Source organism: Pogona vitticeps, chromosome 1, assembly GCF_051106095.1.
Source record: "Pogona vitticeps strain Pit_001003342236 chromosome 1, PviZW2.1, whole genome shotgun sequence".
In the NCBI taxonomy this organism is placed as follows: domain Eukaryota; kingdom Metazoa; phylum Chordata; class Lepidosauria; order Squamata; family Agamidae; genus Pogona; species Pogona vitticeps.
In genome coordinates this window covers 108,231,705-108,520,062 of record NC_135783.1, presented here as the reverse complement: position 1 = coordinate 108,520,062, position 288,358 = coordinate 108,231,705, and the positions used below count along the sequence as shown (strand labels likewise).

At 40.8% G+C, this 288,358-nt stretch overlaps 2 protein-coding genes and 4 long non-coding RNA genes across 14 annotated transcripts; 3 read left to right on the top strand and 3 right to left on the bottom strand.

Moving 5' to 3' along the window:
• Positions 1–102,158: 102,158 nt before the first annotated feature.
• LOC110074779 (uncharacterized) lies at positions 102,159–119,016 on the bottom strand. 2 transcript variants are annotated; one of them, XR_013538812.1, is made up of 3 exons: positions 110,841–119,016; positions 105,097–105,169; positions 102,159–104,434 (listed from the first exon to the last, which is right to left on the bottom strand). It is a non-coding gene; the product is annotated as an uncharacterized LOC110074779 (long non-coding RNA). The 2 variants fall into 2 exon arrangements; XR_012086878.2 differs by lacking the exon at positions 110,841–119,016 and adding an exon at positions 106,135–106,369.
• Positions 119,017–122,462: 3,446 nt separating this feature from the next.
• Positions 122,463–130,254, top strand: SPACA1 (sperm acrosome associated 1). The gene is made up of 5 exons (XM_078386641.1): positions 122,463–122,481; positions 122,846–122,947; positions 125,161–125,267; positions 126,931–127,066; positions 130,055–130,254. Exons 1-5 carry the CDS (start codon positions 122,463–122,465, stop codon positions 130,252–130,254), a joined length of 564 nt encoding a protein of 187 aa, XP_078242767.1.
• Positions 130,255–139,604: 9,350 nt separating this feature from the next.
• Positions 139,605–144,217, top strand: LOC144584508 (uncharacterized). Its single transcript, XR_013538808.1, has 2 exons — positions 139,605–139,720; positions 141,952–144,217. It is a non-coding gene; the product is annotated as an uncharacterized LOC144584508 (long non-coding RNA).
• On the bottom strand, positions 143,154–182,557 carry LOC140706936 (uncharacterized). The gene is made up of 4 exons (XR_012086872.2): positions 159,299–182,557; positions 157,738–157,885; positions 145,726–145,826; positions 143,154–144,775 (listed from the first exon to the last, which is right to left on the bottom strand). It is a non-coding gene; the product is annotated as an uncharacterized LOC140706936 (long non-coding RNA).
• Positions 182,558–193,416: 10,859 nt separating this feature from the next.
• CNR1 (cannabinoid receptor 1) lies at positions 193,417–228,621 on the bottom strand. Of its 8 annotated transcripts, none has more exons than XM_020789378.3 (4): positions 228,472–228,620; positions 222,687–222,730; positions 205,460–205,600; positions 193,417–198,664 (listed from the first exon to the last, which is right to left on the bottom strand). In XM_020789378.3, exon 4 carries the CDS (start codon positions 198,611–198,613, stop codon positions 197,198–197,200), a length of 1,416 nt encoding a protein of 471 aa, XP_020645037.1. In that variant the 5' UTR covers positions 198,614–198,664; positions 205,460–205,600; positions 222,687–222,730; positions 228,472–228,620; the 3' UTR covers positions 193,417–197,197. The 8 variants fall into 8 exon arrangements, with proteins under 8 accessions (XP_020645037.1, XP_078236912.1, XP_078236915.1 ...); XM_078380786.1 differs by lacking the exon at positions 228,472–228,620 and adding an exon at positions 227,719–228,153; XM_078380789.1 differs by lacking the exon at positions 228,472–228,620 and adding an exon at positions 227,912–228,115.
• A 1,050-nt stretch (positions 228,622–229,671) lies between these two features.
• Positions 229,672–235,668, top strand: LOC140706931 (uncharacterized). The gene is made up of 2 exons (XR_012086870.2): positions 229,672–229,924; positions 235,233–235,668. It is a non-coding gene; the product is annotated as an uncharacterized LOC140706931 (long non-coding RNA).
• The last annotated feature ends 52,690 nt before the right edge of the window (positions 235,669–288,358 follow it).

Genomic DNA, 288,358 nt, shown 5'->3' with positions numbered 1-288,358 from the left:
GTGCTATATCAGACAAATATTGCACTTTTACAAGTTATATACATTTAGTCCTACGCCATTTGCATTTTTTAAAAGCCACATTGCCAATGTCACCTTATGATACACCCTTCACTTCCTCTTTGAATCAATATCGGCAATCACATAGCAAACCAATAACAACCACAAAACAAAACAAAACAAAAAGGAATGTGAATGGAATTACTGCAAAAAAGTATTATACCCTGCCAACTGAACAAAAAGCAATAAATGCTAATGGCAAAAACAGGCTTACTCATGATTACCTGTGCATCATGCTGTTGTTTAGTTGTTAAGTCGTGTCTGACTCTTCATGACCCCATGGACCAGAGCACTCCAGGCTCTCCTGTCTTCCACTGCCTCCCAAAGTTGGGTCAAATTCATGGTGGTAGCTTTGATGACACTGTCCAACCATCTCGTCCTCTTTTGTCCCCTTCGCCTCTTGCCTTCACACTTTCCTAACATCAGGGACTTTTCCAGGGAGTCTTCTCATGAGATGGCCAAAGTATTGGAGCCTCAGCTTCAGGATCTGTCCTTCCAGTGTGCATCATGTAATCAATGACAAATACTACAATGAAAAATAAGTTGAATTTAAACTGGGCTAACTCCACCATAAATTGTGGGGGAAATTGCAATGTACTCGTCTCCTGAGTTATACTTGTGTTGTATTTTTGGCTTTAAATACAAGGCACAAGCTTTGTAGTCCATAAAAAACAAATTTTCTATAGTTCCAAGTCTTGACATATGCATTGTAGTTTATTAACCAAGTATTGTTAAATCTGAACTGGTGCAATATTCTTTGATGGGGAGTACCAGCAATTCATGTTGTCCATGGCATTTGCTGGCATTGGTTGATTCCTTTCTATTTTTTTTAAAATTGCTATATCACACACACACACACACACATTTTTACTATACTGTCTGATGTTTAATTAGTTTTTGAAATGGTTTTTCATTTTGTGGCTATGTCGTCATCATCACCTAACTCCACTTGTGACTAGAAAGGTGACTTTAAAATCGGTTACATATGCATGCACATATCTAAATAATAGATCAGATGCTAACAGAATTATAATTTGGATCAAAATCTATGGCTGTGATCCTGCACCCTGTGATTGGGGTACGGATCCATTATAATTACAGTACATGTGATTTTGCATTGTGGCTGCCACTATAATCCCAGGCTGATGTGAGTTTTGAGGATTCAGAGGGCAGCCATGCCAAGTTCTTCCTGCATTCTGCTGTATCTGACATTTCATTCTCTTTTTAATTAATACATATGCAAGAGACAAATGGACATCAAACAAATTGGTCCTTATAATTATGTCAAACTTGTAACTCATTCAGCTCTGCTGATTCTTGCATTGAATTTCTAGGAGCCTGATGAAGAACATTGATTTTTATTTATTTTTTGAATGAGAAATTTAATGAAGTTGATCTGGGATGTGTCGTCTAACTTACTTGAATGCAGTGGCCCACTCAGGATGATAAAATTAGTCCTCTGGTTGTTGTTTAATTAGTGTCTTGTATTTGGTTGATGAGACATGACACTTGCACAGTTTTGTCAAGGACTCCCGAATCTTGTTTCCTTTTGCTTCAAAGCTCTGACTTACCATTCCAGAAAGTGGAACATGCAGCAGGTTCACTAGCAGTCCATCAGGGCCTAGCAATTTGAATTCCCAGGAGAGGAGCTTCACAGTTCAAGCTATTTCACCTTTGGCACTTAGTTTGCCACAGCAACTGGTGTCAGGTATTTTTGTTCAGTTGTCAGCATTTTTAACCTGCCAAACACTGAAGAGAACATCAGTGATTGTAGGGGTAGCCCAGCTGACCAGAGCATAGTTGGGAGGCCTTTTGAACTACCTTGTATCTCCTCTGGTAAAATGTCTCTGTATCTTAGCTTTGCCCCATTTTGTCACTTTTCCCTGAAGCTGGTGCACACAGGTAAGCTGATGTAACCCTCATGCTAAATCATGAAATGTCACCTCCCACCTCCCACTTTCTGCAGTGCTTTTGATGGAAGTTGGTCTGCCATCATGGTTTCCTCTGAAGGGGACAGATAATGTTCCATTAGTAATAGTGGAATCAGGGGTTACTCTTTACACTAGGACTGTGCTCCCATGCCACTTTTGGGGTCTCTCTCTGTGTTTCTCTTTCAAAAAGACAACCATATAAATAAATAAATAAATAAATAAATAAATAAATAAATAAATAAATAAATAAATAAATAAATAAATAAATAAATAAATAAATAAATAAATAAATAAATAAATAGTATATATTTATACCTATTTATCTACTCGCATTTTTGCATTTTGCATGCTTTCCAACCGCTAGGTTGGCGGGAGCTGGGACAAGTGAGGGGGCTCACTACGTCACGTGGATTAAATCTTACAACTGCAGGTCTTCTGACCTTGCAGCACAGAGGCTTCTGCAGTTTAACCCGCAGCACCACCACGTCCCTTATGTTCCATGAAAGTTTACATTAATTATAGCAGTTGGTCTTTAGACATGCCACAATGTCTTCTTCTTTTTGGCTTTTGTTTTGTGTTTCTTGTTGAAATGCTTGCATAGACTAACACGGCTACAACTCTGAATAATAATAATAAAAAAGGAAGCATAGCATACCTTATTTCTTAATTGACCACCATCCTGAACTGATAGCTATATCTGTGCAGGAATTGTGATCTTTTTCTTTCTAAAAGCTCATTGTCCCAGCCAGACCTGTCTGCTGGTGAAGCTGATCTCTTTGTTATTGGGGTCACCCACCTCTCAGTCTATCACCCTGCTAGAAATAGCAGGCCAGGAGCAGGAGTGTTTTATACCATAGATCAAATTGCATATAATGAAGAGACAGAAAAACATCAGCAGGAAGCAGAGCTGGTGTGTATGTGTGACACAATATAATATGCTTTACCAGTTATTTGTTCCAGACAACTGTATAGATAGTCAGACATCAGTGAGATGTTCTAAGGAGAAGGTCTCTCTCGATCGTTTCTTTACACACAGTGGAAAAATTTCAGCTGGTATGAAGAGCTGTTTTTCAGGGGATTCTACTAGTTCTTTTCAGCAATCACACACATTCTGTATTTTGAAACCTCTCATCAATATGTTCCAAGTATGAATATTAAAAACAGAACCCGTCCACCCCAAGAACCCCAAACCCCAGAAGTATGTGATCTATGGGGGGAAAATGAGTTCTGCCTTTGCTGGATCACTAAAACATGACAGCTGGTGAGCTGTAGGGTTCTCCAGAACTCGCATTCAAGCTTACAGATCATGGGTGATCAGAGGAGAAGGAAGAACTCTGCAAATCTGCCCAGAGATCATGGCATTGACTTCCAAGGTGAAGGTTTCAGATTCTGTGAAAGATAAAGGTGCCAAGGCTTTTATTTGTGCCAACAAAGGCCTGGTTGTGAGCCTTAGAGACCTTGGCTGAAGCACACAAACTCCTGTGGCAACTACAGATTGGTTAATGAAAAATTGTGGTCCATATTAGGGTGGCCGTGCATCCCAATTTATAGAGGGAAGTCCTAGTTTCGAAGGACTGCCTCAGGAGAATCCTCAGTTTGATGTCGTCCTCTGTTTGAAAGGCTGTCCATTCTAAGTCTGGTTTAAAGACAAACAATACTCACAAGGGAATAATTGGGGGCCTTGAAGTTGCTCATGGACAGTGAGCACCTCAACAAAGCCTTTTCACCACCACAATTCTCACAGGATTGTAGCACCATCTGTCTGAGGTTGCAGCTACCATTATAACAGCTCAATACTTCCCTCAAACACACACCCTTTAAATTCAGCTGAGCTTTTAGAAAGATAATTTATCAATTATCCTATATATTCTGAAACAGATTGCGGCCTGTTAAGATACATTAACATTTGACATGCTATCTATCTATTCATTTAATCTGTACCTGGCTTTCTCGCAACACAGAATGTCATTATGCGTGTACATTATGCAGCAATGTGAAATGAAACAAAAACCAGCCATTTCCACAACTGGCCCGTGAAGGCAAAATAGTAGATAATTTAAGTCAGAGATAAGAAACATATAACCCTTCAGATGTTGCTGGATTGCATCTCTCACCATCCCTCACAATGCCAAATAAGGCTGATGGGTGATACAGTTAAACAATATTCCCCACCTCTGACTTAGGTTAAATAAGATGAATAATGGTCTTGAATGTATGGCTGTTTTTCTCAGAAGTTTGCAACTTTACTTTTTTTTTTTTTGAACTACAATTCCCAGAATCCTTGGCCAGCATAGATGCTTGGGGATTTTATGAGTTGTAAGTCTAAAAATGTCTTTCCCACCATCTAACACCTGAAGCATTCAGAGATGGGATGATTACTTCTTGAGACTCAGCCCAAATGGACACCAGGAGCCCCACTGATGTTTCTAATCTCTGGTTCGTCTGAATATTACCACTGATATCACGATCAAGCTTTGTATCCTGATGAGATTTATGGACACTCCAAGTGTCTTCTCCATTTATCATTTCAAAAAAGGGAAAGTCTGCCTGAAGTCTGGTCGGTTTTGTGCCTTCATTCTATAATGGTGTGAGCATCAGGCTGACTCTGTTTATTTCAAGCTTGCATCCTGCATGCTTGGACACAGCAGGCAGAATCCAGTTCCTATTCCTGTGAGAAAATGGAACTATAGGAGGGCCCCGATGTGATGGAATATTAGCAGATTATACAAAGTTCAAGGATCCTGTTTTTTCCATTTTGCCCTTTGCGGCTTCTGGATTTTTAAATATTGTATTTCCTCTGACATTTGGGACTTCAATTTCTTTTCTGTTATGTGACTTTCCCGAGCTGCAGTGGTACCAAAACACTGAAAATCTTCACATCCAATTTGCTGGCCTTATATAAAAAAATGAAGGTTGCAAGGGATCTCTCAAACTCATCAAAAGGGAATATATCTGAAGTACTTCTACATGCAGACCTTGAAAGTAATTTTCATTGAAATAAATGTGACTTACACCCAGCTATGCGTGCTCAGAATTGCGTTTTTGGCAGTTGCATTCAGACTTGTTGCTATTAAAAAGTTCATTTTGTAATCAAAATGGAAAAATTAATGCAAAGATAGGCAGAGGGAACTGCTGTCCGAAAAATGGAGACTGGACTCAATATGAATCCAGTACTATATAGCTATGCAGTAGTTTATGGTATTTTCCTGTCTTATAAGCAGCTATATATAATATTCTGCAATGCTGAATTGGCTTGGCTGGCTAAGCCAAAAATGGTAATCACCATTCCTTGCCTTGCCCAGAAAGATTCCCACGAGCTGCTCCTTGAGAAAGACGCTTGGGGTGACTTCAAATGGTGGTGTCTGAAATACCATTTTTTCAGGAGTTTCATTTGATATAGGTAGGCAGGCCGTAGAATTTACCCACCTGAGTGTTGCTGCTTGGAATTGTTGGGGAGAAGCATCAGGATGACGGGCCTTTGCCCACTATATATATATATATTTGAGGGAAGAGATGGGCAGGGAGAAGAATCTGCTGATTTGGAGACAGCTTACTGAAGGTGTTAGAAGGGTTTCCATTCAGCAGCAAGCAAGTAAGCCAGACCTGGGCAAAGTGCTGCCTGCAGGCCACATACAGCCCGAGAGCCGCTCCTGTCTGGCCCTCCTGTCATCTCTCCAGTCTGGACCGCCCATCGCCACTCCTGTCCAGCCGACCTGTCACTGTTGAGTGAGCTGGGGCTCTGGTCACCCAGCACGGCAGTAAGCAAAACCCATGAGATCCAGGGCTGGGATCTCGCAAGTTTTGTGCAAGCGATCCTTGCACAGGCGACGTGCTGACGCATCACGTCGCCTGTGCGGGATAGAAGACAGTCGGAGAGGAAGGCTGCAGGGGAATGGAGAACAGGTGAGCTAGTTCAGTGTCGGGTTTTTTTTTCTCCCCTCCCCCCGCAGTGAACAAATGACAACGCTCACATAGTTAACTCCCTAAAAAATTTAGGGAGTTAACTATGTCAGCCTTGTAGTTCGTTCACCGCAGGGCCTCACCCAATGGAGGCCTCTTACTACCCACAAATTGGGGCCCTATTACTACCCACCCCTGAACACAGTTCAGATTTTTCATGTGGCCCCCTATAGAAATTAATTGCCCACCCGTGAAGTAAGCTCTGTCCTGCTATCCCCACCCTCCAAAAAAGGACAACCCTCTGCTTTCTACCCAGCTTTGTAAAGGAAGCAACAGCAGCAAAAGCTACTGCAAGATGATTCCTTGCCTACTTTTTGGGACGTCTAAATTAGAAGGAAATTCTGGGAACTGATAAAATTGGCTTACTGATGTTCTACACTCTCCTGGAGCTTGGAGAAATTCTTCTTTATGGGGGCTACAGCTCCCATAAGTAGCCAGGCTGGCTGTGGGAGTCTAAGAGTTGTATCCCAACAGGGTAACCTTTCCAAATTCTGCACTATCCAGGCGAGTGGAATCCTTAAAGCCTAGCTAGGTGGTGTCCTGATAATGGCTACCACAGGAACAAATGAGTGAAACTGTAGGTACAAAGAGGTCCTCCATCCCATGGCATGGAAGGAAATTACTTGTAGAGCGTGGTGTTTAAACCTGTGTAACTCAGCACTGATTTGTTCTAAAAAATGTTTTTAAAAACCCTGACACTCAATCAATTTAAATGGCTGCATCTAGTCTTATCTGAACACCTGCTCAGCCTATTGCCATATTGTCTGAACACTTATCATTGTGAAAAGAAAGGGCTATAGTTCGCTTGTGAACAATCTCTCCAAGCAGATAAGATGGGGTGCTGCTGGAGAGCACTCTTTCCACTCTGCAGGGCGCATCTACTGGGATTTGTTTTCCTTCTGCAATGCCTCTTGTCAACACACAACAGTTCAATCCTCTATCCTTGAGGAGCCTGCATTGCTACTGAAAACAGCCTTTTTTCATAAATCACTCTGCTGAAATCCTCTTCAGCTTATTAAAAGTATAGTCTGGTGTCATGGTCACCTCCTGCTGGTCCTCTTACCTAACAGCTCAAGAATGTTTGCTGCTGGGCTGATGTTGACCATGATGTTTTTTAAAGGAAGCTTTGTGGGTTTGGTGTTTGTTTGTATGTGTTTTTCATATCAGTTTTCAAGCAAAATGTTGTCTTATTGATCCTACTGAGATGAGAGTGGATCTCACAGCTCCTGTTTTTCTTCCTATTGTTAGTGCATTCAGCCAAAGGAGAGGAGAAAAGAAAGGAGAGGAGCATTCAGGGACAAATCAGTGTAAAACTAATTTCATGCTACAGATGGAGCACAAGTGTTCAGTTTCTAAATGAGAGGTGCAAGAACTGAAGGCCACATAGAGGGTCACAATGTCACATAATGACAGCCTCTTATCCCTCAGTGTAAAGTCCTGGTTGTGAAAAGAAAGGCACTCCAAAAATGTTCAGAAATCATTCTTCTCTTATAATTCTTTTGGAACATTTCCCTCTTATTTGCGTGCAACATTATAAGACAAGAAAACATGTAACCGTAAAGGATAGAAAGAAGGAGTTAGAAAGGGGAATACTAGATCAGTCAGAACTAAGATTTAGAAGATGAAACACAGGAGGCTGAAGAAAGTGAGAGAGTTTAGGAGGCAGTATGAGCACGCAACAGATGTCTGCGGTGGGGTGCAGATCATTGCACAAACCAGCTGCATGGTACAACCCAGCACAACTGAGCTGTCAATATGGGAATTTTCATTCTGCCAGCAGTTTCATGGTTTTAGACCAGCATATCTTCCTCTGTTGCTGAGACAGTGGAAGAAATTCCTAACGAAGGCACATGCGCATGTGTCATGTACACTGGCTGGTTTACCACAGAGAGGATCCAGTTACTACTCTGTCACACCCGCCTAATGCTACCTGGTGTGGGTACTTGCCAGGCAGGAGAGTGCACTAGTGACTGGGAAAGCTTCCTGTGAGCCCCTTCTCCCAACACCCTCTGAACCACTTGCTCCTTGGTGCCTCAGGGAGAACAAAAGAAGCAGGTTGTTGCTCTGGTTGGAAACCAACCTAGCAAGGTAGAAAATTTAAAACCCACACACACAAAAAAATCCTCAAAATAATTCACAGTGCATACGTCACTAGATTTAGTACCCTCAACCCCCCCCTAGCTATCTGAATGAAAACACAGCTGTATACTTCTATTATTTTATTGAAGAAATTTTTTGAAGTAAAACATATGGGTTCAACAAAAAGCTTAATGACTCTAGTAATAGTATTAGAATGTGGAGCAGTCCTATGTTACAGAAAAGAAAGGCAGTTTCAGGGTTTCTGGCAGTTAGGACTCATTCTCACAGAAAACAATAACACTAACACTAGGCTACACTTCCAACATAGCAGAGTTCCAAGGCATAAGCAGAGTTCAGCATGAAAGTAGTTACATATTGAAGCGGGCATGAAGAAGCTGATTGCTACAAGAAGTTGCTACTTGACTAACCCTCTGTACTGTCTAATGTTATATCCCATCATCCCATCCTGAATTGACAGAAGCTTCCCACCAATCTGATGGATCCAATTAATTGATTTCTGCTGAAAAAGCACTCCCAGGATCTCTACAGGTGCAAAGAATGCATGTGTCATGAAAAGCTAGATATGGGTTTCTTCTCAGAAGATAATCCAAGGTCATAAATAAAGTGAGATGTCTCTGCACAATTACACAAATATGCTTTCTTAGTTAACTCATCTCAATAAATTTTAAGATTTTAAAAGAAATAAGGACAATGACTAACTCCATTTTTGCTGGTTTTATCACAATGGTCTCTGAGGAAGAGGAAATGTCATGTGCTTGTATCTCATCTCCTGCTTATTCAAAGACTCTTTTTCAAAAAAAATCTTTGATGGTCTGTAAAAAAGATGGAGGAAAAGAGTGGTGGATCAACATACACATCAAAAGCCAGGACCTGAGTGGAGATGGGAAGCTTTAGCAAACAGAACTTTTCCCATTTGGCCACAATAAAGATTGAGGGAAGATATGATAACATTTTTAAAATACTTGAAAGGTAGTCATACAGAGGAGGGGCAGGATCTGTTCTTGATCATCCCGGAGTGCAGGTCCCGCAATAATGGGCTCAAGTCACAGGAAGCCAGATTTATTCTGAATGTCAGGAAAAAAACATCTCAACTGTTAGAACAGTATGGCAATGGAATCAATTACCTCAAGAGGTGGTGAGCATTCCATGCTGAAGACAATCAAGAGAAAATTGGGCAACCATCTGTCAGGTCAACTTTGATTTGGACTTCTGCATTGAGCAGGGGGCTGGACCTGATGGACTTATAGGCTCCTTCCCACTCAATTATTCTGTGATTTTATTAGGAGGAGGAAGCAGTAACCCTACTCACCATACCCATCTGAGAATATTCCTTATCAGGCCAAACAGCTGGGTAAGTGGCAGCATTTAATTTCTCCTGATGGCTTCAGTTGACTCTATCCTGCACTTGGAATGATGGTATTCTGAAGGTTCCAGCCTGTATGTTCCCTTATCATAGCTTGTTCCATTCCTGAGACAGAGCCTTGTTTTTTTTTAAAGAAAAATAGCACCATGTACATCATCCAACATCAGTTCCATTGACAATACAGCCATGATTCCTTTAACCTTTGACATGCTGAAGGCCTGATCCAGGAAAAATTAATACAGCACTCAAAACAAAGGAACATTTCTATTTTTCTTTTGACTTGCAAGTCAGCTTATACAATAAAGTTTTCATTCTATTGATCTATTCTATTTCCTTTCTTTTCGAGTTCTGTAACAAATGTCTGTATACACCAAAAGCAATGGCCATAATGGTTAGGGTATTCTGGGAATTTTCATTCAAAAGTATTTTTTTTAGGCTCTCGATACCAGTAAGGAGAGATCTTCAGTCTTTCGACAAATAATGAGGAGACAATACACAACTGCTGAAATCCTGCTGCTTAAAGAAAGAAAATTCATAACTTTCAGTCTGTTCTTCTCTAGCAAATAAAAAGTCACCACCATGATTCTCGGGAGCATGCACCCTCACACCAAGTCTGCGTGCACGTGTGTCCCTGAGAATTGCAGCAGGGATTCTTTAGTTGGAACAAAGCAGAGGGAACCGGTACATCCACTGGTGGCAAAAGTACAAATGGGAGACCCAGTCTCAAGAGGGCCAGATAATATATTTGCAATATTTTTGAGGGCCAAAGGGACGTGCGTGTACACTCCTGCCCGCCTGCACACACGCACACCCTCATATGCATGCACGCACATCTCTGCCCATGCCCCGCACACCAGCACAGACAGACGCCCCCCACCCTGTCCACCCCTGCATGCACAGGTTGAAGGCAATGCGCTGGACAAAACAGCAACATGGGCCATAGTTTGGAGACCCCTGCTCAAGATTTATAAAAATAGTAGCAATGCAGATTGCATTCTTATCTAAAAAACTCAGGCTCGATGCTTTTCAACTGTGGTCTTCTTCTGGGGTACGCTTTTAGAACTTTTGCTTCTCGTTTGGTCTATACCAGTTCCAATGTTAATCCAAAGCAAAAGTTCTAAAAGCTTGCTCCTGAAGAAGGCCAGCATTGAGCCTAAGCTTTTTAGAGAAGAATAAAATCTGCATTGCTACCATTTTTATACATCTAGAGACTCAGTCTCCCATTTGTACTTTTGGGACTCGTTAATTGCTAGATAGGAATGGACAAAATTACAATAAGCAACAGGATTTGTATACCAGGGTTGGCCAGTGTGTGATGGGGCCAGTCGTGCCCCTGGCAGGTCAGGAAAGTGAACAAAGAGCAAGTATATTATTTGTTATATGGCTGCTGCTATCAGTGTGAGCTTCACCAGACATATGGAGTGCAATATTTAGACCACAGGTTTAAATGCACAGCTTACATGGATGTTGGCAAAGGCACTAAATGAAATGATATACAGAAAATGACAACTGCATTAGTAACCCTGGTAATTAAATTTTGAAGTGACAATGACATTAATAACGCGAGCAACAAACTTTCACAGTACTGATTACATAAATATTGTGGCGATAGGTAGACAGGTGTTAAACAGTTATTACGTTCTTGTCTTCGAAGCGTAACTGCAATGACTTTTTTTTATTTTAGGAAGGAGCCAGTTGCATGGAGGTGAAATAAAACAACTTTTTGGCTGTATATCACACTATAAAGAAGTCCAACAAATTTACCCATCTATCCACATACACTGAGACACCTACAGTAGCAGTGTTTGTGCAAAGCCTGTATAACTTCTCATGACTAACTGACGAGACATTGGGGAGTGTCTCGGTTGCATGCCTGGCCATGTGCCCCGTTGGGCAACGAAGATGCACTGTGGTACCTCATTAATTAGCCACAATTAACTATAGCCAATTACACATATCCTATGCAAACACCAGTGGGATTTAGGCCTACGTATACAAATTTGTAGCATAAATATTTTACTCCAAATGTCTTAAGAAGTGGATTGAAATCCATGAAAGTCTGTGCTGAAAATGGCTCTTTTATCAAGGTGTCATGATGCTTTTGTTCTTTTTGATATTTGTGAGGTAACGGACTAAGATGACTACATCACTGAAAACAACTCTGTGTCTATTATTACTTGGACATTACAGTGTGGTCACTTCATCTGTGTCCACTGTGGGCAAAATTACATGATTTTTCTTAAAATAAAAAGGACTAGTAATTTACTAGATATACAGCTCTGTTTGTTCTAACCTCAGTGCAAACAAGGGAGGCAAGTTCATTGATGGGGGTGGGGGTGGGGAAACGACAAAACATTTTATTTGTTTATTTCATTTATATATTAGTATTTTTACTGGGAAAGGTGGCTAGGAATAAAACATTATGCTGGAAACAATGTGAAATAAGATGATTATTTTAATAATCTCCAGACTACTTTTCCTGAAAGTGGCAGGAGTGAGGAGCAAAGTGAGCACATTCCATCCTTTTGGAGCAACGCGTAAGAAATCCAACCTCTGTGTGGAAATATGGGCTTCTGAAGACATTGCTGTCATCAAGAAGTTTTATTCTGTAGATTACGAGTAAGAATTCTGTGGCCTACAGATGACATGTGGTGCTGTTGCCCACCCAGCCACCCAAGCATCCCCCAAAAGCATCCTGGTGAAAAATGATTATTTCTGCTTCTGAAACTCCAGGAGCAGCATTTCTGCCATTAGGCAAGGTCAGGATCCTCTGCGCCACATTTGCCCCAGAAGACAGCTTTATAAAACTGGAAGTAGACTTCTGGCCAGTTTTGTTTGCAGCTGCTGGTGTGACTTGCTTGGGGCCTAAAAACTGGTCTCTGGAATTTATCCACTCCAGCTGTGAATCCCAGCAACTGGTCAAGTTGAGAGTGAAACGAGCAGTCCCTTAGGGTCAAGGACTAAGGGCTTTAATGTTTATACCACCCTCCTCAATTAATGAAAGGCAACTGGTGCAGATCATTTAGTATTAGAGTAGTATGACTTCAATACCATGTACTAGTTAGCAGCCTAGCTTCCACCTTTTGCACCAGCTCAAGCTTCTGTATGGTCTTCAAGGGCAGCACCATGTAGAGTGTGCACTGCAGTAGTTTAAATACAATGTTCCAAAGAAATGCATAAATGTTATCAAAGCAGGTCAGCTGGAGATCACTGGCATGCTAAGTGGAGTTGTGCAAAGGGATTGGTTTTGGAATGGGGACCTCATTTTGGAATGTTCTCTCTCTCTCTCTGAAAAAGCCTACTTTGCAGACAGTATTTCACATACAATGAGAGTTTATAATCAAGCCCTGTCCAATTGTGTGTAGGACGGTGATGGGAAGAGTTTGATCAGCTTGTCAATAATCCGTGTTTGAGATAACGAGGCTCAAATTACTCCTTATTAAAGGGGCTAGACAAAGGAGAAAAAGAGGAGACAGCAGCAAATTAGCTTCTCGGTGAAAGGAAGATTTGGATTTTGTGTTGAAAGTAAAACACTTTAAAAAAAGAAAGAAAGAAGTGAGGGTAACATTCTATTCTTCTGTCTATGGCCTGTGTTGATGCAACAGCTGGCAAAGGAGCACAGCATATTTTGCTGGAGGCTAATAGGGATGGAGCCCTTGTTCAACAGCTGTTGTCGTTTTGCTTCCTGACAGCTGGAGCATGATTATGGGATTTTGTGAAGCTGATGCCATCATGTTCTTCATTCCAATATGTTCTCAGGGCAACTGAAAGTGGCATGCAATTGGGGGAAGCATTCAATTGTATCAAGGAGATGTCAGCTCCATCGCTGAACTTTCGGGTCAACACTCTGGTTGATAAACATGCAGTGTCATCAGCATGAGCAACTAAATCCTAGAGCCGCCCCTTACACATGTTGGGTGGGTGGGTGGAAATGGGAATTGAAGTTCATAACATCTAGAAAGCTTGCTGGTCAAGCCAGTTCAAGCATTATTTGGAGAAATGTTGAGAATTTCTCCTCTGAGGTGTGGATGCTACCAAAGTAATGGAAGAGACGTTGGGGACCTAATCTACAGCATTCTTCCTCATGTATGTTGTATAGCCATCATTTTGACAAATGTAGAGATTTTTACTTACTTATTCTTTTTATATAGGCACATAATCTTATAGAACATTTTGGGCAAAGGTGCTGTTCCTCTAGGGCAGGACCCAATAAGTCCAAACATGATATCAGGGAATTATCAGTAGGGTTGATTGTTGGGAAGAAGTTTGGAATGGGAAACCAAGGAATGGGTAGTGGAAGGGGGCATCTTGAAACAAGTTGTGATTGGCTGCAAGAACTCTGAACAGAAGTGCTTCACACTGCACTACTTTGTTGCATTTCCCCTTGTTTGTTGTAATGGTTTTAGTACAGAACCTAACAACAGGCAGCACTACAAAGGCCACTATCTTGAAAAACCATCCAAAGACTAAAAGCTTCCCTCAGCCCTAATTACAATGCCCTTCTTTTACAGTACTTTTTCTTGACAATCAGACATCCACATCAATGGCCAGAATCATACTGGTGTTTGCATAAGATCTGCATAACTTGCAATGGTTAGTTGCAGCTAATTGAGGGGGTGCCATGGTGTTGCCTCTAGATTATTATGGGAACAACATCATAATGTTTGCTTTTGTGGCTTCCTCAGATGTATGTGAGAGAGGAATGAATCAGAATGCAACCTTCGTCTGAGAGCTAGATTTAAGAGAGATACAGTATCAGATTACATGCAATAAAGGGGTAATTGTGCGACAGCTGGACTAATATTAAGGTACTGTAGATATAATACGTAACATTTGTATAATGCTTTCAAGTGTCTAAAAAATGTTTCATTCTGAACATGGTTGAATCATTATTTCCCATATGGGAAGTGGTGTTGGGGGAAACTAAGGCAGAGAAAAATCAGCTTGCCTAAGGCTAGCTACTCTGTGACTGAAACTGAAATGGGAGGCATCTGGATTCTCGCATCACACAGCAGATCTATTCTAAGTAAACACAAGAACTTGTACATTGGCACATTTTAACACACCAAGCTTTGCAGTGTAAATTACTCTGTGTGCTGGATGATTATAATTTAGATAATTAGGCCTTTTAGAAAAACATCTGATATGGCATATGCTTTCAAACTAGATACACACTTCTAACAATTTGTATTATTCCAGGCTGGGCAACAAATTTTCTTTTATTCCCATTTCAAAGTTGCAATGTTCTTTATTCCATGTTCCATACTAGCTTGACTACAAAGGTCACCCCTAGCTGGCAGAAACAGCTTTTCACATTTAAAAAAGTCCTGTATTTGCAAACAATACGAAAACCTTTAAGCTCAGTAATAGGATTTGGATCTTAGAGTCTTATCAAGTCCAGCCTGTTAAAAAAAAGGTAGGCACATTATTTATTGCAGATTTCTTAGTACTCTAAAAGGTCTGAAGGTGATAGGCTTAGCCCACTCCCTCTGTTCCTGTGTTGAGATTAACAATCTCTGGAGTGCCTGAGGAGAGATGCAGAATGATGGCATTCTAGAACTAGAAAGAATCCCTGGGAAAACCTGCCAGTTTTCTTTCTCTTGCAGTCATTTTTTTAAAGCTTCAAATTACTTCTGTCCAAAGTATGAAGAAATGTGTAAATGGGAAAAAATAAACTGAAACAATTCTTTCTTTTTTAAAAAAAACTGATTAAATTCAACAGCTAGGCATTCCTTGCGTGAATATGACCACATCACGTCTGCCTGCCATATAGAAATTGCAGACAAGCAGCTTATCAGAAATAAAAGAAGTGATAACTGTAATAAAGCTGGCTGGATGGCTTAGTCAGTTAGGTATCTGACTGCAGAGTCAGAAGTTGGGAACTAGAGATGGGCATGAAACTCGGTTTGGAGGTTTGTGCCAATTCATACGCTACAGGTGCCACTTGTTTCCTTCCCCCACCTCCCCACCCATTCAACAGTCAGAGCACTTTCCTCTCCTCCTCTTCTTCGGCTGTTCAACCCGTCCCCAGTACGAGCATGGGGTTGCCGGTCCTGCCTCATTGTCTGAGTGGGTGATCAGCCAAGGAGGTGAGACAGAGGAGCCTGTGCCCCTGCCGGAGACTGGTTGAACAGCCAAAGAGGAGGAGGAGAGCAGCGTGTGCCAGCTGGTGATTGGGGGAAGCAGCTGGGGAGGTGGGGGAAAGGGAACAAAGTTCGTGCCCATCTCTAGTTGGGAGTTCATTTCCCCACTGTCCATCACACAACAGCCAGCCTGTTTGGCCTTGGGCAAGCTGCACAATCCTAGGATGTCCCCAGAAGAAGGGAATGGAAAACCATTTCTGAGTATTCTCTACCTAGAACCCCCCCCCCCCGAAAGGGGTTGCCATCAGTAAGAATTGACTTGATGGCACACAGTTATTATTATTAACTCTATTGCAGCACCATAAATGTGACTGAACACACAGGCATTCAAATGGAGACTTTCAAGGATGAATCACTTAAAGACATGATGCATCATTTTATCCCAAATTTGATTTTAAAACTTTAGATAAATCTCAAGTTCTTTATCCGATATAAAGAAATTTGACAATCTTGGTAAATTTTTATTGAAAAAGAACCAAAACAAAATTCTCACCCATCCCTAATCTCTCTTATGAACTTTCACACATAGAAGCTGGCACATTGTGGAGCATGACTCATTCTATTATTTTTATAGTTCGGAAGTCTTTCCTACACTTTAACACTACTGTCCAGTAATTTAAGCCAACTCTTTTTAACATCCTGTTCTGGATTTATCCAGTGAACAGTGTCTATTTGCCCTTCCCTTAGCCCGTCTCTCCTATCTAGTTTAGACAAAGTAATATTCTGCATTTTTGCAAAGACCTATAACTTGACTATTCGGATTTTTAAACAATTTTAAAATGTTACTTTTTGAAAAGTTGAGGGATTCTCTTCAAGGCAAAACATTTCGCACAAACTCTGCAAGATCTTCCCATCCCAACTACATAAACTATCAAATTCATCAGGATGCATCTCTCAGAATGCTGGGAAATGAATGAGTTAGGAAAGAGTGATTGAAATCCTGTTGCAAAACTCTGCCATTATAAATGATGATGACTTCATCATGTTAATCATCTGCAGACATTAATCTCTCATTTAACATTTGAATTCTTCCCCCTCCCAGGTTCTGAGGCTCCCTAGGGATCCCATTCAACCTGGGGAAATTTTTAGAGCCTTGAGAAGGAGTCTTTAATATCCAAAAATTATTGCTGTTGGTCCCACTGGCAGAACTGGGACCTGCGCCAACAATATTTGCATATTAAAAGTACCCCCTCACCCCAAAACTCCCAAAGACTTCTCTAGGTTGAAAGGGATTGATTACTGGGCAGCCTGAGAACCTGGGGGGGAGGAGAATAGGAAATGTTAAGTTGTAGATTAATGCTTGCAATTTATTATGTCCTCACCATGTACATTGCACAGATCCACGAAGATTTTTCAGCCTATCCTGTTTTCCCCTGCATAAGATCTAACCTGAAAATAAGCCCTAGTATGGTTTTTTCAGGATGCTCATAATATAAGCCCTACCCCAAAAATAAGCCCCAGTTAAGTGAAACCCTGCCCTCCACCATTGTGCAGCATTGTGCAGCAACCAGAAGAAGATGACAGGACTGTATTTGAATAAATATAGATTACTGTACATGAAAAAAAATAAAACATCCCCTGAAAATAATATGTTTTTGCTGCAAAAATTAATATAAGACCCTGTCTTATTTTTGGGAAAACATGGCAGAAATCCAAATGTTTGTAGGCATATTGATTTTATCAGACCTTTTTGCAGTCTATGCCTCATTCAGTTTCATGTTGTATCTGCTTCAAGCCCTACAAGCCTGGTACATTTTGCACTTAAGGTAGCCTTGGGCATTTTGTTTCTTGAGGCTAAGGAGAAGATGGTAGCCATGTACATCACCAGCACAGGAAAGAGTGTTTTCCCCCACCTTTCAGCCAAAACTCATGATATCGATGATGGTTTGCAGGAATTAATTCAATAAACCCAAGTAATTGTTTTTAAGTCTAATATGGAAGCTCCCCATTCTTTTCAATTAGTGAGTATGCCATTTAGTTATTCTGGTGCTGCCTTGTTGTGCAAATTCTCTGGACTTCTGAAAAAGCGCATTTACTTATGCCCTACATTTAGGGACGTGGTGGTGCTCCAGGTTAAACCGCAGAAGCATCTGTGCTGCAAGGTCAGAAGACCAGCAGTCGTAAGATCAAATCCATGCAACAGAGTGAGCTCCCGTCGCTTATCCCAGCTCCTGCCAACCTAGCCGTTCGAAAGCATGTAAAATGCAAGTAGATAAATAGGTACCACCACAGTGGGAAGGTAACAGCGTTCTGTGTCTAGTCGTGCTGGCCACCTGACCACGGAAACTGTCTACAGACAAAACGCTGGCTCTACGGCTTTGAAATGGACATGAGCACCGCCCCCTAGAGTTTGACACAACTGGACATTTGTCAAGGGGAACCTTTACCTTATCTTACATTTCAGAAACCTAATGATTTCTACAACCCTGTGGCTTTATATATGCATAGAAAAACACAATGCCACACATGTGAACTGGCTGTATTGTGAAAAAGGAAAGCAAAAGGCCCATCACAGAGAAGTTGAGAGCCAAGTGAAATTTATTTGCTTCTGTGCAGTGATATAACCTAGTTATGTGAATATTCTTCCTAAGGGGGAAGTCACTTTAATGTGTGAGACAGTCATTTCCAGTTCACAATTATGAAAGCTTTTTTGAACACTAATACATGAGAAATAAAGACAATTCCACCTATTTGCAAGATGAAAGAGGTTAATGACATTAGAGAAGGAAAGGAAATCACCCATGTGCAAATCTAGGACATACATATAAATCATTCTCAAGCTTCCAAGTAACAGCCAATAATCTGAATATTACTGTGAGATGTTATCTTTCATTGTAAGGGCTGTATTGAGGCAAGACATGCTCAGACTACAACACCTGAAGGGAAAGTCCTCCTAGCCTGGAGGAACCGTTCCTTATCCTTTGGCTTTGTGCAGCCTTTCCCAAACACATATCACTTGGACTACAACTCCCATTATCCTGTACCATTGCCTGTGATTAGTGGAGTTGTAGTCTAAAGCATCTGGAGAATGCCAGATTGTGGAAGGTTACCTAAGGGGGTGGTGGGGTGGGGGTCACGGCAGCTAAATGTCCTCAACAAGACCAGATTCCCTTCTTCTTGATCTTGTTTTTATCTCCTGAAAGAGGCTGGATGACATCATGGATGTTTTTCTGATGTTGGATGTAGCAACTCTCTACAATTATGTTACAGTGCATTGAAACCTGTCTCCAAGTTCCTTCAACCAACCATTTCTATTCATTGTACATGTCTTATTTTAACCACGGGTGATCAGTTGTAGCAATACGTACTTTTCATTTTTCATCATATGACAAAATCTGTTCACCTCCTGCATTGTACATCACTTTCCATTTTAAAAATCTCAACACAACTTACAATAAAAACAAGATACAATCAAACAAACACATTAAAATCCATTACAAATAGCTTATTAAAAGCCAAAAATAAACTGGCACCATTAACAAGCAGGGAAACAATCAGAAAAACTGAGATTTTAAAGTACATTTAGCATTTGTCAAATATGTATTAGAGCGTTTAAAAAAACTGACAGGCTAGCAAGCAGATTCAAAATCCCATCCAGTGCTTAATGTATTGGGGATGGAGACATGCACAAACTGTGGTGGCTTCTTTGGGACATGGACATGTTTAGCTGAAAAACTCCACTCAGAAGTGAACTTTATTTGATGTTAATTGATCAACTTTGATTAACTTTTGAATTTAAAATTGGCTAGGTGAAAATACCAGATGGACCAACAGCCTCACTCAATATAAAGCAGCCTTCCATTTCGTTGGCCATATAGCTGTACTGTTATACTTACAATAATAATGAGTTGCCATTGATGTTGGATGGCCCCTTGACTTGCTTGCCAAACTCTTAACAAAATGTCATTGTCATGGCTGAGTGGGAGGGACAAAGTCAAGAAGAAAGCAGAAGGCTTGTGATTTCAGCAGGATACCTATTTAATGGAGTCATCTCTTATTTACTTACTCACTCACTCGAGGCCTGATCCCACCCGCCAAACATGCCCCAGTTCTAATGATACTTTCTGTACCTCTGTTTGGCGAATCAGGACAGAGATTGTGGATTGGCATGTCGGGCAGCCAATAGCTCTGCCAAAAGGTGCCGAGAGGCTGTATATAAGCTTTTCCCCTCCAGGCGTTGCACACTTCTGTTCACGCTCTCTGGAGTGAGAACAGTTGCTGCTGCTGGCTTGGTGTTGCTCCTGTAGTTTGGTTTCACTTTTTTGGCAGCAAAGCAAACGAACGCGTCGCTTATACTTTTCTTTTTCAGAATTATCACTCATCATCATCAACTGGGAATTTGGGAAGGCATTTTCAGGTAGCTTAGGCTACTTGGAAGGGCTTTTTTGAAACTTTTTTCTCCTGGAGGCTTGCGTCGTGTTGTCTTCAGGCAAGTGGAGGTTTGCATCTGAGGCACAGTGGCCGGGGGAGGGGGGGCGGCGGATTTGTTGCTGTGACTTGTGTGTGTGTGTGTGTGTGTGTGTGTGTGTGTGTGTGTGTGTGTGTGTGTGTGCGTGTGTGTGTGTGTGTGTTTAGCTGGCAGGGCTACATTATTCAATCAGTTTTCAAAAGTTTAGTTTGGGGCTTGGGAGGCTTGCATCTCAGGCACAGTGAGTGGGTGGAATGTAGCTGGATCAATCCTTTTTCCTCCTTTTCCCTAAAACGAAATTGGTGTGACTTGTGTGTGTGTGTGTAAAGGGCTTTTCTTTTTGGATTTTATTTGGCTTTTCATTCAGCCACAGTGGGTCGGGGGGTGGGATTACATTATACTGGGGGAGCTTTGTTTAGGTAGGGAGGTCACATTTTAGTAAAAGAATTAGTCCTCCACCCCATCATTCAAAAAATAAAATTTGCACAGTCATCTCCTCTCTCTATTGTTTTATTAATTAGATGGTGATGATGATGATGATGATTTGTTTAGTGTGTTTGGTAGGCAGGCAGTAGAAAATGAAGGGATTTCTTCACGGCCAATCCAAGGGGAAGAAGGCTAGGCAGTGGCAGCATGTCCATCACTACCACGTGTATGTCTACTACCACCACCACCACAACCACCACTGTTCCTCCTCCAGAGGTGCCTAAAGAACTGCTGCTCCTCTTCCTAGAGGAGTCTGAGGAGTTACTGGTTGTTTCTGAAGATCCCCAGTTCAATTTGGAACCAGTAATGGCAGGGCAGGCTTCACAGTCCCCCCCCACCCCTGTCCCCAGAGTCATCTGTTCCCTCCTCCCAGACCAGCAGCACCCTTGAGACAGAGAGTTCTTCCCAGGCCAGCAGTCAGGGGCAGGCAGTGGGTCCTCGTTTGGGCAAACATGGCAGAGGGGCCATGTGGGATCATTTCATGATGCTCGATGACCCACGGCTGGCACTCTGCAATGTCTGCCTTGTGGTGGTCTGGAGGGGATCAAACCGCAGGCATCCATCCATCCTCCTTCACCACCCTCCGCCAACATCTGGAGAGGCACCACCTAAGGGAAGGTGAAGGGAAGGCCCTTCATGCGCACCGTCTGGGAGAAGGAAAAGAGCAGCTCGGGGGGGGGCAGAAGGGAGGCAGGAGGAGGCGCCTCCTTTCAAAAGGGCAGCCACAGAGGTTTCTGGGGCCTGGAGCATGAGGCAGGCCATGCTCCACCAAGTGGCACCCATTGGGTCCTCCATGACCCTCATCCGGCAGTCAAAAGGCAAGGTCCAGCAGGCAGCCACTTGTCTCATCACCAAGACAATCACCCTGCTCGAACTTCCACTGTCCATTGTCGAATCCCAAGCCTTCCGCCGGTTGCTGCATTTTTTTGCCCCTGGTACGACCTTTCCTCACAGAGAACTCTCAGTTCTAGAGTGCTGCCCTTGTTCTATGACTCTGTGACCATTTTTCATGGCTACAGGGGCGCATGGTGCACTTTACAGTGGACCTGTGGAGCAGAGGTCAGCACGACTACCTCTCACTCACAGCCCACTGGTGGCAGCCAGTAGACTTGAGTAGTGGCCCAGCATTGGTGACTGGGTCGCAGGGGGAAGCGCTTGCCCTGCCCCCAGGCTATAGGTCCGTTCTGCCGCAGGAGTGGCACATGGAAGCTCAGGTGACGGGGAGGAACATCGCCAATGAGTTCCTGTCTGTGCTGCAGGAGTGGGCACCGGAGGGGAAGGTTACCCATGGCCACATGGTCACAGAACATGGGCAGAACATGTTGGCAGCATTGCACATGGCAGGCTTTGAGGGCACTGTATGCACGGCACACAAATTACACCTTGAGGTGAGCGATGCCCTCAGCCTGGGTAGCCGCGTCAAGCCCAAGTGGGACGCAGGCACCTGGGAGACGCGGGCACTCCTGGAGCAATGCCAGCAACTGGTGGGCCACTTCTCCCACAACCTGAAAGCTGCCCACCGGCTGCGTGAGAGGCAGGAGGAGTTGGGTCAGGAGACCCACATTCTCCTGACAGACCTGCCCACCAGCTGGAACTCCACCTACACCATGGTGTCCCGCCTGGTGGAGCAGAAGGCCATTTTGGAGGGCATCATGTCATCCATGCCCATTCTGCCTGGGGGGAGATAGGTGGGCATCAGTGCAATGGATTGACTGGCCCTCTCCCAGATGGTGGAGGTGCTCAAGCCCTTCCTGGAAACCACAGACATCTTGTGTGGTTATATGGCAAGCCTGGGGCAGGTCATCCCTCTGATTCATGACTTCAATCAGTACCTGGAGACTGCTGTAGCACCAGGATCCTCCCTCTTTCCATGGACCAGGACTTTGGTTAAGAGGTTGCAGGCAGGCATTCAGAAGCAACTCCGCATGGCCTGCTTGTGTGATCCTCAAATCAAGGGGGGGCTTGGCAGCAAGTGCCTCAGACCCTGAGGAGTGGAGAACGGAGCTCTCCATTGAGGTCTGCAGGGCATTGGGACACACTGCTCCCGTTACTGTGGAGAGACTGTCGTTCATCAAGGTGAACCTTCCCTTGTTGGGCTTCCCCTCACTGAACCCAAAGAGATTAAGCCCCAGCGCACCAAGTTTATTAATATCTGCCTGCCTGCCTGCCTGCCTGCCTGCCTGCCTGCCTGCCTGCCTGCCTGCCTGCCTGCCTGCCTGCCTGCCTGCCTGCCTGCCTGCCTGCCTGCCTGCCTGCCTGCCTGCTGGGTCACGTCGTCCCAGCGGGCCGATGATGGGGATGACACGCAGACAGGTTTTGGGTTGGGCAGAGTCCAGCTGGCTCTCTTGGCATGGGTTAAACCAGACCAGCATGCCTGCCTCAGACATTTCATCAAGCCTGGCACACCCAAACATGGCAAAAGGGCCAGCCAACCCTCTTGTCACACCCAAAGCCAGTCCCAGTATCCCGAATATGCCAAGAGGGCCAGCCTATCTTAGCCCCCCCCCCAAACCTCTGAGTGCTATCTTTATCATATCAGGGCAGTCTCAGCAGTCAAGTTGCAATCCCTGGCTTTCTAGTTCTAAATGACCATCTTTGTCACCCCATCGCCCGGCTTCAGATTGCAAAGCTGATCGGTTTCCGACAGCCTCATGGATTAACCGCTGTTAGTAGCACTGACCCTGTTCATCTGATGGTGCTGCTGGTGCTGTTGGAATTTGAACGTCAGTTGCCTCCTGGGGCCAAAAACCTTTCCTTTGCAGGCAAATTTAATGTTGCCAAAGAAGACCAGAATCTACTCTGCTGCCTTTTGCCTCAGTGCCTTAATGGGGCTCAAAAGCCTGCTTTTCGGCTGCCAACTACTACCTCAGTGCCTGATGGGGCAACACACACCACTTTGCTGCTGCCAACTACCTCAGTGCCTGATGCGGCCAAAAAAAGTCTGCTTTCCTGCTGCCTTTTCCCTCAGTTCCCAATGGGGCCAAAAGAGCCTGTTTTCCTGCTGCCAGCTTCCTCTGTGCCCGACAGAGCCAAAAAGCCTGCTGTGTTGCCAAATACCTCCTTCCCTCCAGTCCTCCTGTCCTGAGGGCAAACTCTATTTCACTGGCAAATGTAATGTTGCTGAAGACAAACTGAATGTCTCATGCATACCTCTCAGTGCCAACGAAGACCTCTCATTCTGCTGGGGCCAAAAATATAACTCCCTCAATGCCATGGGCTTCTGTGCCATGTGGTAAATTCTCCTGGGGGGACCCAATTTGTGGGTGAATAACTCGGAGTTCTGATATCCAGTCTTCACAAAGTTGGCAGGCATGTTGGGGAAAGGCATAGGAAGCTCTGTTGTGATTCTGAATTCTCTAAGTACCTGATGGGAGCTTTCCTTGGGGTCCTCTTTGTGACTATATAACTCAGGGGTCTGTGAGCCAATGTTCACCAAACTTTCAGGAGTCGTAGAAAAACATTGGAGGAAGCGTTCGTACAAATGTAGTGTCTCTAGGTCATCGGGGGCCAATGTCATAGCCATTTAAAGTGCAGACATATTGACAGATCGATCCATCAATTCTTTGAAGAATATTCGTATAATCGTATTCATTGATCCTTAACCTTGACGAATAATGGATCAAAACAAATTGCCATTTTTTAAATTTGTCCCCATCTCTAATCATGGCCATGCATCATGTGACTGGAAATGTATACAACACACTAACTAGGGTATAACTGGGATACACTTGGCTGGTATGATCATGCTCTTACTTACTTAGCTATTACATTGTATACCACCCCATTAGTGCAATGCACTATTCTGGACAGTTCACAACATAAAAAAGTAAAGCACCACACAACAATAGAATTATAAATAAACAATTAGAGAAATAAAACTGGTAACACCCCAGAGGCATATTATCCTGCTAACAAGTAGGACATGAGGCAGGAAATCTGGCAGGATAGGTTTGGGAATGCTCTCTAAAAAGCAGTGTTTTGAAATGTCTTCTGAACGTTGGGGAGGAGGGAGGCAGGCAGAGCTCCACTAGGAGCTGGTTCCAGAGAGTCAGTGCCACAGCAAAGAGGGCCTGACCTCTTGTACATGACTTCCAGGCCTCATTTGGAATGGCTACCCGGAGGAGCATTGCCTGAGAGGATCTGGTGGAGTGGGAGATGCCCTTCGGAAAAGATGTTCTGAGGAGTATGTTTAAGGAAGAACAACAAGAATCTAGTGACAGTTGAAAGACTCACACATTTCATTTGGCACAAACCTCTGTAGACTATAGCCCACTTCTACAGATGCACCATGCAAGGCCCTTTTTGTGATTTAAATATATGGACAGAGCTCCTAGGATTGCTAATAGTATGAGGTAAAGGTCTGTGATTCAATCACATCTTACTTCCATTGTGAACTCACTGGGTGGCCTTTAAACTGCGTTTAGTCCCATTTACAGATATCGATCTAACATACATTGTTTCAACCTGCTCTTACAAAAATAAAAGAAAGAAAGAAAGAAAGAAAGAAAGAAAGAAAGAAAGAAAGAAAGAAAGAAAGAAAGAAAGAAAGAAAGAAAGAAAGACCGTTGTTTATTCTGCCCATAAAATATAGTTTTAATAAATATACCTGATAAAATAGAATTCGTTAAAATTCTATCTCTTTTCCTGAACATTCATGGCTTTGACAAATAGATGCAGATTTATTGGTTTAGAGTTTTATGGGGAAATCACAGAGATGAAGTGGAAGAAACTTTAATGCAAATTGGAACAGTGAAGTGGTAATTTTTAAAAAATATTATCTCAGTTGTCAAGAAATAATCAATGCAAAACTATAGCTGGCTGTCAGAGGTAGGAGAAAAAAAAATAGATGGCGCTGTCGTCATTTTCTCATTGATGTAAAGGGCACCAACTATATATTTTATAGCCTGACATTATTAATTCATTTCTCTAGACATCTGTGGTTAGAGCAACTGAGAACTGCAGATGATGTATAGTTTAAACTACCCTCCTGTAATTATGGCTGAATAATCTAAATGCTGGATTATTCTAACATAATTATAGAGGGCTATTTTGACTATTAGCTCATTAAAAAGCTGTGATGCAAATTGGAATCTTCAAGAGGGTGCAAAAAATATGACGTACGTGTGTGCACTCGGAGGGGAGATGTCAGCCTTCCTCTATATATCTTGCATTTCATTAAAGCCAAGAATGGATAGAGGCCATAAAGGGGCCCTGTCTCATGTCAGAGCATCTTCAAATGCAGTAACAGGGCATAGAAGGGATTGCAGAAACAGCTGACAGGGCAGCAAGAGGTGTCAGTTGTATTTTTATCTCAGCCATATCCTTGTGTCACTCCTCCCCCCCCCTGCTTCCCCAATGCTTTAATTTCTGAAAAAGGGTGATCTTGGCTTATATTCTGAGCCAAAGCGTTGAAAGCTTCCTTTTTAATCCCCAGGACCACCAGCCAAATGTCCAGTAGGATGTACTGTTGGACGAGGACTTAGGAGACCTTGGTTTGAATACCCACTCAAATGTAAAACCCATGAGATGATCTGGGGCCAGCCGGTTCTCCCTCAGTCAGACCTATGTCACAAAACTGCTATGATGATAAAGCGGAGAGGAGGGGGACCATCAGATACCAGTGTAACAAATAAGTGAATAAATAAAAATAATAACAAGCTGATTCTTAACTCCAGGAGTGCATAGGAGTGTTTGTTGCTCTTGGTTATTGATAGAGAAACACACGTCCCCTCAGAAGATGATTGATTGTTACTCTATCTTTGTTGCAGAATAGATGGGGGAAGTCTCAGAGGTTGAGTACGTGGGTGTTTAGGCCACTGTTTGATCTGCTGAAGGAATGGGCTGTCTTGCTCTTAAGGATGAGGATCAGATGACATATTTTCTGGAGCGCATCAGCCCACCCCCAGAACAGCCCTAACCATACCTTTCTGAGCCCCTGCTAAGGGCTTTTTAAAAAAAAAATGCAGGTAGGATCTCTCTGGTTTGGATCAGTTCTAGCGTGTCTGATCAGTGGAACCAATTTAAAGCATGCCCTTAGGTTTGAATTTGCCAGTATCATGAAGTGGCTTAATAAGTGAGCCATTTCAGGATACAGACCAATTAATCACTACCTTTGCTCTTGGGCAGGGGGAGTGATTTTTTTAAAAAAAATTCTGTTAAGACTGTGTAATTGATTATTCTTGATGTGCTACACCACTAATAAATAAATAGATAAATGAATTCTTTGACTTTCTCTTTAAGGGCAAGTTAAGAAATCGCCCACAAGTCAAATCCATGGCAGTAGCTTTGGCTACAAGGAGTTTCTCAATTAGCCCTTTAAGAGAATCTATCTATCTATCTATCTATCTATCTATCTATCTATCTATCTATCTATCTATCTATCTATCTATCTATCTATCTATCTATCTATCTATCTATCTATCTATCTATCTATCTATCTATCTATCTATCTGTCTGTCTGTCTGTCTGTCTGTCTGTCTATGGATTGATTGATTGATTGATTGATTGATTGATTGATTGATTGATTGATTGATTGATTTGATTTGATTTGATTTGATTTGATTTATATACCACCCATCTGGCAGCCAAGGTTTACAACAAATAACAAAAAACAACAGAGTAACAAAAGAGCAAATAACAACATTAATACATAGGGGTGAAAATCAAAAATCATAAAGTGAAGTGAGGATAAAATTATAATACAATAAATACAATTAAAAGCATAAAAATATAAAAACATGGAGCATGGCAGTATGATAGATGTTATATTATTGGACACTATTGAATCAGAGAAGGCAAAGATGGGCTGCAGGATCTATTTCATGTGAACCATCTGGATTGACTGGATTGCTCAAATCAAGTCTGACCATTTGAAAGCAGCCCACACTAGCTGGCTCCCTGCCGCTTATGTAGCCATACCCTCAATAAGAGAGTATCTGCACTGCTGTACAATTATAGTAGTTTGATCCCACTTTAACTGCCCCAGATCAAATTTACAGAATTCTAGGGTCTCCGGTCTTGTGAGATATTTGGCATCTTCTGTTGTATTTCATGGGAGTGCCATAGAATTCCCCAACAGAGAATTGTAAGTACCTAAGTAAAGCCCAGGTTACCAGCAAAGCGAAAAGGTTGTTGTCAAGATATCACAGAACTTCTCAGTTCAGTGTGTCACTCTTTCTAAAGAGATAATCAGGAGAGTTTTCTGAATCTGTAGAAAATCTACAGAGTCTCTGAGCCTGCAAAATGCATATGGGGGTGATGGGGATGACTGATGCAATTTGCTCTTATAGCCATGTTGGTCACTTATTACAGACAGAAGCAGAGTGATTGTCATTAGAAAAAAACCACTAGGTGGTGCATAAATACTGGAACAAGATCTGTGCAAATGTGCACGGTTAAAATATGAGTAATTATGTGGCATCTTTGTAATGGAGCAGCAGCAGGTGAAAATAGCCAAGGGTCACCATTAGGGTCAATATATTCAGCAGCTAGTAATATATTAAGCCCTTTTTTCATAAACAATCACGCATTAGAAAGTTAGAATTTGAAGGCTATAAAAAAGGAAGGAAGGAACTCAACATACTCTAGTCACAAGCAGGCTTACAGTTTTAGTGTGAACACTCATTTTGACTCTAGTTTTTCTGGGTGGCCACTTAACATACCCATGTGTGCCTGCACCATCTGTTTTTAGGTGCTAACTGTGAATGGATGGCTTCTAGGCACCTCATTCCATTCTGATTATTCTTTATCTTTACATTGGACTTGCATTGGGTAGCCCTGCAAACAGAGGATAGTTTCAAACAGAACTTTCCTGCAGCAGACCTTGAAAAAGAGGATTTTCTTCTGTAAGTAAATATCTGTATCATCATTCTTCCCTTTCAGGGAAATAAGGTGGCTTACTGCCCCCACATAAACAAGGTTTTTTTTTTTTTAAACGTATTAAAATTTAAAATGATATCATACAAATATTTATTTTTTAAAAATAAAAACTATAAAACATATTTTAAAGCCCACAATCCTCTTCGCTTAATTGCCTGCTGACTCTTCAAAAGCCTCTCTCAAGCAGTAGGATCAATGGCTCTATTATTGTTTGGCTTGTAATTTGTATTTAACTGACTTGTGATTTCAGCAGGAGCTTGTGTGATTTACTCAAGGCAACAGACAAGTCTCTAAAACCAGGCTTCTGTCCAAAAAGAGGAGACAAACTGTAAATGGAAACCCTGGCACGTATATCCTTCAGTGGCTCCTTCATTGAATTGCCAGTCTCCATTTTGCAAATCAATCTGCCTACAGGAACCTCTGGCCAGATTCCTGGATTTTTTGTCTCTACTCCCTAGTTTTTTTAAGTTGAAGAAGAGTTTTAGAGAACTCAAAAGCTTGCCATCATTGTGACATTTTAGGAATCCAATAAGGGGTATCACTCAATAGGAGCATGCCACTTGGTATTTTTGGATTCCAACTCCTAGAATTCTCCAAGAATTTCCCAGGTAGAATTCTGGACTTTCTAGCTCACAAACGCACACCTACATTCCAATCACATGAAATAAGGCCTATCTTCCATGCTGCTTGTCTATCTCAGGCCTACTCAGGCTTACTTTTGTTAATATACAAAAAGGAAACTGCCCGGGTGCCTTCTGGGAAGCCTAGGTCTTTGTGGGAGGTGCAGCTCTTTAGAGCAGCCCTCCAATGCAGCCTAATGGGGCAGCAAAACTGCAGCTTCCATGAAGGCTTAGGCCTCCTACAAAGCAACATTCTGTACAGTAACAGCCATAGGGCTGAGATAGCTAAGCAGTGTGGAAGATAGGCCTTGTTCCAGGGATGAAATGGAGGAATCTTGTCTGTGGGCTGGAACTCCCAGAATTGTGCCTGGGGAATTCTTGGAGAATTTTGAGATTAGGAATTAAAAAAAAAATCAAAGTAGCGTATCCCTATTATTCATCATGAGTTTTGCTTCTATTCATTGAACACAACTTGTTTTATTTGTGGTAGCAAATATGATGCAAAATGAGAGACTCTGAGTTTTGCATTGGCTCAAGGAGAGCCCACCAACAAGTCACCTCCTGAGCCCTTATGGACACCTGCTCACAAAGGTGAGTGGTTTTTTTTTAGTGCTGCTGTTTTTGATTTGTGTGTGTGTGATTTTATGCTTGATTTATTTCATGTTTTGGCTTGGTTTAAGTGTAATCTATCTGAACTTACTTTATAAAGAGAAACAGAATGTGCATCAGCATACACTCAAGCAGCCTCTGGTCAGTGTAGGCTTGAGGGCTGCATCACTTACAACCTGTGAACTGTAACTCCTTAACATTTGATTCGTTGTAAAAATCCATTTTTGAGGCACCTAAAACACATTCTGTACCCCTCTCCCTGTCACAATGATTGCCCTGTTCCTAGGCAGATGAAAACCATGGAATGAGGACTTCCAGGAAAACAGTGCTTTGCATGCCACACACTGGCATAGAGAGGGATGCACCAAAGTCAAAGCCACATCCTCCCACTCAGCAACTCACTTTTAAGAAAGGAGTTCCACAGATGAGATCAAGACAGTACAGAGTCAGTAAGGCAGTGGTGTAGACCAGTGCTTCCCAACCTTGGGTAACCCAGATATTCTTGGACTGCAACTCCCAGAAACCTCAGCCAACACAGCTGGTGGTGAAGGATTCTGGGAATTGCATTCCCAGAACACCTGAGTTACCCAAGGTTGGGAACCACTGGTGTAAACTAAAAAGACATGGATAATTAAACAGCATTTTGCATTCCTTCCTTAGAAGATGGAGCTTCTTGCCCTACTCGAGTGTCCGGGGTCTGCATGGCCCTCTGAACCTTCATCATGCCTGTTCCCAAGGATTTTGTGTCACCCTCACTAGATGAATATTCTAGTCACAGCACGGCAATGGAAATCATCATCTTAGAACTGCAGAGAGGGTAGGTACCCTCTGGATCATCAAATCCAGGCCCGGTCAAGGAGGCATAGTGGGGAACTGGACTCCCAACCAAACCACTGAACGATTCAGTACACTGGTGCACTATGTAGGATAAGCGGTACATATTCTCAGATAAAATTATTAAGCAATGAAATAATACACACGACACTTAATCTTAGCCAAATGTCCAATAAGTAATTTTAAATGAGGAAATATGATAGTCCAGGAGGGACGTGGTGGCACTGTGGGTTGCCACTATGGGGGCCTCTGTGCTGCAAGGTCAGAAGACCAGCAGTCATGATGGAGTGAGCTCCCATCGCTTCTCCCAGCTCCTGCCAATTTAGCAGTTCGAAAGCATATAAATATGCAAGTAGATAAATAGGTACCACCACGGTGGGAAGGTAACGGCATTCCGTGTCTAGTCGTGCTGGCCACGTGACCATAGAAACTGTCTAAGGACAAAACACTGGCTCTATGGCTTGGAGAAGGGGATGAGCACCATGCCCTAGAGTTGGACACGACTGGACTAAATGACAAGGGGAACCTTTACCTTTTACCTATGATAGTCCAGGAACAAAAGTTCAACTTCAAGAGAAGATGCATGGACTGTGAACAATAAAGCAGTAATAAATTAGCACACACACACCCTCTCACACACACTTCCTGAGTCCACAACCTGATTGTACCTATGCTAAGGCTCTGTGAATGACTCAGTTAGGTTGCCCACAAATTTTCTTGAAAAAAGGGAGGTATTATATTCTGGAAGTGAGTTAATTCATTATGTTTTTGTCAAACATAATTAATCTGCTCCAACATTAAGCTTAGGAATAACTGATCTGTCATTTTGTACTAGAAGCTAGCTGTGAATAGTGTAGATTGTACAGCACTTCCAGGGGATTAGTTCTGCAGCAGAAATTGATCTGAAAAAAAAATAAGATGACAAACAAAATAAATCAATGACTTTCATGTAAGCATCATTATACACATTTTAAATAGTCATATCATATGAGAATGGACGAATCTGGTGATAGAACAGAAGGAATGGCAAGTTCTCAGTCCTTCAAGGAGAAACAATAGTAGTTATCAGTCTCTGCCTAGCATCAAATTAACATGAGGGAAACTTTGTTTCTGGGTCTCCTCAGCAGCTTGAAGTATTGCACACTATTTCTGTTCCAACAATATTAGAGTATGTTAACAGATTGATTTCTGGGGAATACACATGCCTCATACAATCATCAGGAGGGATGACCAAGATAAATGATGTTATTTTAGCTGTGTTCAAATAAACATTTAATTTGAATATTGGATGCAATTGTAAGACTAGGATGAGTACAATCTGAGGAAATGACATTTATTATAAAAACCAGTGACATATAGAAGTGATGATGTTGTTCAACTATTGGCAAAATGAACCTAGGAATGGAAAAACTGAGGAACCAAATAAAGTAAGGAATAAGCATATGCCTAACAGAGGGAGCTTAATTGGGATCAAAACAAGGGGAATGATGTAGCCTCCAGTCTCTTACAACTCTGTTGCATTAATTGCCTTCCATTGACCAAAAACAAGCAAGCTGTCCCCACAGAAATGATACACCAAGATGTATTCAGCACACTATAAATGTGTTTGGTTTGTTTGTTTGTTTGTTTGAATCATAGACATATTGAGCCCCCAATTTGGCTCTCTTTCATGGATCTGATGGGCCACATCAAATAGCACATGCTTGAATTAATCCATTTAAACATGGATACCATCCCTGAAAAAAAGGGAATCTGTTGGAACAGCCTTCAAAGTTTCTTATGTGGATTGTGTTTAGAGCAAGCTGAAATGCCTCTCAAGATTTCCTTCCTTTGCATGTGTTGTGTGAAGTTGGTTGCAGCCTGAGACTGCTTATCTTGCGTTCCATACGTAACTGGATTAATAGTCTTTCTCACTACGCAAAGAATCAGAGAATCTGTCAGTCAGTGAGGAGGGTTTGAAAATTCTAAGCAGTATCACTAAATTACACTTCCCAGAATTCTTTGGGGGAAGCTATGACAGTTAATGGGGGGGGGAGAATGAAACCAATATATATGTTGCAAATATATATTTGTTTTATGACAAGGTGGGTCACTGAGAAAAAATGGTTGCAGAGGAGTCCTTCTGTGTGAGGTCCCATTCCCTGCCCCATAGCTTCCTACCAATTAGCATTCCATACCACTGAGAACTGTCAGTTGCTGTGGGCCTTTGTAGTTTCCTTCCACCATTTTGGGAATTAGAGGTGTGTGCAAATATGCTTGCAGCTAATCTCAGTTATCTTCTGTAATATTAATGAGGAGGAAAATCTATCTGCACTGCAGCCTTCAGACTGTGAAACATAGACACTTTATTCTTGGTATATATGCTAAGGAGGCCTTGAGTCATGACTTCCAAAGAATTCTTGGAATTGTACATTGCAGAATGCATAACAAAATTTAAACAAAAACCCAAAATATTATGGCACATTCAAGATTAATAGATTTATCACAATGCAAGCTGATGTGGAGTCCAGTGGATTACATATAGGCCAAAATCCTGTTGCTTAGAGTAGTGAATTATACTAGAATACACCTATTGACTCATTCGGGATTTGGTGAGTCACCTCCTCTTGATTCAAATGAACCTACTCTAACTGCAGCTAACTGTAGCATGGTAAAGGTAAAGGTAAAGGTTTTTCCTTGACAAATGTCCAGTCGTGTCCAACTCTAGGGTGCAGTGCTCATCCCTGTTTCCAAGCCACAGAGCCAGCATTTTGTCCTTAGACAGTTTCTGTGGTCACGTGGCCAGCACGAGTAGACACAGAACACTGTTAACTTCCCACTGTGGTGGTACCTATTTATCTACTCGCATTTGCATGCTAGGTTGGCAGGAGCTGGAACAAGTGACGGGAGCTCACTCCGTTGCGTGGATTTGATCTTACAACTGCTGGTCTTCTGACCTTGCAGCACAGAGGCTTCTGCGGTTTAACATGCAGCGCCACCATGTCCCTTGTAGCATGGTAAGTCACAGTTAAAATAGGGCCATTTTAATCAGTGGGCCTATTCTACTGTGATTTACTGTGCTAAGCATCAGGATTCAGGCCAATGTTTTTCCTGGAAGTGGGTGTGGCTAAGCAAACCACAGGCCTTCCATCTGGGATTTGTTTATCATGACAGAAACCAAGAACTTTTCTCTCCCCCTCTCAACACAGTGCGTCTGTAATAAACAACATTTTCAAAACTGCTCATACATATTTTAAAATCTATTTTGTTTCAAACCAGAAATTGCTATTCACTTTTAAAGCTGCTCATGAAAGAGGCTGCCAACTGCTCTGCAGATATTACTTTTGTCATATCTCTTCAATTTTAATGTTAGGTGTTTATAATGAAATTACTTTTAAAAACAATTCCAGTAAATAGTCCAATACCACAAATGTTACTACTGCAGGTACATTTTAAAGAAACAGCCAGATGTTGCTTTTCTGTTTCTCGAAAGTAACGAATACAGTTACTTTTAGTTAATTGAGTGAAAATATATCTGAATGCTATAGCACTGCCCTGTGGTAAAAAAAAAAACCCTGAATTATATATCTATATCTATATTGATCGATCAATAGATAGATAGGAAGTTCAGGATATTTTTTTTACCACAGACCAGTGGCTTGTAGCATACATATATGTATGGGGACTAACAAGTGAGTGATATAAAAGCACTCACAGACTTGTTCGTATACCACAGCAATGATAAAATGTTGTTGCTCAATAAAATACACAAGGGTTCAAAAACTCACTTGCACGGCTCTTCCAGATGGAACATTTGTGCCTTCTAACATCCCCACTAAGCACTGACCTTAATGATGTTGTTGTTGTTGTTGTTGTTGTTGTTGTTGTTGTTGTTGTTGCTGTTGTTGTTGCTGTTGCTGTTTTTGAAATGTCCAGGGAGTGTTCCCTTAATCTTACTATATACAGGGCTCCCCCCATAGGATTATTTTGTCCCTCCTAAGCCCCTTAATTCGTTTTTCTCTCCTGCTTTGTACCAGGGATGGTGTTTAGCGCTATGAGACTTCCCGTTCAGCAGTGGATATGGGGTTAGGGTTAGGGATCGTCCCAGTCTGAAGCTGGCCTTCTTTTTTCCTTCTTTTTCAAAAGAACCCTACAGTGTTACGGTGCCTGCATCGGAAAGGGTTGCGTCTGCTAGAGAGCTACCACATGGCAAATGAAGAGGGGGATGAGAGAATGAACAAATGTTGGCGCTGGAGGAGATTAGGAGGTGCAATGGTAACCCTGTCTGCAATCCAGAGATGATGCCGTAGTGCCTGCTCCTATGTACATTAAAAGGGAATATGCTGAGGTGTGCGCATGTGGTGCAGGGTGAGGCAAATTTGCCAAATGCAGACAAATGACTTGCTACTGTTGTCTGAAACAGCCTCGTTTGGAAGCCCAGTGTGCTTAGAGATGATTAAAACAAGGGAACTTTAATGACACACGTGGAACCAATTCTTGTTCTAATCTAGCATGCCTCATCTTGAGTGAAATATTTATATTTCCATAATGTCAGTTACAACCTCAATGATCATTATGAGTTGGAAAACATGTGCTAAATACTATCACAGATCCAAAGACAGGGAATTGGGTGGGGGTGAGGTTTCCCAGTAAATGATTCCCTTTGTATCACATGATTTTACATCTTCATTCAGGCAGACAATTCTTTCCTCCTTATCTGTAGCTTGTGGGCTTAATTCCTTTGGCATATATCCTGGTGGTGCTCACAGGAAGACAATCAATATTGCATTATCTTGTTAATGGCAGTGCCTCATACATGATGAGATATGTAGCAGCAAGTTCCTGTGGGGTTTGTTTCACCCCCCCAGCCGTCCCTCAAATCAGTAAGGAAATGAGAAGGTACGGTTGGAGCATAGCCCAGGCAACATGATCACAGGGCTTTAACCTTCCTGTACAGGAGCTGATGCCTGCGAGAAATCCATATGCTGCTATTTCTGCTTGCAGCCAACATTTAATATACGTTCCACGGAGGGAGGGGGTGGAAAAGAGTATATTTGAAGTTTAAAGGTCTTCGTTTTGATACTTTAGTGTTTATGAGGGATATATTATCTTACAGAATACAATATTGGACAAGACAGAGATCATTATGTCACCGTGCAATGCAGACACCCTCTAGACCTTGTACAAATAGACAGCTGTAGAGAATGACTCTCCTCTTGGCCGGCTGATGTTCATGGAGCCATGAAGGTGGGTTATACCTAATGGCTGGAACTGGTGGCTGAAGGGCTGATCTCCTCTGGGGAGACAGACAGTGCTATAAAGACAGTTCTGTTTTCCCTCCTTGCCCAATCTCTGTTTTGAAACACCAACAGATATTTCTTATACCCAGGGAAAGCACATGGGGGGAGTGATTTTGTGGGTGGGGTGGGGAAAGAAATGACACATGCCTATATTTTACAGCTGTGAACTGCAGTTTTTTTTCCTGGTATCTTTTAACAGATAAGAAGCAAGGTAGTTAACTACTTGGGTAGGTTTTGGGTCATTCCGTTTCCTATCAGGAGGTGTGTCAATATTCTGGTAGCACTAATAGAGAAATTCTCTACACTCTTTAGACTGATTAGAGGAGACAGAAAAGAAGATAATTTCATTAAGATCTGGTGCCCTTCCTTGGTTTTTGGTTTATATTTAAATGGGAAGGATGATGTCTTGAAAAGTTGGCAGGACTACTGGAAGTTGGATAGAATGCATGGGTTAATGGGCTATAGGAAAAGATTGCGTTACTCACAGAGATCAGTATTGTTGTGTAAGTGACTGTGTGGGTAATTGGATTATAGGTCTTGTATTATAATCCCTTTTATTGTTTTTGTCAAGGATAGTCAATAAAAGGGAGGGAAGAGGATTCTGATTCTGTATTCTGCTTCAGGGTGTGGTGATGTCTTTCACACAAGTCCCTAGTGTTGATATCTATATATGGGTACAACCATGACATCATTTGTGCTTCTATCCATCCAGATTTTTCCCCATCACTTTCACTGCTATTTTGGACATCTGTTTTCTCCCCCTGGCATGAGAACATGACAGTAAACTGTCTTGAAAATCCCAGCCATTCTCAGACAAATGGTTTTGGACTCAAATGTCAGATGCTCATTTCCTAACATGTTTGATATATTTGAGTTGGTGTTTGACTTCTCTTATTCTATGATGATATTGCAACATGATGGAAAGAAAGCGTAGTATTATAACGGAGTGTCACAAGCTCCTCACACACACCCATGGCCAGCATCACCATAAAGGAAGTGAACATATCATGCAGCACATAAACACATATAGCAAATGAACTAACCCTCTCCCCCCCCCGCAATTCCATCAGGCCTGACACAAGATACTGTGGTGCCTCGACTTACGAACATCCCTATTTATGACCAATTCGAGTTACATCCAGCTCCGGCTGCAAAATTTTGCTTCGACTTGCAACCGGAGCTTCGAGTTACGATGGGAAAAAAGGCAGGGAAAGTCGGAGGAGACTTCAGACTACCTGGCAAGGTGCTGCTTTCTGCTTTTTAAAAACTGCTTGTTCTGGGTGGGTTTTGCAGTGTGGTTTTGGGCTGGGGGGGTTATGTTTCTGTGCTGTGATGGGTCTTGCAGTCTTTGTTTTTTGGGGTTTTTTTGAGTTTCCAATGGTACTTGCAGGGTTTCTTTCTTTCTTTTCTTTCCTTTTTTTTTTTTGCATTTCTGATGGGTCTTGCAGGATTTTTTTGCTTTTTGGTTTTTTTTTCTTCAGCCGGAATGGATTAATCGCATTTTCAATGGGTCCTGCAGTGTTTTGGGGGGGGGGGTTGGGTGATTTTCCCTGCTGGAACGGATTAATCGCGTTTCAATGCATTCCTATGGGTAATGGTGCTTCGACTTATGAACATTTTGAGTTACGACCATCTTCTGGAATGGATTAAGTTTGTAAGTCGAGGGACCGCTATATTTGTCATCTGAAGCACATAGCATATGACACACACAGGGGCAGGGAGGATCTGGTAGCTGCAGGTATGGCATCAACTGCTGAGTGTCTTAATATGTTCACAAAAGGAGTGGGAGATAATTCTAACAAATCATAAAGTGAAAGAAGGAAGGAGACAAGGAGAAGAGGGAAGAGTAAGAAATGTCATGTGATAAGTATCAGCTGGAACTGCAAGGGAAAGAAATTAGGAGGAAAGCACTGTGTGAATGACCAAGCTCTCCTTTCCCTCAGTGAGTCTTCATCAAGGAAACATACCTTGTAAGAGGGTGCCTCAGAAATTTCCTCACTCCTGAAGGAAGTGGAGATGCTTCCATAGGTGGTTGCAGTCAAGCTCTAATATGTACACACATGACAATGAGTAGATGTTAATATTACAAACAATATATTTCATATTATAAGAAAACCTTTCTAAAAATATGTTGAGCTCTCTCCCCCCCACATGACTGTCTGAGGGTTCCAGAGGTAATTTTGCAGTGACAAAGTATTTATGGTGCAATTCTATGCATTTCCCTGACATAAAAATCCCACATTATATAGAATGAAAGTTGTCATTGTAATTTTTACTTCTTCTATAAATATACATGTTCCCACTCTGCATGCCCTACTCCAATAACTTGTACAGCTCCATTTCCACAGACGTCCTCCACCACCACCACCACACCCAAGACCTGTGACCCAGTTACGCCTGGCACAAAGTATTTTGTTGCTTGAAGCAGAAGGTTAAAATGGCATCTATCTATAGCAACCAACTGGACTGGCAGTTGGATCTGACTTCAGCACTGGCAACTTGAAAATGTCCCCCAGCACTTCTGAGGACACAGGATAATGTGTGTGCATGTGGTGTTGAGGAAGTAGGCAATGTGACACACACAGAAATTTGCCTTCCAAGAGACAGAGAGATAGCCAAGGAACTCAGAAGGAATTGATTGGGGGGGGGGAAGACTGTCACTGCTGCCCCCCAGTGTATACTGACTGGGGTAGTTGCCTTAATAGGGTTAGCTCAGACTCTAGTTTTTAACAAGAGGTTGGAAACATTTCCTTTTTTAGACTAGTTTCTGGACTATCTCAGCCAGCATAATGTTATGACTTTGCTGAATGAATTTCCCCATGAGGACAAGCCACTGCCCCTCAAACCTGATGTAGGTATGGCACTGCTGGATCTCATAGAGACTCTTAGAGACCCTTAGAGATCCAGGAGGAGGCCAACCTCCCAAAGGACTGATCCTCAGTGCCTCCATCTGTACCTACACAGTGTTTCAATCCAAAGCCTCCAGATCAAAGCAACCCTGGGTCTGAGTCAGAGGAGTCTGTATCCCCTCCCAACCCAAGTGAACACTGGAGGTTGAAGGCACCGGGCCAGATGGAGGCTCCAAAATGGAGTGCTTGGCTTTAGGGAATGTCTTCTTGGGCAAATAGGCTTCCTCAGAAGTAGGGAGTATCTATGAGCTAAAGTTTTTCCTCCTTAGGAGATGAGCTATCCAGTCATACACCTGGGTTTTCCCTACCAGCTGACCAAATTTCAGTGTGAGTATCCAGAAACTAGAAGCCTGGCCATAGAAAACCTCGAACTGAGATTGTGCTTTTGCTGCAGACTTAGAATCATCAAACTGTAAAGCTAGAAGGGACTCCCTGAGGCACCGAGTCTAACCCCTGCCAAGCAGGCAATCCAGGGTTAAGAAACAAAAACAAAAACAAAACCCTGACAGAGTGTCATCTAACCTCTGCTTCAAAATCTTCTATGAAAGGGAGCTGACCATTTTCCAAGGCTGTGCATTCACATAAAGAGCTGCGCCCAACGTCCCCTCTAAGGCATACGTCTGCAACTCCACCTCCGTCTGCCCAGCTTTCTTCCTCCTCCACAGAGCGATTGTTTCCAGCCCCTTTGGTTCCAGTCACAACGGAACCCTGCTCACGGTGTGTGTGTATGTGTGCGTGCGTGTGTGTGTGTGTGAGAGGGGGGGGACAGAGCCCCACCCAGAAGGACCGAAAACTAGAGGAGACATTGGCTGCGACCATCATGACGTTCTTCCTTTCATGTAGGCAAATTCTCCATTCTCATAATTTTAATCCATTACTTTGGGTCCTAGTTTATGGAACTAACAAAAGCAAGCCCCTTCCACATAACCGGCTTTGCAATAGTTGAAGATGTCTGTCATGCTGCTTCTCAGTCTTCTCTTTGCTGGGCTAAACATACCCAGCACCCTCAGCCATTCATCGCAGGGCTCAGTTTCTAGACTTTTACAACCTGTTTGCCTTATTCTGCACATGTCCCTGTCTCTAGAGACAATGTTCCCACTCCTCTATGATTATTTGGACTGGACTGACTATGGTTCTTGGACTTCCACTCCACTCCACCCTCTCTCTCTCTCCCTCTTCTTCTTCTTCTTTTTTTTTGGGTGGTGACTTCTGGCCTTTCTTGACCTTCCGGCTGTTTTGGGACTTTGGTTTCATATCTGGCTTCTCCAGTGCAGCTCAGTTTGTTAGATCTCTTATTTATCGCTCCATGTGATCCAAGCCTGCAAAGATTTTGCTCCCTAAGCTCAGCCTCTCTGGGAGCAGGACACGTGCCCACCTCAATGGTTTCTCCTGATTAAATCACAGAGGTGTGATGCTAAAAAGCTACTGCCCTTTAATTTCTACAGACTGACAGCATAACAGTTCCATGTTCTGTTTCAGGTGGCGGCAGTATCTAGAAGCTGGGGACCACAGAGACGCCCCCCAGATCTTAGCAGTGTCTAATTTGATTGCAATGCACTGAAGTGTCAAGAGTGCCTTCTTGCACCATGTCGCTCTTGCTATTATGCAAAGCACAGTATCTCTTTCCTTTCCAGAAGGGAAGAACTATTTTTTTCCTGCAGTGGCCCCTCCCCTGATCTTTCACTGATGCGATTTGATTTTTGGCAGCAAAAAGGATTCAGAAGTGTTTGGGAACTGGGAGGTGAGCAGATGCAGACATGTGAGATTTGTGTAGCTCCTGCTTGTCTTCCATGCAACAAATCTCTGTAATTGGTATAACTAATACACATCATGCTGTACTGTAAGCCGGTTCTTGAAGGGGAAAAAATTATTGATGTGTGAGTTTCCTCCTGCTCCCATTAACTTGGATGGTTTTGTTTTGAAAATTAGCAGTTTGTGCATTTATATCGCATTTGTTTGTTGCATGTCATTTAACCTGGAGTTTCTTCTAGGCAGTCTTCTAATCAGAAGAAAATCTGCTTACTTTTAACAATCTCCTCCTCATAGGCTCTCACTTTTGGAGGATTATTCCCTAAGGGTGCACAAGTGCAACAGAAAACCTTTTAGGATTTTTTTTAAAGCTTCATTAGCCGGAAAGTAGAAACTTGAGAGGAGGTAAGCAAAGGAGGAATACAAGACCTAGCAGAACCAATTTTTCACTGTCATAAGAAGCTGCCTTATGCTGAGTCAGATCCTTGGAATATTTAGGTCATTTCTTCAGCAGTGTGATGAGCAGAGGTCTTTCCCAGCCCCGCTAGAGAGACCTGGAACTCAATGTGGAAGCTCTGTCTTCAAATGAATTTGCACTTCTACTTCACTGCAGCAGCTCTTTAACCGTCTAAAATCAAGCATTCAGCAAGTTCAACATGAGCCTGACAAACCGGGCATATTTCAGATATCCATTAAGAATTAAATTTCTTCCATAGTTTCTCTATGAAGAGAACCCAGGAAAACCCAATATGCAGGCTAACAGATCAGAAAGATGGTTGTTTCCCTCCTTTTAAAGATATCCCAGATTCTGCTACTATTCAGGTTTCCAAGCGCAATCTTTTGTAAAAGGTTTGACAGTAAATCAAGTTAGTTCCTTCAGTCAGAACTAATCAGAAACAATGGGCAGAATCCAGTGAAATTCAAGCATTTTAAATTTTCATTTATTCCAACTCTGGGGAGTTAAACGCAACTAAGTTCTCCTCTTCACAGTAATGGGAGTGAGATATGCATCTCTTTGGCTGCATCATGCTCCAGACTTGTGGCAGCTAAAATTTCACACCCAGTTCCCCCAGTAGTAATGGCCGGTTGATGCTGTGTGACAAACAAGCAATCGGAGCTCCAGAAATTGCCAGTATCAAAATGAGCAGCCATGAAACATACCCATTTTCAGGCTTTGAAATGTTATTGAAATTACTCATATAGGAAGTCAATCTCAGGAAAGAAGGAGAAGGCTAGGAGTATCTTTTTTATTTGGTAGAAATGTATATCCCTGTTTACTGCTTCTCACATTACAGTTCTTCTTCTCCCCCCCCCCCCGGAACTCAAATTGAATGGCAAATCAGAAATAATACAAGGTGATAATTTCACACATGACATACCGCTCTGTAGAAGCAATTACAAGATATCACAGAGGATGAGAACTTAATAAGATTAAAAATTAGGCCTTTAGTAGCCGACCGAAATAACTATTCACAGGGGATAGCAACCATTCTTTTGATAGAAACATAAAGATCTTACTGGAACAGGCTAAATGCTAGACTTAAAGTGAGAAAAGTTCCTTTTTAAAAAAAACTTCCTCCTTCGCCCCTCTATTCTTGTGGGGTCATGCACCACCATCACCTCCTTCTTCACCACTGGAAAGCAAGAGGGCAACATTGTGGTATCATCCTGCAGGGAACTTTGCTTTATGCTTCAAGAGGGAGGAGAGTTTCAGATGCCCCGCTTGAGAGTCGTCTGAATCCTAAGATGAAATTTTAGGCCCTAGAGTGAAAACGATTAGAAAACATTTCTGTATATATGTATAAAACCCACACAAACTCAGTTTCCATTTTCAGGTTGCTTTTAAACTTCATGTTTTGATGATATAGGATTGGTAGCTACACCTGAGAGGTTTGTTTTTTCATTAATCCGTGAAAATCCCTGCTCCACCATCGACTGAGAAGGGCATCAAGGACAAATAAGCCATTTTATTACTTCAGCACCAGATTACATTGTTGGTCTCTCAAAACATCCCTTTGGGCTAAACATCTGTGAGAGCAGTTTATGCTCTTAATTGAGAAACCAAAATAAACTGCAGCATAACAGGGTCTTAGATCATATTCTGAGTGTATTTTTGTCTAAAATGGTGCACTAGCTTTGAGACCCTGTAAACACGGCAGTTTTGGATCAAACTGATCTTTGATCGTTCATCATTGTCTATATGTTATACAAAACAAGAACAGTGAAAGGTCTCACATTCTTGCACATTTTAAAAGGGCAGGTGATTTTTTTTGGTAGCACTTATGTGGAACAGAATGGCTTTACTTTCCTCCCCTTCATGGGTGAATGTTTCCAGAAAAAAATTCAGAATAAAACCATAACAGTACCACAGAATTCTCAGGTTGGTCTCATGCTGCGTCTCCCCCCCCCCACAACCCCTCATCCCAGAACCGTTATTTCTCTCTCTCTCTCTCTCTCTCTCTCTCTCTCTCTCTCTGTGTGTGTGTTAAATAGAGAGAATCTATTCCAGATCATGCCATCATATGGATTTTTCAGATAAGAACTGTGGTAAGTTTGTGGTAGGAGAGGTGATACAGGGCAACACGCCTGTCCATTGCAGATGCTGAAAACACAACTGAAGATTTTCTGAGCTCTCCCCCCTTTCATTCAACATTCTCAGTTTCCACACCCTGCTAACTGTGTTGCTCCTTGTTGATTATGACTGGGGGATTGCTGATGACTAACTCTTGACTGTCTCAGTGAGTTGACCTGTATCCGCTTATGTTCCAGGGAGTGTGTGTGCAGTGGGGAAGAAGATTTAATTACTGTTTTTGTCTCATACTTTAAAAAAATATATTTTTAAAGAGTTACATAGGGAATAAGTTGAACAACAAAGCAAAGATTTGGAGCTTGGTCTCTGAGCAAGGAAGCCAACTCTGGCTGTGACTAAATGATTAGATACCCCAGGATTTGCTGTGGTTATCATACGGGTCAATTCAAAGTACAGTATTATGTTGTCTTTTGGTACTTTGCTGCCCCATGGCAGAATAAGGCCATCAGCGCAAAGTCATCATATATGCAAAGCCACAAACAGTTCAGAGGAGCTTGGGGTAGACACAACATGAAAGTATTGATTAGGAGGTGGACAAACCACCCCAAAATCTTATAAAAACATATACAAGATTGCCATATGCATTTTTCCCATTCTGATGTGTTTCGCTAGGCTGCTCCCATTTCTTCCTAAAACCGCCTGACTCTTCATGATGCACTGTTCAATTGTTCGAACGTATGAAAGACTTGAAAGTCTCCCTGAGCTGAAATCACTCTCACAGTGTTCAGATTCCAGGATTTAACCAGATAATTTTATCAGCTTTTTCCCCCCTTCTAAATTCTTGGTTATGTCATAGGATTGTTATAAACCTGTTATAAACCTGTATTCTCTTGGGATCTGGGCTCAAGATTTGCCTTCCATGGCATTGCTTCAGCTTCTCTTCTAGCTCTTTCCCTTCTTTAGGGAATATATGTGGTTTAGGAAAATACCCTTTGTTTTCTTTTCCTCTTCTCATCTTACAGCAATCCTTGCACCCCACGTTCTTTATGGGGATGACCCTTTCATACCTAAACAAAAGAACAAAACACAAAAGAGGGTCTCTTTTGCAAAACTCATGTTCTTTCAGTGATTGCCAAAAGAGAGCATCTGAAATGTGAATGATTCATGTTTACAAAAGAGGGGTACATGAAAGTTTCTCTCTTTTATGTAACTTTTCTGTGTCTTTTGTATGTCAAATGTCCTTTTTTTTTCATTGAACAGTGTCCTGAGAATGTCTGGGGAGCAGCATGAATATAAAAGGGCTTGGAACCCAGCGAGTAGTGCTTTTTGCTTTAGTTGTTAACTGTGTGTTAGGGATGTGTGTGGTGAAATATTTTATATTTGTTTCATTCCAGGTTGTTTTGGAGGTACCTCTTTCAATTTTTTGTGTTTTTTGTTTTGCACAAAAGGGAAAACATCTTCCGTGTTATTTGGTTTTGGGTTTCCCTACTCCAGAAGTGGGCAACAATACTTGAGAAAGACAAATCATCATTGGATCTATGAAAGCATCTTCTCCCACACTGGGAAAAACAGCAAATGTAAAATACACAAACACACAAACACACAAACACACACACACACACACACACACACACACACACACACACACACACACACAGAGTGTCTCTTTGAGCATATAAAGGCTGAAAAAAGCAAGAAAGCAAATAAATGGAGGTGGAGGAGCACCAATCAATGCTCCCCCCCATACCCAAACTGCTGGAATATGGGGAAGTTTTTCTCTGCACTACCACTTGATTTTTTTCTTTCTTTTTGTCTTCAAATCCAGGAGACCAGCAGGCCAGTCAGCAGCAGGCAGGCTGAGGTTAGTCAGCAATTTACAGGAAATAGGATCTAGGCAGCAGAAGCAAGATGGAGGGCAGGGCTCCAGCCCAGCAGGAACAGTTCAGCACAGTAATTCTACAAGAAACCACTAGCGTAAAGCCCTCCTTATTTATTCCCAGATCTTTATAACTGCAAAATTTCCACTCTTCCTAGACATTCTGATTAGCTGCTTAGCTTGGTGTGTATTTTGGTGGCTTTTGATCAGATGGGAGGACTATTTTCTTTGCTTCTGTGATTGTGTGTAGACCAAAGAGGTAGATTTTGTAACTGTGCCAGTGTACCACTCAGCAGTGTGGGGTAAGTGTTATTGTTAGTTGGGCACAGATCTGGGAATTTCCTTCTTGCTGTTCTTGGTCTTGTGTTGTTGTTGGTTGCTTTCATTGACTGGATGTCTCTGTGCACCAGGCAGCCAGCGCCTGCCAGCCATTTGGCTGGTTCTTTGCCTTTTTTCTGTTGTGCTGCCCATAACCAGTGAATCTGTTGTATTTGCTAGGTGGCATTCAACTATTTCCTCTTTGCTCATGCACTGCTGTCTGATTTTGGAATAGTTGGACTCTTGTTGACTGGATGGGTTCAAATTACAAGATAAAAATATTCAGACTAAATATTAGGGACAATTTTCAGAAGCTGCTGTAGCAGAGAAAGCTGGACCTCTCCTCTTCTTGCTGCCACTCATTGGTTCCTTGCTTGTTGGAGCAGCATGTTGCTGGACTGAGTCAAATTGGAATCAGATCTGAGAGAGTTGGGGTAAAACTAGATAATAGGCTTAGTATCAACTCAGAAGAGGTGTTTTTTCAAATGATAAATTATGTTGCTTTGCTATAGTGTGTGCTCTTTTTCACTTCTACCCCTTCCATTTAGCCCTTTTCTTCTTTTTTGGGGGGGGGGTGATTGGTCACTGGAAGGTAAATACATATCTTTGAGGAAATCCTGTTGTGGAGGAAAATGTGCTATTTGTACTTATTCTCCTTAATGTAGTTCCTCAGATTCCTGCATTACTGCGGGCTGCTATGGATGATGGAAAATAGCCAAAGTCCTCTTGGTGAGAGAAAATATGTGTCAGCAGTTCAGCAGTTCAGGGACGGATATTCCGTATCAGCCTTGAAACAGGCACAAGTTATTCTGTAGAGTAACACTCTCAGGAGGTGGGACTCTTCTTTGACACATATTTTTAAGGAGAGGTTGGATGACCACTTCTTGCAAGTCCTGTCTTAGTGCATTCCCTGCACTGGCAGGACATTGGACCGAAACATAGGCTATTTTGCTGCCTGCGTTCAGAAGAGAAGTGTGGCCCTGATGTGCCCAACACTCACTCAAAGGAGGCTGACAATGATGAGGACAGCAGTGTTCACAATGAAGAAAGCAGCAACATCACCAAAATGGCAGCATCCCTACACAAAGCCAAAGAGTGGTTGGATTGGCCATTCCGTAGAACAGCCCTCAATGCTTCATGACACTCCATAGTCCCGTTGCTGACTATGTCAACTTTTTGGCCATCTCTGCCACAATGCTTTGGCCTTGAAGAACCCTGTAAGAGCCAGGCATTATTCAAATAGCTAGCCAAGGGACAGCCAGGTATGGCATATGGTGAAGCATCAAGGGCCCTCCTTCTCTGGTGGTGGTTGGCTCTGGTGGAAGTCTGCAGATGTGGATGCTCAGCCTTGTCTGGACAAGCTGACTTTTGAAATCCCTGCAAGCATATCTTCCTCCACATTCCCAGACATAGGTTAGTCCCAAATCATTATAAATACTTGCCAAGATTTATGCTATGCTTTAGAGCTGCCATGAGGAGCCTTCAGGCCACAAGCATAAGCTGGACCTTAAGCCTCCCCAGGACTGCTTATGATGTTGTTATTCTAGGCACACACCTTTTCTCAAATCCTTCTGAAATGAAACCCTAACCTTTGCTCTCCTCTTCTCCTTCCCCGGCCCGCCTGCTTCCTTTAAGGCTGACTGAAGACTGCATATACTTTCCCCGTATTTTTCAGCTTCCTCTGACCTCTTGTTAATTTCTAGAATATTTCAGAGACCTCTGGAGCACCTTCGCACTTGCTGTTCACTTGCAGTTTTGCTTCATATATCAACCAATTTTATGATTTTATATATTTTTATACTGTTTGTTTTATTTTGTAAGCCGCCCCGAGTAGACATGGTCTAGAGGGGCGGGGTAAAAATCAAATAAATAAATAAATAAATAAATATATCAACCATCACTATAGCAGCAGTCTCCAGAATTTTTTCTGACTGAACTAGTAGTTTCGATCTGTTTGCTGGTTCTCCATGCTCAGATATGACTAGGTCTCACTTGTACAGTTCTCTCCAGTCCTGCTTATTTCTGAGTAAATATGCATAGCCTTGTTTTCCAGATGATGACTTCTGAAAGTGTTCCTTTCCAGTCAGCTGTAACTGGGGATCGATTGGTGCTCTTTTGTGAAATTCTAGGAATTGCAACCCACATCTGCATGCATTCATGTTTTGCCTTGCTAGAGAAGGGCTTTCATGTCATCGAAATGCACCCTTGGCTTCTGCTCCCTATTGTTGGTTTTCAAACAAGCAAGCAAACAAGCAAAAAGAGCCCGAAAAACCCAGAACAACCATTAGATCCCGGCCGTGAAAGCCTTTGTAAACAAACAAACAGCTTATTATGGGCTTTCTGGGAATTGTAGTGCTTTGTGAGGCACCCTCTATAGAGTCTAATAGACAGCAAAAGTACAATTTCCAGGAAGCACTGTGGTGGCTTTTTTTAAATTTTCTATTTCTTTTTACCAATCAACAAAAGGAAGCAAAGGCTATATAAGCAGACGATGCAGGAAAATAACTCAGAAGCTCTTCTCTAGGGGTGCAAAAACTACATCTGTGCAAATTTGGATTTGTGGGGTGTAATTCCCATAATTCTTCAAGAATTCCAGGAACTGCAATCCAAAGAGAACAGCTATAACTAGAGTAGAGCAACTGAAGCTTTGACTCAGTTCACCAACATTTAGGGGTTGCAAACATTTGCTGCTGGAAGGGCATGAATCCATCAATGTTGAATCTATCCCTATACAGTAGAACTCCCTTATCTACGATCAGTATCCGCTGATTCACTTATCCACTGGCTGAAAATACTACGTATCTCCCCCCCGAAATACCTATTATATGTATTTCCAAGGTGTATTACAAGAACTGGCCGCTAGAGAGAGCCAGACATACCACAATGTATAGTGTTTGATACGTCCACATTTTTCAGCATCCACGGTGGCAGTTAGGAACTAATACTCCCCAATACTACAGTCCTGCTGTATTGCTCCAGCAGCTCTTCCCTGCGTGGGAGGAGACACAACTCAGTCAGCCTCAGCAAGAAACCAATATAACTGTCACATGATCTGACCAGGGCATTTCTCTCCATCCTGTTCTCACATATGTTAAATTCATATGATCCCTATAGTGGCCAATCCGATAATTACATCTCAAAAAATCCATATCTGTAGGTGTCTTCATTTAATATCTTTAATATTTTCAGACCGTGATTAAGTAAATCAGCAGATACTGATCCAGTGGATATGGGGATCCTACTGCACTGCTTTTGACCAGACATCTAAAGAGGTGGTTTCAAATTGCTTTCCTGAAGTTCACAGGAATGAATTGTCAGCTACACTTTGAGATGACTGCTTGTGGTTACTTCTGGCTAATGGGCTACATTCTGCTTAAAAACGGTAAGAATCAAATCTGGCCCAGTTCAGTCTGGCTTTGGTCCCACCTCCTGTGGAAATTTTGCACCTCGTATCATAATTCAGCCTGTGGGCTGAAAACGTTCCTTAACTTTCCTTTAGGGTTTCAAGAGGTTGTGACTAAAATATGACAACTTCACCAAATAAAGATCATGTTTCTTATCTGATAGGAAGTGGGATACATTCTGACAAACTTGATGCCTGAACCACTTACTATGCTAAGAAGGTGATACAAAAAGATAAAATTAGAAGCTTAAAAAATATCTGAGATTTAACTTTCTATATCTATGTTCCCGCAAACAATCTGAATTAATGACACTAAGTTTTTTATAATAATTACTATTTTTCTTTTTTTAAAAAAAAAATACATGCCCTGGGTAATTTAATGCTGGCTCATGAATAGGCAATTAAATATTTCCTTCTTGCAGGGTGCAAATGATTTATTATTATTTTGTTAACTGATATCTCCTATTTCTAGCTAGAAAACACTCAAAAATGTGGTTTTAGTTTTCATTGCCAAAGAAATTAGGACTAAGTTTTTTAAATTAAAATGTTTATTCCACCAATTAAATATTTAAAACATGCAAACAAAAGACCCATATGATCAACACCCTACAACTCCCCAGGTAAAAGATAAGAGCTGGAGAAAATTTGAGGAAACCAATTTCTAAAACTGTCATGCTTGTCTCAAGCAAAGAATAGGATCGAGAGTTGATGATCCCATCTGGAAAAACCCACACTTATGAGCCTACAACGAACAACCAGTTAGCTAAATGGATCTCACTGCAGGCTGTTGTCTACGTAAAGCTCAGAGATGATGAGGTAATTAGTGCAACAGAAAATCTGACAGATGGAAAGATCAATAAAACAGCAGTAGAATGCAATATAAAAACAATTGAATTCAATAATATCTTATTGCTCTGGCAATCTGCACAGGTCTCTGTGTGTCTGTACATTAGTGAAAGATAGATGCAGCAGATCCTTATGTGAGAAAGGCTTGAAAAAAAATGAAAAAGATCAGCTTTGTTGGGTGAGAAGGAAGCTAACTAGGTGAAGGATACCTACAAACAGATGCATTGCTTAATTAACTTCATATTTTGAACTAGAACTGCCAGATGACACCCTCAGCCAATATTCACTAATGAGAGGGGAATTGGTATTCTTGATTCCCACATCGCATATAGATCCCTGGAGAACGGCAGTGCTGATGGGGTGGAATCCTGAACAGGAGCACCAGTTTGGAGAAGACTAATGGGGGCCAGGCCCTACAAACCCACAAATGGTGCAGGTAGAGGATTTAGGGAGCTGTAGTCAAAAAAAAATGTAACTTTACTAAGCTCCAAGAAAATATGAAGAACACCAAGTGCCAAATCCAGATAAGATAATGTATTTGTATCCTTCTGTATCACAGGTGGGCAACCTGTGTCCCTTGGCCTAATGTTACCAATCCTCTGGAGATCATCAATTAAAATACTCGAGAAGAGTAGTGTATCTTGTCTCCAGCAATCAGAATAAGAGAGAGGGTATGACTGCACAGACATATAATACACTTAATTCTACGAGATCTGATTCACATTTTTTGTCCATTGACAACATGACATAAAAGTCAATGTGCATCAACCCAGACTCTCCTCCCGCATTTCCATAGTTTCCCCCTGCACCATTGGGGCTTCCACTTTCTCCATTCACATTGGTTCAGAAATGTGATTGCTTTAACCAATGCAGAAAAGTGTGTGCAGAGGTGCTGGTGGTTGATGTGATAGCACAGAGGCTGGGGGTGGGGGACAGTGTAAAAACAGTTTCTTTTTTTTTAAAAGGCTTTGTGCCAGTGCTGTTGCACTAGTACACATAGATATACATTTTTTAAAAGGAAGGAAAAAAGGAAAGAAAGGAAGAGAATAAAAGGAAGAAGTTTTCAAACACAATTTTATATAGCTTTTTAAGGTAGTTCTCCTGTAGCCATGCTCTTGCAAATCAGAAGAGCTATGTTAACAAGCTGCAAACAAGCCCGTTTGTCAATTTCCTCCGTTCTCCTTGTTTGGCCAGTTAATGCAAATTTACCTGGGGAAACCCCATTTCCCAACTGCAATTTCTCAACTGGTCAATTTGCAATTTTCTTGCTGTGTAGTCACACCCATAGAAGGCGTGAGAGGAGGGTGGCAAAAGGAGACAGAAAAGGACTGTCCCTGCTTGTATTTGGCTTCAGCTATGCCCATCACTATCACGCATTTCCAACAAATTACCCTTGAAGGAATATGTCCCTCTACAGCAATAAAGAAAGGAAGGAGTTCCCCTGCCACTGTTCAGATATTGGAACTGACAAATTACAAATAACTAGTTAATAATAATCCAGCATAGTATAATAGAGTGACAGACAAGTACTCTGGAGATCAGGGTTTGAATCACTGCTTGGCCATGGAAACTCATAGGGAGTATGGAACTGGTAAAGACACTCCTTAATTATCTCACTTACCATGTTCTTCTGTATAAACAACCCCCCAATGTATAAAAAGACCCCCTGATTTTGACCCTTGATGGAGGCGGAGGAGCAGTTAATGGGCAACTGCTCCTCCACCTCCATTTCTCCTGCTGCTGTTGCTTCCTCTGCCCGCCTGATCACTTCCTCCAGTGTGACTGCCGGGACTGACCTCTAGTTCACCTTGCAGCCTTGTCCCCTGCCCTAAGGAGACGATCGCCAGAGGAGGTGATTCGGCAGCAGCAGCAGGAAGAGGTGCCTGAGCGCGGGTGGGTGCTTGTTTGCCTTCGCCTCTGCCTCCTGCTGCCTCCGCCAACGGAAGGGACAAGGTGGCGATGTGAGCTGAGCCCGTCAGTCCCATGGGAGGTGGTGATCGGCAGGCGGGGGAGGCAGCAGCAAGAGGCGCCCGAGCACGCGTGCGACTGCCTCCTTCCATGTATAAAATGACCCTCAAATTTTCCTCTAATTATTTTAGGGAAAAGTATCATTTTATACACAGAAAAATACTTTAAAAGCCCTATTAGGGTCACTACAAGTTGGTTCCAATTAAATTGCACATATCTAACTAGTTAATAGTAATTAATAACAAAGTGCACTAAATATGCAAATATGCAGACATGCGGATTTTCCCCTGCTTCATGTCACTAATTATTTTGTTCTGGTTTTATTTTTTGTTTTGTTTTGTTTTTTTGCTGCTTATATTTTTGATATCTCTGTACCAGTTTCATTTATTCTATAAGGACATTGCTGATTAAAAGTATAGGCTAGCCACAAGAAATGCAGTTAAACAAAGTAAAGAGTATGACCAAGTATGTAAGACTCAATTGCTGATTAAAATGTCTCTCTCAATTAATTGGCCAGGAAGAAAACAAGCAAGAGTTTTGTCACGTTAACTTTCTGAATGTCCTTCCACTCTTAGATAGAGAAGATGCATCACGTAATAAGGTAACTTTGGGTGTTATACTTTATTCTCTCTTTTACCAGCAATATAGAGACAACAATGCATTGAAAAGCTGATATAACTTGTGTTCATGCACATCTACCCACCATCAAAATGAAAATTAGGATCCTTGTGTTTAGGACTGTTGCTGAAAGATGACTTTTTCTTCCAGAAATCTATTTTATCTAAAAATAATTTCACACTTCCAAATACACACACACACACACACACACACACACACACACACACACAAACACACACACACATATACATACATACATACATACATACATACATACATACATACATACATACATACATACATACATACATACATACATACATACATACATACATACATACATACATACATACATACATATCTTTATTGGTATCAACTCTTCCAAATAAATGAGCAAACATATCTTTTTTCGGACTCCTCCCTGTTGTTTATTTATTTATTTATTTATTTATTGGACTTATATACCGCCCCATAGCGCTACAAGCACTCTCCGGGCGGTTTACAATTTTAATTATACAGGCTACACATTGCCCCCCCAGCAAGCTGGGTACTCATTTTACCGACCTCGGAAGGATGGAAGGCTGAGTCAACCTTGAGCCGGCTACCTGGGATTTGAACCCCAGGTCGTGAGCACAGTTTTAGCTGCAGTACAGCATTTTAACCACTGCGCCACGAGTTGTTGTTGTGTCCGACTCTTCATGACCCCATGGACCAGAGCATGCCAGGCCCTCCTGTCTTCCACTGCCTCCTGGAGTTGAGTCAAATTCATCTTGGTAGCTTCAATGACACTGTCCAACCATCTCATCCTCTGTCGTCCCCTTCTCCTATTGCTGTCACACTTTCCTAACATCAGCGTCTTTTCCAGGGAGTTTTCTCTTCTCATGAGATGGCCAAAGTATTGGAGCCTCAGCTTCAGGATCTGTCCTTCCAGTGAGCATTCAGGGTTGATTTCCTGCAAGATGGATAGGTTTGATCTCCTTGCAGTCCAGGGGACTCTCAAGAGTCTCCTCCAGCACCACAATTCAAAAGCATCAATTCTTCTGCAGTCAGCCTTCTTTATGGTCCAGCTCTCATTTCCATACATTGCTACTAGAAAAAAACATAGCTTTGACTATGCAGACTTTTGTTGGCAAGGTGACGTCTCTGCTTTTAAAGATGCTGTCTAGGTTTGTCATCGCTTTTCTCCCAAGAAGCAGGCGTCTTTTAATTTCATGGCTGCTGTCACCATCTGCAGTGATCATGGAGCCCAATAAAGTAAAAGCTGTCACTGCCTCCATATCTTCCCCTTCTATTTTGTCAGGAGATGATGGGACCAGTGGTCATGATCTTAGCTTTTTTGATGTTGAGCTTCAGACTCCTCCCTGTAGCTTCCCTGAAATGTTCTCCATTAATTGATTGCTTGTTTGCATTAAAAAGAGTTCATCAGTTACAAATCTTTATGGGGTTAATGGTCCTAATATATTCATGTCTTTCTGAAAAAGCTCTGGGAGGAAAGGAGGCAAGTTGTAATTCAGGTAACCAATGGTATTTAATTCCCTTCTGATTTATGCTTTATTCTTCCTTTCATTTGGTTGCCAGATTGAAAACAGTTCATAAATATAAAGGATTGATAGACAGAAGAATTAAGAGAGTTGTGTAAAACAACAGCAGAAGTTATTTTCCTGTGAGAAATTCTTTGAAACCAAGTGTGTTACAGGGGGAGGGCAGGAGAGGAAGCTTCGCCTGGGAAAGTAAGGACACCATTTCCATGTTTCTAGTGCCATTTTTGTTTTGAGGGAATATTTAACTGCAGGCTGGCACCATTGAAGGAATAGGATTGATTCGATTATAGGGCGAAGAGAAATTAAGATAAAGAGTCTGAACCATCTTCCACAAGACTCTCGTACTAAGGATATAGAGTCCTCTGTGGTAGCCTCTCTTTTGACAATAATTAGGAGATCATTTGAAATAGCTACCTTATCTGTTTTTTCCCTCAGGCTGGCAGCAGGTTGACAATTAGAACGTGGTAAATTTCCAGCCCTTCTCTGCCAAAATTGTAGTGATTACACAGTCCTCAGAGAGAGGCAGACAAACCTCTCATCTCTCAATCATAACCTTGCTTGGATGCTGAAGTGCTGCAGGAGCGTAGGCTGAACAGAGCAGATTGCACCTCTGCTGTCTCCTTCACCACCTTTCTCCTCATAGATCTTTCCTAATGTCCTCCCTCTCTCTACCATTTTCAGCCCAATACTTTTTCTGACAATATCCCTCACTTTTGCTCGGTTTGCAAGAGCTTTTTCCCTGAGATGAAAATGATCCCAGACTTGACAGATAGTGAATCAAGTATGGAAATTCTGCTTACAAGATTATATATCTGGAAGTCTTATTGCATTCTGTCCTTGGGAAAGCCTCATAAAAATTCTTGTGCTATTCATGTTTTACTCATATGCTTGATATGGTGTTAGAAGACCCTGGATGGACACCAGAGAAGTTAAGGTTGCCCAGTCAGCAGTAGCATCCAGTCCCCTGAGATTCCGAAGCCAATACCAGAGGACAGGGGACAAGCTGTTATGAAGTCACCGGGGAGGTAGATAGATAAAACTTTATTATGGTCAAAAGAACAGCCACAAATAAAACATCAAATATATAAATATACAGAAGTATACAAAGATATTGGGATCGAATGCAGAGCAATAATCGGTTCTGAGGTGAACGACGACAGCATCAAAACATCCCCCCTAAAGCAATTCAAAAATATCTAGCAAACCATGCTCTAACTACAGAGATCCATCCACTTTTAGGGTCCTTTTTCTAATGCCCATTGCAGCAGTAAGAAATTTGGCAACACCGTGTAAGCATGGGATTGGGGAGGGGTAAACAAGGGTCATGAGGGAGGCCAAGAATAGCTGACTGTGGAAATGGGCATGAAGGGAATCCAGTAAGTGGTTAAATCCAAAGTCAGAGGGCAGGATAATGTTTTTCATTGGCTGAGCCAGTAACTAAATGGTGCCAGCATCTGCAATGGCTGATGCCCTTCCAGCAAGAGCACATATCCTATCAGTCTTAACAAGAGCACATATGACATGTGAGGAGTTTTCTGAGGGATTATGCGGCTGCTGAGACCCATGAAAGGCTCAGTGCTTTTGAGGCCTGGCAACCCTAGAAATGTTAGTAAAACAAAATAATAAAACATAGGCTATGACTATGACTGGTTGGATAGCTCAGTAGTTTAGCTCAGCTGAGCCAGAGGTTAGGAGAATCATAGAAGAACTGAGTTGGAAGGGGCCTAAAAGGCCATTGTGTCCAACCCCCTGCTCAATGCAGGAATCCAGGTGGTTGTCCAATTTCCTCTTGAATGCCTCCAGCATCTAATTATAGTTCTGAATTTGGAAATGGATGTTGTTGCTTGGAGTTTAAAAAATAAAAGATACACATCTTGTCCACTATCTTAAGAAGAAGAAGTGACACAATCCGCGTTGCGCCAACTAATGGATATTTTTCCTTCCCCTCTGGTTCCCTCCATTCCCTGCTCATTTCCAGTTGCTTGGTGTCCTTGCACTAGTGGACCAGAAAGCGGGGCAGAGGGGATTTCACCCCCTCCACCTGTTGAAATGATGGCATTATGCCAGTTTTACACCTGTGACAATGATGCGACTGCCTGTTCAGATGTTGGAGCTGGGCAGCAAGTGGTCTGATAATCAAGGGACTGAAGCTGATGGTGGGATAGGTTGGAGTCATATCCAGAAAGCAAGAGATTTAATAACTGTTCTCCCTGTAAATCCTAATCCACACCCACTGCTTACATGAAACATATCCCAAGCAAATGGCCACATGGTTGAAAAGCAGAATGGAGCAACTGAGGAAACTGCCCTGCAACAGGGCTTGTCGGCTTTGCTGTGGAGTGGAAAACTAGTTGCTAATGGGTGAAATCCTGTTGCTTGGTGTAGTAAGTCACAATGAGAGTCGGCCCACTCAATCAGTAGAGATTTGGTGAGTTAGCCTTTTCATAAATGTTATTGATTCAATGGACCTACTCTAGTTGCAACTTACTATGCTAAGCAACAGGATTTCAGCCAATGGAAGGTTGGGATTGCTAAAGTGTTGTCACGGTGGTGGATTGATCTATATCATTAAACGGTAACATGTATAAAAAGAGGCCTAATGTATATTGCAACATGCATACTTGGAAAGGTTTGACACCCAAGGAGAGGTAGTTTGTGATATTAGTGGTGATACTAGCATTGATTCACAGGTATCAGCCTGTCACGTTCACTGAGGGATTTAAAAATATTGAGCAAGAGTTTCCTTTGTTCTTCTTGTCAGCTGACCAGGAAGGAGAACTGATTCCCAGGACAATGGACAGTGTGAGACAGCAAGATGCTCTGATAGAATCTGGGCTGTAATAAGCTAGTGGTGTCAGGGATTATGATTTTATGACTTGGCTGTGCTGACTTACCACAAACTCCTACTTGTATTTCCTTCTTTCATATACCTTTTTTTTAATTAACTTTCGCCAAGAGACCTGCCTCTATGATTTTTCTACCTTGCATCAACTTTGTTGGGTGTGTTGCACTCTTTTGTTTTATAGTAAAGACTAGCTCATTCTTAAAAATAATACAGCCTCACAAAGAGGCTCGTGGCACAGTGGTTCAAGTGCTGTGCTGAAGCCAAAACTCTGCTCACAACCCGGGGTTCAAATCCCAGATAGCCGGCTCAAGGTTCACTCAGCCTTCCATCATTCTGAGGTTGGTAAAATGAGTGCCCAGCTCGCTTGGGGTGGGGCCCGCAATGTGTAGCCTGCATAATCAACTTGTAAACCACCCAGAGAGTGCTTGAAGCTTTTTTGACCATCATCATCCTCATGTTTCATGTACTAGAAAATTTCCCATTTAAAGAGGGGGAAAGCAAGTCCGAGGACTGTACCGTTTTTGGTTTTTCCAATTCCGTACTGGACTTCCCAGACCCAGGGAAAGGGACAGACCCTCAACAGGATGCCTCTGATCTGTTGGAAAGCAGAGGCTGCATTCGGCCAAAATGGGTGAAGGAGGGAAAAGTGGTGGCAGCTACGGATTATAAGGTGAGCTTCCTTGTCAGTTTTTCATGCAGGCTGGGTGGGGATCTAAGCTTTACGGGTAGGTAGGCAGGCAGGCAGGCAGGCAGGCAGGCATTTATTTATTTAACCACCCATCTGGTCAATGGCAGCCATGTGGCAGATGGAAATGTGAAACAACATGAAATGGACCCTGTCCGGATTTCCTTACAGTTATGATGTTCCTTTCTGAAACTGAAAAGGTTACCTTTCTGGACTAAAACATCTTGACAAATTCATGGAGGATTTTATATGTGTAGCTAAATGGAATATCCCGATGGAGTTGTTCCCAACAGTGCCTTTATGCTTCCCAGAGGGCACTGTAGGAAACAAGGGGCTGGACTAGATAGATCTGAGGTTTGAGCCAGGATCTCTGGATAGATCCAGCACAGCATATTTTATGTTCTAATAGCAGGCAATTAACACTGACCTGGGATACAGGCCTATCCCCATTAGTTGCAATGTTAGCTTTCATCTCCCACCATGCGATAAATGATGGGCTAAATTAGTTGGTGAGCAACATCCCTTGCTGACCGACAGCACTGCTTCTTTGGTGGAGAAACCCTTGCCTGTGTGCAGCCCCGTGTTGCATTGTGCAAAGTACTTGAAGCTGAATCCATGCCTTCTGTGCCTGTTCTTCAGTCTTAGAAGAAGAAGATTGTGTACAGCAAATGGCTTTCAGTTTCCACTAATGGTAAGACAGCACTCTGTTGAGCTTTATGTTCAAAACAGACAATGGACCATCTTGACCCTTTTCAGCCTTCCTTAGTGTGAAATAACACTTGCTGAAGGTTGTTAGGCAGCCTTCTTAGATGCATACCAAGTGAGAAAGGCTTTCCAGATGCAATTTCCATCTTTTAAAAATGTAACATGCTATAATGACACTCCTGAGCAACATACCCAGAAATATTAAATTCTGCATCATCTTCACAAAAGATTAGAAATCACTTCACATTTGTGATCCCAGTATATGAAAAATCAAGGCAACGGTTTTGTATATTGCCTTTTAGTAGAACAGAAGGAGATAATTTCAGTCTTGCAGGCCATCCATCAGTGCCCGGTTTCCCCAGCGGCAAGCGTTTTCTCTCGCTCAAAGTGTAAGCATTCATTTGTTGCAAGAGCCTGGCAAGAAGTGGCCATTGTAGCAATGAAGAACTTTAATTATAAGGAATACACAATAAACATCTGTACAGGTTTGCTAGAGTAGTGACTCCAAACATGATATAAAAACAAATGAATTCTGTGGCCAGAATCCAGCTAAAAAATTGTACTGGCATAAGTCCATTGGCAGATGTTCCAGCAACATATTGCTGCTTGGGAGGAAGTAAGTATTTGCATTTCTTGTGGCATGCCTAGTCATTCACCTCTGTGTGTGACAGAAAATACAATCATTGGCTGCTTCACTAAAATTACTTTGTAGGTGAGGCAATGGACTTTTACCAGCAGGTGTTAAAGAAAGAATTCTGGCCACTATCTTCCAGGTGATTTCAGTTGTAATCCTGTACCCATGTATGTGGGAGTAAGCCCAACTGAAAGGCAGAGTAAAAAAAATATTTTAAATAAATATAAATAAACCAAAGTCAATGAGATTTACAATATGTCTGCTAACCAGCATAGTATTGTGTTGTCCATTCAAAATTTAAGCTCAGGATTTGAATTCCTTCAGGCTCTGTGTCAAGCATTAATTTCACCATCATTCATATTTTATCCATAGATGCTGGATCGTACAAAAATGTTCTCTAGATGGCTTATATTATGTTAATAGTACTTATATGCTCTGCTGTGGGAGAAGATATGTAGTCAGTTGTGTGCTATGCAGATATAATCCTGGAACAGAAACAGCTTCTTGAGGATCTCATTTTTCATTTAATCTGACAACAAACATCCTTACGGAAGAGAAGATAAATATGGAGGTACGGTATATGGGTAAGTATGGACACTGAATAAGATTTTGCATCATTGGATGGTTTCAGTAGCTTGCATAGCTTGCTCTCTCACACTGACTAGCAAATCCTGAAAAAAACACAAAGTGTTTTGAAAATGGTATGATGATGATGTACATGAATTAACTCTATTTATATAATGTTTGTAGGATTTAGAACCCAGTTTCTGCTAGCAAATAATTTTAGATTTTCTCAGAGCAGAATTTTTAAAAAGAAATTGATGAGGAAGATCCATGGAGCCTATCAAATAATTATCTAACTGCATTGCACTGTCATAATTTTGTCTCTTGCCATTTTTCTGCATGCCACAATCCAAAGATAATAGCAAGAGGTTTCATCTCCCCATCATAGATTTCAAGTGGAGATAATCATAATAAGTTCAGTCCTTGGGGGGTGGAATCAAGTAGGCTGGATGTGCATTTCAACAGATGAGTAGGAGAGTTTAGGGTCCTTCAAAGTTTCTGAAGCATGGGCCAAGGTTTTTCTGAAATAAGGACAGTGTAGATGAAAAACCATTTCTTAATAAGAAAGCAGCTTTTAGATGTTCTTTGTCAATTTCACCATATTTCAGCGGTATGTGACTGATCTGATCTGGTTCGGACATCTGTGAAAACATAGTTTAGTGTTAAGTGCACAAGTCTGCTTATCTTCTCTTTTCTTCTCCACCAGGCTGAAGGAGATTGAAAGCACCTGATTCCATTTTTACTTAGGTTATGCTTTGCATCGTTTCACATGAAAAACTGATTAGTTTTAGCCATAGTTTCTGAGTTCAATAGGATTGGAAATAATGGTTTGATCTTGATTTGTCCAGACAAAGAGATTGTGAGTCGGAGGATTGCTTACATTCTAATGCACCATGGCTTAGCATGACATCTTGTGTTTGGTATCTGTTATGAAGAAGCAGCTACCAGTGCTCAAAAGAAAGAAACTTCTAAAATTCATGATGCAGTTGGTTACATAATGATCCTAGCTGACTGCAAATTCTCTTCAGCATGCCTGGAATTCCTCTGCTAATGCAAGCAAGTTCAGTCTGTTATGTTGTTGTTGTTTAGTCGTTAAGTCGTGTCCGACTCTTCGTGACCCCATGGATCAGAGCACGCCAGGCCCTCCTGTCTTCCACTGCCTCCCAGAGTTTCGTCAAATTCATGTTGGTAGCTTCGGTGACACTGTCCATCATCTCGTCTTCTGTCGTACCCTTCTCCTCTTGCCTACATTCCAAACATCAGGGTCTTTTCTAGGGAGTCTTCTCTTCTCCTGAGATGGCCAAAGTATTGGAGCCTCAGCTTCAGGATCTGTCCTTCCAGTGAGCACTCAGGGTTGAGTGTTATACAACGCCTGCTATACAATGCGTCAAATAGACCATTGACAGAATAGCCAAACCAATGGACAGCATCCAAGATGCTGTGTCTATCAGCTTGGCTAATGATATGGGACTATGTGATGAGTACATTTCATTAATAACAATGGAAATGTAACTGTGACCAAGACTGCATTTCTATTTATTTTATTTAAAAATGTTTCTTTAAGAAGATTTTAATTCACCTTTTAAACAAAATCTCAAAGATTATAATCAAACTCCTTGAGATCCACAGGTTCTGTACATATGGACCAAGTTGGACTGTAGCTCTTGATCTAGAAGTGGAGGCCAATTTTACCAGAAGCTTTCGGATGGCCAAAAATTAATTACCCTTGTTCTTTAGAGACTTGCAAAATGAGATTTAATTGTGATCTGAATCAAATGTCTTTGTGCTATTGAGTTCCTGAGGCTGTCATCTCATCTCTTGCCAGATTATCTCTAAATCCCAGCAGTCATGGGCTGTTTACATGCAACTACATGTGAGCAAAGCCATGAAAAATCAGCAGAAGGACCAGCAGGAATAAGAGTAGCAGTAGCAGCTGTCAGGCTATTGCATGTGGAGCTGTGTGTGTTCTGTGCCATCAGACTGGATCAAATTTATATTGACTCTAATAGGGCTTTCAAGATAAGTGAGCTATTCAAGGAATAGTTTTACCAGTTCCACTCACCCAATGAGTTCCCGTGGCCAAGCGGGGATACGAACCCTGTTCTCTGGAATTCTAGTCTGTAACTCAATCCACTACACCATGCTGGGATTTCTCTGTGTTGAGTCCAAAAAATGCTTTTATATAATAACAGATCCAATTGCCTTGGAAATCAATGTCAACTTAAACCAAGATAAAACTAGATGACAGGAATACTAGTCTCATGGAAGTAGAGTTCCCCATACTCTTCTCCACATAGTCCTCTAAAAATGCTATCTAAAAGTTTAGAGGGCTATGCTGAATGCAGCAAAATGTGGTTCAGGGGGGAGACAGGATGTTCCCACCATATTAGGCAGAAGTACTACAGAAGCACTTCTGTGGGTGAAGTCCTGGGTGAAGTCCTGATTCATCATCCACTTAAAAAACTAGCTGTTCCTTTATTGTTTATGGCCAATATCCTGCTGAGCTTCCACTGGTAGTACTGCCAGTATAGTAATACCAGTGGTTCTTAACCTTGGGTTACTCAGGTGTTTTTGAACTGCAACTCCCAGAAACCTCAGCCAGCACAGCTGGTGGTGAAGGCTTCTGGGAGTTGCAGTCCAAAAACACCTGAGTAACCCAAGGTTAAGAACCACTGAGTAATACAAGATTGCTATGCCTGGGCAAGTGTCACCATTGCAGAGGCAGTGGTCTTCATGTAACAAACCCGGTTTCTGCTCCTGTAATGCCAACACTTTCTCATCTTACTACAGTCATGGAAGTTTCTGCTCACTGGATGCTCATTAAGATATTGACCTGTATATGTTCCTCAAACACCATTGTCACAGCCCTCTCTACAGTAATATTTACCTCAGATATACATAACAAAACCTTTATATGTGGGAGGATGTGGGATATACTTCACAAGCTAATAATTCAATATTGTGTTGATTTGTATCCATTGGCAGGGTTTTGTTTTTTTTTAACTGAGCTTTTAGAAAAAAGGAAGAGTCAAGCTAATCGTATTTCCTTTGCTTACTTCTGGGCAATGTTTCAATAGTGAGAACTTACAAGTTAAGATATTTGGCAGACTTCAGGATACAGTAATACAATACTTAGTGGTAGACATTAATTATCTTTGTCCGGGATAACAGTTGGATTTGGGATTCGGATTGGCCCTGCTTATGGGAATTTATTGTATGCGCAAGCAGCTACATTGCTGGTTGCCTTCTGCATGTCTGAAGATCAAAGCTTGCCATGTTGAAAATTTAAATGTTAATTGGTGAGCTGAAATCTAAATGTTAATTAGTTATTGTTCTGTGCCCACACAATCGTAATTCAATTATAAGTTTACTTGAAAAATGAGGTGTTTCAAATGTAGTAAGGAATCATTTATCACTAAAATCTAAATCTACTGTTTCTGTCAAGACAAGACACTCAAGCATTAAACCATTATTTGTAATTATTGAAAAAGAAATTGGAGAAAAATGCAGCAATCATGGTGCTTTTGAACATTTAAGAGACGAGCTTGGGTTGGTACCAACCTTACATTAATGGCAAATTTGTCATTGCATGAACCGGAATGTCTGGATATGTTTTTAATCCAAAAAGTCAGATATAATTAATAGGCTATCCCTTTAAGCCTTTGGATAGATGAGGGAGTGACAAATGACTATGCAGCAGAGTGAATTGCCAAGATACTGTTTAATAGGTCCCCCGTGGGCTCAGATCATATAGTAGCTCTTCTATAAAAATGGCTGCTCTTAAATCTCCCAGACTCATGAGACAGATCAATTCAGCTACTCAGGAACCGAAATCGATACACTCTGACTTAATGTTACCTAATATTCCTAAACAACCCCAAATCAAAATAAAAAATTTTTTTCCCAACAGCCGGGTTTACAGTTCTGATCCTGGAAAATGTATGGAAACAATCTACACTGAGTTTAATACAACAGAATAAGACAGCATCTCAAAAATTTAGGCATAACGTCTCTCAGATGCTTTAAACTTCGAACCATTTTGTTCTTTACTGTGGCATCCTTGCCACAGATTCCATTTGTTGTACAACTGAGTCTAATGTTTATGTTCTTAAAATCTCTATGTGGGGCTGCTTTTGAAGGCAATAAGGGTACAACAGGTGCAAAATGCAGCAGCTAAGCTTGGGACTTGAGCATGCAGATCTGACCATGTCTCCCTGATTCTAGCATGTCTGCATTGGCTTCCTCTTTGCTTTTGTGCCAAACACTCTTTTTCAGCAACATTAAGAGGCGACTCTATACATGGAAATCACCAGATCACTGCAGATGGTGGCAGCACCACGAAATTAAAATACACCTGTTTCTTGGGAGGAAAGCGATGACATCACCTTGCCAACAAAAGTCCGAATAGTCAAAGCTATGGTTTTTCCTGTAGTGATGTATGGAAGTGAGAGCTGGACCATAAAGAAAGATGACTGCTGAAGAATTGATGCCTTTGAATTGTGGTGCTGGAGGAGGCTCTTAAGAGTCCCCTGGACTGCAAGGAGAACAAACCTGTCCATTCTAAAGGAAATCAACCCTGAGTGCTCACTGGAAGGACAGATCCTGACGCTGAGGCTCCAATACTTTGGCCATCTCATGAGAAGAGAAGACTCCTTGGAAAAGACCTTGATGTTGGGAAAGAGTGAAAGCAAGAGGAGAAGGGGACGACAGAGGATGAGATGGCTGGACAGCGTCATGGAAGCAACCAACATGAACTTGACACAACTACGGAAAGCAGTGGAAGATAGGAGGGCCTGGTGTACTCTGGTTCAGGGGGTCACGAAGAGTCGGACATGACTAAACGACTAAACAACAACGACGAAGATGGAAATGAAACACCGGCAGGTTTATATTACATTTGATTAAAGACATAGACTTGAGAGATGAATTTCCATGTTCTGCCATTGGAATGTGATTTCTGCCTGTAGAATGTGTCGTTCCATCAGGAAGTGATCATTGGCATTAGCTTACATTAGCTAACAGCTTTTAAGTGCTTGCACTTTTCCACACTTTATGTGAATCTTCACCTTGGCCAGGTCCCATCCAAACTCTAAACTATTTCTTGGAGAATTGTTTTCCCTCTTCATGTCTAGGGGAAATCAATTAAAGAAGACTTCCAGTTTTGTTTTGTCTTTTTACTTGGGTTTGTTTCTTGCTTCTCTGGTTTATTTTCATTTACTTGAATTCTGAATTCTTTTCTTCAGGCAGGAGGGTTTTGTGATCAGAGTTCCACTAACTGGACATACGTGCTGGCAGATTAAGGAGGACTGTAGATGCTCTAGCACAGTGTGTCATGGCGTATTAGGAGGGAAGAAGGGTCAAAATTGCACACACATACCTGGATTCCAGGAGCCCTGCCATTTGCGAAGGTACCCTTAGGGCCCGATCTATTAGTCAATATTGAATAACAATTTATTACTTGTAATTGTTTCATGCTTAACTTTACACCACCACAGTACATTATATTTGTTTATTTTGATTTCACACCACTATAATTATTATGCAGCTCAAGGACAAAGCTGATCATTCTCACCCTCTTCAGTATGCTTTAGGGAATTCAAAATATTTCCCATACTTTATTTATTTAATCCATACAAGGAACCACATAAGGTATGTCAGATATTATTCTCACTCTGGTCCTGAGATTGATGGGTTGCAGCCCAGAGAAAGTGCTCTGAGTTTATATGACAGGAGAGATTTAAGCTCAAGATTTCTTAATTCTCAGCATAATGTCTCAACCACTATAACACTCTGAAGTCTTAAAGATTTAGCTGTTAACAAAACCAGTGTTTTCCTTGTTCTCAGTTAATGATCCTGGAATGCCAGCATGAATGTACCAGAGATGATTGTGGAGCTACAGCCAGAATGAATAGCTACCTTTTGAGGTGCCACCACCAAAAGTTTACAGTTCAGACTAGAGCTATAGTTTAGATAAGACTGAATTCAGAGGTCTCCTAGAGCGTAAGCTATTCTCACATTCTTGACTGGGCATGCCCATTGGAGTCATCCATTTGGGTCTCCTAGATAAGAAGAGGCATAAAGGGCTTCCTCTTTGGATTGGGATGGCCCATATGCCGCAGTCGATCTCAGGGTTCTGATTCTTTTCAGCGCTTTATTTGGTTCTGACTAGTAGGCCTCAGCCAGCTGACTTTCTGGCATAATTCCTGGGTCCTGACCACCCTCCACCCTCCAGAAGTGCTGCTTGTAGATCAGACCTGGTAGCAACCGCTTCTCCCTCTGTCAGGCCTAATGGGCTGATGATGGCAGTGTCGGAGAAGAGCAAGAGAAGCAACACTTCCAGGCGAGACATGGAAGAGCAGGTGATCAAGACAGTTGACAGTTGGCAGGCATAGGAGAAGCTGTAATTTCCAGGACTTCTGGCCAGTGGTACTCATTGCATTGGCTCAAACTCATGCCTGATTAGAATGACCTCAGATGCCAGAACTGTACCATGCTTTGCCTCTGATCTACCAGATCCCATTCCTGGCCAAAATGGCTCTACCCATAGCTTCTCAAAGGGGCACAGCAACCACCTGAAACCAAATGTTAGCAGCTTTAATTGTTTCCTGGTATAAGATGATATAGGAAAGATGTTCCAAAGAAGAAGAGGAAGACACAGGAAAAAAATGCTACAAAGGAGAAGAGGAACATGGAAATGATTAGTGTTCTGATAGAGTTCTGCAAACTTGTCTTAGAAGAGCTTGGCAATGCTAGGTCATGATTAGTCATTTTTAGTTGAGATAAGAGGAAAACAAAAAAGCAAGCTATATATTGAAAATCTTATATCAAGTGGGACTTGAGAAAGCTTTATACTAAATTTCAGGTGACAGGCTGTACATAAAGCCAGTTTATCTGTTCTGAGCGCCATGCGCAGCTTTATTTATGGCTATCGCAGTGACCAGATTTCCAAGACTGGCATTTCCCCTGGACATTTACCTTGATTTACACATTGTAGACTACCAGGGTGTTCATCAGGGATTCTATTACAGAATCTTATGGTATGAAGCAAGAAAAAGAAAAGAAAAATCTGCTTGCTGCGAGCATTCAAAGCTACAGCTCTCATTTTCATCTAAATATTAAATATTCTGAGTCAACTCAATTCTGTCACTCACATTTTATAATCTTTGTGTGTGAGAGAGAATGTTAGTGGGGCTCAGAGCATGGAAGAGAACAAGTGATTCCTGGAATTCTTAATGCAACCTCAACAGATATAGATCAGTTTGCTGTGTGTGTATTCTTCATCTCCTGCTAGGCAGAGAAATATTGCTTGGACTAATCAGTGCTTGTGGGAGGCAGGCATTAAGAAACAGGCAATAAGCTGGCAACAGTGGTACATACTCGTATGAAGATCCGTGTGATTTGGTAAACTACACACACTAGCTGATAATAAGTTAAATCCACTGATGATTTTTTTAAAAAAATATCAAATAATTTCTTTGCTCCAGTGGTGGAAGTAACAAACCTCATTAGTTAGGGCTAGATACATTTATGTAAGCTGTTATGAGATTTAATCTAATGCTTCACTGATGTTCTATTACATTCAGAAAAGATCCCCATTTTACCCTTAAATTTCAGACTCCACTCCCTCTGAGACGTCACAGATATTGACAAGTAAAGAGAGCATAACTAATGTGGAGTCCTTTTGCTAAAAAGCTAAGGAAATGCTCTCTGGGGCAATCTGCACAAAGAGATCTCTGCATTCACTCAAAATATTTGGTGGTGAACATATGAGATATTCAACCAAGCTGGCTGAGGTCTTGGGTGGTTATTTCTGCTTTATCATGGCATGTGCAATACAAGCATCTTGGACCCATATTTACTTATTGAAGTATTTATTGGTTATTGTTAATTTCTGTACTGCTGCTACTCACTTTATGGACCAAAATGGCTGCATAAAAGTCTGATTGGAAAATGTCCTCTTATAGACTGCAATGCACTATCCCAGCCGGAACAGGATTTTTTATATAATAGAAGGAAAACACCTTTGGTCATTGTTGGTAGCTGAAAGATGCACTTGGAGATTACTCCTTCCTCCCAGAAGTATTCACTTGATGGTAGAAAAATTCACAAAATTTGTCTCACGCAAATTTCTGGTTCAAAATTTCAGAGTATGGGCTGTTCGAAGGAGATATCTCCACCCTCTGCTGAATCTGTTTGTAAAAAGGATGTGATTTTCTTGACCCAGAATTCCATTGACTTCTATGAGGTTTCAGGATGCCCCTCTACTATGGACTACAGGATCTCCAGGTCTCTTCCCCTGCTCAACTCATGCAAACAAATGGCCGTGGTTTCCTTTATTGTGTCAATCTATCTAGCATTCAGTCTTCTTCTTTTCTTATTGCATTCTACTTTTCTTAGCACTAATGTCTGTTTAGACATTTTAGTTTTTATTGCCGGGTGGATAAAATGCAGCCCCAGGTCCATTTTTGCGGCACCCAGCATTTGTGGGGGCCCCAGTCCCCCATCATATCCCCCTAATATTTCTTCCACAAATTTTCACTTCTCTTTCACCTGAATCTAGTCAGGACAGTAAAAAGTTGTGACACACCCATTTCTTTTTGAATAACTCGTAGCTGTTATGATCCACACATCAAAGCTGTTCCAGTAATCTACGAAGCATAACCTGAAATTCTTTAGTATACGCTAGTAGTCAATGTATATTTGTCATATCTCTAGTATTGCTTCCTTTGAGCTCGATAAGTGGTAAACACCTTTGTTACACACTCTTGAGCAATGTTTTACATACATGAGCAATCAAGACAATAGTTACCTACCTATTGTGATATATGGGGCATCTCCTTTTTTGGAGACTGGATTGCATATGGAACATTTCGTTGTTCTCTGTGAATGTACAGAGCAACAGTGATTAATGGCTAAAAGAACCACCTGTTGTTTTCACAGAACAAAACTTTAAAAGAAAAGAACTGAATACCAGTCATGGATTTTAAATGATTACTAGGTGTAAATGCCACAATGACTCAGACTACTTACAACCTGAATCTATCGATCACCACTGTCTCTTTATCTTAGAGCCAAATATGACTGTTTTACCATGTAGTCTCCGTATGCTCACTCTTATATCTGAAAAAGTGGACTTGTTTCATGAAAGCTCACATTAAAATATAGCAGTTAATCTTTAAGATGCTGCAATGTCTTTGTCATCTTCTTTGCCTTTCTTTTCTTTTCTTTTTTTTTGTTGATATGCTTACACAGACTAACATGACTATCACTTCAAATATTTTAAAGAAATTAAGTCTAGTTTACAGTTGAATCCTACCTTGCCTTTAAAGGCCTACTGTCAAGATGGGTTTTAACATCTAAATATTATTTCATCAAGGATCTCTCGATTGTGTACTATTGCTTCAGTCTTTCACATATCACAGTCAAGGTTGTGAAGCTCCCCAGAGATAGCAAGAACAATAATTGCCAAGGGTGATTTTGTATCAAATCTGACATTTGAAAAGCACAAAGGCAAACAAGGCCAGTAGAAAGTTGTATTTAAGCCCCCACACTTCTCTTGAATCCTACAAGATCTTTTGTCTTCAAATGGTCTCTCTCTCTCTCTCTCTCTCTCTCTCTGTGTGTGTGTGTGTGTGTGTGTGTGTGTATGAGAGAGAGACAGAGAGAGAGAATCAAACCAAACTATATGTCGGCTTATTCAAGTACGTAACCCTTTACAGTGGGGTCTTGACTTGAGAACTTAATCCGTATTGGAAGGCGGTTCTCAAGTCAAAAAGTTCTCAGGTCAAATCTGCATTTCCCATAGGAATGCACTGAAAACCATTTGATCCGTATCTGCTCTTTTCCGTCCATAGAAACTAATGGGAAGCAGCTATTCTGCCTTCGACCACTAGAGGGAGATATTTTGTTTCTTTTTTTTTCTTAGGTCAAGAAAGGTTCAGGGAAGGCAGGGAAAATACAGTTCAGGCAGTACCAGGCAGTCTGAAGACTCCCAATCCACTCTCTAAACGCTGGGAGGAGTGAGGAAGCAGACAGGCACCCTTTTCACTGGCCAACAGTTAACTGAAAGTTCAAATTTTGCACTTTCCCTGCCTCCCACGTGGTTTTTTTCAGTTCTTAACTCAAATATAAGTATGTAAGTCAAGTCAATATTTTCCTATGAGAGTGGTTCTTAAGTCAAAATGTTCTTAACTCGAGCCGTTCTTAAGTCAAGACCCCACTGTATATGGTTTGGATGACAACAAATGCTGGAGCCGCAGATGAGCCAAGGCTTCAGGCAGCACGGCTTACTCTTTGCCTCCCATCCTTGGATAACGCAAGACCTGTATGTCTCTCAAAAGCTCTAAAGAGCAAGGGGGGAACATCAGGTTATTTAAGGGGTGCTCCCGCCTCCAGCCGCCCTCTTCTTTTTTGGGCACCCGCCCGCCCTCACTAATTCTACTGTGAGTTTTTCTGGTTGCCTTTGGGGCCGGATAGGAAATTTTGACCTTTATTCTGATTGGTTGTTGGATGGGGGGGATTTTTTTTTGTCTATCCCACAGGGTGTTGGCAAGTTTGGTGGAAATCCGGTTGCACTCGCAAGTAGTGTGGAAAAAACAGGTACCGTATTTTACCGTGTATATGAACCCCTAATGTATAAAACAACCCCCTAATTTTGACCCTTGATGTAGGTGGAGGAGAAGTTAATGGGCAACTGCTCCTCCACCTCCATCTCCTCCTGCTGCTGTTGTCTCCACTGCCTGCCTAATTACCTCCTCCAGTGTGACTGCCAACTGCCAGAGCTCACTTCCAGCTCATGTCGCTGCCTTGTGCCCTGCCCTAAGGAGATCGTGGGAGGAGGTGAACTGGCGACACAGGAAGAGGTGCCAGAGCGTGCCTGAGTGCTTGTTTGCCTCTGCCTCCACTTCTGCAGAGGACAAGGTGGCAATATGAACTGAGCCCATCAGTCCCACGGGAGGTGGTGATCGGGCAGGCAGGGAAGGCAGAAGCAAGAGGTGCCTGAGCACGTGTGAATGCTTGTTCACCTCTGCCTCCTCCAGCTGCTGCCTCGGGGCCACCAGAGGGGACAAGCTGTGAGCTCTGGAAGAAGCAATTGGGCAGTGGCGGTGGCAGAAAGAGGTGCCCGAGAGCGTGTGCATGCACGCTACTGCTTCCTTCCGTGTATAAAACGACACTCAATGTTTCCTCTAATTATTTTAGGAAAAAAATGTTCTTTTATACATGGTAAAATACAGTATTTATTTTCCGTTGGGTCCCACTGTTAGATCAGGTAAGCTAACATTGCATCGGACCTCCCAGTGCTGCGGATTGTGCGATTACAGTGCTTGGGGGGGAAAGATGCTCTGGGCCACTACCGGACTAACAATCATCAAGTAAAGATGGGGGTATTTATTAGCGGCCGGCCAGGTTCCTGCTGTCTTTAAGACTGCAAGAACCTGGGGCTGGGGACTCGCCCATCTGTTGATTAAGGGGTATTTGGATACCTCTGCGATTCACCTGTTTATGCACTACAGCAGGCCCCCTTTTGCCAAAGGATGGCAAATTTGAATTATAATCAATAAAGTGTGGCCTGTGTTTTAGCCCATATTATTTGTCTCATGTCTTTATTCCGGGGTTGGGAGGGCAATGCTGTATGGCTGGCATAATGTGTAAATTGGGACTAGATAATGTCTTCATGCTCAGCACATCTCATCTTCAGCTGCTCACTGCTTATCACATTACTTTTCCTACTTATATGTATATCCAAATACAAATCAAGCATGGATTTTATCCAGTATGAACAGCACATATATGTATTATTCATCTTTTTCTCTTCCAAACAAATGCAAGTTGGGAAACAACGGGCATGGCTGTTTGGAAAGGGAAAGCAGCAAATCATTCCCACCTCTCAGTTTCCTGAGCTGAGCATTTTTCCTACTCAGACTAATATGCTCACATACAAAAAAGAGCATGAGAAACAATCCTACACTAAAGAATGAGCTGCATTATGGTGCTGTTTTTATCCTTGATATCCACTTTTAATTTGGGATTGTACCCTATCTCCAAATACATCTATTGTATTATTACTAAACTTTGGCCTTCTGGCAAGTGTTGTTTCTGCTAATACAATACTTCCTAAATACAATAATTCCAAAGAAGAAAATGGTGATTAGTGAGGTTAGATCTTTTGGTTACATAAGAAAGGGTGTATGAAGTGTGGCACTTCTAAAACATTGTAACTAGATATTGGGATATTTATATTCGTATACGAATATGCCCATGCAGCTGGACTTAACGAGGGGCTGGCCCCTGCAGCCGGCCTCTCCACTCACAGGTCTGGCAGCAGTGACGACCGCCTCGCTCATCCTTCCAATCACTCCTGGAGCTCCACTCTCTTCCTGCTTGGCTAGCAACTCAGGAGCCATGCAGGGAGACTCGTCGTCCCTTCCCTTGCCTGGAGTGGCCAGGCGAGCAGGAAGAGAGCGGAGCTCCAGGAACAATTGAAAGGATGAGCGAGGCTGCCGCCTCTGCCAAACGCGTGAGTGGATGGGCTGGCTGCAGGGGGCGGACCCTTGTTAAGTCCAGCTGTGTGGGGATATTTGTATTTGTATACGAATGCGACTACCCCATATCTAATTGTAACTTATTGTAAGGGGGTCGCTACCAGCATCTTGGGCGGGCTGTCTTCCCTAACCCCATACCTCAAGACTGGAGGTGGAGCATCTGCTCTGCGTTACGTAGGAGGTAGGAAGGAGAGAGAAACAGGTGTCTCCAAGGGAGATAGTGGTAAGAAGCACCTAGGAGACCAAGAGGAGGGTGAGGAAAAGGGTTGAGGTTTTTGAGATTGAGGGTGCCCAGTGCAGAGGAAGAGGAAACCTGAGACTCAGGGTCAGAAGAGCTAGAGCCCATTCTTCATGCAATGGCTGAGCTGGCCTGTGAGCTGGAAGATGCCCCCTGTCAGGAGTCCTTGAGCCATTTCCCACAGTTGAGGAGCAGAGTCTGAGGAAGAGGGACTGCACCCACTCTGGTCTCAGAGTCGACTCCTGCACAAGCAGCTCTATGGCACCCAGGAAGCCCGATGGGTCCAGTGATGCCCACCCCTAAACAACTGAGTTGCTGGTGGTACAAACACCATAGGAACTGATGCCAGTACTGATATGACTGTTGCCAGAGGACTAATGACAGAGACTCAGTCTCCTTGGATGCAGGAGGGCAGTGGCAAAGAACCATTGTCAGAGGCACCTGACTCAATTGAAAAAAACCCACCACAAGCAGCAATCCAAAGCCAAAGGAATTATTGACAGGAGACACAAACACACATGGCCACCAGTTCCACCAGAGGCAGTGCTGGCAACCTTCAAACTTGTATTAAAGGAGAACAGGCAGGGATAGCAAGGAAGGGGAAAGTGGCACCAAACGACCCCTGCTAAGAAATGCACCTTGGCACCTGAGCACCTTGGCCTAGTTGTGTCTACCCCTGATGCTGGCCCTGTTTAACAACATCACATGTGATTGTTCCATGTTATAAACACTATGTGGTGCTAGTATCTAGTGGAAGCAGGACTAGAAGGATAACCCTGGAGAGAGCCCTCTATAAAGGGGCTTTGTTGCCTAGCAATATGTGCAGAAGTCAAAACTGGAATAACCCAAAATATAAGCATAGCTAGATCCTATATTTGGGGGGAATATGAAGCAATTTCAACAAGGGCCTGACTGCATAATCTACATGCAGAACAAGATTTTTGAGTAAAACCAGGCCCCTCAGCCCTCTCTTTTTCAGGAGAGTTGCTTAAGGACCATTCAGCTCCTACTTCAGCATTTGGTGGTTAAATGTCTGTGAAAATTATGTATCAGTTAATCTTACCTGCCATAAAAGGTCAGGGTGTCTTTTAGGCTGAAAACAGACATTCACATTTTTCTGTTCTTACAAAAGTTCAACTTCCGTTGACACTATCCTCTTTGTGATGTCTAAATGTGCAATTAAACCTACAGAGCAAGTCAGTGTTTACATTTCAGTGATCGATCACATGTGTGTTGGTGAATTCCTCTATTACCCCATTATTCATTTCTTACTATCCCTCTGTCTTCATCTCACTCTACTGCTGTCATAGAAACCCTGTGTTGCCATCATCTACGGGGAAGAAGATGCTTTACATTACAATAGAGATGTTTACCCGAGAATGTGCGCACATGTGTGGGAGCTGTACGCTGGACTTACTGGTCTTTCTTTCTATGACTCGCTGCTTAACAAACTTTTTTTTTCCTTTGGACCCCAGTGGAAGAGTTTTATTTGTTTTAAATACATAACAGTGAATGCAAGGGATAGGGTTGCTTATATAAACACACAGATTCTTTCCAATACCCTGATTTTAATTGTATGACGAGGAACTGAGGTATGGAATTGTGAGATTTTAAGGCTGAAACAAAGAAGGGGAAAGTAAGACCTGTAGGTGGTTGAGCTATCATGCTTTTACATTCACATTCGACAGCTTGAGGGAGCACTGTTTTCTTGGGACAGGATTGGAATGATGTCTATTTCTTGAGATACACCTAGAAGTGGATAGCTAGTGTTCTATTCCTTTGGTCAACCTGGGCAATCAAGATGATTTGGGCTTACCTATAATTCCTCTCCATTAGTCAGATTGGTGGAAGTTGCAGGCCAAATCAGGTAGAGGGGAAAAACTGGACTAAACCCCCTCCAGTCTGTGAGAAATATGTGCTGGAAATTAGAAAGTGGGAAGGAGAGTAATCTCCTTCTCCAGTTAGAAGTAATTTAACTTCACTTAGAAGTAAAGTAACTCTAATTACCTCTAATCTCCAGAAGTAATCATTAGAATGAATTTAAGTACAAGGGCAGAGAAAGATGAGTGGCATTTTGCCTGTGTGTTTGGAATCTGGCTGGAGCTGAAGCAGCTTTGGGTGGTTGTTATGGCTGTGGGGAATCTCATGCAAAAGAGGTGGTTTTATTACCTGTGCAGGAAGGTTTGTTTGTTTCCACCATGTTTATAAATCTGTGTTTTTAAAAATCTACTACAATGACACCATGAATTGTCAGCGTGTTCTTATCCAAAGGAAATTGATAAGATAGCAGCTTCTCTGCTATCACTGGGCTTCTCACTACTCTTTGTTACATTAACTCAGAAGATATTTGCCTTAGGAGTGAAACATCAATTTCATCTTGGTGGACACACTTCTAGGTCCAGTGTTAAAAGCAACAGCTAACAGTATTTGTTTCAATAACTTAGCCAAATGACACAGGGAGATAATTACTACTCTTTAATAAGGGCAATACATGGTTTAATTAGAATTAATTTAACTCCATGACACCGGTTAATTAAGAAATTGCTCCTTAGGAAGATGCCAGATTAGAGTAGGATGCTAGGAGCTGCTCCTTTTAATTAAACGTTAGCAAATAAAGGCCTTTATCCAACTGCTAGTGCCTGCAGTGCTTCAACCCATGTAGGCACTGACCTTGTCATAAAGTTTTACACTAGCTGAGTCTCACACTCTTCAAGTGATTGCAGGTGCCACCTCAAGCCCCTATCAACACATTTTAATGCCTCACATCCTAGCCACCAGTCCTTAGTGCCACTAGGAAAGATGTTAACCTGAAAGAACAACCATCCCTAAACCCCACAGCCAAGTATTTACATTACTGGGGACAAAATGGTACCCCAAGGCACTGTACACAGTACAGCTGCCAATGGACAAGACACAATTTCCTTCTGCTACTCTCTTGCTTGCTCTTTAGTGTTATCTCATCTAATTTTCCATCCTTCTAGGCTCCCATGTATCCTCCCTCTCTTTCTTCTTTATAGCTTAATATTTTGTTAAGGGTTTTTAGCATGATGGACGTTCATTTTGCATTGATACCACGTTGCCAAAGTGAAGGTCTTTTTGAAGATCAATACTTAATCTCTAGAACACTGATGGTTTTCTGTGCTTCTAGGAATGAGAATGGTGATTCTCTTCATGGGAAGAATCCTTATGTAAGCTTGTTAGATTGTAATGCAAGAGTGGTCTCCGGGATTTGGCAGCAGGAAGAAATGGGGAAAACAACACATTTTCTTACAATTTTCAGAGTTATGCTGATCCTGAACTTATTTCTCTAGCCTTGGGCACTACGTTCTGTTCTGGTGAGAAGGCTTCGGCTGTGGTGGGTAGGAGTAAAGACTGTTAGAGATTAAGTCTGTATGATATCCCCGGGGTTTTGATTATATTATGCTTTTAAGTAACTCTACCTATTTTTCTGCCACATTCAGCTTTGAGGCAATATCTTTTTCCCTTTTCAAAGATGTGGAGCATATCTTTCAAAACAGTTATTTCTTAAAACTGTGTGCCAGTAGCTACGGCTTAATATGTCCTTCCACGTCTTAGTGCTCTTTGAATACATTTGACTACATCTTTAGCACCCCAAAACAGTCGTTTGGGAGATATCTGGAGTTGCAGTCAGACAGTTCTGGAGGGTATCATGTTGGAGAAGACGGCGTTAGCAGGTGATAGCAATATTCTTAGTTAGACCAAGAATGGTCTACATGTAGTCTTCCAGGTTGTGTTTGTGGAACCCCCTCCCCCTCCCACTACTACCACACTGCAGATCAGTTTGGCAGCAGATCAAACTTCAGGGTTGCTGAATTTAAGCAGTGCAGCAGCAGTACCAGGAAGAGAAGCCTGTCAGGGACCACAAGACTTGCCAAAGTTAACCATCCCTATTTTGCCTGCCTGCCTGCCTGTACACTCTGCCAGTCATGATACCATGGGTTATTTTTGGCCTGGATAATAATGAGACTGTTGTATGCTTGTGTTGTGCATCAGAAATAATGTTATGTGGTGTGTGGCATGTCTTGTAGTCCAGTCCTGTGTTAGGGAGCAATTGATACTCCTTCAGAAATGGTGACAATGGGGGATTATTAACCAAACGTAGAAAAAGGTTAGCTCTGTTTTTTTAAAAAAGGCATTTCCTGCTATGAATCAGAATGAGCTACCAAAAGGTCAGTATTTTTTTTTTTTTTAAATTACCTACTAGAGCATGGGGAGTGCTCTGGATTTTTTCACTTCAGGCAAGAACACATAACATGGGCTTCAGCAGATGCCTGTTATGTCTTTTTAATTATGGCAGTGACTCTGTACTAAAAACCTTAAAAACATTATATTTCTACAGTAGTGGTGGTATAATACAGGCATTCATTATAAGCATCCCCACAACCAAGGCCATAAGGAGAATCCCAAAAGGCAGGCAGCTGTGTTGACTCATCTGTATATGTCTTTGTGACTCAGCTGTGATGATGCTGTCAGGACCCAACCAAATTGGGATAGGTTTCATTTTAAGCCACCAACATAGAACTCCCCCCACCCCCGGAAAATCATATATTTATTTTATTTTATTTATTATTGGATTTATATTCCGCCCTTCTAGACAGGAGTCTACTCAGGGCAGCTCACAATATATTGTGGACAAATAAAAACAACAATTAAAATCTACAACAGCAACAGCAACAGGAACAGCAACAGCAACAGCAACAGCAACAGGAACAGGAACAGCAACAACAACAACAACAAACAATAACAATAACAATAACAATAACAACAACAACAACAACAACAACGACAACGATAACGATAATAATAATAATAATAATAATAATAATAATAATAATAATAATAATAATAATAATAATAATAATAATAATAATAATAATAATAATAATAATAATAATAATAATAATAATAATAATAATAATAATAATAATAATAATAATAATAATAATAATAATAATAATAATAATAATAATGTGATCAAGATGGGAGGATAAACAACAAAAGGAAGAAAGTACAATCAAGAATTGGTGGGAGGGAAGGTCTGCCTAAAGAGCCAAGTTTTTAATTGACTCTTAAAAACACCCAGTGAGATCTATAGTGGCAAGCTGTTCCAAAGTTGAGGGGCCGCCGCTGAGAAGGCCTGGTTTCTTGTTGTGGCAAACAGCCCTGCCCTCACCTGTCCATCACAGCTGAACAGTGGGGAAGGAGCCAATGAGAGGGTGGAAGGTGGAGCCAAGGGGGGAGGGGGCTGAATATAAAGGCTGGTGCATGGAGAATGAAGAGAGATTCTGTGAGTGAGAGACAGTGTGAAACTTAAAAGTGAACTTAGAGTGAGTTAGAGGCCTGTAAGAATGCTGAATGGAACAGAGAGTTAATAGAGATTTAAAGTTAAAGCAGAAATGATACAAACACAAGTGATTAGCAACCTGTGATTTATCTATTGAATATTAATCATATGTTAACTTCCCTGATCTAATAAATGAGTTAAGTTTTAAAAGTGCACATGTCTCCTTGATTGAATGGTATTGAGGCAGCAATACCTGGTGGCAGCGAAGACAGAAGAAGGGCGAGAACCTCCTGAAGGCCTGGGGGAATAAGGGCTTCAGAGGAGATCGCCACACTTGTTCTTTCTTTCCGGGCCTCTCTTGGCGTCAGGCTCCTAAGCCATCTTTCCTGGCTCTGGCAAGTGACTCGAGTAGTTCTAGGTGGGAGAAGGCGTTCTGCCAGGTATCGTGGTCCTAAACCGTTTAGGGCTTTATAAATCATCATTAACACTTTGAAGTCAATGCGTAAACGGATGGGCAGCCAATGCAAAGCAGCCAGAATGGGAGAGATATGCTGGCTGCCGTGTTCTGCACCATTTGAAACATCCGCATCAATCTCAAAGGTAGCCCACATAGAGTGCATTACAGTGGTCTAATCTCGAGATTACAAGTGCATGGACCTGAGTGGTGAGGGCCCCACCATCAAGTTAGAGACACAGCTGGGCAATCTACCACAGACGGTAATTGGCGGAGCAGACCACTTGGGTTTCCATGGTGAGCACCGGGTCCAGATGTACTCCCAAGCTGTGAACCTCACTCTTTGCGGCAAGAGTCACCCCCCCCAAAGTGAGGGAGTTTCCCAAGCCACCATTGGAGGGGCCACCCACCCTCAGGACCTCCGTCTTGTCCAGGTTCAGCCTCAACACATTCCCCTGCATCCATTGCAGTACGGCATCCAATGAAGTAGGTGAATAGGGAGATGTAGAGCTGCGTGTCATCAGCATACTGATGGCACAAAGCCCCACACCTTCTGATGACCCCACCCAGCATCGGGGAGATGACTGAGCCCTGTGGAACCCCACAATTGAGGCTCCATGGGGCTGACACTCTCCCCAAGCTGAACTCTCTGAGGACGGTCCTCCAAGCAGGATTGAAGCCAGGCAAGTGCCAGGCCACTGATTCCCAACTCGGAGAGCCTCCCCAGGAGGATACCGTGGTTGACAGTATCAAAGGCGGCTGAGATATCGAGGAGGACCAACAAGGACATTTTGCCCCGGTCAGCCTCCCTCAACAGGTCATCCAACAGTGCACCCAGTGCCGTTTCTGTGCCGTGGTGCAGCCTGAAGCCTGACTGGAATGGATCCAGGGCATTGGTTTCATCCAAGAGAGCCTGAAGCTGATCAGCCACCACCCTCTCGACCACTTTACTGAGGAAAGAAACATTGGCGACGGGCCTATAATTGCCAATATCGTCCGCCGCCAAATTTGGTTTCTTTCTTATGGTCCTACTGAGTGTCTCCTTGAAGAGACACCCATTAATTATCTAAGAGACAATTATTAATTGTCTCCTGGAGAGACCCATTAATTATCACTGTAGCCCATTCAGTTGTTACAGGCCTGGCTACTTTGATTAGCCAGGCCAGGCAGAGTTCAAGAGAGGAGGTGGTGGCCCGGCAGCGATCAAACGCTTTGTCCACCATATCTGGTATCACAGGCTGAAAAAATTCATATAATATAATTACTCTTTTAAATAGTTTAGTTTATGAGAATGTCGGCTTGAGCTGTGGGTGTTCTAGGTTAGTAGAGACTGGTTCACTGGAGCAAATGGGATATTGCCCCATATCTGTCTAGCCCCAACTCTCATGCTCCTGCTTATCAAAAGTTGGAATATAATGTTCAAAAATGTGTTTGTTTCTATTAAACATTATAGAAATTAGTAGTTTAAACCATTCCCATTAAAATCTAAAACTGAAAACGTATTGAATTAACATTATTAATCTGTTAATTAAATTTTTAGGACTGAAATAAACAGTACTAAACATTTCACACAAAATAGTGTGTGAATTATCAACATTGAGCCAACGTTTGTTATTGGCTCCTTCAAAAGTCCTTTTTTGTTTTGTTAAATTGCCTTTCCTAGTCTGGCACATTTCTCCAGATAAATCCTGTATCATAATCGTTAGACGGGAGTAGTGGGGTCTAAAACACTGTCAGTGATCCTATTGCCCTTCATGATAAGAAAGAATTACCTCTCCTGTAAGAATCAAGAAAGCTAACAATAGGCCACATTTTTTTGAAGACACAATTTTTAAAAACCCACTATCAAACAGTTTCTAAATATAGAGACCCTATTGATCTAGCAGGCCATTGCAAATTACAAAAGTAGACTGTCTATCATAGAACATGGGATCTAATTTCTTCACCCCCAGAGGAAAAAGTATCCATACAATTCCAAGAGAAATGAAATGTATACAGAACCATTGATTTCAAGTCCTGTTCCTTAGTAGGCAGCAATAGAATATCTCCCTGAAAGTATAGTGTCCTTCAGCTCCACTTATCCTGAAATTGGTCATAGCAACCAATTTCCTTTGATATTCACTGTCACCATGGGAGATGAACACAACTTAAAACCACCAATATTTCTAGGATAACATAGTTTGGTAAATGGTTTTAGAAGCTTATACTTGAAGCAAAACCAGTCACTGGTAGAGACTTCTGCCAGTAGAGATTTAAGCTATGGTTATTTGCATGATTCCTCCCCTAAGTACAGCTACCTCAAGAGAAATTTCCAGTAAAAATAAAGGCAAAATGAACTTCAAATCTATGTTTTAATACACCTGCTAATCTTAAAAAGCACATAGGATCCTGTTCTTGCTGCAACAAGGCAAGAAAAAAGGTAGTCTCTTTGGAAATTGCCAAAATGTTGCCTGTGGATAGCCTTACCAGTGGGTGACCGCCAAGACATATGCTTGCCATCCTTGATGATATAAAGGAATTAATTTCTTTGTCAAAATCAAGTAAGCTAGCAAGAAGCCATGATTTGTACGAAGGACATATTTATGAAATCATTTAGTAGAGTACTCAAATGTAGAAAGAGCCCCCAGGTCTGTGTGTCTATTGCAAAATTAAGCAAGTAATTAGTATAATCTGTAAAGAATTGTTGCTTATAAATGACAGATGTTTCATGCACTGATCTGGAGGATATTCTTAAATGGGTACATGCCTCATTTTCAAATACACATGGGGAGGGGGAATGCAAACACTTATCCAAAGCACTAGGAAGGTGTGGAACATGCTCCCACCAGGACTAAATTTAAAAGATGTGCTTGGCAGTGATGAACACACGCCTAGCATATGGATGCAGCTGATGGAAGGGCTCCTGGATTCTGTTCAAGATAACACTCACATAGCAGATGAGCCACAGCAATTTTAAAACGCAACGTCACATCCTTGCCACTAAGCCTGCATTTAGTCATCTGCGAATCCTCTGTTCTGTTGCCAGAATCTGATGTCTAGTTTGTAGCTGCAGACTGAGACATTTCAACTCAGGATCATCCATTCTGAGCACGCAACCCGGACAGAACTCTTTTTGCCTTTTTTCACTTGAAAGACTTCTGCTCATATTGCAAACGGGATGGCACTCTTTCGACCCTGTTCAAGAGTCTTTGCTCACCATGCGAACACTTGATTTTATATCTTCATTGTGTATGCATGGCAAGTGGTTATAAGGTCACGGGCTATTCTCAACTGTTGGTTTCACTAATACAATAGAAAAGAGCAAAACTTTTTTTTCTGAAAACTTCTGTAGAAATGTTAATTCCATTTGTACAAGCATTGGTGGCACTCTTGTGGAGATCCCCAATGGTGAAGAAAGCCACCATTGGCTCATGCAACAGCAATCCTTGTGCAAGTAGTTTGATTCCATGTTATAACTCAAAGGGAGTTTCAGTTCAGCAGGATGCTGGTCATGGTATTCCTTTTGGCTATAGAGATGATCCAGTAACCTAGTATTTCAAGGAGGTTTCCCACACCTGTATTTTGTCAGGTGCAGGTGCTGTTATGATACAGTGGCCATCTGAATTTTTCATGGTATGTTACGTAGCTGTGAAAATGTAGCTAGAGCTAGGGTCTTATACACACAGCTTAAAGGTAAGCCTTGTTGAATTTTTCTTTGGAGTTGACATGCATAAAATTGTATTGTTAGGTCACCCCTGATGTTCTGATTCTCCATATGATGGGGCTTTCTTTGTCAGGTAAAGCCATCTAGAACAGAATGTTTGGCCAGGTTTTTTATGCAAATTTTATGCCGATACTCCATTTATTTTCTTTGTTAACTTAGCCAAATGTCTCATTATGTCCTGCTTCTTCACCTGATGGGGCTTTTCATATAACAAAAGTGCCAACAGCAAAAAGATCTGCTAGATTAGGCACAGAATTATGAATGGACCATAAGGATCTCCTTCAAACTTGAAATGGGAAGCTCCATCTGTGCATGTCAATTATTTCCTTGCTTTAACCATATATATTCTCCTGTTGAAATGTACAGCCCAATTCAATGCATACTTACCCAGAAGTAAATCCTAGTGACAATGTCTTGTCTTGAATGAGGTTCATTCCCACACAAGGAATGGGAAGGATACCTAGGTTGGTGGTACAGGACACAGTTGGCCCCAAATTCAGTCTCTGACATAATCCAGGCAAAATGAGGAAGGATGTCTCTCTGTAAACTTGAAAAGCCCATGTAAATGAATTCAAACTTGGCCCTTCAAATAAAGTGCTAAAAATTAAAAAGAGTCCACAAAATGGCAGCACGGGAGCAGAGTCAGTCATTATTTCCCTCTTTTTCCGATTATTCTAATCACCCGCCTTGATCCCAACACAGCCTCCGAAAGCCATGGTTTCCTACATTTAAACAAATGGAAGACTCTGGTTTGTTGCAGCTTGTAACTGGATATTTTCACATCCCCTTCTACATGAAAAGGGAGGAGTGTAAGCTTTTTTCTAACCCTGCAAACTAGGGGGGGATCATCCAAATGTGGCCGGTATCTTTTGAAGGACAATTCCTCTGAAGACTTTTAGTACAAAATCTGCAATACAACTAATGCAATGGGCAGGCGTACACTCAGAATAAGAAGCACTTACCTACATACTCTAGCGTTATCCAAATAGAAAATGGCACTTGCCTTTGAAAGTAATTTGATGAGCCGCAGTGCTTGAATTCTAGCTGTTTCAAAGTCAGCTGTTCCACAAGTTATGCTAATTCTATAGGAAATATCAGCTTCTATTCCATGCTGTGGTGCCTCACCATTTCCTTTTTCTGTTGCTGCTTTTAGCACTCTAGCTAATTGGAGGTGCCAATCTCAATGATATTTAAACACCTGCTGTTTCTAGTAATCCAGATAATCTCATGCAACAGAGAGGAGGGGGAGAGGGAAAACAAGAAATAAGTTCTGCATGTCCTTATTTTCAGATTTTCGTCTATGGTATGTTTTGTTAGATTTCCAAATGAATTTTTCTGTGCTGTGTTACCCTGCACATATTTTTGCTTGTGATACTAACAGTAGCAAACAAAATTCTTAATACTGGCCAGTATCTTATTGCACAACTCTGCCTGCACTACAGAAATGATGTTACTGGCCATGGCAGATGGTTGCTAATGAAAGAGTTCCTTGTTTGATTTCAGGGTGCATGCTCCTCACACGCAATGATACAAAGTTGTGTGCACCCTGAACGTCAAAGAAGGAACTCTTTAATTAATGGCAATCTGCCATAGCCTGTGACATCATTCTCATTGTGCAAGTGAAGCTATGCAACAGGATACTAGCCACCAAAAAGTAGGCAAAAGCTTGGATCAGGTGCCAAGCAGTTGTTTTTATCTCTATAGGAAGCAAAAAAACAATTATTTGGATTTTAATATATATGAATGTAACATTCACAACAAGATCGAGGCTTTATAGTTGTTATTTGTGTGTTATTGGTGGTGAAGAAGCACAATGCATGTTGTTCTGTTACTACAGGATGAAACAAAATTGAAGTTAAAGTACAGCATAAATGTCAGTCCTGGTATTAGGTATTAGAGTTGTGAACTGAAACAAAAGGGGCATTGTATTCTCGAAGGCTTTCACAGCTGGGATCTGATGGTTGTTGTGGGTTTTGTGGGCTCTTTGGCCGTGTTCTGAAGGTTGTTCTTCCTAACGTTTCACCAGTCTCTGTGGCCGGCATCTTCAGAGGTCCTCTGAAGATGCCAGCCACAGAGACTGGCAAAACGTCAGGAAGAACAACCTTCAGAACACGGCCAAAGAGCCCGCAAAACCCACAACAACCAAAAGGGGCATTGTTGCTGCGTAATTGTGTACTTTATTTAACTTGATTAAAATTGAGATGCTGAAACCTTCCAAATGGAAAGACCTGTTTCTTTGTCATGGATATATATGAGTGATAAGTGCAGGTTTTCAATAGTGATGAAGATGATCTTTCAAGGGTGAAATCCCATGTTATACAAATAGACTTTCAAGTCTTCTCCCCCTTGCAGCTCTGGGATGATAAAACTCTGCTCCAGGGAACACTTAGAGAAGAAGGAAATAAGGGCAGAGGTTAATTGTATGCCGCCCATAGGTTCCTAAAGACAGGCAGTTCCAAACCACATGGCACCCCAGGCAAAGTATATTGCATTGAAAGTGATGTACCAGAAATAATGGGACCACCGCCGTTATGTACATAATGCAATCAATACAAAATATATTTTGGCAGAAGGGGAGAAGCTGTGTGCCAGCCATCCTTACCTAGCTCCAGACCAGGCAGACTGATCCTAGAGGTTTAGATTGCCATGATCTTCAGAGGCCCTGGCCTGAGCCCTAGCTGCTGCCAAATTTTTGTGGAGGTGGTTGGGTGGGCTGAGATGTATCAGCCCTGAAACTGCCCAGTTCTCATTTCCATGGCCGCTATCCAGTTCTTGCTACCAATTTTGGATTCTGCTTTCTCCCCCTCTTTCATACCCACCAGTTTTGGTCAGGGAGCAGTGAGGAGTAATACCCTGCAAGTTACACGGGAACATAAGTGACAGAGGTGCGGTTTTACCAGGTTACACAAGGTGGAGCTAGCTGTAGAGAAACTTCCCCGAGATGAATACACCAAAACACCTTGTAGTGTTGCTAGAAGAATTACGTGTATTATTTACAGTAGTTATATGCATATATACAGCCTTAGTCTTGGTTTCCAGTCCTTGGTCATACACAGCAGTTCTACAGGATTCAGTTCACAAATCACAGTCAAAGTCCATATAAATCTGTCCAGAGTTCGTTTACCAGTTGAGCAGTCCCGAAGCCAAGATTTCTTCTCCAATATGCAGCAACACGGAGACAGGCTTCTCTCAGGATCTCTCCAACAGCACTCTGACGATAGCAACAAGACACAGTATTCACCATCCACATCACCAACCAACAGACTGTGTGCACTGGCTCTACCAGCTTTATTCCTGGATCTACCAATCCAGAGATTCTTCTCTCAGCTGTTCTAATCAGCCCAGCTGTATTAGCTCTGATTATACACGTGTCTGCTGCTGCGATCTTGTTAAATACTTATAGAATTGCATTCAACAATTTCCTCAGGTTGCCCCAAACCTGTCGATAAGTATACAAGAAAGAGCTATATTGGCACACCTCTGTGAAAAACAGCGAAAGGTGAAAAATACAGCTAAGGTGAAGCACATGCAATAATGATACACACACAAAATTCCCTTCGGACTCGCCGTGTGAGCAACCAACACCTGGCTGGGGCTACCTTGAACAAAGTAAGGGTGGATCATACTGCACCAGCTTAAAGAATGGCTATGGCTATGTGCTCAGACTTCTGTAAATCCTACTGAAATCTCATAACTGTCATAAGATCTCATGCAGAACAAGTGTGATGCCATCCCTGGCCCACCCACTTAGTGTTTGTTCAGCAGTAGACTGAGGAAAGTGACACTACCTCTCCCTCCAGAGGGAACAGTCAGGTCAGAGACTTCATTTTGCACCCCTTCTACATGTTCAATTGCCACATGACACATGTACGCTATGTACAAATCAAGTATGTCTTCATCTTTACAGTAATTGCTTGTTTTCTCTTCACATCCAAATTTAAGTCTCAACCTTGTACAGACTTAATTGGGATCAAATCAAATCCCACCAAACTTTATGGGGCTTCAAAATAAACATTTATCGGAGAGCAATTTCATTAATCACATACAATTCATATGACTAATCAATTAAAATATTACAAATCAGCGGACAGTTACGCTAATAACCTATTTACTATTTACCCTGTTCAACATTTTGCACAATAAATACCTTCCTGTTTAGTATGTATGAATAATTCATTGCCTCTCTCCTCCCAGAGGAAATGAAATTGGGTGTTTGCCATGGGCAAGAGGTAAATGTTTTCTTTAAGCCTCCAGGTGGGAAAGAAGGAAATGACATACCACAGAGAGAGAAAAACAATATGCAACATGGTCTGAGAGTGTGGTTAAATGTCAAAATACTCCTCAGTTTGGGTTTAGCATGCTTGAAATCGATTTTAAAATATCTGTTTACTCAGCATACAGCTGAAGCATGTATTTTTGTTCAGAAAATGAGCTTTTTAAAACACCAGCTACTAGGGGGTTTGTTTGTTTTGATTATGAACACAATTTATTTTGCATCTTTTTTGCATGTGCACTTTCCTGTGTTGGAGTGAATTGTGTCTGTGGGATTTGTCAAATATTGCATTGGATGCCAAGATCACAGGATTCTGGGCTGCAAGTTAACCATGTAGTCTAATCTGTTATAACTTTTTTCCTATCTGTAACACTAATCTAGCACTATTTTAATTTGTGGAAAAATTCTTTAAAACAAACAAATATTAAAACATGATGAGGGGCCTAGAAAGATTACATTAATCCTTTCTGGTCTGACTGCTTTTTCTCCCTTTCTCCAGGGAAGTGGAGCAACTGGGGCAGCTGGCTTCCATCCGAGGAAGGTGGGACAAGAAAGGGGTGATGGTGGAAGAATAACCTTACAGTCCAATCTGTATTATATATATATTAACCTATAACACTGATCTAGCATTATTCCAGTTTGGCGGAAAAAATAGAACAAATTAAAAATATATCAAAAATCATCCCAGAGTAAAAGAATATGGCTTTTGTCTCTGCCGCACACATCACCTCAGTGTGAGGACTTAGTTGTTGTTGTTGTTGGTGGCAGCTGTGAGAAACAGTCAGTGTGGGGACCGACAGGCACGCAGTTCCAGAGCATCTCCTGGAAGCTACGGCATTGTGTGTGGTTCTGTTTTCGTGGTTTTTGTTGTTGTCGTTGTTTTAGTGCAGACATTTCACTGTGGGAATGCATAATGCTGGGAGGGAAAAACACAAAGCTGAAGGCCCCCACAGTGCTCATTTTAAAATGATTTTTAAAAGCCTGTGTAGCCCCCTCAACCAAAATACCACACATCTTACACCCAGACTAAAAGTCGCCTCAAGAAGATGCACACACCGACCCAAAAACTACATGACTACTTCATGACTTTAAACAGGTTTCAAAAACTCTGATCCAACTCCCAATTTATTTCAGTAGCGTAACTGCGCCCTGAGACGTGTTTACTCAGAAATAAAGCCCGATGAGTTCAATGACAGTTACTTCCTAGTCAGCGTGTGTATAGTTGCAGCCCTATAACTATTTTCACTCAAAAATAAAGGAAAAATTGAGATTGTATTAGTCCTCGAAGACAGAATTGAATGGGTGCATGAATAGCAAATAAAAGATCTTAAGGAATATATGAAAAGCATCTGCTTTAAGGGAGTTGTTGTGAAGGCAATACAAAGAACAAGGATGAGAGTTTTGTGGTTATGTTTCTGACAGCTGAATTTTTTTATGCTTGAGGCATCTAACTTTTTTATTTAAACAATCATATTTTACTGCTAGCTAGAAGAGTCGCCCTATGTCACATTTCAAAATTTAAAATACGTTACCAAATGTGCACATTGTTAGTCCCTGGAAATCTATCAGGAACTTACTTGCCCTTGTTAACCACTTTGTCTAACTGGATGTACTTACAGCAGTGGGCTATTATTTCCACAGTTGCAGAATGTTCACCGACAAAACAACATAACATTGCTTCAAAGGAAAATGAAAATGCTTTTCTATTAATGTGTTAGTTGCTGTCTTCCCCCCACTTCTTTTCTTCTTCTTCTTTTTGTTAACAGTGAAGGAAGTTAGAATTGGCACTATACAAAAATGATGTGGATTTGGCATTAGGGTGTTACCAAAAATCACATTAAATCACAGCAGATCTCCTTTTATGCAGCCCCATTTCTCTTCTAAAACTGTAATGACTCTTGTGAAGGTACAAATCCCTTCCATTTTATTAATTTATATGGCGCTGCGGGCTAAACCGCAGAAGCCTGTGCTGCAGGGTCAGAAGTCCAAGCAGTCGTAAGATCGAATCCACGCAACAGAGTGAGCGCCCGTCGCTTGTCCCAGCTCCCGCCAACCTAGCGGTTCGAAAGCATGCAAATGCAAGTAGATCAATAGGACCACCTCGGTGGGAAGGTAACAGCGTTCCGTGTCTAAGCCGCACTGGCCATGTGACCACGGAAGATTGTCTTCGGACAAACGCTGGCTCTATGGCTTGGAAACAGGGATGAGCACCGCCCCCTAGAGTCAAACACGACTGGACAAAAAATTGTCAAGGGGAACCTTTACCTTTACCTTATCCATAAATTCTCCCCCGGTATCTATAAAACTATTTTTATTTAACAGTTCCTACTGTACTTTGCTATTATATGTCAGTTTATCATTTTTTTTTTACAAGTAAAATTTTATTTAAAATAAAACATTACAAAGCAGACAAAATAGGAAACATCAAACCACCAGTCACTACAAACAGTCAAACAAGCAACAAAAACCACTACTAACTAAGACAAACCTTCCCCCCTTTCGGGTCAGAGATTCCAGCATTGTTTGGATCTCGGATTACTCCAGTTGGTTTCCATTGAGCACTGAGTACATAGAATACCAAATGTTGCCCTAAACTCCTCTCTTTTTCTGGGCCCATACATATATTAATTTCCAACTTTGTTTTACACAGTCTCTTGGTTGTTCCCACAATGCTTCTGGAAGTGTATCTAGTTTTGCTATGTCCCATAACTTATTTAGCAACTCCTCTGTCGTTGGTATTTCTTCACTTGTCCATTTCTGGGCCCAGAGTAGCCTGGCTGCTGTGAGTATGTACGGTACATTAGATAGTATTTTATTTTCTTGTCAATAATTTCTGACATAATATTCAGTAATGCTATTTCAGGTTTGATATTAATTTTTGTTGAGTAATTTCTTTTACTATTTCCCACACCTGTGTCCAATATCTTGACTTTTTCGCATGATCACCACATATGATAATAAGTACCTGTATTTTTTCTACACTTCCAACAAACATTGCTGTTACCCTCTGATATGTTTGTCTATCTTACAGGTGTATAGTGCCATCTATAAAACATTTTGAGGATATTTTCCCTAAGGTTTACTGGCTTAATAATCTTATGACATTCTTTCCACATCTTTGTCCAATCATCAATATCAATATTATGTCCAAAGTTACTTGGCCATTTTACCATCATCTCCTTCACCCTCTCATCATCCAAGTCATACTCAAATAAGTATATATACATTTTTAATTATTTTCTCATCTGTATATAGCCACAGTTTGTCCACCACCATGTCAGTTTATCATTAATAGCTATATTCCATACTTCTTTATACCATTCATTTACCGTATTTTTCGCTCCATAAGACACACCTTTCCATAAGACGCACCAATTTTTTAGGAGAAGAAAACAGGAAAATATAATCTGTTTTCTTCACTCCATAAGACGCACAGACTTTCCACCCCCCTGTTTTGTGGGGAAAAGTGCATCTTATATTGAAAATCATTGTTTATTTTCCAGTTCCTAGCTACCATTAATCTCGCCACTGTTAAAAAATTTGAAAATAATTTTTTACTTGACCAGTTACATGGCTCCTTATCAAATATTGATAATAGTGTTGTTTTAGGGCATATTTTTTGCTTTGTTATTTATTTCCTTAAAAATCAGTTGCCAAAATTTCAATATATTCTCACATTCCCACCACATATGAAAGTACTATTTTCTAAAATCCTCTCCAATGCACCTTAGGATAATTCATGCCTATTTGATTTAATGTCTAACTCTGGTATCTCACCAGAGTTAGATACCATCTCCAAATTAACTTAAAATTTTTCCCCATTATCTTTACAGACATTGATTTCAATATTAATATCTGTATTCTCCCAATCTCTGATACTTATTTCTTTTCCGAAATCATATTGCCATAATGATTCAAGAGAATCTTGTTAATCCTTTGCTTCCAGTAATATTCTGTAAATTTAATTTATTATACCTTTCATTTTCTTATTTTCATTTACACTTTCCTTTAGCAATATCATTTCCTCAAATTTTGTACATTTCCTAAATTTACCACATTTCTTCCCCAATATTTTGTCTACTGTTCAAATTGTATTAGATTAAAACCTGATTTTTCTAACCATTCTTTTAGCCTAGTGTTTCTCTCAATAAATTTTCCATATTTCATACCAGATTTGCTGTAATAGCAGATATAGGGAATAAGATATTTAAGATGAAGGAACAATACAAAAGGAATGAGAAGAAAATTAGTGAATTTCATACAAATATCCTATGGTGCTGAGACAAACAGTACAATATATCTAATGTAGAAAATTAACTATATATATAGCTATATACAAAGGTTAGTTTTTTAAAAGGACATATGCCTCTACCAGACCTTTAGTTACCGGTACATCTTACAGTGTTTCCTGCTGTTCCAAGCTATTGGACTTAATTACTGAGAAAGTGTTATAGCTATTTATTCCAAAGGGTAGGTTTCTGAAGAATCAGGCAAATGTAGAGGGAAATTGCCCCAGAAAAAATCAGAGAACAACATTTATAAGAACATTTATACAAAAATTAATAAAATTGATAAGAAAGTATAAAATAGTGTAGTGAAGGCTGGGCCTCACTAGTGTGTATGTTTGTGTGTGTGTGTGAATAAAAATAAATGAAGAAGAAAATAAGGAAAAATTAGGAAATTTACTCAGCAGTCCACAGGCCATAAATCTAGCCCTGGGAAAAAAAACTAGTTTTATATAAAACTCAAAAGGATAAAATTCTGATTTGGGAGGCTAACAAAATCCACACAATAGCCAATGTGGTTTAGTGGATAGAGTGTTGAACAAGGATTTAGAAGGTCTGGGTTCAAATTCTCACTCAGCTATGGCAACTCATCAGGTGGTGGCAACAATAAAACACTGTTCAAACATCTCATATATTTCAGAAACCCTAATTAAGGTTGCCATAAGTCTGAAGTTCCTTGATGGCACAAAACAACAAAGATATTCAAAACAAATCCAGCTTGTTGTAGAAACTGGATCTTCTCTCAGAGTTAAGGCAGGTTAAAGGCTAAAGAACAGGCAGAATCTGCAAAATGTAAAACTAAATGAGAAAAGAGAAAAACAAGTGAGTTGAAAAGAAACTTGTTCCAGGGGCATTCAATCCAAGAACACCCACAATTTTCCTGCCTTCTGATTGCCTGGTTTTCCCTTGGTCACTTAAATTCAGTTCCATATTGATAGATGGCAAGTAAAAAGAAATGGGTGTAATACCACACTACTTTCAAACATTAAAAAATGGTGTAACTCTTTGATTCAGGGCAAATAATGTGATATGAGAGTCTATTAAGGTATATTCTGGGCATACAGCTGTTGGAAGTATCCAGCTGTGTAGCTTATCCAGATTGTTCTACTATGTTTTAGCTTTGCCATGGCCTTATCTCCACGCTAACTATGTATCTATCTCTGCTTTTTCGGTCCTTCAGAAACCCAGGCCAAAAAATCAACAAGAACCCTGCTCTCTTTTTCAGCTGGAGAAATTAACTCATGCTGTTCATGAACCAAAAGGAAAGTTCTCCTCCATTCCATTCCGTAGATATGTGGCCCATTCCATAGATCCATATTTCAGCACTCCTGTCCATATATCCCTGGGCCTTCCTCCCACTTTCCCAAAGTAGGACCTGGGTAACGGATTGCTCTCTCCACGTGGTTAAATCAAAGAGTGAATAGCTCCCAACATCTCTCCGATTAGGGGGAAATGGACATTAAAATGCCATTTGAGGTTATGATAGCAGATGTAAAAGAAAAATCCGCATGGGGAGGGATGCAGCATATGTTGGTGGCATCTAAATTAGGAGTCACTGGCCAGGAAAGAGATCTGGATATCATGGTATAGAGTTCAATGAAAATGTCAGGGCCAACACACAGCAGCTGTAAAACAGATACATTCTGTGTTGAGGATCTCTGAAAAACGAAGCCACCAACCTCATAATGCCACATCATGCAATGCTGTGCATAATTTTTTGTCATTGCACATCAAAAGAGGCATTTGAAAAGCTGAGGGAAAAAAGGGCAGCTACAGGCAACCAAAATGATCAAGACACTGGGAACAACTCCCCTATGAGACAAGGTTACAACGTGTTGGGTTCTTTAGCTTAGGAAACAGGTGAGTAAAGGGAAACATAACAGAGATTTAGAAAATTATTCATGCTGTGGAGAAAGCGGCTAGGGAGATGTTTTTCTTCCATTGTTGTAATACTTGAAACTGAGGTCATCCAATAGGGTTAAGTGATAAAGTAATTCAGCCCAGACAAAAAGAAGGACTTCTTAACACAGCATACAGTTAAGCTATGGAAACAGCTATTCTCTACTACAAGATGGAATTTGCAACTACAGGACTACTGGGTCTCCTCAGTGAGGCCTGCTTAGCCAGCATGCCCTTGCTTTTACATCCTGTAGAACTGAGGAGAGGGTAATGGATGGCCAAGTAGTGAAGAGATGCATCTTTTTCTTCTTCTTATGAAGTCTTATAAAAATGATAGGATTAGAACTTGGCTGTTTCCACCTTCACCCTGATGCACATAATTACTTCCCCTTCTTTTTTGACCTGAGATACACAAAACGGAAATAAAAAAGTCAGTGGAGATAATCACTGTAGAAACAGCTTATTATAATTATAATTTGCTCTGCTCTTTTTCATTTTATATCAAATAGCACTTCAGTAATTGCATCAAATATTACGGACAGGAAGTACCACGAGATGCTTTGATACATCTAAATAGGCATTCAAAGAGATAATTAATTTTAGGAGGCATTTATTATTTAAACAATCAAGTCAATTTGCTAGAAAGTTAATGATTCAATTAAAAATTCAACTTTAATAATACACATACAAAATCCTTCTTTTAAATGTTAAACTCAGCCTTGGTGTTTTCTCCCCCAGTTAAACTAATAATTACACAATTTAAGGTCTATTATTATTATTATTATTATTATTATTATTATTATTATTATTATTATTATTATTATTATTATTATTATTATTATTATTATTATTATTATTATTATTATTATTATTATTATTATTATTAGATGGGTTATGAAGAGATGTTTCAAGAGTTCAGAGAATCCTTAAATGTTGATTGTTTCATCATTACACAAAAACACAGGTTAATTAGGCTTACTAAGTATTAAGGAGTCCAACTCTCCTTAAGGCTGTGTTGTCTTGGTTAAACCCCACTAGGGCTGTGTAGTGGATTCAGCAAAAGTCTAAATTACAAATGGAACCAACCTGATTTTTTAGTAGAAGGTCTGGATCAAAGATAGAATGGCCAGATTTGGTTCTGGAGTGAAGCAAAGTGAAATTGCAAACTATAACGTTCAGCTCTGCCCTCACCTGTCCATCACAGCTGGGCAGTGAGTCATCAGCCTATGGTGTGATGGAGGGTGGAACTTAAGGGGAGGAGCTAATATAAAAAGGGGGGTGAAGAGTGTGTGAGGGAAGATTGGAGATGGAGATTGATTGAGATGAGAGTCAGAAAGTGATTGTTAGTTATAGTGAGTGAGAGAGCCTGTCAGTGAGAAATAGTCGGTGTGAGCCAGTGATTTAAGAACAGTGATTGACTGATTCTTTACCAGTGATTTACCATTCTTATTTTTTTTGTAATCAATAAACCAGTTTTTGTTTTCAAAGTTACACTTGTCCTTCTTTTGAGTTTTAAGGATAAGTTGGTGGCAGCAAAGTTTTAAAGTAAAGTAGCAACCACTCTCTGAGGTTTGAGGGTGGCTGTTACACAAACCAATCTGGATTTGGGGGTGAAAATCAAATGGTAAAGGTAAAGGTTCCCTTTGACAATTTGTCCAGTCATGTCCGACTTTAGGGAGCGATGCTCATCTCCGTTTCCAACTCATAGAGCTAGAGTTTTGTCCGAAGACAATCTTCCGTGGTCACGTGGCCGGTGTGACTAAACATTGAACATTGTTACCTTCCCACCATGGTGGTGCCTATTTATCTACTCACATTTTGCATGCTTTCAAACCACTAGGTTGGCGGGAGCTGGGACAAGCGACGGGGGCTCACTCCGTCGCGTGGATTCAATCTTACGACTGCAGGTCTTCTGATCTTGCAGCACAGAGGCTTCTGCGGTTTAACCCACAGCACCACCACATCCCTGTTTTTTTTTTTATTTTGGGGTGAAAATCAAATGGTATGGGGCACAAATTGTTTCCCATTTTAATTGTGCCCTGGATATGATTTATCATCAGGAGCATACATAGCTGATGGAGCTATGTGCCCTTCCACCTATGTGGCCTGCACAGTCCCAGAGCATGACCAAGAGCCAGGACTGGCAACCGCCATATTTTTCCATGTATACAATCCCCCCAATATATAAGACAATCCCCTCATTTTGACCCTTGCCAGAGGTGGAGGAGCAGTTAATGGGCACCTGCTCTTCCACATCCGTCTCCTGCTGCTGCTGCCTCTGCCTCCGGATCACCTCCTCCATTGAGACTGCCAGGGCTCACCTCCAGCTCATGTCACTGCCGCCTTGTCCCCTGCTCAAAGGGAATGCTGGGGGAGGCGATGCGGCAGCAGCAGTCAATGGGCAACAGCAAGAGGTGCCCAAGCGCATGGGAGTGCTCCTTTGCCTCCACCTCCTTCCATGTATAAAACAACCCTCATTTTTCCCCTAATTATTTTAGAAAAAAGTATCATTTTATACACGGAAAAATACGGTGCTTTTGAAAACTTTATACCTAGAAAACTCCAGGAGGGTTGGCATAAAATATTGTGAGTACACAAACCCCTGAGACTACCTGTCAGAAACATGGAAGATTTGCTCCCTTCTTTAGGGGCTAGCTGGTCAAAGTTCATACCCTATATATCAGTGTAAAAACAAAAAAAAGTTATAGTCGTTTTGGTTTTCCAGTGCATCAGTGAGAGGATGTATAAATCTTTTAAGATCTACATTAAGGCACAAATAGAACTGGATAGGGTATAAATTTCTCCAGATCAAATGGGAATCCATTTTGAAGCCCTGAATTGGCCTTCAAACTGCACTGCAGGACTTGTGCACAGCCATAATTTCCAGTAAGGCATGTTTTCCTGGTGGATGGGTAATTTATATATATTTTTAGAAGAAACATCTTCATTTCTTCCAGGCATCTTTTGATGCATACATCACACTACAATGGCCTAAGGGCAATTATTTTCTATTGTGCACACATTGTTTTGAAATATAAACCTTGAACATTCGGCAACAGATGAGAACATCACAGTAAAAAAAAAATCAGTGGGATATCTTTAGGTGTATGAAACTCTTGTTGCTTTTTTTGTGCAGGAGGGGGCTATCTTTTTTTCCTTCTGCTTTGTTTAATTGAAAGAGTATATCATTTACACTAAATGGCAAGTGTTCAGAATCCATAAATTAAAACACAAACAACAACAGTAACAAAATTTGCTGTTTTGTATTTCTCAAGGTAATATCATCTTCTGTACAGTTTAGTGGTTACCAGCCTTGGGTAGCCCAGGTGTTCTTGAACTGCCATTCCCAGGAAGCCTTCACCATCAGCTATGCTGGTCCAGGTTTTGTGGGAATGGCAGTGCAAGAAGACTTGGGTTACCCAAGGCTGGTAGCCACTGAACTGTACATCACAGCAGCTATTAGAGAAAAACTGTAAGATATAAAACAGACATTTGTCAGCTAAGGTGTAAGAAGTATATACTTAAACTAAGTTAATAGAAGAATGATGAGTACAGCTCACTTTCCGTGCCAGTGGCTACAAGTTTTGGAATTCTTAAAAGATAATTCTTATACTGATTAACTTTTTACTAAACACAAAAGAAAAATGATTGAAGCAGAATTCATATGTGAATGATATTGTTACTAAAGGGTGGATGGAATAAAATCATCATAGGCATCCTTTGGTCTCGAGAGACTATGGTATCATGCTCTGCATGGAGGACTTGGAACACTGTCTAGTGTGGCTGAGGAGGCCAATTCGAGAGTGACAATCCCTTCCACACTTAGGACAAATACAATCTGTGCCCCATCTAGCTACCTGATTTTGCTGCTTTCGTGATTGCCTCTTTGCCTCAGCCTGCTGGGCGAGGGTCTCTTCAAATTGGGAGAGGCTGTGATGCACTGCATGCCTCCAGGCTGAACGCTCAGATGTCAGGGTTTCCCATCTGTTGAGATCCATTTCCAAGGCCTTCAAATCCCACTTGCAAATATCCTTGTATCACAGCTGTGGTCTCCCTCTGGGGCGATTTCCCTGCACTAATTCTCCATACAGGAGATCCTTTGGAATCCGACCATCAGCCATTCTTGCAACATGCCCGAACCAACGTAGGCGTTGGCTCGGGGCGGACCATACTTCAGCGCTATTGGGGGCAGGCTGGGTGGATGGGGCTCATCAGCCTTGGAAGGCAGCCCATCTAGGAGAAGGAAAACTCCAATTTCAAACCTCCACTGCCTTGTGGCTATATCCACTGATGGAATAAAATAAGACTATATCAATAATCAGTGGTCAAATTAGATGTCTATTTTAAAGTCTGAGGTCTGACACTGTATATATTATGTATGATACAATCAACACTTTGTGGCAACCACTTTTGATTTGCCCAGGATTTCTGTTAATAATCCTAGTCCAGCCAATCAAACATTTTTAGATTTGAATGCTAAGAACAAAAAATTGGTATCCCCATTTATAACACTTTATATGAACCAGTCAATTTTCAGACCTGCATTTCAAAGTTTCCTTTTCTAGTATAGGCTATAGTGGGCAAAAGGCCTTCCTTTCTCTTTTTCTTTTTAATGATAGTCTTTGCATTAGAAAATAACTAGAAATTGATCTATAATGACTTGAAATGTAAACTCTAAATAATAAATACTGTAGATAAAATAATGCCATCTTCTTTAGATTCCCCAGCATTCCACATACATGTTTTTTTTAAAACATTGCCATTTGCCATTTTGCTGTGGAGTAGCCTCTGCTAGGCTAAGGCAGAAGTTACCTCAACTCATCATCTGTCCTTTGACAAAATCACAAGTGAGGTGAGCCACTGTTGTCCTGCAAGCTGCATCAAGCCTATATCAGATCCAGCAAATTTTACTGAAAACATTTTTTTTTTAAAAAAAAAAACTGCTTATGTTTCAATTTTAATAGAAAAACTGCATCTGTTTTATATTTTGTATGTATTTTAATTGTGTCATTATCTCCTTGGGAATGTGGTATCCAAGAACCATTGGCCACTTGGCATCCAAGGTCTTTCAAGAGGCGTGTTGGCTTCTCATCCCTACACTGTGTTGATCTCATCCCAGGCTACTACAGCAAATGCTTTGTATCTGCGACACTCTTACTGTCGGGCGATGCAACCTTTATTACAACATCTGCCTATCATGCTGGGGGTGAACACTTATTATAGCAAGAACACCATATGGAGAACAGAATGGTCACTAAAAACGAAACATTTCTGTTAAATGTTCTCTGTTATTTCTCGGTGTTTTTTAAGTGTTAGATTATAAATGGTGCTTTAAAGCTGTTGCTCTGTTGTTTTATCTTTGATGTTCGCTGCCTTCAACTCTTCTGAGGATCGGTGGGAGGCAAATGTTTTTAAAAAGTAGAAAAAATATTAGCAGTCTGTGAACTTGAATATACACATTGTATGAGACACCAGGAAGCTCAGTGGCAGATAGGGTAGTCTTTTCAACAAACATCCTGATGTTTACCAGTTTGCACAAGCTTGATGTATCCTAATGATTTTTTTTTTTTTTTGGCATTAGGAAGCAGCTTTCTTCCTACACATTAGCAGGTTTAAACAAAACACTAACAACCACTGACAAACTTCTTCCTCTGATACTTTTTATATGGCTGTTAATTTCTGGTTCCTCTCCTGCTTACCTGGGCAAATAAAATGAAAATACTGTAGGAGCATGTGACTCAGAAAAGATGTAGGCACCTGTCTAGCACCCATGCTCATATTCACGGGCACTGAAAAAGAATCCCAGATTGAAACGGTGCCTTGGTGCGGCTTAACCATGGCCTGACCTGAAAGGGACGTGGAAAAGTAGGAATCCTACTCTTCTGTACAAGGAAACAATTTTCCAGAAGTTGAAAGACTAACAGTTTTATTTTAGAGTGAGCTTCCATGGAGCAAGATCGACTTCATCAAACACAGGAGTGCAAATATATGTCCCCTATATTTATTCCATGGTGATGAGAATCATATCCAGGTGAGGATGTACATGATAAATGAAGTGACATTGGTTTGTTAAGACAGGAATGGGTCTGTCAAGCAGTTAATAAGCAGGGCAACAAGAGTGCTAAGAGTTGTTTACAGTGGCAGGTCAGGGTTTTTCAAGGGAGCAAATATTTTATATCCACATGATATCAATGTAGGCATCAAGAGGATAGACAAGTAAATGAGCTCCTGATGTTGTGGCTCCTGTCAATATCATGAAGTGGCTTAATAAGCAAGCCACTTCAGGATAATGGAAAATAAAGTTTAAATAAGAGATTTTTTAAAAAAACTGTATGTAGACTATTGCTCATGCACTGCATCAGTTATTAAAAACAATCTTTTCTATGCCTACTCTTAAAGGGTCAATTGAGAAACTGCCTGCAGCCAAAGCCACTGCCATGGATTTGACTATGGGCAATTTCTCAACTAGCCCATTAAGGCAAGGCAAATAAAATATTTTATTATTTTTTTCATTACTGATGTAGCATATCAGTGATAGTCTACATACATTAAAAAAAAATATTTTCCCCCCAGTTCTCTTCTCCTCTAACAAGCAGGGAAAGTGATTAATTTGCCAATATCCTGAAATGGCTTGCTTATTAAGCCACTTTATTATATTGGCAAGTTGAAAGAGGAAGGCTTGCTTTGGATCTCTTCCAGTGATCATACATGCTAGAACCAATCCAAATCAGAGCAATCCTACCCACCAGGGATGGAGACTTGAGAGTTGCAATTTGCTATTGAGTCTGACTTAAGTCTCACCCACGACTTGACCTAGACTTTTTTTTTGAAAAGAAAGACTCAGACTCAACTTGCATTTTTTTCCAGTTGTGTTATTGAATCCCTATTCAGGATGTGCCTCCCTACCTGCTCCTGCCGCTGCCACCATCCTCCTCAAAGGCAGCAAGCCAGTCTTCTCCTCTAGAAGCTGTCTGCTGCCGCAGCCCACACTCCTGCTTACCCAGCTGATAGGCCAGTGCATGTGCAGAGACAGGGGCCAGCTCCAGGAAGGGAAGCCAGGCTGCAGTTCATGCACATGCGCCCACCTGGCTTCCTTTCCAGGCCCAGTGTCTCTGTACATGAACTGGCCTATCAGCTGAGCGGTGCGGTCCAATTCTTTGAGTCTGAGTCTTGAGTCACAAGTCCGAGTCTCAAGTCATGGGGCTCATGGGGCTCGGTCCCAAAGATTTGGACTCAGACGTGGACTTGGGACTTGGACCAGAAGACTTGCCAACGTCCCTGCAATCCACACCAGAAAAGTAGAAGCCCCTTGGCATGGCCAGAAAGGTGCAGGTAGACAGGTTTTGGGGGCGGCCCAGCGTGCTCTAGCAGAGACATTATCTGACTGCCATCTTTAAAAGCACACCAGGCCATCTCTGTAGCCCTCCAAATAGCGAATTAAGCAGACTTTGTAATCAGCCTTTGATTTTCCCTGTCTAGGAGCTACCCAGTCCTCATAGGAATATTTTTGTTTGCCAAAGACATTTACTATTGGCTCGCAAATGTTGAAGACAAAACTAAACATGAAGCAGAGGTGGGCCTCCTCCCTTTCTTTGATCTGCAGACTGCTTTCGTCACTTATATTTGCTACCCTCGTATGAATTTTAGGCCTCTGATGAGAAAAGATTTGGTTTGGTAACTTTATGTTTAGTGTTTTTTTAAATTTTAAAACACTGCTGATGATCTCTGAACTTCCTATTCCTTGATTCTTTAATAAATATACAGTGTTTGAAACTGGGATTGGTCTAGTCCTGTACTTTAATCATAAACTGGACTTCTTGCTCAAGATGGAAGGATTTTAAAGGATCAGATATCCTTTAGTATATTAGATAGAGTTATGAGCTAGGACTCAGGAGACTTGAATTTGAAACCCCAGTCCTTAAATATCTCAATTACCTTGAAAGCCCTATTAGGGTTGCTAGACGTTGGTTCCAACTTGACAGCTCGTAATATCACAGTTAAAAAATGCTGTAAACATGGTGTTTCTCTTTATGTTTCTGCATAATTTAAAAACTATTCTCACATGTGCAAATGGAAAGCTATTATTAATAACATGAATGACAGCACTCTTCCTCTGGAATGTAGACAAAGGATATCATACAGCCTGTTCCACCACAAAGGATTTGAACTGTAGACATCCAAGGAGCCAGTTGGGAGGGTGGAGTAGAGTTCAGTTCTTGCTTTTGCTAAGTACTTGGGAGTTAAATACCTTTTAAAATATTCTTCAGATCACCCAGAGGTCTACCAGTAGGTCCAGACCTACCTTCTGTTCACCTCTGATCTACAGCAGGCTTATCTCCTTCATGGAAGTGGGAAGTCGAACATTAATAACAGTGTCTTCTTTTGACAGTTAAGTTCATATCTGAGATTAGAGAACTAAAGGTTTTTTTTATTTCACAAAGCTATTATTATTCTCCTGTGAGTCAAGAAATCCTAGCAATCGCCTCAAAAATACCAAAATGATCTTAGTCTTTCGAGTTATTCAGATTTTTCAATTAAGACATATTTCCAGCTAGCTATTTGAGTACATCTCAGATTTTCTTTTTAAGGTGCCACATTCATTACCTTCTTCACTTCCTGCAGAAAAAAGATGTTTCTCTTTCCAGAGGTTTTTGTTTATATCAGTGGGATAGGGAGCTTTGGTTGACTTTGTGTGGGAGAAATTACTGGCAGGAAATTAAGTTAGAGAAATTAGCTTTGCCGTCTATAAAGAGGTCTGCAATACTACCAGTCTTCCACTGGAGAGAATTGTCTTGCCTCAAATCCAGCTTTCTGTCATGTCCTGTTTTATATACGAATATATATTTGTGGAGCTGTTGGTTCACATTTCAGTATCCCAGAAGACTGCAATGGTGCTGGCTACTGAAAGACATAATAGATTTTTTGATAGCTGAGGATTGTTTCTTGTCAATGGTTAAGAGTATCAGCATAAAAATCTTAAAATTAAACTCAGAATTCTGAAGGGAATTAGTGATAGGGCTGTCTTACTGCATTGTTCAATGGTTGAATTAAATTTCTAATTTTACCAACCTGGACTATAAAGATGGATTTCTGGTTTTTTAGGAGTTCCACTCCCAAAATTTGCCAAGAATCCCCATGTAGAATCCTGCTAGTGGAAGCCCTCAAACAATGAGGCTTCAGGCACCTTTTCCCACTTCTATGCTCTTCCTGGCAGCTTCTGCTTCGGAAAGCGAGGAAACTGCCCCATCTGGGATTCACAGAGATTCATGGGGCAGGTAGTTCTTTTGGAGGCACCCTCTATACAACTTAATGAACATAAAGACTGCCCCTCTCATGAACTGTTGAAAGTCCCAATGCATCACTCTATTTGTTATATTGAATTGTGACCCACTTATCCTTGAGAGAAAGAAAATCATACAATGAACGAACGAACGAACGAACGAACAAACAAACAAACAAACAAACAAACAAACAAACGAACGAACGAACGAACGAACGAACGAACGAACGAACGAACGAACGAACGAACGAACGAACGAACGAACGAACGAACGAACGAACGAATGAATGAATGAATGTACACAGTGTTTTTCGAGTTTTGTGTCACCAATAAGCAAATGACGCCCAGCCCTTCTCTCCTTCCACTCCTCTGCAGAGGATGCCGTCCTGTCCCTTGAGCGCTGCCTAGACCCTGTGATAGGGTGAATGAGGGATAATAGACTGAGGCTGACCCTGGACAAGGTGGAAGTCCTACAAGTGGCTGCCCCTAGTTTCTGCAGATTGGGTGCCTCCCTTTCTTTTGGGAGGGGCTACTCTCCTCACTAAGAATAAGGTTCACAGTCTAGATGTACTTCTGGACCCAGTGCTGTCAGTGGAGTCCCATATAGTGTCTGTGATCTGCTCGGCCTTTTCCCAGCTGAGGCAGATTGCTCAGCTGCATCCCTACCTTGACGCTAGGTCCCTCACCACTTTGGTCCATGCATTGGTAGTCTCGAGATGAGACTACTGTAATGCTCTCTACATGGGGCTGCCTATGAGGCTGATATGGAAATTTCAGCAGGTCCAGAACACGGCTGCCAGATTACTGAATGAAGAAATACTGTACCATCATATCTTCCTTACTCTGGCCATCCTGCACTGGTTATCTGTTCATTTCCATGCCAAGGTGATGATGTTGACATACAAAGCCCTAAATGGTTTGGGACCTTGATACCTGGCAGAATGCCTCCTTCCAATGAGATCTGCCTTTCCTGTATGATCTTCCCAGGCTGGGGAGTTGAGAACATTGACCCCAAGAGAGGTTCACAAGGAGAAGACCAAAAACAGGGCCTTCTCAGCAGTCGCTCTTCATCTTTGGAATAATCTCCTGCCTGAAATCCTGCCTGGCCCCTTCATGGGGAATTTTTAAACAGTCATTGAAAACCTGGCTTTTTAAACAGGCCTTCCCAGATCTTACAACATCATACCACAGGGATTGTCTCAGCATTCATATTGTCAATTCTGCCATCTTGCTTTTAAATTACTTGTAATTATTTTCTGTTAATTCTATGTTGCTTTTGCATGTGCACTTTGTTGTTTAATTTTTATTTGCTATAGCTATTTTGGTTATTGTTCTTAAACTGCTGTCTTTTATGTTGTGTATTGTAAACTGCCCAGAGTGACCTTGGCAGCCAGATGGGCATTATAAAAGTCAAACAAACAAACAAACATTTTATCCTAACTATGAACAGAGGGTTAGACCTGGTTTCAAATCCCTGCTGGGCCATGGAAATTCAGTGGGACGGTGACAAAGGTAAACCACTCCTTGAACATCTCACAAATCTTGAAAACTCTACTAAGATTGGCATAAATCTTGATCGCCAATCACAACAGTCTCTTGTCCTATACATTCTGGTATGAGAGGGAGAGACCAACCACATACACTTGAGTGAGAAACATGTTTAAAGTAACGTGACTATAAATTGTGGTTGTGTATGGCTGCTCGTTTATATTTTACCATGTAGTGAGCTGCATTACAATTGGGTGAGGGTGGGTGGGGGGAATCTGTGCTAATGTGAACAAAGTTACTCTAACAACAGCGACCAAAGACTATGAATGTGTTACCATAAACTAACAGCCACAAGATGTACAATTGAAAGAAGCCTCGTGACTGCTGTAGTTGAGCAGTCCTGTTGATAGATGCAGCGAGTGGAAGCCAACAAAGCTAGAATAATAAAGACTGAACACTGGTGCCACATGAATATCTGCTTATCAGATACACTGACTTGAGAATAAGGGCTTATAGTGCTGCCCAGCTGGTAGCTGATAAGGTTCATTGGGAAGGAGAGTGAGATACATATATTTGGGAGAGACTTGTATACATGTCAAAATTCTGTGATTATTTTATGCTTGAGTGAGGAAAATCAATTAAGATGGAGCAGCAAATTGCTGCTCATAGCTGAGTTGTGTATGGGTGTGTATATACATATATATGTATATATGCTTACCAAAAAGCTTCTGTCACATTCCCACTTGTCCGTTGGTTGTTTTACCAATCACAGGGCACAAGCTACATGTCGTGTCACTGCCACCAGTTGCTTACATCAACATTGTTTATTATTAATCACAGAGGTACAGGCAATGTGTCATTTTCAGAATAACCAAATAGAAGTTGTTTATTATTACAGATGATGAAATCACAATCAATGTCATTAACTCTTAACAGAACATCCTACTTCATCCACTCTCATCCACTTCATCCAACCGCCAACCTCTCTCTCTACTCCAAACTCCAAAACCACCAATCCTCAAATCTAAAACTCTCAATCTAATCTCTCCAACTCTCTATCTCCCCCCTCTTCCTCCTGCAGAGACTCTTATATCTCATGACTCCACCTCTCCAACACTCTCATTGGTCCATGCAGATAGCACATTAATATTCATGTCCTGGGTGGACACCACATCTTCTGACTCTGAGTATCTGATGTATAAACAAATTGTCACTGAAAGTGTCATAGCACCAAACCTCTCTCTCTCCAGAACCAACTCTGGGGAAAAATAAACCACCCCCTCAGCAGAGACAAAAAAAGCATGGCAAAGTAGGGGAAAAGGCACTTCACACATTGGATCAAGGCTTGCATTGTTTGGATGGCAGGAGAAACCAACAGTGCAGAACCCGGTACTTTTACAGTTTGCTCCAACTTGAAGAGCCTTGGGTTCCACTTAGCTTAATGGACCCTGTTTCTAAGCAGACATGTTTTGGCTTGCACTGTAATTCCATAAGTCATGAAAGTCAAAAAACAGCAAACAAACAAAGAACAAATCAGGGTGAAGAATCTCTGGTCCTCCAAATTATGTTTTTTTAATTACAGTTCCTATAGTTTTAACTCTTCACCATGCAGGAAGAATCTGTTGAGGGTTGTAGACCCACTACCAGCACAACAGGGCCAAAAAGATGGGTAAACAATAAAATATAGGTAAGCAGAAGTATCTATGAGTGGTGGAGAGGATCCAACACTTCTGCGCCCTTACCCAAAAATTAGAGTTAGTGGACACATGGCACTTATTCTAAAGGCTTCCACAGGGACACAGTACACTAGCTGTGTTGATCTGTTGCAGCAGAACCAGTGGTTTTTTCTGCCTTGAAGACTGATTTATTATGACACACACATTTGCAAACTTGAGTCTATGTCTGCTTTCACCCCATCTTAATAAATGTTGGTTTTTAAGGTGGCACAAGATGGTTGCTTTTGTCTCAGACTTGCAGAGCTCAGTCAAAACATGGTTGTTCCGTGGAAAAGACATGCTTTTGCTAAGCCTTCAGAGACACCGTAAAACAGATCTCATTCCAGTTGAGTTGGGAAGCAGGATGATGAGGAAGAAGAACTCCACTTATACTGGGAAGTGAAAACAATCCATTAGAACCTTGACAATGACAAATTTTGTTGCACCTTGAAACCAACCACTCTTTAATTTGGCTTAAGCTTTATGTGGCTTGCAATATTTTCAGGTGCAAGAGCGCTAAACTCCCTGAAATATTATCCAAAATGAAACTCACTAGTCTTTAAGGTGCGATAAAGCTCATTATTGTTTTTCCCAGAACAGATTAACATGGCTACTTCCTGAGAATTAAAACCTTAAGATATATTCTGGGATAGGCACAGGGTTTTCTATGCAACAGCATCAGACAAAAGTGTCCCAAAGAGGCAGAGCAGAGATATTTGTGTATTTTTGCTACAGAGCAATTCAAGAAATCCACACTTGACATCAGGTCAGTTTTCACTTACTCCTATGAATCACTGAAGTCTTTCTCTGATGCTTAGGGGGTTTGCCTACACACTGAAGTTCCACCTTATTCCCAGGACTGATGGTGCTGTATAGTGCTCCCCATCTCATTTTCCCCATTCCATTTCTCTCCCCCCCCCACCCCACTTCCCCAGTCTGAAAACATATAAATATCTGCACAAATTGGTTCAAGCCATCTCCAAACCAACTCATGCCAGGCCATTCCCATCTATATACTGAACATTTGGGTAAAATTTGATCAGATGGTACTCACACATACTCCTAGTTTTCTGATCATGGAGTGTGTATACAGGGCAGGGGAGACAAGTTAAGAGATTCTTGAGCATCTGAAAAAGAAGGGATCAGTTAAAAAATTAGACATCCATATGTGGCCCTGGATAATTTCTTAATTTGTGAAGAACTCTAGACTGACCCCAAGGGGTCCTTTGTGGATTGCGCAGCGTGATGGGCTCTATTTTCATATAGAGAATAATATCAGACACTACAGGACAAGCAATACTGCACACTGTGAGGGATCAATTGGATGAATGGAGAGGTAGATTGCTGAAGCCCATGAGCTTCTGGAAGTACTTGATCGCCCCCTAGCTTTGCAACAAGTTGGGGAGGGCCTCTGGATAGACAAGAGTCGACATTCCCAAGAAAGTGGAGTTTTGTTCACACTGGCCCCCTGCCTTAGAATCCTGGGCTGGCCTCATTGTGATGCTTCCATGGTTGCCATGACAGCGGCTCCCACCTGGAGCACCTCCATGCTGACTCAGCCTGGGAAAGGGCTGCAGTGAGGGATGAAGAAAAGATGCGATTGCGTGAGAGCAGAGGTGCCCAGAACCTTGCCCTCTTGCTGGGCTTGATCCTGAATCTTCGGGCGGAGAAGCCTGTGAGCTCTGCTAACATCAGTTTAGCTCTAGAAGCAGCTATATCAGAGCCCATAGTAGTGGAATCGGGTGAGGGACTAGAGGCAAAGTGGGAGTAGCTTGAATGAAGGACGTGGCCTTTTGAACCTGCTGGGTGTGTGTGTGGGGGGCGGGGGTGAAGGAGCACAGAAAAGAAGGACTGCAGAATCTTTGGCATCCTTAAAATTACAGCTGCCGTTGCTTAATGGTGGCAAATGAGCTTTAAAAGGGGCACCAGTCTTTATATATGCTTGTTTGCAGAAGCTGCTTCTTCTGACAAGCTTTGACTCAAAGCGTGCCCCTTTGGTCATGTTCTGTCACCGTCCAAATGACTCTGCCTCCCTCTCAACTCCACCACCAGAGGCTGGTGATATGTTCCAGGAATTCTCACTCATACTGACCTTATCTTCTGATTCCTTTGAAGGAGCTGGAGGCTGTTCAGCTTGGCCAGAACAGTTCTCCTAGATGAAAAGTAGATGTCGCATGTGTTAGGCCAGATATTTACAAGACTGAGTAAGAGTTGTGATTCTTTGAATAACACTTAATCATCCCTCTTCAGGATGTAATGTGTCTTCTTTCAACTGCCTGCCCTAAATTTGATATGCAATCAGTGGGAAGAAGGTGACACATTTGTGCAATGACTTATTATGAAACCAAAAGAGAACCTCTTGAAAACAGAGAAGATAATGCTAAGAGGATCTCCACATTATGTGGTGGGGTGGGGGTTGTTGACATTGCAGGTGAGAAAGGCAGGAAATCAACTGAATTACCTTTTAAGTTCTTGCATTTGTTAATTCCAGAGAGACACTTCAAAATTAAGCACGGATGACGTGAACATATTTGTGACTGGGGCAGAATCCTAAACTTCTGACCGTTTTGTTTGTTCACATTTGAACTTGTGGGCATGCATGATCTTTTTGTTTAAAAAAAGGTTGAGTTTTTATTAAGCAAGAGTATATTGTGCTTATTACGTGTACACCCCACCCAACTTTTCATCAAGGAACTCAGTGCATTGTATATTCTTGTATCCTGACAACGTCCACATGAAGCAGGCAGACCTTAGGAAGGACCCTCTTTTTTGGTTCTAGGAGCTATAGGCCCAAAAGAAGAGTTTCAATCTTTGCAGGCAGATTGGCTGAGAGAAAGTGGTTTCTTAATGGGCAATCTCTAAACTACACAGCTAAGCTGGAAACTGAATTGGCTTTCCTTGGTCCCAATTAGAGATGGGGTTGACTCACCATTTTGGCGAGTCGTCCTCCTTCGTGTGTTGTCAATAGTTGAGAACTCACGAAGCATGAAGTTGCCCCCATGAACTGACAAATAATGAATTTATTCATTGATTTGTGGGGGGTTACTAAAAACAAACACATACCACCCCTGGCCCCCTGCTGCCACCACCATCCCTCGCTACCACCCCTCACAGCCCCACCGCTGCTGCCCCTTCCACCCCACCCCACCCCACCATCCCTGCTGACACCCCCTTACTATAATTGTTGCCACCGCTGCCGAAGTCTCCATCAGGCCTCTGCAGCCACAGCCTGTAGAAAGGGAAACTGGCTGCCCTTTGCAAAGATGGTGGCTGTGGCTTCATTTAGGGTAGGGAAGCCGCAGCTGTCAACTCTGCAAAGGGCAGCCTGGATTCTCTTAGCTTGCCTTAAGGTGACCATTATGGTATGGGGGTGTCGGTGGGGGTGGGGTGGGGCTAAGGTAGGGAGAGGGGTAGGCTGCGGAGGTGGGTGGCTGTGGGGGTGGGTGGCTGCCTACTGTCCACCGATCAGCCATAGGATGGCTTTCCCCCCTTTATATGGGGAACAAATAAAAATGGGGAAATATTCATCCCTTCATATTTGCGGGGGTCTCTGGAACCCACGAATATGAAGGGATGAATATTTAATGAATTAGTGATTTTAGATGAATATCGCGATCTGTTTTTTATTTGTCCCCATCTCTAGTCCCAATATATTATTCTCTGCCCCGTTGAGTACTCTGCCTCTAGGGTGGGCCACACTTTGATGAACCTTTTTGAGGAAAAAACGTTTGTCTCCAGACTGAATGGATGTGCCAACTGCATCCCATGCAAAACCATGAAGAACCACCTCCCCTCTGCCAGCAGATCCTGGCTCAAAGAAAGTGAGGTACACCAGTCATGGAATGGACAGTTATCTCAATCTTTTGAGTTCACAAGAACTTTTGATCCATTTATTTCTTAGAATTCATGGTCTGAGACATCTAATCTATTGGGAATTTTTTCCATTGAGTGTCCAGCAGACCTACAAGAGCTGGCTTTAAACTGCATTGGTCCATTGTGCTCTATATGGTATCCTCATACTGGCAGAATATTTAGCTGTTTCATGACATTTGTAGTCTGTCCCTCCTCCAAGGAATTCTGCACCACGGAGATGGTTTGCCCTCAGTTTGTCCTCACAACATCTCTGTGTGATAGGACAGGCTGTGATATATTGACCCAGGGTCACTGGTACATTTCATGGCTGAAAGCAATTTACACTAGGGACTTCTCAGTGTCATCTTGGCCTTCTAACTATCATACTCTCCAGTCACCTGTCTCTTAAATCTTTTGACTCAGGTTCCCAGGGATCAAACCTGGAAACATTTACGTGAAACGAAGGTGCCTATCTTATTGACCTATCCAACTCCCTTCTGTCAAAAATCACTGTGTTGCAGAGTTCTTACCAGGATATGTATCCAAGCTTTCTTTTAAAAAGCCACCTCCCTTTTCTTTAAGAAAACGGCTTCTCTTTAGGAAATCTATTTTTAAAAAATCATATTATAAACCCTGTAGAAGTTTCCATTCTGGTGCAATGTTTTTGTTTGTACAGTGCTAATTGAATCCAGCACATACCTCTCTGGGAGTTTACTCCTTCTGAGTAAAAATGTATAAAGACCATTCTGCATGCCAAGAATGAAAAAAAATTACCCCTGAAGATAGTGGTATTTAGAAGTGTGCTAGCTTTGCTGGTCCTCTTTCTTGTTCTTGTATTGTTTTGCTTTGCTTTTTTGGTTTGGTTAAAACATGGCAAAATTTAGGAATGTCCTAAATGCTAGAAGTGTGGGATGGATTGTGGGGGTGGGGTCTTTTACTGCATGATTCTGAACGATTTCATCTGACATTCCTTGAATCTAAAAGCATCTTACAGGTTTTTGTTTAAAATGCATTGAAATATTACATAGATGGTAAATAATAGAACTCATTCCTATTCTGTCTTTAATATAAGAAGACGATATACAGAACTCAAAGTGATAGAGAATCTCTGTGTGAATTCCTCAACTCTGCGTTTTCATGGGTGGGTGGGGTGTGTTTGCGGGTGGGCGGGGTGTGCTCTTGTGCACTCGCTGGTGGGTGGGGCACCCGTACATGCAGGTGGATGGGCCGTGTGTGCGGGTGGGTGTGCATGGGGGGAGTGCATGCCGGGGGGGGCAGGAGGTCTGTCTCTGCAGCCCGATCCTGCCAAGGCCACAGACCAGCACCAGGTTGCAGACTGGGGGTTGGGGACCCCTGTGTTAGATAGAAATAAGTATACAGTAACATCAATTAATGAGGATCCTCATGGCTCAGTGGTTAAACTGCAATACTGCCGTCAAGACTCTGCTCGCAACCTGAGTTTAATCCAGATGGACTCAAGTAGTTGGTTTGAAGTTGATTTAACTTTCTATCCTTCCAATGTCAGTAAACTGGGTACCCAACTCACTGAGGGAGCAAAGTGTAAGCCTGCATGATTAAATTGTAAAGTGCCCAGAGAGAGCTTTAAGCAGTAAGGAGTGGTGGAATGTAAGTAGCACACTTTGCTTTTTTCCCCTTTAATGTGTTTTTATTACAAGATGCTAATTTTAAAATAAATATATCTGTGTGGAATAAGGACAATATTGCGTTTTTGATATTATCTCAGAATTACCTAATGAAGTATATTAAACAATAAATCTTACACAATATGGTATCATATAGTGATGTATGCTATGGCGTGGCATTTGCTTTAGTAAGTGTATTATTTCAGAAAATTCAAATTTGTTTTAAATTACTCCACTGAGTAGAGAAATTTCATTTTCAATTTGAAAAGCACTAGGGAAGATTGTCTGAAATATGTTTCCTTATAATTAAGTAACTTCACATTTTGTAATCAACTTCTGGTAATTCTATATCGTTTCCAGATGGAAATCTGACACAACCGAAGGAAGTTGAATTTGGAGAATGCTCAGTTACATGTGGTGAGTTTAAAAAAAATAGACTAAATCATGCAAGTTGGTGAGTTAATGTTTTTGGGAGCAGGGAACAATATGCCCACATTAGTTGTTTATCCATTGTGATTTCTATGCCCTCATTCACTTCTCATTGATTCCAGTTGTTGATAACTATAATTAGTGAAAACAATCCAGTTGATTGTCATTACAAATTTAGGTCAGATCGGTTGTTAATTTCACAGCCTGCAAGCTCTTTTTTAAACGCCAGCGCCTTTCATTTTTTTGGCTCACGAGCTGCCTTTGCCAAAGTAACAATTTTCTCTATTTGTGAACATCTGTGAGACGTTCAGAGGCTGAAAGACCTTCTGAGGCATCTCACAGATGTCTTCCCACATACAATATTGCCGGCTCCGTTAAAACAAACCTCTTCTTTCCAACAGTCTGCTTTGTGTTCAGCCCCTCACACAATTTATTAGCTCAAGGATGGTGGCGGTCTCAGAGAGGAGGGGAAGGACCAAATATTGTGTTTTGGCTCAACTGTACCATTGGTGACCATTGTCTGGTAACAGATGCCTGTGCTCTGACAAAGCAAACAGAAAGTAGCCTAGTGGTTATATTTCTTTCAAGGGCTCCATCTCCCAGGTAGTTCACAAAGAGAATCTGGGTCTGTTCAAATTTTCAAATTTCCTTCCATCATTTTCTTTCAGTAAGTATTTTCAATGCTCAATGGCAGATATTTTCCAGTTTTGTTACCTCTGGTCCAATCTAGTACATTACCTTTGCTATGTAATACTTCCCAGAATTTGCCCTCTCTTTCCACATATTTTCTTTCTTTTATCATACCTACATTATGTGTTTCCTTTGATCTTTTTATTAAAAATGTGTTACATATTGAAAGCTATCAACAACTCACGTTATGATCAAAACGTTTCCTGCAGTAACTGTATTAGCATCCTGTTCTTCTGTGTCTTCAAGTCACTTCCAATTTATGGTAATCCTATGAATTAGGGTTTGTTTTAAACAAAAAAAATTAATAAATGTAACATACAACGACGTAATGTAAAATGCATCAAGGTAAAATAAGATTATTTAAAAATATGCAACAAATATCCAAATACTAAGTTGCCAAGTACCGAGATTTCAGCATCTGTGCTACAGGGTCAGAAGACCAGCAGTCATAAGATCGAATCCAGCTCCTCGCCAACCTAGCAGTTTGAAAGCATGCAAATGTGAGTAGATAAATAGGTACCACCTCGGTGGGAAGATAAAAAGGCGTTCCCTAGTCACGTGACAATGGAAACTGTCTTTGGACAAACGCTGGCTCTACGCCTTGAAAGCGGGATGAGCACCGCCCCCTAGAGTCGGACACGACTGGACTAAAAATGTTAAGGGGAACCTTTATCTTTACCTTACCTTATAAGTAATGTACATCAAAACAGCTGCTTACTACAAGGGAAGATGTTAGTGAAACCTATCATTTTGGGAGGTGGGTGGAAAATATAAGTCTAATTTTAAAAGTCAGCATTCTTTTCGAATCAATTTTATACACCACATGCCATCAGAGACAATACAGGTATATGCTGTTAGTTTTATTGTATGTAATATTACTGGGTTTCTTTTTTCTTATATTCACACTATTGGAGAAGAAGAACAGATCTAAAGACAAAATGAAGTCTTCCATAACTGAGCAATGTTAGAATGATTCTCTGGAATCCCGACCCTTTTTAAAAGGGAATATTAAACCACTGACTTATTTGAACCCCTTAATGTCTGACCTTCATGTTAAATTGCTTTGCTTGCTTCTGAGCCAATTTGAATGAATTGCTTAAGGAGAGTTTCAGCTGATGAGTATGGTGATGCATTAAATTAATATATGGAAAATTACTAGCCATTAAATCATGGAGGTAAGCCATTAAAATTGTGAGGCAGAAAAGGAGCCAAAGTCAGTGTTCAAGGGAAAAAAAAGAAAGGGGGGGGGAGTCAAGATATTCAGCCTATGCAGTTCTTTATCTCACACAACAGTTATTTCACCTATTTTGTGTTTGGTTTGGGTATCCATAGACTTGCTGCTCAGAACTTGGCATCTAATACAAGAATCAGTAACCTAAAAAGCAGGTCTTTTCTCTTCTCTTCCCTCTCAGTTGCTGGCAAAATTAGGAAACCCATACATCCAATGGCTCTTTTCCAAAGTTGCATGTGCTTGAATGAGTAGGAGACAAAGTGCAGCCCTCCAGCCGATTTGGGGCAATTGAAATCAACAGGGTGGATGGTGTTGCCTGGTTAAGTCAGGGCATGGAAAAGTAATGGCTTTAGGACTACAGCTGAAATTTCCCAGCCCCTCTGGGAATTGGAGTCCAAAAAGAGTAACTTTTTACCTTTAGTCAAGGCTTAGATTCTCCTAGACCCCACTGTACTCTACCCATTTCCATGCCATTATGCTATGCCAGATGTGAAGATGTCTTTTTTGTAATCTTGCATGTGTCTCAGCCTGAGGGCTTGGGTCTCACTGACAATAAGAACTGCTGCTGAATCAGCTTCTGCTTTTTTTTTAAAAAAAAAAATTAAAATGAGGTCTTTCTGTATTACAAATGGAATCATGGATTATTTTGCCAGGGAACTGTGTTTTCTGGTCGGTAAGCGCTGTAAAATTTTCTTCCGCAGAGCATGGTTTATTTTAGCAGGCATGTGAAACCCAACTTATTTCAAATGTTTTCTCATATGTAAATCCACCCACCCCACCCCACCCCCGTTTGCTGCAAATTGCACCTTTGTGTAAACAGCAGAGGTGGTGGGAGAGGTGGCAGCAGCCAAGAAAGATGAATGGATGGATGGATGCACAGAATCTGAGAGGAAGGGGAAGACACAAACCAGTTCCTTTCTCTCAAACCCAAAGGAAATGCAAACAGCGATACAAAACCTGATGACACTCACATGACCTCCCGATTCTTGAAGCAGAGCTCGATTCAACAGCGGTTCTTATTGTCAGTGGAACCAAGCCCTAACTTACATTAACTAGGCTATTTTAGAACTCTACAATCAATGCCAATCTTTTAAAAGGCTGCTCTCTATTAGTTGGGTACTAGTGATTTGTCCTGTTGCCTCCTTGATTCATGGCTGAGTTTAGCAGTTAGTCTTTCTTTGAGGGCAAAATCAAATGTTACAGCCCATGATTTGAAGAGGAAAAGCCTTACCGACTGATTTTGTCGAGTGTCACAGCAGGAGCTTCTCTTATGCCCTGGAATTCTTGTGAAGTCTGATGACTCAGATTCAAAAGACAGCAGCACTCTCTCCGGCCTTTCAGTTCTAATTATGGGCTATAAAGTATGTTTCTATTTGCAAGAATCCTCGTGGGATATGAGTCTTTTGGTCCAGTTAGAAGGATGCAGTCATAAACCACCCCAATTTCCAAAATTGGAAGAAGTCTTGACAGTTACTTCCCTGATAAATCTCCCGCCTCCCCTTTCTGTTTTTAATTTGATGATTTCTGCATTCTTCATGTGATGGTTTGATCACACCAGCCAAAAGAACTAGTCATACTTTTCATACCTTTGTTGTACTGAATAATGGTCAAGTGTTATATATACTGGCAGGAATATTCCCATTTGTTTTAACATTACTGATTCATTTCTTAGTATTTGAACCCTTATAGCAGGCTACACTGCTCTAAATTGTGTATTGATTCATTTCCTTTGCAAAGAAAATAAATCGACAGCAACGTTCATACAGCCTGAAATGGTAAAGAATGAAGTGATTCATCATTGGTACAAAATAAATCAACCCTCTCAGCAGGGGGGAAATAAACCTTGGCTGGGAAAATGAGTCAATCATGGCTGTTTGTCACATGACCGGAAATTTAGGAAATTATCTAACAGGGGTTCATTTGGCTGGTGTGATCAGGCCCTGAATTTTCAGGAAGATCCCACAGACACCCAAAACAATAGAATGTCTGATAAAAAAATGCCTTCTTATTGCCGCATACCCCCTCTGTTTTCTGCATCTTTGAAATGAGGCATTTTCAGCTATGTAGCAGGAGCCTTTGTGTGTGCCAGTTCAAGTCAGAGCTGCCATTTAAGGTAATGCTTCATGAGCTACAATATTGCCCAAGAAATATTGCAAAATCCACCAGGATGTATTTAAAAATGCAAAATGCCTCACCTCAAGGTATTTTTTTTAATATGCAAAAGGATTACTTCAGTATTCAGACTTTGTTCTGTTTATCTCTGGGTCACAGAAGGATTTATTTTTTTTAAAAAAAATTATTCCTCTAGTATTCAGTAAACAAAATATTTCTATAACGGATGGCAATCTTTTCAGTATTTACTGGGACTAAACATACTATTCTCTCCTCCCTCGCATCCTATGCCATTTGAGTGAGCTAAGTGTTTGGCAGAAGAAAAAGAGATAAGCAAAGAAACACAGCCCTTGTGTTGAATATATGTTTGAAAATAACATTAAGTTCTTAAGTGAAATGTTGATGTCTGAGATTTGAGCTTCTATATCTAATTTGAATTGCATGTAGGAAGTCCTGTTTTTTGTAGGTTACTGTCTTCTGCTCTCTTACAGAGAAGAAAATGTTCTTAAAGTCAGGGCCATTTATTTAGCAAATACAATAGGACAGTGATCTTTTCTATTGTTCTTTAAATATGGACACAAACATAGCTTGTGGCTATAATCTACAATAATTAAGACAGTTTAAGATATGCAGGTGACATCATTTCATTAACAGCATCTTACTAGTAGAAACTAGCAATAATGTGAAATGACTACCTTGGTTCCATTATCAATCCAAATGAAGACTACAGCCAAGAAATGAAAAGAGGACTGAGACTTGGAAGGGCAGCAATGAAGGAGTTAGAAAAGATAATTAAATTTAAGGATGTCACTGGAGACGAAGACCAAGATCATCTGCACTCTTGTATTTCTGATCTTCATGTATGGGTGTGAAAACTGGACAGCTAAGAAAGTGACCGGGGGGGGGGGAATGGGTTCATTTGAAATGTGGTGCTGGAGGAGAGCTTTGTGTTACTCTGGACTGCCAGAAAGACAAGTGGGTCCTACATCAAATCAAGTCTGAACTATCTTTGAGGGCAAAAATAATGAAGCTGAGGCAAGATTCTCTGGACAAGATAATAATGCTGGAAAAGGTGGAAGGCAGGAGAAAAAAAGGAAGACCAAATATGAGATTGATTACCGTATTTTTCCATGTATAAGACTATACTTTTGTCTAAAATATTTGGACTTAAAGTTGAGGGTCATCTTATACACGGAAGTAAGCTGAGGAGAGAAAAAAGCAAGTGGAGAGGAAAGCAGGGATCAAAGCAATCCCACAGTGCTTTGATCCCTTTTCCCCTACACTTGCTAAGCCCCACTTAGATTTCTTAATTTTGGGTTAGAAATGTGGGGGTGTCTTATACACAGAAAAATACAGGTAACTCCCTAAAGGAAGCCACAAGCATGAGTTTGCAAGGGCTGATCAGGGCTGTTGAGGGCAGGACATTTTGGAGACTGCTCATTCATAGAGTCCCCATGAGTTGGAGATGACTTGTTGGCATACAGCCACCATCACAACCACCACCAACAACAACAAGAAGAAGATTGACATCTGGTGTAAGTTCAACTGAATTATTGTTAACATTAGTCAGCCATATTAGATATGCAAGACTGAATACAACAATGTAGCATATAATATTTAGAGTCAATATAAAGAAGACCGAAATTCAGATTACAATTAAGTGTGAATTCTTAATTTATTACAGCAATGATTTAGTCATCTGTTATCTTATTGTACAAGCCACTGCACAACCTTGGCTGTGATTTCACTTGACGAATCAGAGAGGAGAAAAGAGATACATAATTTGTTGGGCCTATCTAGTTAATATTTTAAAACTGGGGAAATAAGTATAATCTTTATAAAATGTGCAGTACAATAGGACATATTCCGCCATTCCCACCATGCCAGATTGGCAAGGGCAGAAATATTGGTTGTAAGGGATACATGAGTATTTTCTGTCTGAAAAGGCTGCAGGCAGAGCATTGAAACGGGACAGGGTAAAAGTTCTCCATTGTCTCACAAGTTCTAAATTATAAAGATAATTTGCTGAAATGAAGATTTTACTGTGATTCCCTGCCACTGAATAATGTGGGACCTGAGGTCTGTTCTGTTGGAAGAATATATCCCAGATCTGGTTGCTAATACAGTGGTGCCTCGCTTAGCGATTGCTTCGTTTAACGATGTAATCGCGTAACGATTAGTTTTCCGGAGCGATCTTGCGCTCCATTTAATGATGTTTCCTATGGGTGATTTTCGCATAGCGATGGTTGGACCTTGCTTCGCATAGCGATGACAGTTTGGGTCCCCTTGTTTCACTTAAAGATGGTTTTGACAGCCTTGTGTTGGCTGTCTTTTAAATGTTTAAAATGTTTTTAAAAGGTTTAGAATGCTTGGAATCATAAGTGCACTTAATAAACCCTTTGTTAAACTAATTTGACTTTGTTCTGACTCTTTTTGAATGTGTTGTAATTTTTTTCCCCCATTGAAATGCATTGAATAGGTTTCAATGCATTTCAGTTGGGGAACTGTGTTTCGCTTAGCGATGTTTCCTATGGTGATTTTCGCTTAAGGATGGCAATCCTTTCCCATTGGAACGAATTATCCGGTTTTCAATGCACCTCTATGGGAAAACGCATTTCGCTTAGCGATGTTTTCCCATAGCGATGTGGGGTTTTTTGCACCAATTAAAATCGTTAAGCGAGGCACCACTGTAGTCTCTTTAGCTTTCACAAATTCCAAATGCAACAGGGCCAGAGGGGATAACCCATAAGGCAACAATCTTCCCTCCACTTTCCAGCCTGAGGGGTGGTTGTCTATTATTATCAGAGATGCTAAACTGATAGGATTAAGTTTTAACTTCAGCCAAAGATTATTTGAAGTGAAGCACTTGCTTCAAGCGGGGCCATTCCAGCTTCTATTCTGAGATGGGCATTAAGGATACAGCGTGCAACACCAAATACAGTTTTCAAAAATTTAAACTGTACCACCTCAAGGGTATGGAAGTCCTTATGTATACATAGGCTTGAACCATATTGAAATGGGACCAGTACCTTGTTTTGGGAAATGTTTTAGTGCAGAGGGTACATAAGAGACCCCATTTGGGAAGAGGAATCTCAAGATGGCAGCAATAGTTCTTTGAGCCTTTTTGTGACATGGGCGATGTGGGCTCTCTCTCCACCGCCCACTTGTCTAAAAAACCACACCTACATATTTATAGATCTTGACCTGTTCTACCCATTCTGGCATAATACGTTTTGTTGGTTTGTCAATTTAAAATAACTCTTTAATGTACTCTGCCTTACCCTTGACAGAAAGCATCAGAGAATTATTATTCAGCAAGGTTGTTGTTTTTTTAAAATGCCTGCTACCTCTTTCATCTTTTGTGCACATTAAGGGAGTTACAGGCTTTCCCTGGCTATTCTATTTCTGGGCATTGTTCAGAACACTATTTGTCTTTGGTTTCCTAATTCTGTTTCCAATGTTCTCGCCTAATTCTCTGTATTTGATTCCCCCCACCATTTTCATCTTTCTTCCATTAGCTCTAATATGACTCCTGTCATCCATTTCTTTTTGTTTAAAATTCAGTTTGCATCAGTTCTAGAATAAATATTACTGACTTAATTCTGTTTTGGTTCCTCTGATTCACCAGGACATGATCTATTTGGTTTCTTGCATGTTGTTGTTAGTGCTATTTTACAAGGATTTTCACGTTCACAGTCCCCTTTATGGTGATTTAAAGTTGTTGTTGGTAGCAACAAAATATTTCTTTTAAAATAATTGTACCATTCATTCATCATGTTTATTTTGTGTTCCTACTTGGTAGTTTCCAACAAAATTTCCATTCCCTGCCTTAGCATTAAAATCTCCCGTTATGAAATGTAAGCATTCTGGGATCGCATTAGATAAAAATATGTACAATTCGTAATAAGAGAAAGATTCCCATATTAAATATTTCTGATAAATGAGCCCAGTGGATAAACTGCAATCAGGCTTCTGCTCATGAAATGAGTTCAATTCCAGTGGGTTCAGGTAGTCAACTCAAGGTTCATTCAGCCTTCCATCCTTTCAAGGACAGTAAAATGAGCATCCAACTCACTGGGGGGAGGGGGACAAAGTGTTTCTTGCATCATTATGTTCTAAACCACCCTATCTTGATGGGGGGGCTCTCGCTACTCTAGTCCACACGCTCGTAATCTCAAGATTAGACCATTGTAACACACTCTACGTGGGGCTACCTTTGAGGCTGATGCAGAAACTTCAGATGGTCCAGAATGCGGCAGCCAGGCTTCTTAGTGGGGTGAGAAAACACCAACATATCTCCCCCACTCTGGCTGCTCTGCACTGGTTGCCCGTCCGTTTCCGCATTGACTTTAAAGTATTAATGATTACATATAAAGCCCTAAACGGTTTGGGACCTCACTATCTGGCAGATCATCTTCTCCCACCCAGATCTACCCGAATCACCCACTATAGACAGCAGGGACGGCTGAGGGGTCTGATGCCGAGGGAGGCCCGGAAGGAAAAAACGAGAAACCGGGCCTTCTCGGCGGTGGCCCCCCGGCTGTGGAACACCCTCCCTACTGAAATTTGGCTGGCACCCTCGCTGGGCATCTTCAAAAGCCAACTGAAAACATGGCTATTCAAGCAGGCCTTCCCTCCAGTCAATTAAGTGATGCTTATTTCTTATTTCTTTCCTTTTAACTCATGCCATCTTGGGACTCTTTGCTTTGCTTTAAATTGATTGTTAAAAATTGTAAGTTCTTTGATTATATATTTTTCTGTTTTTATCTCGGTAAATTGTGTATATTTTAAATTGTTTGCTATTTGTATGTTGTGAGCTGCCCAGAGTAGACCATGTCTATATGGGCGGTATATAAATAAATAAATAAATAAATAAATAAATAAATAAATAAATAAATAAATAAATAAATAAATAAATAAATAAATAAATAAATAAATAAATAAATAAATAAATAAATAAATAAATAAAATGCTCTAATACCATGTGGTGGTTTATAAGTTGAAATAATAATAAAAGCTTGATGTTCCTAAGCACATCATTCCAGTGTGTTATGCAGGGTTATTAGTGTGCATATCTCATACAAGACCAAAAATTTGTGCAGGTCTGCATGCTGCAAATAATCACCATGAAACTGAGGAAATACATGGAAAGATAAGTTCAGGCCACACCAGGATGGATTTGGTTTAAATTCCATTGATAAAAATACTGATTTAAATAACTTCTCATATCATTCCTACATCCCAAAATAAACTCTTCCACCTTGACATACAAGCATATTTTACACAACTCAGCCTTCCAACAAGGGGAAATGGTATGCAGGACATTGAGCAACGGGCACTACACTTTAATGATCATGAGACTTCTTAGGTACTTTCCAACTATCATTTCACTTTTGGTTCTACAGTCTGTCCCTCCTTCCGGCATTTCTTCCTGGCTTCTTCTCCTTGCTCAGATGGATTCCACCTCCAGTAATTCTGTGTTCATGGACACTTTCAAAGTCTAAAAGTGTCCATTTTCAGAAAGACAGAATTGGCTTTGTTTCACAGAACTGCAGAGGACTAATAGCTAGGCTTATTAACTACAAATTGGTTCAAAATTGGGAAAGGAGTACGACAAGGCTGTATATTGTCTCCCTGCTTATTTAACTTATATGCAGAATACATCATGCGGAAGGCCGGACTGGAATTAAGATTGCCAGAAGAAATACCAACAACCTGTGATATGCAGATGATACCACTCTGATGGCAGAAAGTGAAGAGGAATTAAAGAACCTCTTAAGGTGAAAGAGGAGAGCACCAAAAACGGTCTGAAGCTCAACATCAAAAAAACTTAGATCATGGCCACTGGTCCCATCACCTCCTGGCAAATAGAAGGGGAAGATATGGAGGCAGTGACAGATTTTACTTTCTTGGGTTCCATGATCACTGCAGATGGAGACAGCAGCCACGAAATTAAAATATGCTTGCTTCTTGGTAGGAAAGCAATGACAAACCTTGACAGCATCTTAAAAAGCAGAGACCTCACCTTGTCAACAAAGGTCCACATACTCAAAGCTACGGTATTTCCAGTAGCGATGTATGGAAGTGAGAGCTGGAGCATAAAGAAGGCTGACCGCCGAAGAATTGATGCTTTTGAATTGAGCTGGAGGAGACTCTTTAGAGTCCCCTGGACTGCAAGGAGAACAAATCTATCGTTCTGAAGGAAATCAAACCTGAATGCTCACTGGAAGGACAGAACCTGAAGCTGAGGCTCCAATACTTTGGTCATCTCATGAGAAGAGAAGACTCCATGGAAAAGGCCCTGATGTTGGGAAAGTGTGAAGGCAAGAGGAGAAGAGGATAACAGAGGACAAGATGGTTGGACAGTGTCATCAAAGTTACAAACATGAATTTGACCAAACTCTGGGAGGCAGTGGAAGACAGGAGGGCCTGGTCCATGGGGTCATGAAGAGTTGGACACGACTTAATGACAACAATAGTTAGGCTTGCTACTGTGGCCGGAATTGCCACCACTCGCAGAAGCTACTGAAAGCAGTCCTCAAGATTTTAATAGGGCTTCTCCTGTAACTCCTTGCCACATGTTGTGGTGATGGCATCTGGTCTAGATGCCTTTAAAAGGGGATTGGACAGATTCCTGGAGGAAAAGTCCATTGCAGGCTACAAGTCATGATGGGGATGTATAATCTCCAGGCTTATAAGGAAGGTACCTCCAAATGCCAGAGGCAGGGGAGGGGTATCAGGAAACAGGTATCTAGTTGTCTTTTGTGCTCCCCGAGGCATCTGGTGGGGCACTGTGAGATACAGGAAGCTGGAATAAATGGGTCCTTGGCCTGATCCAGCAGGGCTCTTATTATGTTCTTATGTATATGTGGTTAAGAAGAGAAAGAAAGAGTTCCAGGGCTGGAGTAGCTTCAGTCAAAGTTGGAAATAGGGCTGATCAGGTCTGGGTTTTTGTTTGTTTGTTTGTTTTGTTTTGTTTTTTCCCCTTTATCCATGTATTGCTGTGAACATGTATACAGTGGTGCCCCGCTTGACGATTACCTCGTTATATGACGAATCTGCTGTACGATGAAGTTTTTGTGATCACTATTGTGATTGCAAAATGATGTGTCTATGGGGAAAATCCGCTTTACGATGATTGGTCCCCTGCTTCGGGAACTGATTTTTCGCTTAACGACAATCAAAACAGCTGATTGTCGGGTTTCCAAAATGGCCACCCACTGTGCAAAATGGCTCCCCACTGTGTTAGAGATGGATTCTTCACTCTACAGGGAGCAGAAAATGGCTGCCCTATGGAGGATCTTCGCTTCACGATGATGTATTTCGCCCATTAGAATGCATTAACTGGTTTCTAATACATTCTAATGGGCTTTTTACTTTTGCTTCATGACGATTTCACTCTACAGCGATTTCGCTGGAATGGATTAGCGTCGTCAAGCGAGGCACCACTGTATATCTCTGAACACACAAAGCCAGACTGAGAACAGCAAAAAAAATATTATAGTATCTTCTAAATGAAATAGACTGAGTGCTTGGGAAAATAGATTAAATAAAAATGAGTAGAAGTTTATGGAACCCCACAAATGTGAGGCCCCATCCAAGAATTATTGGAGGATATTTACAAAACTTTTCGAAAGACTGTATGAACACAAAGTTTTATAACATAGAATTTGAATCTGCAATTTCTATCCCATAATGAGAACTTGGAGGTCTGATGCATTTTAAACTGAAATTGCAACCATTTAGGGCAGCAATGGCGAACCTATGGCACACGTGCCACAGCTGGTACACAGAGCCCTCTTTGTGGGCACGTGAGCCATAAGTCACTGGATCGCTACCCCCGGCAGCCAAACCTGAGGAGGCGGCTGCAGCCACAGTGCTAGTGCCCCGACAGGCGGCGAGCCAAGATCTGGAGCAGCTAGTGCTGGCGGCAGCGGGCCGGTCGAGCTATAGGCAGTGGCGGGGTTGGGCATAACTGAAGGCACCTCTGTGCCCGGGATTCCCCCTTCTGGCACCATTTCTGCTTGCACTGCCACTCCTTCCACCGCCGCCCATCACCTGCTGGGTTGTGTTTCTTCTCTCCTTCAGTTTGGGCACTTCAGCTCAAAACGGGTAGCCATCACTGGTTTAGGGGATATTTGCACACAAGAGGCATTTAACAAATTAAAAATTCTATGTCTATATCTATGCCTGATTGTTCAATTTAAAAAGAATTTTTATCTATGAGGACTATACACTATAAGGGCACTTGTTTGTACACAGTGATGTTGATCTTATGTGGGTTGCTGGCAAGGTGAGATCAGTCTAACATCTCAAGTCTTTATTTGTCTCTAAAAGTACGTGCCTCCTTCACGAAATTCCTAAATCCTGTGCTGTGTTCAGTCCTGTATTTATGTTTCCACTGGTATCAATAGGAGTTAAGGATGCTCAACACCTGTTTGGAATGAGCTCATTGCAGCAAAAATGCTTCAGGCACCAGATGGTGAAGGGTTTGAAAGGCCAGGTTCACAAAGGCTGCAAGCTCTGCGTTGATATTTAAATTTTAATTAACTTGTTTGTTTTTCGCAGTGTTTAAAATGAAAGCTCATAATGCATTCTAATGAAAAAGAAGAATGCATTGTATTAAAAGGAGAATGTCTTTATATTGTTGGATGGCCATCATCTATATATATACAGTAAGTTTAGGGAAACTCAGTGGTGTTTGCAAAGGTAGATATTCATGGGATCGGTCTTGATTTTGGAAGGTGATCTAAAGAAGCAGCCACCAAAAAAGAGTCAGGAAGTGAAAAAAAGTGGTTGAAGCAGAACTATATAGACATAATTGACTTCTTTTGCTTTGATTAAAGGTATTGGTGTTCGCGAAGTTATATTAACCAAAGGATGCCCTGAAGGTGAAACAAAGTGTATCATTCGTATTGAAGAATGCAGAGGACCAGCAGATTGTGGATGTAAGTGATGCTCCAACAATATTTACTACTTCATAGTTAGTTTCAGTAGGTAATCTCCTAGCAATTCATTTCTCATTTCAACGATCCATTGATTTTTAATTAAGGTCTCATACTCTGTACTACATTTCAGTATAGAGACATTCGAATTGTATTAAGTATGAGGTACTGGACTAGGAAAAGTAGAACACACCAGGAAAAGAGAAAGACTGAAGACGAGATGGAGTCACTCAATAAAGGAAGCTGTAATCTTTAATTTTTGAGACCTGAGAAGACCTGTTAATGAGAGGACCCTTGGTGGATCACTAATTTGTAAGTCAGAAGCAACTTGACAGCACATAGCAACAATAGAATAAAGTCTATGGCTTCCTTTTTTGAGCCACTCCTAGAGATGGATACTTACCATGGTTCAGCAGTTTGGAGGATCAGACCCACAGATGTAGCGTGGGCACCCTGGATTCCGCACGCTGCCCAAGTGCCCAAATTGAAGGAAAAAGGGGGGGGAACCCACAACCCAGTGGGTGATGGGCGGCGGTGGAAGCGGTGGCGGTGGAAGCAGAAATGGTGGCGAAAGGGGGAATCCCAGGCACAGAGGTGCCTCCAGTCATGCCTAACCCTGCCACTGCCTATAGCAGGTTCGGCGGGTCAGCACAGGTTGGAGGACTGGGGCCACAGGTATTGCACAGGGACCCTGCATTCTGTGCCCCACCTCCTTTGGCAGGTGCCCCATAGATGCCGTGCTGTAGACTCCCCTGCCCCCCTTCCCCTGAGTGGGCATGTTCTTGAATGTTATGGAAGATATTTCTTGCAATTTACGGGGATGCTGATAAGTATCGAGCCTTTCCCAGAAAATATTGAGCTAGGAAGCTGTAACTGCCACACTATTCAACATATTCCCCCAGGAAGTCAGTGCACTTGTGACATCTGTCCTGCAGCTTCTTAAGTCCCTGCAAATAAAATTCTTCTGACTGCTGGTGTAACCACTCATTTGCAGCATTAGTTACCTCCAGAACACACCCAAAGTGAGTTTGGGGAACAGATAATAGTCAGAAGGAGCCAGGTCGGGAGAATAGGGTGGATGGGGCATCACTTGAAAGCCTAAGGACGTCAGTTTTGCCATTGTTTCACCTGCAGTGTGTGACGAGGTGTTGTCATGCAAAAGGATGACACCTTTGGAGAGCTTTCCTCAACGCTTTTCCTTGATGTTTTGCCTCAACTTCACCAATAAAGCACAGTAATATTTTGCATTGATGGTTGAACTCTGTTGGAGGTAGTCCACTAGCAGAATTCCCGTTTTATCCCAAAAAACTGTTGCCATTTGCTTCTGCACTGACCTTTCCACTCATTGGCCTGGGGGAACCACTGTGCCTCCATTCCTTAGACAGTTCCTTTATCTCAGGATCATAACAGTAGATCCATGTCTCATCACCTGTTACCAGTTTGCCCAGGAAATCTGACTCATTTCTTGCAAAATGTTCCAAAACAGCCACCATGACTCCACATGTTTCCTCTTTGGCTCGGTTGTCAAAAGTTTGGGGATCCACTTTGTTGCCAGCTTTCTCATTTCCAGGTTGCTGTGGATAATGGCACCAACTCTCTCACATGATATTCTCAGATATATAGCAATACTTTTGGCTGATATTCGGCGGTCCTCCATGATCATGTCATGGATGGCTTTCAGATTTGCAGGCACAGAGACAGAAATAGGCCTTTCAATGCGTTTCTCCCTTTCAACACTGAAATGGCCAGTTTTAAAATAGTCAATCCAACGTTTAACTGTTGTATATGAAGGGCCACTGTCACCCATAGTTTGTGACATTTCATCATGGATCTGCTTTGCACCTTTCCCTTGGAGAAACAGAAACTTGATTATAGTCCTATGCTCTTCCACAATGAACTTTTCTGGAGGTGCTGCCATGTTCACTTTGGACCTGAACATGAAAGATAAGTTAAAATCATAGGTAGTTGATTTTTGCACCATTGAATACAGACAAATTGGCCAATACACCCTGCAATTTATAGCTTCCAAGCTCAATTTTTCTGGGAAAGGCTGAATACTTATCAGCACCACCCCCCCCCCGTATATTCTAATTTTTATAGTAATTTTTAATGTCCAAGTTTATTACTATACTGCTTCCCATTCTTAGGAAGTATGTAATAGGAGGTTCTTGTTTCAGTTCAGGTGCAAACTGACAGTTAAAACCATCTTTTTGCAGGGGGAAGACCCATCTCTGAAAGTCTTGCAACTGTGAAGATGCCTTGCATTTTTGTACCACCAGAAAATAGATTTCAGTACGTTTGGAAGCTCTTGGTTCCAGATGAGGTGAATAGTTTTGTTCTAACCTGGACAATATTTTTACTAACTGAATTGTTTATATAGAAACATAGTCCTGCTGGCCACATGAAAAATTCTAATACTGTATGTCTGTTAGAGTAATCTTTGTTTGGCAAAATGTTTGTAGTTTACCTTATCTAAGTAGCTTTAGGTGAGTTACATTCACGAGACCTAGAAAATATGCATCAATTTCCCTAGCGTATACTGTCTAAATTAGAGAAGTAGCTATCTGCAGGATAACTTTCAAAGTGTCTATAGAAATGAAATCATAAGGTGTGAGGAACAAATACTTTCATTCTTTCTTCACTTCACTTCTAGCACTTCTAGCACTGACTGTCTTCCACGCTTCCAACACTCTTCCAGTTCAATAAACCTCTCTGTGTAAATCCATCTTCTGCTAAATTTCTTTCACATTCAAAGCAAAGACCTCCTCCTTTTATTTTATTCTAGGCATAGGTACTCCCAGTTTAAGCACATTGCTCAAGGAAAGCATGGAAAGAGCAGGAATGAAAAGCTCTAGAATGGGTATCCCCTTCTGATGGCAACAGCTCTAAGTGCCTGGGTTATTTACTATACCTGGAGTATTTCAGAATATAAAGTTCCTTCTGGGTATGTTTCAGCAGAAGAAGAACACAGAGGTACAAATTTGTGGGAAGAGAATCTCATGAAGAAGAAATTTTATATTCTGAAGGTTATTGTGCAGAATAAATAACTCATGTGCTTAGAGGACTGTTTCTTATTAGGTTCCTTGCTTTGATAATCAAGTCTCCCCCCTTCTTTTTTGGGGGAGTGAGTGGGTGGAGTGATTTTGTAAATTATAAAGTGGCCGTTGGTTGCTGACAATTTGCAAAAAAACAAAAAAAACAAACAAAAAAACCAAACTTGTTCATCATCTCATTGCTTGTTCTTGTATGTTAATTGCTTTTATGTGCCATCAGTTCCAATTACGTTAACCCTAATAGTGTTTTCAAAGTAGTTGAGGTATTCAAGGAATGATAGAATGCCACCCTTCAGTAACTTTGCATGGCAGAGCAGGAATTTGAACCCAGGTCTCCTGAGTCTTAGTCCAGCTGGCTGCCCACTGATCCACACTAGCTCTCTTGTTTACTTTCAGAGTACTGTATTTATTTTGAGAGCAGGCTTTCCAAATTATCAGTGTTTGCATGAAAAATGTGTTCAAGACAAGAGTATCATTAACCATTGTCAGAAGTTTAAGATCATGCTACATGTCTAAACCAAATGGCTGGAGCGGAAGCAGAAGCTATGGCACAGTGGTTAAACCGCTGTACTACAGCCAAAACTGTGCTCATGACCTGGGGTTCAATCCCAGGTAGCCGGCTCAAGGTTGACTCAGCCTTCTATCCTTCCGAGGTCAGTAAAATGAGTACCCAGCTTGCTGGGGGGGGGGGGCAATATGTAGCCTGTAAACCACCCAGTGAGTGCCTGAAGCACCATGGAGCGGCATATAAGCAGCACACTTTGCTTTTGCAGGCTTTAGTTGATTTACAATTCAAACTATCAGGAGGACCATTGAAGTAAGCAAGAAGGGAGAGCCCTCCCCTCCACCCCAATGTCATAGCATTTTGGCATTGTGCATTCCTCATTATGAGATAATCCAACTTTGTCTTTTTTGTCACCTTTGAATTGATAGCAATCACTCATTCTTCCTAATGATTCAGCTATTCTGGAGGTTCACAGGGATACTCACCCCGTTGCATTTGAATGTGATACACTAGAAAATGAGGACCTGATTGCATCTGTAAAATATACCGTATATACAAGAGATGGTAAGTTTGTGGAAGTTCATAAATATTTAATCAACCTTGATGAGGAAAAATCAGTGCTCTCCATTTTCCATTTATGTACTTCACATGAAACAACCCATTAAACACTTCAGATTTTCCTCCTTTGCAAGGCGGGGCAGTGAGATGCGGAAAGGGACCTCTGTGTATACTCCATTAAAGTACATAGACAATCCTCACCAGTAGCAGTTTGATGGGATGTGCCGTGTAAGACAAGGCTGTGCTGGTAAAGAAGATGTTTGCATAATCCCAGTGCTCAGCGATTATGAAATACATAATGCTCCATTTAAAAGAAGAACATATCTGTTAGCATGTGACTGTTCTGCATCTAATTTGCTTTCTCTGTTTATGGCATTGCCCCCCCCCCAACTATTGATTTCAGAAAGCAGGAAGATCAGGCAGTTTTACAGAAGCAGCTGGTGACACCTTGTTCAGTTCTCCCCAGGCCCTTTGTAATGATCTTGCAGTGCTGCAGAGTAAGAATTTTACTGATGTTCTGCTTGCAGCTGTCATCCTGAATTTTGCCACTGAGAGTAAATATCTATTCCAAGGCTTCAAAAGAAGCCTGACATCAACGTGAAAAGAAGAAATATTTCCCCATCGAACCTATTTACCTTGTGACAGCCCTCTGATCTGTTTTGTTGCTGCTGCAATTCGCCCATATTTCCTGTAAAGAAGGGGGCGGAGGTCTCGTATCAGCTGGCCACTTGAAGAGGAGGGCAGGGCTCACCTCTTCAGCACAGCTATTAATGGGAGTAGAGCCCTGCCGCCTTCTTCATGTGGTTGGGTAATAATAGTCATGAGGGAGCCTTTCGAAATCATTGAAATCACTGTTGTGGAATCATAATAACGTGGAAAGGATTTGTTTGTTTATTTGCAAGAAAGCTATGAGAATGCAGCTCAGAGATGCTGCTTCAGTTAACACACAAAAGTACATTCCTAAGTAGGTGATCAGACGCAACAAGGCCAGTGATTTTGCATCTTTAGTTTCCAGTCCTTTTAGTGTACAACTAACTACTAAAAGTACAGAAGACCAGGCCTCTTTTGCATCTGGATATTCACCCACATCTGACGGTTCTTGAACCTTTTCCTGGATTGCTGTGCTGTGATGTAGCATAAAGATTCATCATGAAACACTGAACTGGAAATGCTGCACGGTATTCAGATGTTAAAGGACCTTCTGCTTGTCAGAACAGCGCTGGCTCTGCCTCTGAGCCAGCCCACCCCTGTCCCTATTTTCCAAGGAACCTAATAGTCTGCTTCCTGTATGTCACAGCAGCAATGATTGAATGAGCTGATGTAGCTGCGACAGTTGCCAGGACTGAAGATGACTAGGAATGTTTCTTCATAGCTGCATTTCTTTTTCCTGGGCTGGCAGCTGTAAAATAGATATTTTATCCAGTTTCATTTGGTTTAAGTGAAGATGGATGTTGTTTTTCCTGTTGTTTTCCAGAGTTTGGGCACAAACACAAGGTTTCCCTATGTTCTAAGTATGACACATCAGCAGCTGTTCAGAGTTGTCATGCATTCTCAAGTTTATGTTGCTACACCTTGGGAGAGAAGTACAAGGATTATCTTCTTCTGGTATTGCCTGGGGCTGCTATTAATTAAATTGGCCACTGTTAAAAGACAGCATCCTGATTGTTGCACAAGAATTTTGTTCTGAGCATGATTGTGGCCTTAGCTTTTAGTTCATTCTAAGTAATCTCTAAGGAGCCCCATGGCACAGTGGTTAAACTGTTGTACTGCAGGCAAAACTGTGCTCACAACCCCCGGGTTCTATCCCAGGTAGCCGGCTCAAAGCTGACTCAGCTTTCTATCTTTCCCAGGCTGGTAAAATGAGTACTCAGCTTGTGGGTGGGGTGGGGTGGTGGCAACGTGTAGCCTGCATAATTGTAAACCTCCCAGAGAATGTGTTAAATGCTGTGGGGCGGTATAAAAGCAGCACACTTTGCTTTGCTTTTGCTAATCTTTGATTGATTTCTTACAGTAGAATGGGGTTTTCTTTGGTTGTCAATGAAATTCCAGATAGGAGACAAGACGTTGAGGAGAAGACTTCAGGCTCATGGGATTAACTTTATTTTTTTTTTGTACCATGACTCAAAACAAACAAACAAACAAACAAACAAAACTAGCAACTGGAGCCTGATGTAGATGATGTATACTTAGAATTAAATAATTTGGAACACAGGATTGTTCTGAGTCCCAAAATGAATGGAGGATGGAACCACGCAGAAAAGAAGGGAAAATTCCACTTCTGGTCATGCCAATCTGTCCCAATTTTTATTGTGGAAGTATAGTTTCTTGGGGATGGTCATTTTTTTGCTGTTAAACTTCTGGAAGTGAGAAATCCTTGCAGATCAATGGTAAATCCTCTGGGAATCTACCAGCAGATCTGAAGTTTATCTCTACTTAGCTCTGTTCTAGACCTTTTTTTGGTCCTAGAAATGAGCTGCCTTCCCTCAATCTTTCTCTTCTTATTCTGACCACTGCAAAGAAAAGCAGCTCATTAATAACTGAATCGTGCACATCCCCTTTCTGCTGCACCCTTGCTCTGTTGAAGACTCTGGCCTATTTTGGGTCTTAACTTGATTTGACAAAATTGGTGGCATAAGGCCGTTTATTCATGTTTTCTGATAATAGTTCTGTGGGGGAGGGAGTGTGTTGTAAGTGAAGGCGATGATTCTCATCTTGCCATGTGAAGAGAGAGCCAGACAAGGATTCAGTGTGTGCTGCTTGTTCCGTCACCCGTGTGAGTGAGTGTGTTGGCAACAACAGGGGAGGAGGTAGAGGCAGCAGCTGGCCAGCGTTCAGAAACGGCAAAATCACCCACATGAACATGATCCAGTTGGCAATTTTTTTGCAGCGTCTTTTTTTAAACTAATTCAGCGTATTTCCTAGTCAGGCAGAGGCTGTAGCATTGCAACACCCTGCCCTGTCGAGTTCATGTGACACATTCTCTGCATTTGTCAGGGCATGAAACACAATATAAGGACTATCTAGTGACAGGAGAGTGCCTTGAGAACAGGGTACGTAGGTTCAGGAACACTGCCGCTGCAACAAACCGCAATGCTCTCTGTGGTTCTCAAGACAGCCTTACCTTTTTCTCAGGCCAGGAGGTGGCTTTGGGTCTGGATGCCATAGGTCCTTCTCTTTACCCTATGCAAGAGTAAACAAAAGGAGCAGAGTGCAGCAATGTTATATTTTATGGAATAGAGCTCCCAGGGTCTCCCAGCCAGTTCAGGAATGATAATCTGAAAAGGTAACTGCAGCTGTCCTGTGTAGATACCAGTGCTGGTGACATGCCCTCTTCATTAGATGCCAGAGTGTGTGTGTGTGAGAGAGAGAGTGCACTTTTGAGAGCTCCGCTTGAACACAATAGGAGTGACTCATCTGGTTTGAATATAGAGCAGGAAGGGGACACACCAGACTATCTAGTTCATCCTTCTGCTCTGAAGGAGGCTAGGCTCTATCTGAATACTCATGCCATCTCTGATATTCTGTGTCATCCATAAAGACCAAGGAAGTGGCAACATATACGACTTTATTGCTTCTGAGTGGAAATACAGAAAGAAAAATTTAAGAGGGAAAATATACAAATCAAGCATCACATGGGGAAATGCTCCAAGAGCATCCAAATTGATCACAGCTTGCAGCCTCTCAAAAATCTTCATATAGTTGATATTATCAATAGGCATATCCTTCAGCTATAAATGCTGAGATAGGATCTTGCTGTGAGCAATCCCTCACTTTTTTGTTTTATTGTGATTTTCTTCCTTAAAGGCTTCCTCTGGCATCTTCCGCCTGCACTTTTATCCTTCTTAACAATATATATATAGTTTTTTTATATATAAAAGGCCCCAGAGGCCACCAGCCAATCTTCAAGAGGGATATTTGAGATTCCTGACAGCCCTTTCCCCTTCTTTTTTGGAGAAGACCTGTAGGAAAACACCCCAAATCCTGGAGTTCTTTTCAAAGCCTTTGAAAAAAGGGGTGCACAGTGAAGAGGAAATGAACATGAATATTTCCTCTATACTTTTGGTTTTTTAAAAAAAACAAAACACCATAGTCTTCCATCTGTTTACAGTGGGGTTGATGCTGTACTCTAGTGGTCCTGAGGATGTGTCCCAGGACTTTGATGACTATCCACTCTTTCCACTCCCAGGAAAGAGTGGGACTTTCTCACCAAAATCTTGGGTGAAGCTCCAACCTTAGAAAGAGAAATCCAATGTCAAATCACACTTTCTGGTGATCATGGAGGCTTCCATGATGGTCCCCCCTTGCAGCTTAGGAGCTTGATGGTGAATTTAGGGAAACATAGATGCATTTTTGGGAGGCACTGAAGAAGAGGATCTGCCTCTGCAGTCCTCTTATGCCTCCAGCCGTGCCCCCAGAACAGTATGAAATGTAGACATGATTCATGGCTCAAATAACATTAAGGATGATGACTGTCAAGCACAAGGGTTTCACTGAACAGGCATTTGCAATCTGTGCATCACAGGCCTATCTATCTATCTATCTATCTATCTATCTATCTATCTATCTATCTATCTATCTATCTATCTATCTATCTATCTATCTATCTATCTATCTATCTATCTATCTATCTATCTATCTATCTATCTATCTAGTCTGTCTGTCTGTCTGTCTGTCTGTCTGTCTGTCTGTCTGTCTGTCTGAATAAATTTCACTTACCATAAATCCTGCTGCTGCTGATGATGATGATGATTCTGCTTCCTTCTCAGCATTGCTGGTGCATGGGGGTGGACCAAAGGGTGAAGCCTAAACATTAGATTAAAGTCCTAAAAACATGCGGGTGAAATGACATGTTTGCAGAATCACTGATTTTTGAATTTCAGGAATGAATTTAGCAGTTAATGGCAGTTGCTTTAGTTTGGTAACCAAAGATTTTGGAATGACTCCAGTTGCTCAAATTAATATAGGAAGGAGGATAATCTGATCTTACTTCCATATCTTTTTAATTTCTTGTCTTAATGTTTGCCTTTTTTAAAAAAAAATCTGTACTTTTGGGTACTTTTGCACACTTTTATGTTTGATACTTTGCTTTTTAAAAAAAAAAACTTTCTGTATTTTTAGGTTGCTTGTTGATGGAACACTAACTTCTGTAAAGTATGTTTTTCTTTACTGTTTATCCAGAAGTATAATATAATCAACTGTTGTATCAATGATAATTTGCTTCTTCCAATCCAGTACGTATTGTGATTTAATTTTCTAAAACTGGAGGTGGCTGAAATTTATAACGTTCAGGAAAACATACAAGTAATCCATAAAATTTAGCCAACCGCTGGAAAATATTTGCAACTTGGTTATAGCTGTACACAAAACTCACAAGTGCTAGCTTATCTCATCCATCTATGATATGATGAACTGTTTCTTTGAATTTGTGACAGGCCCTAAATATATCACTTACACTTTGCTTCCTAATTTGCTAATCAATATAACCAACTGATAAATTGCTGGAGTTCTTTCGAGTCTAATCAGTATGAAGAAATCAGCCATGAGCAATTCATCGCAATCATAGGATTTCATTATTCAGCCTCTCTGTTGGTCTGTTAGGCTGTGGTTGCATTTGAGAAAACTGTAAATATTTTGGGAAATAATTGATGCAAACAATTTGTAAACAGGTGGTAGGTCAACAATTTTTAGGATCAGAACAATTGCCAGATTTATAAAGGAGATGGATTATTTCTTCTATGAAGAATTCTGAGATGAGAGCTGGATTGCCAAGGCCTTTTGTGGTGTCTGCCCAGGTCATGAATATTCATATGCTATCTGCACAGGCCAATGGGAGTGCTGGAGGGACAGAGTCATAAGATATAAGAGACTCAGCAGGAGGAGGGGGAGTTAGATAGTTGAGTTAGATGGAGAGATAGTGAGTGAGTTGAGGAAATTGAGAGTTGAGAGAGTTTTGGAGTTTAGGTGGGAGAGTGGTGGTAGGGAATGGATAAATGAGAATGTTTGTTTAAGAGCTAACAGCATTGCTTGTCCTGTCAGCTCTGTAACAATAAACAATTTCTATTTGGTTCTTTTAAAATGACATATGGCCTAGACCTCAATTATTAATAATAGGTAATGTTGATGTAATCAACTGGTGGCAGCTGAGGGGCATGTAGCGTGAGCTCTTATTTTGGTGAAACAAGCAGGGGGCACAGAATTGTGACACCTTCATTTTAAAAAAATCAGAAACAAAATGATCTGTTACATCCAACAAATTGATTCTGAAGGAGAAACGGCAGTCTCAAGGTGTAAGATGTAAATCACATTTTATTTCAATTTAAAATTGCCCAACACGTTCTGGCCTGAATTTATGGTCTTCTTTAGAGGTGCTGGTTTTTGGTCTATATTAGATATTTTTCCTTTATTTGGTCTGTACACTGCTACAAGAGGTTAGTTATATAATTAATCAATTCACACTGGAACATATTGGGCAATTTTAAATTTAAATAAAGCATGATTTATTTTCTTATATTTTGAGACCACAGTTTCTCCTTCAGAACCAAATTAGAAAAATTAGACAGGTATGAGTGGATTAAAGTTAATTTTTAACATAGATCACATCCACTTCAGGGGCTTTCCAGTTCTCTGTCTTCTCCACAGCTTGATATACTGTACATTTGTATCATTTTATTCCCAGAGGACCATAAGTGATAGGCAGCTGTAGGCCTCTCATTCACATTCTTCTTCTTCTTCTTCTTCTTCTTCTTCTTCTTCTTCTTCTTCTTCTTCTTCTTCTTCTTCTTCTTCTTCTTCTTCTTCTTCTTCTTCTTCTTCTTACTACTACTATTATTATTGCTCATAGCTAGAAGGGATTCAGTGATAAGTATCCTTGGTGGGTCATTGTTTAATGATTAAGGTCATTATCCTGTTTAAATTACTGACAATTGCAGACACTGTTAAGTGGTGAGAGGACAAATATATACCTAGTCATATGAATGACAATGCTCCAATTAGCTGCCTCTGCTTCTCGGATTGCTGTTCCTTGTGCAGTGATTCAAACAGAAAACTGGCCTAGGAACCAATGATTTAAGCTCAAAACAATATTTCTTCCTTTTAATTCCAGATGTGTGCCACTGCTGATATTTATTTTTAAATTATACTCATAAATATGGCCTGTGAGTCTTTCACAAATAATGATATCACAGAGCTTTGGGAGAGGAACTGTTCTCAGTAGTTAAGACTAGCTGTGGGTGGCATATGGGCACATGCAGTCTTTTCTTTGGCCTGGAGACGATCCTTGTACTTATGCTGGATAAAATCTATAGGTCCAACCAGAGCTGTGGTTCCAGAACTCCCCCAAACACTCTCCCCTTTGGAATATGTGCAGTAGGTGTGGCTTGTGGCCAGAAGAAGACGGGAAATTCAAAGAACCTTGTCTTCCATGAACCACTTGGTCAAGGACCTAACAACAACAACAACAACAACAACAACAACAACAACAACAACAACAACAACAACAACAACAACAACAACAATAATAATAATAATAATAATAATAATAATAATAATAATAATAATAATAATAATAATAATATAAAAACACAACGTCAATGTACCCCATTTAACAAAAGCTACACCTTGTTTGGATTTTGATTCCAAAATCTTCTGAGTCTTCTAGTCACTTAAAAGAAATGCTGATTTTGCCTCTAAAGCACCAAACAACTTTGACATAGCCATCCCTCCATATAGTCCACTTAAAAAAATTGTTCATTCTCTTTTTTTGAAACAATTAAAATCTTCACTCCCATCTTCATCTTCTGCTACCAAATTAGTTGACAATTACTTCCTTGGGTGACCTGGGTGAATCAGAAGGTATGTAGTGCCAGATCCTGCATTCCTCATTAAGACAAAACACCTACTGAGTGTAATTAATAGTTTGTCTTAAGAATCAAACCTGGAGAGTCTGAAGTCTTCTTAAAAATGTGTCTCATGATATGTAAATTAGTATTCCTATAGAGCTAACTCATATATACCTGTTTTTACAATTATCAGAAGTATGTATCATTAACTTGAAGGTAACACTGCTTTTTCAGCAGAGTTGGATTTTGGTTTCTTGTTGCTTTCTGGATAGCACACTAAGTATTTGAAGCCAAACTAACAACCCTCCTCTAAGTTAAAATCTGAATGAAATATATTTATTAATTGTGTTTCCATGGGAGTGGTCACCAGAGTATGATCTTGCCATGTTAGAAAGAAGAGCATTGTGAGTCCCTAATGAATGTATAGCTGGCCGAATAGCTTAGTGGCTTAGGTATCTGGCTGTAGAGCCAGAGGGTGGGAGTTCATAGCCCCACTGCGCCTTCTTCCCCATACTGCCAGCTTGTGTGGTCCTGGGCAAACTGCCCAGTCCTAGGGGCCCCCCAGAAGAAGGGAATGGTAAATCACTTCAGACTATTTTCTACCTGAAAACCCTGAAAAGGGTCGGCACAAGTCAGAATTAACTCTATGGCATGTGATTATTATTTAATGGCTGAAGAAACAATAGGGCAATGCACGTAGAATAAGTAAAATGTTTCAGGTCTAAACTTGATGAGGAACAATTCACAAAATTAGTAATTGAATCAATACTGCCAGGAGGAAGGGGAGATTGCCTTCAAACTTTACCCAGTGCTGAAGTCCTGGGCTATATGGGGTGTGTGTGGCTATGTCAAAGTTGTTTGGTGCTTTAGAGGCAAAATCAGCATTTTTAAGTGACTAGAAGACTCTGAACAGCTGAACTGTTTGTAGCCATGAAGCAGTCTTCAACAGTGGATCCATACGGATTACAAATGTTTTGACCAAGATTTGCAATATCTTCACTGTACTGATTAACAAAGAAGTAACCATGCAATCTGGTAAATCTGCTGGGCTGGCCAAAAGTGTCTGATTGGCTGAACTGGTGCAACAAATATATATGAACATGCCAACTGTGTGGGAGGGCAGAGAGATGTCAGAATTTTCACTATCCAGATTCTGTGTGGTAAGGGTTCCAGTCTCTGGTGCAGGGTGTACCTTTGTAGAGTAGGCTGAGATAAAACCTGGGAAGCTAGGGAACCAAAATCCAAACAAGGTGTAGCTTTTGTTAAATGGGGTACGTTGACATTATGTGTGTGTGTGTGTTTAAATGTGGTAGCCAATGTGGGAAGGTAGAGCTGGATTGTGACAACTACATGAAAGTAGCAGATTTGGTCCTTGGCCTCCCTGTATGGTCCCATTCAGAATAAAAACTCACTTTGCTCTTCACTTACTAATATAGTAGAAGGAAAGTTCCAGCTGCATCAGTTTCTACTGTAAATTCCAAAGCACAGTAGAGATTTCAAGGTTGGAACTTGATGGGGATAAGGGATTAAAGCCCCCTTTTTTCTCATGCTTTGATATCCATCCAACTCCCCACCTTAACCAGCTGTTTCTTAAAAGGAAACTGATGCTGCTAGTATGCCCTGTGTGATGTACCCATAAAGGCAGGAAGCCAAGAACAGGAAATTGATCTAAGTCATTGTGCATGACGAATTTTTCTATCGTAATAAGCAAGAATCTGTTGCAGTTTGTTCTGTATAAGCAGGTGTGGCAACCCCAGACCTACCGGAGTATGCCACACTATAACTAAGCTGCCACCAACCATTCCCTATAAGGAGTCACACAGACCAGGAATGGATTTTAACAAATAAAAGAACAAGGTTTATTTAAATAACAAACAGGGTAAATAAAAGATCAAGTAAAATAAGATACTGTAACGTGGCTTAGTCTCAATCATAGACATACAACAGTATGGTTCACACAGAACCCTTTAAAGTAAAGCACAGACCCTGAACCTATCAGTTCTGGCTACCCATAAAGAAACCTGAACCTATCAGGTATGTACCAACTGACACACAGTTGTACTCAGTCTGACACACAGACTCCAACTCCAGCTTCTTCTCCTCAGCTCCAAATATATATACAGTACAGCACCTCCCCCCTGATGTCCCGCCTTCCACTCCCCATAGGATGGAACTTTCCCTCCAAACCCATGACAGACAGGTACCATCAGTGCTGTATGTAACAGCAGGTATTCTCCAGATTCTATGAAAATCTCAAATATCAAAAGCCTCCTTGGACAGTGTGTTCTCATGCACCGATTGTTCTGCTAGTAACTCTATTGGAAGTTACAAAAGTGTGAAGTCTAGGCAGAATTGTGTTCTGTTACCACATAATGCTATAGCTGTGGAATATGTCTGTTAGATTTGTTCTTTATGGAATTAATTTTATTTTTATATTCTTGGTTTGAATGAAGATTCATCTGTTACGTAATTTTTGGAAACATTATCTAGAAACAGGCTAAAACTCTCCCCTGTACATGATAAACCAATTGTGCGGCACTTTCAGTAATGTCCCTGACCGGGGCTATAAGAAGCGGTGTCTCTAATCAGGTCAGCAGCCTGGTGTTCAACTCACGCAGAAGACACAGTCAGAGAATAATTCCACATTGTGGATTGAGGACTGGCTGGTGAAAGAAGGATGGATTCTGCCATCTCTCTGATGTATTTCCATGCTGGCTGTGGCTAGGCAGAGCAACCTGTCCTTTCTCTGACAGGGACAGCTTGATTCCTATGCTGGTCATGAAGAAAGGAAAACCACTTCCTCCCATGGTGGGTATGGAAATGCTACTCCATGCTTTGTTCTCCTGCTTGTTAGAAGGCAAGGATTTTTTTTGCTCACCAGCTGAAGTATGGAAACGCAGACTAGTAGTGTTTCCACAGGCTAATTGAGCCGAGTATGGCATAGCTTTCTTGGAGCTATGCAACTGAATAAAACAGAAGGTGATCCAGTATAATTAAATGTTCCTCCATGTAAATAAAACAATAAAAGCAGCAATGTTTAACATAAAAATGTAAACATTGCAGCAGCAGCATGTGACACAATTAGCTGCTGAAGCATCTGATCAACCTCATCAGCATCTGATGAAGTGGGCGGCAGGCCACCAGACTGCATTGGCTGCCCATCCGTTTCCGTATCGACTTCAAAGTTTTAATGCTTACATATAAGGCCCTATACGGTTTGGGACCTCGATATTTGGCGGAACGCCTTCACCCACCAAGTTCTACCCGGATCACCCGCGCGAGCCAGGAGGTGAGGCTGAGGAGCCTGACGCCGAGGGAGGCCCGAAGGGAGAAGACACGAAACCGGGCCTTCTCGGCGGTGGCTCCTCACCTTTGGAACAATCTCCCTCCTGAGATTCGCGCGGCCCCTACCCTGGGTACATTTAAAACTCAGCTAAAAACATGGCTTTATGTTAAGGCCTTCCCTCCTGCCAGCATTTAATTTAATTTAATTTATCTTTCTTCTTTATCTATTAGTTATGATTTATGTTATGTTTGTTAATTGATATTTCGAATTTATGTTGCTATAATTGTATTAATTTTGTTGTTAGCCGCTCAGAGTGGTATAGATTTATCAGATGGGCGGGATATAAATCAAATAAATAAATAAATAAATAAATAAATAAATCTCATGCCAGATGTAGCTGGTTCAGTCTTTATGGTTCCACAAGACTCTGTGAAATAAGGCAAAGTAATGTGTGCATAGAAGAACAGAATGGCCGGCCAGGCCCTGCTCTTCTTTCTGACAAGGTTTTTTTTTAATGTCCTGAGGCATAATTACATGAGGAAGCACCAACCATGGGATTCTGCACCCACAATCTGAAGTGGCCAGACCCTTGGAAGCCTATATCAGATGAAATTCTGAACTCTCCATGCTTACTGCTAGTGCTTATTTTCATAGTGAGACACATGAGGAAATGTACAGGTCCACACAGTGATGATACATTTTTAAAAATATTTCTGACATTGTCGTTACTGAGCTCTTGAAATAGAACTACGGTATTAAAATATAGTAAAACGTGGTTGAGAAAGAAGGAGTATTCAATATATTTGGTTTGGTTCACTAAATTTGTAGAGGAGGAATAATCAGTCTCTTGGCATAGCTATGCTGGTGCTGTATTACTATACTATAGCATCAGTAGCCTAAAGTAATACCTTAGAAACTGTATTACAAATGTGAGATATCCACTGTGCCAAGGGATGCTTAATTAAAGCTAGCTGTGAAGCCCAAAACCTTATTTTGTATTTATCTAGTGTGGTGTACTAAACTTACAACATTTCCCAAGGTTCACTTTTCTTCCTATTTCAAACAATTAGCAGGAAATTCAGCTTTTTATTTACCTCACCCGGCTTAACATTACGCTCATTAAATTCTTTAATATAACATTTTAAAGAGTCACTGTGCTTTACTAAGTCTGCTTTCTAATAGAAGCACTGATGTAAGTAAAAATGTCTGTTTATTTGTTGAGTTTCCTGACATGTCTTTTGTGGCGTATTGCAGTGTTTTTCCAATTGTGCACATATAGTGCCCCTCAGAACAGTTTTATTTAAGGTAACTCATAGCTGCTCTGTCTTTTTCTTCTTCTCATCCAGTGTAATTTTGCTTCATATGAGGTCCCCCAGCACATGTGGTTCCATAATAACAATTGCTTTGTTTCTCTTTAGAACTGGATACAAGAGAGTTAAGTACGCCAGGCTCAAATGTAACAATGTTTGTTCTCATATCTGGGATTATTGTTTGCATCGGTGTATTCTTTGCCATAATCTTCATCATTCTTAAATGGTAAGATGATATCCAGAGTGGTACTTAGGCACTAGATGGGCAGAGTATAAATGTAATTAATAAAATATATAATTAAATATTAGATTTTGAAATTGGAGTTGTATGGCAAACTAACGTTTACATATAACCTCCACAACCTCTGCTCCCAAATGTGTGTGTCTCATCAGGATTAGACATGGGATAATATGTGAATGCCAGAAGGCATCTATAAATTGTTCAAGTACAAATATAAAAACAAAAGTGCACACTCTGAATCTGGATGTAACTGTTATAAATAACTAGTTACTTGGGTTAATTCTTTCTGGGAGTAGCTAAGGCATAATGCTTTACACAACAATAACTTAATGTGATTGTTTCACTTATTTGGCAGGATAACCATAGTTTTTGAGGTTTTAGAAGAGGCAGCCATGTTAGTCTGTGCTAGTCTATCAGGAAAAAAAATAAAAATAATTATTTTGTTTTTACAGATATACAGTTTCCCAAGATATTTTTATAATAAGGGCATGGCCCCATTAATTGGTAGAGGAGGAATACTATATTCAAGAGTTGATTTAGCCTGTACTGGATGCTCAGCAATCACTGAGGTGATGATAATCTCATAGAAGGAAGTTTGTTTTGTATCATATGTGAGCAGCTAAAAGCATCCAGATTTTTTTAAAGGAACTAAAAAGGACTATGTAGTTACTTATGAGAAATGGAAAAGTAAACAATTACATGTTAACAAAGTTAACTGTAACAGTAACTGATAGTTGCTGACTTGGGACAATAATTGTAACTGGTTCTAGGACCAGCCCTCTCTCAAACTGTGTTTTGTTTTATTTGTGCTGCTGTGTACTGGGGTGAGGTTTAGCGCCATAGGCAAGTCCAGCACTGAAATGCTGAAGTCTGTGCTCTCCCTCTGATTAGAGGACACTGCTTCTTTGAAAAGGAGGAAGAAACATCTCTTGCTTTGGGCAAACATTTCTTACAATTCCCGCTCTTGAGCTTCGGATTCAGCATTGCCCAAAACCCATAAATACAAATATACATCCCTCTCACAGCTGCTTCTCACTGGCACTGCCCCCATGCCAGCTTGCTGGCTCCTCCTCTTCCTTTCCTCCTATTATTCTTGAAGTGATACATATCTTCACCTTTTACCAGCCCTTCCTTATTACAATCTGCAACAGACAGGATGGGATGAAGTATTTCTGAGGTGTTGACAGGAGCAGCAGCACCTTAGCACTAGACAGTTGGCAGTTAGGGAGGCCTAATCCCAGAAAAACACTGGGAAAACCCCATCACCAAGTGACAGAAATGGAAGTGAAATGAGGCGAAGTGGTGAGGGAGGGAGACAGAATCTGAAAGAGCCCTCAGCAAGACGATTTGCTTTGCTTGCGGCAATGCCCCACCTCAGTGGGTTCTTGTGGACTGGGAAAGACTCCTCCCTGACAGCCTGGAGAGCTATCACCTGTCAATGTGGGCAGTGGTGATCAAACTGGACCAGGGGTCTGACTCAGTGGCTGAAATTGTGTTAGTAAGTCACACTAGAGTGGGCCCACTGACAGGTTGACTCCTCTGTAAGTTCCATAGATTCTAGTTGAAACTTGCATGTGAAACTGGGTAGGCCCATTTACTCAGTGTGTCTACTCTAGTGTGATTTACTATGTGCACCAACAGGATTTCAACCAGTAAATGGTAGCTTTTTATTTATACTGCCCACTTAGATTGTTCAAAAGTGAGATCACTGCTTATCGTGTACGCATCCAAACCCACTTTCCCCTCTGGTAAACAGCATTTGAAGAGAAAAAGCTTTTCAATCAGATGAAACACTGCAGTGGTGGGAATTGTGTAGCCTCCTGTCTACCTGATTCTCTCACAGCACTCCATCTGCACCCAGTTTTGAGGGTCTAGAAATGGACATCTGCATCCCAAGAAGCTTTCAAGAGGTGCAATGGTCAATGCTAATGCTATTTCATGCCTCTGCAAAAATTGAAAGTCAGCTTCCTGCTTCTTCTGTTCGTGAAAAAAGTGGGCAGACATGGCCCATGGAGCTCTGAGGTAAAGCAAAAATAAGCACCTGGACCTGTAGTGTTTGCTCACCCTTATGAGGGGGAAAGTATATATCTCGGGAGTGATGCTTAACTCAGATCATGTTTCAGTCTCTTGAAAATCATTGGTTGTTTCCTGATCTGCTAAGAATGACCTGAGCTCTTGTTAACTTTGCCTCATTGGTTGTGATCTGTCTTTTACAGGACTGCTGTAAAAGCCTTCTGGCAAACAAAACTTTGCAGAAGCAGAGAAGAACCAAGCTTGATTACAATGAGAACTTCCTCAGGGCAGATATCCACATCAGATAATTTACAGGTTTCACAAACAGAATTCACCGCACATGAACAGGTTTCCTATCAGGAATGGAATGAGCCATCACAAGGAGGAGGAGGAGGAGGCGGCAGTAGCGAGAAGGGAAATTTTTAAGAAAAAAATATTTTAAACCAGAGAGGGAATACGTATATTAAACTATGGTCAAAATAGGAAGAGTACCAGTTCCGAGAAGAGCTTTTTTGCATCTCTGATGAATCTTGTTTGGGAACATTGGGATAGTCGTGTGAAACTGACCTGGCCAAATTTTAAAGACTGATTTCTGGTGTTAAAATTAATGTGGTTCATCCAGGGGGTTCTGCCTCTTGATGTTTTTTGAAAACTGAGGAGTGAGATCTTTTAATGAGGTCCTACCAAACTTTCACAATAAATATACTGACATGTCAAATCTAAACATTTATGCTGGTGCATCTTTGTGGGATATATTTCCTGGATAGTGAGACTGGTAGGAGAGCTATTGGCACCAGAGAAGGGCATGAATTGTTGATTGGTTTATTGGCTGGACAGGTGTTTGGCCCTGCCTCCTCCAGAGGGGGTCCAATCAGAGGCAGTGCCCAGAGGAGGTGGGGCAGAGAAGCCAGAGCACTGCCTCTGAGTAGGTACCCTTCAGAGGAGGCAGGGGTGGGAAGCGCTGAAAGCCTGTTTAACCAGTAAACAAACCATAATGAACTGCCAAAAGCGGTGGTTCATGCCCATCTCTAATTGGCATCCAGCACTTTAAGAGAGTCTTACTCATCTTGGCTGTGCACATTGCAACCCAGCACCGACTTTTGTAGACTTTAGACTATGACCCCCATGCCCACTTACAAGGGGATAAGCTCCACTGAAGTGGACTTGTCCACCAAAGTTCACATTAAAATAAAGTCATTAGGCCTTATGGTGCCACAATGTTTTTATCTTCTTTATTTTTTTATTTTTTATTTTGGTTTTGAGGCACTTTTGAATGGACAGGTATAGGAGTATTCTGTTAGGCCATTAAAATCAGTGGGCCTTATTCATTTGTTTGTTTGCCGCCTTTCTCCTCATAGGTGAATCAATGCAGCTCACGAAAGGTAAAATTATGAAAGAAACACAGTTTAAAATACTACAGAGGAACTTTTATTGAAGTGGTCTTCAGATATACAGTATACAAAAACCCAAAGACTCCCAGCCAATGGGTTAAAGGACGGATTTCAAAGTCACTAAATCAGATACATAAGATTCCATTAATCAAATCCTCATTCTCAAATAGACCTCCAATTACGTCTCTGACACACATTCCTTTTTTTCTTCCTCTTTCTTCCTAAGAGAGGTTGCCTTAACAGCGAAAAGGGCGACCCTCTGTGTCATGTATAAGGTAAATCCACTCAACAGAAGGTCCAGTTTCCTCTCATTATCCCATGTCCTCATCCTATTAAGAAAAGGAGCAAGGTAATGTTCTCTAATGTTGTCATATAGCTGACAGTGCAACAGATAATGTGAAACTTTTGTCTACTCCACATGGGCAGAGTCTATTTTGGATGGGGATATCCAAAAATAGACCCTGTTGAATCATTGTATCAATTTCTTCGAAGCCGAGACGAGTGAAGGCCACACGCAGGACCCTTTTCATTTTAAAAGACAGACATTTTTCTTCCTGCAACTGACACTTGGACCTTGCCAGCCATTCCCTAGATCTCATTGATGCCAAGTCTGCTAAATCTACCTAAGCTCTAATATCTAAAAATTTTGGTTTAAAAGCATGTTATATTTTTAATATTTAAAATACTATATAAACATCATATTAAAAATTAAGTGCACATACTTTTGCATTAGATTGTGTCATTGATATTTATCTGTCTCTATGGAGATCGTTCTTTAAGTAGGGTCATTAAGGACAGTGGACTTTCTCATTTAGAGTAGAAACGATGTGATCTCAGGGCAGCCTTCTGCAAGGACCACATATAGGGGACATGCTATGAGGGACAAAGAACATTCCTTCCTTCTCTAAACAGCAGCAGCTAAACCTGCTTGCTTACATTTGTAATGCACTTGCAAATGGCAGGGTTTTACATAAAAAAGGAAAGTTTCTGCTAGCCTTTTTTAAAAAGAGAAATATCAGATTGTGAGCCTCTTTTAATGTGTTGCTCTAAAAATGGTAAATATATAATGATAGGCAAAGGAAAACATTTGAAAAAAAGGGAATAAGCAACAGTAAGTGCAAAATCCCAACTCCATATAATGAGGTGACTCAAGTCACCAGGTGAATACTGTTACCCAATTGGGCCTATTAACTTTTTCTGCCTAGTGCAATGGTGCAAACCTTCAGATCTGTTAAGGTGGAGTTCACCTGGTGGATACTTGATCTCCACCTAAGAAGAAGCCACAAGCTTGAACCAGGACAGAGGCAAGCCTAAATTCACAGCTGGGTTTTATTTTGCAACAGGGGGATGGTCTAACTTCATTTCTTTTCTCTCCACCAGACAAGGGGCTACAGCATGCCGCAGTTCAACATAAATTGGCGATCAGAAAGGCACATGTAAATATTTCCTGTTTCTTGCCCTCTGTCACAGCCAGGATAGGTTGGGGCGTAGGTCACCTCTCCTTTGACATTTTCCCCCTTTCCCTTTCTGCATTTCACTTCTCCTTTGCCTTTTGTAACATCAAGTCAGAGGACGGTGGACAAGCCCTGAAAGTTGGGCTATCACTTTGACGCACAGGTTGAAATCCAGTAGGAAGCTGAAATGAGAATAGGTTCATTGAATCAATGGAACACAAAAAGGAGTTGACTCAATCCCCATTCATCCACTGGGCCTACTTACTACTGAATTTCATTCATAGTTCACATTTTGGGCTTTTGTTTATGAGTCAACTTGCCTCTCCATGCTCTGCAAAAAGCAGCAGTTTATGGAGTTAAGAGGGATTCAAAATAGATCTGGCATTGAAGACGGTCCGGCGACTGCAACTGGTCCAGAATCGAGCGGCGCGGCTGGTGAGTGGTGTGGCCGCCAGGGAACATATCAAGCCGATTCTGTATAGGTTACATTGGCTACCAGTTGCTGCCCGGGCCCAATTCAAAGTGCTTGTTTTGAAATATAAAGCCCTAAACGGCTTGGGCCCTGGATACCTGAAGGACCGCCTCCTTCCATATGAGCCTACCCGGCAGTTAAGATCTAGCCAGGGGGCCCTTTTGAAAGAGCTGTCCCTCAAGGAGGTAAGAGGGATGGCTTGTAGACAAAGGGCCTTTTCGGCAGCTGCCCCCAGACTATGGAATGCCCTCCCGACTGAGATTCATCTGGCGCCGACACTGATGACATTTCGGTGCCAGGTCAAAACCTTCCTGTTCCAGAAGGCTTTTAACTGAAATAATATTAGCTGTGGGTCCGATGGCAATTTTATATATATTTTAATTGTATTTTAATTGTTGCATATCTTTGTTGTATTTTGGATGCTGTAAGCCGCCCAGAGACCTTTGGGTAGTGTGGGCGGCATATAAATTAAATAAATAAATAAATAAATAAATAAATAAATAAATTAAAAACTCTGTTGGATTTTTTTTTTAATTTAAGAGTTTATGGGAAGTATACAAAAGTGTAGAAGTGGTTCTTGATAATAAGGAAGTTCATCATTCAACATTTATTAATTCAAATCAGATGGAAAGTAAAGAAAACCTTAATTTATTCTCTTACATTCAAATATTAGCACAGTTCTTCTGACTGTAAACCCCCACTCCATGTCTCTTTAAAAGAGCTTAGGAACATTTTGCAGAATCCGCTTGTGTTTTGTTTTCCTTTAAAGAAGAGAAAGAATGAAAAATGTACAGTAAATGTTCCTGCAGATAAAATTCTGCATTTTAAAAAGGTGTGCACTTCTCATAATTAATAAAGAGAGAGAGAGAGAGAATAAAGAGAGAGCAAATGAACTAAAGCAGCCTAAAATCTAGATGAAAAAATACTTAGGCAGAAAAAGAACACAGAAAATTATGGTAGTCGCATTGCCTGCCTGCCCACTTGTTAAATTAGTTTATAAATATTTTTTGCTGTAGTCCGGAGTGAGAACTCCTATTTCATTTGACATTTAATGCCGATGTAATGTTCTTTTGCAAAAGTCAGGCTGAAGGACACCATGCAGTACATAATAGCTAAGTGACAAATTTTCAAACCTTGAATCCATTTTGTGCACTTTTCCAGATACTAATGGACTGTGAATCTTTGCATTTACAAGTAAATCCAAACGCAAAACAAAAAGCAACAAGATGAGCATTTTTAAAGGAAAATCAGCTCCTTATAACACAAGACCATCATTTTCTTTTTCCAAAGCATTTATGCTAACCTTCCAAAATGCTTTAGCCCCAAAAACTGGTTTGGGGCAACCTGTCTTTGGATTCTGCTAAAAAAAAAAGTTCCAAAGCCCATAAGGAGTTGGCAAATCCAACAAAATTTATATGTCTGTGTCTGCAGAACATTATAAACTACCTGACAGAAAAGCACATGGAAAATGCATGAGCATATTCTCGATTGCTGATAAAAGAATGATCCATCTGCACTGTAAGGAAGTGAGTGCAACATGAATTACAATAATCATCATGTTTTGTTCTAGTCCCCCCCCCTCTTTTTTTTGCATTGTTTTTCTTCTCTGAACTTCACTCAGTTCTTACATATAAAACATAAAAGTTGGCATTAGGTTGTAGTCAGAATGGACCTCACTGCTTTACCTTCCAGTTCTTTTGGGAGACTAAAATCAAGCTTCTGGATTGAATTTGTGGAAACGGCAGCAGCTATCAAAGAAGGGGGAGGGGCGTCAAAGTGCAGTCTTCCAGACGTTGTTGAACTACAACTCCCATCCGCTTTAGCTCGCATAGCCAATGATAAGAAGGGCTGGGCATTGTTATCCAGCAACATATCGACATTGGCACTTTGTCCATCATTTAATATGTGTTTTTAGACTTTTTGATGGAAAAAGAAAAGGCCAAATCCATGGTGCTTTGCACACCTCGGCGGTGGTAGTCTTGTTCCAAAATTTCACATGCCTGCCCAACTATGTCTACCCAGGATTTCCTTTGGCTCAGAATGGGTTCCGTATGACCACAGTCACCATGATTACTCTTGGACAAGGCTGGCTCCAGCTTGGTTTAAGCCCTGGGTAGGGGGCTTTTATGGGTTGCCCTGTCTCCAAAGAGCCTCTGTTATGCGCTGATAAATGCCTCCTTCTCTACTCCTCTTCTTGTGCAAAGATGGTCTGGCTAGCGAGCTTAGACTTAAGTCGCCTTCTTAACCTAGGTTCTGTTTTCTAGAGATAGTGGTGCCACCTCTATCAGAGGCAGTTCCATTTCAAACAGCCTATACTGCCAACCAACCCCTGTCTCTGAACAAGGAATAATAATGAAGATAATGAAGACTCCAGCTCTTCCTACTCAGTGCTGCCCCTTACCTTACACACCCCTGCCCCATAGGTAACAAGAAGTCCTTCTTATCTACAAGGTAACTTCACAGCAAAGCCCTATTGTGTGGATTTTTAATGTAGAGACACTGACACCAAGTTGAAAATGGATAAAGAAACATCTTAAAGTTCATTCATGGAAGTTAATTTTTGCAATTAGGAGAAGCCAAAAACTCTTGAATTTTGAAAAAAAATGTTTAAAAATATACTTACTGCTTGTTGCAGCAGATCTAATGACAGACATGACATTGAGTTAGGTCACTGTATGCAGCATGGAATCCTGGGCAAACACCCAGCTCTCTCACCTTTAACTCTGCCCTCCTGTCACATCCCAAATTGCTTTTCTGATACAGAATGGTTGTAGCTACAGGTCAGTCTTAGAATTCATACCTTGTTCAGGGACTATTCTTTCCTCTTCTACCATTTTTTGGTGGGGCTTAATGAGCATGTCACATTTAGTGTGCTTTGTTTCACCCCATGACCTGGCTGGTCATTGGAATACACAGGCTTAATTTGCATGTCTGATTGGTGAATTAAGTAACTGTGTGAAGAAGTCTTGCAGGAAGGAAAGGGATTTAATTGTGATGAATGTGCTTTCCTTTTATCATCTAGTTTGACTCCAAGTATGGGTTCCCTTCCCAACTGATTGAAATAATGTATTTTTCACTTCATCCAGTCCAGACAAGTTGATATTGCTCAGCATTAAGGTCTTAGTATTTTGACATCCACAGCCAGGGCATTTTTAGGTGATTCTCTTTAATTTATCCTCTCACCACAAGGTCTCCTGTAGCCTGGAATTCGCATTCTTCTTTTTCTCCTTTAGGACTTTTATAAAGTTAGACATTGCTGCTGCTTCCAAACTTGGTTTGTCATTCATAGATTCAACATTAAATTGTTAATCTCTCTTTCTCTCTTCCTCTCCCCCTCCATCTCCTCTCTCTTGGTAGTAGAGGTGAGCATCTTGTGTCCTTCCAGATGCTGTTGGGCTGCAACTCTCATCATGTTGCCAGATGGGCTACGTTGACTGTTGGGTGTTGCACTCTATGAATACCTGGAGAGGCACAGTTACTGAGCCACTGCCAACAGCCAGTTGACTAGCGTATTCATGTTTAGGAATAATAGTATGAACATAGTTTTAATAATTAGGGATGTGGGGTGTTGTTGTGTGGAGTTTTTTTTAATGTTTTGGACTACAAATACCATAATTCTCCATTCTGAGATTTCTACCTGACAGACAGATACCTTACAGACAACTGAATGTGACTCATCTGGGAGAAAGGCCTAAACTAGGCCTAGCTAGCCCTAGCTCCACTCAAGCTTCCCGTTTCTGTGTTGGTGGTGGCTGCAAGGGTTTGTTTCTGAAAAGGATGTTAGGTGGATCTAGGCCTACCTAGACCTCAAAGCCTTCCAGTTTAAGCCTTTCTCCCAGATGAGCCACATTTAGTCATCTGTGTAGAGTGTCTGTCTGTCAGGTAGAAACCCTGAAATTATGAGATTTGTAGTCCAAAAATCCCATCCTTATTAGGAATCTATCGAACAATTAGCATCTTTCAGGTTATTTTTTTCCACATTGATAGATATTCTTTGGATATTATAGTCAGAATCCTATTTTTTTCCTCCTACAAGCAGAATTGAAATTATAGAAGCGGCCATGGCTAATTATGGTTAATCAATGAGGTGCAAGTCACGGGCAGGGTGCACAATAAGGTGCATCATGGGGCATACAACCGGACCTGTGGCCAACATGCAGCTGGCATCTTGTCATCAATTAGCTGTAGTGATCTCTGTGGTTTTTCTTGTGTGTGAAAAAAAAAACATGCTGGCCTCACATTTGAATATGTTTTGTACTTGCTTATGGCATTGATGATGTTTTCTCCCTGGTGCTAGATGGGCCTCAATTTCTTTATTTTTCAAAACATATTTTTTCTGAGCCATAATTTTGTTCCCTTTCTGCAGATGATAAACAAGTAGGTTTTTTCTTTTGTTTTTCCTGCAAATCTGATAGTCCCCCAAATCATCCAAATCTGGCAATTCCCCACATACAGCCTTCAATTCTAAACAAACCCATTAGCACATTCCTTCCCAACATTTTCCAATGAACAGCTACAGCCTCACCTCAACAAATTCATTTAATAGCTATAAATTGTGAAAACTCTATCATAGAATGTCTTCTGCTTCATTAATTTTCTCTCATCTGAACTTGACAGTTTAGAGCTGTTGAATAATGAAAAGAGTTTGGTTGCCTGCAGATCTTTAGAAATATTGCCACCTTTGGGTTTCCTCCTTGGAGCTTAGTCCATTCAACTTCAAACAAATCAAATTCCTATATGAAATGTTTTTAGCCATCACCAGCTTTTGGGAAAACTTTAAATGTTTAGGATTTGGTGCTTCTGTATTATGCCTCTCCTTCCCCTCTTCACTGCAAAGAGTGGGTGTCTTGTACTCTTTTAAAAAATTATGAAGTTTAAGGCATTCATGGACAGCTAAATATAGTAGGCTAGATCCTTCAGACTTGATCATACTCAAAACAGAAGTTGTACCTAGTTACAAGTAATTGTTTTCTTGTAACTAGTTTCTTTTGGTAATGACTAGCTACAAAATTACTTTTAATCTATAATGAGTAACACCTAAGTTACACAGACATAACATGTAATGCCTAATTACTTTCAAAAATTAATTTTTAGAAGCATTTTAAGAGGGATTTGGATAGGGACTTTTTCAGGTTTTGTGCCATCCTGTTATCATTCCTAAGTGAAAATGGAAGTAACCACTGGTTTTGCCTCTCATATTCTTAGAAATATTTCCACAGTATAATATCAGAACTGACTTCTAGAAGAAACCAAAAAGTGTTTCCCAGTAAAGACCATGGCAAGATAAAACAGTTACAATCAGCCTGACATAAAATAGCAGTTAAAAAAAAAAGTAAAATTAGGGCAAGAGACATAATGAATATTAATGAATACCTTTAAGTTAGTACTTTAGATACCTTTGAAACAATACTTTACTTATAAGATAGATTAATCAGTTACAGGTGATATTTGACTGTGATTGAATTCAGATACACTAAAATTATGTTCACGCTGTTATATTTTCAGAGCTCAATACTGGTTTTATTCCAGAGTCCTTAAATTTCTCTCTGCTTCTAGATGCTTTATTGGAAATAGGGCAACGTTTTGGGTCATGTCTTGGTTTGTCCCTCGCAGCAGAAAGTCCAGTTTATCTTTCACATTCCAGAATGTCCTTCTCTTTAGCAAGAGAACTAGATAACATTCTCTAATGTGACTATATAACTGGCAGTCGAGAATATAATGAGTTAGATCTTCCACAGCTGGTGCCGTCTGTCTTGAATTGTTATACCATGGAATCTCCTCAATTTGATCATTTATTCCATTTGTTCAAAACTAAACTGGTAAAGGCTCTCCAGAGTTCCATTTTAATCGGATATGACAGATATTTTTCAAATTGATGCAGATGTTTTGTACCCACTAACCATTTGGCATTTTACAGGGATCTAAAAATACTTAAGTAAGTTTGAGCTCCAATATCTAGTACTCTTTGTCAAATCATATTTTTGATATCATTACTTCTTGGATTAAAAGTCTGTATAGAAAAAACATATTTCGGGAGTAATTTGGAAAATTTCTGTAACCAGTAATGTTCATACAGAGTTACCCTCTCTTCCTCTAAACAGATCTTAGGAAGTCCACTTCCCTTCATCTGATTAATTTTGCACCAGTGAAGTGTACCAGCATGAATTATATCAGCAATTGGTCCCATACCCAATTTTGCTCAAATTAAGCAGGGTGATGTAGACTTTGAGGCTCCCAATAACATACACATAAATTGATTTTGAACTCTCTCAATATTGGTGAGGCCAGCAAAACCCCAGATTTCTGCACTGAATATTAGTATTGGTATTACCTTTGCCTTGAAGATATTTAAAATTGGGTGTGTGCCTGGATAAGTAAAATCCAACAGTGTTATTTAATGACTGCAGGCAGGCAGCTACTTTCAGTTCACTTCTCTTTATTTGTAAGGATTATGCTCCTGTAGCTGAGAAGGTTATGCCTAGGTCACAGTAGGATTTTACTTGCTCTCATTCTTTTGCATTTATGTGCCATCTATGTACTTTTTTCTTTTTACTGAAAACTACACCTTTGGATTTGGCATTATTAATGACTAGGTTGTTTTCTACACAAGAAGAACTAAATCGTCTTAACAGTCTTCTCAGTCCAACTGGTGCAGTAGACAATAAGTTCATGTCATCTGCATAAAGTAAAATATTTACAGACCTGTCTGAAATTTTGGACATGTGGAAGTCTTGGTTTTGCAAGGTTCTGACAATATCATTTATATAAAAAATTAAAAGAAATTGAGTTAGGATGCAGCCTTGGTGTACACCCTTGTATGTTGGAATCTGATCTGAGAGCATGTATGAGACCATTTGAGATCCTGAGACAGGTTTCAGAACAAACAGCTTTCATTAAAATCAGCAGCCTCAAATCAATGTTGGCATCAAGCATTTTCTGCCAGAGCCATTGCCTGTTTATAGAATTAAAAGTTGTACTGAGGCTGATGAAGGCAGCATAAAGCTGTCCATTTCCTCTTGTATAGTTAGTTATCAGGTGGTGTAGGATATAACGATTATCCAATGTAGATCTACCCCTCCTAAATCCTGTTTGTTCTTTGGCCAGCATTTACAGAGTTAACACAAACTTCCAATAGCCTTGAGCAAAGTGGTTGCATAACTGGGCACAGTACCATTTGAGCATCCAGTTGTGCAATTACACAACTGCTTGCCCAATGATACCATCTTATGTGACTTCCTTAGCAGCGATTTTCATGGCTCTAAAATTATGTTGGATTTAGGCCTCTATATTCACTCCATGTCATATTTTTGTATTCCAAACAGAACCTGATATGTTATTTAATAGATTGGTCATTATTTGTGGGGATGGGGGCAGGCAGAGTTTTTCTGCTTACCTTACACAAGGTGAGCAGGAGAGTTCTCCATTTATTTTTTTATTTTAACATGAGTGATCTTCTCACGGGACTACAGAACCCTGTCACCTGCTGTCATTTGAGGAACTCTTGTCTGCAACATGTCTGTTAGAATGAAGAGAAGCAGTTTAACAAAACATGATGTTGTTTCAGTCAATCTCAAGCTGCACCAGGAAGAATGGCTGGCAACTTCATCTTGCTTGAAGGGAAGGTAGGACAGTCTTGTAGAGTATGGTTTTTTAAATGCATTTTCCAAGTAATTTGCATTCAGTTCCTGCAGTCAAGATGCACTAGGTCTTCTAGCACAGACTCGATCCACCTTTCCTATTGTGGTTAATAAGGTTATAGGACAAGTACTGATGGTGTGGTCTTTATAGAGTGCTTCCACATCTTAATATTGAGCTCCTGGCTAGGAATAAAAAGGATTTATGCAAAGCAGTGCGCACGCGCGCACGCGCGCGCGCGCACACACACACACACACACACACACTCTGTTTCTCTCTTCTGATATTTCAGTAATTCTTTGCCCATGTTGTATACAGTCAGTTATCTTCTTCAGGAAATTGAGACTATATTAAAATATTTTAAAGATCGTAATGTACGAGCCAGTTTCACTTAATGTGTGCTCTAAGAGCATAAGTGATGGAGATATTTTTTTTCTTTGACATTTTTATGTATTTGTAGCTCAAAATGAAATCTTGATGATCAATCCCAAAGATTTTCATTATATTTTATGACTTCATTTAGTCAAACACATTTAACAAAGTACCAAGGAATAAATGGGGATTCTCCCCCCTGTGATGTCTTATGCCACTGATTTCTTAAAAGTGTAAAAAAGGGGCCATTTCTAAAGTCATGTGCTTCATAAAACAAATACCAAATGATAGGTGAAAACAGATTTAGTTCTCTGTGATTAGTGGTGGTATTTTCTCCAGGGTGCTTAAGATTCAGGAAGCAATAATTTGATTTGAAAATGAAAAGATAGTTGCAGCTAAATGTTAAATGAAATTTGCAGTATTTTGAGGTATTTGTACAATTAATTAATGTATGAATAATTAAAATTTAGAATAGAGTTACTCCCCAACTATCTGTAAAATCCACAGTTAGCAATCTAGTTGTTCAAAATAATAGAGAATTCTGACACAATTGTTGTATTTCTCTTTCTACTGTACAATACAACCATATACTCATCCAGCCCCTTAAGTTCAATGGGATTCATTTTCATGTGTAATGGGACTTTGGTGTTAACAGAAATGAAAAAAAATTCAGCTTTATCATGTTTCCCTCTTTTGATTATCCTTTTTTCACCCCTTAGTTGTAAAACCACCTGGGAAATTTTTTTACTCAATAGCATAGTGAGGGCTATTCAGGAGGAAGAAGCAGAAATTCAGAACATTCAGGAGGAGGAAACAGAAATTTTGAAGCTGTAAAATGACTTAAGACTGTTTGCAATCCAATGGGAATGTCCTCACCTTGTTTCTCTTGTTTCCCTATGGGAGTTCTTATTTCTTTGGGGATTATTTTTGCTGTTGCCTGGACTGGACTCATAGATGAAAAGAGAAGAGACCAATTGATAGTGGGGACAGAAATCTCCCTGTATTCTCCTTGTCTTGATTTGGTGGAGGGTGGGCTTTGCTTGTGCTTTTTGCCTTTATCTGCTTGTTTGCTTTTCTTGATGTTTGGGAGAGGATTTCCCCCCATCTTTTCCCTGTCTGTGTGGTGGGTAGACACTTTCTCTGTTTGACTGATTTTTAAAATAGTTGCTTGATTAATTTGCTGTGTGTGTTTATTTTGTTAAAAGTGTATATTTTCCTGGTGGTGAGGAGTTTATGATTGTTTTATTTAGTGTTTTTTTTGTTGTTGTTGTTTGTTTTACTGTTGCCTGCTTTTGGACTAGGTTGATTCTCTGTTGCCTTGCTTTTTTGGGGGATTAGTTTCTATGTGTTCTCTAGGACTTTCAGATGAGTGTGAGATGGAGGAAAATGAATGAAATAAGCAGAAGGTGATCTCTTTTGTGCTCCACAAAAAAGTGGTGCATGAAAGACATGAAAACTCAAAACAAAACAAAAATGAAAATCTTCACCATCTACATATCTACTCTGTTTAGGATTAAGAAGAATGATAAACAGCACAATTACATGGGTTCTTATTCAGAAATAAAATGATTTATTTACATTTAAATTCATATTTAAACTAAACAAAATGTATTCATACAGATCCTGCAGGCCTTTTCAGTGGCATACATAATTAGTTGGGCCTGCAGACTGCTCAATAGACATGTGAAATCTACCATTCATTGTGCATCTGTTTTCCAGACCTAGGAAGTGCTATCATACGGAGAGTGTTCTACAGAATTCTCATTTAAAGAAAATACGCCACCAATGAAGAGGACATAGCACACAAAATTTCATCTGCTAATTGATATATACAGATGCACATTTAGATACAGTGGCCAGTATCCTTGTTGATAATTTACATGTACAGAACTCCAGCTGCAGAAGCTGTCAATGGCAATCTGGCCATGTTACACAATCAGATACACAACTGCACTCAACCAGTAGCTCCTCAGGTCACCATGGCACTGTCCATATGTGGAGATCTATGCCTGTAAATATTCAACAGGATACTAGCTACTGTAATTTAATTACAATTTATTTATTTATTTATTTATTTATTTATTTATTTATTTATTTATTTATTTATTTATTTATTTATTTATTTATTTATTTATTCCATTTATACCCCGCCTATCTGGTCACCGCAACCACTCTAGGCGGCTTACAACACAAAATATAAAACAGATATATAAATAAAATAGTTTACACAAATAAGATGTATCTCACTATAATGGGAAGACTGCAAGCAGGGGATTGTGTGTGTACTCATGCAGCTTCAAAAATGCCCCCCCCCCTTTTACGCTGTTAAGAAATGAATGGCTCAAAGCACCAAAGAATGGAGAATTCCCATTTATCCCTTGGTGTTTTATTAAAGGTGTTTTCCTTCCTTGTGGTTCTCTATCTTTAATTTGGGCTCAGGCTTAACAGGACGTTTGGAAGTAGCATACATGACTATGCTGGTCTAAGTGTGCTATATATAATACAGTGTGTGTGTGTTCTAAATAATGCTGGAAAAATTCTGATAAGAATCTTCCTGACTTACCTCATAGGACACTTCTGTAAAGAATGAGGGACTGTCGACATGATCTTTGCTATTTGACAGCTACCAGAAAAGTGTCAAGAGCAGCATGTCAACCTTTACACAACTTTCATAAATCTGACTAAAGCTTTTGACATGGTGTGAAAAGAAGTTCTGTGGAAAATCATGAAGAAATTTGGATGTCCTGAAAAGTTCACACATACTGTTCCAGAATTCCATGATGGTATGAAAGTTCCTGTCCTTGACAACTGTATTCTCTCTGATCCCTTTCCCATTACCAATGTTGTAAAACAAGGCTGTGTTCTTGTTCCAGCTCTTTTCAGCTTTACATTTTCTCCAATGCTGTGGGATGCTTACAGGGAAGAAAACCATGGTGTTGACTTTTGATAGCACAATGATGGGAAAGTATTTAATTTGAGGCATCTTCAAACCATAACTTTCATTTTGCACAGTTCATGAGCTCTGGTTGGCCAGTGATTGTACTCTTAATGCAACTACACTTCGGGATATGCAAAGAAGCCTCAGTCTATCTACCTCCCCCATAACAATGTTGGCTTCAGTATCAATACTGACAAGATGATGCAGATGTATCAATGTGTTCTGGTTATATCTTACGAGGAACCAATTCTGAAGTTATATGAACACTCCCTTTTTGTAGTGGATGCATTCACATATCTTGGAAGCTCTGTCTCCCTCTGTCTTCTCATCAGTAATGAAGGATCCGCACAAATCTCTGAAGCCAGCATTGCCTTCAGAAGACTTCGACCCTCTGTGCAGAATCAGCATGGAATAAATCTTTCCATTAAGATGAAGATGTACAAAGCTGTTGTTGTATTCCCTTTGCTTTATGGAGTGAAGACTTGGACTGCCTATCGATGCCATGCAAGAAAACTCAACCACTTTCATCCTTCCTGTCTTCAGAGAATATTCAGTATCAAATGGCAGGATAAAGCCCATGATACCACGTGATACCTCCAATCTATATTGAGGAAGGCAGAAACCTCCTGCACTATTTTGGCAATGAAATGCATGTTGTTATCTGAGGACAAAACCCTCCCAGAGTATTTCGTGGCACGGAATAATCTCTTTAATCAGCATTTTCACCACCTCATTCACCTGGCAGGTTCTGGTGGGGAAAGCCTCTGGCCACCCTGCCAAAGTATCAACAAAAACAAGGCAATACTGAAATCCTTTATGTGCACTGAGCTCTGTAAACTCTACTTGCCATCAGGCGCTGGATAATCAGCGCCATCAGGCGCTGCTGAGCCCCCATGGGTCCTTTTCATAGCCTGGTGTTTGGATTATTTCGGCAACACACCTCACATGCAGAGGTTACCTCCTCTGCCAGCAAACTGAGGCCATGTCCTGACGTCCAGGGGCATAAATTATCCAGCAAAGCAGTAGGGTCTGCATGTGAGTCTATGGAGTTCCCACAGGAAGTGTCTAGCTAATTATCCTGGCAGCACAAGCCAGCCATCTTCTGTATAACCCCCCTCACCTTATGTGCCACCTTTTTTTGCCAATATTTGCCATTTTTCTCACTTGGTATGACTCGGGGGGGTGTCAGGAAGGGGATGGCCCGAACTGGGACAACAGCCAGACCTGTGTTGGAACATTTTCAGCAGTGCTGTGTGCTATCTCACCTGCTAACAGATTTCCTTCCCTAATTCTCAAATCTTCTTCCTTTCCATGCCCTTTCACATGTATCACTGACACCTTAGCTGGTAAGTGCACAGCTTCCAACTAAGCCTTGACCTCCTTCAAGTGTTTTATCTCTTCTCCCTCAACTGTTTTAAATCCTCTGTTTCTCCACAAGCCATGGTGGTATTCATATTTGCCTCCCCTGGGAATTTATCACACCTGGGAGAGGAATATGAATATCCCATCTCTAGTAAAGGGCATCAAAAGGACTTTGGGGAAGTGCCATATATGATGGTAAAACAAGGTGCTTTTGTTTTGATTATTGTGGACTATTATTTACAGGTTCCTAGCCCTCCAGCCAAGGTTCCTGGTATGAACCTCTCAAGGTCCCTGGGGGCTGGCCTGTCAACTTGGACTATTGAGAAACAACGAAAAACCTACAAGCAAGACTTCTTCACACTCACCTGACCAGGGTACCATCACAGTTTGAATTTTGTATAAATAAAGTATTATATGAATAAAGATACTTTAAGAAATATAACTCTGGATTTGGAGATTTGAACCACTATGAACTGCCTGGTAGAGGTTACTTCGGGACAAAGAGATGTAAACCTGAAAAGATAAAAAAGGGGGGTTAGAGTGTCTAAATAGCAACCTACTGTCCATTGGAGGTCAGTGCAGAGTGATTAACAAAATCCCATCTAGTCCCATGCAATCTGCCTAGACAGCAGAATATATGGAAGAGTCCATTGGGTCTGCAGCTGTAGCACCTCTTAGAGAGAATGCATGAATTTCGCTACTGAAGAAGAGTCAGTGAGAGAATGCATCAAGTCTGCTAGCTAGGGACAGAATGAAGATACGCAGGAATGTTTTTGTTTCCTTTTATTATCAAACATTTGCTTGGGTAGCAGAGTCTATGAGATTTTGCATTGGCCTTCTAGTATTGGAATCTGCCAGGTTTGAAGGAAAATGCAAACAAATGATGATATATTTTTATCATCCATGCCTATAAAAGGGCTGTAAAGTAAGCACGCTGCCTATCAGCCAGCAAGGAGTCAGCAAAGCCACTGAGCCCATTGAAGCCACTTGGCTTCAATGGAGCCATGCCATGCTAAGCCAAGAAGCCTCGAGGATTTTGTTGCCTTTTATAGTGCAGGACTTCCTCAGATCCTCCTTCTTCCTCAACATCCCCTCATGCTGGCCATACATTGCCTTCATCCCTTTCATGTGCCCTTCATGCTTAGCAGACAGCTCCTCTCTTTGAGCATCTCCTAGTGACTGGCCTGTGTTGCCCTTCCATGAGAGAGAGGGGCAACCTGTCGAGGCCTTTCTTCTCAGATTGGCCCCACCATATGCCAATAGCGGGACATGGTGTCTTTGAGACAAGGGCAGGAGGCCCAGCCTTGGCAGCCCTGCCACAAAAACTGAAGCAAATACGTGTACAGTTGTGGCCCGCTTTATGATTACCCCGCATTACGACAATTCCGCTTCACAATGACGTTTTGTCATGATGACAATGGTCTAAATACGGTTTTTTCGCTTTGCGATGATCGGTTCCCTACTTCGGGAACCGATTCTTCACAAAACGATGTTTTTTTAAACAGCTGATCGGCAATTTCAAAATGGCCACTGGGTAATTAAAATGCCTCCCCGCTGTGTTTAGGGACGGATTCCTTGCTATACAGGCACCGAAAATGGCCGCTGTATGGAGGATCTTCGCTGGACGGTGAGTTTTTAGCCCATTGGAACGCACTGAACGGTTTTCAATGTGTTTCAATGGGCTTTTTATTTTCGCTTTACGATGTTTTCGCTTAACAGCGATTTTCCTGGAACGGATTGTCGCCGTTAAGCGAGGCACCACTGTATATGAGTGACAATGCACATGTGTTTTTGGCTTTGTATTTCTCGTACTAAAGGAATCTACTATTTCAACATACCTAACTATAAAAATCAACATAACTGTTCACATAGACTCACATTTTCAACATCTAGGCTTACATGGTTTCAGAATAGAGATATAATTACCAAAATCTCAAGTATGGAAATAGATATTTTCCGGTCAGTCCACAGAGACAGAAGTATAAACAGCTTCAATGATCTTTTCCTGGTGACATATCAGAAAGTGTAAAGTTAGCTTGGTTTTTCAATTTTCACTCCCAGACTTTTCTTGCCTTTAATCTTAAGGAACACAGGAAATTACAGGCATTCTCTTTCTGCAATCTGTTTCCCCCAAGTTATATCACAAAAGCACCATGTAATAGTTTTCAACTTTTATTTCTTATTTCCAGGTGCTGTTTGTTCTCTTATTTTCAAGCTGCAATGTAGGTGCAATTCCAACCGCCCCCTTGACATACACACAGACGCTCAGGTGTTCTTATTACTCTCTCAATTTATTCTTTTCAAAAATCCATTTTTTTTCTTTTCAGTTTGAGAATCTTTGCTTTGCACAGATACAATCCATTTGCTATTCTCTTTTTTTAAGAACTTGGAAAGCCAAAAAAAAAAAAAAAAGGAGCACAAAGGTTTTAATTCTTTCATACTTTTTGTTCCATTGTTATACTGTATATATATATATATATATATAAAACTAGATTATGAGTTCACAGAAAGGGCACTGCATCTATATCGGTTTGCTCCTTTGTGACCCCACCCCTTGTTCTCTGGCTCAAAGTAGCTGCACTTATTCTGAAAGGTAAGGTAGTACAGTTGCTGAAGAACAGAGAGGTAAGTCCTAGAAATATATCCAGCTCAAATGTTACTTCTGCACATATCCAATACATAGCATTGCATTTGATAAAAATATCTATGATGTAATACAATGAGAAATGAAAAATAAAAATCAGTATAGAAACTAAACAATTCAAATGCATTCATAATGACCTAATGCTGGCCCATAAGTGTGATACAGAATGTATGGAATGTAAAATTGGGTTCTCTTCCTTTGCCTAACCAAAGGAGGGTGGCTTTAGCTTCCATACCCACCATATCTATGTATCTCAAGCTGTGGCTCATTCAGCAGAAAATCATATCTTCTGGACACTGGACACCACGACTTTTTTTTAAAAAAAAGTCTGAGTAATTTGCTATGCCAGATGAGTTGGTTCACAAAACCTCAGATCTGTATCTGAAATTCAGGGCAAATACAGACATTACAGATAATCTGTGATCACAGAAAGGAACTCATTAACTTCTGAAAGCTTCCGAATAAATAGCAGTAGGTGGGTTTGTTTTTTGTGATTGAGTTTAGTCACTTAAACATAGGATTCTTTTAAAGCCTGATTTCTCAAACCTGAAAGATGGCCTCAGTTCAGTATCTCCAACACCAATATGTTTCCAGCACTAATTATGAGGTGCATGCAGGGTCAGATAGTCTGACATTTCCCCTGAAGCTTTCTGTTAAACTAAAATGGCAGGAGAAGAAGGAAAAGGTGGAGGCAGACTTAGCTTTATAACTGACTGCGTTTGGTGTCCAATTAGGAAATGTTTCAACTAGGCCTTTTTTTTTCACTTCCACTTCTGCGCTTGTGGGAGGGATGTAGATGGAACAACTTCTGCCATCTAAGACCAAAACAAAAAACAAGTACAGTATTCTAACTCTACTGTATTCACATTTCTAGCACCCTAATCTCTTAACAAATAGGAGTGATAGGCCTGGCAGTTTATATATTTAGTTATCTAGCAGCACAATTGTGATGTATGAATTCTTCCACAATTTTCTTACAAAAAAGGAGGAATGATTCAGTTTTAACTTTCCAAACTGTAGATGCTACCTCAAAACAAAGAAACAAAGAAAAAAACACACATCTACCTTTCTGAAATTGATGGGTTTCATTCCTTCATAAGGAGCTGTTTTGCTTTTAAACGTCAGTTCCACCAAGAGATTTTAAGTTTTAAGTCTCTTTCCATGGAAAGCAAAGCAACAACCACCCTCCTACTTTTAAGGAATGCTTGCATATGCAAAAATGTTTATCAGTTTCTCTGATATGTGGCAGATTTTATTTATCCAGAAGAGTTGGTATGCCTGAAATTGAATCCAATTGTGTCAAAAGGTTTTTGAAGAAAGTAGTTCTATTTGCTGTTCTGTTTCTTTTTAATGTCAATCAGCAGGAGACGTGTAAGCCTCAGACTTTCTGAAACAAGGCTGTGCTTCAGGTCTGAGATGACCTGGATTGTGCCTGAAAGAGTCCAAGTCAAATTGACCCACTTTCTTGCATGTCTGAAGTGAAATCTGAATTGAAGCTCCTCTTTGGCGCATGCCCTGTTTTATGTGTCTGGTCACGCTGAACTACATTTTGGATATTTTTAAAAGGACATTTTAAAAAATTAAAAGGACAGCTGAATAATATCAGGTGATGATGTGTGTTCCTAATAAATACTGTCTACCTTTTCATGGGAGGAATGCAATGACAAACCTAGACAGCATTTTAAAAAGCAGAATCATCACCTTGCCGACAAAGGTCTGCTCTGTTTTTTCCAGTAGTAATGTATAGAAGTGAGAGCTGGACCACAAAGAAGGCTGACCACCGAAGAATTGATCCTTTTGAACTGTGGTGCTGGAGGAGGCTGTTGAGAGTCCCCTGGATTGCAAAGAGAACAAACCTATCTACATATTTTGAAGGAAATCAACCCTGAGTGCTCACTGGAAGGACAGATCCTGAAGCTGAGGCTCCAATACTTTAGCCATCTCATGAGAAGAGAAGACTCCTGGAAAAGACTCTGATGTTGGGAAAGTGTGAAGGCAAGAGGAGAAGGGGACTACAGAGGACAAGATGGCTGGACAGTGTCATTGAAGCTACCAGCATGAATTTCACCAGACTCTGGGAGGCAGTGGAAGACAGGAGGGCCTGGCATGCTCTGGTCCATGGGGTCATGAAGAGTCGGACATGACTAAACAACAACAGCTTGTCATGATCTAAAAATGTTTTAATATTAACATTATTGAAATGAACTGTTTTTTGAGCTAGTCATGTTGTTTGAGATAAATGGGTAATACTGTACCCATCCAATATTCTTGCGTTTTAAACTACTTTGGGCACATTAATATGGAAAAGCAGTATACAAATCAAAGTAAGATGAATAGTTAAAATGTATTTTTCATTGGGCCATAATTTCTTATAGTCTCTGGTGCACCTACATGTACAGTACATTTATGGACACCTTCAGATAGGCATTTGGTCCACTGATGCATTTCAGGGTCGATTGACGTGCTCTTTTCCCCAGAGACCACATTACAAACAGACAAATTTAACTCAATTTCCTCCCAGGTACCCCACGTCTTGAGCCCCTGTCATGGGCTTTTACTTTTTTGGTGCAGGTTGATATGCTCTAGTTTAGTCCATTTCCAGTGCATGCAATCACTGGGGATAGACTAAAATGGAGCCTTGCAGCTGTCAAAGCTCCCAAGGCTGCCTCTGGATTGAATTATTAGTACTGTGGAGTGGCTTAGTAAATGAGCCGCTTCAGGGTATCAGTGAATTGAACAGTTCCCTTGATCCCCTGTGGGAATTATTATTTTTGCATGTGGTAGGCCATTGGTTGTGCTGAATCACTTCCTCTTTAAAAAATTCTTTGCCTTTGTATGCCTTTGTGTGATCAAAACTGTAGCTGCAGGCAGTTTCTCAAACAACACCACACATAAAGCAAAGGGGGAAAATATTAATTTAATCTAAGTGATTCAGTGCATCAGTGATAGTCTAGCATAGACAACAATAATAATTTCACTTCTTCTGCCCCTTCACATAGGAGTAAAGGAAGTGTTCAATTGACAGTGGAAGGAGCCAGAGGGTTGCGTGCAGTTGATATGCCATTTGGACACAAGGATTGTGCCAAATGATATACTGCTCCCTGCCATGACCTCATGCTCCTTGCCTCAACCACCAGACCGCTCCAAAAAGGACAGGTTAGCGCTGCCCTAAGTTGCTGGATGGAAGTAAAGAAAATGAGACACAAGCAGTGCACAGATAACTGTGTCCAGGAGAGATCACGGTTGGCTAAAGGCTGCAGTGTGCCACCAAGTGTATTTGCATTTCGGAAGTCACACCTATACAAAAATAGCTCAGAAAAATTAATTTAGTGAGCTATAGTTCTCAAAATCCCACAGCTAGCAGGCCCAGTCACTTATTAGATATGGCCAAACCTCTGAAAAGTACTCTGGGGGGCCTACATCTCCCTGAATCCTTCAGTTTATAATGGCAGTTCTGGTCTTCCAGGGGAATTTGAAACCTATCCAGAACAAGCAAAGCATTTACAGTTATCTATCCCTTCTCACCATTGTTTTCTATCTTCTGTTTTATATTGGTGCCATATAATTTTCTTACAATTATCTTGCATCCGAGTTCCAAACCACATTGTGTGGAACCCAGTCCTGTCGCTGTAAATCACATGCTTACCCTCCCTACTGCATGAAAATTTCCATCTATTCATATGGAAAATAAATGTTATTAAAAACAAGACACTGTTTCTGTATTCTACTAGAGAACTTGGTTGTTTGTATGGATGACTGTAAGTGCTATTTAGTAGGTGAGTTAAATCAATCATCTCTGTCCTCCAGCCCCTCTCTGTTGCTCCCTCCACCCACCCACTAGGCAGCTGCCTTGCTCACCTGATAGCAGAGCTGGCCATTCTGTGCTTTGAGGTTGGTAAATAACTCAAGGGCTTCAATTTAGTTAAGACCCGTGTTTCTTACTTCAGAAAATGTGTTACAAAAGGGGCCATGGAATTATCGCTTTGTATCTCTGTTCCCATTTCTGTGCAATGACTGAACCAGCTGCAGATAATTCACTGTCTTTAACAATTTATAGTGCATAGGGAGTGATAAATAAACACTAATCAGTAGCAGTCATAATAATTCTCAATTATTGCTTCTTGTAAGAAATTGAATTTATAATAGCTTTGGCTATGTGGGCATTGAAGGAATCCTGAATGGAAGAAATCACACTTGTCACCTGAACTTGAACCAACAGCGATATATGGACAGAATTAAAATTACCTTTCAGCAATGAACCCGTTTGTTCCCTTTATTATTTGTATGCATATATTTCAAGAGAGCAATTAACATTTAAATGAAACCTTCCTGTGGAATAAAAAGGGTTTTGTGAAACATGATCACCTGCTGCTAGCAGACAGAAAATAAGCAGATTTTTGTTTCCATATGTATTCACTTAGAAATACTACAAATAATATCAATTGTGAATCATTTGTCTCTAGATAGCTCAAAGGGGAGAGAGGTTAAGAGCTTGGGTTTGGGCTATTTGTATTTTCCAAACAAATCTCATCCCCTTTCCCCACCAAGCCTTCTGCTTATAACAGCTGCAAAATAAAGACTGCCTTAGTGACATCAGGGGCAGCATCACACCAGATCGCTGCTACTTCTTACACATTGTAAGTTGAGCTCCCTGAACCAATAAAAGACATCTGACTGTGATAGCATGAATTAGGTACATTTTTGCATTTTTGTAAATTAGCTTGCTATTTTCTGATTGGTCATTGGGAGGTAAACATGGGCTTTGTTTGCAAGTCTGTGCTTAGAAGGAACTTGTGTGCCCAGAAGAAAAATGTCATAATGGTAGGAAATATTCATTGTAATAGCATTTCCTTTGTTGCAGGATTATTAAATTCTAGTGCTGTGAATTCTATGGTACTAAATGATAAGTCTATCTAGCAACCAGCTGGTTCTCTGCTCAGACCCTTTATATCAAATCCATTTTCTATTTGCGCATGGTAAAGAAATTAGTCCTTGCCATTTTGACCTCTGCTTCCTCCCTTATGGAGCAAAAAAAGGCTGGTTGTATGCAACCCACTTCAAATCTTGCCATGTGGTTGGAATATTTAAATCACACCAATGCTGGCCGGAACTTTTTTCAGAACAGGATTTAGCTGGAAACAGTCTTTGTTATTTCTCTCTCCTTCCCTGTCTGGAGAGGACAAGGGAAGGAAGGAAGCTGGGCACATATAACCTGTTTCGGAAGATCCAGCTGAACCCTCAGTCCCACAGGATGTAACTCCCCCTGCTTTGGGTTGCCAATATGAAACGGTAGCTTCTAGGGTTGCAAGCACATCAGCTCCTCCAACCCATTTTAAGCAAGGGATGATCACTACAAGAGATAATTCAGGATGGAATCCTCTGTTTATATTTCTCTTAAAAATCTTTTCTCCTGGACTTGTGTTGAGGTGAGAAGGATATGCCAGAAATATATCCGTGGCTCATATTAAATTACTGTAATCCCGCCAGTTGGATCCCATTCATCAGAAACATTTTATGGAGACCAGCATGGTACAATAGCTTGTATTTTAAACTCCAGACTGCGCCAAGTTCATGCTTGGAGTTCACAAAGGAAGCAGCCTCGCAGAGCATTAGGGTTCTGCACAAATGCAACCTCCGCAAGGCCGTTACGAAACAAGTTTAAAATTGGATGGAGAAAATTCCCCTGTGATCAGCCGACGACAAAGCAGCCCTAGACTGCAGAAGTTGTATGTCTAAAATTAGGACCCTAAATGCCAAGTAACACACCTAAATGAGCAGAGTCATTTTTTTTTCAAAGTGCTGAGTTGCCAGCATTACCTTCAGACTTGGGAAACATTTGTCACACAAATGTTCATAAGAACACCTGCACAGGAGCAGTTTTTATACCCTTCCCTCTGCTTCTTATTACTCCCGTGTCCCTCTCCTCCCTGATTTCTTGTCCAGATAACAGTTTTCAGCATTAAATGTGCCCCTAATATAGAAATAAGTTGCTTTCCAAATGCCCCACAATTTATCTAGCATTTTTCTTAAAATATTATGGCTGACTCATATGTATGCATACACCATAACCATATCTTATCCCTTAATGACTGAGCTGCCTCCGTTCATAGCGATTGTGCTCTGTGCACTGTGAAGCAACATGGAAGATCTATGGTATTTTTGTTCTCTTTGTGTTAATTATTACTAAATATTTCTGAAGTATAAATACCGTATTTTTTTCATGTATAAGATGCCCCCATGTATAAGACTTTTCTAACTCAAAATTAAGAAATCAATATTTCAAACATAAAACAGAATACATTTTTATTTAGTAATCGGGTAATATTGACATACCAGTCCTGTCATATTATGCACCTCACTTAGTTCTGAGCATATCACTTTATTCAGCCTCTGGGCTCAGAAAGCTCCAACATTACCCTGTTGCATCTGTGCACTGCCTATATGGCTCCACCTGCAATGAGGTGTGTTCCAATTGATTTGTTCAGCATCAGCTGACATCAGCTACATAAGGCTCCTGACTGTATGAAGCTAAGCTTCGTGATTGGAGGAAGCCTGTTTGCAGAGGCAAGGTATGGGCAGTTTTGCAATTGCGTGGTTCTCCCCTTGGCTTATTTCTGTGTATAAGACAACCCTCAATTTTTAGTCTAAATATTTTAGACAAAAATATTGTCTTATACATGGAAAAAATAGTGTGCCTGTACTTACCCAATTTTGTCAGGATAAATTGGTCAAAATTCTCTTGCATAGCTACTCAAGTGACATAATATTTGAAGCCAAATTACCTCAAGTTAAGAAACCACCATAGTTATCAGTTGCATGCTTACAATGCAATTGAAAATGTCTATTGTGATTTCTTATGTTGAGTCAATCTGCCTTCAAAAGTGGCACTGACTGTACTACAACAGCATGGCTAGGTAGGAGAATTTGGACCAGTACAATATATCTCCTTTATGGACAACATTTTGATCTAAAACAAAATCCTTCAACTTTTCCATGCCAGGGATGCTGTTTTAACTCTAAACCAGAAGCTTGGGTGGAGCTAGGCCACAAAGCCTTCAAGCTCAGGCTTTCCTCCCATGTGAGCCACATTTTGGTGTTGTAGGTGTCTGTCTCTTGCGTGGAATTCTCAGAATGGAGAAGTATGGGATTTTTCATCCAGACATTCCAAATGGTACATCCCTTGCAGCTGTTACTATCACCAATAAGTTTTTGCTAATTTGCTCACCTACATCCACTGTATTTTTCCATGTATAAGATAACACTTTTGTATAAAAACTTTAGACTAAACATTGAGGGTCATACACGGAAGTAAGCTGAGGAGAGAATAAAATGGATCATACCTTGCCTCTGCAAACAGCCTTCCTTCAGTCATGAGACTTAGCTTCCTACAGTCAAGATCCTGCAGCACTTTGATCCCTTTCCCCCTCCTTCTTCTAATCCCTGCAGGCTTTAGCACGAAGAGGGAAAGCAGGGATCAAAGCAAACCACGGGATTGCTTTGATTCCTTTCCCCCTCCTCTTGCTAAGCCCTGCGGGCCTTAGCAAAAAGGGGGAAAGCAGGGATGAACACAATTGGAATACACCTCCTTGGAGGTGGAGCCTATAGGCAGTGCTCAGATTCAACAGGGACTCGTAATGTCCGAGTGTTCTGAGCCTAGAGGCTGAATAATCAAAGCTAAGTTAAGATTTCTTAATTTGGGGTTAGAAAAGTGTGTGTGGGGGTGTCTCATACATGGAAAAATATGTTATTTATTTATTTTTCTTTCTCCCTTGCAGGACCCAAGACAACTTATAATACACGTTTGGAAATCAATAGAACTTTAAGAACACAGTATTAAAGCAGTATTAGATAAATGATCAGACTAAAACAAATGCACATTTAATATTTTTTAAACCACTTAATATCAATGTTTAACCCTTTGAAAATAATAATAGCATCAACATGTCCAACGAGGCCAAAGACCTTTTTACATAAAAATGTCTTTGCCTGCCAATGGAAGCACTTTTGCTGGGCACAACAGGGTGGCAGTAATAGGAGTCATAGCTACCTCTGATACTGTAGCATCCCGTTGAACCCCAAGGAAGACAGTGGCTGAAAAAGATAAAAGGCAGGAGGCAAACAACAGACATGGCACAGACTCATTCTCCAAGCTGCTACGTTGGTCTGCAACAAAAAGTAAAAGTGAGCAGAAAAGAATACAGGAGAGACAGCTCAGAAAGGGCAATTGTTTCAAAGGGTGCCGATAGGTAGTGAGCCCCATACTATGTCATGGATCTCAACAGGTGCCTGGTGATGCTGGATTCTGTCACTGGACCCACCATTGTTGCAGTGAACAATGAAGGCCTGGTTCCAAAACCTCTTTCAGCCTGGAGATCCTTGGCAGGTTACTGTATTTTAAGCCTCAGCTTCTTGTCTCCCTGGGTTATGTCTCATTCTTAAAATCAACCAATTAAATCTTATTAGGTTTGAGAGCAAAAATGGACCCCCCCCTCCACCCCTCTCCAATTAGAGAATAAATCCTTGTGATTTATATTTCAAGTTCAGGCATCTATTTAAAATCAGATAATCCCTGACGCCCCCTGACACCCTTTTTCCTCTCTTATCCTTCCTTTCACTTTGTGTAATGTTTTATTATTTAATAATTGTTTTTATATTAATTTTATTGTAGTATTTATATTATTAGCCGCCTAGAGTGGTCCTGACCTGACCAGATAGGTGGGATATAAAATAAAATAAAATAAAATAAAATAAAATAAATAAATAAATAAATAAATAAATAAATAAATAAATAAATAAATAAATAAATAAATAAATAAATAAACAAACAAACGGCTCTGAACCTGCCTTAAGCAAAACACACGAGAAGGAGCATAAAGCTGCCTTCCTTTTCTGTTGGGGGACTAGCAGCAGCTGTTGCACAGAAATGTTGCTGTGCCAAAATCCCAAACTCCGCATTAGGACAAGATCAAGTGCATGTAGCATACAGCACTTCCAAATCATCATACTTAATGGTGCTATACTGTTAGGCATATTCGAGGCCATATATTCACCAATAATTGCCCCTCTTACTCCTCCTGGGAACAGCAGCATAATTAGCCATCAATTGACAGGAAAAAGATCAAGATACCATACACTGAGGGATGTCTTTGAAAAGAACAGCATATATTTAGTGTTAGAGCTTGAAACTACTTTATTCCAGGTGGATGCTTCATCTGCTAACATATCTGGTTTTCTAATGTGAAATACCAGTCCCCGGTTGATATGTAAACCAGGCTCTTTGCTTTCAGCGATGCCGTTCTCATGTTTCCATGAGGGCTCTACACAGGCCCTCAATATAGTATGGGTGCTGAATTCTGATTCACTCCTCCAAACTGGACCTGTTCTGACCCAGGGTTTAGCTTCCCTGTATCTCAGCATGGACTCAGACTTATCACAATGGTTTCTAATTTTCTGAAGCACATTAATTTGCCAGAAAAGGGGAAAGAAATGGCTATAATTTGGGTGGCATTTTACCCATTGAACAAAATTCTATTGCATACATTTATGTCAGTGGAATCTCATGTCATCAACTGGCAGTAGTAAGATTGAACTTAAGTTAATTGAAAGTTTTCTATCCCTGTTTCAGGTTCTGAGGCTCTCCAGGGTTCCCCTTTTGCCCTCGGAAATCTTGGGATGGTGTTTGGTGGCATATCCTTCAACAGTCAAAAACTGATGCTGATTTGTCACACTGGGACTGGGACTGCTGTTGGCAAACTGGTAAGCCACGTGTTGAAGTCTGTTATGGTCCTGTCTCCATATTTCCCTCTGTTACCACCAACCCCCTCCTCATGTTAATCAAGGTCCTTCCTTCTCAGAACTCCCTCCCCTCCCCTCCCCCCCTCTGTGTGTGTGTGTGTGTGTGTGTGTGTGTGTGTGTGTGTGTGTGTGTGTGTGAGAGAGAGAGAGAGAGAGAGAGAGAGAGAGAGAGAAGACACCAGCTGCAATTTCCTCCTCCCCAATGAGGCAAGAAGCTGTGGAACCTGGATATATTGAATTGCACGGGGAGAGCAGAAGAAATCAATTTGACGGCAATGTTGCTAAAATCTACTAAGAAAACATGCCAAATGGCACAACTATAGGAATAAAATGAATGTATTGTGTCTGAGCTTGTTGCACCTTCAGAAATAGCATTTGCTCTCCAGTCTCATGTTAGTTTCATGGCTTTCCATGAACAATATAATTATTTTGCTGTCCTCAACTCTTTTCTTCCATTTATGCATTCTCAAGGAAATCTTCTAAAAATCAGATAGTTGTGAGGGTAGAGTGGCTTTCAGATGTCAGTAGACAGAGTCTGGAGTTCTGAAGACTTTGAAAGGAATTCCGAGTTTCAAAAATACAAAAGGTACCCTTGTGAGCATTCTAAGACAACAATTCCATGCTAGTATGCCATCCCATCCACTTTGTGTTACTAGTTTTGAAAGCATTTCTGGTTGAAAATTCCATGTGAACACTGATTCTACTAACATGCCTCTGGACTTGCTTAACATGCCTTTGTAAGCAACTGTTCCCTTTAAATCAAGGATCACCACTGTTCTGCTGCATATGGGCTAAGTGCCCAAAATCATATATCTTCAGATGTACAGAAGTGACAAATGTTTAAAATAATCCTTGCCACTCAGTGGAGAGATGCTATATTAACAACCAGGAATGAAAGCAGTAGCCAGTCATTTATGCAAAGTTCGCTCACACATTTGAGGCAATGAATGTGACTCATTTTTCATATTTATGGGTCAGAGTTTCCCATATTAGAAGCTCAACCTGTTAATCAAACCTTGCAAAGTTTAAGAAGAAATGAATATGATGACACACTGAAACCATCTCTAACTGAACAGTGATAGGATGATATTTTAAGTCCCAGAGCAGTATCCCACCACTCTTCAGGATTTGAGCCTCTGTATGATAGACAGAAAAAGAGGACTGAATTTCTAGGTAAAACCATCAGAAATTGAAAAGCCATAGGACAAATACTCAAAGTAGCCTTGGAGGGAAGCAGGCAAGGCAGGTGTGTACCTTTTATACTAGTATCTGGCATAATGACATTTTTCACTCCTATTCTTTTCATCTTTCTGCTTTAGAATCTTGCAATTACAGCATAATTTCTATTACCATAAAATTTAATATAATCCATCAGGAAGTCCCACTGGGGATCTATTTCATTCTAGATTTATTTGGTAATAGACTCATGACAACCGATGATGGCTCTCTATTTATATGAGATTATTAATTGCTAATGCAATTTTATCACTGCAATCACAGAGTTGCCAAACATGTATTCACTTTTTTTGAAAAGCTGCAGTCTAAATTATGGCTTCATCATCCAAGTTTCTGTGGGAATTGAGAGTACCAATATAATCTATGGCAAATAATGGGAAGACATAAATTTTAAGTATTGTGTCTCGTCTTTTGGAGTGACTCCTTGCTCCCCATTTGAACCCATTCTCTTCTGAACACTTTACACACTCATTCTTCTCTTCAGATTTCTGCAAAAGAAAAAAGAAAAAAAATAGGGGGGAGGGGCTTCTCCTAAGAGCAAGTTCTATCTGAAGACATGTAACCAGAGGGAATACATCAAACAGAATACACTCAGGTTGGGGAAAGAGCTGACTCCTTATTGCTTGAACCACAAGAAACTGCACAGTGTGGATTCTAACACTTCAGTCCTGAGCACAACTAAACACAACACAACATTTGGATGGATGGGATTCAGTATCACCCATAGGCAAAAAAAAGGCGTTTCCAATGCTACCTGGAGAAGGTGAATGTGCATATGAGTGACGGGGTGGTGGTGGCAGCCGTGATATCTGGGATGAGAGGGCTTCAGCCAGCCCCAGAACTTCAGCTGACCCCCAATGCTGTGGCCAGTTACAGGAAGCCTTGTGCTCTTTGTGATTGCTTTATTACATCAGCTTCAAAAGCAACTGAATCTGTTTCCAGGTGCAGTTCTGAGTACTGGTTTATATAACCTATGCTGCTTTGTATGAATTAAGACCAAGCTCTTTGAGAGAGAGTTTTATTCCATACAGGTTCACACAGGCTTTGAAGTATTCAGAGGAGGCCTTTCTCTCAGTCCTGCCATCTTCAGAGGTATCTTTGGGGATCACCGAGAGAGAGGCTGTTTCCTCTTTGCTAAGGGAGGCTAGCCTAGCTCCCTCTCTGTCAACATCCTACCAGTGAGCAAAGATATTTCTTTTCTCTGTTTGCTTGCCTCTAAACTGGATGATTACGTGGGAAGGATTTGGGTTGGTTGAATGCCGGTTCCCTTTTTATTGATACACATTGTGTTTTAACCTATTTGAGTTTTTTTAAAGTTGCCTTTGTTTTGAATTTGATTTTATCACTGCTTTGATACAAACAGGGAGACACCAATATTTTAGAACAGAGGTGTAAGGATTTCCTTGCTTCTGGGTGCTTTTTTTTTTTTTTGGCACAATCCAATGCCATTAAAAACAGAGGGATTCTGACCTTGCTTCTGTAGAGCTGGAGACAGGGAAAGACTGCAGCAAAGTTATTTCTTTCACCTATAATTCCCAGGACAGCTGTGCTGGATAGGGAATTCTGGAAGGAGGGGGATGTAGCCTTTCTATTAGTGATGTTCTCCTTATTGCTTCTCAACAGCATGCCTCTAGAGCCCTGTACCCATTCTGTCCCTTCTCGGTGGCATGTTGCGTTTCACCATTTTGAGGCATATGTACTGTGCATTTTTATTACAGTTTAATGATTTTATGATAACACTTCATTTAATTGGATAATTGACCACATACTTACTTTTAAGTACAGAAGAAACCCTGCTGGGGACATTAATAATAATCCTTACAGCTAAGACATCTTTTTGCTTTTATTCCATGCTCCTGGATTCACTAATTCTTCTTTTTAATTGTCCAGTTCTGAACTTTTCAAAGAGGTGGTCATCTGTTTCAGCACATATGGCAAAACAAACTTTGGGCCAGGTGCTTTATTAGTGAGCATGCTATTTGTACATGTCCTTTGCTCTGCCCCAGTAGCTGACTGAGTGCCTTCCAACCTGGGCATTTCACCATCTAGCATGTATCTTATTTTATTTTGGACTGTGTCATCATAGGGTTTTGATACATAAATATTCAGAAGTGACTGGCCATTGTCTTTTTGGGTGTACAATATCAACAAGATTTAGCTTGATCATCACTGCTATTGTCTACGAGTGTCACTTTCCACTACTGATGCTTTCCTGTAGTTGTCCTTTAAGTATTTCTTCATCCCCATCCCCAGTAAAACTCTGAATTCTCTCCTGCTTATATGACCACTAACGCGTGGTCTCTCGACTATTCCATTCTAGATGATACTCCTAGAATTACAATGGCTTTAGCTTCTGGATGGTATTGCTCTCAGTTTCCCTGACACACTCAAAACCCCTCAACATATTGAGTTGAGAATTGGGGTGGGTGGATGGGTGGGAGAACACAGAACTTGCATTATCACATTTTTAATTGATGATGATTGCATGAAAACATAACTCAAACTGATTGCTGAACTGCACCCCTACCTGGATAAGAAATGCCTCACAACAGTGGTTCAAACATTGGTAATTTCTAAAACAGACCACCATGTAGATCATGAGAAACTATAGGTGGCTCTGAAAGAAATGGGAGTTCCTAAGCACTTGATTGCCCTGATGCATAACCTGTATTGTAGACAAGAAGCTACCATTAGGACAAAATATGGAGAGACAGAATGGTTTCCTAAAGATAAGGGTGTCAGACAAGGGTGGCACCCTTTATCTGTTCAATCTTACACATACAGAAAGCTGGACTAGATTCAGCTGAATGAGGAGTGAAAATTGGTGGAAGAAAGAGAAATAATTTATTGTATTGTATTTTTTTATTTATTTAATTTATATATCACCCAACTAACCAAAGACCATTCTGGGCAGTTTACATTATAAGACAAAACAATGCACAAAACATTTAACTCTACCCAATAATCAAAACATCAGCACTGATATAAAAACAAACACAACATAATAAAACAAAATAAAGCAACATTTAAACATTTAAGCATTTAAAACAGTGGTATTATTAACTTATTGGCTAATCATTTCACTGGGTTCTCTTGGTGAATCAGAATTAAAAGGCCGGTTGAAACAGCCAGGTTTTTAGGATCTTTAGAATCTTAATGATTGCCAGTGAAGGGGCCAGGAAGATAGCTGGAGGAAGTTAATTCCACAGTCAAGGAGTGACTGCCAAGAAGGCCCAGTTCCTAGTAAGGATGTGTCACTGAAGACAAAAGCCAAGATCATCCGCACTCTTGTATTTCCGATTACCATGTATGGGTGTGAAAGCTGGATACTAAAGAAAGCTGACTGGGGGTAAAAAATGGATTCACTTGAAATATGGTGCTGGAGGAGAGCTTTGCAGATACCCTGGACTGCCAGAAAGACAAGTGGGTCCTAGATCAAATCAAGTGTGAACTATCTTTTGGAGGCAAAAATGCTGAAGCTGCGGTTCTCCTACTTTGAGCACAGGATGAAAAAGCAGGATTCTCTGGAAAATACAATGATGCTGGGAAAGGTTGAAGGTAGCAGGAAAAGAAGACCAAAATAGGAAATGGACTGACCCCCTAAAGGAAGCCACAAGTTTGAATCTACAAGAGCTGAGCAGGGCTGTTGAGGACAGGACCTTCTGGAGATTGTTCATTCAAAGAGCTGCCATAAGTTAGAGCCGGTACAATGCTCTCTATGTAGGGCTGCCTTTGAAACTAATGCTAAAACTTCAGCAGCTCCAAAATGCAGCTGCCAGACTGATTACCGGTACCAGCTGATATGAACACATATCTGCAGTCTTGGCACACCTTCACTGGCTCCCTGTTAGTTTCTGTGCCCAGTTAAAGGTGCTGGTTATGACCTATAAAGCCTTTAACTGTTCAGGACCTCAATACTTGTCAGAATGTCTCTCCCACAAAATAGCTACTCATCCCACTCACCCTTCACAATCCTTGGTGCTAAAAATTGTGACACCGACGGAGGTTATACTAGCTAATACCAAGAACCATCTTATTTACAGCTCCTTCCTTCTGAAATAAGCTTTATACAGAAGTTTGTCAGGCACCATCTCTATCAGTTTTCAGGAAATTAATTAAAACTGAGGTATATAAGCCTGCCTTTTACTAATATTTTACTTATTGTCCTTGGATGTTCAATTTTATTTTAAATTTGTTTAATTTATTTAATTATAGGTTTTTATCAATTTAGACAGAGAGTTTTATTGTTTTATTGCATTAATTGCATTTTCCTATTTGTTTGTATGATTGTAATTATGTTTTGATGGATTGTGAACCACCCGGAGAATATTCACATTGATGGGTGGTATAGAAGTCAGAGCAAACAGACAGACAGACAAAGTCAAAAAAATTGTGCAGACTAACTGCACAATTTTTAAAATAAAAATTTGGCCTTTACATTTAGCAGACTACCCTTACAATTTCTTCGATGTTTTAAAATCCCACGAGCAGATCCATTTTCTTTATATTAGATGTTCTGGAAGCACTTTATTCATTTTGGCCCATGAAGAGAACTCCACATGAGGTGGTTATATAGTCCATTTCTTTCTTTGGAGATATCCTGGACTCTCTTACATTATAGAAATATAACTCTAGGAGACATAGAAGGAGCCTCCTCAAAGAGTGGAAATCATTTTGACAATACCAGGCATTTCCTGGACAACAGCATGTAGCTGGCCAATCCTTCACTTCCAGAAGTGCTGGGCTGCAGACTTACTGATGAGCAAAATAATCCAACAGTCTTTTTAGGACCACAAATGACAATAATGTCAAACATTTCAATTTGTTTTTAATTTTTACCTGTATTCCATATACGGCTCTTGTTGTAAAACAAATGTTTGGCTACTCAGTGCAAATGCTGTTGTACTGTACATTGATTACATGTGCCACATGCTGGTTTACAACAGGATGACATTCCCAAAATGATGGCATAAGGAGACGGTTGCATTGCTCTAGAAAGACTTCATAAGCAGTCACTGCTTGAAAGTAACAGTTTAGGGCCCCAGGATAGCTTGTTTAACTTACATGGCTCTCTCCTCTAACAGAAGGGAACAGATGGGGGGTACCAAAGGAACAGCTCTCATCATCTGCTCCCTGTGACAGCCACCTCACTCTGTCTAACGATAGGGCCAGCCATATTTGTAACTCAGATTTGTCTACCTGACAGTTTTTCTTCAAATGCAAAATTCCCCCTGCTACAAAGTTCTAGGAGGTAAACAATGAACAGATTTGACACAAGTAAATATATGGAAAGCAGTGTCTATAGCCTCCCCCACAAACACATGCCGAGGAAAACCAGCCTACTTCTCAACCGCATCGCCAGAAATTATGATTGAAATGTAAAAAAATAAAATAAAAAAATAAAAAGAATTTTTTAAAAATCTGCTGTTTGTTGCAAGCCAAGATCCATCAACATGTGCCGTTGATCTCCCCCCCTTTGTATCTGTATCTTTTCCAAGTTGTATTTGTGTACCTCATGTCTGCTTTGTTGAGACAGCCTCTGAAGTTCAAATGTGACGTGTATCTGCTCACCCAGACTGGAGAGCAGTTCTCACAATGGAATTATATAATTGTTTTTTTTTTTTTAAATACCATATGGTGATTTCTCCCCCACCCTAGTGCCCAGCTAGGCATGCCTCTAAAAGCTGCACAAATCTGAAGTAAACATCCTTCGAAATAAATACCACTGAAAGAATTGGGTCTTACTGTTGTGGGATCCCTTGTAGTTGAAGAATAACATAAACAACAAGTGCTTACCTTCATGAGAAGGTACTTGATAAAGCATTGTTAAAGCTTGATGGAGTGAGCGCCCGTCGCTTGTCCCAGCTCCCGCCAACCTAGCGGTTCGAAAGCATGCAAATGCGAGTAGATAAATAGGGGCCACCTCGGTGAGAAGGTAACAGCATTTCGTGTCTACGTCGCACTGGCCATGTGACCACGGAAGATTGTCTTCGGACAAAACGCGGCTCTACGGCTTGGAAATGGGGATGAGCACCGCCCCCTAGAGTCGAATACGACTGGACAAAAATTTTCAAGGGGAACCTTTACCCTTTAGACAAAATTTGTATAGAATTGTACAGAATTCATCAGAAACATGGTTTTTAAAACTCTCCTTTTGGTGGGATGGAATGTTTAATCATAAATGGGCCATGGTTTGAGCAAGGATGAAATATCTCACCCCTAATTTGTGGGGTGAAATGGCACATTCAGGCCACAAACTGCCTATGGATAGATTGGGTTGTAACAGAAGAAGTTTGGATGCAGAGAAACCTCCACACTTCCATCAGCAGCATTTGTTTATCTTTTGTTCCAAAGGGTCTTTGCATAGAGAAAGTGTATGGCAGACTGTATAATAAACCGATCACTTGATAAACATGTTTTTTTTTTTTACTGGAAAATAAGACATAATAAAGGCCTGTCTGTGGCAACATTTTTTTAAATTGGTGTTTCCTATGACTGAGGTCCCTAGAAAACAAGCTTCACAGGAATAAATGTTAATTCTATGTTGGAACAGCTGATTAGATGGTTAGAATTACTCCTTAAGAAACATGACTCTATAGGTCAGTTCTGAGTACAGATCCGCCTAATTTTGTGTACAAGACATCAGATGATTAAGACTGTAGTCTTACTCACCTGAATCTGGGAATCTGCCCCACAGAAGTCAGGCTGTGGAATACATTCCTCCTCCGAATATTCTGGGTTTAGCACGACGCAAATTGATAAAAAAAAAATTCCTGACTGCAAAACATTCTTGTAAGCATGGGATAAATGGTTCCCTTTTTAAACACCCATTGGGAGGTTGTTTATTTTAATCTGCTCTACACCACACTGGTTTTTTGACCCATTTTTGGTTGTATGAACAGCCATGTCCTTATATTCTCTCTGTGTGGGCATCCCCTGTGCTGAGGGGGTGCGGGATGCTGTCCCACTGGGAAGTCAGCAATTATGCTTGCAGTCCAAACTGTTCCCTTTTTAAATTTTTTTTAAAATAAGCTGACGCATCACAAAGGCACTGAAATCTTGCTGGCATTATTGGCATATGATTTGCCTTCCATCTGGGAACTTTAGATTCTCCATACAAACACTATGCCAGCTCCTTTCTTTCCCTTCTCTTTTCTTTTTCTTTCTCTCTCTCTTTTTCTTATATTTGCATTCTTTTTAGGCTTTTTATTTGCTGTCTGTCTTTATTATTGCGCTTGCAAGCTTTGCAAACCTCTTGCACAGGGAGGTCTATAGTTAACAGCAGATAGTCAAAGGAGATGAGAGGGAAGTTTCAATTGCAGAGAAATACACTATCTGCAACAACGATGCAGTACTATGACACTTAGAATAAAAAAAAGAGGAAAACATTACTCATAAATTAGAAAGAACAAAAAAGAAAAAGAAAAGAAACTCCCACTGCAAAGATCTGGAAAAACAAAAACATAAGGTCCAGACAAGACAGTTACAGACAAGAACAGAATGTAGGTGGAGTTAGGACAGATCCATGGGCAGATCAAAGTACTGTACTAGCCCAGGTCTATTTAAGGTGACTTAAAGAGCATTGTGATCCTCTGCACTGAATCACAAAGAGCACACAACATGAATCAATGCAATAATACTCCAAGATATCTCCTGGATTTTTTAGATAATGTAGTCACACCCTAAGTGGGATTTACTTCTTAGTGCACATTATAGAATTTCAGGGTAACAGAGCAAGCCTATTACACATGTTCAATTAATTAATTAGTTATGTGCCATCAAGTCAATTCTGTCTTATGGCCACCCTTGCCAGGGGTTCCTAGACATAGAATAGCCAGAAGTGGTTTACCAGCCCGTCTTTTAAGGGTGTTCTAGGACTCTGTAGTTTACCCAAGGCTACAGAGGCTGGTTCTTGTCCCAGAATTCCCTGCAACTGATGCATTTTTACTTCAGCCTTGCAAATAAATCCCAAGTTTACTTTCCAGTGGCCAAAAAAAAAAGGTATGATACAGCACTGAGGAAAAGCATTTGATACAACAAACAGCTGAAATGATAAAACACTTCTTTTTAAAAATATGAATGACCTAGTTTGACACTAAAGAATGAATCTTATCTATCTAAGTAATTGAAATGAAAGAAGGCATTTTAAAACAGCTGATTTCAGGGGCAGTTCAGCTGTTTGAGTCTACCTGGACAGCACTGGCTGCACTTTTGATAGGCTGTGGACTTGGGAGCTGGAGGCACAGAGGTAAGAGCCACATACTCACACAAATAGAAAATAGCTGAGGCCGCTGTGGGTTTCAGATCACACCCAAGCTCTTAAAAAAAAAAAAGACAGTGGCCAGGCACATACACACCTCCCCATTTGGACTTTCTTTGAAACAGACATGTCTCTGCTTAGTTAAGGGAGGGGGAAGGGGTGACACAGAAAACCCCAGTAGTATTATGTAGCCATTTCTTCTGCAAAGCACAGTACTTTAGTTCCGCAGACTCTGCAGGCCAACATTAAGTGTTTAATACAATAATGTACAGTGGACGTGGTAGTTTGAAGGTCATCTGTTGCAGGCCATGAGTTGACAGGTCCTCAATTTGAGATGTTTGCATCTTTTAATGCTGCAAGGTATCATGACAGAACAAGGACTCAGGACTAGGTCATTTGAGGGTAAGGCAGTGGCAGGACTCTGTCTTGTTGGCAAAAGACAATGAAGTTTTATCTTGTCTCAGTACTTAAAATTCCCAATCTGCAGGTTGTATAGCCTGTTGGGGGAATGGGTGAACTTGAATGTGCAGTCCAAAAAACACTTTTCCAAGCTCATGGGCTGGAATACTTACAATATAATCCTGAGTATGTTTACTGGGAAGACGTTCCCACTGTAGTGCAGTGGATAGAGTGATGGACTAGGACTCTGGAGAACAGGGTTTGAATCCCCACTTGGGTGTGGAAACTCTCTGGGAGAGTGGAACTAGTAAAGGTAAGGTAAAGGTTCCCCTTGACAATTTTTGCCCAGTCGTGTTCGACTCTAGGGAGCGGTGCTCATCCCCGTTTCCAAGCCATAGAGCCAGCGTTTGTCCGAAGACAATCTTCCGTGGTCACATGGACAGTGCGACTTAGACACGGAACGCTGTTAAGCTTCCCACCAAGGTGGTCCCTATTTATCTACTTGCATTTTGCATGCTTTCGAACCTTAAATATCGCATTTACCTCGAAAGCCCTATAAGGGTCACTATAAGTCGGTTCCAACTTGGCAACAGAGAACACATACACAAGTAACTTTACTGTTGGTGGACTTACCTGTGCAAGTGTGCATCAGGTTGTAGCCTTAGAATTACAAGCACTGGATGGGGATATAGAAAATCTTTGTTGTTGTTATGTGCCAATAGGGCTTTCAATGTGTGATTAAGGAGTGGTTTTACCAGTTCCACTCCCCCCTGGTGAGATCCCAGGACCCAATGGAGGTCTGAATGCAGGTCTCCCGAGTCCATGTCTATCACTCTATCTACTACACCATACTGGGTATCATTATAGAAAACAGTAGAGGTTGAAAATTAATACAGGGCATGTTGTATGGAAAAGTTATACCTTTTTCTGTTTATATGCTCCAGTGGATACAAACATTGCTTGTTCAGCCAGATGTCATGCTGAGAGCACACTTTTCTCAGTTTGTTCTATGTGGGGAACTTATATTCATGGTAAATCATTTCTGCATCACTTTGTAGTACATAAAATGCTTTACAACCTTTGTCTGGATCTGAACATTTAGGGAAGCAATACATGGCTTTATACTAAGAATGTTTTGTTGGATGCTCAGCCGTTCTGGCTTTGGGCAGATGGAGCACTTCCTCTTGTTTCCCAGCCTAAGTTCCTAATTCCTCCTACTCTAAAAGGTAGCAATTTGTCTCATCAATAAAATGAAGGCAGACCATTACATTTCAAGAATAATTTGCATTCAAAGTGGCAGGATCAAAACAGACGATGTATTTAGCCAAGGCATAGGATCTTATTATGCTTCTGAGATGCAAGTGCCTGTGAAAGAGTGCCTTGAAAGGATGCATTTTACTGAGAGAAAGAATTATAAACAGGGAAGCAGATGGAGATGGAGGAGGAGGAAGAGGAGGAAAAGAGCAGTGTGAGATTGGTCTCACAGTGGGAGGCGACACTGTAATGGTGAAGGCAGATGTTAGTGGCCAGCCATGCAATGGCTTGGTTTCCTGCAGAGTGCTTTTTGATGCCTATACATGCCCCAGGAGACCCATGTCATCTTCTCTTTGAAAAATTCACACTTCTGTGACAGATATCTTGTTAGGGTCTCATGTTCCCATTTCTAGCACAAATATATCTTTCATTCCTTTCCAAAGAATCTCAGTCCAAACCATTTCTAGTTAACTTTAGCTCATCATTTCACTTTGTGATATAAGGACAAGTTCAGAACTGGAAGGCAGCTGATTTAGATCTTAGCACTAGGTATTGGGAGCAACTATTTTTTTTTTAAAAAAAAACCTAATCAGAAATATTTGGTCAGATCAGGAATGAGAAAGAACAGCACATTAATTTGAAAGATGGGTTTGCTTTTCTTTTTACAGTATAATTATATTTTAAGAGAGAGAGAGAGCGTAGAGAAGGCTAAGGATTTCAGCCTGCTTAGTTGTTAGAGGAAGCTTGAGAAATCTCTAACATATGGTGATAAATAAAGCCCGTCCATCTGTGAAATGCTGATACTTAGTTCGCTCAGCTTCCACTTAAATGAACTCAGGCTTGAAGATGGAAGATGATTTTATGAAATAAGTACTGAAACAGGATCTTACCTCTTTAGCATCAGGTACAATTGCTGATGGGAATACAAATGCAGTGAGGAATAGGCAAAATCGGTTTTGATTTCTCTTACTCTTCTCTCCCGTCTCTTTAATTTATTCTGACTTTTAAAGTTTGCACAAAACTCAGTAGGCTAAATTAGACTGGTGGAAAGAGATTCTCTTTCCCCTTGTCTGCCCTCCACACCCCTGAAAAATCTTGCACAGGGATTGCAGAAGAGAGTCTTGAAAATCACATGTCATATTCCATGAGTGCAACGCTTCAGATCCAGGGTCCAACTCATCAGATTTCCATGTGCATTTCTTACAACCGTTTTCATTCCAATTTTGTCCCAGCATAGGCAATTCTGCATATAAGTCTCCCTAATATATGGTATATTCAATGTGTTGTTTTGTCTGTTATACACAGTCTGTGTATCTTTACCCCTATGTTATGCATTTTGGTATATATGTTGTCAGTGGAGAACTGCATTACAAAATGTGGGGGAATGGAAATGCATACAGATAATTACATTTCAGTTCATATGCTGATTTGGAAATGCAGATTAAGTAGGTTTGCATTAAAATGGAAACTGAACCACTTTCTGCCTCATTCATGCATAGACAGAAGGAAGGTGGTAAAGAAAATACTCCACCTAATTCAGGAATGAATACATGGCTTATGAAGTTCATGTTTCTGTCAGATTCAAACCCCCACTTCTCCTGAATTTATGGCTGTAAAAACAAAAGCTTTTTGAGGCTAAAACAAAAGCCTAAATTCAGCTGCTAGTCCTTAGTTGGTTATTTTGATTCTCATGAATAGACAATCCAGATTGTGAAATTATTATTTTAACATATTTGCTAAACCTGTCAGCCTTAGAGCTAAATGATATGTATGGTGCTGGGCACATGTTTTTTAAATGCAGGTCTTTCCCCACTTATAGGTAAACTAAAATGTGTTCCAGTAAATTATGACTTAACATACAGGAGAGGGATATAGTGGGGCTGAATCCTGCTGCCATCTGCTGCTTTTCTCGATCATCCCAGAGTGCAGGACGTGCAACAATGGGCTAAAGCTAAAGGAAGCCAGATTTTAGTTGAATATCAGGAAAAACTTCCTAAACTGTTAGAGCAGTATGACATTGAAACCAGTTACCTCTGGAGTTGGTGAGTGCTCCAACACTGGAGGCATTCAATAAAAACTTGGATAATCACCTAGCAGATATGCTTTGACTGTATTCCTGCACTGAGCAGGGAGTTGGACTTGATGGTTTTGCAGGCCCCTTCCAACTTCACTTTTCTATGATTCTGTGATCACAGTGGCAGTGCTGATGAATATTTCTCCGGCAAACAGTAGAGAAGTAATGGTGGTTTTGGGAGGGATCACCACTAGAGATGGGGTTATTCATATACTGTACAAATATCCCCGCACAGCTGGACTTAATGAGGGTCTGGCCCCTGGGGCCGGACCATCCACTCATGTGCCCGGTGGGCATCCCCGCTCATCCTTTCAATTGTTCCCGGAGTACTGCTCTCTTCCCACTTGGCTGGCCACTCAGCAGCCGTGCAGGGAGACCTGTCCTCCCTCTCCCTGCCTGGAGTGGCTAGCTGAGTGGGAAGAGAGTGGTGCTCCAGGAGTGATTGGAAGGAAGAGCAAGGCCGCCGCTGCTGCTGGACATGTGAGTGGACAGGCCAGCCCCCATCTGTGTGGGGATACTCATATACAAATATGACTACCCCCATCTCTGATCACCACACTCATGAGAGGTGCAGGTGGTGTGTTAACCCCTCTCCTGGGTTACATGTGATTGGGCAGGCCTGCAATTCAAGGCACTACCACCACCTGTCACTTGATTCTCAGATTTTCGATAAACATGTCTCTCAATAACTTTGGATTTTCAGTGGTTATTATTTCAAGCCCACGTGAAAGCAACTGTGGAATAGATTGCATGACATGAACTGTAATGGTGCCGTTGCATTGCTTCAGTGGCTCTTGCTGAGAGCGACATGTTTGAGATGGTTGTTTATTTCTCTTTGAATATTTCACTTGCAAAGCACATTTGTCTTCTGAATTTCCATCAAGCTCAGTTTTCCGTGCACTTTCATTATAGCTAACAGAAATTCATCAATCCTTTTGATTTCCCTCTCCGCAGCTTTACCACTAGCTGTTTCCAGAGCCCCAGTTTTTATTTTTCTGTATTGATCTAGCAAGCATGAACACCGCATGTTTTCCTTAGTGCAACTGTTGGTTCATGTGTTATAGGGCAGAATGTAGGCGTAGTGGTACGTAGGAACCTGCCTTATACCAGGTTAGATTATTTGCCCATCTAGCCCTGTATCATTTATTCTGTCACCCAGCAAACTCAGAGACACAGGTAATTTGGTATCTGCAGCTTGAGCTGCTGGGGTTTAAACCTTCTGATGCAAAGTATGTACTCCATCAGCAGAACTATAACCTTATAGGAGTAGTCCTGGGGATAGTCACTGTCTCATTCTCCAACCCTCCTAACCCACTGTATTATGATTGGTGTCATAAGTTTCCAACCAGTGATGCTCTGGTGGCAGATTGCCACAGAGGTTACTCTAGAAACTATCAGTAATGCTGTTTCTAAGTTGCATCTGCAACATCAAAAGCAAAGCTGCATCATCATTATTGCCCTTTTTTCAAAGAATAACACATATATAAATGAGAGCACTATAGAATTATGCATATGGTACATATGTTAGAAAAACGATGTGGCATGTTGTCTTCTTGCATAATATTTTACTTGTGACATTTCTTGCATCTGCTATCGCACGTTGTCTGTCACTTGGAAAATTCAGTGCTGCAAGCAATGAAATAATTTGAGGAAAATAATTTTCCTCATATGACTGACCAGAGAATGTTAAAACTTGGTTTTAATGTGGCATTTTAGAACAGTACTTTAATTCATGCCAGTATCAGGGCCCAATTGTTTCTCTACATTTTGCCTTTAGGGAACGGTCATTTGGGTCTACCAGTGTGCCATTTGTCCACAGATAATCATGAGAACTTAAATTAGTTTCAGAGAAAGATCTAGTTCATGGGATAAAGTGAGTTACATGAATGAGTTGCTCTGATAAAAAGTTTTCATGTGATCCAGGAGGCATAACATGGAGATCCACTATTATGTTAGAAACAGATTTCAGGGTTGTTTATGAGCAGCCTGACTACTTTGTTTTGTTATGAGCAGCCTGACTACTTTGTTCTGTTATTTACAGAAAAGAAGCTGTAGGTGGCTGACAATGCAACAGAGGCTCCAGGGCGGCTTTAACTTTTCCCTTTCTGCCATTTGCCTGCTCACTGCTACCATCCCCAGATTGGTTTCCTTTCATTAGAAGATATAGAGGCTCTGTAATTTTTTTCCCTTTTATACTTGGAAAAGTAGCAGGAGGTGGCAATATGAGCAAAAACATGGCAGAAGCCACATGATAAACAGCTCTGTTTCTCCTCCCCCCCTTTTCTGTTCATTATCACAGGCTCATTTAAAAAAAAAACTGGAAAAAGAGCCAGGTTATGCAATTGCCAGGTAACAATTTGAGCCCATATAAACATATTGTATGATACCGATATGCAGTAGATGGAAACAGATCATAGTTCTTCGTGTTGTGGGGTCATATTTTTAAACCTAAATCTCTTTGCTTCTTTACCATTTGCATCATCCCTACTGCTGCTGCTGCCTCTTTAACAGCAGCCATGTCATGCCTTGCAAGAGGCATCATATCTGGTTTGATCTACCTCCTGAAAGGGGGCCGGGCGGCGGGGGGGGGGCAGAAATTACCAATACTTAAATGGACTAACTTCTGGCTTGCCGAATCATCATTTTCCAAGATCTTTAAGATTTATCTATCTACCTACCAAATCCTGATGAAAAAGACATATACAGTACTCAGAATGAAAGACTTCTGAGTCCTGAAATGTGTCCCGAGTGCCAGAATGGAGCAGAGTTAACAGATGTTCCACAACAAAGTTCAGTCAGGTTATCTGCCTAGAGTGGTCCATTGGTCCAGATAGGCGGGGTACAAATCAAATTAATAATAATAATAATAATAATAATAATAATAATAATAATAATAATAATAATAATAATAATAATAATAATAATAATAATAATAATAATAATAATAATAATAATAATAATAATAATATCTCAAATATGAACCAAATACAGTGGTGCCTCACTTGATGTTAATTCATTCCAGCGAAATCGCTGTCGAGCGAAAACTTCGTCAAACAAAATGAAAAAATCCCATTGAAATGCATTGAAAACCCGGTTAATGCATTGCAATGGGCTGAATACCTGCTCGTCCAGCGAAGATCCTCCATACGGCGGCCATTTTTGGTGCCTCTATAATGAGGAATCCGTCCTAAAAAACAGCAGGGGGCCATTTTGAAAGCTGGCAGCCATTTTGAAACCTGACGATCAGCTGTTTGCTGATCGCCGTAAAGCAAAAAATCAGTTCCCGAAACAGGGAACTGATCAACATGAAGCAAAATTCCCCCATTTAAAACATAGTTTTGCGATCGCAAAAATGTTGACGTAATGCAGATTCGTCGTAGAGTGGGTTAATCGTCCAGTGGGGCACAACTGCAATGGAAATTTAACAATGAAGAGTGGAGCAAAAATGCCTAGAGTTGCTCAGGGGGTGGTGCAGTGCCCCCTCCCTCCATTAATCCCTCTAGTTATATCTGGCATTCATGGATTAAAAGGGTTACAGTAAGAAAGATGTGACAAGACTGCAAACATAAAAGGGGAAAGAGATGCTAAGGAAGAGGCTGAGGTGGCACCAACTGAGAATGAGAGAATGCTTTTTTACTTCAGAAATCAACCCCCTTTGCCTTCCCTGATACAGTCATTGATTAAACCATGAAAATCTATGCCGTTTAGAGACTGGTTTCTGCACACATCCAGCATCATTGCCCAAGGTCAAGGGGTAGGAGTATGATGGGGGTCACAGCACCACTAATTTCAGATCCAGGGAAGAAGAGGAAGAGGAGTAAAGGACTGAGAAAGAGCTGAGAAAGCGTAGAGGTATGCCTTCCTTTTTCAATAAACTTTTTTTTTAAAAAATCTATGTGTGTGTTTATGAGTGGCAGAAAAGAGGAAGATATTAAACTTCAAGTGGTTTGAAGGAGGCACAGATTCTGCATGTTGCCCCACAGAGTGTGTGTGCCTATTGCTCCTTTAAAAGTCACTGCCTTTCCCTGTGCCTGCTTTAGGAAGCTGATCTCCTCAATGATGAAATTCTGACTTTCTCCTGGCAGCTGAATACTACTAGTGCTGCTGCTGCTGCCCTGGCCAAAAGCCCCTCTGTCCTGTCTACATCTCAGGGTCCCAAAACTCTGGGAACTAATGCAGTTGCACCATTTGTGTTTGCAGGAATGCAGTTATTATCCAATGATCAAGAAATGGAGAAATATTAATGACCCAGAAAAGGATCTGGTCAAAAAGGCCACAGGTTAGATAGGATATCCATCTGTGTTTGGGAACAGACTGGGTCAAAGGGCTAGTATATATATATATATATTTATTTATTTAGATTTATACCCTGCCCATCTAGACAGATAGTCTACTCTGGGCAGCATATGTGATCACAAGTCATCGCATATCTAAGTCCCTGTGATTTCACTTGTCAATTTAAGTTAGGAGTAATACCAACTTTAGGCTGGTAAGTGAAAAAGTATTTGCTTATCCGGTGCACATGACCCAGAGGGTAGCAGTTGAGGGAGATCTACTTCCAGGCTACCATTCCTCTTTTATTTGTATCGGCAAGTCGATAATCAAAACAGCAAGCGTTTTCACAAAATCATAAGGAGGCTCCAAATATCCAATGGGATAAGTGTTCAAAATATAGCCGTCAGTTTCCAACTAGTTATCTCAAACCCACAACCAAATCAACACAAAACAGTCTTGTATTGTGCAAGATTTTGTATAATTAAGCCAATTCCACAAAAGAAGGAAGCGGTATCAAACTGCTTAGTAATTGAGTCAGGGACTATGATGAGCCATAATTACATTGCAGAGAGAGAAAATAGCCAGCCAGTCTTTGCTTTGAATGGGGAATATGATGAGCACTACTTAGACCAGATGGATGCACAATAGATAGCTAGTCTCTGTGCCTTTCAATTAGGAACCATGCACAATTAAGCCAAGTTTCGGTGCCTTTAAAACAGGACCAATGTGCAATGTTGCTAGGATCCAAGAGAACATGTGAAACAACAATTATAGTTTAGACAGTCCTCAGTCTTGTGAAAATTGTGTATCTTCTTTTGCAGATGTGTCCTTTACATACAATCTAGGTTTCAGCAAGCTAGAAATATCTATTGAAATAATAATGGAGGCTTTATACATCCCTGAAATGAAGAGAAGTGTGGGTGAGGGAGGTGGATGGAAAATCTGTTGTTAATGATACTTTAAATCATGCTTCTATAATCCTCAGGCTTTCCCTGAGTAGAAATGCCGGTAGAATGAGAATCTGGAAAGTAGTTATAGACTACAGCCTCAGAAACATTAAAATGAGATCTGAAACAGAAAATGTGAAACAATGAGGAATCTCTCAATGGTATTCCCCCATGACAATTTTTTAATTGTTTCAGATTTAATGAACACATTTACACTGAATAAATATCAGGACACACAAACTCTGAATAAATATCAGTTTAATTATACTGGAGAAATAAAATAATGGTATGGTAGCAATACATTAGTAATATTACAGAAATACTATTCCGCTATAGGTAGTTCAATGGCATAAGCTACTTTTAATGACAGTCTTACTAGTACTTGTGTACAAAGTAATATACAAGTTGCCAACAGAAACATATTGCAGCAGTTGCAAGGATGTTAATTTCCAGCTCAAACAAACATCTAACAATACAATATACTTCAAAGAGAAAGTAATAATGTTAGATTTACAGACAGTAAGAGATAGGCTTTTCACTTTGAAACAATGAAAATAAACAGCTACAGAAATCCAACTTTGCTATTTCATATTATCACAAGGAAAGACTTTCCTTTCTCCAACACAACATCCCTAGAACTGTTTAAGGTATCACAGCAACTTAATTGCCTCACTTTTACAATTACAGAATTCAGGTTTTTTTAGGCCACTGCTTGTATAGCTGACATCTTAAATGTTTTTATTTACATACATTCACCACAGGAAAGGTTTTATTTATCATACAAGAGGCATTCTGATCAGTGCAAGAAAAAGAAATCCATAGTGATTGCACAGCATTGAGGAGGTAATGTACAAATATACATAAAGACAGTTGAGAATCTAACTTGCACATAATACAAATGGTTTCTGGTACAGATATACACAACAGTTAGAAGTTAATAAATACACAGAATTGTTAGCCATGGAACTACTCATTTTATGAGAGTGGGTGGGTGACTGTGATGCAGTGTGTGGACAAGCTTTCTAGGCAATTACCAAGGGAACATGGGCAACTGGAAATATCAGCATTTTAAGGAAGGATGTTTATTGTATGTAGCTGGCCTTTCAAAATAAAGAAAATTACTTCTCCATGATATATGTGAGCATGAATATTGCCTTGGAGGATCAGTCTAAAATCCGTTCAGCCTAGTGCTTTGTGTCCAACAGAGACCAGCTAGATAATTCACTTTGGAGGGTCATAGGCAAATCAGTCAAGGCGATAGCCATTTCCTGTGACTTGTCTCCCTAACATCTGATTAGTCGAAGTACGATCCTCTGAGAATGGAGGCAACTTGCTTAGACAGTGACATCTGTGAGGTGAACATTCCCTTGAGCATCTATTGAAGGCAGCCAAATTAAGTGGCTTGCACAGCACCATGTCAGCGCATGCCCAACAATGCCCTGCACAGCCATGCTCCAACGGTATTACTGTCACATACAGGTCAATGTCAGCCATGTGCTGTGAGCCTGGGCAGTATCCCATAATACTCTGTGCCTTCATCAGATGCTTGATGGCAAGAATGTGCGGCTCCCTTCCTTCGTGTGTCATTCAATGGTGGTCACTAACTATTTATTTATTTATTTATTCGATTTATATCCCGCCCATCTGGCATATTCTACCACTCTGGGCGGTTTACAGACTATCAAAACAATTAAAAAACATAAAAAACATAAAACTACTTTTTATACTGCCCAATTGGCTCTTAGCTACACTTAGTTATCATGACCTATAGTCAGTGTGAAATGGAATCACTATGCTCACATATATAGTCCTAGCTGTAACTAGGCCAAACACCCACACACCCCACCTCAGTGATTCTCATGGGTGTATGTACTTCAGTGGACTGAAGCAGAGATACACAGGGAGAATGGCACACTATAATGGAATACAGAATCCTGTTTGCATAGGAGCTCTGTGTATGTTCTGAAGTGCATGGAGCTCTTGCGACAGACAGTTCATCCCAACAGTGATAGTTTTGTCTCTAGCCCAGAAAAAGACAAATAAAAATACCAGATTTTTTAAAAAGAAAGAGGCACAAGCCTCAGCATTCTTTAAGACTACAGTTAACAGTGATTAAGAACCTGTTTTTATTTTTGTTTTAAGTTGCGATGAAGCCAAAGAGTGACTCCACCAGTCCCTCAAAATAACAATGAAAGTGTCTTAGTATAGTTCTAGGTCCTGTAATATAAATGATTGTTGGGAGGAAGGAGATAGCATTGGAATAGTTACATTAATGGTGGGGAGCTAATATCTTCCACTGGCAAAACTGATTTATGTCTTTCCAAGCATTTTCATGATCTTGAAAACTGCCCTAAAGCATGGCTTAAGTAAAGCTAATTTAAATAGCATTTCTAACAGCAGTTATAATTAGCATTCATTTTGTAGGAACTTTATATCCAGCTCAGCTGAGAAATGGTGTTAGAACAATACTCACAGTTATAAAAGGTTTCTTAAAATTACAAACCTTCACTTATGTAAATGAAATATATGGATGAATACACTATATTTCACAGGATGTTATATCTTATTATATCAATAAGCACCATGTTTAGTGCCAAGACAGCCCCATTGTCCCATAGTTTATTTTAATCACATAAAGTTAAGATCCTGAATACATAAACAAAAAGCCATACAAGTAAGCATTAAAATCACAAGACGACAGTTTTATTTCCTTTTCCTTAAAAAAAATGGCTCTTGATACACATTTCCATTGTACTTTGGGTTCCTCTTTCTCCAAAACTGTTTCAGGCATTTTATTGTTCAGGAAAGAACTAAATTTCAAAACACAGATACTGTATATCCTTCCAGTCAATTATGGATGCAGCACCTCTACACAGAAGGATCAAAAGAGGCCTGTTTTGTCTTTCGGTTTTTAACACATACAGAACACAATGTGATAAGTTAATACTAGGAACTTGGAATGGCATCTAATTAATATCTCAGTGTGCAGCGTGTTTGCATGTGCACACAGAAGGGCATAGTGAATATGTGGTTTAATTATGCATTACAGGTTTCCCTGTTAACGTGTGCTGAACTTCTAATGTCTTGACTGAACTCAGAACATTCAATAAAAATTATCGAAGACATCTAACTGATTTCTATTTTCATATACAGTATTTGTTTTAAAGGGATGATAAAACTTTTTCATTTCTACTGAAAGGAGGACCCTTGATCAAGCAAACTATTCTAAGCATGTGTGGTAGAAGTCAATATACCTATGGAAGGAGGCTGCCTGCAAGGACATGCTTTTTTTTTTCTTCAGTAGAGGGATCATTTTGATCTTGAAATCAGTGACACGGGACCAGTAACCATCTTGGTTGAAATCCCAGTGTATTCCTCTTGTGCTAGAGTTTTGCAGACACATTGTACCACACAGGGTTGTTGTTCTTTACCTACTGGAGGGTGGAAATCATCATGGCCACCTTGAAATTACCCAGCCCTTGTGGACTGTCATGCTCCAACTCTCAGAATTAAGCAACAGAATAACTGTCTTGAAAAATCATATAACAAAATATTATGTACATCAAGTTGCATCTGACTTACAGAGAACTTTTAGGGAGTGCCACATACACCCCTGGTGGGTTTCCATGGTTGAGCAGCCTCTTGAACCCAGGTCTCCAGAGTCCTAGACCATCTTTGTTTCCACTACACTACACAGGCTCTCTGCTTTTTTTAAAGCTACCAACAAATAGAAATTACTGGCTGTTTTGCTTCACAGAGGCACCCTTATTTTGCAGAACAGATTATCTGCCAGTTTCAACATCATGTGCTATGACAGAACTGATACATTCCTTTAGACAACCAGCTAGTTTGTAATACTAAACTTATCAGCAGATTTACATCTCCATAGTCTTGTATTCTTCTATATCCAGTTCCAGAAATATGCATTAGTTATGTCAATACACAGTGGATGCAAATTGTTAGCTCTTCAATTTATATCCAGCATACTTGAACAACTCATACAGTCATGGCCAAAAAATATTGGCACCCTTCCAATTCGTTCAGAAAATGCAACCCTTCTCTCAGAAAATTGTTGTAGTTGCAAATGTTTTGGTATTCACAAGTTCATTTCTTTGGTTTGCATTGGAACAACACAAAAACACAGAGAGTAATAGTCAAATCTGATACAATCCCACACAGAAACCCAAAAATGCACTGGCCAAAATTATTGGCACCCTTAACTTAGTATCTGGTAGCCCCCCCTTTGGAAAAAAATAGCTGAAATTAATCACTTCCTGTAACCATGAATGAGTTTCTTACACCTCTCTACTGGAATTTTGGACCACTCTTCTTTTGCAAACTGCTCCAGGGCCTTCAGATTTGAAGGATGCCTTCTACCAACTCCTACCATTTTGAGATCTCTCCACAAGTGTTCTATGGGATTCAGATCTGGACTCATTGCTGGCCATTTCAGACTTCTCCAGCACTTTGTTTGTAATAATTTCTGAATGCTTTTTGAAGTGTGTTTTGGGTCATTGTCCTGCTGGAAGACCCATGACCTCTGGTGGAGACGCAGCTTCTGACACTGGCCACTACCTAGCGCCCTAAAATTCTTTAGTAATCATCAGATTTCATGATACCATTCACACAGTCAAGGCATCCAATGCCAATAGTAGGAAAACATCTTTGAACCTCCACCGTTTGACTGTAGGGACTGTTCTTTTCTTTGAATGCCTCATTTCTTTTTCTGTAAAGAGTGCTATGATGTCCTTTACCAAAAAGCTCTACTTTTACCTTGTCTGTCCACAGTACGTTCTCCCAGAAGGATTGTGGTTTTGTCAGATAAGTTTTGACATACTCCAGTCTTGCTTTTTATGCCTTTGTGTCAGCAGTGGTGTCCTCCTGCGTCTCCTACCCTTTTCAGTCAGATGGTGACGGATAGTGTGAGCTGACACTGTTTTACCCTATGTCTGCAGATCAGCTTGAATTTGTTGGGAAGTTAATCTGGGTTCTGTATCCACCATTCAAACTTCCCTTCGTTATAATTTTCAGTAATTTTGCTCTTCTGTCTACATCAAGGGAGTTAGCTATAGTGCCAAGGGCTGTAAACCTCTTGATGATATTGCACACAGTGGACACAGGAACATGAAGATCTCTGGAGATGGACTTGTAGCCTTGAGATTGTTGATGTTTTTCCACATTTTTTTCCTCTCAAATCCAGACCACTCTTTACACTTCATTCTTTTCTCCATGCTCAGTGTCACATACAACATAAAGGTTGAGCCAACTTTTTTCCATCTTAACTGGTTGCAAGTGTGATTACTATAATGCCCACACCTCTTACTTGCGACAGGTGTGTCCAAATACAAATTAAAGGAGCATCATATATTTGAAAAGCATTTATTTCTTACAATTTAGACAGGGTGCCAATAATTTTGGCTAGTACTTTTTTGGGTTTCTGTGTGGGATTGTATCAGATTTGACTTTTCTTCTCTGGTTTTGTGTTGTTCCAACACAAACCAAAGAAATGAACATGTGATTACCAAAACATTTGCAACTGCAACAATTTTTTTAGAGAAGGGTTGCATTTTCTGACCGAATTGGAAGGGTGCCAATATTTTTGGCCATGACTGTATGTCGACATAGCATAGCCATTTCAAATGTTACTTCTTATGAAGCTTTATTTTTGGCAAAAACAAACAAACCCCTACTATGAGTGGAGATGAGAAAAACTACTGCTTTACCCAAGAGTGAAACCTTGTTTTCTTTGCTAGAATTTTTTTTCACCAAAACAAAAACAAAAGAATAAAAATAAAGAAGACAAAAACACTGCAGCAGTTTAAAGATTAACTGCTATATTTTAATGTGAGTTTTTGTGTACAAGTCCACTTCCTCAGACATAGGAGGATGTGGACTTGTCCACAAAAACTCACATTAAAATACTGCAGATAGTCTTTAAGGTGCTGCAATGTTTTTGTCTTTTTCATTTTTTTTCCTTTTGCCTGGTATAGTAGCACAGGATAACAGTTACCTCTTTAAAACTACTTTTGTCACAGAACAAAAGAAGCCATACAGCACAAAAATATGGAAGAAAAGTAACATCTGCCTCTTCCATTGCCATAACCCCTCTTCTCCCTGATGGAGAATCCGTGGAGGTCCCCAAGGATCACAGACTCAGCACCAAGAGGAAAAACCCTGCCATTCAGTGTAAAAAAGCACTGCTGGATTATGAGTGAAGTATTCTCTTCCTTCCATTGCTAATTCATAATGATACATATGCTGGCACCCCTTTCCCTTTCTCTTATATATACCACATTCATTCATGCATACTTTCCCATAACACCATATTTTCCACAAATGGAGCCATATTCTAATAATATTTCTTAGCTGTTGAGACCAAAACTGCTAGTAACAGCCAATCATTTTGGCTCAAATCTCCAAATGGGAACAATATCAACTGCAAGGCTTCCTTCCTTCTCTCCAGCCTCAAAGGCATATCTCTAGGGCAGCTAAATACTGTACACAAAGTTATCCTAATCAGCTTCTCCAGGGCCCAACAACATGCAACCTTTCAACATACTACTTGCAGTGAGACCAAGGTTTTAAAGTCTTAAAACCAAATATGGAGGAGACCAATCTGGATATGAATCAAAGAGCAGGGGTAGCAAAGTTCAACCTTCCTGTTCCCTACCAACATCATGGAGTGGGAGAGGGGAACTGCTGTTCATTACAAATAGCTACACAAAGAAAAACCTCCAATGACTTCATGAACTTTTGTTCTCAGTGGGCTACATTCATTCTATAAGTTTTAGTTTAGTTTTATATTCTGATAGACTGTGAAATGCAATCAGTATTGTTTCTTCCTGATTTGTAATGGCTTCGATTTCCACTAATGCTTTACTGACCAATCCCACAACTCATCTGATGCATCTGCGGGTTGTGAGTCCATGACACTCCTATGAGGATCTGCATTTGTACTGCAGCATTCAACAGACAGTTGGCAGCACTAGATTCATTGTGCTGCCACGCACTAAAAAGCAGCTACCAATTTGGTGCTGCACTCATGTTCCAACTAGATTCATAGCTCTGAGACCAGGTTGCAAGATTCCTGCCCTCCAAGCACCTTTTTCATACATGCAGGACCAGATCAAGAACAGGGGATCATTATGTGGAAGCCTTCCTCTGTGTATAACTCACTTTTGATAGATCATGGTGACCCTATTGCAGAAATAAGAAGCCTGTCTATCTCCTCCTTATAATAAGACAGATTAAATATTGTATGCTGATTTTTAAAAAAGATTTGGCTCCCCCCCCCAATTCATAATTCTGGCAAGATTGTGGAGATCCTGCATTTCACTTGAGAAGGCTTCTCCTTCATTTTGTTTAAGTCTGGTGTAATTCTGGCACTTGTGAATGCCTGTTTAGAAAATGCCTGTATTTGTTCATGTATTTGATCATCTTCTTCTAGTCTTCTCCCCCCCCCCCCCAATGATTGTGGTTAAAGAAACAAGTCAATCAATCCTTAAGTGCTACAGCATTTTTGTCTACTTATGGGGGAAAAAAATCCTCTTTTCTGTAGGCTGGGTTTTCAGTGTAGGGTTATGAATGTGATCATAATCTTACATACTGTATTTCCATTACTGACTGGTCAGAAGAACTCACTTTTGGAAACAGAATTCATGTGCAAAGACTGCAACAATTACAAGGAAAACACTTGGTCACAATTATTTACCTTAATACTAGCAATGTAACTAACACTTATTCAGTATACACACATAATACACACAAATACACAGATATTACTTGATTGTATATACATATATTTCAAAGAGTCCAATACGAACACTTTTTCCCCCTCTTGTTACTGAAGACTGATGTTTGGCATCCCAGGTTTCAAATCTATAGAAACCTAGAACTCAGAAAGGTAACATGTTTCAATTGTACCTCACAGTGATAACGTTGTACATCTGGACACACACTGTCTTCGAAGATTCAAGGCAAGTAATAGACCGGCAAAAACATTCACTGGTTAAAGAAGCCAGTGCTATGCTGTCTTCCCTTCTGGGTCATTCAAGCCACGTCCAATGAAAACTCAACAATCTATATGACAACAGATGGCCTTTTCTTTGTCCAAACCAGTACACTGTTTTCTTTTGCAAAAGTACCTAGGTATCTTTGTTGCTGTCATTCCTATATTTACATGAGTTTCAGATGTGATAGGGGTTTCAAATGCAGTCAGATGAAGTAAAAAAGCCTTTCCTTTCAAATTCACTAAAAACCACTACAAATGTAATTCCCCCCCTCCCCCAAAATACCTCGTAGGAATTTTCCAAAATACAGGAAGTATTTTCATGGCAAGGGGTGTTGTTGGTGTTACATCATCACATACTTTACATTACTTCCGCACAGGTCTACCTAATCACTTTGGATAGACAACATCAGTAACATACAATAAAACATCATTACATCTCACAAGACACAGTACAAAACATCTTCAATCCAGTACTGCCGCTTTTTGGGTGGGATGGGATATGAAAGCCTACTTACAAACAAGTAACAGATTTCATTAGAAATAAAGCTAGTTACAAAACTTAATTCCAATTTGATTATGCTGACAATACATGTCTCTGTTTTGAATATGCCTTTCTAAGCATATAGATTATTTTCATTTATCAATGTGGCATTGTTCTATGTTCCAATAGGATTTTGCACTTATTATTCAAATTAGCATTTAGCCAATGGAAAATCTGTTTTTAAAAACATCCTGAGTCCTTACTTGACTTTGTAGAACTTGGGGGACGGGGAGGTTTGCTACTGTTCAAGATGGAAAAAACAAAACAAAGCACCAGAGCCACTCTAAATAAATAATATATAAAAATGATACATTTAAAGAAACGCACACTTTCTGAATGAATTTCTCTTGCCTTCTCTTATTTTGTGCTCTCGTGAGGATGAGATTTCTTTAGAGAGCCTCTGCAGTTGTGTCTGAGGAGACAGACATGGTCACTTTGGCAATCTTTACTGTATTTTTAATACACCTTTCAGCAGCCTTATGGACATTACCTGGATTGTTAGCATGTCTGTGCTGGCAGTCAGACTCCAAGCTGTTATCCAGAGGTTGTGCGGTCCCTGCACAAGGTGGAAACATGCTTCTGAAAGCATGTCGCAAGTCTTGGCTCCTGAGAGCATAGATAATGGGATTCACTGTGGAATTCAGCAGACACAGCATGCTGCAGAAGGCAAAGATAGTCTTGACAAGCTTGTTCATCTTCCCAAAGACGTCATAGAGCATGATTGCAAGTAGAGGACCCCAGCAGATGATCAGAACCACAAGAATGAGGACTAAGGTTTTGGCTAACCTGATGTCCATACGTGTTTGTTCAGGCCTGGAGACCTGCTGCACTTTACCATCCTCTGAAGTATGAATGATCATGCTCTTTTGAGTACCACGCTGAAGCATTCTAACAGCATGGCTATGAGCCTTCCACAGTATGTACATATAGGCATACACAATAAAAAGCAAGAGTACAGTGGTGACTCCAATCCAGAACAACAGATAGTTCTCATCAATTAGTGGAAATATGTCTGAACAAACAGAATTTAGCTTTTTGCAGTTCCAGCCGAGCAGAGGGAGGACAGCTATTACAATAGCTATGGTCCACATCACACAGAATGCTACAACAGCCTTGGACCTAGTAACAATCCTTTTGTAAGAGAGGGGCCTGTGTATAGATATGTATCTGTCTATTGCAGTGAGGAAAAGACTGCCAACTGAGGCAGTGAACGAAGCTGTAACTCCACCCAACTTGAACAGGAAAACATTAGGACTGTCTTTCCGATGGAAAACATGGAAATCAACAAAACTATAGACAAAGATCACGCTGCCAAGGAGATCAGCTACTGCCAGGCTGCTGATGAAATGATAGGAAGGCCTACAGCGGAGGCTTCGGGACTGGAGGATGACAACCAAGACCAGGAGGTTTTCCAGGACAGTGAAGGTGCCTAGGGTAAGGGAAAGAACTGCAATGGCTAACTGCTGGGTAGGGTTTAGAATCATAAAGCATTCCATATCCATGAAGTTGTCTCCACACTGTATGTTCTCCTCATTGTCCTTGAAGGTGGACAGGCTCTTGTTGTAGAAATCTGTAAGATTGATCTGATCTGATTGGTGAATCCCCAAGACAGCATCTTCTCCTGCAGTCATTTTTGGGTGAAAATCACCTCGGAAAGAAAGAGGGAATTTCTGCGAGTAGTATTCTAACTTGGAAGCCATGTTGCTTTTAAAGTCTTCGTACTGGATATCGTTAGAACCCATGTAAAGAAGATCTGTTGTAACCGTTCTGAAGGTCGTATCTGCGAGGCCATCTATGGCTTTCATAACCTCAGGTTTCAGTTACGCAGGCTTGGGGGGAAAGTATGTCAAGCGATCCTGATAGAGAAAGGAGAAGACCAGACTGAATTAAATCTATGGAAACTTGGGAAAGGCAGTATATAGATAAAGATATTTAAATGACTGCATAATGTCTAGTAATAAATCTGTCATTCTGTTTAATGTTGTATCAGCCTCTCCTATCTACAGCAAATGAAAATGCATTCAGCGACAAAATATCTATATACTCTCTATATAATGCACGTTTGCACAATGGAAAGGTTGAGCTATTATGCGGAAAGTACAGGAAAATAAATTAATGATAATTATATTCTTCTAACTTACAATTACTTTGTTGTGGCCATAGGCTGTGAAGTTACTTCCAACTTATGGAAGTTCGGAACAGGTTTCTGAGGCACAGCAGAAGTCTAAAAAATGGTTTACCACTGCCACTTACCCCCCCAAGATTCCATGGCTGGGCAGTGGGGAGTAATTACTCGAGATCTCTCTCAGCCCAACTCTAAAATTGTATCCACTAGCACTCACTAATTCCTCTGGACACATTTTAAAAAATTCTTAAAAAAATAAAATAAACACTTTTTTCCTTGATTTTCTTTCATTCCCTGCATTTAAAAAAAAAAATAAACTATGGCTTCTCTGGAGGATTTTGATAACATCCGTGGTTTTCTCCCAAGAATTTCAAAAGCATAGATTTAGTCATCTAAAAAAAGCACAGAACTTCTGACAGTGGTTGTGATGAAGGGGTATGCTAGCATAAATGGTCCATTCTTGCCAGAATTATATAATAAACTGTTTTTTGAGAGGCTTGGACAGCTGTATGAGATTCAGCTAGGGAGATCGACTGAAAGACTTTTGTATAACTCACAAACCTTGGGCCAATGAGCATGTACCTCTGCTCTGCACCAGGACACAATGACTACTACTGTAATACTGCTTTTTAAAAAAAAAAATGCCAGTGATCAATTATCGAGGTTCTTTCTCTCATTTACAATAAACCAAATTTTAATAATGGGGTTTCATTCCTGGACCATTTGGGTCAATGGGCATATGGTGTTTACACACGTATTACTTATTTGTTTATTTTATTTACATGTCACATTCCTCCCCAAACTGGGACCTAATACAGTTTGCAACAATGCAATTAAAAAACAGTGGCTGAAATCCAGTAATGTAAAGTTATACCATGTGGGTCTGATGGTATCCTCGGTCGTTTAGTTATTTAGTCGTGTCCGACTCTTCGTGACCCCATGGACCAGAGCACGCCAGGCCCTCCTATCCTCCACTTGTCCTCCGCTCTTCCTCAGTAGCATGTTGGACGCCTTCCGACCTGAGGGGCCCATCTTCCAGCGTCATATCTTTTAGCCTTTTGTTTCTGATCATGGGCGTTCTTGGCAAAGATACTGGAGTGGCATTGCCATTTTCTACTCCAGGTGGATTGTGTTTAGTCGGAACTCTCCACTATGTCCTGTCCTTCTTGGGTGTCCCTGCACGGCATAGCCCATAGCTTCTCTGAGTTACTCAAGCCCCTGCGCCACGACAAGGCAGCAATCCATGAAGGGGTGATGGTATCCTCAGCCATGTCTATGTTTTGTTAATTAGAAGTTTTCCCCAAAGGGTTCCTGGGCTCCCTAAGGACCCCTCTGATCCCAAGGAAGCCTTTAAGGAAAGCGGGATAGGGTAAGGGAGTCTAAAACTATGTAAAAATCACCACTGCCAGCCTTGCAGCTGTGTCAGGAGCGGGGTTGGCAATTTACAGACATTTAAGTCTTCATGCTCTCATCTTGCTCTGACTAAAGTCTTCCTTAGGACCAAAGAAATCCTAAGGGAGATTAGGAACCTATGGAGTGGCGGGAATAAAATAATTTTAGTTACCAAAATTTGGCCACAGATGAGGACATAATCAGACTTTACATTACTAGGTTTCAGCAACAGATTTGCAAGTATTAAAGCAGAATTCAACTTATCCTATTATTAAAACTCAATGCCTAGGATGCCTCCATAAAAAGTGGGTCAACTAATTCTCTTATTATTTTTACAACTGTACTTAGACACTTTAGAAAGCTTATGTGTCAGTCGCAAACCACCGATCAGGCTCATGCTAGTTCTATATTAACATTGTCCCAGACATATTTACTCTGGCAGAGAGGAACTTCTCTCTGGGTCCCATGTCATCTCTCCAAAAACCTGGAGAGGATTGCATTATCAAATTTCCATGGCATAGTGGAAAAAAAATGAATCAATCAAACACTTCTAGTGATGTCCAATTCAAATCAAGGTATCCAGGGAGGTCACAACCTCTTTTTAAACCAGATTTCTAATTCAGGTCACTCAGATTTGTGACTGGGGTGACCTGTACTGAAATGAACCTGCTGCTAGCTGGCTGGATTCAGAAGAAGGTGGAGCTGGGTTCACTCAGTGGCATTTATGTTATGAAGTTCCTCATAACTTTTGTGCCTTCTGCATTATTTGATATCTGAATAAAATGAGTAAGGTTATATAGAGGCAGCAGAGAGCCTCTGCCATTTCTTCATCCAGATTTGTCAAATGATATATTATTCTAGGATGTTGGGGGGTAGGGGGCACACGGTGTCCAGTCCCACTACATCAAAATAAGTCTTTTTTTTTCATGGCCAGCAAACATTTCTGCTCTCTTAGAGACTAAACATGACTATGTGTCCAAGGCATCTTGCACAGGGTGGTACTTGGAATTAGGTGAAGGCGGCTAAGGTACCAGAGGAGTTACTAGAGCTGCACAAAAGAAGAAGGGGAAGAGTCCACTACATTGCCTATAGCAAAGGTCCTGAAATTTGACAAAACTCCTTGTGTGTACATGCATGTGTGCACATATTCAAATTTCCCCCAGTTTAGATGGTACCTAGATTTTGCCAGCCCATGTCCTCCTACTATACTTTATGTCCGGGATCTGCATGTAAGAGTTTCTGTTTCAGCTCTTGGTTATAGTAATTCTTGCACTGAGGTCCATGGATAATCAGCGTTGTGCTATCAGCTATCCTCAGTTTTGTTGCAAAAAATTTAAAATAAATGAAGAATCTGATTTTTTTTTAAAGTTTAGAATTAGAATACAGATTTTAATGAACTCTGATAGAGCTGAATATCTTGGTTGAATAGAAGAGGGAACTAATAATCATTATAATCATCACGTGCCGTCAAGTCATCCCTGACTTATGGCAACCCTGAGTGGTCTAGAAGAATCAATAGGTTGACACTTCTTCCTCTTTCTCCCAGCATAACCCATAACCCAAGGTGACCAAGGTTGTTCTGCTGCCAACTTTCCATGCTTCAACCAGGATGAAGTTAATCTAGATTATATGTTTCACTGAAGCATGTTGAGAGTTGCATGAAAAGCATGTGCTCAAACAGGCTGCCTCAAGAGAAACAGGAGTAACTGAAGTAAAACTGTTACCATTCTTAAGGTTCCCCAAACACTTTTACATCTCCTTATAAGAAGCACTAACTAGAACAGACTACAGTGGACCCTTGACTTACAGACTTTTTGAGTTACAGACTTCTCTGGCCACAAAATTTAGGTTTGACTTGCAGACTGAGATTTGACTTACAGACCAGAAAAAAACCAAAATGTAACAAAAACGGCCTGTTACGGGATTAATCGGTTTTCAAAGCACTGTAGGTCAATGGAGACTTAACTTACAGACTTTTTGACTTGAGAACCGCCTTCCAATACGGATTAAGTTCTCAAGTCAAGACCCCACTGTACTCTTGGCTCCAATCACCACCATCTCATTAGAAGTTATGAGCCCAGAATGGCAATAACTGAGAAAGCAAATGATTTGTAACACCCTTCCAAAAACTTTGACCAAACCCTCAAGCCACAGCAAATGACTAGACTATGCTCAGTACATTCTCAAGCTAGACTGTATAAAAACTAGTGGCATTAAAACAAGAAAGATATGAGGAATCCTATCTCAGAAGTGATTAACGGATTAATCATAGCAGATTTAATGCTTCATTCCTGGATGCCTTTTTATTATTTTGTCTTAAAGATTCAAGAATGAATACTTTTCTTTTTTAAAAGGTTTATTTACCAAGCAGTTGAGTAATTAAAAGCCAAAAATGTAAAATATACTTGGGCTATATGTAAAAATTACATGAGTATATATTTTTAAAAACCACAACCTTTTATTACAAATTTCTCTGGTTTATATATGTAAGTAATACTTCTATTAAAAACAAACTCTGGGTCTAATAAAATTAGAGCTTTTGTTTAAACAATATAGGAGTGAAGCTCATGAATTAAAAAAATACAAAGAAAGCAAGTTTTCTATAGTAAAAGGCTATCTTCTTAGATAACTCACATTCATTCACTTAAAAATAAACTCTATTGCAGTACAAATTGTTCTTAAAATAAGTCTATCAAAGCATAAAGTCACATATTGCATTAGATATTTCTCACCCAATGTTTTCCCAACAGAGATTTCTCTCCTGTTTATAAAACCAAGGTGGCAGTGTGTTTTGGAGACATCCTCTTTAACTTGATGGAAAGCTCTGTTTTTATACACTTGATGTTTTAAGGTAGACAAAACATCATGCTGCTGAATTCTTGCCCTCTTGGGAAAATGGATTTTCAGAGACCTAGGTTCTCTTAGGTACACCATATCTACTAGTCAGGAGATCTACAAGCCATCTACCAGCCAGGAAATGCCCCCATTTGGAGTATTTTCCTTAATACCACATTTGGGCAATTTAATACATTTTGAATGCCAACTTCCTGCATTTTACATGTTCAATATTTCTCATTCAAGCTCCATATTAATTTTTCCTGCCATATAATTTTCCCAAAACCTATAATTGACACAGTTTAATGTCGATATCAAGAGATGTTCTAGAACATATTATTAAACAGTCAGTCTATCAACACTTACAAAAGAATACAGTGATGTAGGAGCTAGCATGGGTTTCTCAAAAACTTGACTAATTGTACCTGCTTTTCTGACAGAATTTCAAACAGTATAGATGAGAGGAATGCTGTGGGCATTGCATATCAGAGTTTCACTGTGCTTTCAACAAGGGACCTTGTTCTTATGGCCACTTTGGTGGGTTGGGTGATTCTACTGGTTAGATGGATATTTAGCTGTTTGTTCGACTGTACCATCAGCAATTCCTCCTCAACCAGGAAAGACACAGCAAGTAAGAAACCAGAAGGTTGTGTTCTGTACCCAGTGTTGTTTAACATTTTTATATATGAAAAAGTAGATGGGATGATGATGTTTCAAAAGGCAGTATCAGGATTCAAGATAACGTGAATAAGATAGATTTTGTATCTGAATAACTACCAAACTGCTGTGAACCATAAACAGTAGTTATTCGAGCTTCTGGAGCATCTATATCAATTGCGCATCTGCTCTTTGGCTACCACTTCACACACACCCCAGATTAAAATCAAGGATGTTTTTTTCCAGAACATCTGTGAATCTTGAAGGAAAAACAGATACTTTAAATTTCCACACCAGGATTATGACATGGAAAGGAAGACCTTCCCACCTCTTAAACCTAATGGAGCCCTACAAAAGTCTATCCCCATGTCACATGGAGAACTGGGTTCCATGGAAAAGCTGGCAGAACCAAACTGAGCTTCGGAAAATGCTTTTGTCAGTGCACAGAAGAATAGACAACTTTACACGAGTAGGTGTACACTATGACCCTCAACTTGTGCCATGAAAAACTTGCTGCTAGCTACCCCAAATGGTCTCGATGTTGCCTGTTATTGAGTGAAAATTATCTGATATACTTATCTAAGCTTTATAGTTTTCTTTTTGTAAACCCGTTTGCATTTTGTATGTGTTTATATGCAGGTATTTTATTGTGGTGTTTCTGATAGAAATAAAGAAGTAAGCTTCAGGAGGAGTTAGCATTTGCCTTTTTCTGCCCTAACATGGGGAGGTAAAGAAGATATCTAGGGGACTGCATGTGTCTCACAAGCTGCATTTTTCCTACCTTGCTTTTAAGGCTGGAGCAAAAACCTTCTATGTTCTAATTCATCAATTCATTTAATAGAGGTTAACTCTGCTCTTCAGGAAAATGAATGCTGGTGCAACTCAGTTAAAATAAATTAAAAGAAAAAAGACATTTCAGCAAAGACAAGCTCACATGACATCTTAATTTCCTACAAGTATCCACTGGAATCTCCAAATGTGATAAGATTAGTAGCATATGGGGTGGGGCCACGAAACAATTTTGCAATCAACTGTCCTCTAAATCTTGAAATTGAAATCATATACTTTTCCATGTGTATGGGGCAATTAAGCTACACACAACTGTGGTGAAAGAGGGTTCCCTCAATTCAGCTGTTCTAATCCAGTTTTGGTGTCCTCCCAACCAATGAACGCTTTTTGGTAAAGGACACACCAATAGTTACTGATGGAAGACTTCAAAAAACACCGCACAGTTATTTCAAGTTTTCCTCCTAAACTGATTTATTTTGATGTGAAAGAAAGAGAGAAGAGAAGGTGGGAAAACAAGAAGGTCACAAATGGAAGTTAACATAACCAACCGTTAATTTATCTGAAAGACGCAGGGCAATTTCACAATAAAAATATTAAACACCCTCAGGGCTGAACGACTGAAGATGCTAGCTTCGCAATTAGAAGGCAGCAGTACACTCTTCCTCCAGAGATGCAGTTCTTCAAAGCAGCAATGTCTGCACAAATCAACATGCAAATTAGATTGCTTGTTTTTCCAGGACCACTTGCTTTCCACAAGTTAATGTGCAAGTTGCATTGGTGCAGAACCGTGAGTTAGGACAAACAGACAACTTTGCCTTCTTAAGGGGGGTTCAATTTCTAACAGTGGGCTCACCTGAACATCTGTTTTTGGCTCTAAATCACAGGTTTCCTTTGTTTTGTCAACAACACATAGTGGAAGGAGCAGCAGTAATGGTTCTAATGCAAACTTTCCAACCGTAATCCCAGTGCATACATTTTGTAACTTTCTTGGTTCCTGCAAGGTATGGAAGAAAGATCTTTTTGTCAGTTACATAAAACAATGAAAGACTACATTTGGAGGATGGTTGGGGATGAAGCATCACCATGTGTTATTCTGACAGGAATTTATGTTTAAATCTATGTAAGGTGAGACCATTATTTAACAGAAAAAATTATAAAGGAGGATTAAAAGGAATATGGATCACGATATATATCTTTGATTCATCACTCACTTTGGAGATCCTGGTTAATGCATAGTCTATTAAGACTAACTTAAACTCAATTCAGTTCAATGGGATTCACTCCAAAGTAAATATGTGAAGACCGCAGCCTTTCTACATCAAATACAAAGATGGGAGATACTCAAAATACGTTTGCTGCTTGCTGATTGCAAAACAGTCCTGCATGCTCATATAAATTGTACTTTAAATTACTGCGTTCTGAGTTTAATGAAATTAAGGAAAAAGGATTCTAGCATCTTTTTTCCTGAAAAGCTGGAATGTTTATGAATATTCCATGCCATCACATTAACTCAACCAACTGACTTCACAACCACATGTAGAGTGCAACACTCATCAGTGTAAACTTTAAAAGACAGGAATTATGCAGAATCCTCCCAATTAGAGATGGAGACGAATATAAAAATGGATCGGCTTTTTCGATGAAAATAGCTGATTCATTAAATATTCATCCCTTCATATTTGTGGGCTCAAGAGACCCTCATGAATACAAAGGGATGAATATTTATCCATTTTTATTCGTCCTTCGTATTTTTAAAAAACACACACCAAAAACACCCTTAAGGCAGGCTAAGGGAATCTAGGCCGCCCTTTGCAAAGATGGCAGCTGCAGCTTATTTACCCTAAGTGAAGCCACAGTCACCATCTTTGTAAAGAGCAGCCAGTATCCCTTTTTACATGTTGTGTCTGGGATGCCAAAAGGAGACCTCGGCATCAGCAATTAAGATAATGGAGTGTCAGTGGGGTAGGGTTAAGGTATGGAAAGGAAGGGGCTGGTGGGGTAGGCTGTGGGTTTGTGTGGCTGTGGGTGAGTGGTGGCAGCCTTTCTGCCACCAATCAGGTGATTGGCGGCTGGTAGGCAGAATAGTGTTTTGTTGTTGTTTTTTAATAGGAAGGGGATGTCAGCCGGGCGGGGTGGGTGGGTGGAGGGGAGCCCCCTCGAATCAACAAATATATTTGTTATTTGTCGCTTCATGGGGGCAACTTCATGCTTCGTGAGTCATCAACTTTTGATGACTCATGAAGCAGGACGACTCGCCAAAATGGTGAGTCGTCTCCATCTCCACTCCCATATATATATGTAAAATCAGAAGAAAATCCAGAAGAAAATTTATTTGTGTGGGAGTTAGTCCCAGACAAGAAGGCATAACACTGTTGCCTAAACCATGCTGAAAGGAAGAAAGTTAAAATAAGAATCACTTTTTAATTAATACAATATTCACCATCAATTATATAACTGATTTTATCAAGCGTACAGACATTCAAATTAATTTCCTGACAACTAACATACATCCAGTCCTACAGTGAAATGTGTCAAGTACAAAAATGCTAGAACACAATTTAGGTCACTGGGCAAAAAACAAAAAAACAAAACCCACTACAGTACTGTCTTATTAATTTATAATACGAGTGTTATACAAGACATTTTCAATTAACCACTCAATTTTTCCCCAGAACTTACGGTCTATTTAAATGTTGATGTTATGCCTAGTTCCATAATAGAAGAGCTTAATTTTAAAATCATTCAGTCATAAATAGAGTGAGAGAAGTTTATGATTAAGTTTTTTCTAATTTTCATGAAGTGAAACAACTCAACAAGAATAAGCACAGTCAACCACCTCAGGCTATGCATTTCCTATCACATCTTTAAGGATATATTTGTTTAAATACTGTATTATATTTATTTAAAACACAAACAAAGCATACAGAATCTCTCTCTCTCTCTCTTTTGTTAAAGAAAAGTTTTCACAGAGAGTTCAGCAAAATGCTACTCTGTATGCACATTGTTTCCCAGCACCATGGTTAATGGGATCATGACAAGCAAATCCCATCCTGCATTTCAATGATCCTTCTTCCCACAATATTTCTGCATTCAGCTTATTACAGTAATTTCCGAGTTTTATTTGTAGAAAGAAATTTCTTTGAAAAGTCTAGGGAGTTCATTAGTAGTAATGGCGCTTTGAGTTCTGAGACTGCAGCCGACATTATTTTTGTTCTTGTTTGCTTCTGATAATATCATAGTTTGAAATTATGGACAATGTGGGTATGCACCTAATAAAAACATGAGTGAAAATCTTATTATCAAAGCTGAAGCAAAATAGACAATTCAAATGATAACAAAAGTCATTGGGGGGATTTACTTACATTGGTTACCTATGTACACTTTGAAACTATGGTGTACAATGAAGGTATTTGAAGACCAATAATTGATAGGACTAGGTGTCATGACTCATAGGGACCTTTAATAGGTGGGTGTCAATCTACTGTATGTCTGACTATTTTTCTTCTTGGTGATATGCTTATGTTAGCATGATCCAGCGGCAACTGTATCGCAGCATCAGGCTCATCCACACAATAGTGTTTTCCTCTGGTTGTTTTGGATTGTTTCTTATTCTTTTGCAGAAGATCTGAATAGACATACCAGTGCTTGCATGCACACATGACAAGAGTATTTGTTGCTATATGCACTTTGATGTAGTGGGTCATCCTAGTATTGCCTGTCCATATATAGCTGGAACAACCTGCTGATGTCTCTTTTTCAACACATACTGCCCTCCCCTATTGACTATCTTTCCTGCTCTCTATTTGTTTAATTCACTCTTCCACCTCTTCCCTTCTTGTTTTATCCATGGAGGGTTGGAAACTGACTAACAGAAAAAATACCCATAAGGAAACATCATCTGGAGCAGTGATAGTGAACCTTTTTGAGCCCGAGTGCCCAAACTGCACCACAAAACCAATTTCATTGTTGTTGTTCAGTCGTTTAGTCGTGTCCGACTCTTCGTGACCCCATGGACCAGAGCACGCCAGGCCCTCTTGTCTTCCACTGGCTCCTGGAGTTTGGTCAAATTCATGTTGGTTGCTTCAATGACACTGTCCAACCATCTTGTCCTCTGTCATGCCCTTCTCCTCTTGCCTTCAAACTTTCCCAACATAGGGGCTTTTCCAGGAAGTCTTCTCTTCTCAGATGGCCAAAGTATTGCAGCCTCAGATTCAGGATCTGTCCTTCCAGTGTGCACTCAGGTCCTTCCAGTGAGCACTCACCAACTTCATTACAAAGGGTCAACTCTGCAATTAAACCTGAATATTGAGGTTTTAGTTTAGAAAAAACAATTGCTCCTGCACTGCAAGGGTTAAATGCTTGGTTTCTTTTCCCTACTGATGGTATTAACAGAGAAATACTTACCAGTCTTTCAATCCCCTATCAGGCTAGCCCAGTAATGGCCACTACTGCACCCTTCCACTGGACCACTGCACCAGCAGAGGGGAGTGCCGAAATCCAGGATCGGATGATGGGTAAGTATTTCCTGATGGCAACGTACGGCTCATGTGCCTACAGAGAAGGCTCTGCGTGCCATCTGTGGCATGCGAGCCATAGGTTCGCCGTCGCTGATCTAGAGACACAAACCCACAAATAGTTCCTCCTGTTGTTTCCCCTTCTTTCACCCCTCAATGCAGAGTCTTTCTTGCCACCCACAGTCATGATAGGCATGATTTACACAGATGACTGAATTAGGAAAACTATGGTTATCTGAACTGTCCCCAAGCTATGAACGGAATTTGAACTTGAAACACTAAACACAGAGGTTTGGATCCAGATTTAGGCATAAGCAAGTAGAGTGGCTGAAGCAGACATCCCTACTCTGTCTTCCCAAGACACCCCTCACCTCCACATGCTCCACAAAGGGTCCCATGATGCTGGTGAACATAGTGGACTATAACACAAGTGGGAAGGATAGACCTCCTCCAAATCCAGCAATGGGGATGTTCTGTGAGAAGAGCTGTTCTATCTACATAAAGCAGCTTCTGGATTCAATCCAGCCTGTCTACTTCAGTCATCACAGGAAACTACATTCAGTTACTGTAAGCCAGTGGTGTCGAACTGTGGCCCTCCAGATGTTCTTGGACTTCAACTCCCAGAAGCATTCACCACCACCTCTGCTGGCCAGGATTTCTGGGAGATGAAGGCCAAGAACATCTGGAGGGCCACAGTTCGACACCACTGCTGTAAGCCATGGGAAGGGACAGGGAGGTAATCACTGTGCTGATTTGGAGAGAAAGCCAAGCTCTGCGTTTACCAAGAAACTCTTGCTAGTGAAACTCTTGTAGTATGGCACTAGTGAAGCAAACATCCTCACTGGTGGAGTTGCATTGGATTTCTGTACTGCACAATCTGTTCTGCAAGCAGTTGGACAGATGCCTGCACAACCACTTACACAACTGGTTGCACAACAATATACATTTTAAATATTGTACTGGATAGCAACCTTAAGCTAAATTTGAAAATTTGAAGTTCTTGGCACAATAAATCTCCCCCTAGAAACTCTTCAGCCCCAGGGGTTAATTATATGCTCTGAGATCCTTCAGGGGCCACACAGATCACCAAAAACACAAGAAACCAAAACACAGCTAACCCAGAAGAGGCCTTCTGCTCAACTGTAAATGTCTTATCCATGTCCCTCCTATCTAAGACACAGCGACGGATGATCTGGCTCATAAGTTGCATATGGTCCCTTTTTCCCATCGTATTTGCTCAAATACTGCAAATCACACCTCCTAGACACCTCTGGGGAGCATAAGTTGCCCTTTAAGCATCTTTTAAATGGGTTAAGTTTCAAGAGCAAAATAATTGTGTTGGTCAATCAAACCAAACTACATACAGAACAGTACTTTACTGACTCTAGCAACAACCAGACAGATACCCTGATTTATCTAAGGAAATATGTTACTAAATAATACTGATAATACTGGTGGCTACCTCTTACCTATACCCGTTTCTCAGAAGCAAAGTTCTATTTTTCTTGTGGGGAGTGGAGTTCCATTTTTTCTCATTTTCACACTACAGTGACCATGCTTTAAACCCACTGAAATTAATGGGACATTAAGTTAATGATGAATAAAGTGGATATATCTACTTCTTTCATGAATCCATCTAAACAAACGTCACTTTCACTTCTTCTGATAATATATTCCAATAGGTAAGTGCATTCTGTATAATAAAGAAATGAATACATCCTTCCCTTGCACTGAACTTATTACAAAACCTGATCAAGATTTCTAACATTGTAGGAAAAGAAGAAAAAGCCCAGGGATCCTTGTGCTCTGCTTGAGATTTTCTCCACCCTCAGCTACATGTTGTCCTCCACAAACCTGGTTTACCCATTATTCACTTCAAACTCAAATTCTTTTTGGATTATAATTCTTTAAACATCTTTACTATTTGCTTCTCCCTGTTCTGAAAAAACATGCTCTTACTTGTCCCTTCTTGGTTTTTAACTATGTATGCTTGTCCATATGTAGACCTGTTCTTACTGAACAGATAACATTAACTCAAGTGCTTTGGTAACAAACTTTGTTGAAAGCTTTCTGGAAGCTCAGTTCTATAATTTATTTATTTGTTGTTTATTAAAATTTAATAGATTTAATAAAATCTAGCAACAATATAAACATTGATATATGAAAAGGCATGCCCCATAAATGGTGGAATAGCAATTCCTAGCCTTCAAAGGCCTGCCAGAACAACTCCACCTTACATCCTGTCCTGAATCCCTGCAGTGATGTCATACTTCAAAGGACTCAGGAAGAGAATTCCAGAGCATGGGAGCAACAACATGGAAGGCTTTCTTTCAAATACACCCAAGCTGGACTATTTTGGTGGTTTGCAGCTTTAGAAGGCAGTTTTGGATTGCCTTAGTTGGCACAGGAGCTCATATGGATAGAGGTGGTCCAATTACTATACAACTAATGCATATTACACTTACTATATTTTCTCCTCATGCTTCAAGTCCTCCAACAAAGCTTATGTCAGAGATGCAACACTATGTCCCTGACACCATACTTTTTGGACTGGAATTACAATTCCTAATGATTCTCTGTACAGATCTGCTTCTTTCAAGGCTTCTAATTTATTTCTTTGCTTTCACCAATGCAGTAATCTAAATACAGTGGTGCCCCGCTAGACGCTTACCCCGTTAAACAACAAAATTGCTTGATTATGCCTTTTTTGCGATCGCTATAGTGATTGCAAAATGATGTTTCCTATGGGTTTTTTCGTTTAACGACGATTAGGTCCCTGCTTTGTGAACTGATTGTTTGCAAGAGGATGATTTAAAACAGCTGATAAGCGGTTCGCAAAATGGCTCCCCGCTGTTTTCCAGACCTATTTCTACAAGACAGGGATCACAAAATGCATTAACTGGTTTTCCATGCATTACAATGGGGTTTTTATTTTCGCATGACGACAATTTCGCTGTACAGCGATTTTAATGGAACACATTATCGTCGTCATGCGGGGCACCACTGTATAGGGATAGAGATGGAAATACTGATACAGATACAGTGAGATATAAATACATACAAATGAAAAGAACGTTATCAATGATTTCATCTACAGCCCATACTACAATTTGAATTCATAAAAGGCTTAAAACTTACAGTGGGGTCTCTACTTAAGAACGTCCCTACTTAAGAACAATTCTACTTAAGAACAGCTCCCTTTGCTAAATTTTGCTTCTACTTGAGAACAGAAATCCTAGATAAGAACAGGAAAAAAAACCTTTCCTGCTCTTTTTTTAACCTTAGGTCATCTTAGGTTTAAAAAAATTCTCCCCCTAGTGGTAGAGTACGTATTAACCAGCTTTGCATTAGTTCCTATGGGAACTAATGCTTCAATGTATGAACGCACCTCTACATAACAAAAAAACAGCCAGAACAGATTAATTGGTTTTCAGTCCATTGCTTCAAAATTAGCTTCGTCAGAAGTGCTTTTAACACTGTTCCCTGACCTAAGAAAAAAAGAAAAAATATCCCCCTCTAGTGGCAGAAGGCGGAATAGCAGCTTCCCATTAGTTTCTATGGACGGAAAAGAGCAGATACGGATTAAATGGTTTTCAATGCATTCCTATGGGAAATGCAGATTCTACATAAGAACTTTTCCACTTTAGAACCACCTTCCAATACGGATTAAGTTCTTAAGTAGAGACCCCACTGTACAGGTTAACAGAAGCAGACATTTCTTACACTATAATTTAAAGTGAAGAAACAATCAGAAACAGAGACACAGTACCAATCTACTACAAAACAGACCCCCAAAGAGGGGAAAAACAGAACACCATTAGTAGTCACCTACATCTTCAAATGAGACCATTCATCAACAATCTACAGCCCATTTTTGGACAATAATACTTCTCTCCAAACCTTAAAGAATTATTGATGTGTAACAGATCATGTTAATATGGGTATGGAGATAGGAGCAAAACTCTGCTACAACATGTATTTATCTCCACACCGGCCACATGTTTCTTCATGTCTACTCTGACAACACCACTACAGGTCCTACCAACAATGTCACCCACAACACTGGGGCTCCCTTACCCATTATCTGTCAATGATATCTATGCCATCCTTTTTCTGCATTGCGTTCTGCATGCCACATACAGCAAACAGGAGAATCTCAGTACAAAAAGAGGGAAACAATCTGACACCAATGATAGTGACATTTAAAAAGCCAGTTTCAACACTTCAGGTTTCTAAGACACTGCTACAGATTTCAGGATAAATGAAATGTTGGAAAAAATTGTGAAGGCATGTTTGAGAGACAGTGGAGGTAAGCTACATTCATAAAATCTGATATATCTCTAAAGACTTAAGTGAAGACTATGGTTTTTAGCCCAGTGTACATTGATAAACAGTTGTGCATAACCTGTGTTATTTACTTTGGCTCCAGAATCAGAAGTTGATTTAGGAAAAAAAGGGGGGGGCATGTTCTGGATAGGAAGCTTTCACTTCAAAGACAAAAACATGCTTACCTTGTAGACAGTTTATCACTCTAGTGATAATCAGAATGTTTATGTAATCAATGCTACGTTCATTACCTGTGTTAATAATGATACTGTCACTTTGAAATTTCATTTCCTGTGCCTGTATCCTTTTTCAAGGCATCACTGTACCTGCAGTCTATGCTTGCATATAAATCTCTGGATAAATATTTCATTTCATGTGTTGAAGGAACTGGATTTTAATCCATAAAAGCTCAGACTGAAATAAATCTACTAGTCTTTCAGATGCCACAATACATTTTGTTTTCAATTTTATTTTGTTTTTCTCATACTTCTGACATGAGCTATTCCAGCCTGCTGGGCAAGTTGGGGTGATGAAAGTTTAATTGCACTACAATATATCTCAAAGGCACTAGACTTACTGTAGGAAGGCTGAATTGCTCTGCTCTAATAGCTGAAATATTGATGCTCAGTTACAAGACCAGATTTAGCACCAGATGATCTAAACAAATATAGACCAGTTGCTAATAGTCCATTTAGGGGCAAATTAATTAAGAAGGTGGTTGCGGAACGGTTTCAGGTGTACCTGGATGAGGAAGATTACCTTGACCCATTCCAGTTGGAATTCAGGCCACAAGACAGCACTGGTTGCATTGTATGGTCACCTGCTAAGGTAGGGTGACAGAGGAGCTTAAACCCTGCTGGTGTTCCTGGACCTCTCAGTGGCTATGGAGGACCATCTCTCCTTCTGAACAGATTGTCAAAGTTGGGGATCAAAGGACTAGCACTTAGCTGGCTCTAATCCTTCCTTGATGGTCAGATCCAGGAAGTTCTGTCTGAAGAGATTTTATTATCCCTACAAGCCCTCAATTTTAGGGAGCCTCAGGAGTCATATCTCTCCAATGCTTTTTAACATCCACGTAAGGCTGCTGGAGGAGGTCATCTGAGAGTTTTGAGTCTGTTGCTGTCAATATGCTGATTCCATAAAACTTTATCTCTCTTTTACATCCTCTGCAATGGATGCTGTCCAGGTTTTTGGGCATTTTCTAGCCTTGGTTTTGGAGTGACTAAAGCAAATACATCATGCAAAAGGCTGAACTGGATGAATCCCAAGCCGGAATTAAGATTGCCGGAAGAAATATCAACAGTCTTAGACATGCAAATGATACCACTCTGATGGCAGAAAGTGAGGAGGAATTAAAGAACCTCTTAATGAGGGTGAAAGAGGAGAGCACCAAATTGGTTTGAATCTGAACATCAAAAAAACTAAGATCATGGCCATTGGTCCCATCACCTCCTGGCAAACAGAAGGGGAAGACATGGAGGCAGTGACAGATTCTTGGGCTCCATGATCACTGCAGATGGTGACAGCAATCATGAAATCAAAAGACGCCTGCTTCTTGGTAGGAAAGCAATGACAAACCTAGACAGCATCTTAAAAAGCAGCGACACCACCTTGCCGACAAAGGTCCGCATCGTCAAAGCTATGGTTTTCCCAGTAGTGATCTATGAGCTGGCCCATAAAGAAGGCTGACTGCGGAAGAATTGATGGTTTTGAATTGTGGTGCTGGAGGAGACTCTTGAGAGTCCCCTGGTCTGCAAGGAGAACAAACCTATCCGTTCTGAAGGAAATCAACCCTGAGTGCTCACTGGAAGGACAGATCCTGAAGCTGAGGTTCAATACTGTGGCCATCTCATGAGAAATCTCCCTGGAAAATCTCCTGATGTTGAGAAATCTCATGATGTTTGGAAAGAGTGAAGGCAAGAGGAGAAGGGGAAGACAGAGGACGAGATTGTTGGACAGTGTCATTGAATATACCAACATGAATTTGACCAAACTCCATGAGGGAGTGGAAGACAGAAGGGCCTGGTGTGCTCTGTCCATGGGATCACGAAGAGTTGGACACGACTTAACGACTAAACAACAGCAAAGGCAAATAAGGTTGCAGCTGAACCTGACCAAGGTGGAGATCCTGTTTGTGGTTCAGTCTGACGTAAGGTATTTCTCAGAAATCCCATGATGTATAGAGAACAGTACTCCATCCTGACTTCAGTCCACACCCAAGCTGGACCTGTTTGGTTCAGTAGTACGGCTACTACTTTTTGGGACCAGGCTGCAGTGATTCCCCAATAGACTGAAGGGTCACTTCAAACAAAATCACTCCTGGAACTCTTTCTAGTATGATCAAAAAGGTACCCTGATCTTTCAAATAAGTTTCTTCTTCATACTGTTCAGTATTGGATGTGGAGAAGTTGTTCCACTCTTTCATTCAGGAAGAAGCTAAACAGTGCTCAAGAGCTTGGTGCAACTCTGTATGTGAGAAAGAGACAGGGAGGCAGGGGGGAAACTGCACATACACAAATGGGTGTGTGGGTGTATATGAAAGAGCATCTGAGTGGCCCATACCACTTCTTACTCTCATCCTACCCACGTAGCACTTCCCACCCAACTATTAAAGGCACTCCCTCCACATCTGTGAATGTTAACACAAGAGAATATAGCCTTTATACTCAACAAAAGGACTCTCCAAACTGCCTTATATCCTATTTTTCTATGTTTGGGAAGTTTGGCTACAGTGTATATCCCAATACCAAATGTTCTGTTAGCCCCAAACTAACCTGCTACAATCTGAAAAGCAGCTAATTCAAGAGGGCTTAATTACCCATTGGAAAGAAAAAGCCAGAACCCTACTCAATGAATGTGGAGCAAAAAGGCAATTGCATTAGCACCTGACCATCTGACAATCCAGCAGAATCCTTACTGCATGTCTGGTCTTCCGCTTTCTCCAAGAAAGTCGCCCACCTAGGCATGTGTAACAGTGGAATGTTTAATGCAATCGTCTTTCTGCTCTACATTTGCAGAATGAGACACTGACCTAGGACTGACCTCCTGAGGGTATCAGCTATTCAGCAACACAAGATATTAGATTATTCATTGGTGGTCTGTATTTTAAGAGATTTTTAAAAGTAACAGCTAGATGACCACCTGTGACACTGTAGCAGCTTATCTTCTGCACTGACTGGAAGTCAGAGTAGATGGCCTTTGCTGTATCTTCCAGTCCTATAACTCTTACAATCTATGTCTTCTTAAAGGGTACATATATGGAACTGTTGAACTGTAGAGTGTGTGTAAGGTAAACTCATTGCCACCTGCACACCTTGGGTAGATATACCCAAGAATGGTTAAGGGTCCTGCTTCCGCACAGGCAACTGCAAAACTCTTATGTACTACTACACAGACGTATCCCTACACAAATTATTTTTTTATTAGAAAACTGAAGTGATAACAGTGAGGTGTGGTGCATTGTTTGATGGTGATTTAGCTGTTTTGTACATTCTCTGTCAAGGAAAAGTGGAAGGCAGAATGAGAGTGAATAGGCTGCAACTCTGTTGACTTCAGCCATAAGTATGTATGGGTATGCATGTGGTCCAGAGGCATCTCTTAAGCCAATTTTAATTACTCAAAGACCATGATTCAGTCAGCTGTTTTTCTTTCTTTCTTTCTTTCTTTCTTTCTTTCTTTCTTTCTTTCTTTCTTTCTTTCTTTCTTTCTTTCTTTCTTTCTTTCTTTCTTTCTTTTTTATACTATCTTTCCAGGACAGAGCTCACAAAATATACATGTAAACCATCTGATTTAATAGTAGAAAACAAGACACTTTCCATCCAGCACAGAAAATCCAATAAAACAATTTAAAATGGAGGCACATGCAGCATAGTTAAAAATCCAGCCCTGTATCTCTAACTGAAGAACAGAATTATATCCTGTATGCCCTGAGTAGCAATTTGTGTTTCAAGCACTTCCAAGGCTGCAGCTTACTACTACTCACTCAAGAAGTGAAATTTAACTCTCTTTTCAAATTCTCCCAGTGTAATTAATGGGATTTAAATATGTTTCATGAAGGCCAACAACAGCAAGAATGTTTTTTTTTCCAAAAGGATGATGTAACAAACAAGGAGGAGTAAGTGAAGATAGAAACAGATTCAAGCATTAAGAAAGTGTTGCTACTTTAGCTGGTTACAGCAGCATTGTCCTTATACAGGGAAGATTGTAAGGTCTTGACCTTTTCCCCCTCTTTTTTTAAAACAAAAAACACCAATGGCAATCCTGCTGCAAGATTGGATCGGGACCACTAGAATTTTCAAATATTAAAGGCTTCCTCCTTTGTCCGAAGACTCTCCAAGGCTTCTCTAGGGTGTCACAGAAGTCAGGGATAGGGATTAAATTAAATTAAAATAATGATTAACATCAGCAGGTGATGAATATCATCACCATTTACACCATGGAGTTGCACCAGGCAGATTTCAACCATAGGATGCAGACACAAACAGAAACACTTCCAGGCAAAAGTTAAGCAATTTTGTTTGCGCAACAAACCACTTCACTATGAATTCCAATAAACACATGTGGGTTTTTTTGTTCTACCGACAAAAGAGAGGCAGTGAAATTTACTTCTGGCTATGGGAATGTTAGATTGCAGCCTGATCCAGTAATTGTTTTGGAGAGAAAAGTTAAATTACATGTTGTTTTTGCTGTTGTTGTGTGCCTCCAATTTTGGACCTGACAGAGACCCTAAAAGGCCTTTCAACATAAAAAAGATATTTAAGGAGTAGTTTTACCAGTTCTACTCCACCAGTGAGTTTTCATGGCTGAGCAGACATTCGAATCCAGGCCTCCTCAGTCCCAGCCCTACTCTATCCAGTATACCATACTGGGTACCCCAAACTGCATGCTGGTCCAGATTAAATTTCTATAGAATAATTAAATATGGCTTGCTCATTATCCCCTAGCTTTGAAAGCCCAATGGAAATATGCCTCACCATTTTAACCTTTGAAGGTATGACCTGATCGCACAACCCATACCAGGGAAGAAATTCTGGAATAATTTTCAAAGTACTGCTCGCTGACATGCAATCTCAGTATGAAACTAGTGATGTCAGCTTGCTACAAGGAATATTGTCGTCATGTATTCTGTTCTGTAACATGGATGTGCATGTTCAGATACGGGGATCAAGATGTGGAAGAGGACAAAGAAGCAACGTGGAATAAGAGAAATATAGTCCCCTCAAGTATTTATGTTGGCATGGTAACAACCTTGCATGTACTAACACTGGGTTTCAGTGGGAGGATAGGGCTTCACAGCCTAACATAATCGTGCCTTACCACTAACCAATTAGCAGTCTTTTTTCTCCCTGGTTTGAGGCAAGCCTCTTCCATCTCTTCCTGTTTGTTTGCATCTGGTTGTTTGTTTACTCCCCCTTTCTCTTCTTCTCTGATTTTCAACCAGAACTAACATATACATTCTTCTTCTCCTGACCTCTGACCATGCAGCTGCAATGATGGACTGAGCCTATCATATAGTTGAGGCTGCAAATTCTTTTGCAGAGTGCTGTCCTCTGAAGATGCTGACCAGAGACTGGCAAAACATTAGGAAGAACAACCTTCAGAACGTGGCCAAAGAGCCCGAAAAACCCACAACAACCACTGCAAATTCTTTCTTTATCTTTTTATTCTTTTGATTGTAACTTAAGTTCTGCAACTGTTTCCTTTTTTTCTACTTAAACTACTTATAGTGATATATGTGTATATATTTCCCTGTGCTGCACCTGTTTGTTTTTTGTACTTTATGCTCTGCTAACGAAAATAAATTAACAAAAAAATCCTCCAGTAATTTACACCAAAAACATTGTCAGTTGTCTAATGAGGACTGACAATATGAAAAGATAGTATCTGTCCAGATAGAATTTAGTTCAGCGGGTGTATCTTTACAACCTCTGAACAAACTTCTATCTACCCAGATGCTATCTTTCTCAAAGAGCTAGGATGGAAAAGATGAAATAATCCTGAGCCAGTTTAAGGGATGTATACAAAAAACTAAAGAGGCATTTTAAACTTGAACCTGTACAGAATGCAAATTCTTCAAAGCTTTTTGAAGATACTTCACTTTTTTTAACTTAATATGATATCTAGAAGAGCTCAGAAGTGTTACAATATTTTAGAAAAATTCAAAATCAAGGGTACACAAGGCTATATGAAAGGGTAGACAAGACTATATGAAGGGTGCTGAATTAGACCAAAAAGCTTACATACTTCAACCTTCTTTTCCCACAGACGTTCCAGAAGGAAAACTACAAAGAAAGCATGATCACTTTGCCCAGTAACTAGAGTCCAGAATGTTACTGCTTGTCATATGAAAGATAATATAAAGCCAAAATGACTTGTAGCTGTCCTTCATGAAATTTGCCTAATGGCTTGGTTCAAGCAAAGCCAAGGCTAGACTCTGGTGCCATGGTCAGGGCAATCTAAAGATCTAGGCCATTAACATATATAGAGGGCACAGGTAAACTGCCATGGCACAGGTAAACTGCCATGAAAAATTCCTAAAGCAGAATCCAGACAGTTCAGATACTAATGCAGGATTGTTCAGTAGAGCAAGTGGTAGAGATTCAGGAAGAATGGGAGTTGACATACTCTCATTATCTAGCAATCCTCCCATCCTAGAGGCTTACAAGATTTAAGCTCCCAGAGCCCTACCTCCTGGGTTCAACTGAAAACAATTTGTACGCATTTGGAGAAAAGTTCTACACATAGAGTCATGCTATTTTTGAGCCCTTACTCTGAGAATTCTTCTTTGAGCGTGAGTAATTCTTTGTGTAGCCAACAGCCTGGTTGCAGCTTTAGATGTTGATTCTCTTTAAGCCTCCCCTGACCCAGAAAGGAGCTCATTTCTTGAGGGAAGGGACTGCCTGGAATGGTCCCTAGGTGTCTCAGACTTGGACCTACAGATCTTCCTGCCAAGGCAATTCCAGAGAGTCTTCTGCAGAAGATACTTCAAAAGGGAGCATATCAAACACCCATTTAAAGCTGTGAATGATGACTACATTTTGCAAATTCCACAACCTACCTATGGGTAAAAAAATGCTACCTTTTATTTGTGAAGAATATCCACACCTTCAGCAACAGCACGTAATTATTTATTTGACCTATATTACATTGCGTACAGATTAGAAAGTGAACAGAAGAAAAAAGAAGCCATAATAAACCAGTACACTTAATTCACAGATACCATCTTCAAGAAGCAATTGTTCTGTTCGACAGCAATGACTGGAAAATGGGTAAGAATTTCATCACACAGTAGAAATGAGATACCAGGGAGGTAGTGATACATTGTAGATGAAGTGCTGAATGGATTTCTAGATCTAGATATGCCGTAGATGTGAGAGGAAATGGAAAATTAACATGAAAGACGCTGCCAGGATTGTATGAAGAAAGGCTAGAATGAGGACATAAAGGAAATAGTAGGGAAACAAATGAAGTTCTCTTTGGGGCCCATTAGTTCTTCAGCTAATATAAGTAAAAACAACCCAGATTTTCCCTTTTCCTACATTCCTCTCTCCCCCAAATATTTAACAAATTGAAGTCAAAAGGATTGAGCAAACATTATTTTTAAGTTTTTACATAGAAGTCAGTTTGCAGAATGGCCAGCCTATTTTGTACAAGCTAACAGCAAAACTATCACGACTGACTTCCTAGCAAGACTTGGCACAGGGCCAGCATATCCACCACGAAAGGCCTGCAGTATAAAATCCAATGACAAACACACATGTGAAAATGGAAGTTGGTGCAAGAGCGCGAAGAAGAAGCTGGTAAATTACTGCCGGATTCCAGACAGACAGAAACAAATGAAACAGAAAGGACTAATTTGAAAGCCTGGAACTATTCACTAGGGAAATTGTTGTTGCTTAAAGTTCTTGGAGGTAATCCAGAAAGGCAAGATGTACAGTGTCAAGTCCAATGTTCCTTGTAGCTAAATGGAGCAAAATATCCATATGTTTGACAGATGAATGAAGGTAAATTATGGCAATAATAACTGTGCAATGTCAAGTCAATCCCAACTCATGGTGACCTTTCTCAGGGTTTCCTAAGTATAAAATATGAGAAGGAGTTTACCCTTCCCTCCTCCTGGGAGCACTTCTAGGACTGTGCAGCTTGCCCAAGGTCACACGGTCTGGCTCTTTTTCACAGAAGACACAGTAGAGAATTGAGCTACTGACTCCAGGTGCTCCAATTCAGTGAGCTATCCAACTCCTGTTACCACACTCTGTCCCTTGATGAGGGGCAGAAGGGTGGCAGGCCAACATGTGAAACTGCAGCTCCTAACACTCAGTTGCCAACATATTGTTGTCACAGGTACTGCCTTCATCACATCTCTTTCATTTCCTTCTTGACAACCAAAGGTCCTTGTGGCAACCTTTAGGTGGTTGGATTTGACCAAGGAACATCCAGCTGCTTACCATTACCTTTTCTCAATGTACGGAAGGGGATGCCTGAGTTGCTAACATTTTGTCCACTTCAGCCCCTAAGGGCAAACTGACATAGAAACAAAAGTATTGTGATATATGTGGCACTAATACATTTATTTCCATGTGAATTATGGGTTATGACCCACTTCTTCAGGCACTACCAAAGAGCACACTGAAATAAACTTGTTAATCTTACAAGTTGTCACAATACTTTTGTTTTTGTTGCTGCTGTTAAAAAACTGACAAACTACTTCTAGGAAAATTGGCATAGAAAATGATTGATGCATTGTTGTTGGGAAAGTCCTGAGACTAGAAATTTTGTAAAAATCCAGTTTTTGTTTTACTAATGGCAAAACTTGTTACCAGCATAAAAGATGAACCCTTATGGTTTATATCTCTCTTGTTAACCCTGAATTCATGTTAAAAGGGTATGCAGACATATGACCTAAGGGAAACAATTGCTAACACATGCTAACATGTTAAGGGTACTATACTAGATGACTTAGAGCAAGAAATGCCTTGAAAATATGTCAGATGATTTTGTTTTAATAAAGAAAAGAATGATTGAATACACCACTCTTATTAACAATAAGAAAATATGGATGATATTGAACCAATATTTTACTTCAAAATATTTTGCCATGTAAACATGCATTTCTGTAGGCTAAAGGGAATGCAGAAGTCTCTGTCTCTCATCTTACTTACGCCTGATCAGCAATGAGCTTGAACATATGCAAAATGCACAGCATCATTAATTTACATAAGAACTATTATTTATACTCACTTGCACATACGTTGAAGTAGTTCTCAAATCAGCAAAGCAGCATCCTTGATGCCAAAATGTAAATAAACAAAGTAAGGTACATTACAGCAACAATCCTATACATCTCTATTCAGAAGTGCACCCTGTAAAGTTCCCGAGTACTTAATTCCCTGGTTAAGCATATACAGTATAGCATTCCATCCTAAATGTTTCATATATAGTGGACCCTCGACTTACAGATGGCTCCACTTACAGACTTTTCGAGTTACAGACTTCTCTGGCTGCAAAATTTAGGTTCGACTTGCAGTCAGAGAATCGACTTACAGACCAGAAAAAACCAAAATGGAACAAAAACGGAACAAAAACGGCCGGTTACGGATTAGTCAGTTTTCAATGCCTTGTAGGTCAATGGAGACTCGACCTACAGACTTTTCGACCTGCAACCACCATTCCAATACAGATTAATTCCGTAAGTAGAGGGTCCACTGTATACCAAAAACATCTTACATAGAGTATCTGCTGTATTTGAAACCCATACCTAGACATTCAGCAAAGAGGGAATGTAATAGTGGGTCTATGGTTGAATTCTCCATTGAGATCATAATTATATTTGATCTTAGCACACTGTAAATAAACCTCCATAATATTAAATCTCTCCCATTAACACACTGCGTTAAAATTGGGCAGACAAAGCTAAAAATAAAAATTCTGTACTAAGTTTACATTGTCATCAAGAAGAGAAAAACTTTGCAGGCTTTCCTAAACTGCAGGTGTGAAAATCTACTCCATCTGACTAAAATAGATTTTTTATAGTGCTTCTTAATCAGCATCTTCTCATCCAGTATTTCTAGTGTACATGACTAATGCAGCAAACATGATGGCAGCAGAAACAACTTTGCCACTCATGCAAATCTTAAACAAAAAGAAAAAAATCACATCTTTAGGAGTATACTTCCAGTCTTAAATCCTGAGCATGTCCAACTGAGGCAAGGAAGGAAATGTACAATTTCTTTATTATTTATGCACTTAAGAGTTCATATGCAGAAGTGGAAATGGATCCTGAGTCTTCATCAATTACGTTAGATGGGAAATTGAGGCAGATGCAACTTTTCCCATTCCTGCAACTTTATTAGCAGGGCTGCAATGCTGAAGTTCCCAAACTTACCAATAAAAGTACAGAAGCCTTGTTTTTAGTGCCTCTGGTTATCCTGCCACTATGGTAAACATATTGTGCAAGACAGGCCTGTTCCCACTCATATTTAGGAACAGAGCAAAATAAAAGCTCCTGGCATGACTGGTAACATGAAAATGAAGTGAAACAATATGTAGCTCAATCTCCCATATTCTTTGGGTATGAAAGAAAGGAAACTTTACAAAAAGCTCTTCTAGATAACTACCAATGTTTTATTTTTGGGGGGTGATACAGGAATGGTTAGGAGAATTATAGACATTATAGAAACAACTGGTGGAGATGCCAATAGCAATAATATTCCTGCATATATTTCCTGTCTATTGAGATCAAATGGATGTTCTTAGAAATACATAGACATAGATAACTGTAATAGCTCCTAGCAGCATAGGAATACAGCATGTGATTTTTTTTATTACAACTCATTTTCATATTCATAGTATAATCCTTTTCTATGCCAAATGTTCCTTGATATATTTGCAAAACTGCACTTGAGTACTGTACATTGGCATACAAGTCATTAAAGCTAGGAAAACAATATATGCACCATTAGAATTAAAAGTATTTATTTTTCTCTGTATTCTGTATCCATCTGCTTGAATATAGGTAGATCCCAGCATTAGTGATGCTGACAACAAAGATTTTAAATCAATAAGTTAGCTGTACAATGTCTGTGCTACAGAAAAAAAATACATCTGAGTATTTATCTTTTTGATAAATGGCTGATTATTTTTATATATGGCGATTTAAAAATAGAAACTGTAGAATATAAGGGGAATTGCACCACTCCAGCTCCTACTGAAAGTGAACTGTTTCTAAAAACTAACAATATAGCCATGAACAAAGGGGAGATGAAAGGCCAACACCTAAGTGAGGGTGGGGTAGGGGCAAAAATGAATTCCACAGATGCTTTGAAGAATGATTGATTTGCTGAAGGAAATTCATTAAATCAGATTCTCTGAAAAGGACATGAATCTTCAGAACTTTAAAAAAAACCACCATTTTTTGCCATCAGAAATTAGTGAAAAGTGGGAAATTAAGTGGATGAAATAGATTTGTGAGATCTGGAAAAAAAAAACCTGTACAATCCTCAAAATCAGTATCTATTACACCTCTCGTTTTGCTTGCTTCCTAATCTCTTCATTAAACTGCTAAAATGTAATGGCAAACTAGTACTCAAAGTTTCAAGACAGGAGCCTGACACTGACATTTTCAGTTTGACCCCAGTCTCTTGGCTTTCTCAAGCAAAGCTTTCTTGCATCATTAATATGAAGCTGAGGAACAATTTAGAAATCCTTTTCATGTGTAAAACATCAGTTGACTAATTAGAAATTAGAATTCAGAAACAGAAAATCAACCTTCACTTGAGATATATCATTCGTTTAGCAACAAATCAACATTGTTATGCATGTTCTTTGTGCAGCAGAATCAAGGTAATTATATAAAGAACAACTGTTCAAAAGTTCAAAGACAAGTTGCAGTGCAATTCTCTGCATGTTTACAGCAAGGCAAGTTCTACTGAGTCCAAAGAACATCGTCCTAACTCAAGGTACCCAATATTGCAGCTTTATATACAAAATCTTGGATTCTTCCAAGTTTGATTCCTCCACCCACCCATACTTTCCAAATTATTTGAGATACTACTAGAGGGCTGAGGCAACATTAACAGAAAATGTCCCTCTCTGCTTCTTCTTTCCAATCTTTCTAATGAAATTATTTGAGTAAAAAAAACTGAATGAAATCATTTGTTAAATTCACTTTAAGATAATTTCATTCAAATTGCTTTGTCTCACTCTGGCACATCAAAAAAGCTGACCCTACACAAACTACAAACCTAATTCCAAGTGAATGCAAATTAACACATACATATCTGACTTTAAATTTATTAGGTGTTCAAGCTTTTTCTCCTAGAGTTAATTTATATTTGCTGTATAGCATGAGCTGTCACCATTCTAATGAGTTTCTCCTACTTTCCTGAGTAATAAAAGGAGTTTCTATCATGTGTAGCATGTGAAAAATAATAGAGCATACTTGGCTAATTGGTTCAGCATTATCCACCTTATTACCTAAATGTTATTAAATAAGATACTTGGTATTCTGGCCAAATTCTTCAGGCCAAATGAAATAGCAATAATACAAGGAACACAAGGAGGCGTCTGTTCTTTAATATGAAGAACAAAAGCACTGGGGAAATGTACAAGAAGGAGAAAGAAAACACACCCCTACACATCATCTTGTTTGTTAGTGCAGTTTTTAACCTTGTACAATGATTTCCTAATAAGTTTAAAAGTAAAAGAGAGATTTCTCCGATCACTACCAGGCTCACGACCATCATTTCCCGAGATGCTTTTAACATTTAACAGTTCTGAAGTTAACTATACAATAGGCAATTAAACCATATTATCAGCTCAAATAATATTGCTTCCATAAAGTGAAAATGCACTGTATTGTTCAATGAAAAGCAATAACATCCCTATCTAGTATTAAGAGTACAGTGTTGATTTAATTAATACAGAACACTACTCTTAAGATTTAATACATACCTCACCCTGGAAGGTCTTCCTTAAAGAACAGCATGCATCTTTCACACAGCCCTTCCACAGAAGAGTTTTTGTTTCAAATTATATATTTGGCATGATCAGTTAACCATTATTTGGCTGTTATAGATAAGATACCAGGCTTTTTAAAAAAGAGAGAGAGAGAGAGAGAGAGAGAGATCCCCAAAGGTTCCTTTTAGAAGGTACTGAATGTGTTGCTTATTGATACTTCCCAGAACATCTCTGTATCCAGGATGAGCAGTATACCCCCTGCCCTACAAACCCACCGCCGTCTAGAGTGGTCTTTTTTTCTCCTGCCTAAAATCCTCACTGTTGGGAGTTTGGCAGTGGGTGGGGAAAGAAGAGATAATAGAGGAAAAATCAATAAGAATGTCTTCCATTATTAATCACCAAAGGGTGAGGATTAAAGATGAAACCTTCCATGTTAGACAAAAGTCCCGAGGGAATCTAGAAGGTTGATTGCTCTAAGAGGTTCTGTGTGGAGAAGACCGAGTGTGTGTTAACTATAAAACCACCAGTTTGGGGCATGAATGAAGCTGCCTCTTATCCAAATTTTGGAGTCGCCCTTGCCATTTAAAATTTTACCCATTAACAGCATTAATGAAAGAGAACTGAAAATTCTTTACTCAGTATTTTTCCATTTTCTCACTAACATAATCACACTGCCTTGATCTCTTCTTGGTCATATTAATTCTACTTGAAGCATGAGGGAGAAAGCAATATCAAATTAACCATATAGCCGAAACTCTACAATAACACTACAATTTTAGTTGCTTCAGAATTTCTTGATGGAGACACTTCCTTTGGCAGATAGTACAACCAGCAGAAGCTATCACTAATAACAAATACAGGATTTCTGTTTTTAAGCAAACCAACCAAAAGCCAGGTAAACACCCCTTTGCCATTTTAACCATAAATAGGTGAAGGGCACCAAAATCCAAACTAAGGTGAGGGTCTAGAAGGTACTACTCTTTTAGTTACTAAATGGTGTAAGCACTGTTCTCTAAGGCTACCACAGAGAAGTATCTGAGGTAGCCTCAGAGAAGTACTGTATCATTTTCTTCCTATATCAAAGACATTTCTATGGAAATTTAGATTCTGGGACTGAAAAAAAAAACCCACAACACAACCCAATTAATAAGCCCACTTGCTTTCTTCATCAGGTGTTGGGGGATTTCGTTTAAAAGCCAACACATTATTCTGAATATCCACCACTTTTCATTATTTAAACAATGGCATAAATTGATTTCATATAGTAAAATTTTAGTTTTCAGAGTGCAGAATATTCATACATCTGGTACTATACCTGAATTGCTGTAGAAGCTTTCCAAAAGATCTATAGATACAACAGTACAGAAGACATACAAATAGTGATCGGAGAACGGCTGAGCGAGTGAACATATATAAACACAGTCCAAGCAAACACGCTCACAGTCCACACACACACACACACACACACACACACGGAGTGAGTTAGCTGTGCTGGACGCATCAGGTACCTGAGCTGCCCTTAAGATAAGGTCTCCAGAAAGGTAGCCATTAGAGGAAATAGGTCGCGCCCTATCCGGGCATTACGAAAAAACACTGCTCGGCAACAACTTCTCCGGCTCGGTCCGTTTAGGATCTCACATTCAAATGTTAAGTCCAGATACAGTACAATGAAACCAGTGGAGGTTTTGCGACTGGCTTCGTTCCAACTATCTGAGGACTCAACTCTCGCGGGTCCTGCGCCTGCGGGAGAGGCGCGCTGGGAACGAGCACCTGAACTCGTCCCTCGCGCCTCAGCATCACGACTCCGCCAAATTATAAAGGGCCGGCGGGTCCCCGGCTTTGCAAGCCGGACTGCCCAGCGCTGCTTTGCAGCGCCCCAAGGACAGCCGCGCGGCGTCCCTACCGTCCTTTTTCTGACCTACGGAAAAAAGAAAGAAAAAAAAAACTACCCCGCAGCGCCGAGACCCAGCCAAGCGCGGCCAGGTTGCGCCTTCGCCCCATCCGCCTGGGTGGCCTCGGCTCCAGAACAGCTTTCAGCAGCCCGCTGCCCCACGCCCAGCTTCCTTACCTTTGTCCTCCTTCACATGGCACCGTTGCCCCCAGGTCGCCGGCTGAGGAGGAGGCAAGAAGACCAACAGAGCGCGCGGTTGTCCTTGTTGTGGGCTGGCTTGGCGCGCCTCGTGCTCTCCGGCGGACAGCTCTCCTCCTGCCCTCCTCAAGAGACGCGCGCCACCTCAGCGGGGATGCGGGCGAGCTTCTCCGCTAGGTAGCGCTGGCTGAGGGGAGGAGAAGAGAGGTTGGACGGGGAGGGCGGCTGGGGAGCGAGGGGGGGGGTTGTAGAGAGAAGGCGGTGCTGCAGCCGGTGAGGGAGAGTAGGAGGCAGGCAGGCAGGGAGGCAGGCAGGCAGGCGGTTGAAGGACTCGCTCCCTTTTTCTTCAGCCAGTCAAGTCGTGCGCCGGCCCCGGCCGTCCGCGTCCCTCGCCATGTGCTTCTCTTCGGCACTGTCCCTGTTGCCACTCTGAGAGAAGAAGCAGCAGTAGCAGCAGCGTCGCGCACCGCCCTCGCTGACGCCCAGGCTTCTCCCTCCTCCTCCTCCTCCCTCCTCCACTGCTGCTGCGGCGGCTGCTACGGCTGTTGCGCTAGCCCGACGTCTCCCCTTCTTCACAGCTTGCCTCGTCGAAGCACACCCCTTCTTTCCTTCTCCCGGTCCCATTTATGAAGCTCCCTAGCCATCACGTGTTAACGTGCCTTTGTCCTGTGGCTGGCCGCCGCGGCCAAATCGCGGCAGCCGCCACTAGAGCGGGAGGAGGGCGCTGAGGACGCCGCCAAAGTTCCTCGCGAGCCGCAGATCCGGCCAGGCAGATTTGCGCTCTCCAGGCGCTGTTGCGCCCACGCGCGTCTTTTTTCTTTTTTTTTCTTTTTGGCGCAGTTTGGAAACGCCAGGGGCCAGTTTGCTTTCGCAGGTTCCTTACGAGAGGAGACCTATTGATTCTATGGGATTTACATAAACGGCCACGAGCGGTTGTTTTACTAGGTCAGCTCTTGAGTCGGAACAAGCGAGATGATACGGGCTGAGATATGTCCTTTCGCGGGAGCAAAGAAAGGAAATGGGGCGGGGGTTGGCGGGGCAGCGCCGGAGGTCTGCACGCGGCAATCGCGCGAGCGGGCTGTTTTTTGGGGCGGAGGGACAGAGTGGCTACTTGAAACCTGTAGGGTCCGGAGCAGCTGCTCAGTGAAGGGTGCGGGGTGGGGAGAGAGAAAGAGCGGCCTTCGCACAATGCCGTCCCCTCGGAGAGCACAGCGTGACGCCTTTGTGGGCGCGCTCCCACACTTCACGGATGTTTTTCCGTTTTGAAAAACAAAACAAACCATGACACTGATATGCCAGCAGCTGAAGCCTGGGACAAAGGCTAGGTGGATGAGGATTTAACGAAAATAATGCTAGCTTCCTTGTTTATAACATCATGATAATGCTAGCCCGTTACCAGTAGCACGGTGGTGATGGATCTCGCTTTGGTGAGGTATTGGAACGCAACAGGCATTTTGCATGCGCGCGCGTGGTGTGCGAGGGCGGCCGGGTTGAAGGAGTGAGGTACTGTTTGTTCCATCCTAGGGAGAAATGAAATGGAGCCGCACAGAATGAGCTGAGGAGTTTCCATTCGCGTGTGTTTTTCCCCCCCTCTGGACTGGGTGCTAAACAAAAGCAGCGCCGTGGTGTATCTGCGCCTTTGATGTGAAAAGGCAACCTGAGGCTACCCCGTGTCATGGCCGAGACTTCTGCCGCTACCTCCTACCCGCGCCAACAGCTTAGCAACGTGGCTCTCTCCCCACGCCCCAGCTTCCTTCTTGGCAAAGCTGCCGCGCTTCCCCCGCTCATTTAGTCTGGGGCTTTAAATTATTCATATTAATTACCAGCGCCTTAGTTGGCTAGGCGGTTGGTAATCTGGGACTGCAGAGATTCCCTATTATTCCGCAGTCGTCGCTCGTCCTCTTGCTCCCCCCACACACACCATAACCACCTTGAGTGGGATTTGGAGAGGACCGTCTCTTCAGGGACCGCGCTCTCCACCCTTCCCCCCCCCCCTTTTCGCCACCGCCCGATCCGGCTGCTCAAAAGCACGAGGCGGCGGCTGTGCTCCGCTGCCCTGAAAAGGCGCGCTTTCTCGCCGCCCGGTCGCACTTCGCAGCCCGCGCTCAGGTCGAGGCGTTCCGTCGGCTTGAAGAGCGCAACAAATTGCGCAGCCAGGGCTTCGAGCCGAAGCGGGGAAAGCAGGGCGGCGTTTCCTTTCCCGCCCCGCTCCGTTCAGGAAAGTCGGAAGGGTGGGGAAGGGCGCGAGGCGGGTTATTGCACTAGCGCGTGAGCTCCAAGAAGGGAGGGGAAGCGTTAATGGGAATCGGACGTAAAGGGGCAAAGGCCGCTGCTGCTGCTTCCCGTAGGCACGGAGCTGCTGCTGCTGCTGCTACTGAACTCCGGCAGACGTTGCTCTAAGCAGAAACAAGGCTTCATGCACTGCTAGAGTAGACACTACTAGGAGGTGGGAACAGAGTATTTGTTGCCGTCCGCCTGGTGTCATCCCGCATCTCATTTTCACCACGGATCAATTTGACAGTACTGTACAACTACCTTACTCCAGGTGCTATATCCACCGCTTCCAGCTCGCTTAGCACATCCGGACAAAAGTAAGAAGTGCCTCCCCAATTTGTGGGGCGAGGCTCTGCCCGGGTCAATCCACAAACTGCCCCAAACATGATCTTGGAGCACTCAATGAGCTCTACTTACTAAGTGGTTTTTGATGGTTCCTCTGAAAGAAATTCACAGGCATTGCTTTAGTAACTGTACAACAACCCTGTAAGGTAGGCTAGCCTTATTTATATCCTCATGGGCAGTAGGTGAGGCCTAGAGAATCCACAGTTATCTAGTGGCTTGTCCTCCTCATTTTTAACGGTGCCACCTCCAGGCCAATTTGGTTTCACAGCTTCTCTAATGCAGAAGCCGCTGTTCACATGCAGAGTGATTCTGTGCATGCCTCCTTGAAGGTAGCTTTGCCCTTCTTGTGCTCCCAAATAAGCATATGCAAGATTGCAATGGGAACGGTTGTTGTTTTTAGTTGTTAAGTTGTGTTCGACTCTTTGTGACCCCATGGATCAAATCACACCAGGCCCTCCTGTCTTCCACTGCCTCCTGGAGTTGGGTCAAATTCATGTTGGCAGCTTTGATGACACTGTCCAGCCATCTTGTCCTCTTCATCCTCTATCGTCTCCTTCTCCTGTTGCCTTCACTCTTTCCCAACATCAGGGGCTTTTCAAAGGGAGTCTTCTCCTCTCATGAGATGGCCAAAGTATTGGAGCCTCAGCTTCAGGATCTGTCCTTCCAGTGAGCACTCAGGGTTGATTTCCTTCAGAATGGATAGGTTTGTTCTCCTTGCAGTCCAGGGGACTCTCAAGAGTCTCCTCCAGCACCACAATTCAGTGGCATCAATTCTTCGGCGGTCTGCTTTCTTTATTGTGCAGCTCTCACTTCCATACATCGCCACAGAAAAAAACATAGCTTTGACTATGCGGACCTTTGTCGCCAAGGTGATGTTTCTGCTTTTTAAGATGCTGTCTAGGTTTGTCATCGCTTTCCTCCCAAGAAGCAGCCGTCTTTTCATTTTGTGGCTGCTGTCGCCATCTGCAGTGATCATGGAGCCCAAGAAAGTAAAATTGGTCACTGCCTCCATATCTTCCCCTTCTATTTGCCAGGAAGTGATGGGACCAGTGGCCATGATCTTAGTTTTTTTGATGTTGAGCTTCAGACCATTTTTTTGCACTCTCCTCTTTCACCCTCATTAAGAGTTTTTTAAATTCCTCCTCAGCTTCTGCAGTCAGAGTGGTATCATCTGCATATCTGAGGTTGTTGATATTTCTTCCGGCAGTCTTAATTCCGGTTTGGGATTCCTCCAGTCCAGCCTTTTGCATGATGTATTCTGCATATAACTTAAATAAGCAGGGGGACAATATACAGCCTTGTCGTACTCCTTTCCCAATTTTGAACCAATCAGTTTTTCCATATCCAGTTCTAACTGTTGCTTCCTGTCCCACATATAGATTTCTCAGGAGATAGATAAGGTGGTCAGGCACTCCCATTTCTTTAAGGACTTGCCATAGTTTGCTGTGGTCCACGCAGTCAGAGGCTTTTGCATAGTCAATGAAGCAGAAGTAGATTTTTTCTGGAATTCTCTGGCTTTCTCCATAATCCAGTGCAGGTTAGCAATTTGGTCTCGAGTTCCTCTGCCCAAAATCCACCTTGGATTTCTAGGAGTTCTTGGTCCACAAACTGGTGAAGCCTACCTTTTAGGATTTTGAGCATAACCTTGCTAGCATGTGTAATGAGTGCAATTGTATGGTAGTTGGAGCATTCTTTGGCATTGCTCCTTTTTGGGACTGGGATGTAGACTGATCTTTTCCAATCCTCTGGCCACTATTGAGTTTTCCAAAATTGCTGCCATATTGAGTGTAGCACCTTAACATCCTCATCAAAATTTTAAATAGTTCAACTCCAGGTCATCAACCACACTATCTGGGTTGTCTGGGACATCCAGCTGTTTCTGGCATAATTCCTCTGTGTATTCTTGCCACCTCTTCTTGATGTCTTCTGCATCTGTTAGGTCCCTACCATTTTTGTCCTTTATCATGTCCATCTTTGCACAAAACGTTCCTTTAATAGCTCCAATTTTCTTGAACAGATCTCTGGTTTTTCCCTTTCTATTCTTTCCCTCTATATCTTTGCACTGTTCATTTAAGAAGACCCTCTTGTCTCTCCTTGCTATTCTTCAGAAGTCTGCATTCAATTTTCCGTAACTTTCCCTATCTCCCTTGCATTTTGATTCCCTTCCTTTCTCTATTTGTAAGGCCTCGTTGGACAGCCACTTTGCTTTCTTGCATTTCCTTTTCTTTGCAATGGTTTTTGTTGCTGCCTCCTGTACAATGTTACGAACTTCCATCTATAATTCTTCAGGCACTCTGTCCACCGAATCTAGTTCCCTAATTCTGTTCTTCACTTCCACTGTGTATTCATAAGTATTCCCGGGGAGGGTACTTTTCCTTTATTGTTTTTCGTTATCCACTGCCCTCCTTTCCTCTTGTGTCCTCTTATTTTGACTGTAAACCTACATTACTACTATTTCTATTTTACACTGTACAGATTTCCAGTATTTTTCAGGTGCTTAAGAAATATGTTCTTAGGGTGGAACCAAGGTTTCAATTCATGACCTCCAAATCCTCTTCACTTTTTGTGCTCTAGTACTGTTAGAAGCAGATGTGGGTGCCATCAGTGAAGGGGTGCACATGAGCCATGCAGAGGTTTGGAAATAAAGTGACTGACTGCAGTGGTTCTTTTCTCCTATTTGCCATTGTTCAATCCTTGAGCATGGTAATAACACAGTGATTTAATTCATAAGAGTAGTAATAGTAAGTTGTATCCAATGTTAATCAAGTGGGGGGAAAGTACAAGAGATGGCAGTGTTCTCCTAGTGATTGTATAACCCTTATCAGAATAACTAGTATAAGCAACATCACCCAGTCTAATTATATCATAATAAGTTGTCTAACATGTCATGAAACTGCTCATGCAAACAGAACCAAAGTACTGCATCTGTCACTTGCACAAGGACGTAAACAGGTTTCTTCAAGTAGTAACAGCTTTGGGTTGGCCAAATGATGCCACTGGATATAACCCATCGATGCTAAATAGTATGCTTAATGATATATTAGGAGAAAACTTGAGATTGGCACTTGGTGTAGTTATAAACTGCAAAACCATCTACTCTTAGAAACAACCCTGGAGTCTGCCCTCAATCCCCAAGGGTCCACACTGCCAGGGGTGTAAAGGAGTTGCATCCCCTCAAGTGATTCCCAAGAACTTACTGCTTGTGCCAGAAAGAGGAAAGATGAAACTTCACATTTATGTTTCTGACTTCGGGAGTTGGGAGTCAGGAAGAGTATGTCTTTGTTGCCCACAAAGAAGGAGAATTTGCAGAAGGAAAATGCACAGCAGACTGGAAAGGCAGATCAGCAATATCATGGCACTGGTGCTGTCCATTCACTGTGTGAGGGAGCTACAAATCTATTGCAGCAGCAGCAGACATTCTGAAAAATGTAAACTCTAAAGCTGTGTTTTTATCCCTCACACAGGCAGGGAGGTACATTGACTCTTCATCTTTACTTGCTGCACCTGAAGAACAGTTTTCTATATCCAGAGTTCTTGTTCACACATAGCGACTATACATGGGTAGGAAACCCATTTCTGCAAATAGATTGTTTTTCACACAGAGGATGTGACAATAGAGAGGGAAGAGGCTAGTCACTGGCCTTTAAACTTGGGCATTCCCTCTGTGAACATAACACCTGAATAAGATCTAGGAAGACAGAATTTATATTCAGTTCTACCTGCTTCTAATGAAATATACTGTCACTGTAGGTAATCTCTGCTTGTACTCACATGTAAAATCATAATGTAGGCTGGCAGAACATAAAGCTGGGCCTCTGAGTTTCTGGGTTTAAATAACAGTTTGGCCACAGAATCAACATGATGTCCTTTTGCAAGTTACCTTTTGATTAGCCTCAGTTTCCCGCTAGCCAGATCTGAATCATATGCAGCTCATGATTTGGGGCGGGGGGGGGGGAGGGAATGTACTGTCAAATTGATCTGTGGTGAGACCTCCACAGCAATCCTAAACATGATGATTCCAGCTCAAGTTAATCTCCACTAAAAGTACAAGCCTTTGCTTGCTTGCTTGCTTGCTTGTTTGTTTATTATTTAAAATATTTTTATCCTGCCTTTCTCCTTAGAAAGAACCCAAGGTGGCTTTTATACATTTATACGGGAGTAAGGCCCACCAAGCTGAGGCTCCAATACTTTGGCCATCTCATGAGAAAAGGAGACTCCCTGGAAAAGCCCCTGATGTTGGGAAAGTGTGAAGGCAAGAAAAGAAGGGGACGACAGAGGACGAGACGGTTGGACAGTGTCATCAAAGCTACCAACATGAATCTGACCCAACTCCGGGAGGCAGTAGAAGATAGGAGGGCCTGGCGTGCTCTGGTCCATGGGGTCACAAAGAGTCGGATAAGACTTAACGACTAAACAACAACAACAAGCTCCACCAATACTGTACAATGAAACTTTTGTGTGGGGTTGGGCTGCACATCCCACTGAAAGAAAAGAGTCTTTAATTTAGTTAAAACTTAATTTGTCTATCACATTCAATAAAACATGAAGTATTCCTGCCATGTTTTCTTAAAAATTTAGTGTCAGGGTTCAATTGTTATTGTTGTTCTGTGCCATCAAGTTGCCTCAAGTTTATGGTGATCCTATGAATGAATGCTCTGTCATTTTCAGCCCTGCTCAGCTCCTGCAAACTCAAGGATATGGATTTCTTTATGGAATCAATCTACAGTCTTTTAGAGTTGGTTTTTCTCATTCTGCTGCCTTCAACTTTTCCTAGCCATGGAAATTATTCTCTGCTACACATAATGTACAACTATAGTTCTCTGGTCTGGAGTGCCTAGTGGCTGGGCATTTGAACCCCCACTGTGTCTCTTGGGAAAGGAGTCAGCAGAGATGGCCCAGAACACGTATGGCTGATGGGGTTATGCGCACTGCCACCTGGGCAGCTTTGCACCTGCTGCAAGGTCCCAAAGGGCCACCAGGTGGAGGGACTGGTAAACCACTTTTAAGAACTTTATACCTTGAAAACTGCTAAGGTCACCACAAGTTGAAATGATTGCTCATGATTATTACTTTTATTATTGTTAAACATACATAAAATTATCTGAATTGAGCATTACCTAAAAAGCAATCCTGAATTCAAGAGTGCTTACAGCAGGCTAAAATAATATTTTGAGCCATGCAATGCATATATGTAGCAATCTTTCTCTATTAGGTTGCAAGAAATATGTCACAATGGGAGTTAATTTGGAAGAATGGCAATTAAAGAGAAAAGATTCCTGAATTACAGCTAGTGGTTTTTGAGAAATAATAAATAATACTATTTGTGTTTATTATATATCTTTTTAAAAATGAAAACTAGGAGAAATTGGTAGAATCAAAAATATATCCTTTGTGTTAAATAGCTGCCCTCTAGAAATCGCTGAAATCACCAGATTTGGCTTTGTTTCCTTTTAGCATTCCTATTGCGCTAACAATTATATTAGCAATTCAGGATCAAGAATTCACTGAACTCAAGGTTTCCTAGTACTGACAACAAGTCACTGAGTCTATGAAATCTTAGTTTGCTGTATGTTTTCCTCACCCACACAAGCTCTTTGCTGATAGTAATCCAAATATGAAAAGTGCAATGAAGGGAGAAGCATGTTTATTAGAGAAATGGCTCTACTCTCTGAAGGAAAGAAGACCTCCTTCTTGTGCACCCAGGAACAGTGTCTGTACATCTGCAAATTCTTGAATTGTAGCTTGGTGGTAGAATAGAAAAAGATGTACCTCCATAGCACTAGATAATAACATATTTCTGTGGGTTTATGTCCTACAGAGACTAGTTATTTTTATTTGATTCTAAAAGAAGATTGCCTGCAGAGTTTGTGGCTGTTTTTAATTTAATTTAAAACCCATTAGGCCCCGCTTGCTTCACCATGTCCTACCTTTTCCCTTCATAAGGTAAAACACCTGGACCCAGGATGTGCTTTCTTTCTGTGGTTCTTCCCACCTCCGTGTTCCTCTTGTTAAAGAGACACAACCAGAACTGGTAGGACAGAATTCAATGACAGGATGATAATTTCCGCCTCCCCTCATGCACAGACATTTCTAATTTACCGCACAATAAATTTTTTTTAACTGTAGACATACAGTATTTCACCTGTTCTTTTTTAAGTTGGAGGATGTGTTAACACAGCCATGAGAGATCATAAAGGATGCCAAATGCTGCAGCCAGAGAGAGAGCCAGTGTGGTGCAGCGGACAGAGTGATTGAATTAGGAGGTCTGAGTTCAAATGTGTTTTCAGCCATGGAAACTCACTGGAAGGTGGCAGCAGTAAAACCTTTCCTTTGGTATCTTACATACCTTGAAAATCCTAGTAGGGGTTGCTGTAACTGAAATGCAAGCTGATACCACATAACAAACTGTTGCAAAGGACATAAGCTGCCTTCTATTTGTCAGTTTGGTGTAACGTGAGGGAGGTGCAGAAAATATTGTACTTGCCACAGTGCAGTAGGGGACAATTTACCATTCAGTCTGACTGCTGCGTTCAGTTCCAGATACATTACAGGCAACTTACATTTGGTGGTGTTTTTTTTTACTACCTTGCATGCTGCTAGCAGAGGGTGTATAGTTGGGAGGGACTTCTTCAGGCTAAGGTGACTCTTTTCCTCACTAATCAATTATCAGTTCTTCTTTTCCTGGGCTTGACGCTTGCCTCTCCCCTCTTCCTGTTTGTTCCTACTACTGGTTGTTTTGTTTGTTCCTAGTCTTCTTCCCTGACCATCACTGAGAGCAGACATGATTTCTCCCTGCTCTCTGTTTTGTATGTTATTGATTTGCAATGCAAACATGTTAAGTGCATCAGCCTGAGATGACAAAGGTTTTTCCATAAATTATGAAAATGGAGAATGCATACTAAAGAAAAATGAAGTATATTTTCAAGCTTTTAAATCTGATGGTGTCTATAAATTGAATCTTTCAGCCTACCAAGCCAGTACAGCGCAAGTCCTAAGAGCTCTGTGGCACTGCCGCTTTGCACAAAGACTCAAAAGTGATCCTTGAGCTGCCTAACCAGAACATTGCTACAGGTCTCAAGGTGAACCCATGTGATGCAAACAACACAATCAGGCGCATAATCTGTATCACCGGAAATGGTGTTAGACCTTCATTTCAACCAAGTGTAGCATTCACCCTAAGTTATGCGTTGTAAGTTATGCATTATTCATGTTATATGTTAATGTGGTTAAGAGGCAGGGCCTAAAGAGATGTTAAAAGTCAGAGTCCGAGTCAGTCAAAGTCTGAGTCTGGAATTAAAGAGAGAAAGATAGTTTGGGGTCTGAGGGGGTGATCAGTTACAGTGTAACGTGTGATAATTAATATAGAAGGTTAATATTGATGATTGATAAATGTTGAATGTGTTTATGAATTATTCCAGAAACCACCTGTAATTAATAAAGCTGTTTTGTGGAAAAGTCAGTACTGGATGGACCTTAGTCTTTTCTAAGTAAACTAGGTTGATAAAAGAGATCAACTGGTGGCAGCGTATCTACCTTGTGAGCCCTGTGTTTGGGGAAACAGGCCATGAGGGCAAATGTCACACCAAAGTCTGAGAAAAAGAATACCAGTCTAATATGTGCTATCACTAAGATGCAACAGATACATTATAATATTTGTGGATGATTTTTCAATTGTCACCTGACAATATATAACACAATATATACACACACACATCAATACATTGGTAAAGCTATGTTACCAGGAAGGGCCTTCTATTACACTGTTGGTGAGTGTGATGTCCACCCTCGTGCCCCTTGCTTGACCTTCAAGCCCCAGAGTACACGAAGGCAGACACTCTCACTCTTTTCACTTGCTGCCACCAGGTGATCTCTAAATCACCATTTACAGTGGTGCCTCGCTCAACGATGTTAATTGGTTCCAAAAAAATCACTGCTAAGCAATTTCATCGCTAAGCGAAACGCGGTTTCCCATTGAAATGCATTGAAAACCGGATAATCCGTTCCAATAGCAACGAATTGCCATCCTTAAGCAAAAATCGCCATAGGAAACATCGCTAAGCGAAATGCAGTTCCCCAATTGAAATGCATTGAAATCTATTCAAGGCATCTCAATGGGGGGAAAAATACAACAACAAATTAAAAAAGAGTCAGAACAAAGTCAAATTTGGTTAACAAAGGGTTTATTAAGTGCACTTTATGATTTCAAACATTTTAAACAGTCAACTTCAACTTTATAAATAACAGAAAAACATTTTAAAAACAGCAAACATGAGGCTGTTTAAACCATCGTTAAGCGAAACAGGGGACCCAAAATTTAATTGCTATGTGAAGCATGGTCCCAACCATCGCTAAGCGAAAATCGCCCATAGGGACCATTGTTAAACGGAGCGTAAAAACGCTCCGAAAAAGTCATCGCTAAGCGATTTTGTCGTTAAACGAAGCAATCGCTAAGCAAGGCACCACTTCAGAAAGATTCAGGTCCACACTGCAAGTCCTTTAAAATAAAACTTTGGTTTATTGGATACATAGATTAATTCGTGAATATCTTCAGTATTTAATCATTCCTCAGAAGTTCCCCAAACTACACATTCTATTACTCTGTCAGGCTTTTCTCTCCAGCCTGACTCTTACATTTCTCTCACTGACTTGAACTCACTTAATCTCACACTCTGATTGAAATATTGACTCAGGCTCCACCCCTTATAGCATCTGTCTCGGCTCCGCTTCTCTGCAACACTAATATTCATAAACTATTATATTACATAACATAGACCATAGATCAAATAAATAGAGAACGCTACAGCGAGCAATCTTTTTTAAAAAAATTCTGTAGGAAGATACATTGAACTGTTGGTATGCCAGTGTCGGGAGGGAGGAAGGATAGCCAGTACTGCTGCATGGATATCCCATGTCCATTGTGTGCAATGCATTTTGCAGGAGTAGCCGGTGCGACAGAGGACACTTTCCTAAACAGCAACCCCCTCCTGATCAACATTCCCTCTAATTTTCAACCTTGCTGGGCAGGGCTCTACACTCATCCACTCCATGCACATATCTGCCCTGCCACACACACAAGTCCACCCACCCACTCTGAAAGGGACCGGAAATGATTCCTGTGGGTGCATGGGGGAGGAGCAAAGCTGTGTGGAGGGGTAGACTCATGTGCGCTCATACAGTCACCTTAGGGAACCTTCTTCCTGATATATCAATGTATCAATAAATATTATTACATTGCCCCTTGAAGCAAGAAAGAAAATAAACCAGTACCATGGTATAGCCAGCCATAGTGATTCAAATAGGAGGAAATAAATTGGTACCACTAAAAGTTCTTGGGGCGTTCATCTTGACATATAAACCGTGTGACCATGATTCAGTACATCAGAGGTATGGAAAGTATCAGAAGAACTAGAAAATCTTTCCCTCATGTGACCAGGGCCAAAGAGTGCTAGTGAGTACCTTTTGTACCATACACAAACCTATCTGGAAGAAAAAGGCATTGTGCACGGGATCTGTTACATACGTTCCTGAGCAGGATGGGACAGCTGAAAGGAAGCTAAGGTCTCTTGGGGAGAGGAAAAGATTCATGCTTGCAAATAAGAGTTTCTGTATCTGCAAGCATGCAATTGTGACAGCAATGTATTTCCAGAACGGATTACCAACCAAAGACACCACAAAAACACAATTTGAATTATGGCAAGACAAAATATGAAGGAGCAGATTCAGGTCTTTGTGAGCTTGGAATATGCCTAAATAGCGAAAAAAGAAAAGGCACAAACTGAATTTTAGAACTGGACAGACTGTTTTGCTTAGCTATGCCCCTGGTAGCAAAGGCTATAAAGTGATGAGCTTAAAAACAGGTGAAGTCCCCAGATAACATGTTAATTTTGATGAGCAAAAGGAAGTTGACAAAAGAGGGACTGGGCTAGACAAAAGAAGGACTTACAACCACTACCAGACCAGATACTGTACTGTATAGCTATCACTCTAGGAATACTGAGCAGAAAAATTAGTGCACCGACACAGGGTGACTGGACAGCTATCTAACCAAGGGTTCTAATTTGAGTGGGTTACAAAAGCAACATTATAGTTTATTTCTGGCAGAATTATTTGCCCACCTCCATCCCAGAGAGCACAAGAAAAAGAAAAACAGGAAACAGCTATTATGAATGTTGGCAGTGACACTACAACACTAACAAAAGAAAGGAAACCAAAGTTGGGAGGAGAAACCGTAACACCCTAAAGTGAGCCCTAAAAATCCAGATGGAAATGCAGGCATTCCTCTGCATGCACTCACCGCACACACAGAGAAAGTACTAATAGTAAGTTTTGTAAAAGAAAGAAAGGGAAATAAAGAAAATTCAAGAATACAAAGCCTAGGCAATATGCAGCACCCATAGAAATCCTTCATTTGGGGGGGAAAATGGTGACTGCCTGGTGACCTCACTCAGAGACCCTTGCTGATTGGAGTAGGACAAACTGGAGTAGGAAAGACTGTCAGTCACCTCCTTTGACAGTGCTTCCTTATATGGTGTTGATACTTTCACTTCCTTTTTCTATATTTTTAATCGCATATTTTTTTTAAATTTTTATTTTGATAATGTGAATCCCGTGCATGAAACACTTAACATGAAGGGTCTCTGTAGGGTACAATTCCACCTTCCGAGTACCCCGGGTTAATTTTGGCCACTCTGAAATGCACAGGTGGCTCTGATTTGATCTGTGTTTGCATGTTTATCTGAAGACAGTACACATAACAGGGAGAGAAAAAGGGGGGAAAAACCTACTGTAAGCCACACAGTCATTTGAGTCTGCTAAATAAAATGACATTTTCCTCTGCCTCAAAAGCCATAGGCCATCAAGCATAAGTTATACTGAACCTAGGTAGAGCTTGGGTTACGGAATTATCTCTGATGAAAATGACCAGAATATGTCTCTCCATTAAACATTGAACTGCTGGCTTCAGTATCTGGGCTGACTACTGTGCAACTGTCATGGCAACAGACAGAGACCGTTTGTAAGGTAACATATTCATTCTTGGTAGTCTAGTTCTTCAGGCACCAGTGTCTCTGTTACTTATTTCTTGTGTGCATTCAAGGGAGGCTACCTTGTACCTCTCACATGAACCCTTTTATGGCAGTCTGACTTCTCTTCTAGCTCACTGCCAGAGAAAATCTTCAGCTACTCCTTCTGAATTCCCACCCACCCACCCCCAGCTAAAAGGATCAGAAGCTGAGCAACAGATTGGAATAAGAAAAAAGTTCGCAGGAGTCTGAACCCAGTTGTGTTGTGTGTGTTTTGCACTCCCAAAGCAGGATTCCAAACCCTGTCTTAGGTTCTGTTGCACCTGTTTATAGGTTGCTGTTGGCTGCAATCCCGAGCATGTGTACTTAAGGCATGTGGGCTTTCCCTTGGAGTAGTCATGCTGAAGGATGGTGAAGTGGCTTTTGTTTCAAACCTGTACCTTGGAAAAAGTCTACCCTACACTTCTATTCATTTCAGTCTTTGCTCAGGGTTGAGGATGTGTCTCTCTCATTTCTGTATGAGTGCAATATTCCTGGGTGCTGTTTTGAACTACTTTTATAGTAGAAATACCCAGAGCTGTGCAGTCTGTTGTTGTTTAGTCGTTAAGTCGTGTCCGACTTTTCATGACCCCATGGACCCGAGCACGCCAGGCCCTCCTGTCTTCCACTGCCTCCCGGAGTTGGGTCAAATTCATGTTGGTAGCTTCAATGACACTGTCCAGCCATCTCATCCTCGGTCGTCCCCTTCTCCTCCTGCCCTCACACTTTCCCAACATTAAGGTCTTTTCCAGGGAGTCCTCTCTTCTCATGAGATGGCCAAAGTGTTGGAGCCTCAGCTTCAGGATCTGTCCTTCCAGTGAGCAAGGCTGAGCTGTGCAGTCTTACATTGTTTTATTCAGAGATGACTTTGCTCTAATCAGTTGCTCCAGAAGCACAACCTACAGAATGAAGGAGGCAGAAGAGTGACCCCCCCACATGAAAGATCAGCACTGATGCATTATTTAATAGCATAAAGAGCTGAACAATAAGAAACCATTTGCATTTTGTAAAGTGTTTTGAAATGCTCTTTTTTTTTGTCTTTTATGTGAGTTTAATTCTTGTCGAGTATTTATGTGCCATGTCACAAATTTCCAATCAAGGTTTCAGATGGCATTTGGATGCCATTCCAGCCTACCAGTTCTCATCAGGTGGGGTGGGAGAGGAACATCACTCAAGGCAGCAACCCACAAAGAGCTGCTATCATGCAAGTCACCTTCTTTTCACTTCCAGGAAATCTGGTAGACCCAGCGGCACATGCAATAGTGGTTTCCATTCACTGCCTTAATATATACTGGCTTGTGTACTGGTGCTGTCACAAAGGTGCCAATTAGACTTGTCGCTTTTGTTATATGGATATCAGTTTCTTAGTACAAAAACTGAGACAGTAAACTCCGAGCTCTCATATGTTAATGACTTCTTGCCGCTGCTGACCTGAAACAAATTAAAACCAGTGATGCAGACATTAAAGCCTCTCTTTCCCATCATTAACTATACCCTGAAGCTATCCTGTCCCCCCAAATATTCCTTCTTCCATTTTCTCCTTTGTCCTCTTAAATTGGACCTAAGCAATGGTATTCCAATTTAGCTGCCATTCTTGATAATTTGGGCTGTGCATTCACTGACTCCAGGAAGATAAGTAAGACATGAAGTGTAGTTAATAGATTGTCTTTTTTTTTTTCAAATTCAATTTATTCTTAGCAGGACTGTTAATAGGTAGGCTGACCCAAATGTACTTGGAAATAATCATGTGTCAGTATTTTTTCCCCTACATGTTTCACTGTTTGCTTTGAGATGTTATTGACAACATCACATTTTTCTGTTTTGATTACAGCATCGCTGTGGTCGCTTGCTTTTTCTCCAATCCCCTTGTGTGCCCCATTCTTTTGCAAATGGAAATGTGATCTTGTGTCGATGTAAGTATCTGAGAAAGTTCCATTTTTATTAGAAATTTTTTTGCCACATCAGGCATTTTGAAACAGTATTTTTCATGGCTTGCCTGAAAGACTCCTGTCAAATCTACTGTCCTGGGCGTGTTGACTTCACTGTTCTGCTTCTCATTATTTCATTGCTTCTCAAAGCATGTGCTCCACCACTGAGCTATTTCTGTCCCACTGTTATTTTGAGCATTAGCCTTTGGTTTCAGCTGCTCTCGTTGCTATAAAAATAGCCATTTGCATCGCACTTTTGAGCGGTGCCTAGGGAGCAGTTAACTCTTCATTTTGAGTCAAAGGGTCAAAACTACAGTATATAATAGGTGTATCCGAACTTTAGAGGAGTGCTCCTACAAGTGATGATGGATATTATAGCATGTGATAGCTCAGTGAGTTGGAGCGTCGGGAGTTTAATTGCAGAACAAGAGCCAACTGGTATGGTCTCGGGCAAACCCCATAGTCGCAGTATCTTGTGTTTAGCTTTATTTGTTTCGTAACTGCTCATTGGAGTTATTTTGTGACTCAGGCATGCATCTCTAAGAATTCCTTTTGTAGGAAGAAAAAGGTGTTTAGGAAGGGAAATAGGTGATGCATAAAGTACATGCATTCTCCTGAACATTTAGTTTGACCCTTTCTCAAATGACAGTAGGTTCACACATCAAAAAGCCATAGACCTAGATGAAACAGGATTTGGAAACCCCCAAATATTTTGGTGGTTGTTGATTATCTGGGATGGGATTCTGGGGACTGAGGTCTAAAGAGTAGTCTTTCTAAGTCTAGCTGGCACTGGTCTGATCTCCAGACATTTGGATGTTCTTACTGGGTGAGAAGCTATTTAGCTGAAATGCATGCAGTGAGGAATTATTTGAGATAATGTTCTCTTCTCTCCCCCTTCTTTGTGAGCTAAATGAACAGACAGGACAAGAAAATTAGGCTCCTTTTCACTTGATCACCAATAAATTCAAACCTTCTAGAGGGAAATGACATGAAATGGAAAAGTGGTCATGTTGAACCAAGAGTGGAGCCTTTTTTTTGAACTTGGGGTTGATGGTTTCAGACCTAATTCGTGAATTCTTTGAACACAAAAGAGGTTCATGCAGTTACTAAGTGATCTTTCGGTGCAGAGGAACACCCTCATTAGTTTTCCTCACCTTCTCACCTGCTTTCATTAAAGCATGTTCTTTACAATCCCAATTGAACAGCAGGGAACATTATGAGCTGACTGAGAAGCATTTCCCTTTGTTAGCAGTTTTTCTTTTCATCACTGAGCATTGGAAGACTAATGGATGTACATCATCTTTTTCATCATAAATCAGCACAGCAAAATATTAGTAGTTTGTTTGTTTCTACGTTTATTTAAAAATAAGTAGATAAATCCACTGGGAACTGAAGGAGCATGATAGAGAAACAGGATGACAACCCCACCCCCTTCCAAAATATATAGAAATGGCCTTGTGTGTACAGAGACATCAAAGCCAGCAAATTCTCCAAATAGGTTTGGCAAGCAGTGATTGCATTTTTGGAAGCGGGCTTAAGACTCTTATCTCACCCATCAGTTCAAATATATGGCTATGTATCATCCAACTTCATGAAAAAGATGTATCTTGCAGCTCAGGCAAGTCTAATGTAGATTGATTTTGTTATAGAGAGGCACATATTTGATTTCTTCCTATTTATTATTTTTTCACATTTGCCTTTTCTTGTCCTTGGCATGAATAAAAACAGTCCCCAGTATCAGTACCTCTTCAAATTGGAATAATACCTGTCTCTTTTCACGCATCTCTTCTGAACTTGAAAGTGGATCTTCTGCAGCGCAGATGAAAATTACTTGGTTTATGGTAATTGCGTGTATCATAAATACCTTAGTACAGAGTCAGGCTGCAGAAAAGGTACATTTGAATAAATACAGTGCAATATTTGTAAATTACTCGTAATGGAGTTGGACATTATGGAAGCTGTTGGCATATTCATTTACAACAGGGACCAGCAAAGTGCACCCCTTGGGCCCCATACAGCTCAAAGGCTGTTCTTGTGACTCCTCTGTCCATCAGATTCTCCCATCCCATTGCAATCATCTTCTTCTTTCTTCCAATAAAAAGGTGGGTTTTCTAATGGAAATCTCCAGTTTTCAATTTCTAGTCATCTTGTATTCTATAACTATGAAGCATGTTCAGTCCCCATTACACTGTTTTGACTGGCTCCACCCCCCAGTAATCTTTAAAGATATACTTACACAAATCTTGTAATTCCCTCAAGCCTGCTAACCTGTCTTTCCTGAGCATGCATGACACTATTTTGGCTATTTAAGGAAATGCGCTCTGAGAGTAAAGTTAATGCTAGAATATATTAGGGCTGTGCAAAGGTCCCTGATTCAGTTCTGAACATAAGTTGGAAATTCAGATTCGGGCCAGATTTGGTTTGGACCTGATCTGATCTGGTTCTGATCAAAAACAGCATCTGAAGTTCCAAATCTGCATACCTCCCATTCATTTGCATTAAAAAAATTAAAACATATACATTTTGGTCTTTCATGGATATTCATGGGTCTGGACGATATGGTAGCTGCCACAGTGAGGACTACTCATGCCCAACAAATAGGTCCATGGATTTTTGTACCAGCCACTTTTACATTTATCCTTAAAATGGCAGTAACTTGTTCATGTTTCCATGCAAATAAATGGCATTTGGGAGTTGATGATTCCTGCAAGTTTCATACCAAAAGGTTTTGTGCTATCCATCATTCATATTTACTTTGATGTGTTTAAGGTCTACCAATATTTGTATTACTTCTATGTTATTATTAGTGTCTGATATGAAAATTTCATGTGTGTGGACCAGGACTTACTCTGTAAAGAAAGAACAAAAACAATAAGCAGCAGATTGAAATAAAAAACATAATATTAAAAAACCTAGGGCTAAAATGCATATTTTGACTGAATTAGAGAACTATTCTTGCCTAATAAAAATACTGCCAAAATAATAGAGATGAGCACAACGATCCAATAGTATATAGCATGAGGAAGGATGGGGAAAGAATAAGGAAAAGGAAATTGAAGTTTCAGTACTGATACCATGAATGAAGGAGAAATACAGGCTAGGGGAAACATGAAACGACCCTCAAATCCCAGTAAAATTCTTTCAAGAACTGCAATCAGAGAATGCTGCTGAGATAGTTGCAAAGTTGGGAATGGAAGCCAAAGGGATGGCCGGGATGAAAAGCGTGCCATTAAGATTCACACGTGATAAACAGATTACAACTCAAATTAACAAGAAGGGCAAAAAGAGGATTAGGGGTCTTGTCATGTTGTTTTACAGGATACTTCACTGTATTCCTTCTGTCCTCCCCCAGTTTTTCATTTTTAATCGTCAAGCTTGTCATCCAAGCTTACTTGCAGAGAAACAACAAAGATCAGAACAGAGAGGTCTTAGAGGAAGGATGTGTTTAAGTTGTCTCTTCTGATAAACTCTGCTTTTGCCAAGCACAAATCGAAGACTTCATATACCTGCAAAACTAAGAATGTTGTGACACCTTACATTTTCATCTGGCATAAGCTTTTGTGAAATGCAGGTTCAAATTTCAGCTCTCCTGTAGGGAATAAGAGGACATAATAATGAAATAAATAAATAAATAATACCAAATAAGTGAGGGACGTGGTGGCTCTGTGGGCTAAATCGCAGAAGCTTGTGCTGCAGGGTCAGAAGACCAGCAGTCGTAAGATCGAATTCACGCGATGGAGTGAGCACCCGTCGCTTGTCCCAGCTCCCGCCAACCTAGCGGTTCAAAAGCATGCAAATGCAAGTAGATCAATAGGGACCACCTCGGTGGGAAGGTAAACAGCGTTCCGTGTCTAAGTCGCACGGGCCATGTGACCATGTAAGATTGTCTTTGGACAAAGCGCTGGCTCTGTAGCTTGGAAACGGGGATGAGCACCGCCCCCTAGAGTCGAACACGAATGGACAAAAATTGTCAAGGGGAACCTTTAACCTTTAACCTTTAATACCAAATAAAACTTGTTTGTCTGTAAGGCACCGCAAGATTCTTTATTGATTTTACTGCAGCCCACTCCAGACTAACCCATCTACCCCTCTGGAAATGTCCTATGACTGGCTCAATTCTCTTCACTTCCACAAATTGTTCCGCCCTTCTCCAAGCTGCTCTCTTCAGACCTTTAGTCACATGGCTTCTCCACGTGCAACTGTCATTTCAAGCTTCACTACCAGGATGTCTCTCAGGAGTGATGCTCCTCCTCAGCACTAGCCCTTCACTGACTTCTTCAGGCCCTCTTGTTCTGTCTTCTTCACCCAAACTGGGTCACAGCACCACCGCATGGACTCCTTTCAGTGTTTATCTCATTTCCGTCCAAACTTTTTGCAATGAACTGCACCTTCGTGAATGTACATTCTTCGTGCAACATGAATAGAATCCTGGTCTTTGCAAAGTTTCTCTGCGAATACCATGAATGGTACATTTCAGTTAGAGACGCTATGAACTCTGTGGGAGTGGTTTGTCATGACTGCTGCGTCACCTTGTCTTTTGGCAGTTGCAAAGAACATGTTCTTGAGTCTTAACTAGATATTGTGGGGATGCCTGGCTGGCTGCTGCCAATCTGTGCCTCTAACTCATGTCTTCCTCATAATAAAATATGATTTGAAAAGCAATCTATGATGTTACACCATCAGGCGCATAGCTTCTCCACCACCTGCAAGTGGCAGCCAATTAGTGCAGATAAAGTAGAGAAATGCCAAACACAATCATACATCATTTTTAACTAGAAGTACTTGGGAGACACAGGTCTGAGACACAAATCAGTGGCAGCCACACATTCTTGAGTTGTGAAATCAAGTTATAATCTCAGGTATGAGTATCAGTAATGAATCCAGTCTATTCTGATGAATACAGTGGTGTAACAGTAATTGTCTTACTGGGGTTAGCTCAGGTTTCTCTGCAGTCTTTGATGATGTGGCCTATACTTACCTCACGTCTACAGGTTTTCCTTATAAGTCACCTTTGTTACTAAACAAACTTCAGGAGATGCTGCATTAAGTCAACAGGCACTGGTAGAATTTCCTTGATAAAGTGCTGTATGTGTTTGTGTTTTATTTGTTTTATATGAGAATATACAGACCAAGGAGGTAATTTTGGCGGCTGCTATTCATCATGCACAAAATTGGCCAGAAGAAGCATTTCAAAGCATTTGCCATCTGAATGAGCAGGGCAGCTAGGAAAGAGAATTAGAAAAATCCATTGGCCAATGTTTGAGTCTTCCCTACTTTTTCTATAAAGCAAATTAAAATTAAGCAGGCTTTTTCAGGCCACATGGTGCCCAAAAGAGAACAGTCAAAAATTGTATATTCTCTTCAAGTGATTCTCCATCTCTCTCACTAAATTTTGGGACTACTTAGAACTGCTTTTAAAAAGAATCCCACCCTATCATGGCTGGCCAAAAAAACAGGAGGAAGAAATTAGGTCAATGTTTGTAGGATGGATGTTGGGGGTGAGGTAATGCTTGTTGCATTTGAAAAGTGTGTCAGCCAATTAGACAACTACAGCTGGAGGCAAGTGATCAATCTAATTATGGGGCTGCTGTCTAATGTACTTTCTTGGAAAGGTTATTGAGAGGGCAATGGCTGTGCCCACTGTTACTGTTTATTTATACACAGACTCAGATCTCTGTACATATTTGGAGTCACTCTGCAGTGTGTGTGTGTGTGTGTGTGTATGGGATGAGTGAGACCTGCAATAAGTGACCACAATGTGTTTTTTCCAGAAATAAGAAAAGTTATTTTTTTTCAGACTGCAGTGATCATAATTTCCCAGGCAGGATGGACACTGGCCATGCTTGTGGAACTATTTTGGATTTACAGTCCAAAAAAAGAGTAACTTTTTCCATCTCTGATTCTCTCCTTCTAATACTCATATTAATGCTTTTGGCCAATCAGTAATGTCCTCCTTCAGGACCCTATAATCTTTGGAAGGCTCAAAGAGGCCAATTCCCTTTCCTCTGCTGCTTCCCACCACCCCATGAGAGTTAACATTCAGCAACTCCTGATCGTTCTCCACCCTTACAGCATTGCTTTGAAGGTTCTCCTCTGTCCCTCCAGTTGGTTTGTAAATGTACTTTTGCAAGCCTCAGGGTCACCTGAACATGCTGTTATAGCTTTACTGTTTCTCAGTGTTCCTGTAGGTACATCGCCTTCATAGCAGCCAGCACTTATCCATGAAATTGCTAGCTAAATAGCTCTGTGGTTTAGCTGTCTGGCTGCAGAACCAGAGGTTCGGAGTTTGATTCTCCACTGTGTCTCCTGTGAATACAGCCAGCCTATATGGCCTTGGGCAAGCTGCACAGTTCTGGGATGTCCCCAGAAGACGGGAGTGGTAAACCACTTCTAAGTATTCTCTACTTTGAAAATCCCGAAAAGGGTTGCCATAAGTAAAAATTGACTTGATAGCACATGATTTTTCTACAAGTTCTCAGTTTAGTATGTATCACATGTTGGTAATGATAAATTTATCTCATCTCAACAGAGATGAAGGGGCCTCTCAGTCCCTTACAGTTGTAGGTCTCAGGCCGTGTGCGATCAGGTTTCAGGAATGCCTTTGTCTCACATACTGGTTCTATATGTAAAGATTGCCTCCCTGCTATGGCTGAAATGCAGATCAGAGCTCATAAAGTTACATTTAGAGGTGGGCACAGATCAGAAAAATTGCGATTCATGATTCATCAAGGTCAACAAATTACTAATTTATGAATTTTTCTGACAACCCGATTCATCAATTCACTTCTGGCTTTAAAACCATATAAAACAGCCCCCCCCCCCCAAGCACCTAGAGGCACTTAAGTCTTAGGAAAGCGTCCTTTGACTCTTCTCTACAAACCCTGTGTGTTTGGTGAAGATTGGGCTTCAGATGCCTAAGTTATACACCCACAAGGAGGTCCCCCAGGAAAGTTTTCCCTGGCACCTAGATACACCAAATTTCAGAGAAGCTTCTACTGATTCTCATCTAATGATCCCTCCAGGTTTGGTAAAGACTGGGTTTCAGACGTCCAAGTTATACACCCACAAAATGCCCCCCCCACAGGAAAGTGCCCTTTAGCAGCTGGCTTGTGGAAACCCAGTCTTCACCAAACTTACAGGGATTGTAGAGGAGAGTCAGGGGAAGCTTCTCTTCAATTTTGGTGTCTCTAGGTGCATGTGGGAAACTAGTCTATGATGGTCCTCTTTGTGGGTGTATAACCTGAACATCTGAAACCCAAACTTCAGCAAACATGGAGGGATTGTAGAGGAGAGTCAGAGGGAGCCTCCCTGCAATTTTGGTGTCTCTAGGTGCATGCCCCCCCCATTTTATAACCAAACAAATCTAAAAATTACTAAAAATTCATTGATTAGTATTTGTCGGGGACATTGATTCATATGAATACGTAAAAACGAATCAGCTACTTTTGAACAAATTTGGTGATTAATTTTTTTAATTCATGCCCATCTCTAGTTACATTTTAAAGAAACTCACTGTGTTGTTCATTATTTCTTGCTCCATTTACACAAGTAATTAATTGAGTTGTGTGTTATCTGCTTGTGGGTATTTTTAACAGACCAGAAGAATAAAGGGAAGTATTATCTAGTTCCCTCTAACACAGGGGCCTCCAAACTTTTTACATGGAGGATCACATAATATATTATCAATATTTTCAAGGGCTGAAGGAACACATGTGGATGTGCATGTACTTCCTCCCGCTCACCCGCATGCATGCATGCATGCATGCACTCCTGCCCACCTGCCTGTCCCACTTATGGTGGCCCCATGAGTGAATGATCTCAAGATGTCCTGTCCTCAACAGCCCTGCTGAGCTCTTGTAAACTCAAGCCTTTGGCTTCTTTCAGGGAGTCCATCTATCTTGTACTGTATTTGGCCTTCCTCTTTTCCGTCTGCTTTCTACATTTCCGGCATTATTGTCTTTTCCAGAGAATCCTGTTTTTTCATGCTGTGCCCAAGTAGGATGACCTTAGTTTCAGAATTTTTGCCTCTAGAGATAGTTCAGACTTGATTTGGTTTGTCTTTCTGGCAGTCCAGAGTATCCACAAAGCTCTTCTCCAGAAAAAAAAAATTCTGTTAGTTTTCTTTACTGTCCAGCTTTCACACCCATACATGATGACTGGGAATATGATATCATGAATGATCTTGGCCTTTGTCTCCATTGACACATCCTTACACTTGATTATTATTTTTCTAGTTCTTTCATTGCTGCCCTTCCGAGTCTTGCTTTGGCACTTTCTTATTTCACTTTCCCTAAGTGTCATTTCAAGTCATTGCTGCTTTCTGCCAGTATTATGGTGTCATCATATCTTAAATTACTGGTGTTTCTTCAACCAATTTTCTCTCGTCCTTCATCTGCATCTAGTTTGACATAGATTACTATGAACAGGGTCCAAATCCAGAGCAATTCAGATATGGATGGATCATAGAAAGTTATAATTGCTGGGTCAGTAACATCCCATTCTCTGAGATTTTAGGGCAGAGTAGGGTTAGCAACTCCCTGGTCCAGGACCACAGATACCTATCCCTGAACTTTAGAAAACTGTGCCCTTGACCCCCAACCCTCAATTTTATTTTTCACAAATATGGAGGAAGGTGGGGTTATGAAAAAGCCCTCTTTTACCCTCTAGTGGCCCAAATATATATATATTTTTAAATTAAATGGGGTGAGGTCCTGAGGGCATTTTAAAACATGGCAAATTTCCCTCATACCCCTAGAAGGGGACTTACTTTCAGTAACTTTTTCAAACAATCTTAAATGTTTGTTGAGTCCTGTGGGACACAATTGGCTCCTTGTTTATCCAGTTTCATGGTAGGACTAAGCAGTGAGCCCTTGCAATGTCACAGAAATGGGCCTCACTCAAATGTCGGGAGGGAGTGGTAGGTGGTGGTGATGTGGGTATTTTTAACAGGCTTTGCACCACTGCTAACAGAGAAGAGTCAGATTTTGGTGCTCCACTCCCAATCTAACTCCAAATGGCACAATGTGGTCAGTGTCAATGGACCAAAAAGGCAGGAGCAAAGTGTGTTATGTAGTAGGGGTGGGGGTGGGGGTGGGGTGGGGGTGGGGAATGGAGCATTACTGGTGGATGCAAGAATTTAGTCCCATTGTGCCATGTGGAGCAATAGACAAATACTGTACCTTGGCAGTGATGAATGCCCAGGTTTTAAACCACCTCTCACACATGCCTTGATCTGTACAGTGCTGCATAATGTGTGAACAAGACCTCAGAGTCTCTGAAAGAACCAAATCAATAGACACTGTACAACGTTCTGATTCTTTAGATAGAAGGCACAAAAAAAGAGTAGAAATTGTTGTTGCTACTGCTACTGCTGCTGCTGCTTATTGTTATGATTTCCTTCAGTTTTCCAGGGTTGTTCTGTGGAGAATCACTGTCAAGGCCAAATGATATGAAGGTATGCTAGCCTAATAAGCACAGCTTGTCTATACAATTGAACAGAAAACAGAAGGCTCCCTTCCCCCTTGTGCTGAAAAGGCTCTATTTCCATTGTGTCAGAAAAAACAGACCTTTTGTGTTCTGTCTTTGGCATTCATCAACTGTGTACAATCCATATTACAGGTTCAGTACATTTTGACTGCATACAACTAAACTTGGAGGTTGGGATTCTATAGAAAGAGTTCTGCTTGATGCTGCTTTCAGAACAATCTGCAGCTGCCATTTCTATTGTAGCATATTAGAGAGGGAGTGTGTGTCAGGAAGACTCTTTCAAAGCCACGGCTCTTGTAGATTCACAGATGTTTCCAAGAGTGTGTGCAGAGGAAGGAGGTGAGGAGCAAGGTGATGTTCTTTCGTTCTATCAAATGTAATTTCTGTTTTGACTGTTAGAGCCTAGATTTCTTTGCTGGGTGTTGGTGGATAGTACTTTCTAAAATGTGGACTTGAAAGTAGGAACTCACATCAGTCTAAGTGTGGAGTTTCTAAGGTGAAACTGAAAAACCACTGCACATTCCTGTCTAAATCTTACCTTCAAGATATGTGTGATCAAGATGGCTGTTTATTTATGTAAAACATTTATGCCCTGCCTTTCTGCTCAAGAGAATCCAAGGTGGATTACAGTATGAAAACAAACAATATTAAAAGCTTGTAGTGACTCTGGCAGAACTGGGTGGGAGAAGGCGCCCTGCCAGATATTGAGGTCCTAAACCGTTTAGGGCTTTATATGTAATTGTAATCAATGCAACTTTGATATCAACTTTGAAATCAATGCAGAAATGAACGGGCAGCCAATGCAAGGAAGCCAGTGTGGGGAAAATATGTTGGTACCTTTTCACCCCTGTAAGAAGTCTGGTCGCTGCATTTTGTACCACCTGAAGTTTCTGCATCAGTCTCAAAGGCAGCCCATGTGGCGCGCATTACAGTAGTCTAATCTTGAGTCTACGAGCACATGGACCAAAGTGCTGAGTGCCCCCACATCAAGATAGGGATGCAGCTGGGCAATCCGCCAAAGATGGAAATGTGCAGAACAGACCACTGACCACACCTGGGTCTCCATGGTGAGCACCGGGTTCAGATGTACACCCAAGCTGTGAACCTCACTCTTGGTGGTAAGAGTCACATCCCCCAAAGGAAAGGGAGTTTCCCAGACCCCACTGATGTCTGGGGCACCCACCTGAAGGACCTCCATCTTGCCCAGATTCAGCCTCAGTCCATTCATTTGCATCCATGGTTGAACAGCCCCCAGGGATGAAACAGCATCCACTGTTGTTGGAAAAAAAGAGATGTAGAGCTCAGTATCATCAGCGTACTGATGACACAAAACCCCACATCCCCTGATGACCCCTTCCAGTGGCCTCATATATATGTTAAACAGCATTGGAGAGATAATCGAGCCCTGTGGGCCCCCACAATTGAGGCTCCACGGGGCCGAGAAACTCTCCAATTTGCACTTTCTGGGGATGGTCCTCGAAGGACCGGAGCCAGGCAAGAGCCAGGCCACCGATTCCCAATTCAGAGAGCCTCCCCAGGAGAATACAGTGGTTGGCAGTATCGAAGGCGGCTGAGATATTGAGGAGGACCAGCAGGGACATTTTGCCCTTGTCGGCCTCCCTCAGTACATCATCAAACAGGGCAACCAATGCTGTTTCCATGCCGTGGGACGGCCTGAAGCCTAACTGGAATGGATCCAGGGCATTGGTTTCATCCAAAAGATCCTGCAGCTGATTGGCCACCAGCCTCTCAACTACCTTGCTGAGGAAAGAAACATTGGCGACCAGCCTATAATTACCAATATTGTTTGCGGCCAAGCTCGGTTTCTTCCTCATGGGCCTAATGAGTGTCTCCTGGAAAGACCCATTAATTATTGTCATAGCCCATTCAGATGTTATAGCCCTGGCTGCTTTGATTAGCCAGGGTGGGCAAGGGTCAAGGGGTGGTGGCACAATAGCAGTCAAGCATTCTGTCCACCATGTTTGACGTCACAGGCTGAAAGTCTCATTGGGAAAGACGAAGTGCTGGACATCTCAGCTTGATCCACTGTTTTCAAATAGGGGGTAAGATCCTGGCGGATGGCCTCCACTTTTGATTTTAAAAAGGCTACAAATTGGTCGGGTGAGATGATAGTGGGAGGCCAGTCACTATGACCAACTCCAGATAGATCGTGAACTCTACAGAAAAGTTATGCCTCCTGGTTGGAGGCTTCGCTTATCCGGACAGTGAAGTAAGATCAACTAGCAGCCTTCACCTTAGATTGGCAGAGGTTAGTTGCGATCCTGGCAGCTATTTGATTATTTTCTGTCAGGTTCCGCCTCCATATGTGCTCTAGCCTTCTCCTATTTCGCTTCATTGATTGCAGCTCTGGATTAAACCAGGACGAAGGGCGATCTCTGCACCGGAGAGGGTGTTTAGGTGCAATCATGTCAACAGCCCTGGTAGCGGCGGCCGGACAGCTATCAACCAGAGCCTCACCAGGAGTGCCAGTCAAATCAACCAGAATCCTTCTCATGGTATCCTGGAATCCTATAGGATCCAATAACTTTTGAGGGTGGACCATTAAAACAGGTCCTTGCTCCCCACGGGGAGGGAAAGCCACTTCAAGGTTGCATTTAATTAGGCAATGATCCGAACATGACAAGGGAACAGACACTAGGTCAGTCACCATCGGAGTACATTCACTCTACTCAGTGGAGAACACCAGGTCCAGTGTGTGGCCACCCATGTGGGTAGGGCCAGTGACATGCTGGGCCATGTCCAAGGAGGCCATGGCCTCCAAGAACTTAAGAGCTGGACCGGAAACCTCCGCCTCCGCATGCACGTTGAAGTCACCCAAGACCAAAAGCCTTGGGGACCCCAACAGTACCATGGAGACGAAGTCCGCCAGCTCCAGTAAGGAAATGGCTGGGTTGCAGAGAGCGGGGTAACCCAGCAAGATCCCTATACCATCCCTGGCCCTAATCGACACGTGGAAGGCCTCTAGACCCGGCGTCACCAGAGCAGAGCGCCTAGCAACCTGAAGGGTTTTTTGTTAACAATGGCTACTCCCCTGCCCCGCCCCTCCAATCTACCCGGATTGCATAACCGGGAGGGTAGGCAAGAGTCAGGGGAATGCCCCCTTCCCTGCCCATCCACGTTTCAGTTATGCCTGCCAGATCTGCATCCTCCTCCAGAATTAGATCTTTTATTATTTGGGATTTATCTGATACAGATCTGGCATTCAACAATACCAGGTTTAGAGTGGAGGGCCGGCTGAGTTGACTACATCGAGTCTGGCAGGAGGTCACAGTGCCAGAACAGTGAACAGATTTCAAGCATCTGTTCATCATTCTTCTGGAACGAATGGCAGCAGCACCTGCACCATATCTCCCTCTGCCAGAAATCACTCGGATGTTAAAAAGTCCCCCTCAGGGAGGGGCAAGCCTTCCAGTCCATGCCAACCAAAAAAGAAAAAAAAACCCCAAAAGATTTAATAACTAAAAAGTAGCCGATAATTAGTAACAGAATTAACAATCAAATCAAATAAATGATCAAACAAAATAAAATAAACAAACCGTAATAAATGCAATAAAATCAAAAAATGACATATACTGTACAGTCATGTGAAAAAAAGAATCAAAATGTCTTTGAATTATATGGTTTTACATATCAGGACATAATAAAAATCATCTGATTCTTAGCAGTTCTGAAAATTAGGTAAGTACAACCTCAGATATACAACAGATGACATATTACAACATGTCATGATTCATTTTACAAAAATAAAGCCAAAGTGGAGAAGCCTTTAAATGCCTCCAGCGTTGGTGCGCTCACCACCTCCCAATGTAGTCGGTTCCCTTGTTGTACAGCTCCAAAACTTGACCTTAATATTCATTAACTATTCAAAGGGCCTTATGCCGTCTCATTCAACCGTTTGTTTGGTACAATTGGAGATGCCCTGAACCTGGATAGAAGGCACAAATAAGAGAGTAAAATGTTGTTGCTATTGCACTGCCACATGTATCTTTTTTCCCCTCCAGACTTGTTCCTCTGTACTCTCTCTTCTAGTCAGTTAAATGTCTTCTGTATAACTTTTCTAAATTTAAAAAAAAGATTAATAGCTACTTTCAGAGCTCTGTTTAAAGCTGTAGCATGAGAGGCAGTTCTGAAGCATTATTGCTGTCCATTAACACAGAGAATACATGAATTCTTGGTTCCATTTCTTCTCTCTTTTCATGAGTCAAGAGACATCTCAGCTCTCGGGGCCCCTGAAGTGAGGCCTACACAGAGCTGTTTAAAGCGAGGCGATAGTGAGTTTGTGGCCTATACAGCTTGACAGTGGCTACACATGAACCTCTGCCTGTTTCTCCCCTGCCTTAAGATCTATTGACTTGACCAGGGAGAGTGGGGAGTGACTGCCGCCAGGTCACCGTGTGCAGATGGCTCTATCTGTCGCCTACGGAATGGACCGAAGAGCTATTGACTCATCTAAACAGAAGGATGCATTTATGCTACACATGCACTGAAATGTGTCCCTGCATTTCCATAACTCACATCCTCCACAGTCTTTCTTTGTGCATCGGGACTTGACTTGTTGTCATTATGCAGAGGCTTAAGAGCCTCTATAGTCAGTAAGAAATAGGAGAGGGGACATAATAAACAAAGCCAGCAGAAATACGAGAGAACTGTCACTTCTCATGTGGAAATGTGCAATTGCAATTGCCATAAAATATTTCATGGGAAATGATCATAAAGATCTTGCAGCACTGCAGAGATAGGAAGCAGAACTGTAGGGGTCTTAGAAGAAAAGGGGAGATAACATGAGTAGGAGAATCCTAGTGAAATGTTTGGTTCTTGTGCATTATGAAGGGAAATACTGTGTTTTCTTCATGTAAAACCAAGGGTAAGGCCACAATGTTAGCTGGTGGCTCACTAGATCACTGTCTTAATAGAACCTATGGTTTCATGGCATTTTACATCCCAACATGTCCCATGGAAACAAATAATCACAATGATTTGTGGTTTGACATGTCCCTTTGTCTGAGCTGTCATGTTATCTGTAGGCTTTATGTAGCCATCTATTGTTTAGACATTGTGCTAACTACTACCACAGCTCCTGGGTCAGAAGGGTACAAAGCTTTTTGAAAAGAACCAATATTCTTGTGTTTCAAGGTCACATTACATGCTGCACTTACATGCACCTAATCAAATGCATTAGACTGTGTTTAGTCATTTTATTAGAATTCCACATGTGTCATTATTTGACTTCTTGTGTTTTTCCCATTTCCCTTTCCACCCCAATATATGGCTATTTTGCTTTAAATGATGTCATAAGTTATTTAGGGAGTGATGGACACTGTAATGATAGCTATAAAAATTCAGTAAAAGTAATCTAAGTGGTAGTAGCAAAGTTACTATTTTGGTGAAACAGCTTACCTAGTTACTTTCAAAAGTTATTTTAAAGGGCATACAAAGGCAGAATGGGGCACTTTTAAAGAGCATTTTGAGTGGGATTTTTTTTTGGATTTTATGGCATGGGAACTATTCTTTGGTTTTGTCTCTTATACTTTTGTAAATAAGTACAAGATGCAGTATCAGAATTGGCCACTATAGAGAACCAGACTTTTTTTTCCAAGCCTGCCAAGTAGCATATCAGTTATCTGTGTAATCGAAACAACAGTTACAATGATCTGAAGAGAAACTGGAGGGTGGAGGAATCCTAGGCCAGAAACCTGTAAAATTTCAGGAGGAGAGGGGCAGGAGCTAGGAATTATGATGGATGAAAAATAGTGTAGGGCTTTTTACAAATTATTGTTGGTTTCTGCTGACAACCAAAATCGCAGATAGTGCAGTGAAACAGGAAGTGGTAATGGCAGAGTCCAGAAGGATGTGCACATTCAGCATGTATTATGCAGGCACTCAGGTCTATTCCAGGGAATCAGGTTCTACTGATTCGCCGAAAACTCTTTTGATTTCCCAGCTTTCAGCAGAAAGAAGTGGCAAAAAAAGCAAGGAACGCTCTACTAGACATGCAGCGTATTGATTTAATATCCCTCCTCCAAAGCACTGGGATTGGAAAACCTTCCTAATCCTATATTGTACTGGGAAGCTACAGCTGTGTATAAGAAAGCTAAATGTCTTGCTGTTCCCACCAGGCTTATACCTTTCTCTCTCCTCTCCTCTTGTCCCTATTTTAGCACTTCCTTTATGTGAAATTTATCAGTTTTTGCAGACCTGCTGTTTAGGTTTCTAGGTCCCTTCCAATCCATATGGCTAACCAAATTCAGATCTGGATTTGTTCCACTTCAGATAAGCCTGCCTAGCTTGATATGAATATCTCCCAAGTCTCTTCAAATCAGCCTAATTCACTTTGGGACTTGAATTGAAAGCAAACCCTTAGAATATACAATGAGAAATGATAAAATAAGGTTTCAAAAGATGGGTAAGAACTAAGAACAATAGTAGATTGAGGTAAGTGTTTGGAGCATCAGGGAAGGGCACAAATGGTTAGTTATCAAATTATTTAATAAATTAAATAAAATTGTATTGTTTTAAATATAATGCATTTAATTTAGTTTACTTTATTCTATATGTCAAGTTAGAGGTGAGAAGGGCATGTATGGTGCCATAATAACATAACCAGTGTCTGACTGGGAGGGTGGCAGTGCCATTTTCTCCTTCCCCTCAGCAGTACAATACCTCAGATTAGACCTAGAAATAAGAAATCTTTCTAACCATCAACACCACAGATGCTAGCTATCTTTTACTTGCACTAACTAATCTTAAGCAATAAATAAATGGACAATTGATTTGATAAATTAAACAACACTTTCGAAAGAATGGAAGAAATTGCACTTGGCTTCAAAATCAAATGGCACAACATCTATCTTCAGCATATTAGAGTTTAGAAAGTACAATCAGCCAATAGAAGGAAAAATTTTCTATCTCAAGATGGGTCCGAATAACTCTTATAGCTCTCAGTTTCCATCAGTCTTTGGGGTCTGTGACACTAAAGGCTTCTATAACTGCAGTTGGCAAAGCACAGATTAAGTTAATCATCCTGTTAAGGAAAGCATAAACAAAACTTCATTTATAAACTCAGCTCTACCATGGTTATCTGTGGCTACCTCTCTATGAAGCATGTGCCTCTTCCATTCTACAGATCAAATAAGAAATAGCTATAATCCAGTATGGAATTTGACTGACAGAGACCCTTGCTTTCTTCTGTGCACCAGAGGACAGCAAAAGATCTTGAAGAAAAGAAGATCTCTTCCCCACACACACACACAACTTTGCCCCCACAATCCTGGACTCCGCTCGTTTATGGACGGGCATCAGTATATGTTCTGTGTTGCTCTTCCCATTAGTGGAAACTCTTCAGCCAAGAAATGGTGTGCATTTCGCAGCTATTGGCAGGTTCCTCAAGATGCCAACCAATCAATAGCAAAAAACTGAGGGAAGAATCTGGCTTGATGGAAAGAGAAATTACTGAGAGGGCATGAACAGGTCCATTGCGTGGGCTGTGGGTGAGCCAGAGCCCCTGCTGATGTTTCACAAACTGCCTGGTGGGAATTGCTTCCAGCATTGTTATGAAGGTGCACCTTCTTCCCTGCTTTCCCCAGTTGCAACCCTATTGATGGCATGATAACTGTTAATGTTCTGACTGGAGATTTCAGAGCACTTCAGGAGGTACTCTGCCCTACTTTCAGGCTCAATGAGCCAGGAAACACATCTTTGTTTAAAGAGTAGTTTTAAAGCCATGCTAAGATGATCCTTCTTTTGTGCCAAAGGTGGGCTTTCTTTCTGGAGGCAGGAGAGGAAGGAGTGGAGAGCTCACAGTAGCCATTTTATTCTGTATGTTAGATTCCCACTGAAGAAGAAAAGGCTACTAGAACATGGGGTCCCAGAGTTCACTAGAACTGGCTCTGCATTAATCAGAAAGGGGCAGAGCTTCATTGTTCTGCATAGGGCCCCCACATGCTTTATTCTAATATTTGCAGGAAACATCTAATGTCTACACAAATGAAAGGGTGGATTGGATTATGCTAAGGGTCATTAATATTATGTAATTAATATGATGTTTATTTTAGAATAGTGTGATATACTGAGCAAAACGTTCAGTAGCATGCAGGCTACAAGGCCCCTTGCCACTGTACACATGATGGGAGGTGGTGGCTATTTTTGAAAGATGTACAAGCCATGAAATGATGTTTGAGATCTGTGTATCTGCCCATGAAAATTTTGTGCTATCACTTAACAGAAGCTGTTCAGTTATTTTCTGCATGCCTAGTTTTCTACAAAATTATCAAAAGCAAAGAAGAAACTGGGAGTTGAGTTTGTTGTTGGTCACATATTCATTCAGATCCTTGTCTGTGTGTTTTTATTTAGAAATAATTACCATATCTTTAGAATATTTTTGGGTTATTTTTCCCTCCGGTCCTTTTTCTGTCTTATTCTCACAATTGTTTTAATGCCTATGCTTTGCTGTACTATGTGATTCTGAAGTAATTAATTTTACCCCCATGTAAACAGAGGACACAGATATTCAAGGAGGAGATAAGCTTAAATGTCCCAGTGAACATCCAGCTTGCAAGCTGCTTCAAACAAAATGAGAAGAATCAGAAAGCACTGGTGCCAAAGCCACTGGTCACCTAGGAATGTTTCATAAATTCTACTTAGGGGGTTCAGGAATACACTTTGCCTTATACGCCAATCATTTCATGGATCGGTAGGTCTCTTAATAGCTTCAGCACCCAGCACCATATACCAGAGATATAAATCATGGTAAGATTGTGGAAGGAGGTTAGGGCCAGTCAGGCGGAGTGGGATGGCTCCTTCTGGCAAAAGACCCTAAGGGCATGGGATAGACTGATTTTTATGAGCTGCATAACTGGACCAGTGTCATCTCAGCTACCCTATTGCCCTGGGGTACAGTGAACAAAACTCTGCTGCCAGTAGTGTTAAATGAGACTCAACAGGAAGTTAGTGTTGAAAACAGTCAGAAAAGGAGACAGGAATCTAATTAGCACTAACCTCCTGCAACACATGCAGACATTATATTTGCTCCTTTGGCCAGAAGTGAGATGGGAAGAAAGTATGAATAATCTTCACCCATCATTTATGCCACCGTGGCATAAATGATGAGCCAGGAAAGGGACTGAACGTGAAGGAACATTATGATAACAGCCCCATCAGGGATTTTTGCAAAAGTATTAAGATCAGGACTTGGTGGTATCTCTTTTTCCCCCTTTTGTTTTTAACAGATAGCAGTGTCTTTATTTCTGTTTCCACACACCAGCATCTAGGGTACAGCAAATTAGAATATTTTGTTTTCCATAGTTTCTGGTACTATTTGTTCATGCAAAATGGCTAAGAAATTCAAATTACTTTTATGTCCTGGAGATAATAATAGTGAGGGAAATTGTCTTTTTGTCAGTACTTTGGGAGAAATTGGTGTCCATGTGGGTAATATTTATTTGCAGGAAAAGCACATTTAGGGGACTACAAAATACAGCTTTCATGTTCATGTTTCTAAAATCCAAACAAATAATTCCAGCAATTCCAAGACATTTAAGTGAACTTTTCCTGCTTCCAAAAAACCTCAGTCATACAGCTCTTATTCTGTTTTAATAACCTTTCTCTCACAGCAAACATTGATGGCATTTCTCTGATTCCCGCAATGGTTAATTATAAGGTGCCTGGAGCATCAGAAAAAAAACATACACACAAATAAACATATCTAGCTACATTTTGCATTTATCTTTAAAATGTCTGTTCTTTTCTCTTTGAAAAGGAGATTTATGGTGCAATCTGACTGGATCCAGTGGGCCTTCCTCTGAGAGAAGTGTAGGACTGCAGCTTCACAATCATGTCACTGTACAATGAAAAATAAAACATAGCCTAGAACAACGGGTGTGCTTCCGATTCATTCCAAACCCAAACCTCAGAACAAGCCCAATCTGGTGGATTCATACACACATTTGTAAGATGTACACATCAAAGTGGTTCTCCTCTGAATCTATGAACATTCCTGAAGATTAATTAGCCATTTGGATTTGGATGGACATAAAAATCCAGACAGGATATCTAAAAAAAAAATTGATACATTCTCCCCAAACTTACAGAATGGGGTGTGGGACAGCGCAGTGCAGGAACATTACCTCCTCCTACCATCCCTCCCCAGAAAGATCAGGACCACATACCAGAAAGACTACTGTTAACAATGACCCATGACAATGAGTGGAAAAGGACTACAGAAGTGGGATTTTCACTCAACCCCCCCCCATCCTTTGTCCATCTAATGAGCATATTCAGACCAGGGAGAAGTAAAACTGATGGGGAGGATATATATAGAGTCTCCTACCAGCTCTCCACTAAGAAGAAGCTACTTGGATGAGTAGTGAAATGTTTCAACCTAATAAGAAAGAAATCCAGTTGCCATGACTCAACTTCCAAATAAACTGGGTGACTGAGAATCTTCACAGATCTATTACCTCTTCTCCTTCCTCAAAAGAAGGAAGATGCTGACCCAGACATGATGATGGAGAGCAAGTTGAGTGAGAATCAGCAAGAGGGTCTGGTACAGCTTTTCTTTTCTCTGGTTAAGATACAAGACCCTTATGCACCTGTCCATCATGTCCTCATTTCATTTCACAAGGCTTTTATGAAGCACAAAAGGCTTAATCTGTTACTGCAGGGCTGCTATGGAAAAAGACAGGCGAATGTCACTTCCCTGACTTCCTCTGGCATGAAAAGAAGAGTGACAGGGAAAGAGAGAGAGATCAGTACTGGCTACAGAGAGAAGCCAAGCTGAGGCAAAATTTGCAGGCCATTAGAAATTAGAAATAAGTAGTGATGTGAAAATCTCTGACTGGATTTTGTTATGTTTTTCTGCATCACACCTGTATGTTCATCCCATCGCTGCGTCTTGTCAAGGTTGCCAAGGTCTGTTTTTCCTTCCAACACTGAAATGTGTGCCTGGGGGGCAGGGGCATGTTTTCACTAATGGATTTTACTGTACACATGATTTCCCAATTTTTTGCAAATATTTTCAAATGCCCACATTTTAAAACGTGCACACAGTTTTCTCTCCATTTATTTCCCTGAAATGTTCCCAAAGCATTACAAATTTGATCATTTTTAAGGTGAAGTGCATTTCTTCCCGAATGAGTCCAGGGAGATCTTAAAACTCTATTTTGGTTGAGATTTCAAATCCAATAAACTTATTTTCCATTTCTAGAAACAAAGCTAAAGGGAATATTTCACATTTTTGTTACTACAGCTGCTTCAAGAAGTTGCCTTTTTGGACTTCTAAAATCCCCAAGCCAGCAAGGACACTGAGAGTTGTAGCCAAAAACTTAATTATTATGAACCGCTGCTATTGTTGTTGTTGGCCCAAATCCTATTGGACTATGCATAATTTGCTGCGGCTAGTGACAGCCAATTGACAAGGTGCTTGAGCTTGTGTGGGTCACATGCTCAGTTGTGCAACTGAATGTGCCCCCAACCCTTCATGAAATAGCTGGAATTAGTTGCCACAAATTATGTACATCTTAGGAAGAACAGTAGGATTCTGGCTATTTATTGTCATTATTGTCGGCATTACTGTTACTGTGACTATTACTACTTTTCCTACCACTATTACTGTTTTTAAGCCAACCACCAAGGGATAGGGAAAAACAGACAAAACAGAAGACTAATGGAAATTTTGCTTCTTCTGTTGAGGACAGAGCAGAGCTTTGTCATATTAATAGCAGGTTAATGGAAGTCTCCCTTATTGTCAAGTTTCAAACAAGTGTGTGAGACAATGTAATAAATGTCAACCCCTGCATTTAGCTTATAGATTTCCGATAGAGTATAGCCTCCAAAAACAGCAAAACATTAGCCTAATTGCCTGTAGAAGTAACACTTTGATACCTCACCAGGGACCTCATTGCCAGTGTGTTGTTAGTACATAAGCAAAGATATGCAGCATAAAACAAAAACACAGGCCTGTTCATTAATTTCAGAATTGTTTGGATGAAGTTGGTGTCCTAATGAATACCATCCCAAATGTTTATGCAGTGATGATTAACTCATGTATCAAGCCAGACAATTCTGTCAAACTTGCCATATCTGAAATAGTGTCAAGAAGTCAACCTTAAAGTGAAAGGAAGAGTACTCCTTTTATGAAAAGGAAAGCCTGTTTACATGTATAGTCCTGAAACAGGGGAGGAAATCCTTCGGTTTCAAGTAAAAGGTTATGGCTGGGGCCAAACCCTCAAAGCAAAGAACCTCATACCAGTTCCTTCCCTGCCAAAAAGAGAGACCCAGTGATAAACCATTTCTGTAGCTTTTTGTCTACTCTAGATAAACACTACAGCATAATTCTACTAATCTTCCCACTCCTATAGCATGATCCCTACTGCCCATACCATTTCAGTGGAAGAATGGAGAAGAAACAGACTTTGATAGCACTAGTGTCTATATATAGCAGATTTGCATCACAGAGCTGTCCATAGTAACCTTATCTTTACTGATTTAGCTCAGTTGAGCAGTACTGGGGGAGGAAAGTTTTGCTAGTAGTCCTGTTGGAATTCCCAACTAGACTAAGCCATTGAATCAACTGTTAACTGGTAAATAAATACATAAGTGAATCCTATTGATACAATACATCTACTCTAGCTGGGAATACCAATAGTATTCCTTGTGTTTATAGACTTAGTGCTATAGTTAACCAGAGCTCTCTTGCGTGTGTGTTTATGTCTTGGGAATCAGAGTGGCACCTCTTGTCTTTTCTTTACTAGAGATTGAAAGGAAGATGCCTCAATGTGCCCTTGTTTTGAGTAAAGGTGATCTGTAGTCTGAGTTTCTTTGCTTTGGGGGATATGATTTCAAACATAACTTTTGTTGTAAAATGTAGGATTTTCCCTTGGAGGAAGAAAACCACACCAACAGACCCACTGGATCTCTGAGAACATCATCTATTCAGTTATTGTAGTTCTGTGCATTAATATGAAAACATCAGTTTCTGGTGGCTGTAGCCTAGGTAGCAAATTGGAATATAGTTCTGGGCCCTAGAGTCTTATCCTACCAATAGAGATTAGTTCAGTGTATTATTATATTCATTCTTCATAAAGCTACCTTTCTAACCTCTGCACTGAGGTTGGGATGTGGGGCTAAAAAAGTTCAAAGTCATAAGAAGAAGGAAAGGAAGAGGGGAAAGAAGGAGGTTTAAAATTCCAGACTGACACTAGCTCTAGCCCGATTATTAATCCCACTGCTGTCTGTCTTTCTTGCTTCCCACTTCTCCTGTGGGAAACATAAATGAACTAATTCTTAGAAAAGACCCACACTATCCCTAATCATAGATATAAAGCCCCAGCAGCTGCAAAAGGACAGACCGCCTTCCTATGCGGTTCCATCAATTTTCCACTATGAAAATGATTGAACCATACTTTGGAGGATATGCAAAGGAAATACACTGTTTGAATTTAAATGAGAAGCCATTTACATGGGAGTATAGCAGGTGTTTTTTTAAGTAAAAATACCCACAGTATGTTTTCATTCCCTATTCTTTGTGTGTATGTCAGTTGCTGGTGTGCTTTGTATTCTCATCTCACATATATCTATTCATCCGTTGTATTTATATGGCAGGTAGAATAACTTTGGCTTTCATATGTGCTATAGTAAACTTGCTAGACTATACTGGCATCCCAACCTTTGACATAAGTGTACGTAGACATACATCCAAGGGAGTATGCATCTAGCTTTAGAAAGCTGTCTGTTATACTAGGCGGGAACGGTTCCCTATGGATATAAAATCATTTTTCATGTATATATAAACATACATGTAGGATTCTTATGTCCTACATTGTTTATTCAGGGTTGTGAATAAACAAGGCAGGATGTAAAAAGAAACCACCAATACATCTTTTTCATGCATAGTGAGAAAGAATTCTACATTGGTGAACATTTGTTATTATGTGCTATCAAGTAGCTTCTGACTTTGGAGGACCCCATAAATTAATAACCTCCAAATGTCCTGTTGTTAATGGTCCTGCTGAAGTCTTGCTAACTCAAGGCCATGATTTTCTTTATTGTATCAATTCATTTCATGTTCCACCTTCCCCCTTTTCTACTGCTTTCAAATTTTCCCACATTGTTGTCTTTTCTCAAGATAGTGAATTGTTGTATCTTGATATGCCCAAAATTCAATAGTCACAGTTTAGTTGTTGCTCATGGAGGGAGTTCAGGCTTGACTTGATCTGTAACCCACATATTTGTGTTTCTGGAGGTTCGAGGTATCCATCAAGCTCTCCCGTGGCTGCACATTTCAAGTAGATCAACTTTTTTCCTGATAATGTTGGATAATTTCTCTGGAGGATCTTTCATAACTTCTTCATAATGTCCCTTCTGACTTCTTTGTTACCGTATCCCTTTGGATTGATGACTAAACTAAAGTATGGAACACTTTCAACAACTATTTCTTTATTACCAATAAAAATTTATGTTGTAAGTGACACATTTACCTACTCCTCCATTGGGACTGAGAACTGAACTGGTACAGGAAATATTTAACTATTCTAATTTCTTCTTTGTCATTCTCCAGCAATCGTGATTTTTGTCATCTTAATGTTCAACTGTCATTGTGCTTTTGCATTTTCTTTACATTTTATCAGTACCTGTTTCAAGTCATTGCTGGTTTCTGCCAGTAATACGGTATCCTCTGCTTGTCTTACGTTATTGATGTTCCTTCCACCAATTTTCATTCCCCCTTTTCTGAATTGTTTTATGCATTATGAATGTTTGGTACATTGTCCTCTCTTAAAAAAAAAAAAAAAAAAGAACTAACCTCTAACATCAGTGAAACAATGTATTCATTTCAAATTTGGAAAGCTTATTATTTTTTATTTTTTACTACTGGATCTGTGGCCAGCATGGGAGAAAACAGCCAGGGAATTCTGGAAGTTGTAGTCCAAAGAAGTAACTTTTCCAAGTTCTGATCCTGACCTAGTACTCTGCTTTCCAGAAATAGTTCCCCTCACCGAAAGCATAGAGATTAAGCCCCTTAGTTGAAAGCACTCAGGGCCTCCAGGATTAACACAGACTGCTACTCCCCAGCGTCATGCTTGTGCTGTCTTGTCTGGCTGATGGCTTTTGGCAAACCGAAACAGTCAATCATTTCTTGCAGCCCCTGCTGCCAAGGCCAAGAGGCCTACAATTTCCCATTGCCCTGTACCACCCCTGAACATTTACATTTTTGGTGGCTCTTTTATTTTATACGCCTCTCTTATAAAAGGGAATTAAAATACCAGTTTCTGAAACAAGAGCTGCCCTAGTGTTAAAATCCAGCTGGGTGACCCACTCTGAGCAAATTTTGCTGATGCAGGCGTGCTAATGACAGAGTTTTGCAAGCCAGCTGTGCCCTCTCTTGCCTCTGTGTGCCAGTTCCATAGCCACAAGCATGCAGATTAGAGGAACAAAGAAAAGTCCCATCTTCTAATGCATTTTTCAGCAAAAGAATTCCACCCCTCTTCAGTCTGTCCAGAGATGCGAACAAGGGAAGAAAATACTGGGCAAAGTGTTTTACATCTTCCTTCTTCAGTCACACTAGTTGAGCGCCCTACCTGTGACACTAGCTTTTTCCACAATCATTAATTGACTGACTCAGCAAAAGATTCACTAAATCAAGAAGGATTCAGGTAGAATAACTGATTCATGTAAATGAGGCTATGCTCAGGTCATCTTTCCTACACTGGAATTCACAGTCCTTCCCCTCCACTCCATTCCTACTGTTAAAGACTGGTTCATTCCCTTCAGGAAATATAGCAGCTCAATGAGCAATCTTTTTATGATGGCCACACTGTTATGTTTATAATGTCAAGGCTAATAAGCAATTAATTACAGTTGTAATTAACTTTTTAGAAAAGTATTCTTTACTCTTATTTCTCAAAAGTAACTAGAAGAGTTCCTTTTCAATTACTTGGAAATTCATGCACTAGGATGAGGTATTTTAGTCCCCCAGAATCATGTTTTCTTGCAGAATCCACAAAGAACAAGAGTTACAATGATAAGCATTTTTCTTTGAACAGTTTAGAATAATGTCTCCAGTGTCCCCAGATTTCAATCCCTGGTCTGTGCAGCTTTTTGGGTTTTTTGGTTTTGTTTCTTGAAACAAAAAATATCTAGGAATTTTTTCCCCCCAACAAACCTTTTTCAGTTTTACAGTCTCATATTCCTTGAATGCCTCAAAATTTCCTAAACAGGACCAACTATCAGAAAGAAACCAAGCTTGGAGGTGGACAGTATAGGCCTGTCGCCAATGTTCCTTTCCTAAGCAAGGTAGTAGAGAGGGTGGTGGCCGATCAGCTCAGGCCCTTTTGGATGAAACCAATGCCCTGGATAAATTCCAGTCGGGCTTCAGGCTGTGCCACAGCATGGAAACAGCATTGGTCACCCTGCTGGATGACCTATCGAGGGAGGACCTCAATACCTGTCAGAGTGCCTCCTTCCATCTAGCTCTACCCATGTCACTTGTTCTAGCCAGGCTGGGTGGCTGAGGGGCTTAACTCTGAGAGAGGTCCGGAAGGAAAAAACTAGAAACTGGGCCTTCTTGGTGGTGGCCTCTCGCCTTTGGAAAATGTTTCCCCCGAGATCTGCCTGGCTCCCTCGCTGGGAATTTTTAAGAATAAACTGAAGACCAAGCTCTTCAGGCAGGCCTTCCCTCCTGACATTACTTAATTTCTTCCCCTGTTTTTTCCATCTTAGATTGTATTTGCTTGTTTTAGATTTGTTTTTTTTTAAATTGATGTTTTTCATTCTATTGCTTTTGGGACTGTAAACAGCGAGAGTAGATTTATCTAGATAGGCAAGATAAAAGCTAGCTAGCTAGCTAGCTTTTATCTTGCCTATCTAGATAAATCTACTCTCGCTAGCTAAATAAATAAATAAATAAATAAATAAATAAATAAATAAATAAATAAATAAATAAATAAATAAATAAATAAATAAATAAATAAATAAATAAATAAATAAATAAATAAATAAATAAATATCCATATTCTACCAGAAAACATAACTGTGAAGAAATGAAATCCCATCCTGGTTCATCATAGTTAACGTATGTCAGAAGCACAATTGAAAATACAGTGTGTAAAGCAGCCCTTAAAAAAAGGAAAAAAAGTAATGGTAAATACCTCAGAAATCTAAATGTTCTGCAACAATGAAAAATTGATGAGGATAGGGTAGTCAGAGATGGCTTACTGGTCCCTTCTGCTGGAGGCATCCTTGGACGATGTATCTTGATCAAGGCTACACAGGTTGGCTGTATTCCCTGATGGCACTATGGGAAATCAAACTCTCAGTCTCTGGTTCTGAAACCAGATACTGAAAACTCTCATGGTGCAGTGGTTAAACTGCTGTACTGCAGCCAAAACTGTGCTCACGGCCTGGGGTTCAATCCCAGGTAGCCGGCTCAAGGTTGACTCAGCCTTCCATCCTTGCGAGGTCGGTAAAATGGGTACCCAGCTCTCGGAGGAGGGGGCAATGTGTAGCCTGCATAATTAACTTATAAACCACTGAGAGAATGCTATAAGTGCTATGGGGTGTTATATAAGCAGCACACTTTGCTTTGGACTTAACTGAGCTCTCCAATGTGTATTCTAATTATGTAAAAAACTAGAGTGAAATACAAAAGGAGAGAATAAAATATAGTTCACAAAAGCACTGATAATCAGAGATGGCAATCCATGACTCTGTCTGTCTGGGAACCCTAATTCTGATTCTTTCCAGCAACTCTGTGCACCTGTATTCACTTTCCTAAGGTTCAGGACAAATAGATGGATAGAGAATTAGAAATACTAACTGGCAGAAAGATGTATATCTTTGTAACAGCAACTGGAGAGGGATGTTCCCAATATTGTTATGCACTGCCTGAAGCCATGTGTGAGGATGAAATGCACAATGAAAATCAACGTGTGTTTTTTAATCCAAAGGCAATTCTTATTTTCTGCTATAACAGTATGTTCAAAAATAGTGTCTTTGTTTTATTGGCTGAATCATAGTGAGGCCCAAGGGGCCCAAAGAAATTGATGCTCCTTTGTATCAGGCAATCAAATCCAAACAATTATATTTTAACCACTTGTCTTCTTTTCTATATTTATTTATTTGTTTATTAACATAAATGACCTGCAATCTCAAGTGTTTAGGAAAAAAACCCAGGACGTTTGTCCATTTTGATTGTGGAAGGCAAAGTATATCTTCATATAGTGGTTTTTTTTTTTAAGTTCTTTCAGTATATAGTTTCCATGACAGATGCTAGATTCTGCTCAACTCTTTTATTTTTCTGCTTCCCAAACTCAGTGTCATCCCAACAGTTGGTGAGGTTCAGGCTTGTGTCATGTGTGCTTCATATTCATGGATCAAATGTTTTACTGCAGATGCCAGATGTAAGCAACCTTGGATAAGAGAGATTTTGGCTCAAACATTGGGACTCACAGGTGATGCTGTTGGGAGGACTCCAGAGATTTTTGATTTTCAGGGCAAAATATCTTTGACAATAACAGCAAGCAGAAAATAGAGCATGGCACAGCCCTCCCTTACTGACGGATGACAATACACAATGTTAACAGTGCGGCTCGAATCCTATACGTGCTTACCATGGGACTTTTTTTGTGGACATGTCTAGGACTAATATAGCATGAATACTGATATACTGTGGATGACTATGATTCAGTATATCCTTAGGGAATATAAAAGTTAATGGTCTGATACCTAGCTATAGTTTTTTTTCCCTCTGTTGCTTTTTCATTTGGTCTGACAAAATAACTGAATTGAATATAACTGTGCATTAAAAATTCACTTGAAATTGGGTATACAGTTGTTACCTTTATTGTACACAGCTCTGAACTGAAAGAATTTACATAAAATTATACAACATGGAAGAGGAAAGTGATGCAACAGCAAATTTGACTAGGACCACAGACTGTCCTTAGTATCACAGTATTATAAGCAAAGCAAAACAGTACTATTCCATACTGGCCATGAATGGGGAGTTAATTTATTAGAGCAGAGTGGGAAAAGTTACTCTCTGAATTACACCTCCTAGATTTCCCTCAGTTGGCTGAGATTGAAGTAAAAAAAAAAGTAACTTTTCCAAACATGGCGTGAAAAGTAAGATGGCATAGCTAACTTGCTACCACCTGTCATTTCCAACATTAATGAGCATGACATTTGTATGATCGATACATTTGCTTGCCGGCATCAACCACTAACTTTAATTTCTTACAGGAGGGTCAGGTATTTTCATATATATATATTTTTTGAAAATTAACACAGAAAGAGAATATTAATCTTCCAAAAAAAAACACCAAAACCCAAAAGCCACCACCATCACCACCAGAGAAGCCTTCTATTATTAAGATAAGTATGTTACTCTAATCTCAAGTATGAAGTCCTCAAGTATAAAAGGGTGACAAACTCCTATAAACTGATGTAGCTCAACAGGGCCCTCTAAAAACATCAAGTACGTTGTCACCATTGTGAGAAACAAAAGAACGCGTGTCCTGTCTTTCTTAAATATGGATCAAAAACTAACATTCATTTGTACTGTGGTGTATCCAGCTAGAACTAGCAAGCTATTCAAGTTTACTGTCATTATTAAGGAAGGTCTAGCTACTAAATAATTGTCTGACTTGCTGGCTGTACCACTGACATCAAAACCGGTCACTCTAATGAACACAACAAGTATCACCTCTGGTAAAGAACCAGAAATCATATTCCCATTAAAATGGAAGTTTGACTACTGTACTTATCATTCTAATAACATCTGACAAGATACTCTCCCTGTGTCCCTCCTTCTCTTTGACCACCCACTCTGGAATGAACTTAAACCAAAGAATCTTTTCAAGCAGGTAACAGGTAACTAGTTAAGTTAACTGGAATTCTCAGTTATGTGAATGTCACCCCATCATCCCCTTGTTTCTTATAATAAATACAATAATTTTAAATATTGGACTTTTGGCTTTGTTGTTTTAAGAGCAGGATTTAAACCTTGGTTGTGTGAAATGGGCCAGGGGAGAAATTCCATTTCCTATTTTCATGGGACAGTTAATCTGCATTCCAAAAAAAAGGAGGAGGAGGAAGGTCCTTGGCTACTTTGGGCAATGGGATGTAGACTCCTAAGTATGTTTCATTGGCCGAGTAAGTTGGCCAAGCCTCTCTTCAGTTTTACACATACATGTTCCTAAAAGCCTCTCTAGCTAGTGGTTTAGAGACAGCTAGATTCTCTGGAGTCCTTGGTTACATTTCTTTTTCTTGTGCCAGATCCACATAGAAGCAGTGCTACATGGCATTATTTCCATGGAACTCTGGCACAGGAGGAGAAGATACTGCCTATGATTCAGGAAACTCTCAACCAGAGTCCACAGCCAGAGCTGCTTTCCCCCCTATAAGTATGAAACAAAACCCAATCTCAGATGGTTTGCCCATGGTAAGGTAAGACAACCTCCCTCTGAAATTCTAAGGAACCTCTTCTATCTGGCCGTAGTCTTTAGGGTACAAATTACTGTTGAATTTCAGTGGCGAGGAGCTTCATGGTGCAGCATTTAAACTGCTGTACAGTACTGTAGCCAAACTCTGCTCATGACCCAGGGTTCAATCCCAGGTAGCCGGCTCAAGGTTCACTCAGCCTTCCATAATTCTGAGGTTGGTAAAATGAGTGCCCAGCTCACTGGGGGTGGCGGTAATGTGCAGCCTACATAATTAACTTGTAAACTGCCCAGAGAGTGCTTTAAGCCCAATAGGGTGGCATACATGCAGCACACTTTGCTTTTGCTTTTCTTTTGGTACAGTGAACTTTAAATTTTTGTCTTTTCAATTCCACACTATGCATCCTGCGAGAAGAGTCAGACTTCATGGGCTTCAGTGGGCCACATGGTCTAAGAAGACTACCTGATAAACCATCCCTGAGAACTTTATACATACAAAAGCTTGATAAACATTGCTGGAAGTCAGAATAGACTTAAATATTCTCTGCCCACCTGCCTGCCTGCCTGCCTACCTATCTGCCTATCTATGTAGTTCTGTATCATCAAAATCCAAAATGGATGGATGGATGGATGGATGGATGGATGGATGGATGGATGGATGGAAGGAAGGAAGGAAGGAAGGAAGGAAGGAAGGAAGGAAGGAAGGAAGGAAGGAAGGAAGGAAGGAAGGAAGGAAGAAAGAAAGAAAGAAAGAAAGAAAGAAAGAAAGAAAGAAAGAAAGAAAGAAAGAAAGAAAGAAAGAAAGAAAGAAAGAAAGAAAGAAAGAAAATATTATACTGCTGCCATGCAATCATGTGGAAAAAAGGCTACTGAAAAGAACAAAAATATTCTACCAGTATATGGAGACACAGTTCCTCAGGGAGTCATATCACAACAAGGATGAAGCAACATGGAGGCAAACCTATTCACAGTGTTCCTACTATGGTAGTATTTGAATAAAGCACTTCTGTAAGAAGTAAACACTTTTCATCACTTAGATTTTCTGACTTGCTATCGCAGTCTCTTCCTAGAGCCAATACAAGATGCAGATTCAAGGTCTACAGTCATGTGAAAAAGAAATTCTATGGTTTTACTTATCAGGACATGATAAAAATCAACTGAAGCTTAGATCTTTTCTGCATACCAATATGTTAAAGCTATTAAAAATAACTTTCGAGACAGAATTGGAGATCCCTTGTACAGCCCTATCCTATATTGAGCCAGGTTATTGGTCTATCTAGCTTAGTATTGTTGGATATGATTGGATTTCATGCAGGGTTCTTTCTTAGTCCTACCTGCAGATTCCTGGTATTCGATTTTAATGGTGCCCATTGTTAGTGTTTGGTTGGTTTTCTGACAACTTGGGTTCTCTAGCAACTGCACTGGCATAATTCCACATGGAATGGTAAACAGCTATAAAAATATATATTAAAAATAGTATACCAGGCACAAGGATGTTATGAATGTGGTTGTCATATCTTCTAGTATGGAGGCTGTAGAGTTTCATAATGGGGTGGAGGAGACTGCATGTGAAACTCAGGTCCAGGTTTGCCAAGCTTCCAAGAAGATGGAATCAAGGGGTATATATATTATAAGCCACTGAAAGCTGAAGCATGTATTAGGCTCAAGACAAGGTGGCACCCTGCTGCAACAATTCTCTTCTCTTCTTCCATGATCAAAAGAACATCAGGGGAAATGGAGACACAGCCAGAACCTATTGGCCAGCAGCCATTTCTTCTGCTACCAACAATGTCCTCCACACAGAGTTAATAATCTGGAGCCCTAGAAAGCTGAGAATTGTTGGATGCAGTCTATGCTTGCATTGCACATCCGCCACTCAGCTGCAGGCAGACATTCATAGCAAACTGTAAACCTGACATGGTGCAAGGATTCAGAAAATGTGGATTCGGAGGGCTTTGTAAGAATAAATTAATAAGACTGTTTTAAAGGTATATGTAACAGCATCTCTTCTTAAAAAAAAGAAAAAGAAACAGCTTCTCTTCTTTCATGAAGTACCCAAAGGCACAAAAAACTATGAGATTTCCAGAGTCAGTGAGGCTTTTGCTTGAATCCGAAAGCGGAGTGTTAACGACTTTGTTCTTGTCTCTAGTTTATATTAACATTACCTTCTTGGGATCCACTGAAATTGTTATCTTTTTGAGCTAGGCACTATTTTGCAGAGGGAAATGAGAGGCGATTGGGGGGGTGGTTGGAATTATTTTCAAGAATATTGGCCTCCTTTTGCTTTCTCTATAGAAATTAAACTATGCAAAATGCCCAGAAGGAACAGCATGTAGAAAACTCAGTAACATTAATGGAATTAATATACATATCAATTGTGCATTGTGGTTAAGTGCCTTGTGTGAGTCAATTTTTATTTTTTTAAAAATCAGCCTTCTTTGAGAACCAAGGTCTCTAAACTAAATGCTATCACTTTCCTTGAATAAAATTATAACTCACAGTAGAGCCTTCAAGAAAGAACATTCATGAGCAAATTTCCAAAAAGCTTTGCACCATCTTCCAAAGTGGCCACATAAGAACCTGACACACATGATAAGTAGCAGAGGGAAATGGGAAATAGAGGGAATGAGGCTTTCTTTGCAATGGTTTCTCATTTACTGTCAGTCGGGTAGGATAACTACCTCTTAGCTTTCATGTGGCAAAGCACAAAAGGTATGCACTTTTTGTTGACACCAGCTTTGGCCTGAAGTCTTTCTGTGCCTTTTTAGTTTGATTGTTAGATCTTAATTTTCTATTATTAGTTGTAAACAGTTTTGGAGAACTGGAAGAGGGATGTATACCTTTACATAACCACAAGGAAATTGGAAATATGCCATAAAGTCTAGTGTGAAAGAGAGGCCAACTTTCAAGATGTAAGAAAATGGTTTATTAATGGAATAGGCCCAGTGCTTTTTGGCCAGGAAATTATTCTATAATCTTCTTCAGGAGCTGTTAAGAAGAAGGCACAATATAAAATTATAGTAACTATAAAAGAGCACAGTAAAAAAAAATTTAAGAATATATCTCTCTTTTCCACTGAACCCATCCTTAGAAGTATGTGGAAGCCTTCTGTCTCATTTTGTATACAGATTGGGGTTGAACCACCCCTGCATCCTTTGGGAGACATTCTGGAAATTCCAATCCCCAAGAATATGACATTATCCGCACATTTCTTTTTTAAAAAAAAAAAATACATATGGGGGGAATATATACATATATATGACTGAGAGGAGATAGACGGCATCCTATTTGTGTGACTTATCCACTCAAAGCTCATGGAAAATCATCCTTCCATAATCACACACTCACACACATTCTCTCTCTCTCTCTCTCTCTCTCTCACACACACACACACACACACAAACACACACACACAAACACACACACACACACACACACACACACACACACTTTTCTAACAATGTAATGATAATTTTCCAATAAAGTTTAGCAAACTAAGCTAAGTGAAGCATCTCAGGCAAAAACAAAAGAAAAATAAAAAAATAAAGAAGGCATTTTAAAGATTAACTTCTATATTTTAATGTGAGCTTTTGTGGACAAATCCACTTCCTCAGACAAGCTAAGTAAAAAAAAACAACAAAGGGAAGGAATTCCGTAGAAGGGGATATACGTATCTCAATCTAAGTCCTCAGTTGCTGAAGTGTCCAGTGAAGGTCCTGGGCATTAGTGGAGGCTTCAACTGTCACTCACTTTCATGTTTGTTGCCTGCAGATCAGCCTAGTATGTTACTTTTTATTACCTTTTTCCTCAATTCAATGCACTGGCCATCTTTTAAACTCTATGGATGCTATGTAGGATACTAAGGAGGCTTTATTGTATTGCTGTGCCAGGGGAGCAAATACTGGCTCACTGCACTACCCCTTAGCTGCCCTCAAATCACACAAGTACCCTTGATTGGATTCACTGTTACTCATTAGTTCAGAAATAGTGCAAATGCTTAGGAACTCCTATAAGTATCTTTCACAGCCCATTGCCTCAGTGGGTCAGCTTAAGCTGCAATGGCATAAGAAAACACAGCTCCAATCATCACTGCATTTCTGCAGTATAATATTCTGACTGAGAGAGTACAAAACTAGTGGCCAATGATTCCAGAGAATCCTCTTATTGCTTTCTTTGTTACAGGCTTTGAATGGTGCAGCTTTGCACTGATCTTGTAGTCTGCGAAAGGCTATAACAGGATGTTCCTCAAGGGACAGTAAGAAACACAGAGCCTTCTGTATAAAAGGTCCTTTTCCACAAGAACTTGAATCAGGGGCATGCTGCCCCAAAATTATAAGGGAGGGAACTACTCTTTCTTCCAGTCATGTATGTGACTAGACCCGTCCAGCTATAGGGCTGGAGAGAAGCCCTGTGCTGTACTGACAGATATAGCTGGCAACTCTTCCATTAGTAAAACACTAATTGTACATTCTGGAGGGGCAGCACAGAGGATTAATCCATTATAAAACTAGAAGCCTACAGCCACTAGAGCATCCATAAATTGTATTACATTTTTATTGCAAGGTTGAGTAAATGTTGGCCCTCTAAACATTCTGGATGTTAACTCCCAGAAGGCCCAGCCGACATAGTCCTTGATAAGGGGTTGTGGGAGTTGTAGTCTCCTTATTGGGAGGAAGGTGACCTAGAAATAAGACAAATAAATAATAATAAGTAAGTAAACATCTGAATAGCTGAAGCTCTTGCCTACCATATGCTAATATTGCTATCAATACCGAAATGCAGGCATACCACTGGAATGTACATGCTGGAATATGCCTGCATTAATTCAACACACACTCATTTCTAGACACATTTATAAACATTGTGCGTCTCTAGGTGCAATGAAAGCTGCTGTTAACAAGATTCAAGTGATCAGTCATACATATTGTTAAGAGTCGGAATAAATGAAGGGGAAAATTTATAATTAACTTTACAGGCAGTTGGATTGCGCTCTTCTCTTAAGGCCATCTTGGTTCAGGGACTGGATCATCATCTGTGTCTTTCAAATAGTTGAACATATTTGTTGTTGCTTAAAGAACAAATGGTAAAAGAGAAAGACATATACAGATTTTATACACAAAGAAGCAGCAAAGGAAACATGACAGAATTTAAGCTGTGTTATGCAGAGCCAGGTTGTTGAACCACCGAAGCTGTTGCTGTCTCCAGAAGCTTTCCCTAGCATAGAACCTTCTAGATGTGTTGGAGTACAAGACTCACCATCCTCAGTCAGGATGGTCAATGGCTAATCTTTCTGGAGGGTGCCAAGTTAATGAAAGGAAGGGTGGTCTGCAGCAACTGGCCACAGCTCTTTAAGGTTTTGGACCAGAGGTTTCTCCAACCCTACCAGAAGAAGCTGGGTTGAACCTGGAGCCTTTTCTATCATATAACTTAAGTGCTCTTTCAGTGAGCTACAATTATCATATTAAATCTCATCATTTTTATGGGGTTTTTTCTACAGCAAAAAGTGATAGTGAGTGGGAAAGGTTTTACCCTTTCAGAAAGGATGCCAGGCATGCAAAGGTCCCCATACTTATTTCCAATCAAACATGTTATCAGGAGATCAGTGGATATTCCCTGATGGACTGCCAGCCGTTCCAGTTGTGATGACAAGCTGATGAGAGTGGGGATGGAGTGCCTGCTGTTATCTCCATCCAGTCACTGATTTCTGACAGCAGGTGGATCCAGCTGCATTAACATTGCCAATCAAAAGAGCTGGTGGCATAGGATGGAGACTCAGCTGGTACAGCTTTCAAAAGGGGACAGTTCCTTATGTGGGCTGCCCCTGAACCAGATGCTGCAAGGGCCATTTTTACATCACCAAAAAGGAGGGGATGCATCTAAAAAAGAAAGTGCAAAAGAAGACACTAATTTATATAGAATTGTCTGTGTTAATTTATATGTATACATACAAAATGAAAAATAACTTTTTATAATTCAAATTGAATTACTAGGTGTGCCAGCTGAGTGGAGAAGACAGTGACCAGATGACCTAACATATACCTGCCTGCTGAGTCTGCTATTTGGGTGCTTTCTATGAACATGTAACTTCTGGGAACCTGATCTCCCTATTTTTGATTCTTTATCTTTAAGTAAACAGAGAAGGGGATGATAGAGGACGAGATGGTTGGACAGTGTGACTGAAGCTGCCAACATGAATTTGACCCAACTCCAGGAGGCAGCGGAAGACAGGAGGGTCTGGCGTGCTCTGGTCCATGGAGTCACGAAGAGTCAGACACGACTTAATGATTAAACAACAACAAACCTATACTGGTGCTTCAAATGGAAGATACCTTCAAAAGGAGGTTTGTTCCCTATCAGCTCATCAAATGGAGGGTGGTACTCCTGAGAGATGTGTGGACACCCTTCACAAGGTTCTCCTCTCTTGTTCTAAACAAAGAGCAGCAGATGGTCATGATATATTCACTTTTGATATTGCTCAGATTTTGAGTTTATTAGCACTCCACCATTATATGCTTGATACTATTTTCAACTGGCATGGCTCCATTGTACAGACTCCTAAGATTTGTAGTTTGGTGAGTTAAGTAGAATCCTCTAATTTTAAATGCTTCATCCAAGATTCAGCAGGATGGAGCCTCAGCCATTACAGTGGTATGAAACTGCTACTCACTGTGGAGTGCAGATATATCTAATTAGTGTTCCTTCCCTTAGTGCTACCAATTTTGATTCCATCCCTCTCAGTTTTAACATACTTTAAAAATGTGCCAGTTTACTGACTGTTAACCAGTCTCCCTGTCTGACCTTTAAACACCATAACCTTGGATCTAAATCCTCAACAGAAGAGACAGTTCTCTCACACTTTACAAGCAGAGGTTAGAAACAAAATTCAAGAACACATTCCATTTTGACCATACATATACACATTTCATCACAGGAAATGGTGTACATGTTTCCTTCAGGGTCTCCTTTCGCTTCAGGGTCTCCTTTTACTTCCAGTCATGCTGGTTTATAGGAGAAATGCAAAACATAATGTACGTTATTTCAATAATTTCAGTGACTTCTTTGCTAATAATATCTGTTTCAGTAGCAACAGGAGAGGCAAACACAAAATGGCTGTCCATGGCTTTCAAGAAACTTGGGAACCATGAATAACTGGTTCACTTCCTTCACTTCCATTTTTGTTGTTTGTAACCTGCTGAAAGAACGCCAGGATGGAGTGTCCCTGTCTAGGAGTGGCAAAATGTAATAACAATATAATAATAATGTTAGAACTGCAGAGCTGGAAGGAACCTTATGGATTATTGAGTCCAGCTTCTGTCAGGGAGGCACAGTGGGAGAATCAAGCTCCCAGGCTCTGGTTCCATAACCAGATACTGAGTCACTGAGCTAAAAATGTTGGACAAACGCACACGCACACTTTTCTGTTCAGCCCTGAAATAAGACAATAGATAAATTTCAAATTCACCTGTACTAATGTAGGAAATGCCCCCAAATGCACATAAGGATATTTATTAACTACTGAATAAATCTTATGCTGAGGCAAGTTCAGATGTGAGACTAGACAAAGGGTGTGTTCTTCATGTATATGGAAATGAAAACAGTCTCTGAATACTCCCACAGAAGAATATACTTAAATTACACTCCCAGGTGGGAGGCTGAACAAATTATCCTATGGAGATCACAAAGAGAAATCAGGCTACAGGAAATATGCTGATTTACATAGCTGATATAGTGTGAATCCAGAAAGAATCAAAGGACAATGATGTTCGCCAGAGGGATAATGGAGGAATTATGTAGAATGATAAAAGAAGATGGTATTCTCAAGGACAAAATGGACCACCAGCAATTTGTCAAGGAGACAAGCTGAGAGCTGCCTTCCAGCTCCTGAGAAGATTGTCTAAGGAAACTTTTATGTTGTTAACAGTGTCCAAAGTGGACAACCTCTTCACAAAGAAAGTATTCTTCATTTTCCTTTCAGTTATACACCCACAGAGGGGTATTTTCATTCGTGCAGGTACAATGCACATTGTTTATTGGTTAACTTTTTAAGAAGGCAAGTGGAAATAATCAGAATAAGAGAGTGCCCATTTTTCCAGAGTCAGCACAAGTTTGAAAATCAATAATAAATCCATGAAAAGTCAATTTCAGAACTTTGTTTCATAAGTGAGCCATGTTAATCTTATAATATACCACTTCTTTAAAAGTGAATAGCAGTAATTTGAAGGAGACAGCCGAGGATCTTGGTTGTATTTCACTGTGTGTAAGTAAGCCAGTATTAACATTTGCATATCATCTTGTTTCATTGGCTCAGATTGAGTTGACAATCTGTTTTGTTCTCTCTTTGATCATTTTGAATTGGAGTGCTTCCCCTTCTCTCCAGTGGCATGAATACCTACAGCAGTAGCCAAAGTGTGCTTTACGGATTGCATGAATTCCCCTTACTCCAGAGGCTATAGTTTAGCTGCTCAGGATTTTGTTGTTATTATTATTATATGCTAGCTTGCCATATGTAGGGAAACATTTAGGAAGGAAGGAAACATTCAGTTATACAATATATCCTATGCATTTTGAAGGGATTTGTTCCCTGAAGGGCTGTAACAAATGACTTGCTAAATATGTGAACTTCCCCTTAATTGATTAATTAATGGACACAAAGGAAGAGGATCTCTTCATAATTTCTGGATATCACTGAGACATTTTCATATTTTCCAGATGTCTCATCCTTTATAACTCATCTTTGGGATACCAGGCTATAGAAATAGACGAACCACTTGCATTTAAGGATACTAAATTGTAAATATTGAGAAAAATATACAATGTGTCTAATATGAAGAAAATCTGAAACTTAGTCAGCAGCATATAACAAATAATTAAGACATAACCGCTCACCATCTGATGGTATTTATATAAACCTGCAGATTTCCTATTTCCTACTAACTTTCTAAAATTATGTTAGATGGTATGCCTCTAAAAGAGTGACGGAGTTAATCTGTGTTTGAATTAAATATTCCAGTGACTAAAGAGAATAATAACAGGCTGTTCAACTTATATTTTACATCCATATTGTTACTTTTATTTTCAGGCTTTTCAAGGTCAAAGCTACCTGACAATGTTCACAGCAAGAAATGAATATATATTCAATGAATATATAAACAACGTAGAACTTTTTTGTTGACACCTAGGAGTACTCATTCTCCATTTACTTCAGTGGAGGTCATAACTCAATGCATGTGAATAAATGTATACATAGAGCTGTTGGCCCGTTCATTAACTCTGGTGACAAAGGTAACCAAGACCTTTGGGTCCATAACATGAAACCTTTAATTAGAGCCAATATCTTTTTCAACACATTTATTAGCTGATTATTCTTTGGCAGCCAACATGCTCTCAGCTCTGGCAGGGTGTTACCATTTGTCTATCCCCTATCAAATCCTGCTTCTAAGTACAAAACGTCTGTACAACTGCTGTCAGCACTAGCTTCCCATTAAAACCCTGTAAGCCATTTATCAGTACAATTGCAATCTTTGGTACAGTGTCCTGGCACATACAGATAAGCTGAGGTTTGCTAGCTTTCTTTTCTGTAAGCATGCTTTTAAGCATTCCAAATTAAAACTTTAACAGACAGATGGTTTCTAGGTGATCCAGGGAGAAGGTGATCTGAACATATTGCCTCAAATTTTAAAACATCTGAGAACAGTTGCAACCAGTGTGAATGGATAGCATAAAGTGTTGGGGACTTCCACTGCGTAGATAACACCATCACTGAATAAAGGCGGTGCATATTTGCCTGGTTCATCTTAACCTGGATTGCTTTTAAAAAAAAAGCTGCATGATGAAAAACACTACGATGTGTTATAGTGAACATAACACTAAAATTTTGTCCAGATGTCAGCTGTTACCAGGAAAACTAGCACTGTACAGAACGTGATGAGAAAGCTTCATAGTGGAAAAATAGGAAGCTGAGTTGATTGATTGATTGATTGATTGATTGATTGATTGATTGATTGATTGATTGATTGATTGATTGGTTGGTTGATTGATTGATTACACACACACAAAACTCAACCCAGGTTGTGAAAGTGATCAGTTTGGCAGCATGGGCTCACTAAACAGCGTGGATCAGGGAGGTCACATCTATCTTCCTATCTTCCATTTTATTTTCCACTGGGACTTCCTGTTAAATTCTGATCTGATGCTTTTATACAGGTGCAAGTATCAACCAGTGATACTTAGAAGTTAACACTAACTCAAAAAATAACCCATCGGTATTTTGGTCACCATCTTCAGAAGAGCAGTTATTTGACTATGCGCCTGTTTCTGAACTTCATACATTAAAACCCAATTCACTTCATTCTGTGAATCAAGTGAAAAATGAGTTGCAACCAGATTAAGTCCATGGTATGTTTTACCTCGATTCACCCACTTCAGGAGGAAAAGAAGATATCGTGCATCCAGAAGGGGCCAGTGAACTGGAGGAATCTAGTGGTCCAGCTGACAACACCCTCAGGGGAGCTTTGTGGAGAGAAGGGCTGAGGCCACTTCTGCCAGTAAGGCATCAGATGATGAGAAGAGTCCACCAAATATGAGGCTCATTTGGCCAAGAGAATGGTGGCAGCTAAGACGATTCGAGTAAAAGCAGTGGCAGTGTCTCAAAGTCTCTTGATAACTGATTGGAAACAGCTGGATGCCCGAAAGAGGCATGCTGAAAAGTATAAATTCTGTGAGCACCATCACTTAGTTTTTGTGAAACAACACATTAAGAGTCTCTTGATCCTGCCTTGCTTTGCATTGCCGGGACTCTTTGGAACAATTTATCACCTGGATTGACCTGCTTCTGCCTGCCCTCTGCAGTTCAAGATGGCAATTAAATTACTTGCACCTCACTTTTTGGCTTTACCCACAAACACTGATAACTACTGTTTTGGGAACTGGTTTGACTTTGAGAATGCCACTCAGCACGTACTACCTATGAACATAGTAGAACAGGATTTTACTGAATATGGAGCTAAAACCACAGAAGTGGCCTAGATTATGTGGCAACAAGTCAGCTGCATGCTGGTGGCATGCATGGTCACGTGACAAAACCAAGCACACAACTGGCATGCAATAAGTACCTTGCAAAATAGCTATGAATGACGCTACCAAAACTTTAGTTTCAAGAGTAGGAAAACACAAGAGATCCCAGAATCTCATATTGACCCATGAAGAGATGTGTTAACTTACTCATACCATCTGATGCTCTTGTTGGGTATGTTATTTTGGAGGATCGTCATTCTGATTGTTGCTTTTGTATAGTGTATTCTTACTTAAACACATTTTAAAAAAAAGATAAACTCTTTTTTAAAAATGGAAAATGCAAGAGGATACTGGCCTAAGTCTCTGCAAGTGGGCTGGCTGAAAAGAATTTTCCTGCCTTTTCCCCACAGTGGCCTTTCCAACCCATGAAAGTGCTACATCAAAAAAATCAGATTATTGGAGTCAGCTGTGGTGTGCCAACAGAATGGAGACCCCCTGCACATTGGTACTGTATCTTCAGTAACCAGAGGCCTTTCTCCCATGGAAGGTTCCTTGCTCCAAATCACTGAAGCTAACAACGGATGTTAGATAGTTCAGTTCCTACCTGTACCTTTCTGAGCCTCCGCCAAGGGCTTCTACTTTTTTGGTGAGGGTAGGATTGCTCTAGTTTGGTTTGTTTCCAGCATATATGATAGCTGGGAATGGACCGAAGTGAGCCTCTGGCTGTCAAGACACCTTCCATTTTCATGAAGTGGCTTAATAAGTGTGCCATTTCTGAATGTTAGCAAATTGAATACTTCCTCTGCTCCTCAGAGGGGCAGGAAAACTAAAATATATTTTTAATGCTGGTAGATCACCATTGATGCTTTACCTCACTTAAATAAACATTTTTTTCCTTAAAGGACTGGTTGAGAAACTGCCTGCAGATCAATCCACAGATTCAGCTTCAGGCAGTTTCTTGACCAACCCTTCAGAGAAGCCGAAGAATTTTTTACGTATATATAAGTGATGCAGGACATCAGTGATGGTCTACCAGGGTCTTTTTTTAAAAAAACCACTTCCCCTCTCCCTTCATGAGGAGGGAGAAAACATTTATTTTGCTGATATCCTGAAATAGGCCACTTGTTAAGCCATTTTATATTGGAAATTCAGGACAGAAGGAGCCAGACCAAACAGAGGTGCTTGAGTTCCAATACGGCATTTGGATGTGAAGACTGCACCAAAATGGCATATGACACCTCCATCTGACCCCAAGGTGACCCTATTTAGCCTTCACCAGCTCATTCCAAAAGGACCAGTGTAGACAAGCCCTGAGGGCCACAACATGAGCTTCTCTAGGATTATGTGAAGTTGCTTATTTTGTTTGGTGATTGGTTCTGAAGCTTTAAGCACAGGATTTCTCTAAAATCTGCTCTCACAAACATAGAAACATTACCTCAGTTAGCTCTCTGAAACATTAAGGCGCTTTCAGTTGTAATTACAGGCTATCTCTAATGCCAGTTTCTGCCCTAATGCTCACACTTCTTTGCTTTTATAAATCCAAGTTTTTTTAAAAAAATAATCCAGATGCATTTTTATTAACCAAACAGGCTACAGCTTTTGTCGGTAAAATAATACTATGTGACATGATGCTAAATGAAAGGGGAATGATCAGATCTGTGGGGAAAAAAATGGTAAATGTTGTTAGAATGGAAGCAGTTATGAGCCAATGATACAGAATGCTCAATTCCATCTTCCTTCATGATAGGCATATCCTCTGTTCACTCCCGAGATTTAACAGATGGAGTCCCTAGGGCCAAATCTCAGCCTCTTGAACATAGGAACAAAGTTTTCACCACCCCCTCAGCTGGCCATCTGCGTGAGTTGAAGAGTATTATGGTGAAAAGGGAGGAAAGAAGAAGGGGTTTGTAGCAGAAACATAAATCTGGTGCTTTGCTTTGGAACCCAAAGATATCAAGAACGTTCTCATTTCTGAGAAGCTTCAACTCTTGAAATTGATTATGAAGGTGTCACACTTCTGTGATCTTTATCTATGTCCATAATATATGAAGTGGAAGAAGGCTGCGACTTTTACTAGCAATCCACTTTTCACAGTCCCACCTTCTGTAATGTCGTTACATGGCCATCCTGTAGACTTAGTTACTGATCAGGAGGGACTGATCAGCCTGTAAGGATTCATTGCTGGGGTTTTAATTCTTGGTCTGTATACTTATGCCAGGAAATTGCAGTAGGACCCCTGTATCTGCAGAGAATCCATTCCATGATCTACCGTGAATGCCTTAAACCACAGATAGTATTGAACCCTATATCTAATATAGAAGGAGTTGGGACAAAGATCACAAGGCCCACCCCTTGTATTTTGTAAATAAGGCTTTGATAAACTAAAACGGTAGATACTGATTCTGTGGATACAGAGGTCCCACTGTAGCAGCAAAAGCCATCAGAAGCCTGAATGTGGGAACATCATCAATCTTCATGTGGATTCTTCCTTTATTCCTACATGGAGGCATGCGTTCTAGCTGGATAGAATGAGGGTGGGGAATTGTTCTTTAGACAAACAGACAGACAGTGACAACAGTACAAAACTGTTTTCACAGCTGTTTCACCCAGTCCAGTACTTGGTTTGGTCTTCTAGGTTGGAAGTTTTGCAAGCAGGAACATTCTTCCAGGTTGCATTGGAAGTATACACAACAACTGTTATTTACAATATCAATACAGATACACTGACAATTTCTTCTGGGAGAATAATCTTTTGCACAGCTAAAGACCTTGTTCTGGTTTAAGGAAATAAAATGAATCAGTAAAAGCACAAAACTCAGTCTTAGATGTAGTCTGTTAGATCATATCAAAACAGCACTAGGTGAAAAATGGGGCAAGAGGAGGGCGGGTGGGCATAATTTTAAAGAAAAGGAATATAGCGCAGAATACTAAATGTCAACATGCTGAGATCATTTAAATTAGGCTTGATATTGAGAGCAGCGCCATTTATTGTTTGACTCAGATTTGGCATTTTTTGAAGGGACCCAATGACTGACAGGTTGGCTGAGGTGGTCCTAAATGCCCAACAGATGATCAGCAGCACAGTAATCCTAGTAAAACTGCATATCTTTTATGAAGGAGGGATTGTTGTATCATGCCAGCTGTGGATCCAGACCACAATCCAACATTTCTGTTCATGCACAGGTGGGCATTCAAGAAGCATTCAAGATGTAAGGCACTTAGTTCAAGCAGCAGCGTTGTGGCATCCTGAAAGGGCAGCAAATGGTTAATTACCTCTTTTATTACTATATCTTCGTGACATAAGAGGGCT

What these genes read in the sequence shown, in the direction of transcription:
- SPACA1 (XM_078386641.1), top strand. An exon ending in AGGACCAGCAGATTGTGGAT is followed by an intron (nt 122,948 to 125,160) that starts GTAAGTGATGCT and finishes ATCTTTTTGCAG; the next exon opens with GGGGAAGACCCATCTCTGAA. An exon ending in TACCGTATATACAAGAGATG is followed by an intron (nt 127,067 to 130,054) that starts GTAAGTTTGTGG and finishes TGCATTTGTCAG; the next exon opens with GGCATGAAACACAATATAAG.
- CNR1 (XM_020789446.3), bottom strand. Translation starts at nt 198,613, where the DNA reads ATGAAAGCCATAGATGGCCTCGCAGATACGACCTTCAGAACGGTTACA.